General features: G+C 38.9%; 18 protein-coding genes, 1 long non-coding RNA gene and 1 pseudogene across 32 annotated transcripts in view; 11 read left to right on the top strand and 9 right to left on the bottom strand.

Moving 5' to 3' along the window:
• Nucleotides 1-1,105, bottom strand: part of LOC135633197 (probable E3 ubiquitin-protein ligase ARI8) — a 19,417-nt gene extending 18,312 nt beyond the window's left edge. Inside the window, exon 1 of the mRNA XM_065142388.1 lies at nucleotides 746-1,105. Coding sequence (XP_064998460.1) covers nucleotides 746-907 — 162 coding nt within the window. The 5' untranslated portion in view covers nucleotides 908-1,105. The remainder of the gene's footprint in view (nucleotides 1-745) is intronic.
• A 42,348-nt stretch (nucleotides 1,106-43,453) lies between these two features.
• On the top strand, nucleotides 43,454-51,178 carry LOC108952291 (uncharacterized). Its single transcript, XR_010495034.1, has 6 exons — nucleotides 43,454-43,709; nucleotides 43,795-43,874; nucleotides 43,959-44,078; nucleotides 45,830-45,901; nucleotides 49,012-49,902; nucleotides 50,100-51,178. It is a non-coding gene; the product is annotated as an uncharacterized LOC108952291 (long non-coding RNA).
• On the bottom strand, nucleotides 45,748-48,772 carry LOC135633508 (pentatricopeptide repeat-containing protein At2g22410, mitochondrial-like). The gene has a single exon (XM_065143040.1). It carries the CDS (start codon nucleotides 48,464-48,466, stop codon nucleotides 46,481-46,483), a length of 1,986 nt encoding a protein of 661 aa, XP_064999112.1. The 5' UTR covers nucleotides 48,467-48,772; the 3' UTR covers nucleotides 45,748-46,480.
• A 1,268-nt stretch (nucleotides 51,179-52,446) lies between the features above and the next one.
• On the top strand, nucleotides 52,447-60,135 carry LOC135633960 (ribulose-1,5 bisphosphate carboxylase/oxygenase large subunit N-methyltransferase, chloroplastic-like). Of its 3 annotated transcripts, XM_065144003.1 has the most exons (13): nucleotides 52,448-52,930; nucleotides 53,020-53,095; nucleotides 54,341-54,546; nucleotides 54,690-54,776; nucleotides 54,872-54,964; nucleotides 55,937-56,091; nucleotides 56,213-56,297; nucleotides 56,375-56,461; nucleotides 56,527-56,646; nucleotides 58,303-58,404; nucleotides 58,491-58,661; nucleotides 58,753-58,840; nucleotides 59,857-60,135. In XM_065144003.1, the coding sequence occupies exons 1-11, from the start codon at nucleotides 52,583-52,585 to the stop codon at nucleotides 58,659-58,661; spliced, it is 1,530 nt and encodes a 509-aa protein (XP_065000075.1). In that variant the 5' UTR covers nucleotides 52,448-52,582; the 3' UTR covers nucleotides 58,753-58,840; nucleotides 59,857-60,135. The 3 variants fall into 3 exon arrangements, with proteins under 3 accessions (XP_065000076.1, XP_065000077.1, XP_065000075.1); XM_065144004.1 differs by lacking the exons at nucleotides 58,753-58,840; nucleotides 59,857-60,135 and having other exon boundaries at nucleotides 52,447-52,930; nucleotides 58,491-58,662; XM_065144005.1 differs by lacking the exons at nucleotides 58,303-58,404; nucleotides 58,491-58,661; nucleotides 58,753-58,840; nucleotides 59,857-60,135 and adding an exon at nucleotides 58,232-58,270 and having other exon boundaries at nucleotides 52,447-52,930.
• Nucleotides 60,136-69,012: 8,877 nt separating this feature from the next.
• Nucleotides 69,013-80,625, top strand: LOC135634057 (uncharacterized). Its single transcript, XM_065144207.1, has 3 exons — nucleotides 69,013-69,287; nucleotides 69,740-70,455; nucleotides 79,066-80,625. Exons 2-3 carry the CDS (start codon nucleotides 69,751-69,753, stop codon nucleotides 80,389-80,391), a joined length of 2,031 nt encoding a protein of 676 aa, XP_065000279.1. The 5' UTR covers nucleotides 69,013-69,287; nucleotides 69,740-69,750; the 3' UTR covers nucleotides 80,392-80,625.
• Nucleotides 80,626-85,648: 5,023 nt separating this feature from the next.
• LOC135632354 (uncharacterized) lies at nucleotides 85,649-92,211 on the top strand. 2 transcript variants are annotated; one of them, XM_065140859.1, is made up of 16 exons: nucleotides 85,649-85,953; nucleotides 86,052-86,127; nucleotides 86,455-86,586; nucleotides 86,674-87,043; nucleotides 87,129-87,224; nucleotides 87,496-87,575; nucleotides 87,701-87,776; nucleotides 87,851-88,018; nucleotides 89,283-89,387; nucleotides 89,497-89,592; nucleotides 89,677-89,769; nucleotides 90,273-90,314; nucleotides 90,467-90,508; nucleotides 91,154-91,284; nucleotides 91,364-91,490; nucleotides 91,748-92,211. In XM_065140859.1, exons 1-16 carry the CDS (start codon nucleotides 85,878-85,880, stop codon nucleotides 91,901-91,903), a joined length of 1,866 nt encoding a protein of 621 aa, XP_064996931.1. In that variant the 5' UTR covers nucleotides 85,649-85,877; the 3' UTR covers nucleotides 91,904-92,211. The 2 variants fall into 2 exon arrangements, with proteins under 2 accessions (XP_064996931.1, XP_064996932.1); XM_065140860.1 differs by lacking the exon at nucleotides 90,273-90,314.
• Nucleotides 92,212-94,452: 2,241 nt separating this feature from the next.
• On the bottom strand, nucleotides 94,453-96,012 carry LOC135632355 (TLC domain-containing protein At5g14285-like). Its single transcript, XM_065140861.1, has one exon. The coding sequence runs from the start codon at nucleotides 95,345-95,347 to the stop codon at nucleotides 94,610-94,612; it is 738 nt and encodes a 245-aa protein (XP_064996933.1). The 5' UTR covers nucleotides 95,348-96,012; the 3' UTR covers nucleotides 94,453-94,609.
• A 1,847-nt stretch (nucleotides 96,013-97,859) lies between these two features.
• LOC103978512 (3-oxoacyl-[acyl-carrier-protein] reductase 4) lies at nucleotides 97,860-105,904 on the bottom strand. The gene is made up of 11 exons (XM_009394332.3): nucleotides 105,590-105,904; nucleotides 103,897-104,039; nucleotides 101,788-101,841; nucleotides 100,967-101,047; nucleotides 100,840-100,885; nucleotides 100,678-100,772; nucleotides 100,554-100,586; nucleotides 99,021-99,155; nucleotides 98,843-98,936; nucleotides 98,380-98,462; nucleotides 97,860-98,119 (listed from the first exon to the last, which is right to left on the bottom strand). The coding sequence occupies exons 1-11, from the start codon at nucleotides 105,765-105,767 to the stop codon at nucleotides 98,087-98,089; spliced, it is 975 nt and encodes a 324-aa protein (XP_009392607.2). The 5' UTR covers nucleotides 105,768-105,904; the 3' UTR covers nucleotides 97,860-98,086.
• Nucleotides 105,905-107,735: 1,831 nt separating this feature from the next.
• LOC135633066 (uncharacterized) lies at nucleotides 107,736-108,783 on the bottom strand. The gene has a single exon (XM_065142130.1). The coding sequence runs from the start codon at nucleotides 108,733-108,735 to the stop codon at nucleotides 107,845-107,847; it is 891 nt and encodes a 296-aa protein (XP_064998202.1). The 5' UTR covers nucleotides 108,736-108,783; the 3' UTR covers nucleotides 107,736-107,844.
• A 3,612-nt stretch (nucleotides 108,784-112,395) lies between these two features.
• Nucleotides 112,396-120,605, top strand: LOC135632846 (uncharacterized). Of its 9 annotated transcripts, none has more exons than XR_010494835.1 (9): nucleotides 112,396-112,934; nucleotides 113,288-113,594; nucleotides 113,697-113,802; nucleotides 114,304-114,421; nucleotides 114,525-115,259; nucleotides 116,493-118,392; nucleotides 118,703-119,169; nucleotides 119,551-119,703; nucleotides 120,302-120,605. XR_010494835.1 is itself a non-coding variant. In XM_065141672.1 (8 exons), the coding sequence occupies exons 2-7, from the start codon at nucleotides 113,396-113,398 to the stop codon at nucleotides 119,119-119,121; spliced, it is 3,477 nt and encodes a 1,158-aa protein (XP_064997744.1). In that variant the 5' UTR covers nucleotides 112,396-112,942; nucleotides 113,288-113,395; the 3' UTR covers nucleotides 119,122-119,169; nucleotides 119,252-119,350. The 9 variants fall into 9 exon arrangements, 4 of the variants coding, with proteins under 4 accessions (XP_064997744.1, XP_064997743.1, XP_064997746.1 ...); XR_010494836.1 differs by having other exon boundaries at nucleotides 112,396-112,942; nucleotides 113,718-113,802; XR_010494834.1 differs by having other exon boundaries at nucleotides 112,396-112,942; nucleotides 120,313-120,605.
• Nucleotides 120,606-122,031: 1,426 nt separating this feature from the next.
• On the top strand, nucleotides 122,032-126,039 carry LOC135632704 (uncharacterized). The gene is made up of 5 exons (XM_065141406.1): nucleotides 122,032-122,260; nucleotides 123,581-123,737; nucleotides 124,513-124,563; nucleotides 125,266-125,358; nucleotides 125,613-126,039. Exons 1-5 carry the CDS (start codon nucleotides 122,121-122,123, stop codon nucleotides 125,688-125,690), a joined length of 519 nt encoding a protein of 172 aa, XP_064997478.1. The 5' UTR covers nucleotides 122,032-122,120; the 3' UTR covers nucleotides 125,691-126,039.
• A 7,617-nt stretch (nucleotides 126,040-133,656) lies between these two features.
• LOC103978517 (remorin 4.1) lies at nucleotides 133,657-136,191 on the top strand. 2 transcript variants are annotated; one of them, XM_009394341.3, is made up of 4 exons: nucleotides 133,657-134,143; nucleotides 134,251-135,140; nucleotides 135,416-135,497; nucleotides 135,784-136,191. In XM_009394341.3, exons 2-4 carry the CDS (start codon nucleotides 134,317-134,319, stop codon nucleotides 135,994-135,996), a joined length of 1,119 nt encoding a protein of 372 aa, XP_009392616.2. In that variant the 5' UTR covers nucleotides 133,657-134,143; nucleotides 134,251-134,316; the 3' UTR covers nucleotides 135,997-136,191. The 2 variants fall into 2 exon arrangements, with proteins under 2 accessions (XP_009392616.2, XP_009392615.2); XM_009394340.3 differs by having other exon boundaries at nucleotides 134,243-135,140.
• A 1,540-nt stretch (nucleotides 136,192-137,731) lies between these two features.
• On the top strand, nucleotides 137,732-140,793 carry LOC135632995 (cytosolic Fe-S cluster assembly factor NBP35-like; annotated as a pseudogene).
• Nucleotides 140,794-141,041: 248 nt separating this feature from the next.
• LOC135632994 (tryptamine 5-hydroxylase-like) lies at nucleotides 141,042-144,427 on the bottom strand. Its single transcript, XM_065141979.1, has 2 exons — nucleotides 143,502-144,427; nucleotides 141,042-141,796 (listed from the first exon to the last, which is right to left on the bottom strand). Exons 1-2 carry the CDS (start codon nucleotides 144,390-144,392, stop codon nucleotides 141,152-141,154), a joined length of 1,536 nt encoding a protein of 511 aa, XP_064998051.1. The 5' UTR covers nucleotides 144,393-144,427; the 3' UTR covers nucleotides 141,042-141,151.
• A 591-nt stretch (nucleotides 144,428-145,018) lies between these two features.
• LOC103978519 (uncharacterized) lies at nucleotides 145,019-153,144 on the bottom strand. Of its 2 annotated transcripts, none has more exons than XM_009394345.3 (2): nucleotides 152,978-153,144; nucleotides 145,019-145,820 (listed from the first exon to the last, which is right to left on the bottom strand). In XM_009394345.3, the coding sequence occupies exon 2, from the start codon at nucleotides 145,794-145,796 to the stop codon at nucleotides 145,182-145,184; it is 615 nt and encodes a 204-aa protein (XP_009392620.2). In that variant the 5' UTR covers nucleotides 145,797-145,820; nucleotides 152,978-153,144; the 3' UTR covers nucleotides 145,019-145,181. The 2 variants fall into 2 exon arrangements, with proteins under 2 accessions (XP_009392620.2, XP_009392619.2); XM_009394344.3 differs by having other exon boundaries at nucleotides 145,019-145,834; nucleotides 152,978-153,143.
• A 371-nt stretch (nucleotides 153,145-153,515) lies between these two features.
• Nucleotides 153,516-163,215, top strand: LOC103978521 (trans-Golgi network-localized SYP41-interacting protein 1). Its single transcript, XM_009394346.2, has 8 exons — nucleotides 153,516-154,035; nucleotides 154,127-154,399; nucleotides 154,475-157,429; nucleotides 159,022-159,823; nucleotides 159,910-160,562; nucleotides 161,562-161,706; nucleotides 161,798-161,879; nucleotides 162,903-163,215. The coding sequence occupies exons 1-8, from the start codon at nucleotides 153,829-153,831 to the stop codon at nucleotides 163,003-163,005; spliced, it is 5,220 nt and encodes a 1,739-aa protein (XP_009392621.2). The 5' UTR covers nucleotides 153,516-153,828; the 3' UTR covers nucleotides 163,006-163,215.
• A 1,738-nt stretch (nucleotides 163,216-164,953) lies between these two features.
• LOC135634164 (very-long-chain 3-oxoacyl-CoA reductase 1-like) lies at nucleotides 164,954-168,265 on the top strand. Its single transcript, XM_065144430.1, has 3 exons — nucleotides 164,954-165,634; nucleotides 166,458-166,527; nucleotides 167,834-168,265. The coding sequence occupies exons 1-3, from the start codon at nucleotides 164,994-164,996 to the stop codon at nucleotides 168,089-168,091; spliced, it is 969 nt and encodes a 322-aa protein (XP_065000502.1). The 5' UTR covers nucleotides 164,954-164,993; the 3' UTR covers nucleotides 168,092-168,265.
• An 830-nt stretch (nucleotides 168,266-169,095) lies between these two features.
• On the bottom strand, nucleotides 169,096-173,170 carry LOC135634163 (protein LOW PHOTOSYNTHETIC EFFICIENCY 1, chloroplastic-like). Its single transcript, XM_065144429.1, has 3 exons — nucleotides 172,976-173,170; nucleotides 170,495-172,869; nucleotides 169,096-169,557 (listed from the first exon to the last, which is right to left on the bottom strand). The coding sequence occupies exon 2, from the start codon at nucleotides 172,827-172,829 to the stop codon at nucleotides 170,718-170,720; it is 2,112 nt and encodes a 703-aa protein (XP_065000501.1). The 5' UTR covers nucleotides 172,830-172,869; nucleotides 172,976-173,170; the 3' UTR covers nucleotides 169,096-169,557; nucleotides 170,495-170,717.
• Nucleotides 173,171-237,276: 64,106 nt separating this feature from the next.
• LOC103978524 (uncharacterized) lies at nucleotides 237,277-244,370 on the bottom strand. The gene is made up of 5 exons (XM_009394350.3): nucleotides 243,973-244,370; nucleotides 240,169-240,205; nucleotides 239,820-240,056; nucleotides 239,683-239,730; nucleotides 237,277-237,878 (listed from the first exon to the last, which is right to left on the bottom strand). Exons 1-5 carry the CDS (start codon nucleotides 244,272-244,274, stop codon nucleotides 237,399-237,401), a joined length of 1,104 nt encoding a protein of 367 aa, XP_009392625.2. The 5' UTR covers nucleotides 244,275-244,370; the 3' UTR covers nucleotides 237,277-237,398.
• An 8,969-nt stretch (nucleotides 244,371-253,339) lies between these two features.
• Nucleotides 253,340-255,240, top strand: LOC135632874 (protein JINGUBANG-like). Its single transcript, XM_065141712.1, has one exon. It carries the CDS (start codon nucleotides 253,392-253,394, stop codon nucleotides 254,781-254,783), a length of 1,392 nt encoding a protein of 463 aa, XP_064997784.1. The 5' UTR covers nucleotides 253,340-253,391; the 3' UTR covers nucleotides 254,784-255,240.
• Nucleotides 255,241-267,237: the final 11,997 nt, after the last annotated feature.

The raw sequence follows: 267,237 nt of genomic DNA, 5'->3' as shown, positions 1-267,237 counted from the left end.
GTAACAAACAAATCAAAGTATTAGTGAATTACTGCCAATAAGAGGCTATAACTTTTGCATGACATGAGGTACAGAAAGACTCTAGCAAAGCAACTTAAACAGATCACATAACACGGGAACATGAGAATGATGACTTGAGTATCCCCTCGGATGTCCAACTAGCATCTAGCATTTATCAACTCATGGTCCAACATATGTGCTTAATAGAGCAGAATAAGAAAAGAAAGACACGAATCTACAAGTTCCACACGGTCACCACACTTTATGTTCGCTTGATTCATATCGGTTCACAATATTGCACCTGACTCATGGTCCACAAGTCTCACAATATTGCGCGAGTAAAAGAAAGCGGCAACACGAAAAGAAAGTGTCTCTCTTTTAAAATCTTAAAAACAATGCAGTTTTAGGAGAACAAAAGTAGGGCAACATCATCGTCTCACATTTAAATGGCAAAAATAAAAGTTGCACATAATTCTTTTTAACGTCAAATGAACAATCTCATTACCATAAACTTCTACATTGACCAATTTCTAAGACAAGCTAGTGACTACCAGGTAATATTAGAAAGAATCATGCTGCCAATTCGACGACAAGGTCTTGCTTCTGCTTGTTAAACCACATAACGCATCAAATTCAGCTCAAAGATCACCACCACCATCGCAGTCAACAAAGCGAGGCAGCATAGAAGAAAAGACGCAAAGGAAAATGGTAGAGAGAGAGAGGAGAATTTCTTCCATCCCTTTACCTGCTGGCGGGAGGTGACGTCATCGTAATCGTCCGACTCGTTGTCGACGAAATCATAGTCGAAGTCCTCATCGTCGCTGCCTATCCCCGTCTCCCCGCCGTAGAAATCGTCGTCCACCGACTGGACATCATTCGCGTCATGCATGTCGTCGTCCGAATCCATTCCCTCCGCCCAACGCCGAGCTCCGCGCCCCAGCAACCCTAGAATTCCGCCCGTACGTGCGATCGGGCGTCGAGTAAGAAGGATCGGGGACGAAATCAAGGGGGAGGAGGAGATTGGGGCCTCGAACGCTAGAACGGAACGGCGGCCAGATTTGGGTCCGCCCGCCCGTAGCGGTTTCGGTGCGTTTGGACTATACCCTCCAGCCTCGCCCTTTGGTAAATATTGGGTGGGACAGTCATGTGAACGATAATTAATTGAACGGTAATATACATTATAAGTTCAAAAAAGAAAATTAGCGGTTTACTTAAAAAGTGAAGCGGCATATAATTCGGTTCAAAATCAACCTATTTATAGTAAATAATTTTTTTCTAACATTAATTCCGTTGAAACACATCTTTCGAGTATTCGGACGAAACGCATAACGTAAATATTTTTTTCATAACTTCAAATGTTGGCAAAAATTATTATAACAAAATAATTCTTATTAAAATAGTTTCTCATCAAAATATCAATTTATTATCAATGTAAAGATAAACCAAAATAGCATAAATAATACAACAATAAATCAATCATAAAGTGAGATACCGAATTTTTACATGAAAAACACAATGCGAGAAAAACCACGGATCGTAATCCATTTCAAACTTCTACTATTACTGATAATGATAATAGATTTACAAAAAATCTTTTTCATAATAACCAGATGATCATAATAACATCAAGAACATATATCTTAGCTCAATAGTAACATATCATCAAGATGGATTTCATAAAAGAAAAATTTTAGGTCTCATCAAATAGGTATAGCATAAAAGCATATTAGAGAGGATAAACTGTAGATCGCTACCATTAAGATTATAGAGCTTATTGCAATGATTCTTCATATAAAATTTAAGTTAAAACTGATGAAGTTTAACCGCTTGATCATCTATCAAAATTCTCAAAACCTTAACTTTCTTTCTTCTTTTCTTTTTGTTCTTTTCTACGCCTCCACAGTTTTACCGCACTCATGCATGCCATTGTTTCCCTTTCTCTTCCTTTTCCCTTTTTTTTTTAATACATCAGATTTGAGCTCAATGAATCGGTCCAAACCCACCTATGGGCTAAACCCGACAATTCTCCCCCTCCAACTCATATGATGGGTTGTACTGAGTCCGCTCTTTACCTACATACTTCAAGCTTCTCCTTAAGCAAAAACTTTGTCAACATGTTTGATTAATTCTCATTGGTATGCATATTTTCCAAGTATAATTTTTTCATCTCAAGCATATCACGAATCTAGTAATATCTTACATCAATATGTTTGGATCTAGAATGGTATATTGAATTTTTGGAGAGGCGAATGACACTTTGACTATCACAGTAAACAATATATCCTTCCTGTTTGAAGCTCAATTCCTATATAAACTTTTTCTTTCATAAAATTTCTTTGTATGCTTCAATAATTGCTATGTATTTTGTTTCTGTGGTTAATAGAGCAATACAATTTTGTAACTTAAACTGCCTAGAGACTGCTACCCTACAAACGTCATCAAGACCCCGAAGTGGACTTCTTGAAATCAGTATCACTTGTCATGTCTACGTCTGTGTACCCTTCTAGCGCAAGTTCACCATTGCCAAAACATAAACATAACCTGGAAGTACCTCTTGAATATCTTAATATTCATTTCACTACTGCTCAATGTTCTTAACCAGGATTAGAGAGAAATCAACTGACAACTCTAACTGCATGAGCTATATATGACATAATACAAATCATAGCATACATCAAACTATCTATTGCAGATAAGTAAGGCACTATAGATATTTCTTTTTTTTCTTTTTCACTTGTAGGATATTATTTCGAACTAAGCTTGAAATGACCTGTAAGTGGAGAACAAACTGCTTTGGCTTTGTTAATGTTAAATATTTCAAGAACCTTTTCAATATAGGTCTCCTAAGATAGTTAAATATTCTCTTTCTTCCTATCACAAAGAATCTTCATATCAAGTATTTGTTTTGTCAATCATAAGTCTTACTTAGATCTCTTTTAAGCTTCTCAATTTTACCAATATCATAGCCAACAATCAACAAATCAATATATAGTAGGAGAATAATGAAATCATCATATGAAAATTTCTTTGTAAACACACAATGATCATATGTGGTTCTATTATACCCTTGGCTTATCATAAAGAAATCAAACTTTTTATATCACTGTTTGGGTACTTATTTGAGTCTATATAAGCTTTTCATATGCTTTGTACATGAGATTTTCTTTTCCTTGACTTTGAAACCTTCTGATAGCTTCATGTAAATTTCTTCTTCTAAGTTACTATGAATAAATGTTGTTTTCACATCAAGTTGCTCAACTTCTAAATTCAAGTGAGAAGCCAAACCAAGAACAACTCGGATAGAGGATATTTTCACCACATAAGAAAATATTTCTTTAAAGTCAATACTTTTCTTTTAACTGAATTATTTCATAACTAGTCGTACATTATATCTTTATTATGAGCAATTATTTTCAGTCTTTAATTTGTAAACTCATTTATTCTTGTGAGCTTTCTTTGTTTTATGCAACTTTACTAAGTCATATATATGGTTCTTGCTAGTCATAGGTGCCTTGCAAGCTAATCACATGAGTGATGACACGTATGTCATGATACACATTCTTTTTGTTTATTATATTTTAATATTTTTATCACTTTATATTTTTTTATTGTATATATGCATATATATTATGATGTCTGTGGATATATGCAATGGGAATCAGATCGTGATGAGATCATGATAATGAGACTGATTCGTCTTTAAACATAGACCCTAAATAATTCTGGTCATAGGTTACTCGAGAGGGACATCAAGATAACCGGATAGACTAGTGTGTTGTATACTCATTCATATGATAGAGGCAGTTGGTCTCATAGCTGCTCGTGTCAGAATACTAAGGATATAGTGCAAATATTTATTGAAGAATGAGTTCATTAATTGATCCACTCATGGAATACTAGATAGTTGATGATGTTTTATTGTTAGACAGTGATTTCATAGTCTCAATAGTGTATCTGGTCCTTAGACTTGAGACATTAAGGATGTTCTGTATGAGTACTCCATCGTTTAATACCGAACTTATAGGTTTGGAAGTCCCAAATCTAGTACAACTGGTTATTAAGAGTGACAGCCAACCTTACAATGGCTATTGAGTGTCGATAAAGAATTATCCGCTCTCAGTATCATGAGAGGAACATCTCATGTATTCTTGCTCAAATAAATCCTTGGCCAAGGTCATTCGGATTGAGAGAGAAAGAGTTCTCCTAGAGAATCCGATTAGAGCGAGACTCGAGCAAAAACCATATGAGCTTGACAGTACCATGTCTGCTATACGATCTTTAGGATATTAGATGGATGAGGGACTATAAGTACACGGTAACTAAGGACAGATATGTCCAAAGGATTGGATATTGTATCGTTTAGAGATTACGACATAGTGGCATAATGCATTCATAGTCGATGAGTCGAGTGAATTATTATGAAGATAATAATTTACTAAGCCAGAAAGAGTTCTGACAGGTATTACTCGTGACCAGCTCGATATTGGGCTTAAAGGGTCACACACATATGGTAGGTGTTGCGACGAGTAGAGGTTCGGATATGAGATATCCGCTAGAGCCCCTATCTTATTAGATATCAAATAAGCTCCTGAATTATTGGATCTCATAGATGTGATCCAATAAGAGATTATTGGGTAGAGACCCACTAATCTAAGAGGCTTGGGTAATTGGATAGAGATCCAATTCTCGATAGGGTAGGATCCATTATGGTTAACTGAGGGTCTCTATAAATAGGAGGGAACTAATGACCCATATGCTGGGGCTTCTTGGTTGCAACCTCATATTCTCCTCTCCCCTTCTCCTCCTCAAATAATAGGCCTCGAGATTTAAAGAGCGTCATTACAACCCTACTGTATGGATCACCGCTAGAGAGGACACTTGACCCCCTTCATCCACTCCTACGAGATATGTAGGGATTTAGGGATATACGATCTCCCTAGGTAATACAACTATCTCATATATGGTTTTCTATTTCGTGGGTTTTGCGCACCAATCTACGCACGACGACAAACGCGTTGGGAAATTTAGGGTTTTTGTTTTAAGTTCTTTCGCTGCGCATATGATATCGCCCCTAGATTTTCTAACAGTTCTCAAGCAAGGATATCATCTCTTCTTATATGGTTTTAACCCACTCATTCTTGTGCTCATATAGAATAACTTTTTAGTAAGTTTCTAGCTCTCCCTTATCGGTAAGCGTAACATATTTATGTGAAGGATATCTTGTAGATAGTTGTTGCTCTCTTGTGGATCTTCTCAATTGAATCTCAACTAGTAGTGGAGATGCTTATTCAAATTATTCAGTTGGTTCAACATCATCAACTGTAAGAGCATCATCACTAACATTCACAACATAATCTTCTTGCTCATCTCTCCCATGATCATCATGAATTATAGGTAGAGGGATTGGATCCAAACTGTTGTGCTGTATACCCGTCCATATGATGGATGCAGCTGGTCTCATAGCTGCTTGTGTAGGGACACTAGGGATACAATACAGGTGCTCATTGGAGAATGAGTTCACTGATTGATCCGCTTACGGAATGCTGGATGGTTGATGATGCCTTATTGTCAGACAGCGATTCCGTAGACCTAGTGGTGTATCTGGTCCTTAGACTTGAGACACCAAGGATGTACTATATGAGTGCTCCACTCTTTGATTCCAGACTTATAAGTTTGGCTGTCCCAGATCTAGTACAGCTGGTCATTGGGAGTGGTAGTCGACCTTACGAGGGCTATTGAGTGTCGATAGAGGATCATCCACTCTCGACGTCATGAGAGGAATATCCCATGTGTTCTTGCTCAGACCAATCCCTAGCCAGGGTCATTCGGGTTGAGAGAGAAAGAGTTCTCCGGGAGAATCCGATTAGAGCGAGACTCGAGAAGAAACCGTATGGGTCTGACAACACCATGCTCGATATACGGTCTCTGGGATATTAGATGGATGAGGGACTATAGGTACACGGTAACTAAGGACATATATGTCCAATGGATTGGATTCCCCTGTATCGTCTAGGGACTACGACGTAGTGGCCTAGTACGTCCGTAGTCGATGAGTCGAGTGAATTATTACAGAGATAATAATTCACTGAGTTAGAAGGAGTTCTGACAGGTATGACTCACGGCCAGCTCGATATTGGGCCTAGAGGGTCATACACATATGGTAGGCATTGCGATGAATAGAGGTTCAGATATGAGATATCCGACGGAGCCCTTGTCTTATTGGATGCAGATCCAATACCCACTAGGGGAGGACCCATTAGGGTTTGACAAGGGACCTCTATAAATAGGAGGGATTCAAAGCCCCATAGGCTAGAGAGATTTTGTTTGCCTTTTCCTATTCTCCTCTCCATCTCCACCTCTGAGTAGGCCTGGATTTTTGAGGAGTGTCGTCGCAACCCTGCTGTGTGGATCACCACTAGAGAGGAGGACGCTTGACCTCCTTCACCCTCTTCTAAGGATCTGCAAGGAAACAGGGATATACGATCTCCCTAGGTAACACAATCTACTATATACGATGTTTCATGTTTCGCGGATTTTTGCGTACCAATCTTCGCACGACGACGAACATCTCTTTGGGAATCGGGGATTTTGTTTTCTTGTTCTTCCGCTGCGCATGTGATGTCGCCCCCAAGGATTTCCCAACAGTGGTATCAGAGCCAGGTTGTTCGTGCGAATGATTGGTTTTGAACTGCGTGTGTTGTGTTTATGACAGGTATGACTCACGGCCAGCTCGATATTGGGCCTAGAGGGTCACACACATATGGTAGGCATTGCGATGAGTAGAGGTTCGGATATGAGATATCCGACGGAGCCCTTGTCTTATTGGATGCAGATCCAATACCCACTAGGGAAAGGACCCATTAGGGTTTTGACACGGGATCTCTATAAATAGGAGAGATTCACAGCCTCATAGGCTAGAGTCTTTGCTTGCCCTTCCTATTCTCCTCTCCCTCTCCACCTCAGAGTAGGCCTGGAGTTTTGAGGAGCGTCGTCGCAACCCTGCTGTGTGGATCACCGCTAGAGAGAAGGACGCTTGACCTCCTTCACCCTCTCCTAAGGATCTGCAAGGAAACAGGGATATACGATCTCCCTAGGTAACACAATCTCTATACGCAGTTTTGTGTTTTTGCGGATTTTGTGCACCAATCTTCGCACGACGATGAACATCTTTTTGGGAATCGGGGATTTTTGTTTTCTTGTTCTTCCGCTGCGCATATGATGTCGCCCCCTATGATTTCCCAACAGTGGTATCAGAGCCAGGTTGTTCGTGCGAATGATTGGTTTTGAACTGCGTGTGTTGTGTTTAGGAAGAATATTGACGTCAAAATCGTTGACGCAAAAGCGAGGAAGGGCAGCAACAGTTGCTGCCCTCGATCTGCATACCTGCAGCCGCAGCCAGGCAGCACAGCGCCGGCGCATGCGCAAGCGCTGTGCCTGCAGCAGCCGGCCGGCGGTCTGCTTGCAGCAGGCTTGCTGCTGGCGGGGCTGGCAACCCACGGGCAGAGGCGCCGCGGGGCAGCAGCGCGGGCTGAGGCACCGCAGGGCAGCGGCGCCTGTGGCCGCTGCTCCCACGGGCAAAAACCCCGCAGGGGCGGCCGCCAGCGAGACAGCACCACCTGCGGGCGCTGACTCGCGGGCAGAACCGCCCGCGGAGGAAGCGGCGCCCGAAGGGGGCGCCCACCCGCAGCGGCATCGCCGCCAGCGGGCGTGCCGCCTGCAGGCGAGGGCAGTGCCCTCGCCCCGCCGCACAGGCCGCCGCCGGCAGGGTGGCGGCGGCGGCAGCAGCAAAAAGGGCAAAGGGTATTAGGGTTTTCTGGGCAAAAGACAGTTTTGCCCCTCGGAATTTGAGAAATTCTAGTTTCTGTCTTTTGTCCAAATTACGAAAATACCCTTAGGAATTGAGAAATTCCCTATATATCCCTGATTTCAGAAAATATTAATTAATTAAAAGGTTTAGTTGATTATTATTTTTATTATTATCTAGTAGTCCTACATGATGATGATTATTTATACATGTGATGTATGATGTGTGGACGGATGATCATGGACCGTGTGATGTGTGTACTTGTGATTATTATTATTGAGGTCTGCGAACCTCCATTATATTTCTCGTTTATTGTCGGGCCTGCGTGCCTATGATTAAGTTGTAATCACATGAGGAGGCGCAGCGGGAGCGTGGATGCCATAGCGGGACCCACGAGACGGACGATCGTGATGCATGGAGATGCATCAAGATGTCGACGGAACCGACGAGGACGAGATGGACGATCACAAGGCATGGAGATGCACCGTTGCACACATAGATCTTGATGTGAGTGATTAGGCCTACTGGCTCGGGCCTAATCATATTAGGTTGTGGTCCATGATCATCTGGTGTGATTGCTTATACACATACTAGATATGTATATATATTTGCATGCGATGTAGATATATATTAAATATGTATATGTGTGACATGTCATATTAGGAGACCAAATCATAGAAACATCTCTCGATAAAATTAAGTCGGTAAACGTGAGGCAATTAGATTGACCCACGTGGCCTTCCATCGTTATGAGTAGGAACCGAATCCCGGTGTAGGTTGAGTTGGTCGAGTCCCTCGAGACTCACCTATATCGCGATTCGCTATCTTGCTTACGACATAGAGATGTCACCGGTGACCTGAGGGCATGATATGCTTGGTCGAGTCCCTCGAGGGTATATCATCAAATCAGACTCATCTTGTAACGAAGGTGTTGACTTAACCGAGCATCATGGTTGGTCGAGTCCCTCGAGGCCATGGTGATTCGGAGGCCGAACAGGACGGGAATCACAAGGAGTTGTGATCGGCAAGAGTTGTCTACCTTTTAGGCTTAGTGTGATTGGTCGAGTCCCTCGAGGTTACACTAAGACGCTGATTGGATCCTGATCCCCACTAGAAGTCTGCCGGAGACTTCCGTTTCACGTGCTGAGGGTGTCGCGTGACTCGTTAGTAAAATAGTGGGAGCATATTAAGATAGAAGTCCATATCTTGATAGTTTATTTCTTGCAAAATCTGCATGTTATTCATTTTTGCTACATCTTTATTTTCAGAAAATGTCGCTTTCAAATCCCTTACGTGGCATACTTGATGTCAACCGCCTCACTGGTCCAAATTATACGGATTGGCTCCGTAACTTGAGAATTGTTCTCACAGCGGAGAAAATCGTGTACGTCCTTGATACAGTGATGCCTACGCCCGAAGAAGGGGCAAGCGAGGATGAGATCGCTCGCTACGTGAAGTACATTGATGACTCCACTCTTGCTCAGTGCTATATGTTGGGCTCTATGACTCCAGAGTTACAGAGACAACATGAAAAGATGGATGCCAGATCCATTCTCCTACATGTCCGTAAATTGTTTGAGGAACAGGGAAGGACTCAACGATATGAGATATCCAAGAGCCTTTTCCGCGCTAGGATGACTGAGGGGACACCGGTTCAGAACCATGTCCTAAAGATGATTGAGTGGATAGAGAAACTCACAGGTCTAGGAATGGTCCTAGAGGATAACTTGTGTGTGGACATTGTGCTTCAGTCCCTACCAGATTCCTTTTCACAGTTCATAATGAACTTTAATATGAACAAGCTTGAGGTGACTCTCCCAGAGCTCCTCAATATGTTGAGGGAGGCAGAGAGTACTATTAAGAAAGAGAAGCCAGTTCTCTACACTGGTGAGACCAGAAAGAAAAGGAAAGCAGAAAGGTCCCTTAAGAAGGGAAAGGGCAAGGGCAAACAAGGTAAAGCAAAGGTTGCTAAGAAAGACCCAACAAAGGACAAAGGCCAGTGCTTCCACTGTGGTAAAGATGGGCACTGGAAGAGAAACTGCAAAGAGTACCTTGCAGAAAGGGCGAAACTAAAGCTTGATGAAGCTTCAGGTACATTCATGATCAATCTCCATTTGTCAGACTCTTATGATAACACATGGGTATTAGATACCGGTAGTGCTTATCATATATGCAATTCGTTGCAGGTTCTGGCAAGGCCTAGGAGACTAGAGAGAGGCTAGATGGACCTCAAGATGGGTAATGGAGCAAAAGTTGCTGTATTAGCTGTTGGCGAGGTCGCCCTACATCTGCCTAGTGGAGCTTTTATTGCATTAGATGCATGTTATTTTGTTCCTTCTATTATCAAAAACATTATCTCCATTTCATGTTTAACAGTTAGTGGATATAAATTTGTTTTTGAGAACAATGGTTGTTCGATATTATTAGATGATAAGATCATCACGAAAGGAACATTGCATAATGGTTTATTTATGTTAGACACCACTCCACATATCATGAATATAAATGTGTCCAAAAGGAAACGAGATGAGTTGAACAGTGCATACCTGTGGCATTGTAGGCTAGGTCACATCCATGAAAGAAGGATTCAAAAGTTGCTAAATGAGGGATATCTAGATCCATTCGACTATGTGTCATATGCAACTTGTGAGCCTTGCATTCGTGGAAAACTGACCAACTCTCCATTTAGTGGAACTGGAGAGAGAGCCACTGAGTTGTTGGAACTCATACATAGTGATGTATGTGGACCCATATCAACTCATGCCATTGGAGGTTACTCCTACTTCATTACATTTACTGATGATTTCTCAAGGTATGGATATGTGTACTTAATGAAGTACAAGTCCGAGGCCTTTGAGAAATTCAGAGAGTATAAGAATGAGGTGGAGAACCAGACTGGAAAGAGTATCAAAACTCTTCGATCAGATCGAGGAGGTGAGTACTTAAGTACAGAGTTTACTCAGTTCCTCAAGGACCATGGGATATTATCCCAATGGGCACCTCCTTACACACCTCAGCTCAATGGTGTCTCTGAAAGGAGAAATCGTACTTTATTAGATATGGTACAGTCCATGATGAGTTTCGCTGACCTACCCATCTCATTCTGGGGATATGCCCTAGAAACCGCAGCTTACCTTCTGAACAGAGTTCCAACTAAGTCGGTGGTGTCTACACCATATGAGATATGGAAAGGGAAGAAGCCTGATCTTAAAGTAGTTAAGATTTGGGGCTGCTCTGCCCATGTTAAAAGACACAACCCCGATAAGTTAGAATCAAGGACAGGGCGATGTAAATTTGTGGGATACCCCAAGGAAACTTGTGGGTATTACTTCTATCATCTCGAGGACCAAAAGGTCTTTGTAGCTAAGAGAGCAGTGTTCCTTGAGAAGGAACACATTCTTGACGGAGACAGTGGGAGAATGATAGAACTGAGCGAGGTTGGAGAACCAAGCTCAAGCACCACTCTACAGCTCGAGTCTGTTCAGGTACCTAATACACAAGTATCAACTTTACGCAGGTCTGATAGAGTATCCCATCCTCCTGAGAGATATGTGGGACATATTAGAGCAGAGGATGTAGAGGATATTGATCCTCAGACCTACGAGGAGGCTATTATGAGTATAGACTCCGGGAAGTGGAAAGAAGCCATGAATTCTGAGATGGATTCTATGTACTCCAATAAGGTTTGGAACCTAGTTGATGCACCCGAAGGTATTGTACCCATCGGTTGCAAGTGGATCTTTAAGAAAAAGATCGGAGTAGATGGAAAGGTAGAGACCTATAAAGCAAGGCTAGTGGCTAAGGGGTATCGTCAAAGGCAAGGTGTTGACTACGACGAAACTTTCTCACCCGTAGCAATGCTAAAATCCATCAGAATTCTATTGGCTATTGCAGCACACTATGATTATGAGATCTGGCAGATGGATGTGAAAACCGCATTCCTCAACGGGAACCTGGAGGAGGAGGTGTATATGATGCAACCTGAGGGATTCGTGTCCAAGAACTGCCCAGATAAGGTGTGTAGGTTGCTTAGATCCATTTATGGACTAAAGCAAGCTTCCCGAAGTTGGAACATAAGATTTGATGAGGCAATCAGATCTTATGACTTCGTTAAGAACGAAGATGAGCCTTGTGTATAAAGAAAGGTAAGTGGGAGCGCTATTAGCTTTTTGGTGTTATATGTGGATGACATCCTCATCATTGGGAATGACATAGGAATGCTATCCACAATAAAGACTTGGTTATCTAGACACTTCTCCATGAAGGACTTAGGAGAAGCATCTTATATCTTGGGGATTAGAATCTATAGAGATAGATCCAAAAGGATGCTTGGCTTGTCCCAGTCTAGGTACATAGAAACTATTGTCAAAAGGTTTGGCATGGAAAATTCCAAAAGAGGTCTCATACCGATGAGACATGGGATATCGCTTTCTACGAGTATGTCCCCAAAGACTCCAGAAGAAAGGGCGAACATGGATATGATACCTTATGCCTCAGCAATAGGGTCTATCATGTATGCCATGCTATGTACTAGGCCTGATATAGCGCATGCTCTGAGTGTCACGAGCAGGTATCAGGCGGATCCAGGCTTGGAGCACTGGAAAGCAGTAAAGTGTATCCTTAAGTACTTGAGAAGGACTAAGGATCTTTTACTAGTATATGGAGGTAATAGCCTTAAGGTTGAAGGCTACACTGACTCAAGTTTTCAGTCTGATGTCGATGATAGCAAGTCGAATTCAGGGTATGTGTACACCTTGAATGGAGGAGCAGTGTGCTGGAAGAGTTCCAAGCAAGATACCACTGCTGACTCGACCACAGAGGCGGAGTACATTGCCGCATTAGATGCAGCAAAGGAGGGAGTTTGGGAGTCGATACAGATAGCGACAAGTCGACTTCCTTATATTGCGACCACTATGGGGTGATTACTCAAATAAGGGAACCCGGGTCTTATCAGAAGTGTTCTGAGGAGGTTCCAGCTTATAAGAGAGATCGTAACCCGAGGAGATGTAGCCGTGGAAAGAGTTCCATCCGAAGATAACATTGCAGATCCACTGACAAAGCCGTTGTCTCATTTTGTCTTTGAGCGTCACAGGGGTCTGATGGGGATCAGACACATAGGTGATTGGCTTTAGGTCAAGTGGGAGATTGCTAGTCATAGGTGCCCAGCAAGCCAATCACGTGAGTGATGGCACGTGTGACTTGATACAGAATCTTTTTGCTTATTATATTTTGGCGTATATCACTTTATAACTATTGCATAAATGCATATATATTGTGATGTCCTTGGATTTGTGCAATGGGAATCGGATCGTGATGAGATCACGATAATGAGATCGATTCACCTTTAAACATATATCCTAAATAATCCCGGTCATAGGTTACTCGAGAGGGACATCGTGATAACCGGATAGACTGGTGTGCTATATACCCGTCCATATGATGGATGCAGCTGGTCTCATAGCTGCTCGTGTAGGGACACTAGGGATACAGTATAGGTGCTCATTGGAGAATGAGTTCACTGATTGATCCGCTTACGGAATGCTGGATGGTTGATGATGCCTTATTGTCAGACAACGATTCCGTAGTCCTAGTGGTGTATCTGGTTCTTAGACTTGAGACACCAAGGATGTCCTGTATGAGTGCTCCACTCTTTGATACCAGACTTATAGGTTTGGCTGTTCCCAGATCTAGTACAGTTGGTTATTGGGAGTGGTAGTCGACCTTACGAGGGCTATTGAGTGTCGATAGAGGATCATCCACTCTCGGTATCATGAGAGGAATATCCCATGTGTTCTTGCTCAGACAAATCCCTGGCCAGGGTCATTCGGGTTGAGAGAGAAAGAGTTCTCCGGGAGAATCCGATTAGAGCGAGACTCGAGTAGAAACCGTATGGGTCTGACAGCACCATGCTCGATATACGGTCTCTGGGATATTAGATGGATGAGGGACTATAGGTACATGGTAACTGAGGACAGACAGGTCCAATGGATTGGATTCCCCTGTATCGTCTGGGGACTACGGCGTAGTGGCCTAGTACTTCCGTAGTCGATGAGTCGAGTGAATTATTACAGAGATAATAATTCACTGAGTTAGAAGGAGTTCTGACAGGTATGACTCACAGCCAGCTCGATATTGGGCCTAGAGGGTCACACACATATGGTAGGCATTGCGATGAGTAGAGGTTCGGATATGAGATATCCGACGGAGCCCTTGTCTTATTGGATGCAGATCCAATACCCACTAGGGAAAGGACCCATTAGGGTTTTGACACGGGATCTCTATAAATAGGAGGGATTCACAGCCTCATAGGCTAGAGTCTTTGCTTGCCCTTCCTATTCTCCTCTCCCTCTCCACCTCAGAGTAGGCCTGGAGTTTTGAGGAGCGTCGTCGCAACCCTGCTGTGTGGATCACCGCTAGAGAGAAGGACGCTTGACCTCCTTCACCCTCTCCTAAGGATCTGCAAGGAAACAGGGATATACGATCTCCCTAGGTAACACAATCTCTATACGCAGTTTTGTGTTTTTGCGGATTTTGCGCACCAATCTTCGCACGACGATGAACATCTTTTTGGGAATCGGGGATTTTTGTTTTCTTGTTCTTCCGCTGCGCATATGATGTCGCCCCCTATGATTTCCCAACAGTTTAGGAAGAATTTTGACGTCAAAATTGTTGACGCAAAAACAAGGAAGGGCAACAACAGTTGCTGCCCTTGATCTGCGTGCGTGCAGCGCAGCCGAAGGCGGGCAGCACAGGGGCTGCGTCTGCTGCAGCCGGCCGGCGGCCTACTTGCAACAGGCTTGCTGCCGGCGGGGCTGGCAGCCCACGGGAAGAGGTGCCCGCCGCCGTTGCTCCCGCGGGCGAAACCCCCCCACAGGGGCGGTCGCCCGGCGCGACAGCACCGCCTGCGGAGGCGGCGACGCCCACCCGCAGCGGCAGCGCTGCCAGTGGGCGTTCCGCCTGCATGTAACGGACAAACTTCTAAATAAGATGTTGGATGTAATGCTTATGTCTGTCCGTTGTCTTTTGGCATGTTCATGCCTTGTACAGCAGGTAGAGGGGCGGCCGAAGGCTTATAAGTCTCATTTTAGTTGGGTTGGTGGCCTCTTTAGGCTTGTAAATAAAGGTTGTGTCATGTGGACACGTGCGAGAGCTTTTCGGTCTGTAATGGACCATTTTACCCTTTGTTGTGCAACTGTTCAGAGCTTGTAAAGTCTGTTTGTAATTTGCATTGTCTATGAAGTGTTTTTCGGACATGTTTGCTTGTGGATCTCGATTGATGCGTTCTTTTTAACCCGTTCTCTCTTTTGTTGGTCCTAAGGGACAATGGGAGGCTTCGGGGAGGCTGACCTTTGTGGACGGACGCGCGAGGGTGCCGCACGCCTTAGGCAAAACCAGCTAAGGTCGTGACATTATGGTATCAGAGCGGGACAAGCACTCATAGAAACACTTGACATGCAAACGTGGGGGACCAAGCGGGGCTGCGTTGAGGGCAGTCAGCACACGCGCGACCGTTTGAGGGAAAACGGGCATGGAGATGTAGGGAAAAGAGTCGCTCAGAGGAGCGGGCATCTAACATTGGCATTTTGAGGAATGGCCAACCCTTCGCGCAAGAGGCACCACGAGAACAGGCAAGCTTGGAAGAATTCGGAGCGCACAAAGGTTGGGATGGCTGAGTTTGAGCTACGGCTCAACGTTGACAACTATACTTGATGGTGGTCTAGGCAAGCGAGGCGCTTGGCAAGAATGAGACCATCCAAGGTGGAATGAGTTGTTCAACGACCAAAAGAGTTATGCAAAGCTCACATAGGTGAGGGGAATTGCTAACTCGAAGAATTTGGTACTCATGCATGGGCTTGTATGCGGACGATGGAATGTTCGTGGCCATCCCAAGGCGACCGAGACTCGGCGCCATGGAGCATTGAAACTTTCTCTTCGTCATGTGAAGGATACGTTCGGAGGAGGCTGAAGTGTGCAACGAGTTTAGCATGTTGCTAGGCCTTGAGGGGTGCGGCGGTGGCTGTATTGACGTGGAGGCGCAATCTAGCAAGTGCGTTTGCAAGAGGCAGAACAATGCACAGTTTGTTTAGCAGATCGGAGTAGTCCAAGGGGATGGGGGTCTCCGAAACGAAGAGAGATGTTGCTCCAACGGGACAGTTATCTAGGAGGGATAAGTCTCGGCACTCCAGAGGGAGAATCATGTGAGACGGACTTCACATGTTGAGGAGGAGTACCTCACAAACAACAACTTCATGAAGCTCGATGGACTGAGCAAGCGGCGAGGAGTTGTCGCATGATCTCGCTCGAGAGAATGCATTGGTGGATGCATTGCGAGATCAAGTGGGGGAGCGACCTGAAGTAACTTAAATGAAGGCACACTTAGAGTCGATATGGAGATCGGACTCAAGGGAGGGTTGACCCGTGGAATGGTGGGCGCGAGGGCCACCATCGACTCAATGCAAAAAAGAGGAGCGGAGCAACTTGGGTGTAACTTGGCGAAGTACCTAAGCCGCCTGAAGGGAGCCAGCAGAGAAGTTGGAACATGGAGCAGAAGCACAGTGCTTTCCTTAGACAGAGGTCAAAGACATGAACTCTTGCAGAGGCAAGGGTAGGATCATGTTGTTCCATGGGTCCTTCATTCTGACGGAGCGGACTCATCTTGCATGGTGCCAAAGACGAAGGGAGCTTCTGGGCACATGCACCTTATCTCGGAGGAGCATTTGATGGAGGAACTAAGGCGACTCAATTTGCGGAGGCGAAGTTGGGTTCAGGAGGCCTTAGCACGGGGCAAGAGGACGCAGAGGCGGCTACTCTTGAAGAATATGCCACAGTGTTGCCATTCAAGTTGCCATGAAGGAAGCAGTGCATAGCGGAGATTGTGCTGGTAGGAGCAGAGGCCCAGGATCCAGACAATGGTGCACAAACTACAGTGGAGTCGGTGGACTTCGGGAGCTACTAGGCGACGGACTGTCCTAGAGCGGTGCTTCATCTAGGTGTGACCCAAGAGTGGGTGGATGAAGGTCGATTGCCAAAGGAGCGAACAAATTCGAAGGTGGAAGGGACCCCGCGATGTATTGGCTGAGGCCATACATGGAGGGTTCACAATTCGAGTTTATTCCACAAGGATCAGAATGCAATGGAGATGTCACCAGGAGGCGACATGGTGCAGCGGATCATGGTGGATCAGTTCGTGGCAATGCGATACACACAATCCGTCTCGTGAGGGATGAGATCATATGGAGGTATGATCAGGAGCTATTGGGAGCTCCGCTTTGGTGAACAACACGACGGCAAGAAGGGCTATGGATTCAAGGAGTGAAGGCCATGGTACCGCAGAGGCGGGTCTTCCGGGCGTGCACCGAATTTTGCATCGGATGAAAACCTTGGTCATCAGCATATGGGGGCTGGGTTCCACCAAGGGAAGAGTTCGAATGCAAGTACCAGTGAGTTCCATGGGAGGGACTTGATCATGCAGAGGTATGATCGAAGCAGCTGGAGAGTTGGACTGCTCCAGAGCTCATATTCGCTTAAGGGAGCCCGACAAGTCAGAGGACAAGGTCGAGTAAGCGAACGTTGCTACCAAGGAAGCTAAAGAGAACAGAATCGCTACAAACTCTACAACGTGATGGCAGAGGCCATGCATGGGAGTTGCAGTCTGTCTTTCCATCGACCAAACGGACTGCTTGGAGAACACAGTGGTGTTGAAGCAGGGGGTCGAAAGGGGCGAGGAAGCGACGACGAGTCCAGAGGGACTTAGCTACCCAAAATCAAGCATCAGTTAGAATGGAGGTGGACTCAGAGGAGTGCCACAGAGACATCTCTACTGATTGTGAAGAAAAGGGATACAGAGGCGAGGCAACGAATAGTAGGGCCATGGGCATGGCAGCGCCATGGTACCGCAGAGGCGGGACTTCCGTGCAAGTCATTGATCCCTTGCTCTCATGGGGGGAGAGCGCTTGGTCGTGAAAGGGGCCGAGGAGGTGGAGCATGCAGAGGCAATCTCCAAGTACCGAGACAAGGCTGAAGGGCAGAGGCCAAGAAACTTCGTAAGACCGGTGTCAACAAGTTTCTCATCAAGATAAGCCGTAAGTGAAGGACTTCAGGTCATACAAGGGTGCACGACCAAGGAACGAAGCAAGCAGTACACGGTGCTGTACCTTTGCTACTCAGTGGAGTAGGCGGCAGGGTTGATGGAGAAGACGGTACAATCCCAAAGGCGACCTCATCTATCAGAGAATTACTCCAAGTTGGGGTGAAAACTTCCTACATTCCAGAAGTTCAATGGCATTGAGAAGGTGAATCACAGTAGCTAACTCAACGCAAGGAGTGCAAACACTTTAAGTGCTTCAGAAGTGTGAGCAAAGAGCAGGCGAAGGCCAGTAACCAGCTCGATGCATGAAGTACAACCTCGAGGAGGCGGGCGAAGTCAAGTAACTTTTGCCTTCTCAACTCTTAAGAGAATGGGCGAAACTGAGTACCCCAATTCTCTTATCTATCCAGCAGAGGAGCTCTGCACAAGTTCAAAGACCCTTCGAAGATAATGGAAGACAATAGTTGTCAAATCCTCACCAACGGTGATCAGTGCTACTGAGAGTAGATTGTCCACCTCATTTCCCTACGAAATGCCAATCGAAAGCGGAAGTGATGCGAACCTACTTGGATGTGACAACTAACTGAAAGAAGAGTCAATGAGCAGATTTTGTGGAGGAAGGACCCAAAACTTCGGAAGTTTGCGAGGCGATGCTCGTTAAAGCTCCAACAAGCATCCACCCAGTTCAAGCAGTATGGGGAAATTTTGAGAGACTGGCGCGATAAGGATGGTCTTTTCCTTCATTTGGTGGATCCGCAGGAATCAACGAGGATCAATACAACTCAGCCAACCCCACACCAGAGTCAGAGTCATTGGCGAGTTGAAGCAGCATGGCGGATCAAAGGTTCGACTACTCAGAAATAGCAGCGGAGAGCAGCTGGGGGCCAGGAGGCGCATTGCAGCTGGAGCAGAAGATTGAAGACTCAGCAAAGGCGAAGAGTTGCAGTGTTCACAAAGGCTTCGACGAGGACGTCGAAGGGATAAGTGGGGGAGAATGTAACGGACAAACTTCTAAATAAGATGTTGGATGTAATGCTTATGTCTGTCCGTTGTCTTTTGGCATGTTCATGCCTTGTACAGCAGGTAGAGGGGCGGCCGAAGGCTTATAAGTCCCATTTTAGTTGGGTTGGTGGCCTCTTTAGGCTTGTAAATAAAGGTTGTGTCATGTGGACACGTGCGAGAGCTTTTCGGTCTGTAATGGACCATTTTACCCTTTGTTGTGCAACTGTTCATAGCTTGTAAAGTCTGTTTGTAATTTACATTGTCTATGAAGTGTTTTTCGGACATGTTTGCTTGTGGATCCCGATTGAGGCGTTCTTTTTAACCCGTTCTCTCTTTTGTTGGTCCTAAGGGACAATGGGAGGCTTCGGGGAGGCTGACCTTTGCGGACGCGCGAGGGTGCCGCACGCCTTAGGCAAAACCAGCTAAGGTCGTGACATGCAGGCGAGGGTAGTGCCCTCGCCCCGCCGCACAGGTCGCCGCCGGCAGGGTGTCGACGACGGCAGCAGCAAAAATGGGAAAGGGCATTAGGGTTTTCTGGGCAAAAGATAGTTTTGCCCTTTGAAATTTAAGAAATTCCCGTTTCTGTCTTTTGTCCAAATCAAGAAAATACCCCTATGAATTCAGAAATTCCCTATAATGTCCTTGATTTCAGAAAATATTAATTAATAAAAAGGTTTAGTTGATTATTATTATTATTATTATTATTATTATTATTATTATTATTATTATCTAGTAGTCCTACATGATGATGATTATTTATACATGTGATGTATGATGTGTGGACGGATGATCATGGACCGTGTGATGTGTGTACCTGTGATTATTATTATTGTGGTCTGCGAGCCTCTATTATATTTCTCGTTTATTGTCGGGCCTGCGTGCCTATGATTAAGTTGTAATTACATGAAGAGGCCTAGTGGGAGCGTGGATGCGATAGCGGGACCCACGAGACGGACGATCGTGATGCATGAAGATGTATTAAGATGTTGACGAAACCGACAAGGACGAGATGGACGATCACAGGGCATGGAGATGCACCGTTGCACACATAGATCTTAATGTGAGTGATTAGGCCTACTGGCTCGGGCCTAATCATATTAAGTTGTGGTCCATGATCATCTAATGTAATTGCTTATACACATACTAGATATGTATATATATTTGCATGCGATGTAGATATATATTAAATATGTATATGTGTGGCATGTCATATTAGGAGACCAAATCATAGAAACATCTCTCGATAATATTAAGTCGGTAAACGTGAGACAATTAGATTGACCCACGTGGCCTTCCATCGTTATAAGTAGGAACCGATTCCCGGTGTAGGTTGAGTTTGTCGAGTCCCTCAAGACTCACCTATATCGCGATTCGCTATCTTGTTTACGACATAGAGATGTCACCGGTGACCTGAGGGCATGGTATACTTGGTCGAGTCCCTCGAGGGTATATCATCAAATCAGACTCATCTTGTAACGAAGGTGTTGACTTAACCGAGCATCATGGTTGGTCGAGTCCCTCGAGGCCATGGTGATTCGGAGGCCGAACAGGACGGGAATCACAAGGAGTTGTGATCGACAAGAGTTGCCTACCTTTTAGGCTTAGTGTGATTGGTCGAGTCTCTCGAGGTTACACTAAGACGCTGATTGGATCCTGATCCCCACTAGAAGTCTGCTGGAGACTTCCGTTTCACGTGCTGAGGGTGTCGCGTGACTCGTTAGTAAAATAGTGGGAGCATATTAAGATAGAAGTCCATATCTTGATAGTTTATTTCTTGCAAAATATGTATGTTATTCATTTCTTCTGCATCTTTATTTTCAGAAAATGTCGCTTTCAAATCCCTTACGTGGCATACTTGATGTCAACCGCCTCACTGGTCCAAATTATACGGATTGGCTCCGTAACTTGAGAATTGTTCTCACAGCGGAGAAAATCGTGTACGTCCTTGATACAGTGATGCCTGCGCCCGAAGAAGGGGCAAACGAGGATGAGATCGCTCGCCACGTGAAGTACATTGATGACTCCACTCTTGCTCAGTGCTATATGTTGGGCTCTATGACTCCTGAGTTACAGAGACAACATGAAAAGATGGATGCCAGATCCATTCTCCTAAATGTCCGCAAATTGTTTGAAGAACAGGGAAGGACTCAGCGATATGAGATATCTAAGAGCCTCTTCCGCGCTAGGATGACTGAGGGGACACCGGTTCAGAACCATGTCCTAAAGATGATTGAGTGGATAGAGAAACTCACAGGTCTAGGATGTTAGGATCAAGAGCACTAAGAGGGGGGGGGGGTGAATTAGTGCAGCGGAAATCTTATAATAATTTAAAAACCAAAAGCTGCGTTCGTTCAAAAACTATTATGATGCAAAAGCAAATTCTCAGTTTGTATCTAAGTGCAGTTTGCGTCTAAGTGCAGATTGCGTTTAAGCGCAGTTTTGCGTCTAAGCGCAGTTTTGCGTCTAAGCGCAGTTTTGCGTCTAAACTCAGATTTACGTTTAAATGCAGATTTACGTCTAAACGCAGATTTACGTCTAAACGCAGTTTTACGTCTAAACGCAGTTTTACGTCTAAACGCAGTGTTACGTCTAAACGCAGATTTACGTCTAAACGCAGTTTTACGTCTAAACTCAGATTTACGTCTAAATGCAGATTTACGTCTAAACGCAGATTTACGTCTAAACGCAGTTTTACGTCTAAACGCAGTTTTACGTCTAAACGCAGTTTTACGTCTAAACGCAGATTTACGTCTAAACGCAGTTTTACGTCTAAACGCAGTTTTACGTCTAAACGCAGATTTACGTCTAAACGCAGTTTTACGTCTAGACGCAGATTTACGTCTAAACTTTGAAACTCGTTTGTATACTCGCAGAAGGCAGTATGCAGTTGAAATCAAGACGTAAACGTGAACTGAAATCTGATGATTGAGCGAGGAAAGCCGATTTACGTCTGAATGCAGTTTTACGTCTAAATGTTGAAACTCGTTCGTAAAATCGTAGAGGACAGATTGCAGTTATTAATAGGATTAAAATGTAAGCGTAAACTGCAAGGAAGCTCGTTCGTAAAAGCGCGGAAAACAGTTCTGCAGAATCAAACGTAAACGTAAACTGTAATGTATGAAAATACGAAGTTACGTCTGAATGCAGATTTGGAAGAACAGCTCTTAGAACTTGTTCGTGAAAGCGCAGAGAGCAGTAGTGATGAGGGAGGTTTGCAGTAATGATAAAGTGCTCGAAAATAAACGCAAACCAGAGATTTAGAGTGGTTCGGTCAGCCTTGACCTACTCCACTTTTGGCTTCCTCCACCGATGAGGTTGCCGACGTCAACTAGGTGCCTTCCTTCAATGGGCGAAGGCCAAACTTCCCTCTTACAATTTCTCTCCTTTTGACAGGCTTAGGAGACAACCTTTACAGACCTTTCTCTCCTCACTTTACAATTGAAAACTTGAAGAACAGAAGGAGGAGACTTAAAGGCTTTACAACACTTTTGAGCTCTTTAGAATCACAGAAAAGATCACGATTTTGGTATAGGTCTGTATCTCTTCAGTGCTGAATGGGTGGGGTATTTATAGGCCCCAACCCAATTCAAAATTCGAGCTCAAAACGATCAAATCGATCAAATCCCAGAATTCTGGGATCAGGCGGTTGCACCTCTCGACTGGAGAGGTGGCACCGCCTGGCAGAGCTCGAAGACTGAGCTCTGCCGATTGCTTCTCTCTGCCAGAGCTCGAAGACTGAGCTCGATGGTTGCATCACCTGGCAGAGCTCGAAGACTGAGCTTGGTGGTTGCATCACCTGGCAAAGCTCGAAATCTGAGCTTGGTGGTTGCATCACCTGGCAGAGCTCGAAACTGAGCTCAGGCTGATGCACCTCTCTGCTAGAGCTCGAAGACTGAGCTTGGTGAATGCATCACCTGGCAAAGCTCGAGACTGAGCTCAGGCTGATGCATCACCTGGCAAAGCTCGAGACTGAGCTCAGGCTGATGCACCACTCTGCCAGAGCTCGAAGACTGAGCTCTGTGGTTGCATCGCCTGGCAGAGCTCGGAACTTGAGCTCTGGCGGTGCAACCTCTTGGCTGGGGCGGTTGCACCTCCCAGCCTCGCAGCCCTGGCGGTTGCACCTCCTGGCTGGGGCGGTTGCACCTCCCAACCCCACAGCCCAGGCGGTTGCACCTCCTGGCTGGAGCGGTTGCACCTCCCAACCCCACAGCCCAGGCGGTTGCACCTCCTGGCTGGGGCGGTTGCACCTCCTGGTGCAATCAGGGTCCGAATGGTTCACTCCATTCGGCCCACTTTGAATCTTTTCAGGGCCCCAATTGCCCCAAGATTAAGCTAATGGGATCACCTCCCATTTTCATGCTTAATCATCATGCTAACTACGATTAACTCTAAGACAACTTCTGTAGCTTTGCTCCGATGCGTCAATCGCTTCTTCCGGCGAGTTTTCTGCCAACTTCCGTCGATCAACCGATAACCCTCGGTGATCCTTCTGCGGACATCCGGCATACTCCTGGACTTTGCGACGATCCACTTGGCGAGTTCCGACGAGCTTCGCTTGGCAAGCTTCTGGACTTCTCGGATCTGTTCTCTCTGAACCTCCGACGACCGTCCGAACTTCCGTCGAACTCTCGAACTCCCAACGTGATCATGATCTTGACTCCGGCGCAACTCCTGCTGCTTGTCTTACTCTCATCGTAGTTAATCCTGCACACTTATCTCAACACATAGATTAGATAACAAATGATAATTGACTTCATCATCAAAATCCGAGATTCAACAATCTCCCCCTTTTTGATGATGACAATCAATTGATAAAGGAGTTGTCCTTAACTCCCCCTATCTATATGCCATAGTTGAGATAAGTCAACCTTGAATTCAAGACCTAAGAATTCAAGTGACGTATTGATAAGTTAGATCAGTTAAACTTATCAATGCTCCCATCATGATGCCTATCATGATGTATCTCTTCACGAATTATGTCAAGGCATGACATACATCATCAAGTTTGTATGATAGTGTTTGTAACCATTCATCATGTAATCATATAAAGCTACGAAGGACTTTTTACATGATGCTCACATTTGAGATTTTCTAGTAAGTTTGCATTTTCTTCACAATATCAAATTAAGATATGATGCAAACTATAGCACATGTTCACATATCTCTTGGTGATGCAAGGATGGCATAACATTGTTTATAGCATCACTCAAGTATTTGCAACTATGACATAGATATGATTATGGCAGTTCAGCTATGACATAGTGTTTATCAATTCATATTTTTCTCCCCCTTTGTCATCAACAAAAAGCAAGATAGCATTATCAAGCATATAAAGGAAGTCATGACACATATATCTCTTTATTGTTTTTTGCTTGACGAAGGAAAGTCATTTTCCAAAGAGTTTTCATAAGAGTGTACGGGAACATCCCATTTTTAGCATACAACCCGAAAAATGAACTTCTTACATGCATTTGGTTAAAAATATTTGTCACATATTTTGCAACATGTTATTTGATCAAGCGTTGTCAAGGCATGTAATAGTAATAACATCCGAAAAATAATTTTGATGTAGTAACACAATTATTTCAAGTGCAGCATTATATCATATTGCATAGCAGGATTTTTATTTCAGCAAGTGTAGCATTGCATCACATGGTAAGATATCAGCTCGTATGATGCAAATTTTTGTTTGATACATGGCATGATAGCAATCATATTAGCAATAGCAACCATATCAATGTCATACTGCTGACTTATCAACTTACATTGGTATGTTGCTTCATATTTTCAAGGCATGGGCTTTTAAACCTTTTTAGTTTCAGTGCAAAAACCGAGATAAACAACGAGAGATGTTTGCAAATATGCTTACACAGACAAAGATAACCATATCAGGGTAACATATGTACAGCATATCAGGTAACCATAAAGACAAAGTCCTTCATGAATAACACAAGGAGTTTACAACATGTCATATCACAAACATCAGATGTTTATACAAGCTTATTCATGAGGTGGAAGATTAAAGTGCCTAAGTAAAGAGTCAAATTGTCGATGGATTTGTTGTAGCTCGGTTAGGATTTGATCTTGTCGAAGTTCAAGCCGTTCTTGTCGTTGCTCAAATCGGTCCATCCGAATCCCGATATCTTCGATGGATGATGTGTGAGTTTGCTCAACCGGATGTGTTTCCTCAAAGGGACAGATCGGAGGAGAGTGGGTACTCCTAAAGACTGGGGTTTCCTGCTCTGGTTCAGGTTCAGGCTGAGGGGGATCAGTTCTTCTAGGCATTCTAACCCAGTTACCGTTTCTATAGTGACATCTTAGTCGGTGAAGTAGATTTTTGTTTATTATGCTGAATCTATCTGATTTCATTACTTCTTCTTCTAGTGGTATTTGAATGTCGTAAGCTTTCATTATTCTAGTAATAATTCCACCATATGGGAGCATCATATCTTTCGTAGATAATTCCAACATGTTTTGTTGGATCAGATAGCCAAGACAAATGTCACGTTCTTTCATAATTAGGTACATAATTCCTAATTCCAATTGACTTACTTCATCATGATGGTATTGCTTAGGAAGAATTATACTAGTCATGATATGATGAAGTATCTTAGTGTTAAAGGGCATTAGATGTTCACAACTTTTAGGAATAGATTCTACGTTAGGATTGGCAAGGATTGTTCCTAAGGCTTCAACGTAGGATGTTTCAATAGTTTCTTCATCCCATGATCCTTTGAAGTAAAGTCCTATGCTTTTCATGGGAATACCTATCATATCACAAATGAATCTATCAGTGATTGAGATGTGTTGTCCTAAGAGATAGGTTGATATCCTTTCTTCATCATCTTTTTGCATGTTGTTATAAAACAATCTAACTAGTCTAGGATAAATGGGTTCGTTGATCTGCAAAATGGGAAGTAGATTTAGGTTTGCAAACCAATGGATAGTCTCTACATCTCTTAGTTCATTCAGATCTACGTATTTTCCCTTATTGATGCTTCTTAGTTCGAAGGAGAGAAATTTTTCAGCATGGTTTTTGGAATCAAAAAGAGTGAGATCAAACTCTTCTACTACTCTCCTCTTTCCCTTGTCCCTTGAGGATCTTCTAGATCCCATTACTACTGCTGTTTAGAGGGATGATGATGAGCTAAAGTAAATGAAGAACAAAACAGAATTTAAGAGCTTCTTAGAGAGTACCTTTGTGAGATCTTCAAGAGAAGGAAGGATTCTTGATGTTTTGCTCCGAAATAAGAGGTATTTGGAAGGCTTAGAGGAGTGAAATGGGAATGGAGGAGACTTGGAAGAGTAGAGGAGGAAATGGGGGTGAGTTGGGGTCGGTTCCTCAGCCGGCCCTAGCGTGATTTTAAAGAGCAGAGCTGCTGGCGGTTGCACCTCTGGCTGGAGCGGTACAACCTCTGGCAACCCGTGATGGCTGGAGGTGCAACCGCCAGCTGGAGAGGTGCCACCGCCTGCAGCAGGTGAGTACTTAGGATGATTTGATTTGGGAGCCTTTGCCTTGAGGAGAGTTTCAGAGCAATTGATGTTTGTTACATGATTTCGTATGAGTTTTTATTTAAGGAAGAAGCTCTTTGTAAGATAGATCTTTTAACGTGCATACGAATGTTTGTTTGGTGTCCCTTTTAAGATCATGACATGTTTAGTTTCTACAAGAATTAATTCGTAGATGAACAGGTTTTGAAGATCAGGGGGGTATGTGAATTTGGATATCATAAGTTTCTAATTGTATCGTATTTGTGATTTCATAGCTTCCACTTGTTACTTAAGCGTTGCGAGTTCCTTTTTGATTCTTGGTTTATGACCATTGAGAGTTAAGGAGCAGAACATTATTTCTTGCTCCGGCCTAGACTTTTAATGTTTTTATAGGAACGGATGATCTTTAGGAACCCATTTGCTTTTGGGTGCCTTATAAACAGATCTATATTTTCTATCATGTTGCATAGAGTTTATCATGGTTCCTTTAGGAACCCAAATTAATTTGTTTGGACTTATTTTCTTGAATGGACAACAATGTGTCTTGTGTCCAGATTTGCAACAAAAGTTGCACTTGGTTTGGTGTTGAACGTGTAAGATGGGGCCTTTTACAAAGGTAGTTGGATTTCGGTGAGGACTCCTCACAAATCCAATCCCACTTCTTTTGGGAGCATGACCCTTGTTTGTAAGGATCATGTTTAATGACTTGCTACCAACCTCGAATTTCTTCAAGGTGTCCTTAAGTAGCAAGTTTTCTTTTTGTATAGTTTCTAAATCATGACATTTGATACATGAATTTAAATTATCATGATGTTCGACTTTTAACTTATCAAACTCACAAGTAAGATTATCATGTACCTTTTTTAGCAACTTGTATTTTCTATTTATAACTTTGCATTCATCAAATAAATCATGGAAGGCATTTAATAATTCATCGAAAGATAAATCAGCATCTAATAAATCCGTTACCTCCTCTTCGATGGCCATAAATGCGTAATGAGCAACTTGCTCGGTGTTGGATTCTTCTTCCTCAGATGCGCTCGAATCATCCCATGTTGCTTGGAGCGCCTTCTTCTTTGTTGTTCTTTTCTTGACTTGGGGACAATCACTTTTGTAATGTCCCGGCTTTTTACATTCATAGCAGATCACTTGGTCCTTCTTAGGTTCAAGTTTATTTTTCACATCGTTTTTAAACTTGTTTCTTTTGAAGAATTTTTTAAACTTTCTTGTCAAAAGTGCCAAGTCATCATCACAGTCCTCATCACTTGAGTTTTCTCTCAAGTGGCATTCAGAAGTTTTAAGTGCCATATCCTTCCTGTTCTTTGGAAGGATGTCTTCTTGCTCTTCATGAGCTTTGCAAGTCATTTCGTAGGTCATTAATGACCCGATTAGTTCTTCAAGAGGGAAATTTCGCAGATCTTTTGCCTCTTGAATGGCGGTGACTTTAGGATCCCAACTCTTAGGAAGGGATCTTAGTATCTTATTAACAAGCTCAAAATCCGAAAAGCTCTTTCCGAGACCTTTTAAACCGTTGACGACATCCGTGAAACGGGTAAACATGTCGCCAATGGTTTCACTCGGTTTCATTCAAAAAAGTTCAAAAGAATGCAGCAACAGATTGATTTTTGACTCTTTCACTCTACTTGTGCCCTCGTGGGTCACTTCAAGTGTGTGCCAAATATCAAAAGCAGTTTCGCAAGTTGAAACACGATTAAATTCGTTTTTATCTAGTGCGCAAAATAAGGCATTCATAGCCTTTGCATTAAGAGCGAAAGCCTTCTTCTCCAAATCGTTCCAATCGATCATTGGAAGAGAAGATTTTGAAAATCCATTTTCAACAAGGTTCCATAGTTCAAAATCCATAGAAATAAGAAAGATCCTCATTCGGGTCTTCCAGTAAGTGTAGTCCGTTCCACTGAACATGGGTGGACGTGTAATCGAATGCCCCTATTGGTTTCCGGCGTATGCCATCTCTCTTGGGTTTTAATCCTTTAGAGAGTTAACCTCGCTCTGATACCAATTGTTAGGATCAAGAGCACTAAGAGGGGGGGGGGGTGAATTAGTGCAGCGGAAATCTTATAATAATTTAAAAACCAAAAGCTGCGTTTGTTCAAAAACTATTATGATGCAAAAGCAAATTCTCAGTTTGTATCTAAGTGCAGTTTGCGTCTAAGTGCAGATTGCGTTTAAGCGCAGTTTTGCGTCTAAGCGCAGTTTTGCGTCTAAGCGCAGTTTTGCGTCTAAACTCAGATTTACGTCTAAATGCAGATTTACGTCTAAACGCAGATTTACGTCTAAACGCAGTTTTACGTCTAAACGCAGTTTTACGTCTAAACGCAGTGTTACGTCTAAACGCAGATTTACGTCTAAACGCAGTTTTACGTCTAAACTCAGATTTACGTCTAAATGCAGATTTACGTCTAAACACAGATTTACGTCTAAACGCAGTTTTACGTCTAAACGCAGTTTTACGTCTAAACGCAGATTTACGTCTAAACGCAGTTTTATGTCTAAACGCAGATTTACGTCTAAACGCAGTTTTACGTCTAGACGCAGATTTACGTCTAAACTTTGAAACTCGTTTGTATACTCGCAGAAGGCAGTATGCAGTTGAAATCAAGACGTAAACGTGAACTGAAATCTGATGATTGAGCGAGGAAAGCCGATTTACGTCTGAATGCAGTTTTACGTCTAAATGTTGAAACTCGTTCGTAAAATCGTAGAGGATAGATTGCAGTTATTAATAGGATTAAAATGTAAGCGTAAACTGCAAGGAAGCTCGTTCGTAAAAGCGCGGAAAACAGTTCTGCAGAATCAAACGTAAACGTAAACTGTAATGTATGAAAATACGAAGTTACGTCTGAATGCAGATTTGGAAGAACAGCTCTTAGAACTTGTTCGTGAAAGCGCAGAGAGCAGTAGTGATGAGGGAGGTTTGCAGTAATGATAAAGTGCTCGAAAATAAACGCAAACCAGAGATTTAGAGTGGTTCGGTCAGCCTTGACCTACTCCACTTTTGGCTTCCTCCACCGATGAGGTTGCCGACGTCAACTAGGTGCCTTCCTTCAATGGGCGAAGGCCAAACTTCCCTCTTACAATTTCTCTCCTTTTGACAGGCTTAGGAGACAACCTTTACAGACCTTTCTCTCCTCACTTTACAATTGAAAACTTGAAGAACAGAAGGAGGAGACTTAAAGGCTTTACAACACTTTTGAGCTCTTTAGAATCACAGAAAAGATCACGATTTTGGTATAGGTCTGTATCTCTTCAGTGCTGAATGGGTGGGGTATTTATAGGCCCCAACCCAATTCAAAATTCGAGCTCAAAACGATCAAATCGATCAAATCCCAGAATTCTGGGATCAGGCGGTTGCACCTCTCGACTGGAGAGGTGGCACCGCCTGGCAGAGCTCGAAGACTGAGCTCTGCCGATTGCTTCTCTCTGCCAGAGCTCGAAGACTGAGCTCGATGGTTGCATCACCTGGCAGAGCTCGAAGACTGAGCTTGGTGGTTGCATCACCTGGCAAAGCTCGAAATCTGAGCTTGGTGGTTGCATCACCTGGCAGAGCTCGAAACTGAGCTCAGGCTGATGCACCTCTCTGCCAGAGCTCGAAGACTGAGCTTGGTGAATGCATCACCTGGCAAAGCTCGAGACTGAGCTCAGGCTGATGCACCACTCTGCCAGAGCTCGAAGACTGAGCTCTGTGGTTGCATCGCCTGGCAGAGCTCGGAACTTGAGCTCTGGCGGTGCAACCTCTTGGCTGGGGCGGTTGCACCTCCCAGCCTCGCAGCCCTGGCGGTTGCACCTCCTGGCTGGGGCGGTTGCACCTCCCAACCCCACAGCCCAGGCGGTTGCACCTCCTGGCTGGAGCGGTTGCACCTCCCAACCCCACAGCCCAGGCGGTTGCACCTCCTGGCTGGGGCGGTTGCACCTCCTGGTGCAATCAGGGTCCGAATGGTTCACTCCATTCGGCCCACTTTGAATCTTTTCAGGGCCCCAATTGCCCCAAGATTAAGCTAATGGGATCACCTCCCATTTTCATGCTTAATCATCATGCTAACTACGATTAACTCTAAGACAACTTCTGCAGCTTTGCTCCGATGCGTCAATCGCTTCTTCCGGCGAGTTTTCTGCCAACTTCCGTCGATCAACCGATAACCCTCGGTGATCCTTCTGCGGACATCCGGCATACTCCTGGACTTTGCGACGATCCACTTGGCGAGTTCCGACGAGCTTCGCTTGGCAAGCTTCTGGACTTCTCGGATCTGTTCTCTCTGAACCTCCGACGACCGTCCGAACTTCCGTCGAACTCTCGAACTCCCAACGTGATCATGATCTTGACTCCGGCGCAACTCCTGCTGCTTGTCTTACTCTCATCGTAGTTAATCCTGCACACTTATCTCAACACATAGATTAGATAACAAATGACAATTGACTTCATCATCAAAATCCGAGATTCAACATAGGAATGGTCCTAGAGGATAACTTGTGTGTGGACATTGTGCTTCAGTCCCTACCAGATTCTTTTTCACAGTTCATAATGAATTTTAATATAAACAAGCTTGAAGTAACTCTCCCAGAGCTTCTCAATATGTTGAGGGAGGCAGAGAGTACTATCAAGAAAGAGAAGCCAGTTCTCTACACTAGTGAGACCGAAAGGAAAAGGAAAGCAGAAAGGTCCCTTAAGAAGGGAAAGGGCAAGGTCAAACCAGGTAAAGCAAAGGTTGCTAAGAAAGACCCAGCAAAGGAAAAAGGCCAATGCTTCCATTGTGGTAAAGATGGGCACCGGAAGAGAAACTGCAAAGAGTACCTTGCAGAAAGGGCGAAACAAAAGCTTGATGAAGCTTCAGGTACATTCATGATCAGTCTCCATTTGTTAAGACTCTTATGATAACATATGGGTATTGGATACCGATAGTGCTTATCATATATGCAATTCGTTGTAGGTTCTGGCAAGGCCTAGGAGACTAGAGAGAGGCGAGATGGACCTCAAGATGGGTTATAGAGTAAAAGTTGTTGTAGTAGCTGTTGGCGAGGTCGCCCTACATCTGCCTAGTGGAGCTTTTATTGTATTAGATGCATGTTATTTTGTTCCTTCTATTATCAAAAACATTATCTCCATTTCATGTTTAACAGTTAGTGGATATAAATTTGTTTTTGAGAATAATGGTTGTTCGATATTATTAGATGATAAGATCATCATGAAAGGAACATTGCATAATGGTTTATTTATATTAGACACCACTCCACATATCATGAATGTAAATGTGTCCAAAAGGAAACGAGATGAGTTGAACAGTGCATACCTGTGGCATTGTAGGCTAGGTCACATCCATGAAAGAATGATTCAAAAGTTACTAAATGATGGATATCTAGATCCATTCGACTATGTGTTATATGCAACTTGTGAGCCTTGCATTCATGGAAAACTGACCAACTCTCCATTTAGTGGAACTGGAGAGAGAGCCACTGAGTTGTTGGAACTCATACATAGTGATGTATGTGGACCCATGTCAACTCATGCCATTGGAGGTTACTCCTACTTCATTACATTTACTGATGATTTCTCAAGGTATGGATATGTGTACTTAATGAAGTACAAGTCCGAGGCCTTTGAGAAATTCAGAGAGTATAAGAATGAGGTAGAGAACCAAACTGGAAAGAGTATCAAAACTCTTCGATCAGATCGAGGAGGTGCGTACTTAAGTACAGAGTTCACTCAGTTCCTCAAGGACCATGGGATATTATCCCAATGGACACCTCCTTATACACCTCAGCTCAATGGTGTCTTTGAAAGGAGAAATCGTACATTATTAGATATGGTACGATCCATGATGAGTTTCGCTGATCTACCCATCTCATTCTGGGGATATGCCCTAGAAGCTGCAGCTTACCTTCTGAATAGAGTTCCAACTAAGTCGGTAGTGTCTACACTATATGAGATATGGAAAGGGAAGAAGCCTGATCTTAAGGTTGTTAAGATTTAGGGCTGCCCTGCACATGTTAAAAGACACAACCCCGATAAGTTAGAATCAAGGATAGAGCGATGCAAATTTGTGGGATACCCCAAGGAAACTTGTGGGTATTATTTCTATCATCTCGAGGACCAAAAGGTCTTTGTAGCTAAGAGAGCAGTGTTCCTTGAGAAGGAACACATTCTTGGCGGAGATAGTGGGAGAATGATAGAATTGAGCGACGTTGGAGAACCAAGCTCAAGCACCACTCTACAGCCCGAGTCTATTCAGGTACCTAATACACAAGTTTCAACTTTACGCAGATCTGATAGAGTATCCCATCCTCCTGAGAGATATGTGAGACATATTAGAGGAGAGGATGTAGAGGATATTGATCCTTAGACCTACGAGGAGGCTATTATGAGTATAGACTCCGGGAAGTGGCAAGAAGCCATGAATTCTGAGATGGATTATATGTACTCCAATAAGTTTTAGAACCTAGTTGATGCGCCCGAAGGTATTGTACCCATCGGTTGCAAGTGGATCTTTAAGAAAAAGATCGGAGTAGATGGAAAGGTAGAGACCTATAAAGCAAGGCTAGTGGCTAAGGGGTATCGTCAAAGGCAAGGTGTTGACTATGACGAAACCTTCTCACCCGTAGCAATGTTAAAATCCATCAGAATTCTATTGGCTATTGCAGCACACTATGATTATGAGATCTGGCAGATGGATGTGAAAACCGTATTCCTCAATGGGAACCTCGAGGAGGAGGTGTATATGATGCAACCTGAGGGATACGTGTCCAAGAACTGCCCAGATAAGGTGTGTAGGTTGCTTAGATCCATTTATGGATTAAAGCAAGCTTCCCGAAGTTGGAACATAAGATTTGATGAGGCAATCAGATCTTATGACTTCGTTAAAAACGAAGATGAGCCTTGTGTATACAGAAAGGTAAGTGGGAGCGCTATCGCCTTTTTGGTGTTATATGTGGATGACATCCTGATCATTGGGAATGACGTAGGAATGCTATCCATAGTAAAGGCTTGGTTATCTAGACACTTCTCCATGAAGGACTTAGGGGAAGCATCCTATATTTTGGGGATTAGAATCTATAGAGATAGATCCAAGAGGATGCTTTGCTTGTCCCAGTCTAGGTACATAGAAACCATTGTCAAAAGGTTTGGCATGGAAAATTTCAAGAGAGGTCTCATACCGATGAGACATGGGATATCGCTTTCTACGAGTATGTCCCCAAAGACTCCAGAAGAAAGGGCGAACATGGATATGATACCTTATGCCTCAGCAATAGGGTCTATCATGTATGCCATGCTATATACTAGGCCTGATATAGCGTATGCTCTGAGTGTCACGAGCAGGTATCAGGCGGATCCTGGCTTGGAGCACTGGAAAGCAATAAAGTGTATCCTTAAGTACTTGAGAAGGACTAAGGATCTTTTATTAGTATATGGAGGTAATAGCCTTAAGGTTGAAGGCTACACTGACTCAAGTTTTCAGTCTGATGTCAATGATAGCAAGTCGAATTCAGGGCATGTGTACACCTTGAATGGAGGAGCAGTGTGCTGGAAGAGTTCCAAGCAAGATACCACTGTTGACTCGACCACAAAGGCGGAGTACATTGCTGCATCAGATGCAGTAAAGGAGGGAGTTTGGGTGAAGAAGTTCATCACAGATCTGGGAGTCGTGCCGGGTAGCGAAGAGCTGTTCTCCCTATATTGCGATAACAACGGGGCGATTGCTCAAGCAAAGGAACCTAGGTCTCATTAGAAATCTAAGCATGTTCTGAGGAGGTTCCACCTTATCAGAGAGATCGTGACCCGAGGAGATGTAGTAGTGGAAAGAGTTCCATCCGAAGATAACATTGCAGATCCACTAACAAAGCCGTTGTCTCAGATTTGTTTTGAGCGTCACAGGGATCAGACACATAGGTGATTGGCTTTAGGTCAAGTGGGAGATTGCTAGTCATAGGTGCCCAGCAAGCCAATCACGTGAGTGATGGCACGTGTGACTTAATATCGAATCTTTTTTCTTATAATATTTTGGCATATATCACTTTATAACTATTGCATAAATGCATACATATATTGTGATGTCCTTGGATTTGGGCAATGGGAATCGGATCGTGATGAGATCACGATAGTGAGATCGATTCACCTTTAAACACATATCCTAAATAATCCCAGTCATAGGTTACTCGAGAGGGATATCGTGATAACCGGATAGACTTGTGTGCTATATACACGTCCATATGATGGATGCAGCTGGTCTCATAATGCCTTATTGTCAGACAACGATTTCGTAGTCCTAGTGGTGTATCTGGTCCTTAGACTTGAGACACCAAGGATGTCATGTATGAGTGCTCCACTCTTTGATACCAGACTTATAGGTTTGGTTGTCCCAGATCTAGTACAACTGATCATTGGGAGTGGTAGTCGACCTTACGAGGGCTATTGAGTGTCGATAGAGGATCATCCACTCTCAGCGTCATGAGAGGAATATCCTATGTGTTCTTGCTCAGACAAATCCCTGGCCAGGGTCGTTCGGGTTGAGAGAGAAAGAGTTCTCCGGGAGAATCCGATTAGAGCGAGACTTGAGAAGAAACCGTATGGGTCTGACAACACCATGCTCGATATACGGTCTCTGGGATATTAGATGGATGAGGGACTATAGGTACACGGTAACTGAGGACAGACATGTCCAATGGATTGGATTCCCCTGTATCGTCTGGGGACTACGACATAGTGGCCTAGTACGTCCGTAGTTGATGAGTCGAGTGAATTATTACAGAGATAATAATTCACTAAGTTAGAAGGAGTTCTGACAGGTATGACTCACGTCCAGCTCGATATTGGGCCTAGAGGGTCACACACATATGGTAGGCATTGCGATGAATAGAGGTTCAGATATGAGATATCCGACAGAGCCCTTGTCTTATTGGATGCAGATCCAATACCCACTAGGGGAGGACCCATTAGGGTTTGACAGGGGACCTCTATAAATAGGAGGGATTCAAAGCCCCATAGGCTAGAGAGCTTTTGTTTGTCTTTTCCTATTCTCCTCTCCATCTCCACCTCTGAGTAGGCCTGGAGTTTTGAGGAGCGTCGTCGCAACCCTGCTGTGTGGATCACCGCTAGAGAGGAGGACACTTGACCTCCTTCACCCTCTCCTAAGGATCTGCAAGGAAACAGGGATATACGATCTCCCTAGGTAACATAATCTACTCTATACGCAGTTTCATGTTTCGCGGATTTTTGCGTACCAATCTTCGCACGACGACGAACATCTCTTTGGGAATCGGGAATTTTGTTTTCTTGTTCTTCCGCTGCGCATGTGTTGTCACCCCCAAGGATTTCCCAACAACTCTAACTATAAATATGGTTAAAATCAGTTTGCTAAATGAAGATGCTAAAAAAGAAAGAACAAGGAGAATATTTTTCTAGTGCACTTGTTATTGAATAATAAGAAATACGGGAAAAAAGTAATAATAGAAATCTAAATGGTTATAGAGGAAGATCTAGGTCTAGAAGAGATATTAAGTGTTTCCACTGTAACAGGCCAGGTCACATAAAGAAAGATGTTGGTTTCGGAAGCGAGAACAAAATAAAAAGAAGAAAAATAAGAAAGAGACCAATACAATTATTGTTGAATGTGATATCGTTATTGTTTGTGATGACAAATGTGTCAATCTTACAGCTAAGGAAGGTAACTAGGTAATTAACTTTTGTGCTTTATTTTATATTACTTCTTATAGTGATTTTTTCATATCTTACACTACGGGTGATTTTGACAATGTTAGAATGAGAAACAATTGTACATCTAAGATTATGGATATTAGAGATATTTACTTTGAGACCAGTACTGGGAACAAATTGATACTCAAAGATGTTAGACATATTTCATATATTCATCTTAACTTGGTATCTACAAGCAGACTTGATGATGTAAGATTTACACACCATTTTGGTGAAAGCAAATTGAAGCTCACTAAAGGTTTCTAATTATGGCGAGAGGGAAAAAGCTAAACTCTTTCTATGTCATGGAAGCTAAACTACACAAAGGAGAGATTAATGCGATTCAAAAGAGTGAAAACTTATAACTTTGGCATAAGAGGCTTAGTCATATCAGCAAGATAAGACTTCAAACTCTTGCTAGAAAGAAATTTTTATCGGAGTTGCAAGTTACATCTCTTAAATTTTATGATCATTAATTAGCTAAAAAAATATATAGAGTTGTCTTTAATACTTATCCGACATTTAAAGATCAAATATAATTAATTTGATTCACACTAATGTTTGTACTATACAAATTAGAACTCTTGGAGGTGATTTTTATTTTATTACTTTCATTGATGACTATTCTAGAAAAGTTTAGACTTTTACTTTTAAATCTAAAGATCAGGTACTCAATATTTTCAAAAAGTTTCACGTCAGTGTTGAAAGAGAAACTGACAGAAAACTAAAATGTGTTCGAGCAAATAATGGTGGCGGGTACATGGGTCATTTTGAGAATTATTGTAGGTTTCATGGTATTAGGCTTGAGAAAACAGTTCCTAAAACTCGTCTACAAAACAGTGTGACAAAAAGGATAAACAAAACAATTGAAGAAAGGATTAGGTGTATGCTTTCCCATGCCAAATTACCTAAGTCATTTTGAGGGGAGGCTATGAGAATTGAGAACTACAATTGATATGATAAATCTTTCTTCATAAGTTGTTCTGAAAAGTGATGTTCCAAATAGAGTATAGAGGGAAAAAGATATATCTTACGATCACTTGAGAGTCTTTGGGTGCAAAGCATTTGTTTATATTCTCAAAGATGAGAGGTTTGTAGGGAAATCTAGGGGTGACATCATATGTGCAGCGGAAGAATAGAAAACATAAATCTTTAAATTTTCCAATGATGTGTTCGTCGTCGTGCGAAGATGAATGTGCTAAATCCGCAAAACTAAAAACCACATGTGAGTTAGTTGTGTTGCCTAGGGAGATCGTATATCTCTAAATTCCTACATATTTATAAGAGAGAATAAAGAAGGTTAAGCATCATTCTCTTTAGCGGTGATCTACATAGCGATGCTATAATGACGCTCTTCAAATCGCTGCCCAAATCTCTACACCTACTATTTGTAAACGAGAAGAGGAGAGGAGAATAGAAGGTGGCCACCAAGAAAACCTCTAGCCTATGGGTGTTTAATTCCCTCCTATTTATAGGGACTCTCTATCAACTTAACCATACTGAATCTTGCCCTATTGGGTATTGAATCTCTATTCAACTACCTAAGCTTCTTATATTAATAGATCTCTATCCAATAATCTCTCATTGGTGAATATTGGACCTCATCCATATGATCCAATAATTCATGGGCTTATTGAATATCCAATAAGATTGGGGCTCCGACGGATATCTCATATTCGAACCTCTACTCATCGCAATGCCTACCCTATTATATGACCCTCTAGGCTCAATATCGATCTAGCCATGAGTCATACATATCATAACTTCTTCTAGCTCAATGAATTATTATTTTCATAATAATTCACTCGACTCATCAACTGCGGATGTACTAGGTCATTACGCTGCAGTCTTTAAACGATACTAGGGAATCCAATCCTTTGGACATATCTGTCCTAAGTTACCGTATACCTATAGTCCCTCATCCATCTAATATTCTAGAGATTGTATATCGGACATGGTACTATTAGACCCATACGGTTTCTACTCGAGTTTTGCTCTAAGCAGATTCTCTTGGAGAACTCTTTCTCTCTCAATCCGAATGACCTTAGCTAGGGATTTATCTAAGTAAGAATACATGAGATATTCCTCTCATGACACTGATAGTGGATGATCCTTTATTACACTTAATAGTCCTCGTAAGATTGGTTGTCACTCTTGATGACCAGTGTTGCTAGATCTGAAACTTCCAGGCCTATAAATCTTATATCAAAGAGTGGAGTACTCATACAGGACATTCTTGATGTCTCAAGTCTAAGGATTAGGTACATCATTTGGACAGTGTTGGGAAATCCTTGGGGGCGACATCACATGTGCAGCGGAAGAACAAGAAAATAAAATCCTCGATTCTCAAAGAGATATTCGTCGTCGTGCGAAGATTGGTACGCAAAAATCCGCGAAACATGAAACTGCATATAGAGTAGATTGTGTTACCTAGGGAGATCGTATATCCCTGTTTCCTTGCAGATCCTTAGGAAAGGGTGAAGGAGGTCAAGCGTCCTCCTCTCTAGCGGTGATCCACACAGTAGGGTTGCGACGACGCTCCTCAAAAATCCAGGCCTACTCAGAGGTGGAGATGGAGAGGAGAATAGGAAAAGGCAAACAAAAGCTCTCTAGCTTATGAGGCTTTGAATCCCTCCTATTTATAGAGGTCCCTTGTCAAACCCTAATGGGTCCTCCCCTAGTGGGTATTGGATCTGCATCCAATAAGACAATGGCTCCGTCGGATATCTCATATCCGAACCTCTATTCATCGCAATGCCTACCATATGTGTGTGACCCTCTAGGCCCAATATCGAGCTGACCGTGAGTCATATCTGTCAGAACTCATTCTAACTCAGTGAATTATGATCTCTGTAATAATTCACTCGACTCATCGACTACGGACGTACTAGGCCACTACGCCGTAGTCCCCAAATGATACAGGGGAATCCAATCCATTGGACATGTCTGTCCTTAGTTACCGTGTACCTATAGTCCCTCATCCATCTAATATCCCAGAGACTGTATATCGAGCATGGTGTTGTCAGACCCATACGGTTTCTTCTCGAGTCTCGCTCTAATCGGATTCTCCCGGAGAACTCTTTCTCTCTCAACCCGAATGACTCTGGCCAGGGATTTGTCTGAGCAAGAACACATGGGATATTCCTCTCATGACGCCGAGAGTGGATGATCCTCTATCGACACTCAATAGCCCTCGTAAGGTCAACTACCACTCCCAATGACCAGTTGTATTAGATTTGGGACAACCAAACCTATAAGTCTGGTATCAAAGAGTGGAGCACTCATACAGGACATCCTTGGTGTCTCAAGTCTAAGGACCAGATACACCACAAGGACTACAGAATCGCTATCTGACAATAAGGCATCATCAACCATCCAGCATTCCGTAAGCGGATCAATCAGTGAACTCATTCTCCAATGAGCACCTGTATTGTATCCCTAGTGTCCCTACACAAGCAGCTATGAGACCAGCTGCATCAATCATATGGACGAGTATACAACACTCAAGTCTGTCCGGTTATCACGATATCCCTCTCGATTAACCTATGACCGGGATTATTTAGGATATGTGTTTAAAGGTGAATCGATTTCACTATCGTGATCTCATCACGATCCGATTCTCATTGCACAAATCCAATGATATCACAATATATGTATGCATTTATGCAATAGTTATAAAGTGATATATGCCAAAATATAATAAGCAAAAAGATTCTATATTTAGTCACACGTGCCATCACTCACGTGATTGGCTTGCTAGGCATCTATGACTAGCAAGAGTCACCTCTCCCGTGGAGCTACAAATTGTCGCCACAAATGTTTCTCAACTTTCCGATAAAAAACTAAAAAGTAACAATTATTGTATTTCATCATCTATATTCATTTTCATAGCAATCAGTATGCTTGCAAGACTCTGAAACAGACTTATGTGCTCAACAATGTTACCATCATCTTTATACTTTAAATTGACAAGCATTTTAAGGAGAGAAATTCTATTTTTCATAATATTTTTTGCAAAGAGATTTTTTAACTTTTGTGAAATATACTCTAGTTTCTCAACTCTAGTTTCATTAGAAATATACTAATGCATATTCATCCATCTTTTCGTATAGGCAATAACTTTTTTATGTTGAACCTCGCATTTCTCATCTTCCATTGTAAAATGTTTTTCTTTAACTTTGATTGTGTTTATACAAATCTTTGTAATAGAGCAAATCTTTCATCATATGCCTCTGAGTGGAATAATTTGATGAGTTCAATTTAATCATACCATATGACTCCTCCATTTCAATTACACAAGAAAAAAACTAGCATCAAACAACGTGGCTCTAATATCATTTATTGGGAAAAACTATTATAGCAGAATAAATATTTTCCTTCTTTATGTATCAAAATAGATTCCTCATCAAAATACCAACTTGTTATCAAATGTAAATATTAATCAAAGTGGTATAAATAGTAGAACAATGAATTAATCATAAAGTGAGATACCAAATTTTTACGTGGAAAATCCAATGCGAAAAAACCACGGGACCGTAGTCCACTTTAAACTTCTACTATCACCAATAATGATAATAGATTTACAATAAGTTTCTCCAGAATAACTACATAATCACAATAATATCAAGAACACATATCTTGGCTCAATAATAACATATCATCATCATCACAGGTAAATTTAATGAAAAAAAAAATTTAGGTATCACTAATTGATACATATATATATATATATACATATATATATGTATACATATATATATATATATGTATATATATATATATGTATATGTATATATATATGTATATGTATATGTATATATATATATATATATATATGTATATGTATATGTATATATATATATATATATATATATATATGTATATGTATATATATATATATATGTATATGTATATATATATATATATATATATATATATATACATATACATGTATATATATATATACATATACATGTATATATATATATATATACATATATATATATATATACATATATATATATATATATATATATATATATATATATACATATACATGTATATATACATCATAAAACATATCTAATATTATTTGATTTCAATCTTGACATAATTTTTTTTTCGATATTATATATAATATATTATAGATTTTATGCTTACATAACTTTAGTAAATATAAAAATTATTTCCTGAAGAGAACGATAGGATTTAACTCATCAAGGAACAACTGTGTATATAAATGCACAAGGTGCTGTTGGGAGCAAATTTACTGCAATTTTGATTTAAGATTACTGGTCATTGATTAGTCTGTCTGAGTTTAAGTTTATTTCAGATACATTATTTCACATATCTGACATTCTTCATACGAACCACAGGTAATTGGGGGACTGCATATGGCTATGCAATTCCTGTGTTGCAGAGTGCTGCTGTCCGGATACTAAGCCAGCCATGTAGCTGATACTGGTTCAAATGGAACTGGAGCACATTTGAGAGCATTTATGCAAAGAACCATACCAAGATGGAGCTCAAAAAGCTCAATGATTAAGTTCTTGTGCATTGCAATCCTCGTTTACAGGTTATTAGCCAAAGTAGGGGTGCCCAATGTAGAACTGTTATATATGATGAAATAGATGTGAGTTCTGAATGGCCAACAGAATCTGAATCTTCATCACTTCTATTGGATGATTCATGGTTAGACAATCTACATATTGAATGCAGAGGTAGCTCATCAACTTATGATTAATTTAGAACAGAAGATGGCATTCAGGCAGAAGAAGGATCTGCAAACATTGTGTGTGTGAATAGAACAACTCACACAGTGTGTGGCCTACTTGCTAATAAGCTGATATCCCCTTAACTGTGTTGTATTCTTGTGTTTAAACAACATTTATGCCCAGAGAAGTGTTTCAAATACATAAAGATGTATATGCAGAGTTACATACACACAGATATAAATGTTATCGATTATGGATACTATACTTGTAAACCAAGTTTGTCGACCATCTTGATGCTGATCCATATCCTCTGATATCACAAACACAACAAGCATTGTAGGGAACACTCATTTTCCCTTATCTGTTATATATTTGGGATATTTCAAGCTGTTTTCTCACTCTGTTCTCTGAGAAGAAGCTGTTTACTCACTTTGAAGGATCGCCAAATTCTTTTTATTGATTAGCTATCTTTTTAATTAAGCAGTCCTGTTTCTCTACTCTGATCATTTCCAACATTTTTGTTGTGTAATAAATATGATTCTTTTTTCAAGAAAGAATACCGAAAGAGTAAGATTTCTTTTGAGATGTTAATATAGTTTCTGATTGTTATCCAACTTTGTTCTTTCGAATGCTTCATGAGACTTTGTATTAGGATTACTTTGCATGCATTGCCTGATTGCTATATGTAATCCCCTATGAGTGATGCTTTTTGTTCCCAATGAAACAGAGTATATTGTCTCTATCCTTTTATCGTTCTGTATTTTATAACGGTAACAGCTGCTGAATGCCACCGATCTAGTGATAGTCATTTATTACATTAATATTATCACATGTTCATAAGTTTTTGAGCTAATTATATATTATTCTTATAATTAACTATATTTATTATTTTGATTTATATATTTTAAAAAGTTACATTAAGATCTTTATACTTACACTTGTAAAAGTGAAACATTTAATCTCGTTTCTCCTCACATCATTATTCTACTAATGAAAATATCATAAAATTTATTATTAAATACATGTTAACTCTATCTTATTTCGGTTTATCACTGAGCACATGTATTATTTTCATCAGCAAAATCGATGACGTAAAGAGAAATGAAATTAAATATTTTACTTTTATAAGTATAGAGATCCCAATATAAATTTTAAAAATATAAGGATCAAAATATTAAAGATAACTAATTACATTATGTAATCTATAATTAACCCTGCTTTCATTCACTCATATATTTTAGGAAATATTTTTTGATTTTAACTATTCATATATTTGGAATTTAATAATGGTACTAGTTTTTCCCTCATCAGACTTGAGAGCATTCTTTTCATATATTATAATACACATTATATTATAAATATATTTCATATTAGATAAAATTATTGAGGATGAGCTCGTCTTGTTTCTTGGCCAACCCGGTCAAACCGGATTTAATCGGGTCGGATCGGACCCGATGGACTATTGATCCGGCTTGAAATCATCGAACCGTTTACTGTCCACCATGCACGAAATGTAAAGAACACGTTGGACATAGTTTCCCGCTTCGCGACTTGATTGGAAGAGAATACTTTTGAGCCCATCACATGCCGCCGACAATTTAAACGCTCGTTTGTTGCGATCGGACCCGATCTCTTTGTCCACCTTCCTTCAAAGCAAAGGAGGGAAGAGATGCTGAAGACCAGAGGAGCCTCCGACGCTTTCCTTCCGATCCCGGGTTCTCCCAGCTCTAGCGAACACGCGACGCCTCTTATCGTCTCTCCTCTCGTCTTCGTTCTCCCACTCCTCTTTCTGCCGATTCGGAGCGCAGCGAGGGCTCTGACGCTGGAGGGTCAGATTGGCGGATCAGAGGTTGGAGGAAGTCGACGAGCTCATCGATTCTGTCGGGACCTTCATCTTCGCTTCCGAAGGTCATCTCCCTTTCCGATTCCTTACTTTTTACAGAAATCATTTGCAGAATCTTTCTTTCTAAATTCAATCATCACTCGTTAAAAGTTCGGTCTTCGGTAATTTTTCGGAAGGGAGATAAATTGATCGATGGGGTGCCCGAGACTCTTGATATGCTAAGATCTAAGGTCAGACCGCAGTATCATCATCATGGTTTTGATGACTTTAATATCATGGATAGATTTGATAATGGTATGGTTTATGGATTTCAGGAGATGGTTTACCAAAAGAAAGAAGAAGCAACTAGGGGATAAACCTGTGAGCCAAACCGGCATTAAGATCGAGCTTCACATCCCCTGAAACTGGATTGTGGGCAGAGCCTAGATCTACAAGTAAATCCCTCCCCTCCAATCTTCCAGTTTTGAATACTGCCTATTCACTGTTAAAACTAGCTGACACATATGAAAGATATAATTAGTCATATACTAACATGATTAATCATCTGCGTTTCGCTAAGACTGAGTGCATATGTATTTCATGAAGATATTTTAACGTGAAGCATATTCTGCTACATAGCATTTACTATGTCACTGTATCAATAAAAAATCATGCTGTTACATTTATTTTCACAACTGGTTATAATTATCATCGACTTTTTTCCTTTTTCTAATATCGTGAACCTAACATGAAACATTCAGGAAAGATGTATCACTTCAAGAAAAACCCAAGGACTAGGAGACTCAACATCTCAACCTTCTCAAATGGAGAAGTGTTACACTAGAAGAACTAAATAAGCAAAATAGCTCTAGCCATATGATTGCTATACCATGCACTTTGCATCTTCTTATCATGTTGAGCAAGTCATCTCCTTCATGCCCAAATTGCATTTATGTTCTGCACACGAAGCAGCTCTACACAAAGTTGAGGCTGCCAAGTCCTTGGAGACTCCAAGCCTCCTCCATTAAATAGAATGTGGAAGACTGTACAATCCCCAATCATGTAGCAAGAGGTTAACAGCCACTGGAATTGGACAGGTGAAAGTCATTATGGAAAATGATGTTGCTACTTGGATAAACCGCATTCGTGGGTATAAATTCTAGTCTTCAAGAATTTGATGGTTATTACATGCACCTCTAAGAAATCAAAAGGTGGTAATCATATATCTAGTCCTATATTTCATTTAACATAAAGCATTAAAGCATTGACAATGTACAATCTATATACAAATGCAAATGGTCGTTTGGATCAATGGCTGAAACTGTTATGATTATCACCTACACTTGAGACCTATTTTTGCCTTCCTCAACTAGTGTTAAAGAATCCATATTCCAGAGTATCCACAACTTCAGTAGCTTGGGAGACATTATTATCCTGATGCCCTACCTGAGAAATATGTTGCATTTCCCTGAGAAGCACTTGTTCCTTTACTAAGATTCTTTACAAAGGAAGTAGACAATAGTTGACCAATTGGACACTGACAACCAAGCATGTATAGTGACAGCTTACTGATTAAATCGTGAAATAAACCACTGGGGTTTCAGTTATCCAGCGAGTATTCGTGCTGGATTGACTCAGCTGGACTAGAAAGAACAAAATTTTTGGCATGGTCACAACTTAATTGGCTGACGACCCAAGTTTCACATCTGGATTTTTATCCCTTGTGGCAAACATAAAACATATTAATGAAATCAAAGCATTAACTTCTAAAGATATTTGTGGGGATCAGAGCTGGAATATGTTAAAACCAAGAATATATTATCAGCCTACCCCAAACAGTTAAGATTTACTTCCTGTTATTGCTGCAAGAATATTATATCAGCTAGTAACTTAGCCTAACTTTATTTTTTTGTTTGCCCTGATGAGACCATAATCACAAGAAGAACTTCTCTTTGATATCTCTAGCACTGTTCAGGAAAAACTAGAATTTACTTAAAGGACTTTCCATGACTCACCTTAAAAAATCATCAACAAGAGGTTGTATCACATTCTGAACATCATCCTCAGACCAACCAAATTTGCACTTGTCAATATTAGTAATTATAAAGAGAAAACGGATACAAATGGATTTAACTTTGTTAAAACGAAAATTTTAATTTGTAAACACAAAGTGCAAATCTCATATGTATACTATTACATGTTGCAGGATGATACCTGAACTCAAGCAACTGCATTCTTTGTGAAGAGCACATGTTGACTGCTTTACTACTGGAAACTGGTAATTGCTCTTTCGCCATTGGATTTAAATATTTACTGATATTCATACCATGTTCTAACTCAAAATAAAGCTGCCAGCTTCCGTGTATCGAATAACATATCCAAAGGCAAAGAAGTTCCACTGCATTTAGCATTTTAGCAATCTGCAGTGGACCCTTATTATTAACATTCAAAAAAATCAGTTGGCCTGATATGGACCAGCTGGTATTTATTGTGCCCATCAGGAACTGGCACTCGGACCAGACAATTTCATCCTATCCAGTTTGAAATATTTTATTTATTTTTCTTATATTGACTGTCAACAACCCTCCTCTCCTCCTCCTTCCCGTCCCCCTCCTCTCCTCCTCTCCTTGTTCCCCTCCCCTCTTCTCATTGGTATGTACCAACCAGTAAGCTGCATATCATGTGTCAATATGATGGTATGCACTGAATCAATACTGCTCTGGCTAATGTACTGGAGAGGAGGAGAGGTTCTTATCTCAAGCTCTTGTTTATGTTAAGATCAGCATGGTACCAGTCAATCTCAGTGAGGTTCTTATCTTGTCATTTGTAGACATTGAGCCACCTTTGTGCGACCCTATCAACACTTTGCCTGAGGAACATAGCCTTCTATCTTTAATTGTGTGTAAATGTTGTTTAAAGTTGCATAGATCTCTTTAGATTGCAAATGTGACACATCAGCAACATGAAAATCATGGAACTTCCCATCGAATTCAATTGAGCTACAACCAGGAGTTTTCTTAACTCCTCTCTCTTTCATCATCTTCCTCACCTTCTTCACATCATCCCATTCTCTTCTTGTGGCATACAAATTTGCCATAAGCACATATATACCACTGTCTCCAGGTTCCAAGCCTAAAAGCATTTCACCTGCAAACTTTCCTAATTCCACATTACCCTGCATCCTGCATGCATTAAGGAGAGCACCCCATGCTGCTCCATCTGGCTCCACCGGCATGCCCCTTACCAACTCATGAGCTTCCTTCAAGAGCCCAAATTTACCAAATAGGTCTATCAGGCATGCATAGTGTACACCCTTGGGTTCAATGGCAAAAATTGATTTCATGTCTGCAAAGTGCCTTCGACCTTGGACGACTAAGCCGCCATGACAGCAAGCAGATAAGACACCGACAAATGTGATGTCATCAGGCATTAGTTGTGTATTCTTCATATGTTCAAAAAGGAATAAGGCCTCTTTGCTATAACCATGTACAGCATATGCCAAGATCATTGTATTCCAACTCACCACATCCTTTTCTGGCATCTCATCAAACAATTTAGCTGCTTCTGCAATATCTCCACATTTAGCATACATGTCTATGAAAGCATTTGCCAATTTTACAGAGAGTCTGATCATTTTGCCATCTATATAATGTTCATAGATCCATCTACCAAGATCCAAGCAACCTAACATGGCACATGCTGAAAGCACATTCACCAGAGTAGCCTCTATAGGCTTCACATTTGCTGCAATCATCTCGTAAAACAACTGTACTGCTTGTTTAGGTTGATTTGATTGTGAATATGCTGCAATCATACTGCTCCAAGTGACCACATTTTTTTCAGGCATATTATCAAATAATTGCCTTGCAAGATCTAGGTTACCACATTTTGCATATGCACTCATCATAGAAGTCCATGAAAAAACATCCTTGATCGGCATGTCGTCGAAAACTTCTTTTGCATCAGCCACAGAACCACACTTCCCATACATATCCACCAAAGCATTAAGAAGATTGATGCTGGCATCTATGCCACTTCTTCCAATATTATCATGCATCAACCTGCCAAATTTTAGTTCACCCAATTGAGAGATTGCTGAAAGTATGGCGATGAAAGTGATATCATTGGGTTGGGTACCCGTCATCAGCATTTGATAGAAGAGCCTCAATGCTTCATGTGGCTTTCTGCTTTCGGAATAGCCATCAATCATTGTAGTCCAAGAGACGACATCCCTTTCAGACAAAGCATCGAACACCCTTCTCGCAGAGGCCAACGGCCCCTGTGTCGCATAAAAGCGCACCAAGCCGTTCCCCACGAGCAAATGTGATATAAAGCCGGCTTTGCAAGCTACGCAATGGATTCCCTCCCCTGGCGAAGCCTCCGGGAGCTGCTCGCAGCTCTTCAGCACGAAGACAAAGCTGCGGCCGTCCATCTCGACACGGTCGCGGACCATGCGGCGGAAGCAGGAGAAACCTGAGAGGGGGAAGTTGGCCCGGTTGTAGCCCCTGATCATGGTGTTCCAGATGTAAGGGTTGGGGCTGGAAATACCACGGAAGACGAGGGCGGCATGTGCCATGTCGCTGGGATCGGAGAGGGCGCAGAAGGCGAGGACGCGGCTGGCCGGGAAGCGGTGGGACATGAGTCCGGCGGTGGTCAAGCGGGCCTGTATCTGCTTGAGGTGGGCCATGGAGTCGCAGGACTCCATGATGGAGAGGATAGGGTGAGTGACGACAAGGTTGCGGTTGGAGTTCCACTTGGGCCTGGGGAAGGCGGAGAAAAATCGGAGAAGGCGACCGAGGAATGGAGGAGGAGCGCTTGAGATGTAGAGATCAGGATATGGCATCTCCGTGACAAGGGAAGGCGGGAATACAAACTCTGTGCAGGGTCTTCAAATTTATAAACGTGGTGACCGTTTGTAGCGTGGCAGAGTCTCTCTCTCTCTCTCGCTCTCTCTCTCTCTCTCTCTCTCTCGTGGAGTAGGGTATTTTGACTAAACCATACAATATTCTTATGATATATGCTCGCAAAGGATCAAACTTAAGGAACAGACTGCTGAAGGCCGAGGATTCTCTTCATTTTGGTAGCTTCGATTATGCCTAGGGACTTGAGGAAAGATGAATACCAGATTGAATTGAGTGCCAACATTTTCTGATGGAATTTGTTTCTGTTTCTGATTGAATTAGCTGAAGTATATAATGACACTTCCAGGATAGCTAGACCTGATTGCTAAGTTTGAACATTCTTATTACTGCTAGGTTGGAACATAAACTGCATCTGAGCAACATAACATACCTTTGAGCTTTGGTTTGTCTTTTTCTTGTGTCATTTTACTGGTGCAATTCAATTTGTTGCACATAAGATATTTACAGAATGTGTTGCCTTTTCCAGATTCTGAAACGAGAGCAAGAGAATTGCACATGCTTAAGCAAACTAGAAAAGATATGAGGTGGAAACCCATGTTTTTTACTTAAGAGTCTGATGCTGCTGCAAGCACCTTGGTCTTTGATTTCTTAGTGCTGGCACGAGCAAGCTCAGAGTTGTCGCACAACCGGCGCTGAATCATGTCCAACAATCTCGTCTGCAAGTGCTTGTTGATGGTGATCATGTGTTTCGTCACGGTGGAAGTCCGCAAGCGGTTCTCCACTGCTGCCACCACCTTCATCTCTAAGGCTTCTGGGGTTCCCTCCCTCTGCAAGTTCAAGAAATACATTTCCCTACCGAGGTAAGAACGTGAGTAAATAGCAACAGGTACATGACTTTGAGAGGGTCAACCTCAAGCTCAAGAATTTGCTTCTTCATCAGTCGGTAAGTTTGGAATCCGGGGCTGATAAAGTGATCTTCCTGAGGACAGTAAGCTGGTAAAATGGTCCGTGTTCTCTCTGTTGCAACGTTTGGCTGAGGAGACTTGTCCAGTAATGAGACATGAGGGCGAAGCTGGCTTCTCTTGTTCTTCGCCACAGAGAGCATTGATTGTGAGATCACCAGCAAGTTTGTTATATAACCTGCTGAGACACGGTGAAATGCTTCATCAGATTCCGCATCTAATTCAGATGAATTCTGATCTTGAAGTTATCAGAAATGACAAGTAATTGGACCAAAAAAGCACTCGAGAGTGAAGATCTTGGCAGTTTCACCATGCATGCATGAGCAGATATCAGATTACCCTTCTTATAGCTGAATCTTCGTAAGGGCTGACACAGGTTAGCATCCCAAATGCAAGCAGCACCATCCTTTGATGCAGAAATCAACCATTTACCTCCTGGACTGAATGATAAAGTGGTAATACAATCCCTATGCAGTCAAATATTAGCAATCAGATTAATAGTATGTATCATGATATGTAATCCGGAACTGTCTTAGCTTCTATTATCTGCATAGCAACTAGGAATTTTACTGCTCTAGTGACTTAATCGCTTTCTAATTCATCATTTACTTTCTTATAGAAGTTATGGAATGTAAGCAGTAAATTGTTGCAGGTGACACATTACTTATGCCCTCCAAGAAAGCCAGAACTGTCCTCTGAAATTGTTGAGGGCGTTTCTTCCAGTCCAAGATTAAGTTCACTAACAAGAATTCGGCCATCCATACATCCGGCAAACAGAAGTTGCTCTTGAGGGTCAGAAGCAATTGCAGTCACAGGAGCAGAGAACACATGAGTTTGCACCAGCCTGCCCGAAATGACGTCCCATACCTAAAAATTATCTCGTGTTGTTAACAAGCATGCATCATCAGAACATTAAACTTTTATATTTGGCAACAAAATTGTCAAAGCTTGTCATGTCTCAACCTTGGAAGTGCCATCAAGGGAGCTTGATATCAATGATAAGCTACAGCCTCCAGACATTAGTAGCAGACCAGTTACAGAGGATTGATGCTCACACCATGTGTGTACAGAAGATAAAGTTCCACAAATTTGAGGATCTTCAACATCCAGTAAGCTTGCATGGTAAGTAAGCAAAAGCAATCACTTCTTTTTCCCAAGAGTTTATCACTCACGGTAGCTGAGGTTTCAGATGATTGGTACCTGATCATGGACCATACATGGATGACACCATCCTCAGAAGCAGAAATAAGCAGAGTGCCATCGTGAGAAAAGGCTAAACAGCTCAGAGGATTCTGATGAGCAGGCCATATCTTAAGCAGTTTTCCACTTGTAACCTTCACTCATGGAATGAACAATACTGAGCCAATGAAGCCCGGAACTACTAACGAAAGAATTCAGGTTTTTTTTTGAAGGTCGAAGGCACTCATGGATTTAATTGAGCATTGTGACATTTTTCTCATCTGGTTTGATGGTATTTATTAGACACAAAATAAACAGTTTGGGTCAGTTACTTACCTCCCATATATATACATTCCCAGCAGGAGCTCCACCAGCAAGATAAATGCCATCCTTGGAGCTGGAAATTGGCCCAATATTCTCAAGTGGATAGCTTCTATGTGGTGACTGGGGCTACAACAATAGAAAGCAATTGTCAATACCAATTAGTTTCATTCTGACAATTATCAACAAGAACAATTATATCAGAGAATGTGATTGCAGATGTACAATGTAGAAATGTTTACTTGTTTAATTCAAGAAAATATCATGTTTACTTGTTTATTTTTATAGTGATTACAATAAAAATAATGCAATGCTGCTCTTTCAATCTACCATCTAACTTGTTTAACCTCAATATCAAGGGTCGGAAAGAAAAGAGAACAGTCACAAACACAACACTGGAGGTTTTTGTGATCCTAACAATAGACTACATAAAGGAAAGAGATGGTGGAGAAGAAGGTGGCGGCTCTCTTCTCCCTTGGCCTCCATGGATTGAGGTGGAAAGAGAGATTCAACTCTTCGATACCGGAGAAATCATGGCCATGGCCATACCTTGTTCAAAGCCCAGAAGAAGATGGCACCGCCGCGGTAGGATCGATGTCTCTGTAGCTGGGACGCGACGAGGTGGTGGTCGGCGAGGCAGAGGAGGCCATTGGGAGGCGAAGCGCAGGTGGGTAGTCTCATGAGTTCCTCCCCTGTCTCCAAGTCATACATGGTTATTCCGGCACTCATCTTCTCACCGCACACCACCAATGCCTCCCTCCTCGTCTCTGCAACACCCACGTCCACCATCTCCTCCTCCTCCTCCTCCTCCGGTGTGGTCAAAAGGGTAGGGCTTGTGTTTCCTGGACGGCGGGCGTTAAAGCTACGACCTGTACAGCTGACAGTGCCGATCGACAATTGTCAACAAGCTTTCCAGTCGCAGCTGCGTCTGCATGCAGCCATGCACGTTGAAAGCACGCACTCTGTTGCTCGGACTGCTTACTCCTCGCCAGCCACCTTCGTTGGGGGTTTTAAATTTTCTTTTCTTTTTAAAATAAAAAATAAAATTTAAATTATTTTTATAATAATTATAAATATAGAATTTGATCGAATAAGATATATCTTTTGAAGAGATAGAATATATGAGACTCAGACAATCCGAGGGTTCATACGAGGACATAAAAATATTTGGATCATCTGTGCGTCACCGTACCAATCACATCAATCGTTTGTTTTTATTAGCTGATATATAAGTTGATGGGACATCTGAATTGGTATTGGCATAAATGAAGGATGAAAGAGTATATCGATCGGACACTTCTTAAACACTAAATAGTATCATAATTCAATTAACAATAAAATGCATCATATTAGAGATTGTTAATCTGATTTTTCTTTTTTGGATAAGGATGGGATGCACAAATGTAATATTAAGATTCATAAGGGCAAATACGTTATTTTCCAAACTTTGGAAGGCTATATTTGTAATAATATAGCAAAAAATCCACTTCATCTCCACACACCCAATCCTTCTCTTCCCCCGCACCGCCCTTGCCGTCGACTCGGCTTTCATCTTCTCTCTCTCTCGCCCTCTGTCCGCCGACCATCCGCCGTCGATCCCAAAAGAACTAACCCTAACCCCCACCTTCGTCCGCCATGGACGTCGCTCACCTCCTCGGGCCCTGCGTCTCCTCTCCCTTTCTCTCCCCTTCCCCTCGCCCTTTCTCCGGTCTGCCCGGCCTCAGGATCCAGAGGCGACGCGCCCCATTCCGAACCACCCGTCGCTTGAACCAGTGCCTCGCCTGCGGCGCTGACACCCTGGTCGCCGGATCGGAGGGGAGCTCGCAGGCCCTCCGCTGCGAGAAGGCGGCGGAGGCTGGGGACCTCAAGTCTTGGCTGCACCGTCACGGATTGCCGCCTTGCAAGGTCGTTCTGAAGGAGAGGCATTCGCACGACGGGAAGCATCGTCCGATTCATTATGTCGCTGCTAGTGAGAATCTGCAGGTGAGTGTTTGTGGGTTTTTGTGATCGGCGTCTGTTGGCTTCTTTCATTTTCCCTCTTTTTGGGTGGTGAGATTCGATTTTCTTGGCAGGCGGGGGATGTTGCTTATCTGGTGCCAAACTCATTGGTCGTGACGCTGGATAGAGTGTTAGGAAACGAAACGATCGGTAAGTCCGCAAGAGGATGTATGTTCTATTGGTCTTGCTTTCAAACATATTATGTTTCTTCTAGGATTTGAACTGTACATCCCTCGAGTATGTGAATTACTTAATAAAATAGTAAATCGAAGGGAAATTGACACTTATGTATAATCATGTTGTTCTTTGCTAAAATTTATGTACGAATCCAAAATGTTAGGCTCCTCCTGAGAGGTCTATAGATGGACAACGTGACATACTGCTGGGAATATTTCAAAGATAATGGAAGGCTACATGTTTGATGATCTAAATATTCTGATAAATATATGCTTGTGCAATATTGAGGCTAGATAAGTACATTGAAAGAGGCGGAGTGGTCAATGAAAAGTGGATGGATGAGTAAGAATACTTTTGGGAAAAAGGGCAGTCCAGTGCTAAGGTTCCTGCTAATGCAGAGTCTAGGGCACGAATGTACACAATTTTCCCCTATTGAGTAGAGAGACTATGTTTGCGACTTGAACCTTGGTCACCTTTGTCATAGATGATCAACCTCATCTTTGAAGCAAGGGTCGCCCTCTTATAAAACAAGGGCTCAATGCATGAGGCTACTGCTAGAAAAATTCATTGTTACTCCCTATTTTTCATTGTTCAAACTAGAAAAGTTCTTGGATAGTCCGAGGTCTCAACTTTCTCCTTATCAATTATCACATGTTCCTAGTCTTGATAAAGTTAGCAATGGCAGGAAAATTTTTGTACCTTTCTCTGTCAATTAGCTAAAAGAGAACATTGAGGATTTGGTGGTCTTTCAACTCGATCATTGTGCAAAAAATTATTTTAGCTACGATTTTTGGAATTAATTAATTTAGAAATATTTTTTTACTAGTTTTCATAATTTAGGATTTAATTTTAGCCATATGAGGTTCCTAAATAAACGACCACACAATTGGTAATAATGACTTCTATTCTCTGCTTATTGGATACCTGTTGATGGCCACTTTGGTTCTAGTTATATTAAATAAACCTCTAAAAGTAGTATCAGAAAACTGATAAACATGGGCAAAAAAAGAATCCATGGATTGTTTGCAAAAAAATAATACCAGATGCAATTTTGTGGCATCTCATTTTTATCAAATATTATTTGTGTTAGAGATGGCTTTCTATGTATATTTATTTCTTGATTTTTTAAATGTTGATTGTATTGCAACTTTGCAAAAATTCTCATGTTGTTCATTCTTTTATCTACCTGGATCAGTCTATTATTTTTGGGTTTTGCAGCCGAACTGTTGACCACAAACAAACTGTCAGAATTAGCCTGCTTGGCACTCTATCTAATGTATGAGAAAAAGCAAGGAAAGAAGTCCTTCTGGTATCCATTCATCAGGGAGCTCGATCGCCAACGAGGAAGAGGCCAGGTAGCCGTGGAATCACCACTTCTCTGGTCTGAATCCGAATTGGCTTACTTAGATGGCAGTCATACAAGGGTAATAGCTGCTCAATTGTTTTAAACTATAGCAAAATTGCTTTGTTTTGATTTTAAAAGCTTTAAATCCATACAACCACTATGGAGGTGTCAAATTTTGTTAACAATCAGTAAAAGAAGATCACATGGTAATTAATCATTCAGGCTGAAGTTCTGGAAAGGGAAGAAGGAATAAAGCGAGAGTACAATGAGCTGGACACAGTTTGGTTCATGGCTGGCTCACTTTTTAAGGTTTCATTTCAGTGTTTTCAAACTGCATGAACATTTCTGAATTTGCTTTTTTAAAAGATAAACTTTCATTTTCTCACAAATTTCTTGGAACGCAGCAATACCCATTTGACATACCCACAGAGGCTTTTCCATATGAGATTTTTAAGCAAGCATTTGTTGCGGTTCAGTCATGTGTGGTTCATTTACAGGTAGTTGTTGCATACATTGCTACTCTTTTGCAAATACAAATTTGCATATGGCTAAAGCATTATGTTTGATATCTTTGCTGTTAGGTTAATTAAGAATCTGGACTCGACTGATTAGTATGTCTTTTTATAAGATGATAGATTTGTGCCTGATTTGCAGCCCTGTGCTAATAATGTCCTGCAATACATGTGGGGTACAAACATCAAGCATATGGTCTTGCTGATCTCCATGCCCACATGTAAGAGTGGCCACAAGATTGGTAAAACGTTGCAGTATGACCTTTTTGTATTATTTGAGGCATAAGTAAATTGGTCTGAGAGATGAACCTGCAAGAACTCAGTGGACATTTGCTTGTGCTATCTGGATGCAGGAGTAAGAAAAAAGTGAACAGGAAAGATTGATCAACATATGATTGTTATATTCAGGAATTATCACCATTCAAATCATTATAAATAAAGATTGAAGTACTCAGAAGTCTGAACTTAACTAAACATATGACTATTTACATATCTCAATGGCGGCAAAAGATTCATTGCAGATCCCAAACAGTTGAGACTTACGGTTTTGTTGTTGTTGTTGTTGCAGCATGAAAGTAAAGCAACTGAAGTAAAAGAAAACATAATAAATGACTTGACAAATAAAAATACTCCGTTCAGTTTTTCCTCTAAAAATGCAACACACCAAATAAAACATAGAACAAATCTTCATTTGTTAAATTTCTTAGAATGAGAACTCAAAATTCTTGCAATTTTCTAGACCCAACCATCTTGAAATTGCATTCTTTATCATCCTTTTAGTCTATCCATCTCATTGTCTTAGCATAATGTATCAGACTTTTTATCATCGTGTGAGAGAACAAATTATTTATTTTGTGCAAAAATGTATGATATTTCTTTGATAGTAATTAAAATTATGTCATCAGACTTTTGCACCATGCCTTACTGCCTTTTTATTATTTACTTTGTTGGAAACAGAATGTAAGTTTGGCCAGAAGATTTGCATTAGTTCCTCTGGGGCCTCCATTATTGGCTTACAAAAGCAATTGCAAAGCAATGTTAACTGCAGTTGATGATGCTGTTCAGTTGGTCGTTGATCGTCCATATAAAGCTGGGGAACCAATTGTTGTGTGGTAATATGTTGTTTCTGGTGATTGTTCTGTCATCTACATCTTATCTGTGCTTTTGTATATCTAGTTTTGCATGCATGTATGCAACATATTGTTCATGGACATCTTAAACAAAATTGAATAGGTGTGGACCACAACCAAATTCTCGGTTGCTTCTTAACTATGGTTTTGTTGATGAAGATAATCCCTATGATCGGATAGTGATTGAGGTGAAATCCGGGTTCTCTCATCTAGTTTATATTTATTCTCTTAACTGGTTTAATCTTCTCGCAAACATGGACTCTAGGCATCTCTAAATACAGAAGATCCTCAATACCAAGAAAAGAGAATGGTAGCTCAAAGAAACGGGAAGTTGGCTGTCCAAGTTTTTCATGTAAGAAAAGTCTAAATTTACTTTCATTACTCTTTTGATCAAGTATAAATTGCCTCTTTTTTCAGGTCTATGTGGGTAGAGAAAAAGAAGCCATATCAGAAATGCTACCATACTTCCGATTAGGGTACATTTCAGATACAGCAGAGATGAATTCTGTCATTTCTTCTCAAGGCCCTACATGTCCTGTATGTCCATTCAATTCTCTGTTTAATGGATATAAAAACTTTATTTTGTAGATATCCTAGATAGGTAGGCTTTGCACACGAGGTGCAGGTAACAAATTCACTTGCAATGCCTTGATCAATTTATTGTCAGTAATCAGTAAGAGAATATGTACTAATAGAAATTAAACATTTTCATTTTAGCTTTGGTATTTATTTTTGAATAAACTGGGAATATCATAGCTTTTCATCTTATCTATGTGCTTTTCACCTTTGACAGTATATGTTTCTCTGCCCTTCCAATTAACTTTAGTGAATCAGTTTGTTCACAAATTAATAAAAACCATTAATACATTTTTTAGAATTCTGCTATATATTGAGGATGTTGCGTTGATTGTATATGTCTAAATTAATCTGAAAACCATAAAGATTTAGATGCCTTTGTGATGCCTTAGGTAACATACACAGAAAAAAAGAAAAGAAAAGAAAAGAAAAAGAGAGAGATTGATTTTTTAGTGCATGAATCACCATTCTCCAGCTACATCCCTGTAAGTCTTACGGTCAACACATCTTTTTTGTTTGGCTCTATAAGTATTTGTTTCCTTCTTGTTTATGCAAGAGGCATCTCCAACGCAAGTCAACTTACTCTTTATTGTTGCACTACCACCAAAACCATTTTTATTTTCTCAGCTTGATCAGTTTCTAGTTTCTATCTTCTCTAGTTCTACAGAGTACATCATCAGAATTTGACTTCTACCTACATAAACTTAAAGTATTTTGACCTTCGCTAATTGCATATTGTAATCTTGCCCATATTCTTACTATTATATTTATTTTGTCATTGTTGAGTTGTTGAAATTTTGATGCACTTTGGATTCAATTCAGTTTTAAGTTTTGGCTATGGTTTAATAGAAAGATTATATCCAAGGATCTTAATTGAGTCTTCTTTTACTTGCTAATATTTTATATTTTTACAAGTACTACAAATAAGCCATGAGTAATGTTTGCGAGACCCTAGTAATTTGTGTCTTTATGGCTGGTTAATCTCTTCTTGAAATTTATATTATAGTGTTCGACAAGGGTCAGTGCTAAAAATTTAATAGTCCTTGAAAAGTTTATCAGATTGCTGGAAGTCTTTATAGGTTAGGAATGCTTGCTTGGTCTGAAGAAGGGGTATCTAGTTGTTTGTGAAAGATATGCATGTGATTTTCGCTGCTGTCACTTGTGGCCAAGTAGCCATTCTAATTTATGCAAAAACAAAGTTGTTGCTTTGAATCAATCTTTTAGTGTCACTCAGGTTGACATGCGAAACACTGTCATGTGACCTTGTGGTAGCAAAGTTTCATCTGTTTTTTAATCTAGTTCACTATTTTCTCAGTGAACTTGATGAATCAATAATATGGCATGCATATTTTACAAACTACATTCTCTAGTACCCAAGGGTTATATTTAATTTTTTGGTTCCTATGTAAATTGACAATCATGGATGCAAGTAATTTAATAGAAAATCAGTTGGCATTCAGGGCAATTGATCTTTTAATAATTCAATCGACGTGGTGCAGTGCTAAGTATGCTTCATATTAAGTTTATTTCTTCTTCTGTGGCTTAGGCAGTTTATGGTTGTATCTCGTGAGTGGAGTTCCATGGTTGTGATAGCCATTTAATACTTCTTAATAACAGTTGAGCCCATGCATGGAGCGAGCAGTCCTTGACCAACTTGCAGCTTACTTTGAGGCTCGGTTGGCTGCATACCCTACAACCTTGAGTGAGGATGAAGCTATGGTAATAATGATAATTCAAAATTTATACTTGTGATCTAGTATTCATGTTTTGTGCTAATGAGCAAGTTGTAATTACATAATTACCAGTTGGCAGATTGCAATTTGAACCCAAAAAAGCAGGTTGCAGTTCAGCTAGTAAAGTTAGAGAAGAAAATCCTTCATGCTTGTCTGCGTGCGATCTTTGATTTCACAGACCAGCTACCAGATAACACAATATCTCCCTGTCCAGCTCCTTTTGCACCTCATTTAAAATTTTAGGTATTGCTGAATGATCTACCCTTCAATTTTTTGTATTTATCACACTGTTTTGAACTGACTTTGCTCTGCTTTCCCCCCTTAATTGCATAAGCAACTATCCTGTCATAAATAGGATAAAAATAAGCCAAGCATATGAAGAGCAGAAGGTCAGCTTTGGCTAGTTGGATTGCGGTTCCCAAGTAAGCCTTATAAATAGTGGAGTTTTTGAACGTGCTTTATTGGGTTTTGCTTTATCAGTTACTGACTTACAGTATATGAGATGTTCTTTCTTTTGTTGTATATGTTGAAAGTTATTTTTTAGTTGTTGATATATGTGAGAATTGCTGGTAAATTTTTCAGAAGTTAGTTATATATGGGTTTTTAAATTATACTCACATTTTCTTATATAAAATAAGAGCTATATACACATACACACAATATATATATATATATATATATATATATATATATAACTCACTTTTCATGTCACTCTCTTACTGTGCCCGACTTTCTCACCATATGCAACATACTCTTATTATGCCATGTTTGTGTCTTGTGCTAGTGTTCATGCTAAATAGTAGGGTTTTGATTGCAAATTTCACAAATCCGTGATTGTCATATGTTAAACTTAGGTTGGCTTTTTTTTCCATTTTCTTTTTTGGTGTATTTTGTCCTCTTATGACATGTTTATATTATGCATCTTGTTGAAATTTTAGGTTTTAGCTGAAATGGGAACTTTAAGCTTTCTATAAATCGGTTGTGTTAGTGCTACTTCAGTGTATCTATTAAGCAATACACATTTCGTATAGTTCCACCTGACATCAAGATGCCTCCACATGTATAAATTAGATGACTTTAGAGCATGTACAACCCATGATGATGGGATGATTTTTTTCTGCTTATTCTCATTTTGGATTGACAATCACCATTTGCTTGTAACTTTTTGAGTAAAAGAGTATCAGTCGACCAAAAGTGGCCGGAAGGACTAACGATCACAACAAAAAGGGATTATAGGGATACTCATAAACTTGACAAAAGATTTCATAAACTTGTAAAACAATAACAACATGAATAATGTAATATGTTTTGCTGCTGCTGTTGATGATCATCAATGTGATCCGTAGATATGTAGCATCCTTTTTCAATCTACTTTGTGCAGCCCGGATTCCCACAAGGAGCTAAAAGTTTCTTTTCTTATATTTGTTGTTTTGTGCAGGTGATCGAAGACAAGATAGTGTTTGTATTCTTGTACAAAATCTAAGCTGTGGTTTGTCTTCCATGGCCCACCCACCTGCCATGGATATGTTTGGATATTGGTGAATCTGGGGCTATTTGAAGTCTAGGAGATTGAGCCACTATGGAATGTTGCAGTCTTCATTCTCTTCGAGACGCATCTTTTGCTGGTACGCTTCTTATGCCTGCTGCAAAACCTGTGTAATCTTTGTACATACTCTATGGATAAGTAGAGAAGCCTTTCATTCTTTTCCTTTGGAAATCTGATTGTTCTGAGTCAGCAGCTATTGGCTGTGATGCTTCCCACTACTTTGTTAGTTCTGAGCTAAATTTGAGCAAAAACATGCTCATGAAATCAAGTGGTGAGAAAGATTGGTTCGAGTGAGCCACGATAAAAAAAAAAAAAGAACACGAAGAAATCGTTTTAAATGAAGCAAGTAAGAATAAAAAAGAAAGAATTGGTCGGTTATATTTCAGTTAATTTTTATATTTTTAGTAATATAAAAAAGAGTTTGTACGAAGGTAATCTTTATAATTTCAGTTTGATTTAGTCGCTGGAAGTCACCTACGTGTGTGGAAATGCAATAGATTCGAAAAGCCAACACAACATCAATAATCTTATTTTAGTAAACATATAATATATAAATGAGGATTTAAATATTCTTAATTAAGCTAAAGATAATATTCTAAAAAGGATTGGATCGAAATACCTAAAAAGACATTCTAACTTAACAGAGGAGGAGCAAGGGCTTCATGTGTTACAAAAACGGAATCCATCATGCTCGTAAAAATCGACATGTTAAGAAATGTTGTCTTCAAAGTAATGATTTGATTATGTTCGAGTTCTATGCGGAAGCAGGTTGACTCGGTCTGAGGTATCAAGGAGCTGAGTTAGAGGAAAGCTATTGATAAAGCTCATGATCTCTCGAAATATTTTCAACCCGATGTCTTTGATGCCTAAATGTGAAATTCGAAATGAAGTGCCAAAAATTCAAAAGGTTCGAAGAGTGAGGAGAGACATTTATAGTCAAAGTACCCTATCCACTTGGGATTAGAGCGACAACACACATGATGGATCCGACATAACGACTTGTAAAAGAATCGATCCGACGTATCATTTCAGCGTTGATATCCACATGCCACGATCGGCAAAAGGGAGTTCTTCCTCTCATTTCGCTGGATTTCACAATTTATATTCTGAGCTAAATCGACCTTTACAAGTAAGAAACGTTGATTTCACAATTTATATTCCTATCATGAATCAAACTATTGTTTTATAGAATCAAAACCGAATTTTGATTCAAACATATTTTATACATCCAAAACAAGATTTTTTTTAATATTTTTATAAATTTTATTGAATCTATAATAATATGCATGAAATCTTAGATCAATTAAGAAACATATTAATACAGAAGCGTACCTAATGAATCAATTAGAATATTTTTTTAATTAATCGATTATTTAATCTTTCAGAGTATCCTTAAGAATTTTGGATTTCTCATTGACGTGTGAAGAGAAACTTCATTAGATACTGCAATCGGGGACCATAATCTTATTTATAGTCATAACAGATGAATCTACAATTATGATTATATTCATAATTGATGAATATATAATTATACCTTAAGAATTTTATATTCTTAACTTATCTCGTCATTAAGTTAGAAATATGACTTATGGTATCTACACAATTAATTTTCATAATAATTATATCACTTACTCAAATAAATTTATTTTAATTAGATTATTTTATTTTTAGTTAATCAAAATAATCACTTAACACATTTAATTATATATGACCCTTAAAATTCTAACACGAAAGCCTTGCAAACTTCATGTCACAGCTTCGAGCTCGGTGATCTCTCTATTTCATGGAGTAGAAAGCCTTGTGAATACGTGACTCTTAAGGTGTTAGGATTGGGGGGGGGGGGGGGGGGGGGGGTGAATTAGTACAGCGAAAAACTTTCTCGATTTCAAAAAAATATTTATTTCGATTAAAATTGATTCCGACGAAAATGATTTCGATTCAATCCATTTCTGAGAGATTATGAACTTGAAAGCTTTCGTAAAAATGTAAGATAGGATTAAGGAAATTTGTAATGATGTAAATTACACAAATGAAAAGCAAACCAGAATTTAGAGTGGTTCGGTCAATGTGACCTACATCCACTTTCGGATTCCTCCTCTGATGAGATCTCTAACATCCACTAAAGGTCTTTTTTCAATAAGCGAAGGCTAATCACCTTTTACAGTTCTTTCTCCTTTTGCCGGGTTTGAGAGACAACCCTTACAAGTCTCACTCCTCTTTCTTGGAAGGTTATAAGTCTAAGAGATGAAAAGAAGGAGAACTCTTCACTTTTATAACACTTTAAGACTGAAGAACTCAAGATTATGCTAATATCTTTCACACCCTTTCATGTAAAAAGTGTGAGGTTTTTATAAGCCTCAATGGTTTCAAAATTGGAGTCAAAAAGTGTCTCATCCCGGATTTTTAGGGTACTAGCGGTACCATCGTCATTACTATGTGGTACAACCGCCTGCAGTGTGACACTGGGCGGTACTATCGCTCAATCTGGGTAGTACTATCGCCTGACAGAGCTCGGAGACCGAGCTCTAGCAGTACCATCGCTCATTTCAAATTCTAGACTCATGCTTTTGGCAAATGATTCACATAAGAATTCATTTATAGAACAAAAAATTAATGTCATCAATATAAATTTGAACAATAAGAAAATTATTTTTAAAATTTTTAATAAATAATATAGTATCGACCTTATCTTTAGAGAAATTATTATGAATTGGAAATGAGCTAAGTCTCTCGTACCAAGCCCATAGGGCTTGTATCAATCCATAGAGAGCTTTAGTCAATTCAAACATATGATTAGGAATATTATCATTCTCAAATCCATGAGGTTGTTCAACATAAACTTCTTCGGAGATAAAGCCATTAAGAAAAGCACTTTTAACATCCATTTGAAATAACTTAAAATTATTACTACTAGCATAGGCAAGGAGCATCCTTATGGCTTCTAATCGTGCCACAAGAATGAAGGTTTCTTCATAATCGATATCTTCTTCACGATTAAAACCTTTGGCCACTAATCTAGCCTTATTTCGAACCACGATACCAAATTCATCTTACTTGTTTCTAAAGACCCATTTAATACTAAATGGTCATTTGGTCTAGAAACAAGCTTTAATACTTCATTTCTCTCAAATTGATTCAATTCTTCTTGCATTGCAATGACCCATGAATCATCTTTCATGGCTTCGTCAATGCATTTAGGTTCAATTTGGGAGAGAAAAGCAGCGTTGGCACAAAAATTCTTAAGAGAAGAACGAGTTTGAACCTCTTTCGATGTATCTCATATATACTTTCATTTCTTTGGTAAAGAAGGTTCAGATGAAGATGCATCCAAGTTGCTAGATGGAGAAAAGAATTCATTTAAATTCAAAGCATCAAATTTAAGATCATCATCAAAATTATTTTTTTTAACTTTAGAAATTTCATTAAAAACAAAGTTCTCTTATTGAAGATTCGAAAAGCCTTTGAAATAAAAGAATAACTAAGAAAAATTTTCTAATCGGATTTTGCATCAAACTTTCCTAAGGTATTTTTTTTATTCAAAATAAAATATTTACACCCAAAAATTTTAAAGTATGAAACATTAAGCCTTTTGTTGTTCCATAACTCATAAGGAGTTTTGGAAAGTAATGGTCTCACTAGAACTTTATTCATAAGATAGCATGTCGTATTTACGGCTTCATCCCAAAAATATTTGAGTAGGCTATATTCGTTTAATATGGTTCTAGTCATTTCTTGTAAGTTTTTATTCTTTCTTTCTACTACTTCATTTTGTTGATGATTTCTTGGAGTAGAGAAGTTATGGTTGTATCCATTAGATTCATAAAATTCTTGAAAATCATAGTTTTGAAACTCATCACCGTGATTACTTCGAATTGATGAAATCATAAAATATTTTTCATTTTGAATAAGTTTACAAAACTTAGAGAAATACCTAAAGCAATCATTTTTGTGTGTTAAGAAGTAAGTCCAAGTATATCTATAATAATCGTCAACAATAACAAAGACATATTTGCTACCTCCTAGGCTTGATGTAGTAATTGGTTCAAATAAGTCCATATTGATCAATTGCAATGGTCTAGAGGTGTTTTTTTTTATTCTTTGGTTTGAAACTACCTTTTATTTATTTTCTTAGTTGACATGCATCACACACATTATCTTTAACGAACTTTATGTGAGGAATTCCTCTTATAATTTCTTTATATAAGATTTGAGAGATTAGTTTCATGCTAGCATAACCTAATCTCTTATGCCAAAGCCAAGCATTATCATTCAAGACTGAAAAACATATTTTATTGTAAAGATCATTAATGTTAATAATGTATATATTATTTTATTTTAATGTAATCATATATATGTTTTTGTATGGTTTTTCAATAATGCAAGCATTATTTTCAAATTTAACAATATATCATTTATCACACAATTGACTAATGCTCAAGATGTTATACTTTAAGCCATCAACCAACAACACATCTTTAATAAAAAAAGTATGATTTGTTACCTATGGTTTATTTATCAATGATTTTACCATTATTATTGTCTCCAAAGGTGACATATCCTTCATCTAAGCTAGCGAGCTTAGAGAATTGAGATGAATCTCTAGTCATATGCCTTAAGCATCCACTATCAAGGTATCCATCTCTTGCTTCTAGCTTCTGATGGTACATTTTTCTAAAAAAAAGATGATTTTTAGATACCCATTTGGCCTTGAGTGCCTTAAAAATCGATCTACATATCTTATCATGTTGCATTGAGTCATTTGAGGTTCGTTTAGGAACACAAATCAATCTATGTGGACTATATCTTTTAAGTGGACATTTATAGGCAATATGTCCGAGTTTGCAACAAAAGTTGCATTTGGTGTGAGGTGAAACATGCAAGGTCGGGCATTTAACAAAGGTGGTTGGATTTTGGTGAGAGCTACTTACAAATCCGATTCCACTTCTCCTGTAAACATGACTCTTATTGGCAAGGATCATGTTCAAAAATTTGCTACCAACCTCAAATTTTTCTAAGATTTATTTGAGTAGCAAGTTTTGTATTTTTAGTTCATCACATTTCGTATAAGGAATTAAACTATTATTATGCTCAACCTTTAATTTATCTAAATCACTAATAAGAGAAGCATGCTCCTTTTTTAATAATTTATATTTTTTATTAATTAATTTATATTCATTAAAAAAATCATGAAAAGCACTTAATAATTCATCAAAAGATAAATTTGCATCAAATGAACTTGTTACCTCATATTCAATGACCATTAGTGCATAGTGAGCAACTTGCTCGGTGATGATAGACTCCTCTTCGGATACACTTAAGTCGTCCCATGTTTCTTTAAGAGTCTTCTTTTTTAATTGCCTTTTCTTGGCTAGGAGACATTCGCTCGTGTAATGTCCTAGCTTCTTGCATTCGTAGTATATTATTTGATCTTTTTTGGGTTCAAATTTACTTTTAGTTTCATTTTTATGAATTTTTTAAATTTTCTTGTTAAGAGTGCAAAGTCTTCATCAAGGTTCTCATCACTTGAGTTTTCTTTCAAGTGATCATTTTAGATTTTTACTGTCATATCATTCATGTTCTTTGGAAGGGTGTCCTCAAGCTCTTCATGAGCTTTACAAGTCATCTCATAGGTCATTAGTGACCCAATTAATTCTTCGAGAGGAAAATTATTTAGGTCTTTGACCTATTAAATAGCCATAATTTTAAGGTCCCAACTCTTTGGAAAGGATCTTAAAATTTTATTAACAAGTTCAAAATCTGAAAAACCTTTACTAAGTCCATTTAGACCATTGACGACATCCGTAAATCGGGTGTATATGTCTCTAATGCCCTCACTCGGTTTCATTCGAAACAACTAATAAGTATGCACTAAAAGATTAATTTTTGACTCCTTCACTCTACTAGTGCCTTCATGAGTCACTTTGAGTATGTACCAAATATTAAAGGTGGTTTCACAAATAGATACACGATTAAACTCGTTTTTATCTAAGGTACAAAACAAAGTATTCATAGCCTTTGCGTTTAAAGCGAAAGTCTTCTTCTCCAACTCATTCCAACCGTTCATTGGAAGAGAAGACTTTTGAAAGCTATTTTCTATAATATTCCATAATTTGAAATCCATTGAAATTAGGAAGATCCCCATTCTACTCTTCCAATATGTGTAATTCATCCTATTGAACATGGGCAGACGTGTAATTGAATGACCCTCTAGGTTGCCAGCAAATGCTATCTCTCTTGGGTTTAAAACCAAATGAGAGTGAACTTTGCTCGGATACCAATTGCTAGGATCAAGAGCGGCACTAAGAGAGGGGGTGAATTAGTATAGCGGAAAACTTTCTCGATTTCAGAAAAATATTTGTTTCGCTTAAAACTGATTCCGACGAAAATGGTTTCGATTCAATCCGCTTCAGAGAGATTATGAACTTGAAAGCTTTCATAAAAGTGCAAGAGAGGATTAAGGATATTTGCAGTAATGTAAATTATACAAATAAAAAGTAAACCAGAATTTAGAGTGGTTCGGTCAATGTGACCTACATCCACTTTCAGATTCCTCCTCCGATAGGGTCTCTAGCATCCACTAAAGTCCTTCCTTCAATAGGCGAAGGTCAACCACCTTTTACAGCTCTTTCTCCTTTTGCCAGGTTTAGGAGACAACCCTTACAAGTCTCACTCCTCCTTCTTGGATGGTTATAAGATTAAGAGATGAAGGAGGAGAACTCTTCACTTTTATAATACTTTAAGACTTAAGAACTTAAGATTATGCCAATAGCTTTCGCACCCTTTCATACAGAAAATGATGGAGTTTTTATAGGCCCTAATGGCTTCAAAATTGGAGCAAAAAAGTGTCTCATCTCGGATTTTCGGGATACTAACGGTACCATCGCTAATACTAGGTGGTACTACCGCCTGCAGTCTGACACTGGATAGTACTATCGCTTAGTCTAGGTGATACTATCGCCTGACAGAGCTATGAGACCGAGCTATGGCGGTACTACCGCTCAGAATTCCTAAGATGTTGTTTTCTAGGCGGTGCCACCACCAGCTAGGAATTCAACATCCTAATTGAGCCTTGAATCCGACCCAAACCAGCCCAACTCCGAGACCAGTTGGCCCCTAACAGAGTTGATGAGATTACCTCCCAAATCAACTCTAATTATCGTTCTAACTGCAATTAAGGCAAGCATGATCCGGTACGTCAACTTTTCACTCGGCGATCCTCTGGTGAACTTCTCAGCGAGTCTTCCGACGAACTCCCGACCAACTCTCGGCTAATCTTCCGGTGATCTCCCAACGAGCTTTCGACGAGTCTTCCAACGCGCTTCCGGTAATCTCACGATGAATTCTCGACGAGCTCCCGATACATCGTCCGAGTCTTCGACTCCATCCCATCATCTACTTTACGTCTTACTGCTATTGTAGTTAATCTTACGTACTTATCTTAACATATGGATTAGATTAAATAATTTATCAATTTATTTTATCATCAAAATCCGAAATCCTTTTCCATAACGATTGTCTACGGGTAGAAAGTTTAAGAGAGAAGGATACGACGATTGTCTACGGGTACAAAGTTTAAGAGAGAAGGATACGAGGAGAGAGGTTTGTAGGGTTGAAGAAAAGGATCGATCATTGTTCGTTGCATCGTGGCAGACCATGCTTTCCTACATGCCATGTGATTGCTTGAAGCTTTCAAGTTTGGTCTCAGCTTGGGACATGATACCCTCTTTCCTCTTCTTTCTTGGCCCAACCTGACAACTATAATCATACTACTAATCGATTGCTTATCTGATAAAAGAAACTGACCACTCAGTTCGTAAAGAAGCGATCTTACTATTGCGTGATGACTACGTTTCGATCATCATTCGCGTGAGCTCTAACGGTTGCTTACGTTCATTGCGGATTATCGATATCGTTTAATTTATGATTAATTTATAACTGTTTAATCTTTAAAAAAAAAAAAGAAGCTTATGGTTTGTACATTTCTTTGGGTTTCCACCTACCTTTCCTTCTATCTTTTGGTGACAGAAATTGATGGGTCACAAATTAATCTTCTGTCTATTGATTTCATATGAAGCTTTCTTATGGCTGGCTTCATGGCATTCCCATGTGATGTCTACTTTTATTATTATTATTATTATTATTTTTGTATGCTCACTTTTGTGTCTTGTGGCATGTGATGATGGCCCTCCTTTTACTGCTTGGGAGTAGTAACCTCCCTTCCTCCTCTGTCTAATCTAATATGATATCTAAGAGTTTTTGTGTTCAACTCCAACTTTATCTAATTTATTGGATTTCAATTTTTTTACTTTTTTGAATATATATGTTTGACGATCTTTAATTTTTATCTATTATACTTAAATAAAATTATTCCTTTACGACATGAGATACCAAGGGTCTTAAGTTCGTATATTAACCCTCCTTTGATCTCGATCGAGATCATGATCTATACTGATCTCTATCGAGATCATATGTGTGGTTCCAACTCATTTGATATCAATGCTTTGACCTAAGCTTTCTCATTTAAAGATATCATCATGTTCTACTGAGACTTACTGAATTAAGCATGATGAAGCACCTTTCATGCTACAATGGACCATTAACAGACACTTCTTGATGGCTACTCCATTGCCTAACCCTCTGGAAACAAAAATAATTGCATGTGAGAGATGATATCAACATCATTGTAGTTATACATTAATTGCATGTGTATTTGTCACGTAGATTTCTGCAACACTGTTCACATGAGAACTGTATTACAAGCACCACTCAAATTTGTATTGATTAATCCTCTCAGATTCCAAGATTGAGCAGCAGTCTCATAAATACCCTTAACAGTAGAATCTACCAGTGATCCCTATCCTACTCTGCAAGCATCCAAGTGATTTAGCTCAACATGCTATCAGCCAACTCATGTGTATCTTATTTAAGCACCAGCTTGTCACTGCAAACTTTTCCTTTCTGACCAACCAAAGCCTTCCAAGAGTCCATGATCTTTTCACTTTTCAGAGAAGTGGTATAGATTTGATGTGATGGTACAAAAAGAAGGATGCATTCAACATTATCTGCACACCCCCACCCCAAAGTTCTTCCCCACTTTTTTTCTTCAAGAGGACACAGGAATCTTTTTCTTTCTTCTTCTTCTTCATGCCACCCTCCCATCTGACCAGAAGAATTATCTTCTCTACATCCTAAGATTTAGTTGGAAAGGAGCACAGACTCCTCGCTCTCTCTCTCTCTCTCTCTCTCTCTTTTTGTTGCCTCTCAATCTTAATGGCACTACAGATCTATTTCAGAAAGAAGATGACTTGGTTGTATTCTCCACTGTAAGTTTCCTCTCCTTATCTTTTCACTTTGTTTCTTTAATGTCAAGTAAGGTTATTCTCCAAATCTTGAGCTTCCTTTTCTCTTTTGCCCCTCTAACTTCCTTCTGCAATCTATGAATCTCTTCTTGTTCACAGTGGATTGTGAGTTGAGCCTCTTAACTGTAAACTATGATGATGAACTGATATCTGCAGTTGTTGCTTCGAGTTATTGTGAGATTTCTTATCGTTCTGGCAGATTAGAAGAGCTAAAGATGTGATCTTTTGTTCTGTCTTGTATTGCTTGATGAAAGCTGAGGATCTGTTTTCTTTCTGTTTCTCCATGTCCCACTGATTTTGCTTGATTTCCCTGTGAAATCTTTGCACTTAGAATGATTCTTCTCAGTTAGGCCTCTGAAATCGGGTTCTTGATCCATCTACCTGCCATGAACTTGACGTGATCTATGTTTTCTCAGTCTTTAGCCCAATGCCGGAATCTTACTTTCCCCTCCGGTGGGAAAGCACCGGAGACCAGTGGTGGTATGCATCCCCTATCGACTGGGCAGCTGCCAATGGTCACTACGACCTCGTGCGGGAGCTGCTTCACCTTGACTCCAACCTCCTCATAAAGCTCACATCCCTTCGTCGGATCCGTCGGCTTGAAACGGTCTGGGACGATGATGCCCGGTTCGCTGATGTTGCCAAATGCCGGTCCCTTGTTGCCCGGAGCCTCCTTCATGAGTGTGAGACAAAGAACAGGAAGAATTCTCTGATCCGTGCTGGCTACGGTGGATGGCTTCTCTACACTGCAGCCTCTGCAGGGGACATTGGCTTTGTGCAAGAGCTGCTTGATAGAGATCCACTGTTAGTCTTTGGTGAAGGCGAATACGGTGTCACCGACATATTCTACGCCGCAGCGAGGAGCAAGAACTCGGAGGTTTTTAGGCTTCTGTTTGATTTTGCTGTGTCGCCAAGGTGTTCGATGGGCGGTCGAGGAGAGGTGGTGGAGGGGTCAGATGGAAGTTCTGTTTTTAGGTGGGAGATGGTGAATAGGGCCGTTCATGCCGCTGCTAGAGGAGGGAACACGGTGTTCCTGAAGGAACTTCTTGAAGACTGCTTGGATGTCTTGGCTTACAGAGACATTCAGGGATCGACCGTCTTGCATACTGCTTCTGGTAGAGGGCAGCTTGAGGTGAGACTGCTTCTACTCTGAGCAATGTCATATGGCTTATCCTAAATAGACTTGATTGTGATTCATTTTTATTAATTGACGATAAAATTTTCTTTTGGACTAATAATGGCATGACAAAAGTATATTTTAGCTCGCAGCTCCTTGTATACTACTAACGAAACCGTTTTTAGGGCAGAATATTTATTCTTTTTGTGGTTTCAGCATCATTAAAAGGTAATCCAAGTGCATCATTTCCACCTTGCAAGACTTTATCAAGTGCATCATTTTCTATTGTGTTTTTCATTCCTTAAATATTTATTCAATATTATAGAATCAGTAAGCCATAGCTATCATAACTCATATGGGGGCTCTTCAAATATTTTGGTAGTATGTTTTCAACTATTGAATCTCGGATTTTGATTATGAAATCAATTGGTAAATTATTTGATCTAATCCATGTGTTGAGATAAGTGTGTCGGATTAACTACGATAGCAGTAAGGCATAAAGCAGATGATGGACCGGAGTCGAAGATTCGAACGATATACCGGGAGCTCGCCGAGAGTTCATCGTGAGATCACCGAAAGCACGCTGGAAGACTTGCCGAAAGCTCGTCGGGAGATCGTCGGAAGCACGCCGGAAGACTAGCCGAGAGTTCGTCGGGAGTTCGTCAGAAGCACGTCGAAAGATTCGTCGAGAAGTTCGCCGGAGGATCGCCGAAAGAGAAATCGACGTATTAGACTAATTGCTTGTTTTAATCGTAGTTAGAATAATAGATTAAGTTAGGATTGGGAGGTGATCCCACTAACTTAATTAGGGGCTAACTAGGCCCTTAACAGGGCTGAATTGGGTCGGATTGAAATAGCCCATTCAGCACCTGAAATCAGGGCCGACGGTGGCATCGCCTGGTGACCCATACTCCCAGGTGGTACTGCCCAGACTGGGTGGTGGTACCGCCGACAGTTATTACCTGTCAACCGGTGGTACCGCCCCTATCAAGCGGTGGTACTGCCAGAGCTCGGTCTCCGAGCTCTGTCAGGCGGTAGTACCGCAAAGACTGTGTGGTGGTACCGCTCAATGTCAGATGTTAGCCGATAGTATCGCCCAGTAATGGCGGTGGTACCGCCAGTACCCCAGAAATCGGAGATGAGACACTTTTTGACTCCATTTTTGAAGTCATTGGGGCTTATAAATAGCCCACCCTTTTCAACATCAAAGTAAGCATGATATTACATTATCATACTCATCATTTGAAGAGATAACATGAAAATTTTCAGCATCAAATCACAGAATTATCAAAGTAAGCAGCATTTTAAGTTTACAACATCAAGGTAAATAGCAGTATTTTAAGTTTATAACATCAAGGTAAACAGCAGCATTTTAAGTTTACAACATCAAGGTAAACAACATAGGATTACAACATCAAAGTAAGCAGAATAAAAGAGAGGGATTTCATCCATTACTCCCCTTTTATCATCAGCAAAAATGCATACACAATTATTCAGGTGGTGGCAAGTCAAAATTTCTAAATAATGTATTGAGTTGTTGATGAATCTGTTATAACTCAGTTAAAATTTGATCTTGGCGTTGTTCAAGTCGATCTTACCATTGTTCAATTCGATCCATCTGTATCCCTATGTTGTAGATAGATGAGGGAGATGCTTGCTCTACTGGAGGTGATGCCTCAAGGGGACCAGTTGGAGGAGATTGATTACCCCTAAAAATTGGTGTTTCAGGTTCTGGTTTCGGTTAGAGAGGATCAGTCCTTCTACGCAATCTAGTCAATATACCATTTCGGAATGTACATCTCGACCGTCAAAGTAGGTTTCTATTTATGATACTAAATCTATCTAGTTGTATAACTTCTTTGTCGGGTGGGATAGCAATATCATAGGCATGGAGTAGTCTTGCGATTAGGCTACCATATGGAAGCATCATGTCTTTTTTTGATAGTTCAATCATGTTTTGTTGGATTAGGTAACCAAAACAATTGTTGTGTCCCTTCATAATAAAAAACATGGTACCTAATTCTATTTGGCTTACTTCATCATGATGATATTGTTTTGGGAGAATGATACTTATCAGGATGTGATGAAGTATTTTGGTGTTTAAAGGTAGTAAATGTTTGCAGCTTTTTAGAAGAATAGTTAAGTTAGGATTACAAAAAATTGTTCCTAAGGCATCAGTGTAAGTAGTCTCAAGTGATTCTTCATCTCATTATCCTCTAAAAGAACACCCTCTTTTTTTTACCGCAATTCCTATGATGTTGCAAATTGTGCTATCCGTAATGGGTATATGATATCCTAAGAGATAGGTAGATACCCTTTCGATTCTCATCAACACGCCCTTGAATTTTCATCCATAAAATCTAGACATGTTCATAAGTGTAAATATGTTGATTTAGACGAATTAAGTGATTTGGAACATATTCAATGGTTTGCTAATCTAGACATTCTCCCAATCCTTCAAATGAGTGAACCTATCTACCATAGACTTGTTAGGCTATTTTACAATAATTTACATATAGATGAAAACGAAAGGGTATCTACCTATCTCTTAGGACATCATATACCCATTACGGATAGCATAATTTGCAACATCATAGGAATTACGGTAAAAGCTGCAAACATTTACTACCTTTAAGCATTAAAATACTTCATCACATCCTGATAAGTATCATTCTCCCAGAACAATATTATCATGATAAAGTAAGCCAAATGGAATTAGGTACCATGTATTGGATTATGAAGGGACACAATAATTGTTTTGGTTACCTAATCCAACAAAACATGATTGAACTATCAAAAAAGGACATGATGCTTCCATATGGTGGCCTAATCACAAGACTACTCCATGCCTATGATATTGCTATCCCACCCGACGAAGAAGTTATAAAACTAGATAGATTTAGTATCATAAATAGAAACCTACTTCGACGGTTGAGATGTATATTCCGAAATGGTATATGGACTATATTGCCTAGAAGGCCTGATCCCCTCCAACCGAAACCAGAACCTAAAACACCCATTTTTAGGGGTAATTAATCTCCTCCAACTGGTCCCCTTGAGGCATCACCTCCAGTAGGGCATGCACCTCCCTCATCTGTCTACGACATAGGGACTCGGATGGATCGATTTGAAGAACGTCAAAATCGACTTGAACAACGCCAAGATCAAATTTTAACTGAGTTATAGTATATTAATGAGCAACTCAATTAATTGTTTAGACATTTTGACTTGCCACCACCTGAATAATTGTGTATACCTTTTTGCTGATGACAAAAGGGGAGAAATGGATGAAATCCCTCTCTTTTATTTTGCTTACTTTGATGTTGTAATCCTTTGTTGTTTACCTTGATGTTGTAAACTTAAAATGCTGCTATTTACCTTGATGTTATAAACTTAAAATGCTGCTCTTTACCTTGATGTTGTAAACTTAAAATGCTGCTTACTTTGATGATTCTGTGCTTTGATGCTGAAAATTTTCATGTTATCTCTTCAAATGATGAGTATGATGGTGCAATATCGTGCTTACTTTGATGCTGAAAATTTTTGTAATTTGGACTTGAAAATTTATGTGATTTGGACTTGAAAATGGATGTCATGTCTTGAGATCATTTCTATCGACAAATACGTGGTATCATCTTTAGATTTGGTAAATCATGATGTGTATGATGATAATAAGTCTAATTTATCAATTTGATGCTTGAATTCAAAAGCTTTGAATTTAAGAGTGACTTTCCTCAATTATCACATATAGATAGGGGGAGTTAAGATTAACTCCTTTACCAACTCGTTGTCATTATCAAAAAGGGGGAGATTGCTGAATCTCGAATTTTGATGATGAATCAATTGATAAATTATTTGATCTAATCCATGTGTTGAGATAAGTGTGTTGGATTAACTACTATAGCAATAAGGCGTAAAGCAGATGATGGGCCAGAGTCGACGATTCGGGCGATATACCAGGAGCTCGTCGAGAGTTCATCGTGAGATCACCGGAAGCATGCTGGAAGACTCGCCGAAAGCTCGTTGGGAGATCGCAGGAAGCACGCCGGAAGCACACCTGTCAAGAGTTCGTCGGAAGCACACCTGTCACGCCCCCCCCCCCCCCCCCCCCCCCCCGAATTATCACATTCAGGAGGTGTGACCCTGTCTAAAATCAATTATATTATAATTCATCATCAATTCAATCCAGGATCCAAACTAACAATTTGAGGATACTAAGAATCATTCAAAATCAATATTCACAATTCATAAACCTGAACGTTACATAAATCATAATCCACTTCACTCAGAGATTCACAAAATCTAAAGGCAACTCAACTAAACATCAACCACAACACAAATCCATAATCATAGAAATATATACAATCACAAAAAAGATAATTATTTACCATGAGTTCTTATCCTTATACAACTTAAACTTATCATTCCATACACATGAGCGGTCCTTTAAACTTTTACAACACATAAGTATCAACAGATCCTTAACATTACATCAGAAGTAAAGTTTACTATACAACAAAAACCATCATCCAACAAAATTAGCTCAAAAATCTTCTAGCCTTTCACTGCTTTAACCCAATTCTAGCTTTTCAGTGCGTGACAAGTTACCCTGAAAAATTTATATAGCAACGGGGTGAGCATAAAGAGCTCAGCAAGTGTCTAACATATCCATGACGATAGGAGAAGTTCAAGCAGGTTTAGTATCAAGATACAAAGTAGAAATACAAATGTTCATTTGAAGTCATCTCATTTGATATAAAATCACAAAGGTTGACCTCGTTCAAAAATAGGCATTAGACATAACAATAGGAGAAAGGAAATTGGAGCATTTCATTGGCAAAAGAAACATTTAGGCATGTATCAAATGGCACATGAAGCATTTATGTACATATCAAAGGCATAAGAGTGTTTGAGAGCATAACAATGACATACGAAACACTTCAAGGTATAACAAGTGAACCGAGTAATAAACACAAGCTTGTATGTCATTTTTGATGTAGCATGCATTCCATTTTTATCTAAAGCATAATATGAACTCATAAACAAAGCTTTGGATATCATATCAATAAACATAGATGGCGTTGTGGGACCACATACATAATGTGATTCATCCATTTCTGGATGACCACCAAGCATAAGTCTCCCACGTCTGAGAGCTCCATCCACCCACGTCTGAGTGAAGTCAATGGGGCCGGCAGAGCAATCGCGGGCTCTAAGCATAACTCCCTTTACCATTTCTGGCAAAGATTCACAATATCCCACAAGACACCAGAGTACAAAAGGGTAGTATGAACAATAACATTGACACATATCAGAAGCACATGCGGAACAACGAAATGTACATATGCCTTTCGAGTCAATACGATACAAACATAATCTTTCACAAATGTATTTCGATTTAAAAGGAAACAAAAGCAGGAGTATACAAGGATTTCAAGAAATCACATATGGCTCAATTGAAATAAGAAAGTTAGATGAATTCAATGTCCAAAGAAATGAAACTGGAAGAGGCACATATCGAAAGCAAATGCGGAACAATGGGATGCATGTGCCGAATCATTACGCTGAAAACATGAACTTTAGATGATAGCTGCAGACAAATAAATAAAGGACAAAAGTATACAGGAATTTAAGGTAATAATGTAAAGCTTAACTGAAGAGTGTTTGCCGAAATCGATTTCCAAAGAGAAGAAACAAGGAGAGCCGAAATCGACCAAAGCTCGATTCTGGCAGAATTTGATAGGGACATTGTATGAACTATTTAGATAACCAATTATGCTCCAATTTATGCAAAATATGTGTCATTAGAAAGCTTTATCAATCTAATTTTAGGCAAATTAAGTTTGACAAGAATTGGAATTTACAACAGGGAGTTACAGATAATTTCGTAGCCAAAGGTCTGAAAATATTTGTTCTGTTTTTACTGAATCCATTGGGTCGATGAAAGCAGATGTTTTAGTTAGCAATTATACTCCGAAAATTTCAAATCAGGTATATAAAGAAAGCATTTTGAGTCTAGCTTCGAATAAATCATACTTTGTATGGATCTGAGTTCACAGCAGAAAGTTATAAGTAGTTAAGCAACAAGAGGTCAGAAATTTCAGTCTCTATTTTGCAGAATCTGTAGGGTTAATTGAAACAGAAGTCTTAGTAGGCATTTAAACTCCAAATCATTCAATCTTAGTGTCAAAATAAAGATATTTGAGTCTACTTTCAAATGGAATAGGTTTTACCTAAATCAGAGTTTAGTGCTAAAAGTTAGATCGAAAACAATGTACAGAAGTCAGATTACCGAAAAATTTCATATTCATGGCTTTGTATCAAAAGGAAAGAACGGTTTGGTACTAAGCTGAAATCTTTTGCATTTATGAAGAATTAAAAGGAAAATAGAGATTAGGAATTCTGTAGGAAGAGGTTAGAACACTTGCCTTAGATGAGTTTGATTCCCAAATATAGGGAGTTGATACAAAACCTCAAACAAAGTTTCCTCTTCTTCTTCTCCTTCTTCTTCTCTTCTTCTTCTTCTCCTCAAACTAACGTTGGCTGAAAACTTTCTTCTTAATGGTGCCTTAAATTACTTAGGTTTGGCTCATGCTAAAATAGTGAGGTGGCAAGCATGCATGGGGGTTTAGGTGTCAACTTTAGAATAAATGCTAAGTGGCTCATCCTTGTTAATGACACATGTCCTCCATTTTATTTTATTTTATTTTATTTTATTTTTATTTACTCAATTCTGAATATTCTATAAATCATCTCAAACATTTAGTATTTACTCTTAGGTCCTTAGTCATAAACTTTAATATAATATTATTTAATAAAAAAAATTATTATTTAATAATTTTTTTTTTTTTTAAATGGGGGACGTTACAACACCGGAAGATTTGCCGAGAAGTTCGACGAAGGATCGCCGAAAAAGAAATCGACGTACTGGACTAATTGCTTGTCTTAATCGTAGTTAGAATCATAGATTAAGTTAGGATTGGGAGGTAATCCCATTAACTTAATCAGGGGTCAACTGAGCCTTTAACAGGGCTGAATTGGGCCAGATTGAAACAGCTCATTCATCACTTGAAATCAGGGTTGGCGGTGGCACCGCTTGGTGACCCATACTCCCAGGTGGTCTGGGCGGTGGTACCGCTAGAGCTCGATCTCCGAGCTCTGTCAGGCGGTAGTACCGCCCAGACTGGGCGGTGGTACCGCTTAGTATCAGATATTAGGTGGTAATATCGCCTAGTAATGACAGTGGTACCGCCAATACCCCGGAAATCCAGGATGAGGTACTTTTTGGCTCCATTTTTGAAGCCATTGGGGCTTATAAATAACCCACCCTTTTCTGCATGAAAGGACACGAAAGCATTGGCATAATCTTGGATTCTTGAGTCTTAAATGTATTGTAAAAGTGAGAAGAGTTCTCCTCCTTCATCTCTTAGCCTTGTAACCATCAAAGAAAGAGGTGTGAGACTTGTAAGGGTTGTCTCCTAAACCTGACAAAAGGAGAAAGAGCTGTAAAAAGTGATTAGCCTTCGCTTATTGAAGGAAGGCCTTTAGTGGATGTCGGTGACCTCGACGGAGGAGGAATCCAAAAGTGGATGTAGGTCATTTCGACCGAACCACTCTAAATTCTGATTTGCCTTTCTATTTATGCAATTTACATTACTGCAACTTCTTTAACCTTCTCTTAGCACTTTTGCGAAAGCTTTCAAGTTCAATTTATTTTCGAAACAGATTGAATCGAAACGAACATTTTTCCGAAATCGAAGATTTTTCTGCTGCACTAACTCACCCGCGCCCCTCCTCCTCTTAGTGCCGCTCTTGATCCTAACACCAACGCATGTGCTATTATTGGTGTCCGCAAGTCGAACCTCCAACAAATTATATTGAAGCTGCCTATCGAGGCATGCGATTATGATTAGTTTCTTTAGGACATGGATCAGAGATTCACAATCATTTTCTTTGAAAAAAGCCATGGTACCTGCATGTGACGTTTGCTCCAATCAAGAGTTCTTATCTGTCAGAAGAACTAAACATACATGAAGTGGTTAAAGTTAATCAATCCAGTTAAACAGGAAAGGTTATCGTCTGAGGCAATAATCATACTCTTGCATTTTAACCAGCTTATTATTCTATGAACTACTTAAGGATAAAAACTTACACTCAGCATGTCTGATTACATAAAAAAATTAGTTTAACTATTTTTGGATGATTCTATGAAGCATAGGGTATATTGTTCTTTCTGAAAGGTTAAATGAACTGATTCATCGGACAAACAAAATAATTTAGCTTTACTACAAGCCACACCTGCTGCTTTGTTGTTGTCATGTTTTCTCCACATTTATCCTCTCTGTAGAAATTCTCTTGATATATCAAATGATGCTTTTTCTTTTCAATATAGTTTCTCTTAATATGTCAAATGAGTAAATAAACTGCTAAAGAGCTAACAAGTAGGGTTGGCTGGACGTTACTCTCCAAGCACTTTCTCTTGTAGTTAAAAGGGTTGTTGTGCTCCTTGTTTTATACTTGATATAGTAAATGCTTAATAAGGGTGATATTGTCTACTGGAAATATTCTGAATAATATTCATATTATTTTTTAATTATCTTTTACATATTTATACAATAAATGCAGGTAGTTAAGGATCTACTTCTATCTTTCGATATTATTGACTCTAGAGATAATCAAGGGAATACATCACTGCATGTGGCAGCCTTTCGAGGACACTTAACTGTTGTGGAGGCCTTGATAATGGCTTCTCCCTCGTCCTGCAGTTTGATAAACGAACCTGGAGATACTTTCCTTCATATGGCAGTGGCAGGTTTCAGGACTCCTGGCTTTCGGAGACTTGATAGGCAAATGGAGCTGATGAAACAGTTGATTAGTGGAACCATAGTGAATGTTGAAGACATCATCAATGTCCGAAATAATGACGGAAGAACCGTCCTCCATATGGCTGTGATTGGCAATGTGCATACTGATCTTGTCGAACTTTTGATGACCGTTCAATCTATTGACCTTAACATTCGAGATGCTGATGGAATGACACCTCTGGATATACTCAGACAACACCCACGATCGGCATCATCTGAGATACTGATCAAACAAATAATTTCTGCTGGAGGAATTGCAAACTCAAAGGACTACAAGGCAAGGTATGTCCTTGCTTCCCACCTCAAAATGCAAGGTACTGGAAATAGCCCAGGCACTTCCTTCAGGATTGCGGATGCCGAGATATTCTTGTACACGGGCATCGAAGCATCAGAGGTCAGTGGGAGGCCTAGCTCATGCTCGAGTACCAGCAAGAGCGAAGTCAGCCACCCCAGTGCCACGGATGAAAACCATGGGTCTTCAGATAGAAAGAAACAAAGTTCTGTCAGCAATGCGGCAAGACGTCTCAAGATTCTACTCAGGTGGCCCCGTCGGAAAGAGAAGACAACTGAGACACCAAAAAGGGTTGGTGATGACGACTCATTTGACTCGTTCAAGAAATTGGTCAACCAAGAAGACACTCCAACTCCCCTCCGACAACGATTCTCTAAGGCTACATCACTTCTGAACAACAAGCGGACTCTTTCTGTGAGAAGCACCATCCCAAGTCCTTCAACAAAGAAGAAATTTACCGCAGGTCTGATGCACGGGGTGTTTCAATCCATGCCGCATCTGGCTCCCTCGGCACGCACTCCCTCTAGTTTGTTCTCAAAGTCATCAAAACCATCATCCACAATGGAGAAACAAAAAGGCATCCTTTTGGAGAATGAAAACGATGGTGCCTCTTGTTCCAGTTCCTCGAATAATTGCGGCGCGACAGAAAACATGACCCCAAGATCTAGTCTTGTAAGTATTAGACTGATGAATCAGTACTTCTGCTTTGGGGCACAGAACCTGGCAACGGATGATTCAGGCAGCGAAAAGCAATCTAATCAAGCATCCAAGTGCTCGTTGGTATCAGTGGCTTGAGACGGTTTAGTAGGAAACTCGAGAAACCGATGTTTTCGGTACAGTCAAATCTCTTGGCTGGCCCGTGCAAGTTGTCTAATTTCCACCAGGCGTGCTAGTTTGTCCTAGTCTTTGCATCCTTGTTATATTGTCGTTGGCACTGATGACATATTTCGAGTTGATATTAGCTTTCAGATGCTTTTCTAAGGAAACTAAGGAAATTAAATATAACTAGTAATGATGGTTTTTAGTTCATATCCACATTTGAAATACAAATATGGGTAAAAATATGCTTGCTTGATGCAGATGACAACCTTGCCATGCAATTGTCTCCTATAGCCTATAAACCCTGCAAACTGAGTCCATGGCTGCAGCTTATCTAATCTTGTTGTTGTTTCTGGGATTTTGGAAATCAAGTAATGATGGAACGAAGACCTTCTGCTGATATGGATCTCTTGCTCCCTGTTACAACCCAATGAAGCGTACTTGTTACTGAAGCACAGGATGATTTAAAGCTCCATCCAGATTTATTTTGTTTAAAGAAGTTAAATTTGATTAACTATATCCTAGCATCAATCAGAGTGGATAAAAACACTCAACCCAGAGAGCCACTCTCACCTCAGACTTCTTAGTACACTTGGCCAATCAATTGGTCCATCTTCTTATCCTTCCTATGCATACGAGAAATGTTATATTACATCAAAACTGTCCAAAATATGTTTGAAAGTATTGGTAAGGATCCCTCAGCCACCACCACTTGCAGTCTAGCCAAGACCGCCGTACCTTCATTGGACAACACCTCACCTTCTCATTCTCTTTCTTCGAAAACCTGCATCGAACAAAAATAAACCATTACCTCAAACGATCCAAAACAAATTAAACTAATAAACTGTTGGGTCCAGCCCATACGTGGGCTTGGACAAATTTGGGTCATGAGCCTATATGAAAGAAATAAATAGAGATAGGGTTCGATGAGGTGTGCACAGTGAGTACAGTGAGCGTACGACTAGAGGAAAGAGGAGAGAGAAAGATTAGATTTATGAGTTTTCTGCTTGACGATTGATGGCCAAACGTTGTCAGTTTCGATCTAAATTTTATGTGGAGAATCCTTGCAGCAAACTCTACGATCCTAACTATGTTGATCTACAATTTACCCTCTCTATGGTACTTTTCTGTGATATTCATTTTGTGAGATCTAGAATTTTACGAAGAAATCAATCCTATAATGAAGATACGAGCCAAGATCTATGATCTTGATGTTATTCTGATCCTTTAGTTATTCTAGAGAAGACATATTGTAAACCTGTTATCAGTGTTATTGATAGTGGAAGTTTGAGGTGGACTATGGTCCCGTGGTTTTTCCCACATTGGGTTTTTCACGTTAAAAAGTTTTGGTCTCACTGTGTGATTGATTTTTGCTCTATTGTTTATGCTGTGCTAGTTGATATTTTCATTTGGATATTAAGTTGGTATTTTGATGAGGAACCTATTTTAATACACAAAGAGAGAAAGAATTATTCCGCTTTAACAGGTTTATTCCCAACAAGTGGTATCAGAGCAACAGGTTATTTGGTGCTAGTTTTTCTTGTGTGATTGAAATAGAGCAATCAGATGGTATGATTAAATTGAACTCATCAAATTATTCAACTTGAAGGCGTATGATAGAAGATTTGCTTTATTGCAAAGATTTGTATAAGCCCATCAAGGTTAAAGATAAACCTTCTACTATGGACGATGAAGAATGGGAAGTTCAACATAGAAAAGTTATTGCCTATATTAGAAGATGGATGAATATAAACTTGCATTAGCATATTTCAGATGAAACCAGAGCTGATGTTGTTTGGCAAAGGTTAGAAAACCTCTTTGCGAAAAAGACAATGGGAAATAGAATTTCTCTCCTCAGAAGGCTTGTAAATTTGAAGTATAAAGATGGTGGTAACATTGTTGAGCACATAAGCATATTTCATAGTCTTGCAAACAAGTTGGTTACTGTGAAAATGAATATAGATGATGAGTTGTAGGGATTATTACTTCTCAGCTCTTTACCAGAAAGTTGGGAAACATATGTGGTGACTATTTGTAACTCCACGCCAGAGGGGACTCTAACCATAGATATGGTTAAAGACGGTTTGCTAAATGTAGATGCTAGAAGGAAAGAACAGGGTGAATCTTCTTCTAGGGCATTTGTTACTGAAAAACAAGAAAGACGTGGAAGAAGTCATAGCAAAAATCCACATGGATATAGAGGAAGATCTAAGTCTAGAAGAGATATCAAATGTTTTCACTGTAATAGGCCAGGTCACATGAAGAAAGAGTGTAGGTTTTAGAAGCGAGAACAGAATGAAATGAAGAAAAATGAGAAAGAGACTAATACAATTGCTGCTGAAGGTAATATCACTATTGTCTGTGATGAAGGTTGTGTTAGCCTTGTAGCTTAGGACAGTAATTGGGTAATTGACTCTGATGCTTCATTTCATGTCACTTCTCATGGTGATTTCTTTAGATCTTACACTGCTGGTGATTTTGATAATGTCAGAATGGGAAACAGTGATACATCTAAGATTGTGGGTATTGAATATATTTGCTTTAAGACCAGTATTGGGAGCAAATTAATACTCAAAGATGTAAGACATGTTCCAGATATTCGTCTTAATTTGATATCTAAAGTAGACTTGATGATGGGGGCTTTGCACATTATTTTGGTGAAAGTAAATAGAAACTCACTAAAGGTTCTCTAATTGTGGCAAAAGGAAAGAAGATTAACTATTTTTATGTCATGGAAGCTAAGCTACACAAAGGAGAGATTAATGCAATTCGAAAATATGAAAGTATAGATCTTTGGCATAAGAGGCTTGGACATATCAGTGAGAATGGACTTCAAACTCTTGCTAGAAAGCAGTTCTTACCAGAGTTGCAAGGTACAACTCTTAAATCTTGTGATCATTGCTTAGTTGGAAAAATACATAGAGTTGCATTTCAGACATATCCATCATCTAGAAGATCAGATGTTATTGATTTAGTTCATACTGATGTCTATACTATGCAAACTAGAACTCTTGGATGTGCTCTTTATTTTATTACTTTTATTGATGACCATTCTAGAAAAGTTTGGGTTTTTACTTTGAAATCTAAAGACCAGGTACTCGATGCTTTCAAGGAGTTTCATGTCAGTGTTGAAAGAGAAACTGGCAGAAAACTAAATTGTATTCGGTCAGATAATGGTGGCGAGTACAGGGGTCCTTTTGAGAATTATTGCAAGTTTCATGGTATCAGGCTTGAGAAAACAGTTCCTAAAACTCCTCAACAGAACGGTGTGGCAGAAAGGATGAATAGAACCATTGAAGAAAGGATTAGGTATATGCTTTCCCACGCTAAGTTACCAAAGTCATTTTGGGCGGAGGATATGAGAACTACAGTTAACATAATAAATCTTTCTCCATCAGTTCCTCTACAAGGTGATGTTCCAGAGAGAGTATGGAGAGGAAAAGATATATCTTATAATCATTTGAGAGTCTTTGGGTGTAAAGCATTTATTCATATTCACAAAGATGAGAGGTCCAAGCTTGATAATAAGGTAAAAGCATGTATCTTCTTGGGATATGATCATGAAGAGTTTGGGTACAGATTATGGGATCTAGTGAACAAGAAGATTATTAGAAGCAGAGATGTTGTGTTTCTTGAAGACCAATTGTTTGATGATGGTGATAATATTGAGAAGTCAAAAACCTCTGTTTATATTCCTTGGAGTTTGGGTCCAGTTCCTTCACCTGTAGTTCATGATGATCATAGGGGAGATGAACAAGAAGATTGTGGTGAGAATACTAGTGATGATACACCTACAGTTGATGATGCTGAACCAACTGAACAGGCACCTCCACAACCAATTGAGATTCCATTGAGAAGATCCACTAGAGAGCGACAACCCTCTACCAAATATCCTCCACATGAGTATGTTATGCTTATTGACGAGGGAGAGCCAGAAATTTACGAAGAAGCTATTTTACATGAGAATAAGAATGAGTGGGTTAAAGCCATGCAAGAAGAGATGAGATCCTTGCTTGAGAACCACACCTATGATTTGGTAAAGTTGCCTAAAGAAAAGAAAGCTCTCAAGAAGAAAGGTATTGACTTTAAAGAAATATTTTCTCCGGTTGTAAAAATGTCCTCTATCCGAGTTGTTCTTGGTTTGGCTACCCATTTGAATTTAGAAATTGAACAACTTGATGTAAAAATAGCATTTCTTCATGGTGACTTAGAAGAAGAAATTTACATGGAGCAATCAGAAGGTTTCAAAGTTAAGGGAAAAGAAAATATGGTATATAAGCTTAAGAAAAGCTTATATGGACTCGAACAGGCACCTAGACAGTGGTACAAGAAGTTTGATTCCTTTATGATGAGCCAAGGGTATGATAGAACCACATTTGATCATTGTGTATTTATAAAGAAATTTTCAGATCGGTGGTCAAACATTGTCAGTTTCGACCCAAATTTTATGTGGAGAATCCTTGCAGCAAACTCTACAATCCTAACGATGTTGATCTGCAGTTTACCCTCTCTAAGGTACTTTCTTATGATATCTATTTTGTGAGATCTAGAATTCTATAAGGAGATCCATCCTATATAATGAAGATATGTTATTCTTGAGCCAAGATCTATGATTTTGATGTTATTCTGATCCTCTAGTTATTCTAGAGAAGATCTACTGTAAACCTGTTATCAGTATTATTGATAGTGGAAGTTTGAGGTGGACTACGGTCCCGTGATTTTTTCCATATTGGGTTTTTCACGTTAAAAAATTTTGGTACTCTATTATTTATGCTGTACCGGTTGATATTTTCATTTGAATATTAAGTTGGTATTTTGATGAGGAACCTATTTTAATACAGAAAGAATTATTCCGCTTTTAACTTTCTTCCCAACCTATTTTAATACAGAAAGAAATATTAAGTTTCTTCCCAACATAAACTAAGGTCTAATTTAGCAGTAAGCCTTGAAGTAAACTTTCTGATGTGAAAAAACAATTACAGATTTCCCTCTTGGTCTCTCCGTTGACATGCTTAGGAAAGAAGATAAAAGAATAATAAGATATAATCCACGTACATCAAAGAATTGAGAAGGATGCCTATTAAAGAGAGAGAGAGAGAGAGAGAGAGAGAGAAGCAAATTAAACCAAAAAAAAAATAGAAATACAAATATGAATCCATGAAATAAACTTATCAGGAAACTTTGCAAGCTTCGAGTGTCGTCGACTCATCGCCGATCACGGGTGAACCGGAATTCCAACATAACACCACCGTGGTCTGAGTCAACCCGGTCGTCTGAGTTGGATCGGGTTAGGGTCGGCCTTCGACCCAGTCGACTCGGCGAGACGCGCTCTTAGCAGCATCATCCTTGGCGTAAAATAGGTATATAATGCCCACACGCCTCATTTTTCCCGCCATTTCCTCCTCGCTGCCGCCTTCTCTTCGTCCTACGGTTCGCCTGCACCGAAGCCCTAAGTCCTCGCTATGGAGCAAGAGATCAAAGCCGAGTTCGAGAGTAGCGGCTTCTCTGTCGACGATGACGACCAAATCCTCCAGAAATGTATGTATAATCTCTCCTCTCCCTTTCTCTCTCTGTTTATCTCTCTCGTCATATTTGAATACCGATGCCCCTTGTTCATTCTTTTTTCTGCCGATTAGGTCTCACTTACTGCATCAATTACAAGCTCAGCCCTTCCGATCTTGTATCCAATTGGGAGATCTACTATCTTAACAGGTAGGTGTCTCGATTTCAGGGGTTTAGCCCCAACTTGATGAGTGTTCACAAAATTAAGCAAGCGTGCGTATACATTTATTTCTGTGTGGGATAACACGTTAATTCATTGGGTCGAACAAGTTGCAGGTTTTTACTCATATAACCACATTAGTATGTGTGTATATCTTGTGGTTGATAGTCTGAACTTTTAAATGACATTGTGTTGTTTATTCTGAGTAACCCGAATGGTTCCTTAAGAATTTTGATTTTTTTGTTTTCCACTTATATTGTGTATATGTGTAATATTCTTTTGTGTTTCTTCGAATGTGGTTATATATTTTTTTTAAGGCAGCTAAACGGCTTGAAGTTAGAAAATGCTCACATGGATGGTTTCTTGTCCTATCTGCAAAATGAGACGAAGCAGAAGATTATTAAGGAGGATTCCCGCTTGCATGTTTACTCCAGTGATGACGTCGAAATGTGAGTGTGGATAACTGTATGGAAATCAATTTTTTTTGTGCAGGCTTCTAGGTAATAATCTTGATCTTGAATAATAATTCTGAGCAGGCTTCTAGGTGATGACCATGATTCCACAGTGGGTATTCTCAACACCCCAAACAGTCAATACAAGAAGCTACATGTGGATACATATAATTCTGTATCGACTCCTAAAACAAAGGAGAATCTTTTGTCATCAAAAGATGCAACTGACATAAGCAGTCGTATCACTCCTTTCGGACAAAGGATTAGCAAGTTCACATCACAATTTGTCTTCAATTCTGAGAGTGTGGAGAATAGGTTAAGCGGTCAAGAGCTCAACGACATGGAGGATGACATTATAAGACGAGTCCAAACTACCGAAAGATGCAATTTGCAGGTGCATAACTTGCAGCCGCAATCAGATTGTAGGTTCATGTATGACAGGACAAAAGATCGGGTAATCAGCACCACCAGGACAAATTTCATGTTCCTCTTTGTATTCCCAGTCTATACAGTCTTAAACCATGGTTATTGTGCCTCAGTTTAATTACCTAGATAACCGGATTAGGAAGCATGCAAATGCATTCACGTCATATGGCCTTTACGGAGAACCCTCTGATGCTACTTTGGCTTCCCAGGTATTTGCTTGTTCAAGGTTTTTTTCTTTCCCTTCCGTGCTTAAATAAGTTAGAATTTAGTTTGATTACCAAATTTACTAGGACAGGAAGTATTTATCTTTGGTCCTCTATAGAAAGTTCAATTCGATACCTGTTTTCATGTACATGTTAATATTCCTGTCATGTACATTTTCTCATCTTATACTGGTTACACACAAAAATAGCTTTTCCTGAAACATGACAGTCGTATGACTTTCTAAGAAAAACATGACTCTGTCAATTTTTCTTCCAGAAAAATACGTTTGCAGTTGGGATGGTTTGTTGTGATGGAGAAGGCCATCTAAATGAAAAATCCATCTTGATGCAAGGAAGGTAGAAGTATTTAGTTCCTCCTAAATAACCCATGTACTTTTGTTATTCCCACTTGTTTTAAGGTTCCTATCATGTTGAAGGTCACAGGTCTTTTTTAGTCATTTCTTTTTGCAATTTTACTGTAGCATCGAGCTTTCTGGGGGACGGCGTGTGCGTCTTGATCTTCAGAAGTTGGCACACTTTTCTTTGTTTCCTGGTCAGGTAATACTGCACAATAGAAAAGCAAGTGATTCTATATTTATTGTTGTTCTTTTTACTTAGACTGGCGGAATCAGGTGATTGGTGTTGAGGGTCATAATCCAAGTGGACATTGTTTGATTGCCACAAAAGTAATTGACTACTTGCCCAGTTCCCTTGATGATGATCTGCCTCCTGCTAAGAAGCTAGCAATGGACCAGGACTACCAACCTACATCTTCTAATGACTCAAGAGTGCTATCATTGGTATGTATACCATGTACTTTGTGTTCTGAGCTTTACCTGCATGGGGTGACATACATACTGTAATCTACTATCTTATGTCTGTTGAGGGTCCAGGCATTCTTCTAAGGACGTGTTGTACATCTGAAAAAAAAACACAGCATATCTGATAACAAAATAACATGTGCAACAAGAGAAAAGTATATATTTAGGGCCTTTTTACAAGCTATATGCAGTTGACAACATGCAATTCTTCCACCATTTAGCTTAGCTCTATCAAGGACCATTAATGTCCATCTCTCTATCGTCGGTTACCTTTTTCTTTCCTGCAGCATCTATCCAGGTTTCTTTTGGTTTATTTATCCCCCATGTAGCAACATCTAGTTCAACTGTTTCACGCTCCTTACTGGTGCAAAAGAAAAGGTCACCAAATGTTCTTGAAAGAAAAGAAAATGCAGCATTTTGCAATGCATTATCTTTTGGCCATGTCTAACAAAGAATGTGTTTATGGGTATAAATACCTGCTGACTGCTTTTGGAAATATGTATCATGGTGTTTTTTCTGGTTTTATAATGACTTGAACAAAATAGGAGACATATAGTACTACTCATTCCAACAAATCATTTCTGAACTGTTGAGAAATTATAAAAATGGAATATATGTGCAACTTGTAGACCACAAAGTTGTTTTTTTCCCAAAGATCACTCAGATGTCAGAAACTTTGTTGCCTCTTGAGTGGTTGCAGTTCCTAGAATAAGTTTTAGTAATTGAACCAACTAGTTTCTATTCAACAAATGGATCTTATTAATATATCGGGAACTGTCTTTAGTTACAGTTCTCTTGAAGTTCTTTTCTGATGTTTGCTGGGATTGCTCATGTAAGATCTCATACATCCATGAAGATTTAAATGAAGTCACATTGATTGAGATATTTGACAACCTACCAACTTTGTTTCGAATTCTTGAGAGCAAGAATGTAAATGTGAAGCACAGTTTATAATAAAAGAAACCATATTATTATTGTTATTTTTAAATTTGATCCTTCTTCCTTCTGGTCCATTCCTAACCATTATAAGGAATGGAAAACATTATTTAAGCTTTCTTTCAGAAACCAGTTGGGCCTTGGGAGCTCGTGCTTGTTTTGTACTTTAATGGCTATATATAGATTTATTCAAGAACAAAAGAATTAGCATGGAACAATATAAAGGCTTTATTGTCATGATGTGATTGGTGGCTACTTTACTAACCAAGGGAAATTATCTAGCTAAAGGCTTTCAACTTTTTTGTAGCTTATTGCAGCAGGTCCTTTCACAACAACTGATAATCTCTTATTTGAGCCTTTGAAGGAACTGCTTGCATATGCAAGTAGGAGGCAGCCTCAACTGGTTATTTTGGTGAGACTGTGATTGTCCAAGGCTCCAAGCTTTTCTATATGTTGCTATTATGAATTTTGTGCTAAAATTATGAAAAGGTTTGGTTTTCTGATTCGATATGCCCTGGCAGATGGGTCCTTTTGTTGATTCTGATCATCCGGAGATAAAAAGAGGAACTGTTGATAGAGTATTCGATGACATTTTCCACGTTGAAATTCTTAGGAAGGTTTGTAGGTCTATTTTGCAGTCATTATGCAGATTGCCAGCTGTGCTTTAGAAATCTGATATTTCTTGACATTTTCTGTTGCAGTTGCATGACTACACCAAGTATATGGGCCCTTCTGCCCGTGTAATCCTTCTGCCATCGATACGTGATGCTCACCATGACTTTGTTTTTCCACAGGTTCTTGTCTTGACACCCTTCAATGCATTAGCAATACATTTTACATTTTCCTGTTGCAACCCTCAGCTGAAGGGGATCCAAGGCAATCAGTTCGGCAGCAAGTGAGGCTGCTTCCCTTTAGGACCCATCTGCTGCTTAGCTAATGGGCCCCTGAGGGGAGGTTGCATCAGGCGGGTGTGTTTGGTGTTCATACGTTATGGTTGAAATTCATCCTTTATACTATCAATTTTTCTTTTTTGTTCTCACAATGGAAGTGTTGCATCTATCACGGCATGAATATAATAAACTTATCAACAATAATTGCCAAAATTTAGCATATTGATGGCAAACATGGAACAATATATATACATGCAACCATTATCCATGCACTCTAAACAGTTGTTTCTCTTTATTTGCATAAAGGGCATGGATATCCTGAGTCATAAATAATAAGTTGCTCCTACATTTAAATTGTTTTTTAATCTAATGACCTTATTGTTGAATTTATGTTATGTTCTCCACAGCCTGCTTTCGATATTCGTCTGCCAGATGATATTTCACATCAGGTCCTTCTTCCTGGGATCTGTTATTTTTTTTCCTTTTGCTGCTTTCAGTAAAGTGCTCCTACATTTAAGTTCTGCTTTATTATTTTTACTCTTTCCATTTTGATATAGTTGCTCTTCTTGTTCTGTGCTGAAGTTGCAGCTTTCTCTTGCAGATAGCTTGCCTTCCAAATCCTGGTCTTTTCAGTGCAAATGAGGTACGTAATCATGGATTTCATACTAAAGATAAGAATTAGATGTTAATGCAATCTTGCTGCAGTTAATTTGCTGGTTGCGTTACCACAGACTTTGGTCATGTTTTGAAAACATAAAATATTCTTGAATGCTCCAAGTTATGTTTAGCAAGAACCCGGTGATTGTTGCTACAATTTTTAGTGTGTTTTATCTTCTACTTTCATGTACTTGACACTGAAATTTCATTTTCTATATTTCATCACTGTGGCTGTTTCTCCACTGCCAATTGCCTTATCTAATCCTCCCTATAATTGCAGTGGTGGAAGCCCAGTTCATTTGCAACCTTCCCCATTTTATTAAATCATGTGTATGACTGGATTATTTGGTAAAGCATGACCAGAACATGTTCAATATCATTTTTCTATTTTTCTTGCTGGCAAGATTGGGAATTATAATTCGCTTTCCATAAGTATTAATCCATTGTCCCCAACTAACTTGCTTATAGCTGGGACTTCCCATTTTTCTTTAGCTTCCATTTTGTATGTAAGTTAATTAATACAGATATTTGGATTTCTGTAATCTCTGAGTGTCAAGGATATGATTTCAGTAGCATGAGGTCACTATGCTTATTTGAGCCGTGCATTTGCCTTGTGCTCTTTATCTTTCAGATTACCTTTGGCTGTTGTACCATAGATATCTTGAAACAGCTTAGCGGAGAAGAAATTTCAAGGACTTCAACTGATACGATGTCAGGTGACCGCATGGGGCGACTTGTAACTCATATATTGGGTCAGCAGAGGTACTAGAATGACACTCGGAAGCAAAAATATTTGTTCTGTTCCTGTTGCAATTAATTCTAGGTTTGTTTCTAATGGCAGCTATTATCCACTATATCCACCCTCTCTGGGTGTTCCCTTGGATCTTTCGCTTGCACCTGAAGCTTTGGACATTCCCCTTATTCCAGATATCCTAATCCTGCCCTCAGATCTTTCCCCATTTGTAAAGGTAAACACCATTACATCGACTTTTGCAGCTTATATGAGCAGTAATCTACTTCAAAGTCTAGCCATAATGGTGCTTTTTCTGAGTTGCGTTACCAAGAGCTTCTAATGATGTCCATCCATTCATCGTGGGAAATATTACCTCGAAATCCTATAATTCCTGCAGTTGATAACACTAAAGATACGAGAGTAAAGTTCTAAATCGTTGTCAAGTGTGATTAATATGTTTTTTCAGTCAGACATTTTTTTTTGGGTGCGCAGGCCTTGTCTCATAAAGAAAACGATGCAGAAGCCGCCACAAAATGCATGTGTGTGAATCCAGGAAGGTTAGCCAAGGGTATCGGAGGCGGTACCTTTGTGGAGCTTCACTACAACAGTGAACCTGAGAAGTCAAATGCATCGATAATCCGTATCTAGCTTTATAAAAGCAAAGACATCAGAAAAGTTTGTAGGCTGTCGAGAGTTGCTCTATGCCTTTGTGGTTAAATGTGTTGTGTGTAAATGGTCTAGTGATGTTATATATAACATATAAGCAAACATGTCTGTTTGCCCAGGAAAATGGGCATTAGGTATTAGTCCTTCGGTAGCTGATGTTCTAATCAACTAATTCAGCTGGATTGCTGTATTTATATTCCCTGTTCTCAGGATTCATTCTCGAAGAATAGCTAATTAGCTATGTATGTGCTGGAGCTGTTTCATGTGATTGAATACTGGTTAGAGTTTGGTTTCAGGGAATTAGAATTTATGTTTGTGAAATGGTTTCTGGTGTGCTTATTTAACACTTGATGTCTTATATCCATCAAATGCACAAACAATACTTACATGCTTGTATTGCCATGTCAATGCTTCAGAACCATATGTTTCTTCCAACATGTATACATCATCATGATTTTTTCTTTCACGCATCACCCTTCTCAGAACTTAGCAGCTCCGAGTTGTTTGTGTTAAATACTTCCAGCATGAACATACATGTCCTCATGTCCATTCTTGCATCATTGATGTGGCCTTATCAAGACCCCCATTAGAGATTTAATGACTCTTACTAGATTTGCATGTATGGCAACTCTAGAGTGGACCTTGCAACAAAGGGTAGGTGTAAAATTAGACAATCTTGCAAATGAGTTGACAAAATCTTAATCAACTCGATTAGTCAGCATCTTCGGATGAGGATTCATACTCTCAAGCATAACCATCCACATGATATTCCACTTGGAAATTAAATCAACATGAAAAGGTTTAGAAAAAAAAATTTTCTCCAAGACTTTTGGAATTAAATTTAAAAAACTATTTTTTTTATAACCAAAACTTGAATTGGTAACTATTAATGGTATGGATGTTATGTGTATATTAAAAAACAAATCCAAAAAATTATTAAAAAAAAAAGAGAATGATTGCAACTATAACCCACCTTTCCATCACTAACATTGAGATTTAGTTGCCATAAAACCAACAGTTTTACCACTGATTTGATAAAAAGAATAATTAAGCATCAACTTAAAGATGCATCCTGAGTTTAAGATTATGTAGGTATTTTGGACCAAGACTTTTAAGCTCTTACTTTGCCTTAGCTAACTCCATGGTGGGCATATATAAAGCTAGCTCTTAGTCTGACATCCACAGAGGACTCCATACTCACCCAAAAAGAACTACCAACAGCTAATTCTTCAAATAACAAATCTGTAGATCCCAATTCCAGAAGTCAAAATGCAAACAAGAAGAAACAACTTGCAGTATATTTGCATCATTCAGATATACTTCAGTACGTCTCACAAAATTTGATCTACTTGCGAAGTTTAGCTACGTATCATTTGAAGCTGGTAGGAGAAATTACAAAAATAAGGCGCCGCAATGGCATATGAAGATACATGGTGATCTTCTGCAGCTGATAGAGAGAACATTCATCGACAAGAACAAATATTAGCGCATCCTAAGAATAATTTTAGATAAGGTTACAATGCATAGAACGTGTAAAAAGTTTATGCTCCTAAAGGCCAAATGGGTTGTTATCTCACTAAATCATTAATGTATCATCATAACAGGGTCTGTTCAGCTATGTTTATGGTGGTACTCACTTAAGAACAGCAATTAGCACATAAAAAAGGTCTAATTTTTGCAAAACATAGTGTCAGTAATTTTGTGATACATTCTTAAATAGGAATGGAAAAAAAGAATGATAGAGCTATTCAAACAAATGCAAGGAAGCAAGAAGTCAATTTAGCTCTAAAAAGCACAATCAGGAAGGAAACTCTTGCAAAAACGCATTATTGGGAAGTTCATCATATATCAAAAGAGTTAGCACTAGAAGATAGCGATTGATTTAACAGTGTGATACAAGGTTCTACATGTGTTGTTTGATGCTCAGAGACAAGGAGGTATAACAATGTGCATATCCGGGAAAATGAGAAACTATTTGATGATAATCTCATTAAGACAGTGAAGACTTGGTAATCTTGGGAGTTCATGGTCCAATAATATTGGGACTCATGTCAAAGGTTGTGTGCTCTGAACGAATAAGTTAGGAAGGTGATGTCACAATATTCAAATTTAAATGAAAGAAAAGGCTTCTTTCGGATACTCATTAGAAACTTCATTTTTTAATTTCAGCAAGCTACAAATCTGACAAATCACCACTTCAATTAGAAAGCCACACACCAACCATTGTTTTCCTAAATACACTCCATTCCAGAAAGCTACTACTCCTACATACAAAAAATAAGCACATCTTCACCAACCAATTCTAAACATGGAAAAGATTCCAAGGTAATACCAAAAAAGCAATGAGACATATAGTTTTCTTACCTGAGTCGATAACACATACCACCAAACAAAACCATCAACTCTTGCATTAAGGCAATGAAACTACTTTCGTGTATAGAGCTAAATGTTATGCCATCGATAAATGTCAATTAACAACTGGATAAAAAAAAATTGAGTAACATTCAAAAGCACAACTGACTGCTAAATAGTTCCAGCAAGTAGAAACTTTGCAATTATGATCTATATTAATGTTCATTTTAATCTAAAGTGAGCAGATATGCATTATATCATCAACCATAAAATTAACTGTTCTCTCAAGGCATATACCGGTCTTGGTTGCCAATATATTAGATTGATAGCATACAATTAGCTATCTTTTTTCTCTACATTCTCGTCTTTAAAGAATTGCAACCACAAGTTAGATATCCACATGATGCTGACCAAAATTGCACCACCAACCACGACGATCCACGCAGCAGAAACCCAGATCGGAATGACATTGCTGGCTTTTCCACTCAAATAGTATGCACTCATCTTGCAGAAGAACACCGGCCCAATGAACCCCCTCATGATCGTATACAAGCCATAGAAGGGAGGAGACAAATTCTTATGTATTCTTGCAGCAATGGGCAAATCTGCCTTCCTTAACCCGGCAAGCGTCCACACGTTCTGGCAAGCACTGGTGACCTCGGCTAGCACAAGAAGAACCAGAATAGAAAATGCACCATGGACAACAAGGTAACGGCAGGTGACGAACACGAAGAGTGTTGCCAGGTGGTGGGCGATAAAGAGATAGTCTCCGGGAATTAGGATCAAGTAGTGGAGGAGATCAACAGTGAAGTAGCCAATGCTGAAGTCGAGAACGAGGTTCTGGAAATTGGTATTGGGCGAGGCAAATCCTCGAACAGGTTGGTTCAGGATTGCGGCAACAGCCAAGAACACCGCCGGGGAACCATGGAACAAGGAGATGAAGCAACTAGATGCATCCGGGCGATACTTTGGATTCCAGTTGCGGAAGATCACGAAGTAACCGAGCAGATATGTCACAGAAAACGCTGCAAAGATATGGGGAAGTAGCCAACACGCAGGCATCATAATCTCCATGGCCAACCAACCAAAAAAAAGAGGGACAAAGTTTCGATTTTTCTCTTAAAATCGAACCTTGGGCGACGCAATCAATTAAGAAGGCTCCAAGTCGAAATCTTTCCGAGATCAAGCAGTAGCCGCGATCCAAAAACAGTCTCTTTTCTCATATTTCCCGAGAACAATCAATGAAAAGGCGTCTTTAATCTCGAGAACAAAAGGACCCACAAAAAAGGCGAGAACTTTCCGAATAGAATAACTTGGAAACCGAGAAAGACCTAAGCTTTCGACGCAGCGCGGAGGAAAATCAAAGCTATGGCGTCTTTTATCTCCAGAATAAAAGGATCCACAAAAAAAGCGAAAACTTTCCCGATCGAACAACTTGGGAATCGTTAAAGGCCAAACCTTTCGACGCGCAATGCGGAGGAACCGAGCTTTCCACCGACAAAGAAACCCACAGAGGAGGTGGTCGAAAGGAAGAAAGCAAAAGCAGAGATGGCACCTAGGTCCCCAAAGGCGTCACCTCTGACGCACCGAGGGGTGGGGATAGATTGGGGTTAGGGTTTCGTGACGCGCCCACCGACGAACGGCGCCGATCCGAGGACAAACCCTCAAGAATCCTCAGCAATAAACAACAAACGAAGGCATGCAGCAATTTCCATGTGCTCCGCTCCTTTTGAGATCGCCGAAATAGGACGGAGGAAGAGATGCTACAAAGCGGGGTGCGTGTATCAACGCGTGAACCGAACCGATGAACGGTGGAGATTTCTTAGAGTCAATGCAGTTATGATCGTCATGTGATGCTTCAGGCATTGAAGAATATTCCATAAGAATAAGTATGTATATACGCATATTCTTACGGTATTTTCTTGTAAGATTTAATTGAATGAGAGATATTGATGCTTCCTTGTCTTCCACTTTTGTTACCGCAAAGGATATCAAATTTATGGACCACAAATGTCAAATATAAATGATTATGTTACTTAATTTGTAGCAATTAGATGGCAATTCAATTGGTATTATTTGGTATTATATATAAATATATTACAGAAACTTAAAAACTAAATGTATAATAAATATATTTCAAATCGATTTGGGTTTGAGTGTTAGTTAATATTTTAATCGATGTCAATACTCTTCCATAAAATCTTTATGATGGTAAGTAAGAATATTAAAGATTTTTAAAATTTAATCAATAGACAAAAATTAAAAAATTACACACTCATTTTTAACTCAAAACTAATCAATATTAATCTTCGTTAGAAATGATTAACTAAGTTTTTTTGATGAAAATTAATAGAAATGATATCAAATAGTCAATCTTAATTTTGAGAATATAATAATTTTTAAATTATAAATGATTAGTAGGTTGAGGGTGGCTTTTTCTAAGTAAATGATGAAAAAGATGAGACTCGAACTCCAAAACCAACCGTTAATAAGTGGGTTGGTTACATTACTGATGGTTAGGGATGAAGTAAGGTGAAAGAGTGACAAAGAGTCAACTTATCAAACACACAAGTCAACCAAATTCAGAACCCAAGAAGTCATGTGATCTTTTGACCAAGGAAGCATCAAGTCAACGAAGAGGAATTATAGCTAGATACAGATTCTTCCCTTGTGGAGACAGTTGGGCTGACTTCCTTTCCTCTTACATTTTTCTTCACAGAGAAATTGTTTGACTGACATCCAGAAAGAAGTAGTTCATTTGGAGAGACATGTTTGATACTGTTATAGATTTATTCATACAATAATTTCCTGTAAATATGTTTATGTATATATAATATATACAGATGATATCTTTGTGATATATATGGGTTTCAATCTCTAACACAATGTAAGATAAAATAACATCTCCCTACCAGAGAAGGTTAAGCAAGTTAGGAGTCTCCATCATTTTAGGTCAACTGCGTGCATCAACTTTTGTCAAGTGTTGTGCTCTGCTGATGATAACATAAACACATAGATAAACACATAGTGAGATGATCTCAAATTTCTTGCTATGGTGAATCCATTAATCCTTGATTAATAGATAAACACATAGGGTTGGTTATTTTCTAGTAACCCATCATTCAATAATATGAAATATATAGCAAGTCTTGCAACTATCTCAGAACAGTTCAAGCTTGGAGTTCACTGCAACTAAACTCATATCTCAATCTCTTATCATTCATAACATTCAAAATAGTAGTTCACTTAATATTCATAGAATTAGCTGTCCCACACAGAAAAAGGAAGCATGCATTTTATCCCAGATGAAAATTCATGCAGAGCATCTGACTATGATTTTACTTCCTTATGATGGACATGAAGTTCCTCTTGCCTGGCTATTTTAAACAAAGCAAATAATCAAAATATGCACTTATCCTGATAAATTCTTAGACAGTAGACCAAATGCAGCCATGCCATTGAATGACAAACGCTAAGAATTTTCATCTGGAACTGGAACACCTTTTACTGACAGGCCTGCCCACCAGGAATTCAATTCGAGTCCCAGATTAGCATATCATACTGTTGATCAGCATGGGGTGCAAAATGTCAGAAAATTTTTAGTTCTTATTTGTAGGCAGTCTCTCTCAAAAAACATTTATAGAAGCAAAAAAAAAACAAGAAAAAGGGGGAAAATATCCTGGCAAGAGAACAACATAGGTGAATTGGTTGCAATATTTCCCAAAATCTGAAGTTAATAGTAAACATCACATCGGCAAATGAAAATTCTTTGAAGTTTGAACACTAAAACTATAATAACGAGCGCCTCCATGGTTACATCACCATTCCACCATCGATGGTAAAGACCTGCATCATATTACCATAACTATTCTTAGACATGCAAATGAGGCTAAACCAAAGCAGGTAAACTGAGATATCACTTAAGCAGCCTGCACAAGGAAAAAGCAAATTAAGTTGCAAATAGATTTCATTGTGAATTCACAATTTTTGGTTAACTGCCATAAGCGATCATGCTTTCATGAATTTAAATCCAAACCGTTGGCAGAGAATCCATCAAGAATCACTTGTCCAACACTTCAAATGACATGACGATACTTAATTATTACCTGCCCGGTAATGTAACTGGATGCAGGATTAAGGGCCAAGAATTCCACCAGGCCAGCAACTTCTTCTGGTTGGCCATACCTCCCTGAAAAGACATTTTAAAAAATAACAAACTTTTTATTTTATTTCTTGACATGTTGCAAAGTTTTAGAGAACCACAGATTAAGAAAAAGAACAGTAAAAAATGCCTATTGCTGAAACCAATGTTTTCTGAAGCAGGAGAGCTAATTGAAAGGCAAAATAGAAGATTTAGATGCTGGTCTTCAGTCTTATCAAAATAGTTAATCAGTTGTGGTATACAAGTTAGGCAAAGTTCTTCAAACAGACAGTTACAATGACAAATATGGATCAACAGTTAATTATGATGTCAAGTCTAGTATGACACATTTCCACATCAAAACATATCTAACAATGGTGACATTTCTAGTGGTTGGGGCATGAAACAATAGTTGTGCTTAGACTTACCTAATGGAACGATCTCCAGAATTTTCTTCTCGATATCTTCTCCAAGTTTAGCAGTCATATCAGACGCAATGAAACCAGGAGCAACAGCGTTAACCTGGGGCAAACAAGATTGCATATTTTAAACAAGAACCAAAGAATTGGCTTAGCTGCAAATTTGACATCAAAAGGAAAAACTTACATTAATATTTCTGCTTGCATACTCTTTCGCAACGGTCTTGGTAAAACCAATCACCCCTGCCTTTGCAGCACTATAATTAGCTTGTCCAGCATTCCCCACTAGGCCAACAACAGATGCTATGTTGATGATCCTCCCCTGTTTAGAAACACTAGTAAGATGGAAGTGCTGTTCAAAGAATGATCTCTACATGTTGAAACAAATTGATTACTTGACTAGTCACCAATCAGATCCTCAAACATATCAATCCTCTAAACTATATCTACCATTACAAAAGAACACTGATTAGTAACATAAGAAGCACAAATAATCAATCTTACAGACATCATAATAATGTTATTAGCAGCAGCTCAGGATGGCTGGCAAACTTCAAATTGAAGATTTTCAGGTATTAGACCTGTGCCTGTTCCGTACAGGGATGGTATGAGTCTGGATACATGCCAGCATACTGACAGGTGATACATCGGTTCGTGTTGTGAAACAATTCCTTTCGTTTTTTAGATTTGAACATTACAATGTGTTGGGAGGCACATGCTGTGGTCCATGCTACCGACCCAACAGGCCATATGTACCAGTTCATGCAAAACACAAAACCATGATTTTCACCATCCATCCTCATGTCCCACTCTAATTCAAGCATACAAAGCCCATCCAAAGTAGTCATCTATAGTAGAAAGTAGTAGCAACTTATATTTTGAATAACAAACAAAAATCAAGGACAAGAAATGCATCCCAGAAAATATACTAACAGTATATTTCATTAGAAAACTGGTGAAGGTCATTTTAGTTCCACAAGTTTCCACGTAAATAGGAAAAGAGAAGATTTCTAGAAGAAACAGCCTGTGACATTACAACCAAAAGGATGCATATTTTATTAAGAGAAAAAAAAACAGATTTAGAAGGAAGCAGCACAAGAAAGATGGCAAACAAGTGCAGGTCCAGAAATACTTGATACCCAATCTTCACTAGATTAAACCATGACAATATGATTCTTAAGAAGCACTGCTCGAGATTAATAATAGATTATTATAATTATAGACATTTTACACACTATTTAATGCACCTCAAGGGCTTTTAATATAAAGCATGATGTAACTTGTTTTAAAGAAAAAAACTGGAACCTTTTACCCTCTTAAATAAAAATTGAATTCTTGTAAAGAAATTGAAGTGTTGATATTATGTTCCATGAAAATAAGCAATCAATGCTTTTTATTAAGCTGAAATAGAGGGTTATAACATATGATATATCAAATGAAACAGCCAATCTTCCATGCAACTCCATCAAATCAGATACTGACTTTACATAGTGTATATTGTAATTCCGACTAGTAACATCCAAAAGCATTATTCCAGTCAATTACCTAAGGTTACTGTATATTTCAATAATATGCCATGCATCAATAAGAAATTATTTATTATAGTGTGTTTGGTAAATTGAGCCAGCAGACTACCCGAATATAGTTCTTTCAGCTTCCCAAACTAGTTAAATCCATAGCTAATAACTAAACCTAGAGAAAAAAAAAATGAAGGCAGTACCTTTTTCTTCTTCAACATAATCTTTGCTGCTGCCTGCAGGAAAATTTATTACACTTATGGTGAATTAAATAACTCAAGAATCAAAACTTAAAAAGAGTACCATATAAGGTGTGAAAATGCACACCTGTGTGCAAAGGAAAACACCAGTAAGATTCAGATCAATGACTTCCTGCCACTGTGTTTTTTTCATTCTCATCAACAGTGTGTCTCTTGTGATTCCTGAAAACAGTCTCGATTAGGAAACTTCATGAGGATGTAAACTGAGGAGAAGTGAAATCCAAATAACCTGCATTGTTAACTAAAATGTCAACTGTGCCCCATGCATCGACTGCCTGGAAGAATCACATATGCCACGAAATAAGCCAGTGATTAAATCTAGAGAATTCAAATATATTCAATGTTTTCTGACTGACAGTTTTGATCATAGTTTCCACATCGGCTTCTTTTGAAACATCTCCACCAAAAGTAATGGCCTGACCACCAAATGCCTCGATCTGAAAAGGTATGTAAATGAAATATCAAAATGCAACATTTTGAATCTGACTATAGTCCAATAGTTGTTGAGACAAACCACCACAGTGAGAGTTCCAGCAAACCACCAAAAATCATTTCTTAGTTGCACTATGTCACAAAAGTTACATGAGTTACAACTTTGAAGACATTGCCCTCATTCCTTTAGAATCATGCATCAAAATCATTGTTGTATTTTCGTTATGTGATTATCAATGTCACTTGTGGGTTCAAATACTCATCCTTACCAACTATGTTGACTGGTTGCTCCTGGTACACCATGCACCAATTGTACCAACATATACTGAATTAAACACTCGTGGTATTTCTTGGTGTATTATAGTGGTATATGGTCTGCATTGGTGTTCAAATCTTGGTTTTCACTTATGACATCACACTGACATTTCCAAGCTTCATCTAGCAAGAAAAAGAAAAAGAAAAATTTTCTTGTTGAATAACCTATATGTTAATAATATAAATAAAGTATTACATGACAAAGTTGAAATGTTTTTTGAAGGAAAAAAGATTTACCAAATTCTTAGGTAAAAACATTGTTCGTTGCAACAAAGCAGCAAAAAAACATGTTTAAATAGAAGGAAGAAATTGTAAAACCACAGTTCAATCATATTGTAACATTTTCCTGAGAATGAATATGTAAACAGACCTTAAAATGTGTTAAATTAAATGAAAAATAAAATGTAAATGTTAAGTGCAGTCAATTTACTTCTTTGGAAACTTCTTCAGCTTCCTTCGATGATCTTGCATAATTCACAAGAACCTGAATCCAGTAAAAAACTATAAGCTAAAGGATTTCAGAAAGCTTTTTAAGATTAGAACTACAATATGCATTATTTATGTGGAATAAACCATTCACAATGTTATGTGAAACCCATTAGATGGCCGAATTTGATTGAAAGATAAAGTGATTTCTGCACTTGGATAAAAAAGTAACAGCTAAAGTCTACTTGAAATGATAACCTGCAACCACAAGCATCATCTTATGTAGCTTTTCAAGCTAATAAGCTCAGAAACCATGACCGAAATCTTAAAGCATAAAAGATGTATCTATTGGAACTCTAAAATGATAAATAAATTCTACATCTAAATCTATACTTGGTACCATACCCAGAGTAATACCCACCTGTGGCTGGTTCTCCAGTGAGAGTAGCAGGGTACAATATGCATGGTTCAATTATTTCAAAAATCATTATACAATATGCAATGGCTCTATATGCGGGCAATGCAGAACACGCTGAAACACACTGCAATCCCCTTTACGTCACTTTACACAATGTTCAATCAATATAACTTGCAAAAGTTCCAAACCACGGTCCCTTGCAGCCAAAATTTCTCCAAAGGGCATATAAACGACTTTGAGAATTATCATGAACTTCATTCCTATAGCTGAATTGTTCATACACCCCCATCCAATCCACGCAATTTATCAGGGATGTAATCCAAGAATATCCTGATAACATATATTCTCCTATCCTGGCTTACACTAGTATCATAGTAAAATCCATTGCATAATGGTTTTGAAAAGGATTTTTAATTTTTAATAAGAATTTCATCTTTGTATTCAGACATGGTTATGACATGCCAACACAGGGCCCATATTGATATACCTAGAGATAACGGGTTTATGGTGTCAGCACAGACTAAAAAAAGCACAATGAGATTTTGTTATTTTCAGACTTAAATAAGACCATTTAGTTCATCCATCTGAAAATCAGTGTGCTTCAAACCCTCCGTAAAACATGTATTTTATCCCCCTTCTCACACATTCCACTCTAAGAAAAGGCATCCCTGATTGCGACCCAGGCACCTTCCAAGCATTACTGTCAATAACAACATCCATCGATAATTTCCATTCATCAAGAAGAGGAGTGACACAAAATAAGTTCTATTTCTCTTGGTTTTTACCTGTTGGTAGTTCTTTCTAATTGACAGTTTGTGAGTCTGTGACAGAGCATATGCTGATGATGGTCACATCCACCATCAAATTACAAAAGGTGGGCTAATAGAATTCCCGGCCTTAACCTTGGCAACCAAAACTCATATAATCAAAAGAACAAGAAAACATGCAAGACAGGGTGCAAGAGAGAATGTTTTATACATTTAAATATCTCACCAAGTCAGAATCCCAGGTATATGAACTTATATAGGCAGTGTGGACAGGGCAGAATTCTCCTAACTCTGTGCTTGAATTCCCAGGACTTGCAAGGAGTGTCAGCAGATTATGGGTTAAACCTGTATCTCCTGTAAGTCACATCTTTTCTATCTTTGTTTTACGTCTAAAAAGATGTTTTCAGAAAATATATAAATTCTTTAGAATGTTTAACAAATGCTTATAATGTCAGTTAAAAATGTATAAATAAACTAAAAGGCCCAGAATACAAATTCTGCAAAATTTCAATAAATTTAAACTTGTCAAACTAGCATATCACAAAAGAAAATGTCCATTGATCATGTGGAGCAAAGTTGAAACACATCTTGCAAATGAAAATTCACAAAATAAAATAAAAAATCACAAAATGGCCAATCCTGATTACTGCTCTTAAGCCCTAGGCTAATAATGATCCTCATTAGTTTTACGGAAATTAAGTTTGTGGTTGACAACAATGGTTTCCATGTCTAGTGCAAGGCATATGAGAAGGCGGCTGATTGGTTGCATGAATTTGTAGGCAGAGATATTTCAAGGAATTAAGTGGCCTCATTAACATTGAGAAGGGGTAGAACCAAAAGAGAATAAAATCATGGTTCATCTTCTATTACAAAAGAGCATAGTACGTGTGGTCTTATTTCTATCATGAGATATAATATATCAACTGACCTTGCAACCAGCCTTGCCCAGTGTTAGGGCTATCGCTTTTCCTATACCTCTAGAAGCTCCAGTGATGATGACAACAGGTGCTTCCAATTTTTGAGCTTCACCAGTAATCGCTTGCTCAACAGCTGCAACATGAGTCCTTACACCTGTATATGCCATTAACGAATGGACCAAAGATAAACATGGCCAGTTCCACAAAAAACCAAAGATACTTGGGACAGAAAATATTTAAAAAAATAACTATATTTACATGCTAACAAACATTCAAGACGAGTAAAAATGAAAAATCAATGCTAATAATGAATTTATTCATAGGTGCAGTTTTGGATGCTACAATGCTATTAACAATTATGTGAGTGTTTGATGATAACAGCAAATACGTACATAGCTAAAGTGGAGGAACACAACATATATACAGCATTTTAATGAATAGTGGAAATTTAAACATGTGCCAAGCACATCATTATAGATTGGCAGACATTTTAACTTACACAACCATTATAATTGGGAGCTCAGGCAACAACGACCTATATTGCCAAAATCTTCAAAATGATCTCCAGTCATAAACTACACATATTATGAACATCTTCACAAAATAAAGATGAAAAATGACTTGCATATGAATGTCATGGATGTGTGGAAGCCTATAAAGAAACCCTCACATAATTAATTAAGTGGATTTCTAAAAATGAAAGAAGGTACATTGATGCAATCAATAATATGGATAATGAAGATTTTTTGAAGTGTAGGAGTTATACAAGGTGTAATATTAAGTTTTACAATGAGGACCCTATAGTGATATACTGCATTGAAAATGGATTTTACTAGGCATATCACTAAAAATGGATGAACCAGGCAAATTTGAGAAAAAGTCTCACTGTGTATAGCAGTTGAAATGGATGGATCAAATTTGTAAGTTACTTATTCACATACATTTTAGCTTGTCTTTGCCAAGTTACTCATTCTTACCACATTTCAAGATGGTGTTATCTAACTAAGTCGGTAAAGATCTTCACCTCTAATAAAAACATCCTTGGTTCAAAACCTATCTTTACCAATTTATTTATCATCAAAAGTATAAATAAAAGTAGTAGTTGTTTTTGACCTATACTTTTCAGCCTCTCAGCGATATACTAGCACCGTAGAAAGGTTAAGAGACCTCCTCTCAGGGTAGCAAACCATGAAGAAGATGTTAACAACTTACCACCTGTAGTAAGATCATAATCCAAATTACTCAGTCGTAATACTAGATAGGAGATCAAATGCAACTAGTTACTCACACAACTAGGTTGAAAATTTGCTTGTTACTGATACAATCGAGCAACAGACATGCATAACACGGTCAGACATGAGTGGTTTTGTTTCTCCAACATGCAGGAACGTCATCGTACCAACTTCGAGCACAGATCAGCAAACTTGAACCATGATAAATTAAAAATCAATGAAACCTTTTCATGTTCCTAGCACAACTAGTAAGAAAGAGATTCTTTTATGCCGCTTTGCAGAGAGTTTGAAAGATGGAGTTCTTCGATCGATTAGTCTAATATTGACTAAACAGAGCTTTTCTCCTCCAATCAACATCCGAAACTCAAACTTACCATTTTGCAGCAACTAACGAGAATTCGAGAGCCAAGAAACAACCTGAAAGACAAAACCCAAGGACGAAGAGTAAGTACCAAGCAAAAGAAACAGTTACCGGAGATGTAGGCAGCACCATCGGATCTGAATCCGGAGCTCAGGACCGAGGACCTGGCGAGGAGTCCGCATCCGACGGCGGGGGAGAAGCTCTGCAGTGGCAGCGACCTCCGGGGAGTTGCGAATTTGGCCGGGATCGAAGAAGGGCGGGTAAAGGCGATGCGAGGTGCCGCCGCCATTACGGTTCTGGAGAGGCGCAGAAGGGACGAAGAGGATGGTCGATCGGAGCAGCAGGTCGGAATGGCCGCCGGAGGAGGGGGGAGAAAGTGAACTAAATAGGACGAGATTTGGAGGTTCTTTGGAAGCTCCGTAAGAGTGGGGACAGTGGGTGGAATAACCAAAGCAGAAAGCTGTGTGATTTGATCTGCACCGTTATTTGGTCCATCCAGGGAAGTGGACGGTTCGTGTGTTTTCTGTGCTTTATGATTCGTCCCAATGTTTGATATGGACCGTTGTTTGGCCCATTAGCGAAGGCGGACGCCTCAGGTTTTTCCAGTGCTTTGTGAGTTGTGCTGATGCTGATGCTTTCGGTCTCGGCCGTTGTTTGGTCTGTTTCGGATTAGAACGCCAAAACCAGTCTTTTTCTCCCGAAATGAGCACATCAATTTAACAATAATATTATTATTATTTTGTTACCATTAATTAGCATTAAATAAATTCAAAAAAAAACCAATATGCATTCTTCTATCTCAAGATACAAAGTCATTGGTAAATTTTTTTTACTAGTCATTAGTAAATTTCCCTTGTCACGATGAAAAATTAATCGGTCTTTGTCCGTTGATAGATAATCGAATGAAAAATCACTGAGACTATTTTATTAAAACTTTTACCCTTTTTAATTCTTTTTATATATACTTTATCAAATTTTACGATAGATTATTAGATATTTGATTTACGAGAGTCACCGAGGATGAAAGTAGTAACGAGCATAAGAGGAGTGTTCCAATCCTCGATGAATGAGACCATGATACATCACTACATTTGAGTGTGGAAGTAGTTTATTTATTATTTATAAATATATTAATTTATTGCTTTTTGTGAAAATTGTTCGAGTATATTAATTACTTTAGAAGCGTTAAATGATTGTCCGACATATGATTGGCTCTGAACCGATTGATATTCACGTATTTACTTTCATATTTATCGACCATACATTTTAAATCTTTGAGATTTAATAATATATATATATATATATATATATAAAGAAAACACGTAGCAATAAACAATCAATCATGAAATCGTAATTGAACAATAATTATGAAATAATGACTCTGTCGAGTCAATTTCTTTGTGCGAGATCGAATTTATAGCCACTTTGGTGCCACACTGTGGACGTCCTGGGAACTGTTATTGTTTGACTTGGAGACCCACCAAGAGCCATTGTCGACGTCATGGGAATTGTTCCTGTTTGACTTGTAGACCAAAGGAGAGTCATGCATCGTCATCGCTTACGTGCGATGCCGGTATCAGTAGATGATGAGGGTTGATCGGAATACAAGCAAGCCAGGATAGGATAACTCAATTAATCGGACCGAGATGGATCAATGTTTCGTAACCGAGGACACCTGTTCTCTGTATTGCTAGAGCTATAGTTATGATCGATGGTCAACATGTGTTACATAACCTAAGCCCTCGGTCAATATCCAATTATCCTGTAGATCGTATTACATGTTGGAATGTGATGGTCCTTTCAGTAATAATATAGAGAATGCATGAACTCCTTCTTGCTCCTTTTGTCATCGGTGTCTTCCCTTCCCTTTCATAAGCTTTGCCGCATCCTCTGCTTGTGTCGCTTTCTCTCGCTTCTGCTTCTCCCTCCTGTTTTTGACCCTCAAATCTGTGTGCTCTCCTGGTTCAAGCAAACAAATAGCCGCAGCAGCACGTAAAATGGGGTGATCACGTTTTGCCCCACGTAAATCCACACACAAGCATCAAAGAATAGTACCCATGACATCAGATTCTCGTCCTTGTGACGTTGATTTCAAAACCCACGGACTGGTTTTGAGTCGTTGATCGCAAACTTGGTTTAGGTACAGTCGTCTTCTTTCTATTTAATGTAATGCTATGTGGAGGAAACAGGGATTAGCTGGTTCAGTTCCGGAATAGATGAAGCAGAAGATAGTCGCAGGAGGAAGAACACAACGATATGAGGTTTTGGTAGCAGTTGATGTACCTGTATTTGTCACCGTAGATAAACCGTACATATACCAGAACTATTTACATACATTCTTCTTCCCTTCCGCTCTCCACCGTCTCTTACAAGCTCAGGCTTAGCGCCGCTTTGACGTCGAGCCTCCACGCGCAGCCGCCGCTGTCCAGCCTCCACACGTCACACGGCGCCGCCAGCGGCGAGGACGAGGTCCTCTCCGTCCCCGGCCTGACGCGCACCCGGCACGTGAATGCCCGGCACGCCGCCGCTGCCGGCACTAACCCGCCCGTCACCAGTCCCACCTTCACCTCCTCCGCCTGCTCCTCCCCCTCCTCCCTTCCCATCACCATCCGCCGGTACGCCTCGTTGGTCCACATCACTCGGTCCCACCCGTCCGACACGAACCCGGGGCTCTCGTCCAACGACAGCGCTGCCGTCACTGCCTCGTCGCTCCTCCATGGGACATCCTCCTCCCGCCACGAGTCCGTCACGCATGCCACCGTCACCCACGACCCCAACGCCACCACCGCTCCTCCCACCTGCTTCTGCCCCATCCACGGTGGAACCACCCGCGGCAACGCCGCCGCATCAGGAGTAATGGGGCTCGAAGGCTTCCTCGGCGACTCCGCCAGCTCGCACTGCCTCTCCGGCGTTTCCGGCATCAATGGCAGCGTCACGATCATCGACGAGGACGTCGTCGTCGAAGACGACTTCTCATCGTCGTTGATCGACGACGACGACCCCGCAGTCACATCGACCTTCCCGGTCTTCCTCCCCCTCCCGCCGCCGCTAGGGTTGGCGGATCCTTTCCTCTTTGGCCTCCTTGCCGCGGCCCGCGTCTCAGCGGGAACGGGTGAGATCTTCGGGGAACCGGCGGGGGAGGTAGGCTTGGGGGCGATCGGACGGTACCTGAGCATGATCTGCCCCACCTTCCACGCGACGTCGGCGTCCCGGCCTCCGCCGTACATGGCGATCAAGCAACCGCCTCTCCTCTCCATCTCCACCCTTTTGCTTCAAAAAAGAGCTACCGAGAGATGAAGTCGGGAGGAGGAGCCTTAAATAGCGGGCGAGTGGTCGACGCGTGTCCTCCCGAGCGACGTGGAGCGATGGCATCTCGCGCTGCGATTGGGGGAGGCGGACAGGTGGCGGGCGACGAGGGGGACGTCACGTGAAGGCACAGTGTAGGGGATAACGAAGGCGGGCGGTGTCGGAGAGCGAGAGGGTACGAGGCCAATGGGATGGCGCAGAGTGTCGCACGCCGGAAGGGGGCACACGGGCCGGTGGAGAGAAGAAAGGACGAGGGAGGCGAAGGGGTAGGTTCGAGAGAGGGGACACGTGGCCAGATCACAGGGGGATAGAGACGAACCAAGCGAAGCGAAGTCGGGGTTGGTTGGTTGTTGCTATTATGGGCATCGCCATGGGGACGGAGGAGGACACGTGGAGCGAGCCGAGGGCGACGTGGGTCTAACGAAGGACAGATGACGTTATTATGCGTCGCGGATGGGACCCACCTGGCGGCGTCGTGATTGGTGGATGTGGACCCATTTCTCGATTCCAATCTCGGGGCCGGTACGCCGGAGGGGGACGACACGATTAAGAAAAATGTTTTCCGTACTTCCTTTCCACGTTTCCGATGATTCGTTGTAGTGGGGTCCGCTTGGTGAGACGCGAGAAGGTGATGGTGATTGTTGGGTACGCAAGACAGTAACCACGGGACCCACGGGACCCACGGGACCCACGAGAACTCATTCACACAAGTAACACGGAGGCCATCCGGCCTGATGGCGAACGCCACCGTTGAACCAACGTGTCGACCGTCGGTTGGTCGACGTGGGAGGATCAGACGTGATTTGATGATCGGCCGCTTTCAGCCGACGATCTCGTTCCCCACGGCAACAAAGCCGGTGACATCTTCTCCGTCGACGTAGGAATGACGGCTGATGAGTGACGAGGACCGATTTAGAGGAAGTATGGAGCCAATTCAGATCATTTACTTTGATTAACATCAAGCACAAACCTGAATCTTTAATGCTTCGAATAGAACAAATTAACTTTCAATCTTGAGAGCTAAGTATGAGATGAATCCAAGTTGAGTTAGCAAGTAGCTCCATGGAGGAACAAAACAGATTCTTTTGATCGTTGAGTTGCAATCGATTTGGACTCGCTCTGGTTTTTGCTTACGGGCCAAGTTTGAGTCTACTCTTAAGGATAGTTAATTTGGTTAGGACTTAATTGTGGTATATCTATTTGTTATTAGATGTGTTAAATGCTTGGTTTAGTTTCAACCTGAGGTCATTAGAACCTATAATAATATAAGGATTAAGGCTACTTAAACCACAAGAAGGACACAAGTATTTATTGCTCAAGAGAGGCTTGAAGACTTGGATCCAAGAAAAAAAAGATTTAATTGCTTATAAACAAAAATAGATTTAATTTAATACATAGATAGCAAAGGGACATATGATTTGCTTATTTAAAAAAGGATTACAAATTTTTTGCTCACCTTGACTTTTTTTTTTGGAACATTTATATAAGAGATTAAATATAATATATGCTGATTAAGATAAACTAAAACTCATTTCAAAATGAATAATTTGTTTATATTTATTATATAAAATAATGAAGCTGGATATATTATACGAGACGTAAAACGTTTTGAAACAATAATTATCGAAGCAAGATCGGATTTTGAGTTGATCAAATCTTAATCAATGGGTTTAACTAGTCAGATTATAGATTTAGTAATTTTTAAAAAAATATAAATAATATTATAAAAATAATGTATACAATACAGTGAAAGAGAATGTCAGAAAAGAGTTTCCATCTTTTCTTCTTTATAATAAAAAAACTTAATTATCCAAAAAATTATATATGTTTGACAATAAATAAAGATGAAGGATATTTCAATCTATTTAAGATTCAAAAAAATCTAATTAATGGATCAAATGGATTAAGAACTTAATTCTTGATTTTTATACCTGATTCATCAATCCAATTCAAATTTTAGGAGTATAATGGTAAGATACTCAAGTCAATAATAATAAAAAAAAAGAGAATGATTTATATAAGAAACTTTGTGTTGGTACTTCAACATCTTTAGGCCAGGATCAACATTTTCCAAATTGAAACAACTCATATGGTCAAGCTTCATCATTCTTGGGGTCCCTTTTGTTGACTAGTTCATGTCCTTGAGCTCTCCAGCTATACACTTCCAGCAAGGCAAATGGATAAAGCCACCTGATCCAAATTAAAACCTTCATTGTGAAGACTACAATTGTTTATGGGTGTCAGCCAGCCCACACAATGATTGCTGTGTCATTGCTATAGTCCAAATATTTAGTGGCTTCTAATCTCTGGTTATGACATAATGGGATCTCCAAATCATGGTGGGTTGATTAAAGAAAGAGGTGATGGATAACAAACACATTATGCATCCATTGTTGATTATGTACTGGTTTCACTGTCTCATCATTTCATGGGGTCCCCAAACCAACACAGTCTACTGTTCCTCTTTTCATCCCTGCTCAGCTTTTGCATTGCAAGTCACATGAAGCCTTCAGTCTCATGGGCACAAGGTAGAAGTGAGAGCTGAGCCAATGCTACGAAGAAGAGTGTGGAAGCTGAAAACCCTTGAAAGATGCTCCACCACCAGCAAATTCTGAGCTCAATTGGCTTCTTTACTCACTGGCATATTGTGCTTCATCATGGAAAAGAGATATATTCTCTGATGTATTATTCTGTGCCTTTTCTGTTAAAGAGTACTGTGTTCTTAGTCCTCTTTGAATGATAAATCTCATCTTGTTAACCAATCTTTTTGTAATTGTTTTGTGAACAGGGATGTAATGTTTTCAATTCTGCCATTACTGCATCTAATTTAAAGCTTTGCATCTTGCATCAGCTTAATTCACAAGCTTCCACAAATGCAGACTAATAATGCACTTCAGGATACAGCTTCAACACCTGTTTCTGCAAACCTGGAGGATCCACAAGCAATATTATTGGTGCATTTAATGTTCTTGTACAGGTAGCTGATGGTGATGGCACAGTGCCTCTGTGAGCTTCATGTGCAGCTCACTTGGAATTTTTGTGAATGGCATTACTTTTTGCCAAACAGGCAATGGGGACTCTCTGTGTGTATGAAGTATTCCCAATGATTACTGGGAAAACCAACCATTTGATGCTGCTGGATCTGACTTGCATTGGCTTATCTGCACTCACCTGACAACCTAAGACACTGTTTTCTGTGTATAATTTCATATCAGGAATGCTGAGAAGCTTTGCAGACCAAACACATGCCCCCTTCATAAATATTATTGTTATCATCATCATCATCATCAAGAAAGTCTCTAAAGAGCATTTTATAGTGTGCATTGTCCATGGACAAACCATCATCCTTGCTGCTTTAATGGATAGCAGAAGGACCCTCATAAAGCCAACTACACTTTCTCTCAGCAGCCTGTGATTCCCAGTAATGTGACTTGCATTAATGGTGAGCACCAAGTTCACTGAGCTTTCCAATCCTTCAAACAAAGATCCAGTTTTGCACAAATCTTCTTTATATCACCCTTGACAGAACTCAAACATAATGATTGAATAGTATATGTTTATGGTTCTGCCACATCAAAACATAATCATCCACAGACTTTATAGGAGGATTGCAAAATGAAGCAGCTGGTTTTAGTCGTGTATGTTTTTTCCCTCCTAATGTTACGTCTGAGCTTACAATGGCATTACAGTAACTTCATCTTCTTTACTTGAAGTAGAAAGGGAAGAAAAGAGGTAAAAGGATTGGAGAAGCGTAAAAATCACTCACAGGGAGTAGCTGTGAAGTGTGGAGAGAGCGGAAGATTGCCTCGAGAGTAACTGCAGTTATTTCAAAAGCGCAGTAGGGAGGCGAGAGAAGAGAGACTAACGAGATCGCGCCCCTGCCCTTCCAATCTCCTCCAAGTTCTTCCTTTTCTCCCCTCTCGACCTCTTCCGATCGCGAAATCCTTGGAAAGTGGGGATTTTTTTCGTTGCCATACGGTTCGCTGCTCCGTTACCGGATCGATTGCTGAATGCCGCTCGTTTGCGCCTCGAGTTCGCGCCGGGGGAGGCTGCGGTAGGACAAAGGCGCCAGCCTTCGTGCCTGTCGGTCGATGGCGGACAAGCCCTAGGCGGAGGGTTGGCGTCGGGAAGGCATCAGATGCGGACAAAGGTGCGGAGGTAAAGAAACGATGAATTGTGGGTTTCCATGTGGGTGCATTTGTTGCTGGAGGAGTTGGTCCAGCGCGATTAGTAGGAAAGACTCAGTTCTTCTTCATCTTTTTATAAAATTATCTTTTAAGCTTTTTCTCCCTTTGTTTCTGGACAGTTTGATTGACTATATCATTCTATTTCCGACTTGATCGGAAATCCAAGTTTGAACAATGGATTGAAGGACCACTCGTTAGAAACTATCCAAATTTTTAGAAGAAACAAACTGGTTGAATTGAATTGGTGTTTTAAAAGAACTTTTCATAGCCTTTTCTCCTCGGTTGAACAATAAAGATCGTAACTTTGCTGCATCAGGATGGTAGTATTGCTGATGAAAGCCACTACTGTGTGTGAGCGAATCATCGATGTGGTGGTGCTTTAGGCTGTGGAAGTAAGGCAGCCTTTTGACTAGGATACTGAAAGATGCCACCTTCACCCTCGTTGAGGCGCTCTCCCGGGATAGAACTGAGAAAGGGGAGTTCCCATACAAGGGGCCAGAGTTTTGAAAGTGGATTGCTGCTCAAGGCCAAAGATGACGATCTTGTTTTGTTCCATGAGATGCAGAAGCATGAGACAGACAACTTCTTGCTACATATGTCTGACGATTTTGATGACTCCATAAGTAATTACATCCTACTCTTTTGTTCTCGAATCAGTATTTTTTTCCGCATTCTTATGCTTCTATAAATACTGAATTATTAACTGTTTCTTCTAATATAACCAGCAAAATTTGGTTACACTTCAGACCTCAAGCTCGGCATAACTATTCCAGCTGAAGGAGAGGGCAGTGGTCTACTGGACATAGATGGTGACAAAAATGACTATGATTGGTGAGTCCTCATGATAATGTTGTTTTTGGTTTGGGTTTTATTAGAATAATTCAGCTAACTACATAGGCGAGCAAATGAGCTGATGGACATTTACTGAATCCATCAATTTCAAAGGGTTGTCTTAACCTGTGTTATTCAATGTAGACCTTTTTTACCGGGTTACTTTAAGCCTCGGTATACATATTCTTTGGTGGGTTAAACTCTAACCAGCAGTTTAACCTTCTTGATTCAAAAACCAGCATTTTAAGACCAAAGCTCGACCAAAAGCAAATCCCTTCCATTATTGATTTGTTACATAAACAAGTCTCTGGAGAAGTCATATGGCTAACGGTTCTTAAACTTGTTACACTTTTCAGCCTTCTTGTTCATTTGAAGTTTTTCTTGAAGTCTAAGTTGCAATTAGGCAAACTCTCTCCTGAATTCTTTCTTTTGTTTTAATGAGCTTTTTGTAGTTTTTTAGCTGTTCAAAGTTGTGGCTCTTTAATTTTTCAAATGAAGCAGGCTCTTAACACCTCCGGATACTCCCCTCTTTCCATCACTGGATGATGAGTCTCAACCACTTAACACTTCTAGGGGAAGGATACGAAGTCAGCCAATTTTGATTTCAAGACCTTATACGGTAAGCAATAATCCTCTGAACATATTTGTGTTATCATTTAGCAGCTTAAGTGCATATATATAATTCTTTTGTAATGCATTTGATACATGGTTTATTATTACAGAATGAGAAGACTCAGAGGACAAGTAGAAGTAGTGCAAGCCCCAAAAGGTTAAGCCTGTCTCCTCAATCAAGCTATGGTGTAGTCCAACCATCTGCCAGACCATCTTCACCTCCTCACTACACCTCTCCTGTTATACGACAAACAACCCCCTCACAAAGATCTTCCACTCCAACCAAGCCTTCAACACTGACTCCCAGGTCTTCAACTCCCACACTACAGAGGATGAGTAGTGGTCTAAGTGGACAGACATCCACTTCTGGTAGAAGGGGAACATCCCCGGTAAATATGAACCGGGGTCATTCTGCATCACCAAAATTAAGAGGCTGGCAATCTAACAGTTTCCCCATTATTGATGCACCACGAAATTACCACACTTCTCTGCCAGACCGGTTATCTTCACGTGTTCGGGGTTCATCTCCAGCTTCTGGAAATTCAATGGTTTCATCTTCAAAAGTTGGAAGGCGATCAATGTCACCATCAGCATCTACAAAGGCCCGCTCGTCACACAATCATGAAAGTCACCAGTTTACCTCTTGCAATAAGGCCTCTTTAGCATCTTCTGGTGATGATGGTGTGGATTCAGTGCTCTCTGTTGGACTATCTAGTAACGCTGCAGTTAGAAAATATGGTGCTTCTGCAAACAGTAAGGCTATCGCATCTTACAGGAAACCTTCCAGTTTTCCCTCTTCAGGTTCTGGCCCAAGAAGGTCTTTGGATTCTGCAGTAAGACAGATAGTAAGTTTCTTCTGGAACATTTCTACCATTTTCAGCTAAAGATATATGTACTTTATTTTGCATGTCAATGGGCTGGCTTACTGCATTAATTAAAAATGTAATTTCTCCATACTTCTTTTCTATTTGGAGCATTTCTTTCTTGATTTGAACAACAGGAGTGGTGCCAGCACTAGCTTGATTTCTTCGTTTCACTTATATTTAACCTACTGTATATTTTATTACTATATGACCTTGTATCTGCAACTATTTGGAAAATTTATACCTAACTCTGTGACATTAAATATACATGAGGCCTCTATGAATACTATCTGATGGTGATCCTGCAATATAGCTACTTGTGAGTTGAATTTTTCCTGATTTGTAGATATTTTCTGATGGTGTATCATCAGGGAATATCTTGTGCATTATAAAACAAAATTCCTGAGATTGAGTTTGTGAATGCATCTAACAATTCTTCTAGTCTCTTCAGAGACAACAAACCATTTATTGATGGTGTTGATGTGTTCCTTGGATAATATTCTCTATATACCTATTCAAGACTTGATTATGTAAAATTTCAGAAAACTCTTATATTAAAAGAAAAAAATGATAATTAGAGTCCTAAAATTTTTGCAAGCTAAAGCTGCTTACAAAATATTATGTTACAACTAGGTGCCAAAAATATTGCAACTGAATTCTCTTCTTCATGTTGAATTTTAACTAGTCCAGACATGGTCACATTAAAAATTTTCTCAAAATAGGCATATTGTCTATCTAGTCATGAACAGTGATTCTTATGTAACCATTGCGATATTCACATCATATTCCTCATATAAAATCTGAATGTTTAAGTAAATTAGATTTCAATTGGGAATTTGGGAGCCACAAGTGTAAGATCGTGTCTTTCAGATCTCTAGTTCCTTGGTTTGGCAAGTTATTTATATATGATATGGTGACTTCATAATTTTATGTTAGCTTATTTGATTGTGACAAAAATCAAGAGAACCAGTCAACTATGTTCAGCAAGTATATTTTTTGAACATGCTTGAATATATTGCATCAAGATCCTTGTAGCTTATTCATTTAGGGATCATTGGAATTACATACGTGTATTGGCAAACTTCACCAGCTGCATATTATGTTGATGTGATCTATGCAATTCATCCGATTTTATCTATAATAGCTCTATTGAAGCAATATACTATTAATTCTAACATCATGATGAAGTTTCCATGTTGTTTTGTCCTTTTGCAGGATCACCAGAAAATCCCCCAGAACATGTTCAGGCCACTCTTGTCAAGTGTCCCTGCCACTACATTTTATGTTGGTAAAACAACACATGGGACTGCGTTCTCTAGGAGTTTGTCACAATTTACTAATCATAATGCAAGCACCATAAATGATTTGAACTATGCTGCTGATGTGGAGGATAGTGATCATGCCCAAAGTGATCTGGCTGGTGAATCAGAAAAGATAAAAGATTCTAAAACCCAAGAAGTGTCTATGAGTAACTTTGATGAGATAAGTGAAGATAACTGTTATCATGCTCTTTCTGGAAAACTTCGGGGTGGCACCAAAGGTTTTGATCAAGGCATGAACAAAGAAGATGATGTTCAGGAACTAGAAAGTTCTGCTGGTGAAACTGCACTTCAATCTTCAGATATTGCTCGATGTTCTGGGATCGGATCATATGTTGCTTGCTTAATATGTGGAAAACATTTCCTTATCATAGATGTGGATGGATACAAGGATATTTGCCAAGAATGTGCTGCAACAGATAAGCTATTGGATTCCAGAGGACAACGGGGCGATCCAGATAAAGCTACTGATGTAACTGGAAATGATTCACTGGATTCACCAGATAGCAAAGTGCATCTCCAAATGGGAATGGCTGAACGTCCTGATAAGAATCAGAGTGAATTTTTACTTGGTAAACATCAATGCAATTGTAAACAGGATGTTAATCTTTTCCCAGACAATTGTCCACCTCAGATAGCGATAGACGTTGGGCTTGAACACCTTCCGGAACAGGTAATGAATAGCTTGATAAATATAGGAAATCAACCACTTCGTGAACAATTAATGAATAGCCTTGATGGAGAGAGTCCTAAAGAAGCTACTGGTAGATATATTCCTCAACTATCAAATCCAACTGCATATTCTAGCCTAACATTTGACATTGCTGAGGGCACAGGCATTTCAGCACTGGTAATGCAAAGGTCTAGCAGCATCAAATGGCCTGCTGTGCAAAGGAGGGCTTACTCTGCTACAAGTATAATTTGTTCTGACCCTTCATATTCTAGGGATAATTTTAGTGGCATGAAATGCAACACCGGTAGGGAAAGTTCTTCAGCTTCTTCCTCCATTGATTTGGGTTCATCTGCACAAACAGTGGCATCTAGGAAAACAGACATCTGTGTTCTACGCCAGTCAAGCAGAAGGATGGATGAGGTGGACACTTTGAAAATCAATTATAGTATGAATGCTGAAAGCAACGATTCACAATCAGAAGCCTCAGTTAGTGTCACAGCGACATCAGCTAACCTTCACAGAAAATATGAAAAAATTCTTTGTAGAATTATGAAGTCTGCTTATAATGAGGATATTCAAGAAGCGTCTCTGGATACTGCAAACCATGTCAACACCTATGAAGATACTAATTTAAGCCATGCGGAAAATGCATCCATTGAAAAGGCTTTTATAGGTCAAGATACCTCCTGCGCACCAATATTGGATCCAGAATTTTGTTTTCAATTGCATGATGCAACAATCCAAGATAATTTAAATGATGACAACAGCACCTTATCCAGAAAAACTAATGAAGTAGTATTCCAGAATGATAGAGTGGGAATCCTGGATTTAGAATTAGAGGTGCCAATTACTACTCCGGATTGCTCTTCCATTGAGGATAATCACATGCTAAATAATATCGGATGTCAAGATGACATCTTGGATGCTGCAAGTAACAGCTCTTCTAATTTACTTTTGGAGCAGCAAATTGAATATTGTTTTCAGGATGCACAAAATGAGCAGGCACATGGCGAAACACCTACTTACATGGATGGTCTCCAAGGTGATTTTTCTTTGGCAATATCTGACAAGGACATGTTGGTTTCTGTATCAGAATCTAACTGTGCCGAACATCCTCATTGCAGTATGTAGTTTAACTTTTGCATCTATATAAATTGATTAATTTTGGATGATGCAATGATAACTTCTCTTAGATGCATCTAGAAACCAAGAGTTTTAGCAGTACAGATGTGTAAACTTCCTGCAGAGTGCAGCCAAGAGTAAAACTTGAATGATGTTTTACCATCTATCTTCAAAGCAAAGAATGTAATTGTTGTCGGTTTGCATTTGTACTTCAAGAACCTAAGCTATGTCTCATTTAATGCCATTTATCTACTAAAACAAGATAGTATGATAATTTACTTGATTTTGTTACTAACACTCATCTCTTTCAGAACCACACGCAAAAGTTGAAGCTCCGAGGAGAAGTATGCAAAGAACCTTTACTTTGGAAGAAGCAACCGACACTGTGCTCTTCTGCAGTTCTATTGTTCATGATCTGGCCTATAAAGCTGCAGCCATTGGAATGGAAAAGGAGATGGCTGCATCCGACGCTTCTCGCCCAACAGTGACACGTTTAGCAAAATCTATTTCCTATCAGATGGATTTTCAAAATACATCCAATAAATGTGTTAAAAATTCACGGAAAGTCAAAAGGAAAAGGCTGGAAATTGATACCAAGAAGCCACCCATGGACTTGGGAAATGATGGCAACTATCCGGAGCTTGTATCTTCCAGTGCTGAAGATTTACAAATGATCGACAGCATGAAGCCCCCAAAGCTGGAATCCAAGTGCAACTGCACTGTGATGTAGGGAGGTCCCTTGGAATCCAATTGCAATGTTGTGACAACTGCAACATTTGTTAGATTCTCTTCCCTCTTATTCTAGTGTTTTTAGATGTTATCTACATTCTTTTCCGTGAATGAGGTGTTCATAATTTCAGGAAGGCATCAGCATATAACCCTTGTCCAAATTCATTTGTTAGTTTTTAACCGATGTTGGTGGCATAATCTTGTGAAGTCAATGCCTGGTCTTGTGCTGATTCCGATGTCTTTCTTTTTCTTCTATAAGTTTGTTGCTCGTTTTTCGTTTATTACTTTATAACTTCAGATTGGTTGGATTGTTGTATTACAACTTGCAAATATCTGAGATGGTTATTCAAATGCCCTTTAGTTTGGAGTATGCTTTGGAATGGATTTATCCTGTTATTTGCTTGTACTAACTAGAAAAGCAAACATGCAGGGTAAGCTTGTTAGCAGCCAAGATCTGAGGGATCTGTCATCCGTGACATGTCATGATAAGCTTTAGCCTACCTTAAGCGCCTCCTGGAAGTTCATCAGTGGTTAATAAAGGTCGACAGCATCAATGTAAAAGAGCAAAATTATCACTTCCAAGGTAATTTAACAGCTTATCGAGGCATTAAATTTCACTATCTTGTGTTCATTCTTGTATGTCTGCAATCTTTAACTACTATGATGTTCTTAGGGATTTCATTTCAAGTACTTCCACACCAGCATGGTTAAATTGTAGGCTGCATACAGCATTACTTGCTATCTCATGCTGTGAAAAATAAGAAAGATCTATATTCTTTTTTTTTTTTTTTTGTTGGCATAATAGAGTTTGAAACAAAGACACTCATTAGAAGAGGGCGACCATCGAATGGACACCAAGTTATTTTCTGAAATATTTGAAAAAAAATAACCGTAAGAAACCATAAATAAAATCATTGAATGTATTCTCTACATCATCCTACTTTAATAAGAAAAAAAAAAAGAAAACTTCACCATGAACTGCATCTTTTATTCATTATTTCTCACTTTTGACCCACCCAATCAAACCATGGCTTTGGTTCCAGTTTAGTTGCTTCTCTTTCCATAGATGGGTTAAATACCAAACAGGAACTATGATATATTTGTACTTGAAAATATTAAACTAGAAAAAGTACCTTTTGTGTATTATAACTCAAAATGCTGATTCTGAATCATGTTTTTAGATTCTGAACAGAGATCCAGTTGGTGAATTGATGACACAACAGAATACTTCATGCACTCATGGCCTCTTTAGTTCAATGCATTTGTGGACATACTTGATCACTAGATTTCTGCATCTGAACATGCAGGAATGAGGATGCAGACTTGCTTGTTGAGTATTAGGATTCTCTGATGCTATATGTGCATGTGTGTTGACAGGATATGCTTAAAAGAAGAGGACTGTAGCAAGACATTGCTCATGAAACTACTGAACCATATGAACATTGTGTTTGGAAACCATATTATTGTCATGTTTGAGTGGCATTACATCATGTGTTTCATAAGCCAGTTTTGAGATCACAGGAAAAGCATAAGCTGCTTTAAAAGCTTTGATGCATCCTTGAAACATGAAACCTAAGAAAGGTTTGGCTCTCCCCTTGAACATATCATTTAGGCTTTCCCCTCGAACAGAAACCTAAGAAAAGTTTGGATGATTTGTGCAGCTAAAATCCAGAAAAAAAAAAAAAGAGGAGCAGATTTGAGGTTCAACACAGTAGATGCAGTAATCAGTAAAGAACAAATCTGATCAAAATATTATTGAACAGAATCATCATTCCACAAAACATGAAATTAGATGAAGTATTTTGATTCCAATGAAGATGAGCTGTGATCAGAGGATGTGGAGACCAGCTTATTCTTCATTTTTTCATGCAAAATAAGCTTTTTTCTATTTATTGTTTGACCATGCAACCCTAAAACATAGCCCTACTCATTAAGGTGAAGTAACATATACACTCACATAACTACAGAAGTAATCATTCAAAAATAATCTTGGGGAAATGACATAATAAGCTCCACAATATGGCAGAGTATTTAGTTTTATTCAACTTAAATTGTGAGGCTCATTATATAAATCTTTTTTTTCCATCGAATTTTGTACAACGCAATATCTTTAATTAATCTAAGAGCACTTAAATTTTTATTTATAGTATCTAATAAATTCTTCTTAGGCTTTCCACTATCTTGGCTTTCACTTCTAATATTAATTATCTCACATATTCTAATTAATTAGAATACAATATATCTATTCCATCGGAGATGAGGTAACGAATTTATTACATGTTGATTTATCTTTCGATGAATTATTAAATGCATTCCATGACTTATTTGATGAATGCAAGATTATCAATAGAAAATATAAATTGCTAAAAAAGAAGCATGATAGTCTTACTTGTGATTTTGATAAATTAAAAACTGAATATCATGATAGTTTAAATTCATGTATCAAATGACATGATTTAGAAACTCTCCAAAAAGAAAACCTGCTACTTAAGGACACCTGATTCTCTTATTTTATTCTTCATCAAAGTAATTTTTAATTATTTACAAATAAAAATATTTTTTTTTTTTATTAACTTTGTGCATTCACCATAACATTCTAAAAGAAACGTTTCAATAACATACAGATTATTGTAACATTATATATATTGTAACATTTCAAATATATATATATATATATATATATATATATATATATATATATATATATATATATATATATATATATATTGTAACAATTAGAAGGTGCATAGTCTAATTGTTGAATTTGGGAGGCGGGAAAATGCAAATTGTAAGAGTGAAGACTATTGACCGTTGGCTCAGCCCTCTTTATTTTTTTTATTTTCAATTAATTAATAAATAATTATTAAAGACCGCCCTCCGTTCCATTAGGTTCGATCGAGATCGGGAGAAGGGGAAGAGGGAAGGCGGGGGGGGAAGACACAGAGAGAGAGAGAGAGAGAGAGAGAGAGAGAGAGAGAGAGAGAGGGAGGAGGAGGATCGATGGACGACGCCCGGAGTTCGCCTTCGCCGCCATCTCCTTCCTCCTCGAGCGCTTATTCGTACGTCCTACTTAACTACCCGCTGATCTCCGCGATCGTCTCCTTCGCCGTCGCCCAATCCATCAAGTTCTTCATGACCTGGTACTTCTCGGCACCCTCCATTGCGAGACGCGCTCGCTTCAGCTGCGAGCCTGTTGTTGCGGTCTGTTTGGGATTTCTACACGATTTGCTTGATCTTTGAATGGAGGATTATGGAATTGTCGATTCATTCAGCGGATCGAGAATCAAGTTCTCCTTTTTGTGCTGTTTTGGTTGGATCTATGCTCGGTTGATGATTTTGATGTTGAATTAGTCGAATTTTGGGAATTTCTTGCTATTCTGATCGGGAAAGTTTTAATTTAGATGTTGTAGTCCTTGGTACGATTTCGTTGGGGCCAAAATTTCCAATTTGGATTTGGAATTCAGGTTTATTCTTCTGATTTACATTTATATGCGTTACACTCACTCTCTCAAGAGGGCCCATGCTTGAATTCCTCTATTATGGTTCTTTTCCTTTCTAGAAAAGGGCCTTTTGCTTACCTTAGGTAAAAAAGGACAAATTTAAAGAAAAAGGTATATTGTGACCTTACGGGAGGGTGTGCTCTGCTCTAATAAGCATTGAGTATGTAAAAACATAATCTGAACATAAAGCGGGATTACTGTTGGTCCTAGTACTCTTCCATGGCCTCGATTTACGGAATGAAAGGAGAGGTGGGACAAACTGAGCTACATATTTGGATGGACTCTCAACATCTTCTTTTACATCCATTCGTCATTTTTTATTTCTACTTTCTGATGGTTATAGACAACTTTACTGCTACATTTTTCTGTTTTCCATTCAAACTACTGCCCGTACATGATTTGTATAAGATATTTTTGAAAGATAACGGAAATCTCAGTTCGTGATTTATTTTACTTCAAGAATATCTTTTTGTAGATTCCTTCTATAATTGTAGTTCGCGTCACTCGATCACACTCCTTGCCTAGCATCTAGGATCCAGGCAACTTTGGTGCTTCAGGGCATCTTGAGCCATTGACTACTCTGCGTTAGCACTTCCAATATATATTTGAGAAAAAAAATTCCAGAAAGGACAAACTGACATCATCCATGAGATATTTCAGGGGATTCTCATGTACCAGTACTACAATTCTTTTTGTTTTCTCTCCACATAAATAGCTTCCATCTGTTCAATTTGATGGATTTTCCACTAATCTGGTCTTGAGATGCTAAGGTCATTTAAGAAGATAGAGGCCTGATCTGACATACTAATGCTACTGTAGCATTTCTACTTTCTTTCTCTATACTAATAAAGGTTTACTTCATAATACTACTGAGTTATTGGATCTTCCTAGATATAGCTCTGTAAATCAGGAAATCCTTTTTTTTTTTTTCACCTAAGAGCTCTTCTACTAGATTTGCAGGTACAGGGAAAGACGCTGGGATGCTAAACTACTGATTGGATCTGGTGGGATGCCTTCATCCCATTCAGCCACAGTTACTGCACTTGCAGCAGCCATTGGAATCCAAGATGGTTTGGGAAGTTCCATATTTGCTGCTGCAACAATATTTGCATCTGTTGTAAGCTCCACCTGTTTTCATTTTATTGTTTTGAATATAGCAGTTTTTTTATGTCAATGCTGTGAACAAATCATCAGAAGAATCAACTTTTCTATATGGATATTGTTAAATTAGTTTAAACTTGTCTGCCTACATTTACTCCAGGATTGTTGAACTCTTTTACTTATGTTTGTTCTGAAAGCTGTACAAGACCAAGTTGAGTGTATTGATGCCAAATCTTTTAGTCCACATACTATATTCTTTATCCTTAGGACCCTGAGACTTTGGAGTTTAACTAGCTACAGATACCGCAGATGTTTGGCATTACATGGTTTCTCCAATAACATCCATTTTTTCTTCTTGTATGTTCTGAAGTCCAATAAAAAGGTTCAAATTTTATCGCAATGTCATCGTTGGCCATTGTTACCACAGGTTATCATGTCTAATAGTAAACAAAAATAAATTGGTTATTTAGTAAGTCATTTGAGTCATCTTAAAAATTGAGGAAAGAATGAAAGCTACAAGGTCAGTAAGATCTTTCTGAGAGGAATGTTTTAATATAATTTTAGAGTCTTAAGATTGATCTTATGGTACTGCTGTATGTATTGGGTCAATTTGATAGGCAGTGACCCTTATTTTGTGTTATTTGCAAAATAACATCTTGTCAATGCTGCATGATATCTTATTGGTTTTCAAAGCCTAGAATCATATAATATTCTTATGTTCCAAGCTATTTACTTCCCTCCTGTCTCTGGCATTCAATTATAATTTCCCATGGAGCAACATTTGCTGGCAGGTAATGCATGATGCTTTTGGTGTTCGATTGCATGCTGGAAAGCAGGCAGAGGTATGTTTGTTTCATGATTTTCTAAATTTGTTTCATGAGAGACACTTTCATCCATTGCTTTGCATGTGTGCTCTCAAAACAAATCATGTTCAGACTATCATAATTATCCAAAACATATACACCATAATAGAAACTCTTGAAAACTCATTGAAAGTAGACAATATGGCCTTGACAACCACGCTGTTTCTTTGAGTTTCTCTCTGGTGTAAAATCCAGTATGGAGTTTCTCCTCTCGTCAACTAGTTTGTGGTGACTATATGGATTTTGTTGGTATTGATGTTGAAAGCTATACACTTTGATGTTTTTTCGTCACCAGTGAGGGTGTGTCTTCCTTTCCCACCTACTTTCAAAGGCCTCTAGTTGCCCGTGATAATTTTTGCAACTGCAAAGACCCCTTGGCCATGTGGACCACCTCGGTCCTCCCTCTCTGATCTTGTAGACCGTTCTAACCTCAACTAATAGGACACATTTCAAATATTTTAAGGTGTACATACAAAGATGCCCCTTAGTTTTTACAATTTAACTAGCTATCATCTTGCCAATGATAAGTTTCAAAAGTATCTGGAAAATTTCAACTAATTCATGTTATTATGTTACTTTTTTTTCTATTGGCTTTGCTATTTCTTGTTAGATAAGTTTCAATATACAAGCAAATTAAGCTGCTTATGCACGTCAACTTCAATGAACTATTCTGGATCCCAGGTGCTGAATCAAATTGTATATGAACTTCCAGCAGATCATCCTCTTTCAGATACCAGGCCTTTGCGTGAACTTATTGGTCATACTCCTCTTCAGGTTTGACAAAGCATATCTTGTTGTGGTAAAGCATATAAATGAGTGAACCTGTTAAAGTTTGCACTCGTTTGTTTGGGAATATACACACGTAATAGAGATTAGATGGGCATATAATATCATACATGTTGTTGAGCCAGCTGCAACAAAAATCAACTTTTAGTATGCAAAGTATTCACATGTAATTTGTAATTTGGAGGTAACTGTCGTTTTCCACTGAGCTAAATTCAACATCTATTTCCTGATATCTCTTTCAGGTGGTAGCTGGTGCTTTCTTGGGCTTTGTCATAGCTACTACGGGTCAGTTGATAAAGAAGGTAGCCAGTGGAACATGATCGTTGTGATCTGACTGGTAACACCGTGACATTGGACACTGTCAATTACAGGGAAATAGGATGGGCACCCCAAACTAGTGGGCCAAATTGATTATTCACATAGAAATATATCTAACACATTGCTTTCATTGTGCCTAATGTTGGCCATACTGTTTCCTTCAAGTTTCTTCTATCAGAACTTACTGAATTTTAGAAGTGTCCTAACTCCTGTTATTATAGGACATTTTGATTAATGATTTATTACTTAATTATGGTTGAGCTGTATAATATTTTATATATAAGTATATACTTATTATGTATCAAATACCTAAAAAGACATTGGAAGTGAGGTTGAGAAGGTTTGAGTACATGTCTACTTTGTTCTTCTTCTGAACATTGGAACTTGTTCTTTTATGGATGCTTGCTGTGTGCTCAAACAAATCTTGTCGTTAATGCGACTTCCTATTTGACCTAATTTAGATTTCTATGTTTTTCCAAGCTCGGATTATGATCTTTTCTCAGCTCACTGTTCGAGTTTAGATATTTTGTGCTACTACAGCTGCAGAGATCCAAACATTGATGAGAAGAACTCTTGAGCACAGCTAAAATTCCCAATTATTTGGATGTGGTGGATGAGACCACCACCACCAACACTAATAACAAAGCATAAAGCCCCAGTTATGTGGTGTGGGTTATGTTGAGCTCCATCAGTCAAAATATGTTATTTTGAGCTGATGATTTTGATGATCATGCATCATTTTTTTCAGCTAAATCAAGGCATAAAGGGCAAGGCATAGATATGTTCGGTATATCTGATATATCTGGAAGTGATAAAATCCTGCATGAGGTAATCAGAGTGATGTTTTTTCTTTTCTCCCTTTTTTCTAGTTTCAATTTTGTACACCAATTTTATTAATTGAATGTTCAAATAAGTAGATGTGCATAAAAGTTATGCCTTGATTATTTTTTGCAAGAGGTAAGTAATAAATACAAAATTTGATCCAATATGTTTGTCATCAACAATCAAATATTTATCAACTAAGCAAATCGATATTTTCGATATTGTATAATAGTAAGTTAATTATGGAGAAGCTATAATTCAATTACAAAATCTTAATAAAGATGTTAATTAGATACACTGCTATCAGCCTAATTGATTGATTGCTTCTTAGTTATCTTTTTTTTTTTTCTTTTTCAGGTACCATATCAATTGAATATATATTTGAAAGCTTAAGCATGTCTTATGTTTAACTTTGCTTTTACTACAGTGGAGGAGGGAAATTTGATCATTAAAATGTAACAACAACAACTCAACATATAAGTGAAGGATGGGAGGCAAAACTAATTGGATATTTCTTTGGACTGTAGATGTGGATGGATCATCTTGTGCTTTTTATTTATGTGGTGATATACAAGTAGCATGTGGTCATGAGATGTTGTAAGTTCCATAATTTACACAAAGATGCATAACTATCATGGCTTCTTTGGCATGCAAATTAAGGGTTCAAAGTTCAAACTATCAAAAAATTCCTCTAACAATTGTGCTACTGAGCATCATAACACATGGAATTCCACAATAATGATAACAAGGATACAGACAGGTGCATTTCTAGTGTAATCATGAGCAACCATCATCCCTCTTTCAGTATTCAAATTTCTTGTAAAAATTATTATGCTTGTGCTGACTCAAGATAATGCATTCATACATAATTGAGATTGATGGGTTTAACATCTACAGAGAAATAGGGCTCAAAGGGGTTTTTTTTCTTTTTTTTGGAATCCATATGATTTTGAAAAGGTAAAATCATACAAAAGTCATATAGAATGGATAATTTTTTATGGGTTTATGTGACCTCATTAATGTTTATGGGTTTATGTGACCTCATTAATGATGATCATAAGACGCATGCTGGATGTAGCGACTAGAGAAGGTTTTGATGAATACATTGTTGAAGATAAATAACCATAATACTAACGGTATCATACTAATAATGTATTTAGTCTAACATCAATTGAGGAATATGAATCGTATTATTTTTATTTTTTATTATCTACTTACGATAATATCTTTTGGGATCCTAGAATAAATAATTCTATATTTATGGTAAGTACATAATAATAATTAAATAATTTCTTATACTCATCGTAATAATTAAATAAATTTATATGGGATTATGTGCCCTCTTAATGATGACAAAAGATGAATGACACCGATCATAAGATCTCGAGAGGTTCTGATAATTATATTATTAAAGATAAATAACTATAATGCTAAAGGAATCATATCAATTGAGGAGTATGAATCGTATTATTTCTATTTTTTTTTCTATGTAATATCTTTTGGGATCCCACAATTAAATAATCTATCTACTATCAGTGAAACATTTTGGATCCCATAAATCCGTGCTAACGAGGATAAATAATGACTCATAACATACTAATCATCATCAAATATTTTTGCTACAAATTGTTTGCTTGGATGGCTGTTGGATGCCTCCTCTTAACATTATTTTGTGTTGCCTGACAGTGGTAATGGCCTCAAGACGAAGAAATGATGCCATCTTCCCTCGATGCTTCCATGTGCTATGATGCTCCCCTTTCTAGTATGTTTAGCTTTGTGATTCCGTGTAAGCTACTTTTGTTGGCATACATTAATTGTATAGCTTTAGATCATAATGTCACCCTTGTTTGTAGTGTCAGATCATATGAATGTCGTCTTCATCGAAAGAATATATAATACATGATTGCTTTGTTCGAAGAGGTAGCTTTTATAATTAGATCAAAATATCTTTAATAAATTTATAAAAAGATACTTTGATATTTTTTTTTTGATTTAAACTGGTGTGATGAATTGAAGCGGACTATGTTTAATGGATCAGATCAGTTCAATATGACACTAAGTATTTAATTTTTTATTGTTAGGATCTATAGATTATCCTTTTATTTTTTTCAATACCTCACTATCCCTAAATCTAATAATGTTATTTCCTATCATATTTGGAGTAGTAAAATTTGAGAGGAGAGAGAATAATTTCTTTTCAAGTTGAAAAAATATCTTAGTATACATCATGATTAGATAAAAATTCTAAATATTCTTATAGTAATTAAAGAAATATTTACAAAGGCACACATTATTTCGAAGAATTTAGTAGGTGATGATAGGAAAGCAACTAAACTTTTTTAGATTCAAGCTTAATGAATATATTTAAAAACCGATGAAAATATATAAAAAAAGTTAGTATTAGATTTCAGAAATAGATAAAGAGAAGTGAGATACTCTAATTTTTTTTTATGGTATGCAATGTTAATAATAAATAGATCTAAAAGATGTCTATACACTTCCAATAACATATATGTTCGAGATCATACGAAGGAAAGTTATTGAGTTATTTTATTTGTACTATGATTAGTACATTGGCGCCCTTGATCGAGAAAGAAATATCAAAGACAAAAAATAACACGAGATAGATCTGAAAAAAAAAATATTCATTTTGACGTTTTGATATATTTAGCAATAGCTACTTTAGGGTTGCTGAATTCCAACCCATATGACTATTATGATGATAGTATGATTATCTTACCTCCTAAGAGCATAAAACGATCAAGCAAAATGAAGCACGCAAGATAGAATTAAGACATAATTATGTTCGAGGTGTCAATAGTTAGGTCACGATCTACAGTAATGTAAATTTTCATTGATTGTATAAGTTAATAGTCTAAAATATAAAGTAGTATGGTACTTTATTTTTTGTGTAGGTTAGTTTTGATCAATTTTTTTTTATCATTGGTTATAGGAGACGATTTTTTTATGTATAGTATACCTATATAATCTTATGCTAAGTGTGCTGTAATATTATGAGACATTATAAACTTATGATAATTTTAAATCTGAAGTTATCATTTGTAATTGATATTATAATTCTTGTTGTAGAAATATTTTTGATGATATTTACAGAGTGGATTTGTTGGTTGAGATATGTTTTGTTAGGATGAATATGTGCCAAAATTTAATAATTATATTAAAATAATCTAAAAAAATCAGTACTAATCAACTTAAAATTATGTTATCATAGTTTTAGAGAATTTGATTTTGATTTGGTAAATTTTAACTCGAGTTATGCTCGGGTTACGGATAGGATAGTATTATGATATAACATTTAGATCACATCATGTCAAAATTTAATAATTACACTAAAATAATCTAAAATATAAAAAGTTATACTAAATAACTTAAAATTATGTCATGATAGTTTTAGAGAATTTGATTCTAATTTAAGTCAATTTTAACTTAAGTTATACTCGAATTACGAATATGATAGAATTACGATCTAATATTTGGATCACCGTATACCAAATTTTATTAATTACACTAATTTTTTTTAAAATTAAATAACTAGTACTACTCAACTTAGAATCATGTTATGATTATTGTGGATAAGTTTTGATCAATTTATCCTCAGTGTAACTTAAGTATATAATAGAATTACAATAGAGTATATCGTAGAGTTACACTAGAGTTATACTGAAGATACATTTTATCATGGTGTATGGTACTAATAGATAGGTGATGGTACTGCCAGTAGGTAATATTGTATTAAATTAGGGCAGTAGCACCATCTCTTAACCAAGGCGATTATAACACCAAAATCTATAGTATTCGTCTTTAAAATAATAAAAATTTGATATTATCTAAAAATAAAAAAAAATAAATTCTATTAAACATGTTTAAAATATGATACTATAGTTTTAAATAAGTTTGAGTAGGTTTGGGGATAATTAGAGATATTTACACTGGGGTTACATTGGATCACAAATTTAATATAAAAATCTTCTATTTCAACACCTATTAACTATAAAATAGGAAAAGATAAAAAATATAAAACATATTAGAAACATGTTATTGTAGCTTTAAAAAAATTTGAGTAGGTTTGGGGATATTTGGAGATATTACATTTGATTTACACTCGAGTTATATTAGATGATATATTCAATATAGATATCTCATATTTCACCATCGATTGATTCTAAGATAAAAAAATAGGAAAATTAATAAAATATATGTTATAAATATGTTATTATAGTTTTAGGAAAGTTTGAGTAGGTTTGAAGATAATTGAAGATATTTATATTTAATTTATACTTGGGTTATACTCGAGTTACTCTAGATCACATATTTAATTTAAAAATATCTTATTTCAATACCTATTGTATTTAAATTTTCTAAAAAAATTAATATAAAATATATTAAAAATATATCATTATAGTTTTGAAAAAATATTAGATAAAATTAGGGATAATTTTAATATTTATACTTGAATTATACTAGGGTTACACTCAGTTATATTCTGAGTTACTCTTGTTCATAAATTCAACTCAAAATAACTTATTTAAATAATAAATCACCTTAAATTGACACATAAGTGGCAAACATAATAATCACATATAATGAATCATAATAGAGAGACTTATTGATAATAATTTTTAAGTAATTCACAAATGAAACAGATAACTAACATGACATTGAAACAATTCATATTAACATCAATCATATTGAATTCCAAACCAATATGACATTGTCGAACAAATTCTAAAACAACAAAGGTCATCATATAAGTTAATAACAATAATCATCTAATGTCTCTATCCCTTGCCACATAATAATATAGTCATCCAATATAGCATTGAGAATTTGGAGCTTAAATAATAGTATATCTCATTGGCTAAATTTTATGTTTTTGTCTATCAAACAAATGATCTATGTATTTCATCACAAATATTGTGTAATCATTATTCTAAAAATAAGGATAAAATATATTAGTACAATAATCACATAACTTGACAAATATGAATGACATAATTCATTTACGATTCATCTTGTTGAGGGCATTTGACCACTGTCTTCCATCCTTACTAATAATTTTTTCTACAATGTTAGGATGGAGATTGTCTAAATCAACTACCGACATATCCTTGAAATTTTTTATCTATTTCTCAATAAATAAACACTTAATAAAATGTGATTTTTTGAGAAGAGAATTGTAATGAGAGTAGATCTTCTCCCGAAGATTTATCACTAAGAGATGCCAATATTTCTAGCTATATAGTAGAAAAAAAAAATATCAAATAAAGCTATCTAGGGTGGTCTTACGATTGTGTTTGCAATTCTTCATACCAAATGCATGGTATGTCGCTTATAATTGAAAACTAATAAAAATATTAGTTGATCCATTACAAAGTAAAATAAATTAAGGAATAAGAACCAAATATACTAGTTTACCTCGAAACCACTCTATAAGAATAAAGATCGTCAACATTTTTATCTTGATCGTATAATTTCATGGTAAAGAATAGATTGACAGACATCTATAACTTCTCCATCAGTAAATTCTCCCATAGCTAATAAAGATCAAAATGATTTGGGTTTCATATTTTCAAAAAATAGAATAATTTACACTATAAATAATAAATAAAAATTAATTAATTATAATGACTTAATTTAATAATTAATTATTTATAACACTTACTACGAATTCTTCCATTTTGAAGTTGTATATCATTGAAATGCATATAAAAGAGCAATTATGGGGTAGATGAGATTACAGGGACCACTCAAAGGGGCTTTTGTTGTTCACTTTGGTTATATGTTTATGGATGTCTACTTTACTACGCAAATAGATTGGGCCACCAATTGAGGGAATTGGTGTGCTCCAAACCACAACATGTGAAGGACCCTAAAAGTTGGATATGGCATGTCCTTTGTCTTAGATTAGGTCACTTTCCAATATGTCTTCTAACCATCGCCTTCAATTCATAATTGAAAGCTAGAAAGTTGATTTTGGCCCCATATTGATAAAGACTTACTGATATGATAAAAGAGTTTTTTTTGTTGTTTTTACAAGAGGAGTCTTCATGAGTAAACCTACATGCAATTGTTAGTAAAATAATTCAGACAGTCCATGCTTCTCATGGTAAATATCTAAATCTATTCAAATATTTAAATATTATAATAATATTTTAATTATTTAAGCCATCTATATATGTCACTCTTGTTAGCATTACTTGATAAAGTCATTTTAATGCATATCTATAATCTCTTCATATATTTAAATATTAATTTAAGTCATCTATATATGTCACTCTTGTTAGCATTACTTGATAAAGTCATTTTAATGCATATCTATAATCTCTTCATGTATTTAAATATTAATTAAAGTCATCTATATATGTCACTCTTGTCAGCATTACTTGATAAAGTCATTTTAATGCATATCTATAATCTCTTCATGTATTTAAATATTAATTAAAGTCATCTATATATGTCACTCTTGTTAGCATTACCCACTAAAAGTTTGGTTAACCACCACTAAAAGAGTATTACAATTTTAAATACCTAAAATGCCTTTTAAATTTCCATTTCCTAAGCTTTTGCTTAAACAAGATTTACTAATTTAAAAATGTATAATATTGAAAGTTCACTGATTGAATTATTACTTGAATATTATTATGTTAATTAATATTCATATATATACATATATATTGATAAACATAAATATAAAATTTTGGAGGGTATATATATATATATATATCACATAAACAAATAATATTTAGAGAGAAAAGAAACATTCAAAAGAATACTGTGGAGTTGTCTGCTACATTGTAGCAAACAGGCTTTGGTTCCAATGATGAGATGAATGAGGAGATGATTCAGCAGTGCCACCAACACCAACGCCAACACCCACGTGAAGGAGCTGCTCCACCACGCACGCCTCACGTGGCCCACTTTTGTCGATGTGGCACTAGCCGTTAAGGCGCAGCTCCGTCCATCGATCTCATTTTCCTTCTCTTACTTAGTAAAGAATTAATTATTTGTTATTATCTCAAATAAATTAAGCTTCAGAAAGTGTGATCAATGCTTATCCGAAAAGGTACACCTAAATCTGTGCACAATGTGATTAGAGAGCATCCTATGCTAAGAATCTAAGCTTAAATACTTTTTGGTCTCCGGCTGACAGCATAGTGAAAACTACTAAGGAATGGGGGCAGTGCCACAGACTCAGTACACTGACAGTTATTATTTCTTTCCTCTGTCACATTGCAGCTCAATTCAGAGAGATTCTCTCCTTTGTGGCTCCTTCTCATCTGCTCTCTCTCTCTCTCTCTCTCTCCCCTCCAATGGTGAGAAAAGTTTGCCTTTTCCTAGGTGGGATTATTCCATCTTTTCACTCCTCCATTGGAGCCATCTCCATTTCCATTCCCTCCTCGGTCCTTGCCTTACACTAACACCCATGGCATGCCTCTTTCTGCAGCAGCCTTTGTCCTCTTTATCTCCACCATGTAGCCTTTGGAGATCCATCCATACACTGAGATGAGCTGCTTCTGCTGAGGGTTGTCATAGATTTGGGAAAGACTCTCGTGTCGTTCTGATTCTGGGAAGATCAACCAGTGTTTGGTGCCACATTTTTTTCCCAGTCCAGGTGAGTTCAGTGTGAGGAGGAGAACATGATCTGAAGCTTCTCTTAGCTCACTTCTCAGCGGATTCCAGCTGCCATCTCTCTCCATTGGGAATTCTTCAGTGTTGCAGGTTTTCTTGGCCTTCTAAGAGTTAGCACGGTGGATGTTGTGCTGATCACAGCTGGTTTCTGGGAGGATGAGGCCAGTGGAGAGCAAGGGGAGCTGTAGCCATGAATCAACTCAGGATCACCATAGCTGCAATGCATACGGCTTCGAGTTCCACAGTGGCGCCGGCCCAACCAAGGCCCTTCACCACCACAAAGCGCTGGGGTCGCGCGCCAAGCCCACCCCTTCCAAGTGGGACGACGCCCAGAAATGGCTGGTGGGGCTCTCAGCTCGGGCAGACCACAAGCACTCCGTGAGCAAGCCAAGGAACTCGAACGCCGACGACCGGAGGCTGCTCACCTCATTGTCCCAGAGAGGGCGGGACTCCTGTAGCAGCGCCGATGGAGTTCTGGAGGACGACATGGTTCTCGCAGTGGCTGCTCAAGACGCAGCCGAAACAAAAAAGGTGGACTGCAACGAGCCGTTGTGGAGGACGAACAAGCCGAGCGAGGACTCGTCCGTGGTGGTCAGATCGGTGTGTTTGAGAGACGCGAGCACGGAGATGACGCCGATCGCAAGCAAGGAACCATCTCGGACCGGCACGCCGCTTCGAGCGACGACGCCGGTGTTGAAGAGTCCGCTCTCTTCGAGGTCATCCACCCCGGGGAGAAGCCGACAGGGCGCGGAACAGCACGACGACCACCAGCCGGGGATGAGGAATCCGGAGAGGAGAACCGAGGCAGTGCCTTTCGGGAGGTCGAGCGGCAATGGCTGGCCTTGCAGAGATGAAGCTGCTCCCATCGACGGCAGCAAGTATCCTGAGGTGAATGCATCTGTGCAAGATCAGAACATGGATTCGTTGGAATCTCAAGCCACTGCATGGGACGAAGCAGAGCGAGCAAAATACACGGCAAGGTAACTCTAACTGGTGCAGTACCTGTGTTCATGTTCTTCCTTTGCTACTCTTGCCCTGCTCTTGTAGTTCTGAACTGAAGCAATCTCCTTTGCAATTGTTTGTGCTTTGGGTGAATCCAAACGGAAGTACTGTGATAAATTCTTAGAGGAACAGTGATGATTCCACCCGTATGTTCCTCTGCAAGCGATCGGCAAACTACCATTGTTCTCAGACACCATCTCTTTTATTCTTTCTTGAAGTCCTTGGCTTCTGATCGTTCCATCATTTCCTGCAGATACAAGCGTGAAGAGGTGAAGATACAAGCATGGGAGAATCATGAGAAAAGAAAAGCTGAAACTGAGATGAGGAGGATGGAGGTGCAGAAACAATACACACTCTTCCTCATTTTGTGTTACCAAAGCCTTTTGATGTCCTAAACATGCATTACTGATCACAACAAAATCCTATTTTTGGATCTGATTCTTGGACAGTTATTTTTCTGTTTTCTTCACGTTAATTATGATCAATCTCTTCACTCACAACAAAATCCTCTTTCTTGGACAGCATTCAAGCTAACATATGCTTAGGATGATACTGTTCTTCCAAGCACTTCTTTTCTTGGTTTTCTTGAACAGAAGTATGACCAATTCTCTTCACTCACAGGTCAAGGCAGAAAGAATGAGGTCGCGAGCCCAAGAAAAACATGCAAGCAGGTTGGCAGCGGCACGGAGAATGGCAGAGGAGAAGAGAGCCAATGCAGAGGGCAGGCTGAATGAGCATGCCGCGAGGACTTCGGAGAGAGCAGATTACATTAGAAGGACAGGGCATTTGCCATCCTCTTTTTTCTCCTTCAAATTGTCTTCTCTTTGTGGTTGAGGGCCATTTGCTGGTCTCTTAGACTCTCTTTTTTACTGCTTTTGTTCTGATCTTGTTGTCTTTGCTCAATAGAGTTGCACTCTCTCTGTATCCTTTTTGGTCATAGAAAAATCTGATCAGAAATTGCTGTTTCTAAGACTCATCATGCAATATTAGCATCTTTGATGAGATCTGAGCAACACAATGGTTTGTTCATCTTTAAGAGTATAAATTAGATCATGTCCCATCTACTGACTCTTAGATGCAATGGCATTTAGTATTTATTACTATATTCTAAAATGTTCTTCCAACTACTAATCTTCACATTTCCTCAACATCCAAATGACAAATGCCTGAATCATTTTAGAAACCTGCTCTGCTACTAGCTTCTTTCTTGCTTCACCAAATTCTACAGTTTCTTCTATGATGCTTCCTCACTTGGCTCAAAGGTTAACTAAAAAATACTGTCATGCATATTTCCATTGAGTAGCAACAGCAACAAATCCTGAATGTTTCCATGCTGCTATATCAGAATGAAGAAGGTTTCTTGAAATCTAAGTTTCATTCTATGAATTCCCATTTAGCATCAACGGCAATCACTTGAGCATGGAGATGTCTCTGGAATCCTTACAAGGACCATTTTGTTAAGAAAATTTAAGATCTACATCTAACAAATATGTGAAGAACACTCTCATGATTTTGATCAGCATCAATTAGTCAATGTTGCCACCCAAATGCTTGTTCAACATTGCATGTATTGCATATGTGATCCAGAATCAATTATTTGCTGTAAATATACTTGTAAAAGTAGAAACCGAAAAAAAAAAAAGTCGATAATTATTTGATCAAGTGATTAACCAAGGAATCCCATGCATGTACAGGAGATTTAAATCTAAATTTTACTTCATGCAAGCAGGTGGCCTTCAATAATACTGGAAGAAATAAAAAAATGTATCTTGTATTTGCTACTTGAATGGGGGATTCAAAGGGGTAAGCATGATGATGATCACATGCATCTGCTGCTGGTGAATCTACCTACTCAGTGTAGGCAATGCTTAATTAGTAATATGATGATGATTTGTTTAATCTAAATGCATGTAGGTCTTAGCTTCAAGATCAAAATGAATCATGTGCTACAGTAGATAAATTCATTAAGGATTTAAGGGTGATACAAAAAAACATGCATTGACTTTCTCAGAGTTCAATTTCATCAAGTTGTGTTTGCTAAATCCAGTAGAATTGACATTTGAGTCATCAAAAAAGAATGAATCCTGTTCTCAGGTAGTTTCAAGTTTAGAATAAGCTGCTCAGAAGGATAACTACATTGAATGACCACAATCTTCCAATTTAAGATGATGGTAACAAGTCAATTTACAGGACCCCAATCCAGTAACAAAAGTCAACGCTTTGTGCACAAAAAAATTAGAGAAAAATCTTGAGACGTAATTATATTAAAAATAAGCATGACTTCTCATGAGAATTGATAGACACTTCCAATCTGCTTCATTTTCTTTTGATTTGAGTGTTCCTTTGACCATAATTTTTTGGATTCAACCTCTACAATCATAACATATTCAACAAGAGAGAAGAGAATAGCTAAAGATCACACGGAAACAGCTCAAGAATGAAGTCTTTATCTCAATTCTTGGCACTTCTTGTCAACTCAAGGAGCATGGTGCACTGAGTCAATCGGAAAGAGGAAGAGGGAAGCAAAACCAATTCAGAAACCAGAAAAATTCGCCAGATTTTTCGTACCTGGAGGACCCCCACCCAGCGCCCGTGCGTCGCCGATGGCTGTTGCGGCTCTCGGCGAAACGAGAGGAGAGCTTCTTCGAAGAGGCAATCGAGCAAACAAATGGAAGGCGTCGGTGGTCCAGGCGACGCGAGGCGGCGTAATCGCTCTCATCATCTCTCTTCGCCCCTCCGTATGGAATAAATGGAAGATTGATTGTCATCCGTCGGATCCGGATCGTATGAGTTCAGTGTCATGGGCTTTTTTGTCATTCTACATGATACGGCTTATGAAAGTCTCGTCAATGTAATATTTCCTCCCAAGAGGGCGAGGGAGAGAGAGGGGGAGAAGACGAGATGGACAATGGAAACCACCAAATCCCCGAGAATGCAAATGAGCGTATGCTTCTATTCTTTGACCAAAATGCTCGAAAACGAATCTTTTCCTTCTTTTCTATCAGCAAATAACATATTACTTTGCTGAAATATTCTGCTTCTTTTTGTTCTTTGATTTTTGAGGGGTTTTCAGATTGCCCGGGGCCGCAGTCAGAGGAGGCGGGGAAGGCAGATGCCTGCGCCGGGTGCCCTAATCATCAAATCTGTGCCACTGCCCCAAAAGGCCCTGACCCTGGTATTGTTATCTTCTAAGCTTCCCTGTTACATCAAAAAGCTCAGGATTTTTCCTTTTATTTGGTGGAGAATATGCGGATTTTTTGTATATAAAGATTGAAAATTAGTTCTTCAAGTTGAAACTTAGTAGTTAAACTTTGAAAAGTAGTTCTTCATGTTGATGCTTGTATGAATTTGCTGGATGACTTCATGTAACCGCAGAGATGAAATTTCTGTAAATAATTGAGCCTTTGGTTACCGAAGGAAAAAAAGTCGGGAATGTTTAGTATGATTTATGAAGCTTGATTTAGTTTGATCTAATTCTATTCATGTTGTAAAAGAGAATCTTTGAACTCATATTTTTGTTAAGATTTTATGTTCCATTGATGAAGGACTAATGCTAAGGAAGATCAGATAGGTTATATCTCAGAAAGATTTTTGACAGGGTAATGCTAAGGTGTGGTTTAAGTCATGATTCTTCTGGTTGTATTTTGTTCTGGGATAAGGCTGATAATTTGAACACGTTTAAGATGATAAGGTTTAAGTGAGAATCGGTTGTTTGACATCTCTGATCACTGTGAGAGATGAGCTTGATTTAGATAAACAAATTAGCCTTCTTGGAGTGTTTTTGAAGAAATTTATGTACTGATTCGATTAAGCAGAGGTGTAATTGGTCTTTGGTGGTGCATATGTTTATTTTAACAACTTCAAATAATTCAAATTTTCTTTTCTTGCTTTAGTTTCTTTTGGGTACATACAGTGAATACTTGACATTTGCAAGGAGTACAAGGTTTGAGGCACATGAGATTATCTGGTTGGCTAATGATCCCGCAAGCCATTCCCAGATTCAAACTTCACGTTTGGGTCGTATCTATCCTTTTTGCTGTATGTTACGTTTTAGTCATCTCTCCTCTACCTTCCTCCTTGCTTTTATTATTTACTTTTCTCTTCTTGTCAACATTTTCTTGGTCATCATAATTTACCTTTTTTCTGTTATTAGGAGCTTTATGTTAATATTTCTGTTAATTTGTCTTCGTAAGGTATTGATTGAATTAGTCATGTATGTATCTCTGTGCCATGTTCTTCCTGTTGCAGAAGTATTATCACCTGTACTCCAAGCCTTTTTAAGCTACCTAATTGTCGGTGACATTCCAAATGTCATATCTTGACAGATCTGCTCGCCACATTAAGACTTCCTTATCTGATGATAATGCCTTTACGTTGTAAATTATGTTTGAAGGCCTATTTTGCATGTCCATCTAAGTTTTGCTTGAATCATCACATAGTGACTAATTTAGCTTGGAGCGCTTACTGTTATTCATCTTACACTGAAGCTTTTTAGACTCGTTAATATGACCAAATTGCTGAGAGATGTGTGATCTTTTGTCAGGCTTGGTGACTATAGCAGAGAGAATGGCAACTATAAAACACAAGATACTTGTCCTATCTGGGAAGGGTGGTGTCGGAAAAAGTACTTTCGCGGCACAGCTCTCGTTTGCATTGGCTGAGATGGACTCCCAGGTTGGCCTTCTTGACATAGACATATGTGGGCCTAGCATCCCCAAAATGCTGGGCCTTGAAGGGCAGGATATCCACCAGAGCAACCTTGGCTGGTCCCCGGTCTATGTTGAATCGAACCTTGGGGTTATGTCAATTGGTTTCATGCTTCCAAATCCTGATGAGGCTGTCATATGGAGGGGCCCTCGCAAGAATGGACTCATCAAACAGTTCTTGAAGGACGTGGATTGGGGTGAGCTGGACTATCTTGTGGTTGATGCTCCGCCTGGAACATCTGATGAGCACATTTCTATTGTACAGTTTCTGCAAGCCACAGGCATAGTTGGTGCGATCATCGTTACCACCCCACAGCAAGTGTCTTTGATCGATGTGCGAAAGGAGATCAGTTTCTGCAAGAAGGTTGGCATCCAAGTTTTGGGGATTGTCGAGAACATGAGCGAGTTGAGGCAGTCGATTCAGATTTCAGGTTCGTGAAGTCGACTGAGTCCGGACATGAGAATGATGTAACAGAGTGGGCACTTAGCTATATTAGATCAAATGCTCCGGAGCTGCTGTCCGTAATCTCATGCTGCGAGGTCTTCGATAGCAGTAGAGGTGGGGCTGCAAAGATGTGCGCGGAAATGACAGTCCCATTTCTCGGGAAGGTGCCGATGGATCCTCATCTTTGCAGAGCCGTAGAGGAAGGGCGCTCATGTTTCACGGATCAGAAATGCACTGTGAGCGCTCCGGCACTAAGAACAATCATTGAGAAACTGGTTTCGTCTTGTCAATAAATTTCAAGAAATGATGTTTGCAGCAAGTTATATGACAAGATCACTACACGACTGCCGATCGTCAATTACATCTCACTGTTTCTTTGATCACGTGTGTTTTGTTATAATTCTTGTATCAGGCTAATCAAAAAACATATTGGCATTGCCAGGTTTTTGTTACACAGATAGCTAAGAAGATTATTCTTTTCTTGTTATTGTGGAATGTTTGTTTTGTTTATTCGGACTGCTGAGCGGAATAGTTTCAGATGAACTCATTTACATCATTCGATTAATGTAAGGCCTAGAAGAAGACATGTTCCATACTTGACATGGTGGATCATATGGAATTGAAGATTGTACATTTTGTTGAATAGGTAAGAATCTTCTTATAAGATGCACTGCAATTAATGCAGTTTAAACAGATATATAGGACGTATTGTGGATGCAAAGATCAAATAAAACCAAATTGATAGTAATAATTATACATCAAATGTAACAATCTCAACATTAGCAGTCTTTATTTTATACCATGCATTCACATCAGTTTCTCCACAGAATTCATGTAATCAAGTGTATGTTGACTCATCTTCCTCGAACTCACACCCTGCTCTCTCTCTGGCCACCAGCACCAGGGGCTCCCTCTTCCTTGTGGCCAGCCCAAAGATCTCATCCATGTTCACCTCATCAGCTCCCACACCCGGAGGCAGCTCCCAGTCAAAATGATACAGCAGACTCGACAGAGTGAGCTGCAGAGTAGCCAGTGCAAAAGGATATCCAGGGCAGCCTCTCCTCCCTCCTCCAAACGGCAGCAGCTCAAAGCTCTGACCTTTGACGTCCACGTCGCTGTTCTCGAATCTTTCCGGGTAGAACTCCAGCGGATTCTCCCACACCTGGGGGTCTCTCCCTATGGCGTAGGTGTTCACCAGTATTCTCGTCTTCGCCGGGATGTGGTAGCCGTCGATGACGCAGGGGTCGACGGATTCCCGGGGGACGAGGAGCGGCACCGGAGGGTGAAGTCGAAACGTCTCCTTTATGACGGCCTTCGTGTAGTGAAGCTGGTCGACGTCACCATCTGCTACCTCCGTTTTGCCTCCGACAATGCTTCTCACCTCTTCTTGTGCTATCTTCATGACTCGAGGGTGCCTTGCGAGTTCTGTCATCACCCATTCTAGAGTTGCTGAGGTTGTGTCAGTGCCAGCCACAAACATGTCCTGCTTGACATCACAATTGGACAATAAAATGTGACTAGAATCCACACTTTCTGGACAAATGCAGTGAAATGAAGATACAACAAATCTAATTATTCTAAAAAGGACAAACTAAGCACTCAAGACTTCCTCCTCATCATAGACCCTCGTTTTCCCAAACAACATCTCCTTTTTTTTTTCCTTCAAATAGTGTCTCTTAATTCAAAAAATACTTAAATTATTCCTAAAAAGTTAATTGTTTGCAAGATTCGTAATATAGTACCGTACCGATATTTCGACCCGGGCTCGATACCGGTACGGTGTACCGAGCAATGTAACATTGCTATAGTACAGTGCTACAATATACTAGTACACTATAGTACTACTACGGTGCAGTGCTACAATGTACTAGTGCACTGTAGCACTGTACTGCTACAGTGCAGACCGGTACCGGATGATCCGCGTACCGCTGATCTATCGGACCGGTATGTACCGCCCGTATCGGGCGGTACAATTCGATACGACAGACACTTGTTTGTACTTTTCCTATCCGTTATATTATTTTAACCTGTTACAGTGTTTTTTATCATCATAAAAATATTATAAATAAATCAGATAGAATCAAAACATAATAAAAACTATTTGATATATTATACTAAAATTTAAATAGGTATTTATAATAATTTAAAAATAATATTACCGAAATAAAAATAAAAAATTAACTTGTTGTAGTATTCTGACTACTACGACAATAAAAACACCATAAAACCTACTTGAAGAACACCAATTAAAATATGATATTGTAATGGTCTACGAATAATAATAACTATGTAATCACTTATAATGTTATTCAAAAGCTTCATAGTATTTTTATTAAGATATCAGAACACAATAAAATACTATTAAAAAAATACTATACATGAACCAAATGAAAATACTGTAACAGTTCAAAATTGGTGAAAAAGCTGATGGAAAAATTTGACAGAAAGAGTTGATGAGAGTTATTTTGAATGTTTTTCGAATTAGGAATACTGTTTGAGAAAAATCAAAAGGCGGGTGGGAAAACCTAAAATGAGGATTTTTTAGGAAAATTATCCAAAAAAAACAATGCGAGTATTTAATAAAATAAAAAAATAAATCTAAAATTTGATGACATAAGAATTATGCGACCTTATACATAAGAATTATATTTATATATATATATATATATTATTTTATTTTATTTTTCTGATGATAATGAAGACAAGATTTGGATCTTACTTCAAATAGGGCTCAAATAACCCAAACCAGGACAGGATTGCGACTTGTGCGCAGGATTTGAGGCCTATACAGGTCCATGAAGCCCAATATTCGGGAGGCTTAATGGGCCTCTATGGTCCAGTGCCAATGCTTACGTACTTCCGTATCAGTATTTTGAGTCGACACGTGTTTACCGAACGCATCGCCTCTCTTTCCTCTATTTCAGACACATGTTAGGACGCCACGTTACAGAATCCGTCGGCTGCACGCATTCCACAGGGGTTGCGTCTCGTTGACCATCCGGTAAACAACAAACGTTCCCTTCCACGACCCATGATGAAACAAAGCGGCAGACGTGACATAGGCCAGAGTTGTCTTCTCCGCGACGGATCCCGTCACCGTACTGCCGGTGCTCACCCTTCCCACAACAGAGGCGGTTGGGGGGAGGGGGGAAAGAGAGAGAGAGAGAGAGAGAGGGAGCGGCGCGAACCAGGACGAGAGCTTTGAGATTGTCGTCGGTGATGGGCACCTCCAGATCTGGGGACTTCCGCGCCCGCAGAAGCACGTCCACGAAGTCCTCCTCCCGATCCGCCTCGTCGAGCCTCGCTTCGTGCTCGCCGATTATCTCGTCGCAGACCGCACTCAACTCGGCCCGGTTTCGCTCCAGCCGCCGCGTCAGCCCGGTAACGGAATTCACCCACCCCAGCCCGGGGAAGAAGTCGCCGAGGGTGAACCCGGCGAACAGCGCCTGTGCCTCCGTCAGCACCTCCACCAGCCGACCCCCGCCGGCGTCCGAGAACCGCCGCCCGAAGGCCGCGTGGCAAAGCACGTCGTTGGCGAGTGCGAAGAACCGGGCGCTCAGGTCGACGGGCGGGGGAGGAGAGGAGGAGGAAGTGGGTGGTGGCTTGAGGGACCCAAGGAGGCGGCGGAGCTCGGTGCGGCGGAGGCGGCTGAAGGAGGCGACGCGGCGGGGGGAGAGGAGCTCGGAGACGCAGATGCGGCGAGCTTGGCGCCAGTAGGGGCCGAGAGGGGAGAAGGTGACGTCGGAGCAGTCGAAGGAAAGGTAGACGCCGGAGAGAAGGCGGGGGCGGGAGGCTAGGGCGGCGTCGTGGGTCTTAAGGACCTCGCGGGCGAGGCGTGGGGAGGAGACGACCAAGGTGGGGACACGGCCGAGCCGGAGGTGGAGAATCGGGCCGAGGTGGGAGGAGAGGCGAGCGAGGGCGTGGTGGGGCATGGAGGAGAGGAGGTGGAGGTGGCCGATGATCGGGACCGCCGGCGGGGAGGGCGGAAGGCTGCTGCGGCGCGGCGTCCGCACGCGGCGGAGGTATAGGAGGAGAGTGGCGAGTGAGAGGATGAAGGCAAGGGCGGTGAGCAGTGCCATTTCTCTGGTGCCCGTCGAAGTGGCTCCGTGCACGACACGCGGAGACGTAAATAGTAAGAAGTGCGGTACAGTGCGCCTCGGATGAGGCTTTGGACCAGTATAAACCGCAGGTTCCATTTTGTCTTGGAAGGATCGTGAACAAACATCTCAAGTGATGAATAGGGTCAGCTTGATCATGAATTGCCATTAACGGCTGTGAATATCTTCTTAACAAATTGCTGATGATTTTTCACATGGAAATGGCAGATCTGTGCAACCTCAAGATGTCTACAAATCCTAGTACATGCTTTGGTACTAACACGACGTCTCAGCTGGTCTTTTGATTGATTGCTCTGGGAACTGGTTTGCCTGCAATCTGTTTATTATTTGGTGTACGATGATCATCCTTTGGCTCAATCAGAATCTTGTATTTACTGGGGATGATATTTGAGCATGAGTTGTGATGATGTTCCACTGGCAAGATCTAATCAGAGAGCAACAACTTATTAGCTGCCACTGAGCTTTCTACTCAACAGCCAGTCTTCCAACTTTCTCATGCAAGCAATTTCTAGGCAAGTCCTAATTTCTTCTAATCAAACAATAGAAGATGCACAAACTCGGAGATTAGTTTTCTCTGAATTATTAACTTTGATGGCAGATTGCTTCAGTTTTACCAACAGAAGATACACATTACAGCGATAGTGTTTGTCCAGAAATATGTGTCCTGAACACTAGTTCTGAGCAAGCAAAAGGGGAGAAGAATACACAAGGTAAGAACCTCCTCTCTGTTTGAATTGCTTCAGTGAAGTTTCATATCTCCCCTACCACCAGCCATTCTCCATCTGAATAATCCCAGGACATCCCAACCACATAAAAGTTCATATCACCAGCCTCATCACTGTCAGGGCTAAATGGCTCTACCTTTTCAACTTTGGCACCCTTACATCCCACCTCCAAGTCAACAGTCTCGGGAGAAACTTCTCCATAGCCGTAATCTAGATTTTCCTCCATGTTATGATCGTCATAATCTTCTCCTTCACACAAACTATCGGCATATAAATGATTGAGGGTCTCACTTGCCGAAGCAACTTTATAATTCGGCAAACTTGTGCTGTCGTTGACCACCCGCCATGCCACCAGTTGGTGATTGAGCACCACATCACAAGATTTTAGCTTATATACACCTTTGGCCTTGTCCCTGGACTTGGACATTGGATTGGAATGGCAGCCCTTACACCTTGCAGTGCGACACTTGCTCGTGCACTTGGAGTGGTTGTGGGGCTTAGATGGTGCCTTGGTGAAGAATCTGGTGGTCGGAGAAGCACCAACACAATTGACTATTTTGGACTTGCGTCTTGGATTGAACTCTTGTGGTAGGATAGTTGAGCTTCTCACAATGCCATGTTGCCTCCCCTCTCTCTTCATCTTGTAGTTGTCTGGTTGACGTACCTAAAACAACAAAACTAGTTGTTTGATTGAAGGGTTAGGTATATCTCTCTTTCTTGCTTTGTGCAATGGAAATATAGGCATATTAGTTTCTCAATAACTTAAATTGTTCAAAATGTTGCTTGATAATATACAAAATCTTGATTGGATAAGTTGGCAAGAAACCTTCTAAAATATAGCCACAATACCTGTTTAGATAAGTGATGCAAGCAAAAGAGAAATTTTATTTACAGTTTGAGTCTTGTTAAAGGCATTGACATAATAAACAATTATGGTATATTAGACTCAAATATATTTATACAAACATACAGTGCATTTATAAAACAATAAAAGTTATATTATTCCTTATTGAAGAAAAATGAAGCTGGTATTTGCATTGTCTTATAGGGAAAGCATCCTGAATTTGACTTCTCCTTCAAGGAAGGAGAATTCCTAAAGAAGCATCCATAAACTCTTTTTATTCTCTCTCTCTACTGATATTATATGCATGTATTACTACTTTCTCGGGGAATATTTTTTATAAAAACAGGCTTTATATCTTATATTTAATGGAAGAGTTTGTATCATCATCCTTTTGGACACTACATGAAAGGAAACCTTCATGCCTAACAAGTTAAGTTAGCCTAAAATATATGCATAATATCAAAATTCCTATATATATATAATTTGGAAAAAGCAGGTGAAATGATCTACAAGAAGGAAAAAAAATTAAATAAAAGCCAATAGATATGTCTTTAAATTTGATAACATCAACTTTAAATCAAATTGAATAATCAAAATGACATGAACCAATTGTACATGATTTCCGTTAAAGATTTTTGTACTCTATAGTTCATTCCTTTTCATCTCTGTCAACACATCAGCTGATACTCATATACATCTCACATTTTTCACTAAATCAAAAATGCACCATGGCACTACCTATTAAATTAATTATTTTATTTGCGTCAGGGCCTAATATGAAATTACAGGAAAAATGAGTAAAATTACTGGAAAATATTAGAATTCAACAGTAAACAAGTACAAGCAAATCCAAATAATAAATCTACAGCACTATAATTTTAGTCAAGGAATAAAGATAAAGTGAGAAACTTATCATATCTCTGTCATTCATATCAGGATCAATTTCATAAAGATGCACATCAACGCATTAAATAAATTCACCATGGATCTTAAATTCTAGTGTGTACAAAATTCAGTATCACTACCTGAAGATACTTTTTTAGGATCTCCAAATAAACACCATGTAAAAGAAAACATACAACCCTTTTTGATCAAATAGAAAATTATGGATTTTAACTAAATGAAGACATCCGGAAGAAAGATTCCATTTCCCATAATAATATATATTTTTAGGTTCTTTATTTGATAGTAGGATATTAGATAATGGGAGTAAATATTTTGGTGAATTCATCTCCTCTCTCTCTCTCTCTCTCTCTCATTTTTCCCCCTTCTAATCTCTCTTAAAATCTTCTATATTTCTTTGTTTGATCTTTCTTCGTCAAGAATTTCCCCCACAAAATTACCCTAGCCGAGGCCCAAGAAACGGTGATCTCTTGTTGCTTTATCTTCTTGAATCTGTTTTGCACAAGATAACATGTTAAAGGGCAAATTCCCAACACCCTTCACCCATGAGCTGTTGGGTTGATGGCCCATATTCAGCCCATGTGAGCTTTATCAGCCCACAGCCCACACCCTCTCTTAACCTAACTCTAATTAAGATTAGGGGGGTGTGGTGGCTGCGTTTTAGAGGCAGATTAAGGCTATAAAAAGGCAGCAACGAGGCAGATCTTTGGAGCCACGAGATTCCAAAGAGAAGAAGGAGATCAAGGCAGAAAAGGAAGAGAAAGAAAGGGAAGAAGACAAGGACAACGCAGAGAGACTGTTCACAATCATCTAGCAGTGTTCTCATCTCAGGTTAGATCAAATCTACAGTAGACTCTTGCTGTGATTACTTGGGGAGGTTTTAGATATTGTGGGCAGTGACGTGATCCTTGTATCCCAGTTATTCTCTTGTGGTTGTTGCTAGGGTTTTGGGCAAGAGATTGAGATTTGTATATTCATTATTGATTATCTCTAGTTTGCCCCGTGGTTTTTACCCTTCACATTGAAGGGGTTTTCCACGTATATCTTGGTGTTCTGTTTGATTGTGTTTCCATTTTATTCCGCTGCGTATTTTGGTCTTCTAGTATTTGTTCCTATACAAAGGTTATTCCTCTTTTTATCCCCATCAACTGGTATCAGAGCGGGGTTTTGGTGATTTAATTTTTGTATTTGAACATGGAGGCCAGTAATATTTCTCGCATGATTAGTTTAAATGGAAATAATTGGATGATATGGAAACCAAGAATGGAAGATCTCTTGTATTGCAAAGATTTGTATGGACCTTTGCAGGGGGATAGTGCAAAACCTACAACTATGACAGATGATGAGTGGAAGAGGTTAGATCGAAAAACAATTGGGTTTATTAGACAGTGGCTTGATGATAGTGTCTTTCACCATGTTTCTACTGAAATTTCTGCATATTCTCTTTGGAAAAAATTGGAAAGTCTCTATGAGAGAAAAACAGCTGGCAACAAAGCTTTTTTGATCAGAAAACTTGTGAACCTAAAATATAGAGAGGGTGCTTCTATTGCTGAGCATTTGAATGAAATGCAGAGTATTACTAACCAGTTATCCTTTATGAAAATGTCTCTTGATAATGAGTTGCAGGCATTGTTACTTCTCAGTTCATTACCAGAAAGTTGGGAGACACTGGTGGTTTCCCTCAGTAATTCTGCGCCAGATGGTATTGTCACTATGAGTCAAGTAACAAGCAGTTTGTTGAATGAGGAGTTGAGAAGAAAGAGTTCAGCAACATCTCAGAATGATTCACAGTCACTTATCTCAGAGAACAGAGGAAGGTCAAAGTTCAGAAGCAGTTCACGTATGGGTAGGAGCAAGTCAAGATCAAGAAAAGATATTGTTTGCTATAACTGTGGTGAGAAAGGACATTACAAGAACCAATGTAAGCAACCTAAGAAGAACAAGAAAAAGGGAAAAGAAGTGGAGTCTACAGAGTCAAAGGATAATACTACAGTTACAGTGCAGGGTGGTGATTATTTGATTTTGTCTCCTTTTGATGATATTTTTTCTTGTGTGTGTCAGGATCTTGAGTGGGTGATTGACACAGGTGCTTCTTATTATGCTACACCTCGGAGGGAGTTTTTTGCTACATACAGGTCTGGAAACTTTGGTGTTGTCAAGATGGGCAACTATGGCACAGCAGACATCATTGGCATGGGTGATATCCATTTAAAGACCAACCTTGGCTGCAAGTTGGTACTTAAGGATGTGAGACATGTGGTTGACTTGAGGCTGAATTTAATTTCAGTTGGAAGACTAGATGATGAAGACTATGAAAGCAGATTTCACAAAGGGCAATGGAAACTCAGTAAGGGTTCTCTTGTTATAGCTAATGGAAAGAAATGTCATACTTTGTACAGGTTGCAGGCTAAAGCTTATGGTGAGCAGTTAAATGCTACAGAGAAAGACTTCAGTATGGAGTTGTGGCATAGGCGATTGGGACACATGAGCGAGAAGGGGCTGCAAACTCTTTCCAAGAGAGAGGTATTACCAGATCTCAGAGGTATACATCTGAACCCTTGTATTGATTGTTTAGCTGGTAAACAACATAGAGTTTCATTTGCTAGTGCTGCTTTGTCTAGAAAAATGCATGCCTTAGACCGTGTTTATACAGATGTATGTGGTCCTTTGAGGACAAAAACTCCTGGTGGATCTGTTGATGTTCTTGGTATAAGTGGTGCACTTTATTTTGTCACTTTTATAGATGATTTTTCTAGGAAAGTTTGGGCCTATGCTTTGAAGACCAAAGATCAGGTTATTAATGTCTTTAAATAGTTTCATGCCAGGGTTGAAAGGGAGACAGAAAGAAAATTGAAATGCATAAGATTAGATAATGGTGGTGAGTATACAGGATTGTTTAATGACTATTGCAGGTCACATGGAATCCAACATGAGATGACAGTTCCTGGTACACCTCAGCATAATGCAATTGCAGAGAGGATGAACCGCACCATCATGGAAAAGATCAGATGTATGCTTTCACAGGCCAAGCTACCCAAAAGGTTTTGGGATGAGGCTTTGAGGACTGCAGTTGATGTGATCAACTTATCACCATGTACAGCCCTAGATGGTGATGTTGCAGAGCATGTATGGTCAGGGAAAGATGTTTCCTACAGGCATTTGAAAGTGTTTGGTTGTCGTGCATTTGCACATGTTCCAGATAATGAGAGGTCCAAGCTGGATGGTAAGTCTAAAGAATGTATTTTTCTTGGTTACTCACATGATCAGTTTGGTTACAGGCTTTGGGATCCAGAAAAGCAGAAGGTGTTCAGGAGCAGAGATGTGATCTTCTTTGAGGATCAAACCTTTGAGGATTTGAAGAAGAAGGCACCAGACAAGACTTCTGCAGAAGGATTAGCAGATTGTGACCCAGTTACTCCTCCAGTATATCAGGGTGATGGGGGAGATATGCAGGAAGATGGTGTAGAATCTGATATTGATCTACCTGTAGGACATGTTGAGCAAGAAGAAGTAGGAGAGCAAGTTCCCGCAGAACCTCAGTTGAGAAGATCTTCTAGACAACGTCAACCTTCCAGAAGATACTCTACAGATGAGTATGTGATGCTTACTGATGCAGGTGAACCAGAGAGTTACCAGGAAGCAGTTGAGAGTGAGCAGAAAGAGAAGTGGTTAGTTGCTATGCAGGAAGAGATGGATGCTCTTCAGAAGAACCACACTTATGATTTGGTGCTGCTACCAAATGGAATGAAGGCCTTGAAGAACAAGTGGGTTTTTAGGTTGAAGACTCAAGAATATTGTTCTCAACCAAAGTACAAAGCTAGATTGGTTGTGAAAGGCTTTGGTCAAAAGAAAGGTATTGACTTTGAAGAGATATTTTCTCCTGTTGTTAAAATGTCTTCTATTCGTGTTGCTCTTGGTATTGCTGCTAGCCAGGACTTGGAGGTTGAGCAGTTAGATGTGAAGACAACTTTCCTTCATGGTGATTTGGAGGAGAAAATTTATATGGAGCAACCAGAAGGCTTCAAAGTCAAAGGTAAAGATAATTTTGTCTGCAAGTTGAAGAAGAGCTTGTATGGGCTAAAGCAAGCTCCAAGACAGTGGTACAGAAAGTTTGATTCATTTATGACAGAAAATGGATACAAAAGAACGGCTTCAGATCATTGTGTGTACATCAAATGGTTTGGTGAGGATTTTATTATTCTCTTACTTTATGTTGATGACATGCTTATTCTTGGGAAAGATAAGTCTAAAATTGACAGGTTGAAGAAGGAAATGAGTGAGTCTTTTGCAATGAAGGACATGGGGCCAGCAAAGCAAATACTAGGCATGCAGATTTCTCGTGACAGGAAAAACAAGAAGATTTGGTTGTCACAGGAGAAATACATCGAGAAGGTATTGGAAAGATTCAGTATGAGCAATGCTAAGCCAGTTGGTTCTCCTCTTGCAGGTCACTTCAAGTTGTGCTCAGAACAGAGTCCGTCAAGTGATGAGGAGAAGGAGAAAATGCAAAAGGTTCCTTATGCTTCAGCAGTTGGAAGTTTAATGTATGCAATGGTATGTACGAGGCCAGACATCGCATATGTAGTGGGTGTTACTAGCAGATTTCTTGCAAATCCAGGCAAAGAGCACTGGGCAGCGGTGAAGTGGATTTTTAGATATCTCAGAGGGAGCTCTAAGGTTTGTTTAAGCTTTGGAGGTGGACCACCTGTGTTGACAGGTTACACAGATGCAGATATGGCCAGAGATATAGATACGAGGAAGTCTACTTCAGGTTATGTACTTACTTTTGCAGGGGGAGCTGTGTCATGGCAATCCAGGTTACAAAGGTGTATTGCTCTCTCCACCACAGAAGCAGAATATATTGCTGCTACAGAGGTATGCAAAGAAATGTTATGGATGAAAGAATTCTTACAAGAATTGGGGCTGAAACAGGAAAATTATGTGGTGCATTGTGACAGCCATAGTGCCATCCATTTATGTAAGAACCCAATGTTTCATTCCAAGTCAAAGCATATAGATGTCAGATACCACTGGATTCGAAATGTATTTGAAGAGAAGCAGTTGCAGCTTCAGAAAATTCATACAGATGACAACGGAGCAGACATGTTGACGAAGACCTTACCAAAAGAAAGACAGGAGATATGCCGACAGTTGGTCGGCATGGCTTCACATTGAGGAGTCATGGGACAGCCTCCCTTATGGGCTGAAGGGGGAGGTTGTTGGGCTGATGGCCCATATTCAGCCCATGTGGGCTTTATCAGCCCACAGCCCACACCCTCTCTTAACCTAACTCTAATTAAGATTAGGGGGGTGTGGTGGCTGCGTTTTAGAGGCAGATTAAGGCTATAAAAAGGCAGCAACGAGGCAGATCTTTGGAGCCACGAGATTCCAAAGAGAAGAAGGAGATCAAGGCAGAAAAGGAAGAGAAAGAAAGGGAAGAAGACAAGGACAACGCAGAGAGACTGTTCACAATCATCTAGCAGTGTTCTCATCTCAGGTTAGATCAAATCTACAGTAGACTCTTGCTGTGATTACTTGGGGAGGTTTTAGATATTGTGGGCAGTGACGTGATCCTTGTATCCCAGTTATTCTCTTGTGGTTGTTGCTAGGGTTTTGGGCAAGAGATTGAGATTTGTATATTCATTATTCTCATAGTGGATTATCTCTAGTTTGCCCCGTGGTTTTTACCCTTCACATTGAAGGGGTTTTCCACGTATATCTTGGTGTTCTGTTTGATTGTATTTTCATTTTATTTCGCTGCGTATTTTGGTCTTCTAGTATTTGTTCCTATACAAAGGTTATTCCTCTTTTTATCCCCATCATGAGCTACGACCTCTGATCTTGACCCATCTTTTTACTAACGATGTTCATGACTCATTCACCGAAAGCTTCAAGATGCGAAAAAGGAAGAGGCAAATCGGCAAACGAAATCATTCCTTTTCACTTCCACGGAAAAGAAAAGCAGCTAGAACTTCTCATCAAACTCATCGAAAACATAAAGCATCAAATGGACGCGCGTTGTTGGCAGATTAGAGAGAAATAACTGAAATCTGAACAAGTGTCGGAATACGTACTACGAGCGAAATGATTTCAGACCCCCTCACGTCTCTCTAGCTCGTTATGACCGCAGTAGTGATGAGATGATTAGGGAAGGGAGGGAGGGAGAGAGAGAGAGAAAGCGAGAGGAGTTTGCGAAAGGCGGTAACGGAACCGCGGAGCCGCTCCGCTCCCTCTGCGGAAGGGACCAAATATAGTGATTTCTGGAGTTGCGGGGAGGGAGATGAATGCTCTCTGTAGGGCGTCCTACGACCAATCGTTAAGGTGGACGCCGCGTGGTCCCCACTGGATCCAGCCAGTGATTATTCCGTCGCAGAATTGGGTGTATGCGCCATGTTTGGAAACCCACCCCGCCGTTCCATGCGTCACATACCCGGAACAACCGCACCAGTGACTTTTACTTGGGCCGACGACCTCTCTCCAATGAAGAAGAAGGTAGGAAATGAGGGCCATCGATCGATGGGGTCCACTCGAAGAAGCGCCGGCGCCTCGACTGGCACCGCCCACATTTCGTCCATTGCGCTGGCTTCGATTAATCTATTCGCCATGCGAAGGCACACCACACCGCACACCCTCTCTCTCTCCCCGCCCGCCTTCCTCCCCCCAAATCCCCGTCCGTCGTCGTCGATTCGATGTAACGCTTCCCAATTACATCTCCGTATGACGCGCCGTCTCTCCGTGCGTTAGGGTGTCCTCCTTCCCCAATTCTCCAATTCTTCCCAATACCCCGAATTCAGTTCGATTTCGTCATATTCCAGTGGATCTACCGCTCTCTGAATTCCAACGTGATTGCAGCTTTTCCTGTTTTTGATTTGATCGTTTCTTTCAATTGGAGCCGGGATTGGCGAGACTTCGGGATCTTTGAATAATGCCGGGCAACTCGGACACCGATTCCTCCCCCAAGCCCTCGAGCAGTGCTGATTCGAGCTTCAGAGGCGATGAGCAGAAGCCGATTAGCGGCGCGGAGGGCTCGCAACCCTACGATCCTGGGTCGCCCAGCAACGCCCAACAGTCATCGGACGAGAGCGGTAGCAGCGATGGCGTGCTCGTGGAGCTCCCTGAGAATCCGGATCAGGTACTGGCTTTGGATCGTTATTTTTAGGTTAAAGTCGGGATCTTCTTTCGACTCCGGATCGCGCGATTGAGCTGTACTGTTTGTGATGAAGGACTCCAGGAGGCCTCGACGGGATCCCGACAGTGGCATCCTGGTTAATATCGATGGGTCGATGCAGGAGCCCACGGATGAATCTGGGAGGGAGGAGACTTTCGAAGACGCTTCGGATCAGCTGGGCATGGCTTCCGCACGGAGTTCCGGGCTGGAGGAGTCGATAGCGGTGATCGAGATTGGGGAGAGTTCGGCTGACAGATTGGTCGCCGATGATCTTGCCAGGGTTCAGGCTCGACTCGAGGACACCATGGTTGAATGCCGGAAGTATAAGGTTAGGTGCTTCTTCGATCTGTGTGATCTGGTCGAATCCTTATAAGTAGAAAACCTAAGACTACTCTTGATTCAGGAAGAAAGAGAGATTTTTGGGAAGGAAGTTGTCAGCCTTCGGCAAAGCCTTCAAGACATCTTGGCTCGCAATTCTTTACTTGTTGCAAACAAGGATGAGTCAGATAGTCAGTCTCATCTTGAAACCAGTGGAAGCGGGGATAGGATATTGTCCTCCCCCGCACCATTGCACTCAATGTTGGATGATTGTTTCAAATTTTTAGTTGATCTAAAAGGCATTCTGGATAAGAGGATAAATTCTGAAAGAATAATGCCGGAACTTTATGCTGCTTTAAATGCCAAAGACCAAGAAATTGAGGATCTCAATGTTAAAGCCTTGAAATCTTCTGTGTCTCATGATGTTGTTGTCTCTTACCTTGGTTCGCTTAGGGAGATCTGGTCAGAGACTAAGAAAGAGTCTACTGATGTTGTTACCAAAAGAATACTTGAATCCCTTGCATCTGTGGTTGGGCAAGAACATGTATCTGCTGAGGATTCTCCTGCCAATAATATTTTTCTTGCTGAGAAGAAGACGTTGTTGTTAATAGAAAAGCATCGTCAGTTCTTATCTGAGATTCAGCAACTTCAACAATGCTTATTAGAGGTTGGGCCTGCATTTGCAGCCACAGGGAACAATGAGTTGGACAATGTTTTCAGTTTCGCTCATGAGGAGTTATTTGAAATGAAGAGAAAAGAGGCTTATTTTCAAGAGAAAATGGTTACACTTGAGGAAGAGAATGGGAAACTTGTTGAACAGATAGAGAGCATGAGAGAGAATTTAGAATCTGCTAATTTGGAAACAAACAAAACTAAGGCAGCACTTGAGCAGGCAGAGAACAAGCTGGTGGTAGCAAAAGAAAAGCTAAGTATTGCGGTGACGAAGGGCAAATCATTGGTTCAACACCGTGACTCATTGAAGCAGTCCTTGGCTGAAAAGACAAGTGAGTTAGAGAAATGCATGGAGGAGTTGCAACAGAAATCAGAGACTTTACAAGCTACAGAAGCCAGCCTTGAGGAGTTAAAGCATTTATTATCGGAGAAGATGAGTGAACTTGAGAAGTGCTTCGAAGAATTGCAACAGAAAACTGATGACTTGGAGACTGTTAAAGCTAGTGTTGAGGATATGAATGCAACATGTAATTTGGTTACTTCTCTCCAGGACTCACTTTCACAAAGGGATAATTATCTTACGGAAATAGAAGAAATTATGTCACAGACAGATACACCACAGGAAGTGCTTTCAATGGAGATCACTGACAAAGTAAGGTGGTTTGTGAACCAAAAAAATGTTGCAGATATCATTATCATGGAGAATAAAAAAATCAGAGATGCCATATCTTCTGTTGAATTACCAGAAGATGTTTCACCTAGAGAATTAGATTCTCAAATTAATTGGCTTGTGAATGCAATTACCCATGCTAAGGACGATATAATTAAGCTGCAGGATGAAATTAGTGGTGCCCGGCATGCTGCAGCATCACATGAATCAGAAATGTTTGAGATGCACAAGGAAATTGATCACCTGGAATCATCTCTTCTGGAAGAAAAGTTAGAAAAAGAGACTCTTCATAATGAACATGAAGTCTTAAAACGAAAATATGAAGAGAATGTTCAAAACTTGTCTATGCTTTCTTCTGATAAAGCTGGGTTGATGAAAGCACTACTGGAATTATCTGAAACCACATTGGATGACCAACTTCCTGTTGATACAAGTACAATAATAGATAAATGCATGATTAAGATCAATGAAAGGATGAATTCATCTCTCACTGAGATTAAACATTTTGAAAGGATGCAGAAGGCAATATATGTAACAGATCAGGAACTGAAATTGTATGAGAAGATTCTTGAAGATGAAATGATTGATAGATCTGCCATGATAGGGTTGTCAGAGGAGCTGGAGAAGTTGTCGAATGAATTGATTGTTTTGAAAAATGAGAAGGCCTCTGTACAGAAAGAGCTTGAGCGAGCTGAGGAAAAGTCTTCTCTGCTTAGGGAGAAGCTATCCATGGCTGTGAAGAAAGGGAAGGGTTTGGTGCAAGAACGTGAAGGCTTCAAACTCTCCCTGGAGGAAAAAACATCTGAAATTGAGAAGCTAAAGCATGAACTGCAGCTAAAAGATTCCACCATTAATAATTACCAAGAGCAAATCAGGTGTTCATCAGCACACACCGAGAAGCTAGAGGAAGATATTGTTACCTTGAAGAATGAAAGGGATCAAAGCCTACATAACTTGCATGAGAGCAGAACCATATTAAACGATTTAGTTACCTCTATAGAAACAATTGCTCTTCCTCCTGTTTATGTTACTGAAGAGCCATTGGAAAAGGTTAACTGGATTGCTGAGCACATCCATGAATCAGAACTTGAAAAGAAAAATGCACTACAAGAACTTGATAAACTAAAAGAGGAAGCTAATTTGCAGGCTGGTAGGTTAGCTGATGCCTTTGCAACTATAAAGTCATTAGAGGATGACTTGTCCAAGGCAGAAAAACATGTTTCTTTTATTGCTGAAGAAAAGAGTGTCATCCAACTTGACAAAGTTTCTGTTGAGCAAGAGTTGGAGAAGCTCAGAGAGGATAGTTTTTCAAAGGGTAGTAAGTTGTCAGAGGCTTATGCTACCATAAAATCACTTGAAGATGCATTAGCAGTGGCAGAAAGGGATATTGCTCAACTGAACTCTGACAGGAACCAGTTGGAAGCCAATAGCAAACAGGAGATAGTTGAATTGAATGCTAAGTTGGTTGAATGCAAGGAAGAGTTGACAAGAACTCACAGCACTATGGAGAACTATTCAGCTGAGTTGAATAGTCAACTTGGACACTTGCATATGTTTATAAAGGATGACAGTATTTTTTCAATGATAGCTGAACAGTTCAACAAAAAGATTGAAGGGTTAAGAAAAATGGATGATATTATTCAGAATATTCATGATCACTTTGCTTCGAAGGGGATACATGTTCATCCTAGCTTGGAGGTACCTGTGATTTTTTGTTAGTTAGTTGTAGTTCCAATACGTATTTACCTGTTACTAGTAGTTCCTATAGGTATTCTCTATCATTTCTTACTAGTATTCCTTCCATCTTGAAATTACTCTATCTTTTAAATACTTTATACTGATAAAAAGCTAGCTAGTTATGCAGTGTGGGACACCTGCGATACTGATTCCTTTTTAGGTTAAATGCTGAGTCTTGACATGCTAAATTGCTTTTGTTGATTTGTAATAAGTGGTCTATTATCTGTGTAACTTTTCCTCTTATTCATGCTCTAGGTAGTGATTGCATGATTTGGGTTGTTTATGTCTCTTTCGTGTATAATTCATAACATGACTTTGTTCGTCCCCAGGTTTTTAGCATTATTATATTCTGCCCATTCAAGAGAGAGATTGAGTGAATGAAGATGCCAAGGGTTGCATTTTGTAGGTGGGGACTATTCAAAAGAAAATATTTGAAGAGCCATTAGATCTTGTTTTTTTGACAGGGTTTTCATTTGATTGTAGATATTTCTCGAACAATAGCTAAAAATTTATGAGAATTAATTTGCAAGGACTATAGCTCCATTTGATTGATTTTCTTTAGATAGTCTTCATATCACAATATAATCATTACAATGGTGTCCAAGGCTTCCACCCATGTGGGAATTGAAGAGGGTCGACACACATAGCCTCTCATAGATAAGGAGGTTGCAGAAAAGCAACGTAATCATGACACCGAATAATCATTGCTTATGATGATGTCCATGAAGGCAGTGATTTTGACCATTAATCTGTTGTTTATAGTAACTGTAACATTTTCATGTATATGGTCATTAAGAATGAACAATATTATATTTTGCACCATCATTTGCTTTCTTTGGCTCAACAGCTAAAATATGTAGGTGGGTTAATGGAGATCATGGTTTCTAATCTTCTGTTATGCCGATTACCTGTGCCAACCTGATAGCATACTAGTATACTGGTGTATTTACCATAAAGGTTGTTACTAACATATTAAACAATTTCTTATTATTTTTTATGGTGTACCAATACATACTTTACCATAAAACCAGTACACATTGGTCCGATAAGATTCATGTATGTTTTCTAGAAACAGTGTTTAAAACATTGATGGAGATAGACAAAGCTGAAGCTCTGGTTGAGCATGATTATATGATGTTCATGTTAGGTTATGATCATATCACCACTGTTATAAAATGGTCCACACAGATATCAGTAAAACATGTACTATTGTTTTCCATTAAAAAGTAAACTTCAGTTCTCAAGTACAGGCAGAATTGCACATTTGTATTATGTTCAATTGATATGATTTCTTGGTAAATGAAACAAAGATATTCAATAAATAAATTTAACTTTTTCAAACCTTGCGAATATAATACCAATCATTTGTGTGCTTCTTTGGAACTTCTGGCTTCTGATTTGTTCAAGTGCTGCCTTTTCACTTTTTTTCTTTTTCTCTTGATTTATCTTAACCTTCCATAATCCAAAAAGAGTCTCAACTATTATCTTCTTTTTTCTTTATGGGAAGCATCGAAAATTTGATCTGATCAATCTATTGATATGTTCTTCATCAGCATGACCCTGCATTTAGAAAGATTTCTTCTTCACCAAGATTTGAGGACTTCAAGAGCAACAGAGCTATGCAATTCAAGGAAAGTGTGGCTGAAAATGTAGATGCTTTATACTGGACTACGATTATTGGAGGGCTGCACGCTCGAGCTGAGTTTCTTGGCAGCAGTTTTGAAGATTTCTGCAAAGGTCTGGATGAGCATATTGCAGGTGTATTGGAAGCTTTGGAAGCTACTAGAAACAAATTTGTCTATATTCTTGAATATAGCGAGTCCTTGATGTTTGATGTACACAAACTAGAAGCTCATAATGAGGCTCAACAAGCAAAACTGGTTACTTTACAAAAGGGGGTGATGACACTTTTCTCTGCATGTGTTGATGCTACACGAGAACTTGTAGAATTCAATGATTCAAGTGATTCTGCCTCTACCTCAGAGAAGGAAGCTTTTACTGATGGACTAGAGGACATGGATTCTGGTCATTATGCTAAGGCAGCTGAAGGTTTATTACTTGCAGCCAAGAGAATCAAGGATCAGATTGAAGAATTATCAGATGCAAAGAAAGTCTGGTTAAAATACGAAGATGATATTAAAAACAAACTGAAAGAAGCTGAATCAACTGCTAAAGCTGCTGTTCAAGAGCAGATGCTCCAACAAGAAAGAGTTTCTACATTGGAGAGGGATCTTGAAGAATTGAATGAGTTATGCAATGAGATGAAAAATAAGATAGAGACTTATCAAGCCAAAGAGGACAGGTTGAGGGACAAAGAAGAAGAAATTTTGTCAATGCGGAAGGCCACAGACAGAGGTAACTCGTATGATTCAGGTTTTCTTCTAGATGTTTGTCTTGTCTTCCTTTATAATTCTTGTTCCCTTTATCTCTTTGTCATTCAGGAATCAGTGGCCAAGAATTGTCAGAAAGCCAAATAAATACCCTGATGGATAAAGTAAATAAGTTAGAAATTCCTTTTGATGAGACAGAACTTGGGTCTTCTGAAGTTTGCTTCTCAAGTCCTGTAGAGAAACTCTTTTTTATAGTTGATAAAGTCATTGATATGCAGCAGAAGATGAATAACTTGAATGACGAAAAGGATGATATGCAGTTGATTCTTTCATCCCATGTGCGTGAAATTGAGTATCTGAGGGAGGCAGCTGAAACCATGAACATCAATAGTCAGGAATTGGAACTGAGGAAGAATGAGTTATTGGAAATGACTGGTGGCTTGGAGAGAATTATAAGGAGTTTAGGGGGATATGATGCACTCCAAGATCAGAAACCTGTAAGTGTAAAACAGCTCCTGTCAATGTTGGAGAGATTGACAACAGCCTCAAACTTGGAATTTGAGAATTTAAAATCTAGAGCACAAGAACTAGGATCTGAATTGCAATCAAAAGATACTCTTATTGATGACTTGTCAGAGAAGGTAAAGATTCTTGAGAATTCAATTCATGCTCAGAGTGGACAGCAGGAGATAACAAAAGAAAGGACCTTTCTTGAATCAACACCAGCAGCAGTTGGTTCAGAGATATCTGAAATTGAAGATGTGGTAATATTCACAATCCCTCTTTGTTTCCTTGATTTGTAAATTGCAAATCGTACTATATCTTAGCTACATGAAGACCATAGCTGGTAATTGCAAGCATTCAAGACCTTGAATTAAATGTCTACAGGACTTGTTAGTATATATCTTATGTAAAATAGAGCCCGCACCCCATCTTGGGCTGCACTAGGATACATGTTCAGGAGCTGTATCACGAGTGTAAAGGATTTAAAGTTTACATGGATCGAATTTTTTATGGATTGCATAGTGGTAGTGGCTAGACAATTAGAAGTCAAGGGCTTAATCAGACGTCTTGATTTTGGATGTTGGCACTGCACGTCTTAAAACATAGGTTGTGTGCATGATGCTTTCAATGTTTTAGACTTGAGACTAAATGTGAATGTGGATATTTAGCAAACATTTCCTTTTAATCTCCTTAAATTTTTATTTTTTTTTATCATTTTTGCATAGTTGCATGTGCAGATTCATAAAAAGCATGAACAGTGAGTACGACTTTTGCAGGCCCTTTTAATTAAATGACATACACAGCAAAAAGCTTAAAAATGTAGAAGACATCAATTTCTTGTTCATTTCCTGTGAAGCTATTGTCCTACATAAAACAACATTTTGAAGTAAGTCTCTGATATTAGGTTCTAGTTAACCTTTTCATACATAAAGAAGATCATACATATTAAAGAGGCCCTAATCATTTTCTAGATCTCCTGTCAAGGCTATAGTTTCTTAGTGAAGCTTAATTACTTTACAACCTCTACTGAGTTATGTCCTCTTCCTCAGTCCTAAAACATCAGATATGTTAGCTTTCCTATAATGGAGTTGTGATAAACATATTATGCTTATGATGTAGTGTTGCTGTCAGAGAATCTTATATTTCATGTCAAATGCCTAAAGAAATTACCAAAAAGAACAGGGAAGATGATCTCTTTCAAGGATCATCTAGGATGTAGTTAAAGTCATTATTTTGAACTTGCATGAGTATTTTTGTAGGGACCACTGGGAAAGAGCACAACATCAACTGCTTCAACTGCTGCCCAATTGAGAACAATGCGGAAGGGGTCGAATGACCATCTTGTTTTAAACATTGATTCAGAATCTGATCGTTTGATTGCTGCCCAGGAGGCAGATGCTAAAGGTTTGACATTGCTAGCTTCTCAAATACTTGTACTAACCCAAATATAAGTCTAAAACATTGTACTTGTTTGTACTTGTTTTGTCTTGAACAGGTCATGTGTTCAAATCTTTGAATACTTCTGGTCTAATCCCAAAGCAAGGGAAGTTGATTGCAGATAGAATTGATGGTATTTGGTGAGTTATTAGTTGATATCTTTCATTTTTCTGGTGCCATGCTGGTCTTGTTTCCTTTGCTGGTCATATCCCAAAACAAGGAAATTGCTCTAATGCATTTATCTTGAAGTGTAAAATAGCATATTTATCTACGTGCTTGCAGTCTGATATTTTTCCAATTTAGGCAGCTATATTACCTTCTCTTTATTAATTTACTGCCATTTACATGTGTCATTCTAGACCTTCTTAGTTATCTTCTAAACTAGTAAAGCATATACATTAAATAAAGCATCTTTAATACCTTAAACTACCTTATTGTTTGTGTTGTCTAATATACAAGGAAAATTACTGTTGCTTGTGATTTCTTTGGAGCAAGTATTGCTTAGAATGGGTTATTGAATTGTCTGAAAATCAGTTAGAAGGTTAATTTTTCACTATCCTTAAGTTTGTGCTTTGTTAATTGTGTAAACTTGAGTTTTTCTTGATCCACTCCCTAAATTTTAATTGGTTCAGTCAAATACTACCATCAACTCTATCAATTAGCCTTGAATGGGAAATTGACCTGGTTGTGCAACAAGGCTTAGCTTGCCACAACATATATATATATATATGTGTGTGTGTGTGTGTGTGTGTGTGTGTAATTTGTATATATTTTTATATATATAATTGATTTAATTGAAAAGTTAATTAAATTTTTTGAAATCATTTGTGAAAAATCAAAAGCTATGGACCCAATTAATTTACCCAAAAGTTCAAGAGCTAGTGGTGTAATTTACTCGAGTTAAAAAAAAGGTACAGAAGTTTTAAGATAATTAATTTTTTAGATTTGATTGTAATTACCTAGAGCATGTGAGTACAAGGCAACTCCTTTCTTGCTTTCCAACATTTTCTTATCACAATCAACTTCTCATGGTAATTGTTATCAAGGAGAGTTCATCAATGTGTTACTCTGCCTGCAAGCCACATATTTCTTTCACTGGCAGATGCAAGTTGTATTTGCTAAAAATATAATGTCACTCAATTTCATGCTTATCACTTTCTCAGGGTGTCGGGGGGTCAGATGCTGATGCGCCGGCCTGAAGCAAGGCTAGGGCTCATGGCTTATTTGTTCTTCATGCACCTGTGGTTGCTAGGCACCATATTATGACACTGCGGACAATTATAGATTGCAATCTGTATCATAGAATGTAAAATATATTCTCATTATTTTTTACAGATGGTTTATATCCCATTCATTTACCCCCTCAATCTACTCAAGACTTGTATTTAATTTCATTTATTAGCTATCTTACAAAGATGTAAGATGATAAGATATTCCAAACTTTTATAATCAGTGCATCTTTCTTGATTACAGACAGTAATGATTCAAGTTATGCACCCGCTGCAGCCCAGGCTATATTTAAATGCCGTGTCTGGAATTTCAGATGCATAAGCTAAACATTACATTTGTCCAACATGGTTGGTTCCTGGTAAATGTTGAATTTTGTGCTATGGAGTTATTTAACTCCTTTTTTTTTTTCCCTTTAATCTTCCCTGTTAACGCCTGTCCTGTGATAGAATTGAATAGCATAGCATGTAAATCAATTGAGTGTCAATTATTTTTTCTTTAGTTTTATTCTGATTCTGTAGAAGACTACCTGATGTACCTTTTGTTTTCTTAGCGGCATGTGAAGATGTTGGAGTATAACTTGTCAAGTAAGTTCACTTCTACTCTATTTTTTTTTTTTATTCTTTTCAAAACCTAGAGATGAATTGTTTTCAAGTATAGCAAATTATTTATTTCTTTTCTTGTCATAATCTTCTATGTTGCTTTAAAAAATGTAGTCTTCGAAATCTTGGCTATGAACCGTGTAGTTTGCTTAAAATTGAGTTAGTAATGTGTAGGATTGTAATTAGATAACTTCAATCCTCTTCTGAAGAGATTAAAATCTCTCTCCACTTTGTTAACTCTGTTTGGAGCATAAAATGAGGTTTGTAGGATCTGCCCAAGCGCATAAAATGTTTTCGTTTCTGGAAGGATATATTAGATGTTTATATTACTCTTCAGGACTGTTAGTTTTTATTTCCCAGAAAAAAAATAATAGTACGCCAAATCTTTCATGTAAGTTGCAATATGTTAAGATTATTTTTGTGCGGTAGCATTTTTATTTCGTTTTCTTAGCTGATTATGTTCATAAAGTTGAATGTTATCTATCCCTCGTATCCTTTTCTTGGATTGTCAATTTTTTATGTTAAACTTAAGGTTATAAGAAGGGGTACTTTTTATTGGATTGAGTTCAATTAAATCGACGATGGTTACAGAAAAAACAGATGAAGGAACTAATAATAAAATTGAAGAATTTATATGAAATTTTAAAATCTCGAATAGCTATTTTTGTTTATTTTTGGGGTGAAAGAAGATTTTTAATCATTTTAACGAAGTGAATGCTTCGTTATGGAACAACTAAATGCACCCACCCCATCATGGACCATACAGTAGTAGTATTTAGAAGGATTTTTTTGCCACCCAATTTAATAGCGTTAGGTATATTGAATTGTCTTCCTTCCAATGTCTAATAAATTAATCTTCACTTGACCTAACATGAAAACATGGCTAGATGTCGTAACTCGGCCTTTTTGCTCATAACAATGATCTTCGATTATGTATTTGATTATATTTATTGAGATAATAATAACATAATCTTTAGCTCAGATGAACGACAATACCATGGTACATATCTATCAATGTAGAAGTCAATGGAGAAGTTCTCATCAAAAGAATTAATCACGTTGAAAAAGTTAATAATTATTGAGTAGTTAATGCTACATTGGTGGGTTGTTGGGATTGAAGTCTAATGATTCCATCACAAATTTAGTGTGTTGACCTACAAAACCGCCCCCATCTTCCCGGCCATCGAACAGCCACCCAAGTCTCCACCGCTCACCAGCACGTATTGAAGTCTTGTTGGCCTTTCTGCTTACTGTCACTCTTTGCGGCTTAATGCTGCTCATCCGCTTCAACGACCCAGTGGGCCCCTCGAAACGCTCTTTCTCTCCCTCCACCTCCACCTCCACCTCCACCTCCACCTCCGCGCAGCTACCCGTTTAAATACCCGAACACCCGCGCGCGAACACACACACAAAGCCTGGGAAGCCATGGCGGCGTTCGCCCTCCACCACCAGCTCCAAACCCTCCCCGCCTGGCTCCTCTTCGCTGCCGCCGTCGGCCTCCTTGCCTTACTTAGATCATCCATCGCCGCCCTCCGCTGGGCCTTCGTCACCTTCCTCCGCCCCGGCAAGGACGTTCGCCGCTACGGCTCTTGGGCCGTCGTCACCGGCTCCACCGACGGCATCGGCAGGGCCTTCGCCCTCCAGCTCGCTCGCAAGGGCTTCAACCTCATCCTCGTCGGCCGCAACCCCGACAAGCTCCGCGACGTCTCCGACGCCATCCGCGCTCGGCACCCGGCCGCCAGCGTCGAGACCGTCGTCGTAGACCTAGCCGGTGACCTCGCCGAGGGCATCGCCCGGCTCCAGAAGGCCGTCCAGGGGCTCGACGTCGGGATCTTGGTCAACAACGCTGGGGTCTCGTACCCCTATGCCAGGTTCTTCCACGAGGTGGATGAGGAACTGCTGAGGAGCCTGATCAAGGTGAACGTGGAGGCGGTGACGAGGGTCACGCAGGCAGTGCTGCCGGGGATGCTGGAGAGGAAGAGGGGCGCCATCGTGAACATCGGCTCGGGGGCGGCCATCGTCATCCCGTCCGATCCGCTCTACGGTGTCTACGCCGCGACGAAAGCGTAAGATCTGTTATGTTTCCTCTTTCTTGGATGGATTCTTGTGCCTTCTTAGTGCTCGAAACTATGATTTCATAGGAAGCAGATCTGTTCTCCATGTGCCAGATGTTCTAATTTCAGATGCGCTTAGATAAATTGAACATAAATGAGAAACATCCGAGCTAACTGTTAGGAACAGGGATTTCAAGACAAAAAACACTTGCTTTGCAGATTTGTCATCCTACTTTAGCAATTTGTCACATATCTGGTAGCATTCTCCGTGATCTATAGTTTTCATATCGGTAGAATAAACCCTTTCTAGAATCATTCCCATTCAAAAAACAATTTTTTTTATAAGTTTTAGTATTTTTATTGATTTCGGTAACGATATGCATATTGATCCAGTCCTATATCGTTTGTGAGGAAAAATGAAGAATTATACAATCAAATTATTTTCTATCTAAATTTTTATGAGTATCGATAGTCCAATAACTGTATTTACCAATAAATAAAATGATTTGGGTTTCAGCATGTTGAAATTATATAGAACTTTCTGATTCCTGTTTAGTTGTAATAGTTTCTATTTTATGTTCTTCTTGGTCTTCCATTAAGAGGTCTAGCATGTCATTGTTTGTGCAGTTTCCTAGTAAATCTAGCTGTTGAAATTATAGATGACTATTGATTTTCTAGAAGCCACTGTTTCTCTTGATCACTCAGTAACTTCTTTTATTTACTTATTTATTCATCTTACCTGTGTATTTGGCTTTTCCTAGGGATCCTATGTGAGGGAAGTTCTTTTGTGTTCTTTTGTTTAGTACGTGACACTGAGCAAACTATTTGTTCTCAGGTACATTGATCAATTCTCGAGATGTCTGTATGTTGAGTATAAGGGCAAGGGAATAGATGTGCAATGCCAGGTAGCATTCTTGTAGTTTCATTTATATAGCCTTGACAGATACCTTTGAAGCCACATCTATTTGCAGAATGATGATCTTGGCTCTGAATGTGCTCTTAATTTTCCTCCAAACTATCTTTGTGTTTTGCTGAATAAATGTTGCATGTTACTTTTACTAAATGTCTTAATATTATGATGAAGAATACAAAAGAATTGAGATGTTATTTTATTAGATTTATAATACAATCCTTTAAAGGCATTAATTTTATTTTTTTTCTTAATTTATGAAGTAACTCAGATGTTATTTATATATTGTAAATATTTAGTACAAGACCAGAATGGTCGGATGTCTATAGCATGTGGTGGCACTATGATCCAAATTTCAACTAGCCCAAATTGATGATTAAGGTTGAAACATGGAACTGTTTTGGTTCGGTTAGATCTGATGATTCACATCGGGTTATGACCATTTCATCCATTTGCTGTGAAAAAACAAATGGTTTGACCTACGCAGTAGAGAACACCATAAGAGAAAATTAGTCAGAGATGGGTGACAGGAGTCATTGCATAAGTAGATCCCTCTCACTCAAAAGCTTCCCAAGGCCCTTTCTCTCTTAGGTAATTCATTCCCACGTTTAACAAAGTAGGGCACAGATCGCACTCAAAAAGAGAGTTTTGTAGTACAAATTTAGAGAAGTTTGTAGTATATATTTCTTTTAAACTGAGTTCATTATATGTCCCATTTTTTATATTCTTTTTCTTTTTTAGTTCTTTGCTAGAGTTTCCTTTGTTTTCTTGATTCAGATAAGCTTCTAATAGGTTAGTTTCAGTTATGATACCAGCCATTTTGGTTTTAGATGAATAAACTGGAAAAACTGAAAGTAAGGAAATGCATGTTTCTTGATTTACCCACTTGTACTTTCTGATGATGTCTAGTGAAGGATGGTTGGAGAATAGTTAGAGCGAATCAAGTACGCAAGAGAGGGCCAAACGATTATTCGAATGCCTCTGAAACTTCTGACAAAAGTTTCCTCGTGGTGTATATTTTGTAGTAGTATCTGTCCAATGGCTTTCTTCAGGTTTCTAATGTGTTTTACATTTGATTTATTTAACAAACATTTAGTATACAATGTTTTTTATTCTAGTAATGTCAATTAAGTTATAGCTATAGTATGTGTTCCTCTTAGGTTGTCACACATCTCTTGAGCTACATACATGCCTACTTTGTTGAAGATTTTGCTGGTCAATGTAGTGTAGTGCAGTAGTGTTCTCATGTATCCCTATCCTGTGTATGTATATGACTTGATATGGTATCATCCTGAGTGCAGGTGCCCTTATATGTGGCGACAAAGATGGCATCGATCAGGAGATCTTCCTTCTTTGTTCCATCACCAGACACCTATGCCCGTGCTGCTTTGCGGTGTATAGGCTATGAACCAAGATGCACACCCTACTGGCCCCATTCCCTCATTTGGTGTCTGCTCTCAGCCATACCAGAGTCGGTTATCGACCACTGGCGCTTGGGCTTCTGCATGAACATCCGCAAGAGGGGGCAGCTCAAAGACGCCAAAAGCAAGGAAAATTAGCTCCTGATATCATAGCGTGAGCGATGGCTACTTCAGAATACTATTTATTTTCATCCCGAGAATAATTATCAATGGACATGTAGGTTATTACAGTGCTTGGATTCACAATCTGTGCATGTACTTGTTATGAAAAGCAGGATTGAGCATGCAGTGTCATTGGAAACAATTCCTCTAGATTGAAGCTTCTGAGATTGATCTGGAAATCTTGAGATACCATTTCATTCTGTGGCAGATACCAGTCATGCATGATCTACCCGGCTATGAGGTAAATGCAAGTTGTTCTCTTGTTGGTTTTAGAACAGTAAGGAGGCATTATACATAATACTGTGTGCTATATGTGGTTGTTCTTTTAAGTGCTTCATAAGGCATAATTACCCAAATAGATCAGAAAACCACACCAGACTTAAAGGAGAACAAGTGAGTTATATAGCACTGCCTATGCAGTGAGGGTGATAGAATGCAACGTATCACAGCTTGGCAATCATTTGCAGGACCAGAAAATATTTGTGTACAAAGAACCACTTAAAAATTTCACAAGTGTTTTCTTCAAAAGAAAAAAAAGGAAGTCTTTGAAACCAAGTCCGATCATGCTGCTAAAAAGACACAAAAGAGATGATTATATCTGCAACACCTTAGTTTAGTCCCACGGCAAAAGAATGATCGAATTAGTTCGTAAAAGGTTAGATGGATGTAGCATCATTATCTTAGGTATAATGGTTAGGATTCAATAAAACAATAGGTCAATTATTTCTCTGATAATTTTATTGATGGGAGTCCAATCAGTTTTGGTCAACAGAAAAGAGTTGACTTTGGTACATCAAAAGTGGGAAAAGAATGTCAGCAATTGTTGGCTCATACTGGTATGAAGATAATGGTAAGGAATACAGTTAGAAGACAACTTAAGCAATTGTCTTATATAGTTTAGAATTTAGTTCCAGACTGACTGATCCATGGTCTATTATTGAGAGTGTCATCATCCTTGGTCTACAAGCTTCTAAGAGACATGAAGGAACATATGTATTGGTTAACTGGAGAAATTATTGAGACTGATGGCAGTGCCACTGCACTTGCAGCATACAGTCCTAATTATCCCAACACATGATTGTTTTAGGTTGTGATGCAAGAAGAACAGTGAGAGAACTGTAAATTTACCTGCATCTCGTCCTCAAATGGGCAAGAGATCTCCTTCACTATGTACGCTTCAAAAATTTTCTTCCGGAATAGCTCATTCTCAAACAATGAAACAGCATGTCGTTCTTTCTTCTTAGATAAGTTCCAGTGTCGTCGAAAGATGTAATGCCATAGGCAAGATGACTTACTCATCTCCTCCCAATTTCCTACTGCTTACAAACATTTGATCTCATGGAAGGAAACCTTTATGTAGTATATCCTCAGTCAATCCTCGAATACTTCTACCAACATATCCCTAAAACTGCAAATTTCTCCTGCATGTTGCTTCAACGCACCTAAGAGCAGCAGAAACATGTTCACAGTGAGTTCAAGCAGTAGCTTTTAGTTTCTGATGGATAAATTAAGATGTAAGAATCAGAATTCAAATATAAAGCATGAGAAGAAATATTCCAATTGGTGTGGAATACATATAATCAGAAAAAAAAGTGGCCATTGTATGCACCACTCATTATTCCTATTCTAGTTGATCAAAAAGGAAAATTAAATATAAAAAAACACTCGACCTATTTTCAACACCACTCTAGTGCCTACTGGAGATCCTAAGCCTGATTCTTCTTGCTAGAAGAGATTTTAAAGTAAATTTAAGAAATTGTTGATGAAACTCACACGAAAAAAGGTGTCTCCTGCAGAAAAAGAGAAAATGACAATCATGAAAAGATGGCATTTACGATTATATCCAAATTAATTTGTGCACCAGAACTCAACAATGAACCACAATGATGAAATTAATCAAGCCAGTCTTGCGGAAGCAAAGAACCCATATCCGAGATATGTGGAACTGAACAAATTAGGCTATAGAACACATTTGTTCATTGCAGGTGGAAAGAATGGTGGATGAATTGGACATTCTAATATTTTTAACTGGGTCATATCATATTCTTTAAGTGATGGATTTTATATTTATTTCAATAACCACTGGGTCATATCATATCAATAAAACAGAGCAGATAAACAAAACCACTGACGAAAAAGAAGCAGATGGTGCCCAGTCATTTAATAAAAAACTAACAAACTTTACTGGAGGATAACATCTCTGACAAGTAGTGCAAGTATCGTGAATTAAATTTATGTCTCAAAAAGCCGACAAATAGAAGATGAAAAATGTTGTAGGAAATTAAATCATGTCCAAAGAGAACAACAATCACAGTGAATGGATAGTTAGCAATTTCTGGGACTCACTAATAGTGTACAGAAGTGCAAAGGAATGTTAACCTTATGAACAAAGTTGGACGAAATGGAAATGTGCAATCAATGTGACTGAAAATTCCTTTCCAAGCAGAAGCCAATTAGACTTGCAAAAATATTAGATGACAGTATCTCTTGTGGAACTTAAATCATTAACTCTCGAGGCTTACACATGGAGATTACCAATGACTGATCGATGGACCTTGCCTGCATGTAGGAAACCAAGTAAACAAACTCATCCATGGTTTCATCACTCATGACCCTGTGAATGGTATATTTCTTTCTCATCAAACGGTCTTCCTCTCCTAGGGAGACTGGCAAAATTACAGAAATCTGACAAATTCCTGTGTATCATTGTGCTTTTCTGCTTCTCAGAAGGTCGTGGGCCCAAAGCATTCAAGTCCATGTTTATGCCATACGACTCACAAGATTCTAATACGGCATCATAGGCTTTTGAAGAAAGCTGTAGCCCTTCATTGCAAGCCCTCAAGTACATGTCATATGCTAGTCTTGGTTTGCCATCTCTCGCAAGAGCTTCTATCAGCATCTCATAAGTAATTTCATTTGGCTTGATGTTTTGAACTTTCATTCGGTGAAACCACTCAAAAGCAGCACCTCCCATACTGTTCTTAGCACACCCAGTGATTATTGCATTAAAAGTCACCACGTTTGGTTCAATTCCCATTGATCTCATTTCACGAAGAATAGAATCTACCATCTCAGGGCTTCCTTTTCCAATGTAAACAGATGCCAAAATTGTGTATGCATACAAGTTCGGCTTGACACCAACTTTACACATATGCTCCCAGACCCGGAGAGCCTCATCATAAAGCTTCCCTTTTTCAAGTGCGCTTAGCAGAGCTCCATAAGAGAGTATGGTCGGTTTCTCCCCTTGCTCCACCATCCTCGTAAATATCTGTACAGCAGCCGATGTTTCGGCTGCTTTAGAGCATGCCACAAGGACTGCATTCCATTCTCTGCTTCCTGGCCTCAAGCCTTTATCTTGCATCTTGTTGAGCAACCTAACACCCCATCTCCAGATCCCTTTTCTCCGAGCAGCAGTTAGCAGGATGTTGAAGTGGGAAACGATCAGCTCGTATGATAGATTATTAGGCTTAGGTCCTTTATCCAGCAAGTCCTCATAGATCTCAAGTGCTGCCCACCATTTTTTAGCCTTACCCATTAGCCAAATCACATGATTACACACTGATAAACTTATGTCACTGCCCAGATCCCTTATTCTATTATACAATTCTCTAGCCACAGTATAATGGCTCTCTCGAGTGCACGCCCATACGAGCCGCTCATAATCTGCTCGGCCAGGTTTGACTTGTGCCTCATCCATAACAGTTAGGAGCTTCAACACGTTGGGAGCTGGATTCTCTTCGTTTACAAGCCACCGACGCATCACAAGATAACAAATGTGGATTGTGAACTTTTTGAGTTTAACAAACTCGCTCTCCCATTCCTCGCTGCTATCTTTACCTACTTCACCCTTCTGATACTTCTCTCTCAGCTTGGCAAAGTATCCAAGTGCACCATATGCATCATTCATCTTCTTGTATGCTAGTAAAACGGTCGAATAAGTGACAGGAGATGGAGATAGGCCATTATTTTCGATATCAGCTAACACGCTGAGGGCCTCTTTGTGCCGCCCTTGTTCGAGATAAACAGACATTAAAGTGTTATAAGTCACGATATTTGGAACGATGCCTTGTTCCTTCATATCTTTTATAACCTCATCAACTTTATCAAATTGCCGGGTCAGCTTAACAGCACTCAAGAGGCTGTTATAGATGAACAAGTTGGGGGAGAGAGAACTGTGGGTCTCCTTGCTCTTCCTCTTTAACCACTCGACAACAGCAAATGCCGGATCCAATCTCTTATCTGCCCCAAAGCCCCGAATCATAGATGAGTAGACAGGCAGAGGCAAGTCATCCATGTTCTTGAACAGATCCTCCACATCATCTGCAGTTTTAGCATCCTTTAAGCTGGACGCCAAGGCACGAACATCAACCCTTTCTTTTTCACTTAACACCGTTTTCTTCTCGTGTTCATTCTCATCTTCTTCACCATCAAACATTGGTAGTCCCTCTACATGACCACTCCCTAATTGTTCTTGATCTAATGCCAAAGCCAAAGAGAAGTATTTCCCGGAAGGAGCCCTAGTCTGCTCAAAAAAGCCAAGTTTCACACCGCTAGCAAAAATCCTACTCCTCCAACAAGGGCTCTGTCTTCTTAAACCTCTAAGACAACTCGAAATCGAGGATTGGCGAGAACAGCTGCTGCTGCTGCTGCTGCCAAGAGGAGAGTCATGGCCCCAGCTCTTTTTCCTTCTCCTCCTCAACGAATGGGAATCCATGGAAGACGTCGGCAAGGATGCTCCTTTACAGCAGAAAGTGCTTAAAGATTGCATTTTGGGGCGGATTACGGCCAGAAGCAGATTCCGGAGAAGAGCAATCGCACGCAGAATCTACAACAGAGTGAAGAAGAGGTGGAGAGGTATACCTTCGGGCTGAGGTTAAGAAGGGATAAGGATTTGGCTTCCCGCTGTCATTTGCATCCGGTGAGAAGAGCAGGGAAATCGGGGCGGTGTTAAAGTGGCAGCCAGCCAAATGGTAAAGTCCCTCTTCATTTCTCCGTGCTCCTCTGTGTCTCTCAAATCTTCGCCTGAAAGAACAAGCTCTATCTGGTAAGATGGACCCAATGGGCCACCGCAGGTATCAGATTGGAAGAGGTAAACGTTTTAACAATTAATAGTAAGATTTTATGATCAATTTTTATCTTCACCATATATATATTTTTTTATCAAAAAATAATATAATATAATATTTTATCACGTATTAATGTGAATAGTTCATATAAATATGATAATTTGATATATAATTTTAATTTGATAATACTTTGTAGTAACTATTATTATTATTATTATTATTATTATTATTAATATTATTGTTGTTGTTGTTGTTGTTGTTAATAAGCTTTTTAATTAAATAAACTACTGATAAATTAGTGGCAAGTCACCATACATTAAATTGGTCTCACAAGTCCCACACTCACATCAACCAAGCAATCCTCGTATTAGCATGCATGAAGCATACCGTTCCATTCCCAGTTGTAAAAGAATGGAATGCAGTAACTTTATTGCTAGGAAAAGAACAGAAATTCATTTTGCCCATAGTTTTGCTGTACAAAGTTGGTCTTAGGAAATAATTTTGTGAGATTATTTTGACAGGAGGAACTTTTTTAATTATCATCATAGACCCTTTGTTCTCGCTTATAAATAAATAGAATATTCTAGAGACAATATACCAGTCATTGATATTATAGATATTTTCAATTTCTCTCGGTCCTTGATCCATCACTCATAGCAGTCCTATAAAGGATAGAAAGAGAAAAGGAGAGTCTAGTTCTTCGTACAAATTGATATCGCTATAATTTTCGGATCAGATGACAATATATTTGTAGTTCAAATAAAGGTTTTTTTTGGATGTTATCGAAAGGTACGTATCATAAATCCAATTTATCGTTATTTGATTTTAGTTTCTAACATTAATTTTTTTTTAACATAATAATAGTATAATCATGATTTTTATACTTATAATTCGTATGAGAGTTAGGTTTTTGAAATCAAATACCTTAATATATTTATCAATATAATTTTTATATTTATAATTGGTATCAGAATCATAAGGGTTATCGGGTGGCATTGGGCACAATGGCACGGCACTGCACAACGACTTGAGAAGTTGTCGATTAGCAATATAAGTATTGCCATCGTTGTAAGCGGTAGTAGGCGACGATCGTGCACCGTGACGACCATGGAAAGATAAATAATTAGGATTTTAATTTTAAAATTATAGTTTTACCCTTATAAATTTTTTTAATTCTAATTTATATCCTTTACCAATTCTACCCTTCGAAAACTATATAATTATATTATATCCTAACAAAATTATAGTTTTACCCTTAAAAAATTAAAATTTTCTAACTTATGTCCTTAATTATAAAATTGGCCAATATAATTTATTTTTAATCAAATATTTTGATTGGACTTATCATGACTATATGTTCGACTAATCAAGTTTTAATCAAATCCAAGGAAAGTCAAAATTTTGATTAATTTTTGTCTTTGATCAACCTTAATTTTTGATTTACTTAATTAGACTAATATTTAGCCCAATTATAGACTTGCCCAATTAAATAGGGTTGATTGTCTAATTTAGGGTTTCATAGTTTATATTCTTATTTCAAGTTTTCTTATATAACATATTTTTACATGTGATAATTAAACTTCAATTATTATTTTTGGATATTTATTTAGTTATTCACATGTATATCTTTAAGATTATGAAATAATATTTTTTACATAAATATATTATTTATATTTTATCATGATGAGTTTTTGTTTATGCTAATTAATATTCAATAAATATCATGATTATTATTTTATTATTATTAAACTATTTTGATGAAATTAAATTAAATGATAATTAGTGAATATTAATTATAACTTATATCCTTAAGTTTTATCTAATTAGTAGTTATCAACGTGGCCTAGAATAATAGATTTATGAGATATAAATTAAAATAAATATTTTATTATTTATAAAATATTTATATTTTATATTATTATATTAGTCTTGTACTTGCTAAAGGAGCCTAGACCAATAACTTAAACAATTACATTAAAGAATTAGTCCTAAATGATATTAATAAAATAATATTCATAATGGTATATATGAGATTTAAATAATTCAAAAGAGAATCTACTTCGAATAATTATATAATAAAATATAATGATATTATTTTTGATATTATTATAGTTTAAGATTGTATATCAAATAGTAATAATACTATTCCAAAATGATGGTAACAGTCCTCCATAAATAATTTTGAGTGAACACTTGATATGTTAATATTTAACTTTGGGTGAAGTATGAATGATATCAATAATTCATCATATCTTAAAAACTTAAAATATTAATATTATTTTTATATTTTATAATAGTACTTATTACTATACACTCTCATACTTCTAGTGTCTTTGTATTCTCTAATTTAAATTATTCAGAATAGTTAGAGTATATGGACCTTACACTTAGCATATTAAATTTTTGACCTATATTGTTGAAAAGCTTGTAAACTTGATTAATGAAAATATTATGAAATAAATGAATGAAATCAATACTTGGGAAAGATCTAATAGGCTCAATTTAATATTTATAAGAATGACAATTACAAATAATATAAAGACTTCATTATCGTCTAGAACTAACTCATAGGAATATTTAAGGACTACTGAAGATAGATTTAAATATGCTAATAAGTTATTGGCTGATATATTAATGAAGAAACTAACTACAACTTAGTATAATAACTATTGAATCTCATATTTTGATAATGAAATCAATTGATAGTGTTTATGATTTTATTTATATTTTAAATGACGCAGAAAGTTTTGATCTCAAAGAGATAATTAAAGCATAAAAAATCATGTTGGGCCGAAGAAAAATATGTCAAAAGATTGGATGTCAAGCCAAAGGATCGATCGATGTATTGGTAGAAGGCTTCGGGCCATGGATGCGGGCATCGGGCTAAGAAGAGTAGAAATTACACTAAATAAATCGGAGTTACGGAGGTCAATTGGTCGATTAGACAATAGGCTGCAAGAGAAGATGATGAGCCGACGAGGCACCGATGAACCAATGACATGCCGGACAACATTTGATTTTCTTTGTAATAATTGTCTAGATCGAAGTAGGTTTTAAGTGTGTAGGATTAACTACAATAGCGATCAAGGTATAAAGTAAAATGAAGTCCCAAAGTCAATAACGAGATTTCGTTGAGAGTTCAAGAGTCAATCGAAAGTCCAAACATTCGTTAGAAGGTCTATCAGAATTGACCGAAAAGTCTAGGAGCTTGCTAAAGAAGCTCATCGAAACTCGCCAAGAAGATCATCGTGAAGTCTAGTAGCTTGCCAAGAGTCCGTTGGAACATTACCGAGAGATCGTCGGAAGTTCGTCGGAAGAAACCTAGACTTACAGACTTATTTAGCTTAGTGAACGTCTTAGAATTCGTAGTTAGCACATAATTAGGTTAGAATTTGGTCAACTCAATTAGGGGTCAATTAGGTCCAAGATTGGGCTATATTGGGCCAAGTGAAAGGCCCAAACAGTGACCTAATAGATGGAACCATCATAGCACACAATCTTTGAGACTATGTCGGGCGGTGGTATCACCCAATGGTAGTGTTATGTGGTGGTACTACTAGTTTGGGTGGTGGTACTACCTAGACACAATCTCCTAGGTGGTAGTACCGTCAGACTAGGTGGTGTTACCACCTAGTATTAGGCTACAAGTGGTGGTACCGCCCAGTATTAGGCTGTAGGTGGTGGTACCGCCCATACCCTGAAATCTCAAGAATTTAAATTTTAGCTCCAAGTTTTGAAGATATTTAGGGTCTATAAATACCCCAACTATTCTTGCATAGAGTAAGAAAAAAGGTGATAAAAAACTCTATATTTCTAAAGTTAAAAACCCTTATAAAGTGTAGAGTCCCTCCTCCTAAAGTTTAGAGATCATTCTAAGGGAGAGTGTGAGGGAAACTTTGTGAAAAAAGTTATAAAGGTTCTCTCCTAAACTTGTCAAAAGGAGAATCGAGTTGTAAGGGTAGTTGATCTTCACCCATTGAAGGAAGATTATTAGTGGATGTCGGTGGCCTTGACGGAAGAGGAATTGGTGGAGTGGATGTACGTCACGACGACCGAACCAATATAAAACGGTTTGCATTTCTGTTTTGTTACTTATCTTTATTGCAAACCACTTTACTTCCTTATTACTTTTGCTGCACATCCATCTGAATGTATTTTAAATTAATATCTTTTCAAAATTGATTTTAATCGAAATGAAAGTTTTTCAAACTGACGTTTTTATCCATTACACTAATTTACCCCACCCCCCACCCCCTTCTTAGTGGTGACTTGTTCCTAACAGTTGGTATTAGAGCCTCGTTATTTCTTATTTGGTTTAACACCCAAGAGAAATTGCTCTGTTCGGCTTTCAAGTGGGTCACTCTCTCATTCGTCCTCCCATGTTCGATGGGACGGACTACATATATTGGAAAACTCGAATAAGAGTTTTTTGCTTTTGTTGAATCTCAATTTATGGAATATAGTCAAATTTAGTTTTCAAAAGTCTTCTCTTCCAATAAACGATTGAAATGACTTGGAGAAGAAGACTTTTTCTTTAAATGCAAAGGCTATGAATATCTTGTTTTGTGCCTTAGACAAAAATTAATTCAATCGGGTTTCTACTTGCGAAACGACTTTCAATATTTGGCATATACTTGAAATCACACATGAAGGCACTAGCAAAGTTAAAGATTCGAAAATCAATTTTTTGATGCATGATTTTGAATTGTTCCATATGAAACCAAGCAAGAATATTGGAGACATATACACCCATTTTATGGATGTCGTCAATAGTCTAAAAGTACTTGGTAAAAGTTTTTCGAATCTTAAACTTGTTAATAAAGTTTTACAATATCTTTCTAAAAATTGGGATTCGAAAGTAACGACAATATAAGAATCAACGGACTTGAATGATTTTTCAATTGAAGAACATATTGGGTCTTTGATAACCTATGAAATGACACATGATAAACTTGATAAACATGAGAACTACCTTCTAAAGAAAAGGAAGGATTTTGCACTTAGAACAAAAGAAAACTACTCGAGCGAAAGCTCAAGTGATGATAAACTTGAACTTCTCATAATAAAGCTTAAAAAGTTCTTAAAAAAAAACCAAAGAACAAAAATAAACTTAAAAAGAATGGAACTACTCGCTATAAACGCAAGAAGGAAGCATTTTGGGACGAATCAAGTTCATCTAAAAATGAAGAACAAACCAACAAAGGTAAAGTGGCGAACTACGCTTTGACGGCTTTTGTCAACAAGGTAAGCGACTCAATCGAATCTCTTTTTCCTTACCATGAAATTACATGATACTTTTCATGAGTTATTATTCAATTAGTTAGTAAATAAAAATAAAAAAATAAAAAAAATATCATGCTTCTCTTTCTAAGTGATTTTGAAAAAAATAAACTTTAAGCGTGACAATTGCATGTTAATTCTTAGCACTAAGCATGAAAAGTTAGATTCATTTAAAAAGAAAAATGTATTACTACAATAAACAAAATTATCTTGAAAATGCTTTATGTTTGATAAAATTAATTTTGATGATTTAATGATATATAATGATGTAATGAAAATATTAAAAGTTTTGGTATAATGCTTGATGATTTTATTCAGATTTTAAAGTTATAAATGATGATTTTTATGATTTATTAATCTTGATGATTTTTGTGATAAATCTTGTACTTTTGTTTTAAATGATGATATATGTTTTGATTTGATAAAAAAGGATAAGGACATACTTGTATGAAATCAAATCACTTAAACTAAAACAACTAAAAGGTAATGCATTTTGAAAATAAATGTTTGTATCATATTTGATGAGTTGACGTAATAATGGTTTGAATGTATGAATCGATAATTTTTTTGTCACACGAATTATGATTCCTTCACTTAATACTCTATTTACACTGCCTTAATTGAATTTTTCGAAATGTGATTTTGATTATTTGAATTTAAATAAAAAATTTTCAATCAAATCATTAACTTTCTTTTTGATTTTTCTACTTAAGCTATCTTTTATGAGAATCAAAATATTTTCTATCTTCGATGATTTCTTCTTACCATTTACTAAAGAAAAGACTTATGCAAGCAAAGTATGACCTTGATAATTGTTTGTAATGATTTAAAATCATGCATGTTATATTTTAAAGATTTGAAACCATATTTTGGTATTATGCGTACCCAAGAAATGTTGATTTGACAAATTGAATGAGTTGAAAATGAATGATAATTTTGTTAGGATCAAGAGCACTAAGAGGGGGGGGGTGAATTAGTGCAGCGGAAATTTTATAATAATTTAAAAACAAAAAGCTGCGTTCGTTCAAAAACGATTATGATGCAAAAGCAAATTCTCAGTTTGTATCTAAGTGCAGTTTGCGTCTTAAGCGCAGATTGCGTCTAAGCGCAGTTTTGCGTCTAAGCGCAGATTGCGTCTAAGCGCAGTTTTGCGTCTAAGCGCAGTTTTGCGTCTAAATGCAGATTTACGTCTAAACGCAGATTTGCGTCTAAACGCAGTTTTACGTCTAAACGTAGTTTTACGTCTAAACGCAGATTTACGTCTAAACGCAGTTTTACGTTTAAACGCAGTTTTACGTCTGAACGTAGTTTTACGTCTAAACGCAGATTTACGTCTAAACGCAGTTTTACGTTTAAACGCAGTTTTACGTCTAAACGCAGATTTGCGTCTAAACTTTGAAACTCGTTTGTATATTCGCAGAAGGCAGTATGCAGTTGAAATCAAGACGTAAACGTAAACTGAAATCTGATGATTGAGCGAAGAAAGCCGATTTACGTCCGAATGCAGTTTTACGTCTAAATGTTAAAATTCGTTCGTAAAATCGTAGAGGACAGATTGCAGTTATTAATAGGATTAAAATGTAAGCGTAAACTGCAAGGAAGCTCGTTCGTAAAAGCGCGGAAAACAGTTCTGCAGAATCAAACGTAAACGTAAACTGTAATGTACGAAAATACAAGTTTACGTCTGAATGCAGATTTGGAAGAACAGCACTTAGAACTTGTTCGTGAAAGCGCAGAGAGCAGTAGTGATGAGGGAGGTTTGCAGTAATGATAGAGTGCTCGAAATTAAACGCAAACCAGAGATTTAGAGTGGTTCGGTCAGCCTTGACCTACTCCACTTTTGGCTTCCTCCACCGATGAGGTTGCCGACGTCAACTAGCTGCCTTCCTTCAATGGGCGAAGGCCAAACTTCCCTCTTACAGTTTCTCTCCTTTTGACAGGCTTAGGAGACAACCTTTACAGACCTTTCTCTCCTCACTTTACAGTTGAAAACTTGAAGAACAGAAGGAGGAGACTCAAGGATTTACAACACTTTTGAGCTCTTTAGAATCACAGAAAAGATCACAATTTCGGTATGTGTCTGTATCTTTTCAGTGCTGAATGGGTGGGGTATTTATAGGCCCCAACCCAATTCAAAATTCGAGCTCAAAACGATCAAATCGATCTAATCCCAGAATTTCTGGGATCAGGCGGTTGCACCTCTCAACTGGAGAGGTGGCACCGCCTGGCAGAGCTCGAAGACTGAGCTCTGCCGATTGCTTCTTCTCTGCCAGAGCTCGAAGACTGAGCTCAATGGTTGCATCACCTGGCAGAGCTCGAAGACTGAGCTTGGTGGTTGCATCACCTGGCAGAGCTCGAAATCTGAGCTTGGTGGTTGCATCACTTGGCAGAGCTCCAAACTGAGCTCAAGCTGATGCACCATTCTGCCATAGCTCGAAGACTGAGCTTGGTGAATTCATCACCTTGCAAAGCTCGAGACTGAGCTCAGGCTGATGCACCACTCTGCCAAAGCTCGAAGACTGAGCTTGGTGGTTGCATCGCCTGGCAGAGCTCGGAACTTGAGCTCTGGCGGTGCAACCTCTTGGCTGGAGCGGTTGCACCTCCCAGCCGTGCACCCCTGGCGGTTGCACCTCCTGGCTGGGGCGGTTGCACCTCCCAGCCGTGCACCCCTGGCGGTTGCACCTCCTGGCTGGGGCGGTTGCACCTCCCAGCCCCACAGCCCAGGCGGTTGCACCTCCTGGCTGGGGCGGTTGCACCTCCTGGTGCAATCAGGGTCCGAATGGTTCACTCCATTCGACCCACTTTGAATCTTTTCAGGGGCCCAATTGCCCCAAGATTAAGCTAATGGGATCACTTCCCATTTTCATGCTTAATCATCGTGCTAACTACGATTATCTCTAAGACAACTCCTGCAGCTTGCTCCGATGCGTCAATCGCTTCTTCCGGCGAGTTTCCGGCCAACTTCCGTCGATCAACCGATAACCCTCGGTGATCCTCCTGCGGACATCCGGCATACTCCTGGACTTTGCGACGATCCACTTGGCGAGTTCCGACGAGCTTCGCTTGGCAAGCTTCTGGACTTCTCGGATCTGTTCTCTCTGAACCTCCGACGACCGTCCAAGCTTCCGTCGAACTCTCGAACTCCCAACGTGATCATGATCTTGACTCCGGGGCAACTCCTGCTGCTTGTCTTAATCTCATCGTAGTTAATCCTGCACACTTATCTCAACACATAGATTAGATAACAAATGACAATTGACTTCATCATCAAAATCCGAGATTCAACAATCTCCCCCTTTTTGATGATGACAATCAATTGATAAAGGAGTTATCCTTAACTCCCCCTATCTATATGCCATAGTTGAGATAAGTCAACCTTGAATTCAAGACCTTTGAATTCAAGTGACGCATTGATAAGTTAGATCAGTTAAACTTATCAATGCTCCCATCATGATGCCTATCATGATGTATCTCTTCAAGAATTATGTCAAGGCATGACATACATCAACAAGTTTGTATGATTGTGTTTGTAACTAATCATCATGCAATCATATAAAGCTACGAAGGACTTTTTACATGATGCTTACATTTGAGATTTTCTAGTAAGTTTGCATTTTCTTCACAATATCAAATTAAGATAAGATGCAAACTATAGTACATGTTCACATATCTCTTGGTGATGCAAGGATGGCATAATATTGTTTATAGCATCACTCAAGTATTTGCAACTATGACATAGATATGATTATTGCAGTTCAGCTATGACATAGTGTATATCAATTCATATTTTTCTCCAGTATTTGCAACTATGACATAGTGTATATCAATTCATATTTTTCTCCCCCTTTGTCATCAACAAAAAGCATGATAGCATTATCAAGCAAATAATGGAAGTCATGACACATATATCACTTTATTGTTTTTGCTTGACGGAGGAAAGTCATTTTCCAAGGAGTTTTCATAAGAGTGTACGGGAACATCCCATTTTTAGCATACAACTCGAAAAATGAACTTTTTACATGCATTTGGTTAAAAATATTTGTCACATAATTTGCAATATGTTGTTTGATCAAGCGTTCTCAAGGCATGTAATAGTGATAACATCCGAAAAATAATTTTGATGTAGTAACACAATTATTTCAAGTGCAGCATTATATCATATTGCATAGCAGGATTTTTATTTCAGCAAGTGTAGCATTGCATTACATGGTAAGATATCAGCTCGTATGATGCAAATTTTTGTTTGATACATGGCATGATAGCAATCATTTTAGCAATAGCTACCATATCAATGTCATACTGACTTATCAACTTACATTGGTATGTTGCTTCATATTTTCAAGGCATAGGTTTTTAAACCTTTTTAGTTTTAGTGCAAAAACCGAGATAAACAACAAGAGATGTTTGCAAAATATGCTTACACAGACAAAGATAACTATATCAGGGTAACATATGTACAGCATATCAGGTAACCATAAAGACAAAGTCCTTCATGAATAACATAAGGAGTTTACAACATCAGATGTTTATACAAGCTTATTCATGAGGTGGAAGATTAAAGTGCCTAAATAAAGAGTCAAATTGTCGATGGATTTGTTGTAGCTCGGTTAGGATTTGATCTTGTCGAAGTTCAAGCCGTTCTTGTCGTTGCTCAAATCGGTCCATCCGAATCCCGATATCTTCGATGGATGATGTGTGAGTCTGCTCAACCGGATGTGTTTCCTCAAAGGGACAGATTGGAGGAGAGTGGGTACTCCTAAAGATTGGGGTTTCCGGCTCTGGTTCAGGTTCAGGTTCAGGGGGATTAGTTCTTCTAGGCATTCTAACCCAGTTACCGTTTCTATAGTGACATCTTAGACGGTGAAGTAGATTTTTGTTTATTATGCTGTATCTATCTGATTTCATTACTTCTTCTTCTAGTGGTATTTGAATGTCGTAAGCTTTCATTATTCTAGTAATAATTCCACCATATGGGAGCATCATATCTTTTGTAGATAATTCCAACATGTTTTGTTGGATCAGATAGCCAAGACAAATGTCACGTTCTTTCATAATTAGGTACATAATTCCTAATTCCAATTGACTTACTTCATCATGATGAAATTGCTTAGGAAGAATTATACTAGTCATGATATGATGAAGTATCTTAGTGTTAAAAGGCATTAGATGTTCACAACTTTTAGAAATAGATTCTATGTTAGGATTGGCAAGGATTGTTCCTAAGGCGTTAACGTAAGATGTTCCAATAGTGTTTTCATCCCATGATCCTTTGAAGTAAAGTCCTATGCTTTTCATGGGGATACCTATTATATCACAAATGAATCTATCAGTGATTGAAATGTGTTGTCCTAAGAGATAGGTTGATATCCTTTCTTCATCATCTTTTTGCATGTTGTTGTAAAACAATCGAACTAGTCTAGGATAAATGGGTTCGTTGATCTGCAAAATGGGAAGTAGATTTAGGTTTGCAAACCAATGTATAGTCTCTACATCTCTTAGTTCATTCAGATCTACATATTTTCCCTTATTGATGCTTCTTAGTTCGAAGGAGAGAAATTTTTCAGCATGGTTTTTGGAATCAAAAAGAGTGAGATCAAACTCTTCTACTACTCTCCTCTTTCCCTTGTCCCTTGAGGATCTTCTAGATCCCATTACTACTGCTGTTTTAAAGGGATGATGATGAGCTAAAGAAAATGAAGAACAAAACAGAATTTAAGAGCTTCTTAGAGAATACCTTTGTGAAATCTTCAAGAGAAGGGAGGATTCTTGATGTTTTGCTCCGAAATGAGAGGTATTTGGAAGGCTTAGAGGAGTGAAGTGGGAATGGAGGAGTCTTGGAAGAGTAGAGGAGGGAATGGGGGTGAGTTGGGGTCGGTTCCTTAGCCGGCCCTAGCGTGATTTTAAGAGGGCAGAGCTGCTGGCGGTTGCACCTCTGGCTGGAGCGGTGCAACCTCTGGCAACCCGTGAAGGCTGGAGGTGCAACCGCCAGCTGGAGAGGTGCCACCGCCTGCAGCAGGTGAGCATTTTTAGGATGTTTTGATTTAGGAGAGTTTGCCTTGAGGAGAGTTTCAGAGCAATTGATGTTTGTTACATGATTTCGTATAAGTTTTTATTTAAGGAAGAAGCTCTTTGTTAGATAGATCTTTTAACGTGCATACGAATGTTTGTTTGGTGTCCCTTTTAAGATCATGACATGTTTAGTTTCTACAAGAATTAATTCGTAGATGAACAGGTTTTGAAGATCAGGGGGGGTATGTGAATTTGGATATCATAAGTTTCTAATTGTATCGTTTTTGTGATTTCATAGCTTCCACTTGTTACTTAAGCGTTGCGAGTTCCTTTTTGATTCTTGGTTTATGATCATTGACAGTTAAGGAGCAGAACATTATTTCTTGCTCCGGCCTAGACTTTTAATGTTTTTATAGGAACGGATGATCTTTAGGAACCCATTTTCTTTTGGGTGCCTCATAAACAGATCTATATTTTCTATCATGTTGCATAGAGTTTATCATGGTTCCTTTAGGAACCCAAATTAATTTGTTTGGACTTATTTTCTTGAATGGACAACAATGTGTCTTGTGTCCAGATTTGCAACAAAAGTTGCACTTGGTTTGGTGTTGAACGTGTACGATGTGGCCTTTTACAAAGGTAGTTGGATTTTGGTGAGGACTCCTCACAAATCCAATTCCACTTCTTTTGGGAGCATGACCCTTGTTTGTAAGGATCATGTTTAATGACTTGCTACCAACCTCGAATTTCTTCAAGGTGTCCTTAAGCAGCAAGTTTTCTTTTCGTATAGTTTCTAAATCATGACATTTGATGCATGAGTTTAAACTATCATGATGTTCGACTTTTAACTTATCAAACTCACAAGTAAGATTATCATGTAGCTTTTTTAGCAACTTGTATTTCTTATTTATAACTTTGCATTCATTAAATAAATCATGGAAGGCATTTAATAATTCATCGAAAGATAAATCAGCATCTAATAAATCCGTTACCTCCCCTTCGATGGCCATAAAGGCGTAATGAGCAACTTGCTCGGTGTTGGATTCTTCTTCCTCGGATGCGCTCGAATCATCCCATGTTGCTTGGAGCGCCTTCTTCTTTGTTGTTCTTTTCTTGACTTGGGGACAATCATTTTTGTAATGTCCCGGCTTTTTACATTCATAGCAGATCACCTGGTCTTTCTTAGGTTCAAGTTTATTTTTCACATCGTTTTTAAACTTGTTTCTTTTGAAGAATTTTTTAAACTTTCTTGTCAAAAGTGCCAAGTCATCGTCGCAATCCTCATCACTTGAGTTTTTTCTCAAGTGGCATTCAGAAGTCTTAAGTGCCATATCCTTCCTGTTCTTTGGAAGGATGTCTTCCTGCTCTTCATGAGCTTTGCAGGTCATTTCGTAGGTCATTAATGACCCGATTAGTTCTTCAAGAGGGAAATTTTGCAGATCTTTTGCCTCTTGAATGGCGGTGACTTTAGGATCCCAACTCTTAGGAAGGGATCTTAGTATCTTATTAACAAGCTCAAAATCCGAAAAGCTCTTTCCGAGACCTTTTAAACCGTTGACGACATCCGTGAAACGGGTAAACATGTCGCCAATGGTTTCACTCGGTTTCATTCGAAAAAGTTCAAAAGAATGCAGCAACAGATTGATTTTTGACTCTTTCACTCTACTTGTGCCCTCGTGGGTCACTTCAAGTGTGTGCCAAATATCAAAAGCAGTTTCGCAAGTTGAAACACGATTAAATTCGTTTTTATCTAGTGCGCAAAATAAGGCATTCATAGCCTTTGCATTAAGAGCGAAAGCCTTCTTTTCCAAATCGTTCCAATCGATCATTGGAAGAGAAGATTTTGAAAATCCATTTTCAACAAGGTTCCATAGTTCAAAATCCATAGAAATAAGAAAGATCCTCATTCGGGTCTTCCAGTAAGTGTAGTCCGTTCCACTGAACATGGGTGGACGTGTAATCGAATGCCCCTCTTGGTTTCCGGCGTATGCCATCTCTCTTGGGTTTTAATCCTTTAGAGAGTTAACCGAGCTCTGATACCAATTGTTAGGATCAAGAGCACTAAGAGGGGGGGGGTGAATTAGTGCAGCGGAAATTTTATAATAATTTAAAAACAAAAAGCTGCGTTCGTTCAAAAACGATTATGATGCAAAAGCAAATTCTCAGTTTGTATCTAAGTGCAGTTTGCGTCTTAAGCGCAGATTGCGTCTAAGCGCAGTTTTGCGTCTAAGCGCAGATTGCGTCTAAGCGCAGTTTTGCGTCTAAGCGCAGTTTTGCGTCTAAATGCAGATTTACGTCTAAACGCAGATTTGCGTCTAAACGCAGTTTTACGTCTAAACGTAGTTTTACGTCTAAACGCAGATTTACGTCTAAACGCAGTTTTACGTTTAAACGCAGTTTTACGTCTGAACGTAGTTTTACGTCTAAACGCAGATTTACGTCTAAACGCAGTTTTACGTTTAAACGCAGTTTTACGTCTAAACGCAGATTTGCGTCTAAACTTTGAAACTCGTTTGTATATTCGCAGAAGGCAGTATGCAGTTGAAATCAAGACGTAAACGTAAACTGAAATCTGATGATTGAGCGAAGAAAGCCGATTTACGTCCGAATGCAGTTTTACGTCTAAATGTTAAAATTCGTTCGTAAAATCGTAGAGGACAGATTGCAGTTATTAATAGGATTAAAATGTAAGCGTAAACTGCAAGGAAGCTCGTTCGTAAAAGCGCGGAAAACAGTTCTGCAGAATCAAACGTAAACGTAAACTGTAATGTACGAAAATACAAGTTTACGTCTGAATGCAGATTTGGAAGAACAGCACTTAGAACTTGTTCGTGAAAGCGCAGAGAGCAGTAGTGATGAGGGAGGTTTGCAGTAATGATAGAGTGCTCGAAATTAAACGCAAACCAGAGATTTAGAGTGGTTCGGTCAGCCTTGACCTACTCCACTTTTGGCTTCCTCCACCGATGAGGTTGCCGACGTCAACTAGCTGCCTTCCTTCAATGGGCGAAGGCCAAACTTCCCTCTTACAGTTTCTCTCCTTTTGACAGGCTTAGGAGACAACCTTTACAGACCTTTCTCTCCTCACTTTACAGTTGAAAACTTGAAGAACAGAAGGAGGAGACTCAAGGATTTACAACACTTTTGAGCTCTTTAGAATCACAGAAAAGATCACAATTTCGGTATGTGTCTGTATCTTTTCAGTGCTGAATGGGTGGGGTATTTATAGGCCCCAACCCAATTCAAAATTCGAGCTCAAAACGATCAAATCGATCTAATCCCAGAATTTCTGGGATCAGGCGGTTGCACCTCTCAACTGGAGAGGTGGCACCGCCTGGCAGAGCTCGAAGACTGAGCTCTGCCGATTGCTTCTTCTCTGCCAGAGCTCGAAGACTGAGCTCAATGGTTGCATCACCTGGCAGAGCTCGAAGACTGAGCTTGGTGGTTGCATCACCTGGCAGAGCTCGAAATCTGAGCTTGGTGGTTGCATCACTTGGCAGAGCTCCAAACTGAGCTCAAGCTGATGCACCATTCTGCCATAGCTCGAAGACTGAGCTTGGTGAATTCATCACCTTGCAAAGCTCGAGACTGAGCTCAGGCTGATGCACCACTCTGCCAAAGCTCGAAGACTGAGCTTGGTGGTTGCATCGCCTGGCAGAGCTCGGAACTTGAGCTCTGGCGGTGCAACCTCTTGGCTGGAGCGGTTGCACCTCCCAGCCGTGCACCCCTGGCGGTTGCACCTCCTGGCTGGGGCGGTTGCACCTCCCAGCCGTGCACCCCTGGCGGTTGCACCTCCTGGCTGGGGCGGTTGCACCTCCCAGCCCCACAGCCCAGGCGGTTGCACCTCCTGGCTGGGGCGGTTGCACCTCCTGGTGCAATCAGGGTCCGAATGGTTCACTCCATTCGACCCACTTTGAATCTTTTCAGGGGCCCAATTGCCCCAAGATTAAGCTAATGGGATCACTTCCCATTTTCATGCTTAATCATCGTGCTAACTACGATTATCTCTAAGACAACTCCTGCAGCTTGCTCCGATGCGTCAATCGCTTCTTCCGGCGAGTTTCCGGCCAACTTCCGTCGATCAACCGATAACCCTCGGTGATCCTCCTGCGGACATCCGGCATACTCCTGGACTTTGCGACGATCCACTTGGCGAGTTCCGACGAGCTTCGCTTGGCAAGCTTCTGGACTTCTCGGATCTGTTCTCTCTGAACCTCCGACGACCGTCCAAGCTTCCGTCGAACTCTCGAACTCCCAACGTGATCATGATCTTGACTCCGGGGCAACTCCTGCTGCTTGTCTTAATCTCATCGTAGTTAATCCTGCACACTTATCTCAACACATAGATTAGATAACAAATGACAATTGACTTCATCATCAAAATCCGAGATTCAACAAATTTTTCTCTTGATTATAACTTATGATATTTTTTATACAAATCATCATCTTGATTTCTCGATATTTGATACTATCATTATGTGAAATATTTATGATTTGGAATGATGAATACAATTCTTATGACTTTATTATGATAACGTATATGATGTGTTGCATATGATGTGAATCATGATTAAAATTGCTTTGACTTAAATTCAATTTAAATTCAAGATTTATCTCAATTATGATATATTGAAATAAGAATGACACTTTATCTTTGTCATAATTTAAAAATTGATATAAAGATAAAGAATTACTAGTATGCACATCTCAAAAGAGAAAGATTTGCTAGCTTGCATAATTCAAGAAGATGCAAACTTACTAGCTTATTCATCTCAAAAGAAAAACAAGAAGTGCTATATTGTAAATCTCAAGAGAAGCAAAAATAGGCTATCTTGCACATCTCAAAAGATGTAAAATTTTGCTAACTTTCATATGTGCAAAATTTACAAACTTGCAAAACTTAAAATTAATTGCTAGATTACATTTTCTAAAATGATGTAAAAATTTACTACCTTGCATGATGATAAAACTTGAGATTATATTTATAATACAATGATTTGAAATTACATATATCAAATACTTGATAGTTGCACTTCTCTTTTATGTTAATGACAAAGGAGGAGAAGTATGATGATGTTATGCATGATTTTATGATGACATGTTGTTTGGATTTTTGAATTCAAGAGTTCTATCAATATGACATATTGATAGGGGGAGTTAAGGTTAACTTCGTCATCAATTGGTTGTCATCATCAAAAAAAGAGAGATTGTTGAATCTCAAATTTTGATGATAAAATCAATTGATAGTGTTTATGATTTGATCTGCGTTTTGAGTGATGTAACAAGCTTCGATCAGAGAGAGACAATTAAAGCAAGAAGAATCATGTTGGGCTAGATAAAAATATGTCAGAAGATTGGATGTCAAGCCGAAGGATTGATTGACATATCTGCAAAAGGCTTCGAGCCATAGGTTCAAGCATCAAGTCAAGTGTTAGGATCAAGAACACTAAGAGAGTGGGGGTGAATTAGTGCAATGAAAAACTTTCGCCAGTTAAAAAGACTTTCATACGATAAAATCTGATTTCGATGAAAACTATTTCGGAAAGATCTTTAAGTTAAGAGCATACAGAAGTGTAGTTGATGTAAAGCAATAAAGGCAGCTTGCAGTTAAGATAAAAAGTAGAAAGTAAATGCAAACCGAGATTTAGAGTGGTTTGGTCAATCTTGACCTACATCCACTTTTGGCTTCCTCCTCCGTTGAGGTCACCCACGTCCACCAGAGGCCTTCCATCAATAGACGAAGGCCAACCACCCTTTTATAGCTTTTCACATTTTGACGGGCTTAGGAGACAACCCTTACAAGTTTTCACTCCTCTCTTGAATGATCAACACTTAGAAAGAAAGAGGGAGAAGAACTCTAGCATTTTACAACACTTTTAAGCTTTCAAATACTCAAAGTTAAAGCAAGCTTTCAGTGTTCTTTCATGCAGGAAAGGGTGGGGTTTATATAGGCCCTAATCAGTTAAAATTGGAGCTCAAAAGTGTCAATTCTCAGATTTCCGAGGTCTTGACGGTACCGCCACCATAATTGGGTGGTACTATCACCTGTCATCTGTCACTGAGCGATACTACCGCCTGACAATGCTCGAAGACTGAGCTCAAGTAGTACCACCACCTGATAGGTGCGGTACTACCGCCCAGAACTCTTGGGAGACCGAGTCTCCTAGGCGATACCACCGCTGGCCCTAGCGGTGCCACCGTCGGCCAGGAATTCTGGGTCCAAATGGGCTGTTCCATTCGGCCCAATTTGGGTCTATTAACGGCCCAATTGGCCCCTGATTAAGTTAGTGGGCTCACCTCCCAATCCTAACTTAATCTACATACTAACTACGATAATTAAGACATCAATACTACCAATCGTGTTCCGATGCGTCAATTGCTTCTTCCGGCGAGTTTTCGACGAACTTTCAAGGAACATCCGACGAACCCTTGGCGATGCTCCGGTGGACTCCCGGCAAACTCCTGGACTTTGCAACGATCTTCTTGGTGAGTTCCGACGAGCTTATTTAGCAAGCTCCTGGACTTCTCGGATTGTTCCCGTAGAACCTCCGACAAACATCCGGACTTCCAATGAACTCTCAAACCCCCAACATGATCTTGGTCTTGACTCCGGCTTAACACCTGCTGGATGTCTTACTGTCATCGTAGTTAATCCTGCACACTTATCTTAACATATAGATTAGATAAATAAATAACAATCGATTTCATTATCAAAATATGAGATTTAATAATCTCCCCATTTTTTATGATGATAATCAATTGATGACGGAGTTAACCTTAACTCCCCCTATCTATATACCACACTTGAGATAAGTCATTCTTGAATTCAAAGCCTTTGAATTCAAGAGACATATTGATAAGTTAAGTTCATTTAAACTTATCAATACCCCTATCATGATTCCTATTATAATATAACTTTCTGAAAATGATGTCAAGGCATGACATCCATTTTCAAGTCTTATATTTTAAATATGAAGGATAGCAATCGTAGCAATTCGTCATATGGTAAGATATCAACATTGTAAAATTGTAAAATTATAATGTAAGCTCTAGATATCTTAACATAATGCAAATGGCAATCATAGCAATTCATCGTATGGTAAGATATCAACATTGTAAAATTATAAATTGAGCTATAGATACCTTATCATTAATGTAAACATTTCAAGTGTATAGCAATTCATTCTATCATCAATTTATCACATATTTCTCTCTCTTTGTCATCGACACAAAGGAGAACGATTCAAGTGTATTTCAAGCATAGTAATAAGTGTGATAAAGATTCATGTCATTTTTCAACAATAAGTGGTAAGATACCATTCATACAAATTATTTTTCAAGCAATCATGACATGGTATCATTCAAAAGTTCATTAAGGAGATAGCTTTCATTGCTTCTTCCCTTTTTATTTGTCATTAACATTTTGCATGAAGGAGAAAAGTCATTGTGAACTAATTTTGAATGAAGTTAAAAACGATAAGAGATTAAATCATGCTTCATTTTCACAAGAATTAAGATATATATGTGAAATTAAATCCTTGTAAGTGTTCATAAAAAAAAAAATTCTTCCTTCAACAAGAAGGAATTCATATGAAGGAATCATTACATCAAATCCATTTCTCGATTAAAAATTTAAAGATAAATTCATGAGAGATGTATTTGTTAACTAATGTCAAATGTCAAAAATCATGGAGCATTGATATGAAATAAAATTGATATGACATGGGATCATGAAAGCTCCATTAAGAAATACATTAAGTCAGGAAGAGAAATACAAAATCATGCATTTGGACAAGTCAACATTCCTAATTCTCTTATGATAAAATCAAATTGTTCTTCACTTAAAGGTTTTATAAAAATATCTTCCAATTGATGTTTTGTATCAATAAACTCTAGGATCACATCATAATTAGTGATATGATCTCGTATAAAGTGATGCCTAATGTCATTATGTTTTGTTCAAGTATTGAATGAGATTCTTTATTAAATATATTGCACTTATATTATCACATTTAATGTGAATATTTTTAAGATGAATTTTATAATCTTCTAAGGTGTTTTTCATCCATACAACTTATGCACAGCATATACTAGCTGCAATATACTCAGCTTCGATTGTTGATAGTGCAACCGAGTTTTGTTTCTTGGATGACCAGGAAATAAGGGCATATCCTAAAAATTAACATGTTCCCGATGTGCTTTTTCTATTTAGTCTATACCCAGTAAAATCTGCATAAGCATAAGCAATTAGCACAAAATTCTCGGATTTTGGATACCATAATTCTAGATTTGTGGTTCCTTTAAGATATCTAAGTATTCTTTTAACCGCTTTGAGATGAGATATCTTATGATTAGATTGAAACCTAGCATAAAGTTCTACACTAAACATGATATCCGGTCTAGTTATAGTGAGATAAAGTAAACTTCCTATCATACCCCTATAAGTTTTTTTGTCAAAGCTTTCTCCACTATCAACAATTTCTAACTTAGTGGAGGTGCTCATAGGAGAGTGTTGATAGCTTTTGAGCTATCCATATTAAATCTTTTTAGCAAATCTAAAGCGTATTTAGTTTGACCAATAAAGATGCCATTGCTTAGTTGTTTAATTTGTAAGCCTAAAAAGAAGGTTAATTCTCCCATCAAACTCATTTCAAATTCAAGGCTCATACTTTTAGCAAAAGATTCACAAAGAGATTCATTCGTAGAATTGAAGATAATATCATCAACATAAATCTAAACAATGAGAAAATTATTTTTAAAATTTTTAATAAATAATGTAGTATCGACCTTGCCTTTAGAGAATTATTTTCAATAAGAAAAGAACTAAGTCTCTCATACCAAGCCCTTGAAGCTTGTTTTAAACTACATAGAGCTTTAGTTAATTTAAACACATGATTAAGGAGACTATTATTCTAAAATCCAGGAGGTTGTTCAACATAAACTTCTTCAGAAATAAAGCCATTAAGAAAAACACTTTTAACATCCATTTGAAACAACTTAAAATTATTACTACTAGCATAGGCTAGGAGCATCCTTATGGCTTCTAATCGAGCCACAAGAGCGAAGGTTTCTTCGTAATCGATACATTCTTTTTGGTTGAAACCTTTGGCCACTAATCTATCCTTGTTTCTAACCACGATACCAGATTCATCTTGCTTGTTTCTAAATACCCATTTAGTACCAATAACTAAATGGTCATTTGGCCTAGGAACAAGCTTCCACACCTCATTTCTCTTAAATTGATTTAACTCATCTTGCATTGTAATAATTCATGAATCATCTTTTATGGCTTCGTCAAGACATTTAGGTTCAATTTGGGAGAGAAAAGCGGCGTTGGCATAAAAATTTTTAAGAGAAGAATGTGTTTGAACCCTCTTAGATGTGTATCATATTATTAGCTCCTTAGGATGAGCATCTAAATACTTCCAATCCTTGGGTAAGGATGTTTTGGAAGTGGATGCATCCAAGTTGCTAATTGGAGAAGGGGTTTCATTTAAATTCAAAGTATTGAAATTAACAGCATCATCAAAATCGTTTTTCTTGATTTCGAAAATCTCATTGAAAATAACATGAATGGATTATTCTATAATTAAAGTTCTTTTATTGAAGATACGAAATGCTTTAGAAATCGAAGAATAACCAAGAAAAAATCCTTCATCAAATTTAGCATCAAATTTTCCTAAGGCATCTTTTTTATTCAAGATAAAACACTTATACCCAAAAACTTTAAAATATAAAACATTCAGTTTTTTGTTGTTCCAAAACTCATAAGAAGTTTTAGTGAGTAAGGGTCTTACTAGAACTCTATTTATAATATAGCATATAGTGTTTACGGCTTCGGCCCAAAAATATTTAGGTAGACTATGTTCATTCAACATGGTTCTTGTCATTTCTTATAAATTTCTATTCTTTCTTTCTACTACTTTATTTTGTTAAGGATTTTTTAGAGTAGAGAAGTTGTGGTTGTATCTATTAGATTCACAAAATTCTTGGAAATCATGGTTTTGAAATTCACCACCGTGATCACTTCGAATTGATGAAATCATAAAACCCTTTTCATTTTGAACAATTTTACAAAACTTGGTGAAATATGTAAAGCATTCACTTTTATATTTCAAGAAATAAGTCAATGTGTATCTACTATAATCATCTACAATAATAAAGCGTATTTGCTACCTCCTAGGCTTGATGTAGAGATTGGTTCGAATAAGTCCATATAGATCAATTGCAAAGGTCTAGAGGTGTTTATTTGATTCTTAGGTTTGAAGCTACCCTTTATTTGTTTTCCTAATTGACAAGTATTACACACATTATCTTTGATGAACTTGACATAAGGAATTCCTCTTACAAGTTCTTTGGATGAAATTTGAGTGATTAGTTTCATGCTAGCATGACATAATCTCCTAAGCTAAAGCCAAGCATCATCATTCAAAACCGAGAAACATATTTCATTACAAAGATCATTGATGTCAATGGCGTATACGTTATTTTGTTTTAATGCAATCATAGATGTGTTTTTGTGTGGTTTTTCAATGATGCAAGTATTAGATTTGAATTTGACAATATATCCTTTATCACACAATTGATTAATGCTCAAGAGGTTATGTTTTAAATCATCAACTAACAAAACATCTTCAATAAAGAAGTTGGATTTGTTACCTATGGTTCCTTTGCCAATGATTTTACCCTTGTTGTTGTCTCCGAAGGTGACATAGCCTTCGTTTATGCTAGTGAGCTTAGAGAATTGAGATGGATCTCCGGTCATATGCCTTGAGCATCCACTATCAAGGTACCATCTCTTACTCCTAGCTTGTGGTGATATATGTTTCTATAAAAAAGGATGATTTTTAGGTACCCATTTGACCTTGGGTGCCTAAAAAATCGATCTAAATTGTTTATCATATTGCATGGAATTCTTTATAGTTCCTTTTGAAACCCAAATCAATTTATTTGAACTAACTTTCTTGAATGGACAATTATAAGTTCTATGTCCAATGTTTGCAACAAAAGTTACATTTGTTTTGGTGCGAAATATACAAGATAGGGCCTTTAATGAAGGTGGTTGGATTTTGGTGAGAGCTTCTTACAAATCTGATTCTATTTCTTTTATGAACGTGACCCTTATTAGTAAGAATCATGTTCAAGGACTTGCTACCAACCTCAAATTTATTCAAGGTGTCCTCGAGTAGCAGGTTCTCCTTTTGGAGTATTTCTAAGTCATGACATTTCGTACATGAAGCTAAACTATCATTATTCTCAATTTTTAATTTCTCAAAATTACTAACAAGAGTATCATGCTTCTTTTTTAATAATTTATATTTTCTACTAATTATTTTCCATTCATCAAATAAATCATGGAAAGTGTTTAATAATTCATCAAATGATAAATTTTCATCAATTAAATTTGATACCTCCTCTCCAATGGCCATGAGTGCATAATGAGCAACTTGCTCGATATTGGACCCCTCTTCTTCGGATGCGCTTGAGTCATCCCATGTTGCTTTGAGCGCTTTCTTCTTTGATGTTCTCTTCTTGGCTTGAGAACATTCACTTTTATAGTGTCCCGGCTTCTTGCATTTATAGTAAATTACTTGGTCTTTTTTGAGTTCAAATTTATTTTTAGTATTATTTTTAATTTTATTTCTTTTAATAATTTTTTTGAATTTCCTTGTTAAAAGTGTCAAGTCATCGTCAAAGTCCTCATCACTTGAGTTTTCTATCAAGTGGTTTTCTATCAAGTGTCATATCCTTCATGTTCTTTGGAAGGGTATCCTCATGCTCTTCATGAGCTTTGCAAGTCATTTCATAAGTTATTAATGACCAAATTAATTTTTCAAGAGGGAAGTTATTTAAATCTTTAGCCTCTTGAATGGCCGTGACTTTAGGGTCCTAACTCTTTGGAAGATATCTTAGAATTTTATTAACGAGCTCGAAGTCTGAAAAACTTTTACCGAGTCCTTTTAGACCATTGACGACATCCGTAAAACAAGTGTACATGTCTCCTATGGTCTCACTCGGTTTTATTCGAAAAAGTCTCACTCGATTTCATTCGAAAAAGTTCATAAGAATGTACTAAAATATTGATTTTTGACTCTTTCACTCTACTCATACCTTCGTGAGTTACTTCGAGTGCATGCCAAATATCAAATGCAGTTTCATAAATCGAAACACGATTGAACTCGTTTTTATCTAGTGCTCAAAATAAGGCATTCATAGCCTTTGCATTTAGAGCGAAAGTTTTTTTCTCCAATTCATTCCAATCGATCATTGGAAGAGAATACTTTGAAAATTCATTTTCTACAATATTCCAAAGTTCAAAATCCATAGAAATAAGGAAGATCCTCATTCGGGTCTTCCAATAGGTGTAATCCATCCCATTGAAAATGGGCGAACGTGTAATAGAGTGACCCTCTTGGTTTTCAGCAAATGCCATCTCCCTTGGGTTTTAATCCAACTGAGAGTGAACCCACTCTGATACCAATTGTTATGATCAGCACTAGGGGGGGGGGGGGGGGGTTGGGGGGTGAATTAGTGCAGTGAAAAACTTTCGTCGGTTATAAAGATTTTCGTACGATAAAATATGATTTCAATAAAAACCGTTTCAGAAAGATCTTTAAGTTAAGAGCATGTGGAAGTTTAGTTGATGTAAAGCAATGAAAGTAGTTTGCAGTTAAGATAAAAAGCAGAAAGTAAATGCAAACCGAGATTTAGAGTGGTTCGGTCAATCTTGACCTACTTCCACTTTTGGCTTCCTCCTCCGACGAGGTCACCAATATCCACTAGAGGCATTCCTTTAATAAGTGAAGGCCAACCATCCTTTTACAGCTTTTCTCCTTTTGACGGGCTTATGAGACAACCCTTACAAGTTTTCACTCCTCTCTTGAATGATCAACACTTAGAAAGAAAGGGGCAAAAGAACTCTAGCCTTTTACAACACTTTTAAGCTCTTAAATACTCAAAGTTAAAGCAAGCTTTCGGTGCCCTTTCATGAAGGAAAGGGTGGGGTTTATATAGGCCCTAATTAGTATGAAATTGGAGCTCAAAAGTGTTCAATTTCGAATTTCTCGGGTCCTGGCGGTACCACCGACATAACTAGGCGATACTACCGCTTGTCATCTGTCACTGAGTGGTACTACCGCTCAGTCTTGGTGATACTATCGTCTGACAATGCTCGAAGAGTGAACTCAGGTGGTACCACCACCTGACAGGGGCGGTACTACCGCCCAGAACACTTGGGAGACCGAGTCTCCTAGGCAGTGCCACCGCTAGCCAGGAATTATGGGTCTGAATGAGCTGTTCCATTCGACCTAATTTAGGTCTATTAATGGCCCAATTGGCTCCTGATTAAGTTAGTGGGATCACCTCCCAATCCTAACTTAATCTACATACTAACTATGACAATTAAGATGTTAGGATCCTTTTATTTTTCCTTTTATTTTTTATGCTTTTCTTTTATTTTTTGCGTATTTATTAAGTCTGTTTAGTTTAGCTAAAGTCGAAACTCTAGGGATGTAACTGATTCTTTTCGATCATCTATGAAAAATACTATTTTTGTCTTGTGACAAACCCTAGGAGGCCGATCCCCTCGAAGCGATCAAGGAGGGTCGATCCCCTCGAAGTGATCATCCCCTTTCTCTTCTTCTTTTTTACGATAAGACTTTAGGGTCTTATCATTTGATATCAGAGCGACGATAAGACTTTAGGGTCTTACCATTTGGTATCAGAGCGACGATCCTTGGTGTTCTCGCTGCAACAAAGCTATCAAAAAAAAAAAAAACGAAAGAAAGAAAGAAAGAAAGAGGAAGAAGCAGCAACCGCACCTCGCACCCCTGCTTCCCCTGCTTCCGGCCAGCCCACCCGCCGCCCATCGCTGCTCTCCGGCTAGCAACCGGCTCTGCCCCACTTCCGGCCAGAGTCCACCGCCGCCTCCCACCCGAGCCACCACCGCTGCCAGGAGACGACGCTGCCAGCGTCCCACTCCGCCGCAGCTCTGCTCGTCTTCTCTACCGCCGCGGCGGCTTCCCGGCCGATTGATCACCGCCGCCCACCTCCCAGCTGCAACCCTAGCCGTGCCCCACCCCTTGGGTCACAGCTGCAGCCGCCGGTTGCCTCCCTCCTCAAAGTGACCGAAACAGGGCAACTCACTACTGCTGCCCTTGTTTCCAACCGCGCCTCCTCCAGCACTCCTCTTCCCCTCGAGCGCCATCGCCGCCCAACCGACCCATCACCGCTGTGGGCTACCGTGCGACGACCGCCGCTCGCCTCCCAGCCACCGCCGCTCCACCTAGCTCTGCATCTAACCGAAACAGAGCACACTTCCTCTGCCCTAGTTTTCAGCCGCGCCACAGCCGCGTGGGGTCGCTTGCTGCTGCCGGCTGTTGCCACCGTCGCTGCTGCTGCCAGTTACTGTGCAGATGCCCTTGACTAGACATCAGAAACATGAACTGGGGATTACCGACTTGCAATCGTACGCAATAGCTACCGATAACTCAGTGAAGGCACAAATGGAAGTGTTGGAAATCAGAATTGAAAATCGGCTACAAGAAACTCTTCATGATTTCAAAAAGAGCTTGTTGGAGCACTTTAGCGGGTTTCAACAAGATGGGAGCTCAAGTTCTATGCTGAACAGATCGGGAGATATAGGAAAAGGGCCCTAGGATGGTGACACACACTACCCACGTATCAGGGTAGAATTTCCACGATGGGAAGATGGGGATCCGACCAATTGGATCTCTAGGGCGGAAATTTTTTTTCGTTTTCACAGAACCCTAGAAGAATCCAAGGTAGAAGTGGCCTCAATCCAACTCGATGGAGATGCAATTTAGTGGTATGATTGGTACGAAACTTGCCATGGGATTCCGTCGTGGGAGCAGTTTAAAAGAGGACTTCTTGTTCGCTTTGGCCCATCCGAATATGAGAATGTTGATGGCCAACTCGCTAAAATTTGTCAGACTTCCACAGTGTTGGAGTATCAGAGTGTATTTGAAAGATTGTCTAACCAAGCTAGAGATTGGTCAGAACGACAACGTCTAGGTACATTTATTGAAGGGCTTATTCCCGAGATTCGGTGCGAGGTTAAGGCTCGTCAACCCCGCACTATGATGGCTGCGATTTCATTTGCTCGCCTACATGAAGAAAAAATCAGTGTGGAATATCATCGAAACAGAGGTGCCAATAAACAGGTGATTAGCAAGCAACCTACTTCATCTACTCCTAGTCGAAACCACAACACTAGCAGACTAACCTGAGAGGAACTCAAAGAAAGGTTAGCGAAGGGTTTGTGCTGGCATTGCGATGAAAAGTGGAGTAAGGAGCATCGATATAAATAAGGAAGACTTTTGATGATTGAACCGATCGAGGATGAACCAGAAGTAGAAGTATTGGATTCCGATCATGAAGAAGTGGAAACTAATGATTATGTTGAAGTCGTCACACATACAGTGCATGCATTGGCTGGCTACTATAATCCACAAACTATGAAAATTGGGGGAACTCTGAAACACCAGTTTATCACTGTTTTGATTGATACGGGTAGCACTAATAATTTTATGGATAGAAAAGTTGCAGCCCGATTAGCTTACCACATCGAATGTTGTGACAAATTTGAAGTCAAGGTCACCAATGGACGGATTTTAACCTATGACAGCAAGTGCTCAAAGATAAAACTAATTTTGCAAGGTCAAGAATTATTTGTGGATTTCTTTTTATTACCCTTGGAAGACTATGAAGTGGTGCTCGGAATTGAATGGCTATCAACCCTAGGTGATGTCTCCTGGAATTTTTCTAAACTAACTATGAAGTTCTTTATTAATGGAAGACAGGTGAGTCTCAAAGGAAGACGTGGAGGTAAGGTTACAACTATCACTAGCCATCGGATGGAGTGGGTCCTTCGGAAGACACACACCGGATTTTTGGTGCAATTGCATAACATTGAAAAGGAAATGACAGTGAACATTCCCACTAGAAATATTGAATCATTGCTAATAGAGTTTATGGATATATTTGCAGAGTCACCCAGACTTCCACCTCTTAGATGTCATGATCATCGAATCCCACTATTACCCGAGAAGGCACCAACCAATGTCCGACCCTATAGATATCCACATTTCCAAAAGGCAGAGATAGAGAGGATTGTCACAAAGATGTTCAAAACAGGAGGTATACGAGCTAGTGTTAGCTCATATTCTTCCCCAGTCTTACTAGTAAGAAAAAAGGATGGCTCATGGCGGATGTGTGTCGACTATCGAGCACTTAACAACATTACAGTAAAAGATAAATATCCTATTCCAATAGTGGATGAACTATTGGACGAATTGGGAGGAGCTCAGGTCTTCACTAAATTGGACCTACGATCGGGCTATCATCAAATCAGAGTACATGAAAGGGATGTTCAGAAAACTGCCTTCAGGACACATAACGACCATTATGAGTTTCTAGTAATGCCTTTCGGGTTAACCAATGCGCCCTCTACCTTCCAGAGTTTAATGAATGATATATTTCAGGCTTATCTCCGTAAGTTTGTTTTGGTTTTCTTTGATGATATTTTAATATACAGTCATTCTCTAGAAAGTCATTTATTACATTTACGAATTGTCTTTAATATTCTTCGTGAGCATGATCTTTTTGTTAAGAAATCCAAGTGTAGTTTTGGGCAACCTGAGGTTGAGTACCTTGGCCATATCATATCTTAAAAGGGTGTTGCAGTTGATCATTCAAAAATCCAAGTGATGACAGACTGGCCAATTCCAAAGTCAATCAAAGCTTTAAGAGGGTTCTTGGGACTAACAAGCTATTATCGAAAGTTTGTGAAGAATTATGGCAAAATTAGTGCCCCCTTGACGTCACTTCTAAAGAAAAATGCATTCAGATGGTCAAAAGAGGCAACTCAGGCATTTCAATTCTTGAAAACTGCAATGACTACTACACCCGTGCTGGCTTTACCCGATTTTAATAAGATGTTTGTGATTGAATTTGATGCTTATGGAGCTGGAATAGGGGCTGTATTAATGCAAGAAGGTCAGCCTATCACTTATGCAACCACAAAATGGAGACCCTACCTAATTGGTCGACAGTTTCAAATATGCACAGATCACAAAAGCCTCAAATATTTTCTAGAGCAAAAGATTTCTTCTCCAGAGCAACAGAAATGGGTCACAAAGTTACTGGGATTCGATTATGAGATCATTTATAAAAAGGGGAGTGAGAATTTAGTAGCAGATGCCCTCTCACGCCTTCTAGAACAAGCTGAACTAGTAGCTATTTCTATTCCTATTTGCGAGACTTTGGAAGTTATCAGAAGGGAATAGATAAATAATCCTGAGATCCAAAACATCATTAAAAGATTAGAAGAAGCCCCAGGTTCTGTCTCAAATTATAGTTGGGATTCGGTGGACTTGCGCTATAAAGGCCGAATAGTGGTTGCCCCACATTCTTCTTGCCAGACAATAATTCTGAAGGAGTTCCATTCATCACCAATGGTTGGTCACTCGGGATTTCTCCGCACTTATAAGCAAGTTCGACAACTTTTTTACTGGAAAGGTATGAAAAATTTTATCAAGAAATTTGTTACTGAATGTGATGTTTGCCAACGTCAGAAAAGTGAGATAGTAGCCACCCCAGGCTTACTACAGCCCCTCCCTATTCCTGATGCTACTTGGACCGACATATCTATGGATTTCATTGACAGTCTCCCATCATCTCAAGGAAAGAGTACTATACTTGTGGTCGTGGATAAATTTACAAAATATGCTCATTTCTGTGCTTTACGACATCCTTATACTGCTACAAGTGTTGCTCGTATTTTTATGGAAAATATAGCTAAATTGCATGGGAGTCCCCGTTCCATTGTTAGTGATAGAGACAAGATATTTACTAGCTCCTTCTGGACAGAACTTTTTCATTTACAAGGTACTCAACTGAATATGAGCACTGTTTATCATCCACAAATAGATGGGCAAACTGAAGTGGTAAACAGGTGCCTAGAAAATTACCTCCGATGCTTTACTAGCGGTAAGCCGAAGGAATGGGTCAAATGGCTTCCCTAGGCAGAGTGGTGGTATAATACCTCTTACCATTCTTCTATTAAAATGACTCCATTTGAAGCAATTTATGGCCAACCCCCACCTATAATTACAAAGTATGTACCCGGTTCTTCTAAAGTTGATCAAGTGGACAATGAATTGATGGATAGAAATAAGATTATTCAGCTTTTAAAGGATAACCTCACAGTTGCACAAGCAAGAATGAAACAACAAGCTGATAAACACCGAAGTGAATGATAATTTACTATGGGTGATTGGGTTTTCCTTCGTCTTCAACCCTACAAGCAAACTTCCATAAAGGTCCGATCTTCCATGAAGCTATCTCCTCGGTTTTTTGGGCCTTATAAGGTATTAGAATGCATTAAACCAGTGGCCTACCGCTTGGATTTGCCTATTAACTCTAAAATATATCCAGTCTTTCATGTTGCATGCCTTAAAAGGAAATTCGGTGAAGATGCAATAGTGTAGTGCCATTTGCCGGACACTTCTACTACTGGGGAAGTTCAAGCTCAACCACAAGTCATACTTGATCGATGAGTTGCAATGTACCGTAGACATCCTCTAACTAAAGTGTTGGTGCAATAGGCCAACTTACCAAAGGAAGATGCCACTTGGGAGTCCTACAGCATGCTAAAGGAGAAGTTTCCAGAATTTGATGCTGCTTAGCCTTGAGAACAAGGCTGAATTAAAGGAGGCGGGATTGTTAGGATCCTTTTATTTTTTTTTTTTTTTGTGCTTTTTTTTATTTTCTGCATATTTATTAAGTCTGTTTAGTTTAGCTAAAGTCGGAACTTTATAAATAGGGATGTAACTGCTTCTTTTTGATCATCTATGAAAAATACTATTTTTGTCTTGTGACAAACCCTAGGAGGCCAATCCCATCGAAGCGATCAAGGAGGGCTGATCCCCTTGAAGCGATCAAGGAGGCCGATCCCCTCGAAGTGATCATCCCCTTTCTCTTCTTCTTTTTTATGATAAGACTTTAGGGTCTTATCATAAGACTACAATACTGCCAATCATGTTCCGGTGCGTCAATCACTTCTTCCAGCGAGCTTCCGGCGAACTTCCGGCAAGCATCCGATGAATCCTCGGCGATGCTCTAACGGACTCCCAGCAAACTCCTGGACTTTGCGATGATCTTCTTGGCGAGTTCCGATGAGCTTCTTTGGCAAGCTCCTAGACTTCTCGGATTGTTCCCGTAGAATCTCCGATGAACATTTGGACTTCCGACGAACTCTCGAACCCCCAACGTGATCTTGGTCTTGACTCCGGCTCAACGCCTGCTGCATGTCTTATTACCATCGTAGTTAACACTACACACTTATCTCAACATATAGATTAGATAAACAAATAACAATTGACTTCATCATCAAAATCCGAGATTCAACACCAAGAAGAGCAAAACTTACGCTAAGTAAATGGAAGTTGCGAAGGTTAACTAGCTGATTAGGCAATTGTCTAGATCGAAGTAGATTTTAAGTGTGTAGGATTAACTATGATAGCGATCAAGGCATAAAGCAAACTGAAGTCCCAAGCCAAGAACGAAATTTCGATGAGAGTTTGAGAGTTCGTCGGAAGTCTGGACATTCATTGGAACATCCATCGGAAGGTCTACCAAAATTGACCGAGAAGTCCAGGAGCTTACTAAAGAAGCTCGTCGAAACTCACCAAGAAGATCATCGTGAAGTCTAGGAGTTTGTCGGGAGTCCGTTGGAACATTGCCGAGAGATCGTCGGAAGCTCACCGGAAAAAACCTAGACTTACGAACTTATTTAGCTTAGTGAATGTCTTAGAATTTGTAGTTAGCACATAATTGGGTTGGAATTAGGTCAACTCAATTAGGAGTCAATTGGGCCCAAGTTTAGGAAGTGTTGGGCCAAGTGAAATGCCTAAACAGTGACCCAACAAAAGGAACTATCGTGGCACAATCTCTAAGACTATGTCAAGTGTGTCAAGCGGTGGTATCGTCAGTCTGGGTGGTGGTACCACCCAGACATAGTCTTCCAAGTAGTAGTACCGCCAGACTGGGCGATGATGCCACCTAGTGTCAGGCTACAGGTAGTGGTACCGCTCGTACCCCGAAATCTCGGGGATTCAAATTTTGGCTCCAAGTTTTGAATCCATTTAGTGTCTATAAATACCCCAGCTACTCAATATGTTTATTAAGGCTATGAAACTTAAAGCATTAGGCATGAATGTTGATGTGTCTTCCCTCACGTAGTTTATTCTTAATTTTTTCCTCTTTAGTTTGGCCCATTCAATATTTATTATAATACAAATAAAGATAAATGAGACTTGAATAAGTTGACTAGTATATGTGTTCATGAAGAATTATGATTAATACATAAAAACTCTTATAATATTTAGACTATTACTCAAGGAGCTAGTAATAAGAAAAGAAAATTGAAGTCTCATCCATCAAATAAATTTATCGAGACTAAAAATATTAAGCAAATTAACGAAAGGAAAGCCTAAAGTACTTTTTATTTTAAAACAAGAATGATATATGAAAAGGGATTGTATTAAACTTAAAGCTTGGTTCGAAAAAAAAAGTATAAACTCGACCTTTGCTTCGAATCAAATATTACTATAGCTCCTTCTAATACTTGGTAGATTAATTCTGATACTTCAACTCATATTACCAATAATATACAAGGATTTATTTCAATTTAAAAACTAAAAAAATATGAAAGATTCATAGTTACGGGGAATTATCTCAAAGTAAAAGTAATAGTAGTGAGAACTTATCGCCACGTTTGGAGATAGATCATTTGATGGATCTTATTGACACATATTATGTTCATACTATTTCTAAAATTTTAATTTCTTTATCTATAATTGATGAGATATGATATTATATTTCTTTTGATAATGGTAAACTTAGTATATTTTATGATTCAATAAAAATTGATTTTGAAGTTTTGTGTGGTGGTTTGTCTTAAATTAATTTGAATATTGAGTTTTCAAATATATTAGCGATCCTACAATCAAATGTTGTATTAAAACATAGTTTCAACAATGAAAAATCTTTTATATTTTAGTATAGATGTTTGAGACATATCTCTAAGAAAAGAATTAAAATATTAGTGAATAATAATATTTTAAAAAACTTAGACTTCAATGATTTTGATATTTACATTGATTGTACTAAGGAAAAATGGACTAAACATATAAAGAAAGTACCATAAGAAGTAAAGAGCTATTTGAAATTCTTCGTACTGATATTTATGGACTGCTATATATTCCCTATTTCAGTAGAGAAAAAGTATTTCATCACATTTATATATAAATTATCTAGATATGGCTATATATATATCTAATTCATGAAAAGTCTTAAGCTGTTAATACTTTTGAGGTATACATAAATGAGGTCAAGAGTGTTAGTCATAGGTGCCTTGCAAGCCAATCACGTGAGTGATGACAGTGTGACTTTATATGCAGTCTTATTACTTATTATTATTATTTAATATTTTATCGGTTTATATTGTCTATTGCTTGAATATATTGTGATGCACAAGGATCTCTACAATGAAAATCAGATCGTGATGAGATCACGATAATGAAACTGATTCATCTTTAAATACATATTTTAAATAATCCTGATCATAGGTTATTCGAGAGGGACATCAAGATAACCAGACGGACTAGTATGCTATATACTCATCCATATGATGGATGCAGCTAGTCTCATAGCTGCTCATGTGGGGACACTAGGGATACAATACAGATGCTCATTGGAGAATTAGTTCACTGATTGATCCGCTTACGGAATGTCGGATGGTTGACGATACCTTATTATTATACAACAATTCCGTAGTCCCAGTGGTGTATCTGATCCTTAGACTTAAAATACAAAGAATGTTCTATATAAGTACTCTACTCTTTGATACCAGACTTATAGGTCTAGAGGTTCCAAATCTAGCACAACCGGTCATCGGATGTGTAAGAAAATCTAGGGACGACATCACATGCGTAGCGAAAGAACATTAAAAATAAATCTCCAATTTTCCAAAGATGTGTTCATCATCGTATGAAGATTGATGCATAAAAATCATGAAACTTAAAACTACGTAAATGAAATATTGAATTACCTAGGGAGATCATATATCCATGAATCCCAACAGATCTCTAGGAGAGGGTGAAGGAGGTTAAGCGTCCTCCTCTCTAGCAGTGATCCATATAGTAGGGTTACGATGATGCTCCTTAAATCTCTAAGCCTGCTCTGAGGAGGAGAATAGGAGAAGCAACCTATAAAGGCTCTAGCCTATGAACCATTAGTTCCCTCTTATTTTTAAAGGTCCCATGTCAACTTAACTATAATAGATCCTACCCTATTGGGTATTAGATCTCCATCCAACTACTCAAGTCTCTTAGATTAGTGGATCTCTATCCAATAATCTCTCATTGGCTCTTATTGGATCTCATCCATAGGGTCCAATAATTCAAGGGCTTATTAGATATCCAATAAGATAGGGGCTCTAATGGATATCTCATATCTGAACATCTACTCATCGCAATGCCTATAATATATGTATGACCATCTTAGCCCAATATCGAGCTTGTCATGAGTCATACCTGTCATAACTTCTTTTGGCTTAGTGAATTATTATCTCTATAATATTTCACTCAACTCATCGACTGCAACATACTAGGTCACTACACCGCAATCCCCAGATGATACAAGGGAATTCAATCTATTAGACTTGTTTGTCCTTAGTTATCATATACCTATAGTCCCTCATCCATCTAATATCCCAAAGACCGTATATCGAGCATTGTGCTATCAAACCTATATGGTTTCTACTCGAGTCTCGCTCTAATCGAATTCTCCCGTAGAACTCTTTTTCTCTCAATCCGAATGACCATAGCCAGGGATTTGTTTGAGCAAAGATACATGAGATATTCCTCTCATAAAACCAAGAGTAGATAATCTTCTATCGATATTCAATAGTCCTCATAAGGTTAGCTACCACTTATGATGACCGGCTTTACTAGATCTGGAACCTCCAGACCTATAAGTCCATTATCAAAGAATGGAGTACTCATATAAGACATCCTTAGTGTCTCAAGTCTAAGGACCAGATACACTACTAGGACTACGAAGTCATTGTTTGACAATAAGCCATCATCAACCATCCAACATTCTATAGGCGGATCAATCAGTGAACTAATTCTTTAATGAGCACCTGTATTATATCCCTAGTGTCCCCACACGAGCAGCTATGAGACCAACTACATCCATCATATGGACGGGTATACAGTACACTAGTCTGTCCGGTTATCTCGATGTCCCTCTCGAGTAATCTATGATTGAGATTATTTAGGATCTATGTTTAAAGGTGAATCGATCTCATTATCGTGATCTCATCATGATCTGATTCCCATTGTATTGATCCATGGACATCACTATATATCCAAGCAACAGACAATATAAAGTGATAAAATATCAAATAATAATAATAAGTAAAAAGACTATGGGTCAAGTCACACATACCATCACTCATGTGATTGGCTTGTAGGGCATCTATGACTAGCAATCTCCCACTTGACTTATAGCTAATTACCTATGTGTCTAATCCCCATCAAACCCCTGTGACGCTTAAAGAAAATATGAGACAATGACTTTGTTAGTGGATTTGCGATGTTATCTTCAAATGGAACTCTTTCCACTATTATATCTCCTCTGGCCATGATCCCTTTCCAATTTGGTTCTCCACTTCATTTTTATACTCTATGAATTTCTCAAAAGTCTCGGACTTATACTTCATTAAGTACACATGTATATATCTTGAGAAATCATTAGTAAATTTAATGAAGTAAGAGTAACCACTAATGGCATGAGTTGACATAGGTCCACATTCATCACTATGTATGAGTTCTAGTAATTTAGTGGCTCCCTCTCTCTAGTTCCATTAAATGGAGAGTTGATCAATTTTTCACGAAAATAAGGCTCACAAGTTGCATATGACCCATATTCGAATGGATCTAGATATTCATCCTTTAGTAACTTTTGAATCATTCCCTCATGTGACCTAGCCTATAATGCCACAGGAATGTACTATTTACCTCATCTCATTACCTTTTGGATACACTTATATTCATGATATGTGGAGCAATGTCTATCATAAACAAACCATTATGCAATGTTCCTCTCGTGATGATCTCATCATCTAATAATATTGAACAACCATTGTTCATAAAAATTAATTTATATCTACTAATTGTCAAACATGAAATGAAAATAATATTTTTGATAATAGAAGGAACAAAGTAGTATGCATCCAATGCAATAATAGCTCAATCAAGCAGATATAGGGTGACCTCACTAATAGCTACTGTAGCAACTTTTGCTTCATTGCCCATCTTGAGGTTCATCTCACCTCTCGCCAGTCTCCATGGTCTTGCCAGAACCTGCAATGAATTATAAATATGATAAGTACTGTCGGTATCCAATACTCATGTGTTATCATAAGAGTCTAACAAATGGAGATTGATCATGAATGTACCTAAAGCGTCTCCAAGCTTCTGTTTCGCCCTCTGTGGAAGGAACTCTTTGTAGTTTCTCTTCCAATGCTTATCTTTGCCGTAGTGAAAGCACTGGCCTTTATCCTTTGTTGGGTTTTTCTTAGCAACCTTTGCTTTACCCGATTTCTTGTTTCCCTTACCTTTCTTAAGGGACTTTTCTGCTTTCCTTTTCTTTTTAGTCTCACCAGTATAGAGAACTGGCTTCTCTTTCTTGATAGTGCTCTCTGCGTCCCTCAACATATTGAAGAGCTCTAGGAGAGTCATCTCAAGCTTGTTCATATTAAAATCATTATGAATTATGAAAAAGAATCTAGTAGGGACTGAAGTATAAGATCCACACACAGGTTATCCTCTAGGACCATTCCTAGACTTGTGAGTTTCTCTATCCACTCAATCATCTTTAGGACATGGTTCTAAACCGATGTCCCCTTAGTTATCCTAGCGTGGAAGAGGCTCTTGGATATCTCATATCATTGAGTCCTTCCCTATTCCTCAAACAGTTAACAGACATGTAGGAGAATGGATCTGATATCCATCTTTTCATGTTGTCTCTGTAACTTAGAAGATATGGAACCCAATATGTAACACTAAGAAAGAGTGGAGTCATCAATATACTTCACATAGCGAGCATTCTCATCCTCGATTTGTCCCTTCCTTGGGTGTATGCATTACTATATCAAGAATGTATATGATTTTTACTGTTGTAAGAATAATTCTCAAGTTGCGAAGTCAATCCATATAATTTGGACCAATGAGGTAGTTGACATCAAGTATGCTACGTAAGAGATTTGAAAGCAAGATTTTCTAAAACTAAAGATGCAGCCAAAATAAATAATATACAAATTTTGTAAAAAATAAACAATCAAGATATGAACTTCTATCTTAATATGCTCCCATTATTTTACTGGTGAGTCATGTGACACCCTTATCACGTGAAACGAAAGTCTCCGGTAGACTTCTAGCGGGGATCGGGATTCAATCAGCGTCTTATTATAACCTTAAGGAACTCGACAAATCATACTAAGCCCAAAAGGTAGACAACTCTTTCCGATCACAACTCCTTGTGATTCCCATCTTATTTGGCCTCCGAACCACTATGATCTCGAGGGACTCGATCAATTATGTTGTCTAGTTAAGTCAATACTATCGTTACAAGATGAGTCTGATTCGATGATATACACTCGAGGGACTCGACCAAGCATACCATGTCCTCAAGTCACTGGTGACATCTTTATGTCTTACAAGATAGCGAATCACGATATATATGAGCCTCAAGGGACTCGACCAACTAAACCTATAATGAGAATCGGTCCCTACCTATAACGATGGAAGGCCACATGGGTTTATCTAATTGTCTCATGTTTACCGACTTAATATTATCGAGAGAGGGATTTTTTTATTTAGTCTCCTAATATGACATGACACACACATACATATTTAATATATATCTACATCGCATGCAAATATATATACATATCTAATAAGTGTATAAGCAATCATACATCACATGAGCAATTACACAAGATGATCATGTACCATAGCCTAATGTGATCAGGCCTGAGCCAGTGGGTCTAATCACTCACATCAAGATCTATATGTGCAGCAGTGCATCTCCATGCCCTATGATCATCCATCTCATCCTCATCGGTTCTATCGGTATTTCGACGCATCTCCATGCATCATGATTGTCCGTCTCAGCATCGTGGGTCCTGCTATCACTTCCATGCTCCTGCTATGCCTCCTTATGTGATTACAACTTAATCGTAAGCACGCAGGCCTATCAATAAACGAGAAATAAAATTGAGACTTGTAGGCTCCAATAATAATAATCATAAGTACACATATCACACGGTCCATGATCATCCGTCTATTGAATCTCGGATTTTGATGATGAAGTCAATTGTTATTTGTTATCTAATCTATATGTTGAGATAAGTGTTGGGAAATCTTGGGGGTGACATCATATGCGCAGCGGAAGAACAAGAAAATAAAATCCCCGATTCCCAAAAAGATGTTCGTCGTCGTGCGAAGATTGGTGCGCAAAATTCGCGAAACTCAAAACTGCGTATAGAGTATATTGTGTTACCTAGGGAGATCGTATATCCCTATTTCCTTGCAGATCCTTAGGAGAGGGTGAAGGAGGTCAAGCGTCCTCCTCTTTAGCGGTGATCCACACAGTAGGGTTGCGACGACGCTCCTCAAAACTCCAGGCCTACTCTGAGGTGGAGAAGGAGAAGAGAATAGGAAAGGCAAGCAAAGGCTCTAGCCTATGAGGCTATGAATCCCTCTTATTTATAGAGGTCCCCTGTCAAACCCTAATGGGTCCTCCCCTAGTGGGTATTGGATCTGAATCCAATAAGATAAGAGCTCCGTCGAATATCTCATATCCGAACCTCTACTCATCGCAATGCCTACCATATGTGTGTGACCCTCTAGGCCCAATATCGAGCTGGCCGTGAGTCATACCTGTCAGAACTCATTCTAACTCAGTGAATTATTATCTCTATAATAATTCACTCGACTCATCGACTATGGACGTACTAGGCCACTACGCCGTAGTCCCCAGACGATACAAGGGAATCCAATCCATTGGACCTATCTGTCCTCAGTTACCGTGTACCTATAGTCCCTCATCCATCTAATATCCCAAAGACCGTATATCGAGCATGGTGCTGTCAGACCCATACGGTTTCTACTCGAGTCTCGCTCTAATCGGATTCTCCCGGAGAACTCTTTCTCTCTCAACCCGAATGACCCTGGCCAGGGATTTGTCTGAGCAAGAACACATGAGATATTCCTCTCATGATGCCGAGAGTGGATGATCCTCTATCGACACTCAATAGCCCTCGTAAGGTCGACTACCACTCCCAATGACCAGCTGTACTAGATTTGGGACAGCCAAACCTTTTAGTCTGGTATCAAAGAGTGGAGCACTCATACAGGACATCCTTGGTGTCTCAAGTCTAAGGACCAGATATACCACTAGGACTATAGAATCGCTGTTTGACAATAAGGCATCATCAACCATCCAGCATTCCGTAAGCGGATCAATCAGTGAACTCATTCTCCAATGAGCACCTATACTGTATCCCTAGTGTCCCTACACGAGCAGCTATGAGACCAGCTGCATCCATCATATGGATGGGTATACAGCACACCAGTCTGTCCGGTTATCACGATGTCCCTCTCGAGTAACCTATGACTGGGATTATTTAGGATATGTGTTTAAAGGTGAATCGATCTTATTATCGTGATCTCATCACGATCCGATTCCCATTGCACAAATCCAAGGACATCATAATATATATATATGCACATATGCAATAGTTATAAAGTGATATACGCCAAAATATAATAAGCAAAAAGATTCTGTATCAAGTCACACGTGCCATCACTCACATGATTGGCTTGCTGGGCACCTATGACTAGCAATCTCCCACTTGACCTAAAGCCAATCTCCTATGTGTATGATCCCCATCAGATCCCTGTGACGCTCAAAGACAATCTGAGACAACGGCTTTGTCAGTGGATCTGTAATGTTATCTTCGGATGGAACTATTTCCACTGCTACATCTCCTCGGGTTACGATCTCTCTGATAAGTTGGAACCTCCTCAGAACACTTCTGATGAGACCCAGGTTCCCTTATTTCAGTAATCGCCCCATAGTTGTCGCAATATAAGGAAGTCAGCTCCTCGCTACTCGGCACGACTCTCAAATCTATGATGAACATCTTCAACCAGACTCCCTCCTTTGCTGCATCTGATGCAGCAATGTACTCCGCCTCTGTGGTCGAGTCAGCAGTGGTATCTTGCTTGGAACTCTTCCAGCACACTGCTCCTCTATTCAAGGTATACACATACCCTGAATTCGACTTGCTATCATCGACATCAGACTGAAAAACTTGAGTCAATGTAGCCTTCAACCTTAAGGCTACTACCTCCATATACTAGTAAAAGATCCTTAGTCCTTCTCAAGTACTTAAGGATACACTTTACTGCTTTCCAATGCTCTAAGCCTGGATTCGCTTGATACCTACTCGTGACACTCAGAACATGTGCTATATCAGGCCTAGTACATAGCATGACATACATGATAGATCCTATTGCTGAGGCATAAGGTATCATATTCATGTTCGCCCTTTCTTCTAGAGTCTTTGGGGACATACTCGTAGAAAGCGATATCCCTGTCTAATCGGTATGAGACCTCTCTTGGAATTTTCCTTGCCAAACCATTTGACAATAGTTTCTATGTACCTGGATTGGGACAAGCCAAGCATCCTCTTGGATCTATCTCTATAGATTCTAATCCCCAAGGTATAGGATGCTTCCCCTAAGTCCTTCATGGAGAAATGTCTAGATAACCAAGCCTTTACTGCGAATAGCATTCCTACGTCATTCCTAATGATCAGGATGTCATCCACATATAACACCAAAAAGGTGATAGCGCTTCCACTTACCTTCCTGTACACACAAGGCTCATCTTCGTTCTTAACGAAGTCATAAGATCTGATTGCCTCATCAAATCTTATGTTCCAACTTCAAGAAGCTTGCTTTAGTCCATAAATGGATCTAAGCAACCTACACACCTTATCTGGGCAGTTCTTGGACACGAATCCCTCAGGTTGCATCATATACACCTCCTCCTCGAGGTTCCCATTGAGGAATGCAGTTTTCACATCCATCTGCCAGATCTCATAATCATAGTGTGCTGCAATAGCCAATAGAATTCTGATGGATTTTAGCATTGCTACGGGTGAGAAGGTTTCGTCGTAGTCAACACCTTGCCTTTGACGATACCCCTTAGCCACTAGCCTTGCTTTATAGGTCTCTACCTTTCCATCTACTCCGATCTTTTTCTTAAAGATCCACTTGCAACCGATGAGTACAATACCTTCGAGCGCATCAACTAGGTTCTAAACCTTATTGGAGTACATAGAATCCATCTCAGAATTCATGGCTTGTTGCCACTTCCCAGAGTCTATACTCATAATAGCCTCCTCATAGGTCTGAGGATCAATATCATCAACATCCTCTCCTCTAATATGTCCAACATATCTCTCAGGAGGATAGGATACTCTATTAGACCTGCGTAAAGCTGAAACTTGTGTATTAGATACCTGAACAAGCTCGGGCTGTAGAGTGGTGCTTGAGCTTGGTTCTCCAACCTCGCTCAACTCTATCATTCTCCCACTGTCTCCGCTAGGAATGTGTTCCTTCTCAAGGAACATTGCTCTCTTAGCTACAAAGACCTTTTGGTCCTCGAGATGATAGAAATAATACCCACAAGTTTCCTTGGGGTGTCCCACAAATTTGCATCGCTCTGTCCTTGATTCTAACTTATCGGGGTTGTGTCTTTTAACATGGGCAGGGCAGCCCCAAATCTTAACAACCTTAAGATCGGGCTTCTTCCCTTTCCATATCTCATATGGTGTAGACACTACCGACTTAGTTGGAACTCTGTTCAGAAGGTAAGTTGTGATCTCTAGGGCATATCCCTAGAATAAAATGGGTAGGTCAGCGAAACTCATCATGGACCGTACCATGTCTAATAGCGTACGATTCCTCCTTCCAGAGACACTATTGAGCTGAGGTGTATAAGGAGATGTCCATTGGGATAATATCCTATGGTCATTGAGGAACTGAGTAAACTCTGTACTTAAGTACTCACCTCCTCGATCTGATCGAAGAGTTTTGATACTCTTTCCAGTCTGGTTCTCCACCTCATTCTTATACTCTCTGAATTTCTCAAAAGCCTCGGACTTGTACTTTATTAAATACACATATCCATACCTTGAGAAATCATCAGTAAAGGTAATGAAGTAGGAGTAACCACCAATGGCATGAGTTGATATGGGTCCACATACATCACTATGTATGAGTTCCAATAGCTCAGTGGCTCTCTCTCTAGTTCCACTAAATGGAGAGTTGGTCAGTTTTCCACGACGGCAAGGCTCGCAAGTTGCATATGACACATAGTTGAATGGATCTAAATATCCATCATTTAGCAACTTTTGAATCATTCCCTCATGGATATGACCTAGCCTATAATGCCATAGGTATGCACTGTTCACCTCATCTCGTTTCCTCTTAGACACTTACATTCATGATATGTGGAGTAGTGTCTTGCATAAACAAACCTTTATGCAATATTCCTCTCGTCAATCTCTCCTCGGCTTTGCTAGAATTTATAATAAATTGTAGATGTGATAAGCAATACTGGTATCCAATACCAATGCACTATCACAAAAATCTGACAATTGGAGATTGATCATGAAAGTACCTAAAGCTTCTCCAAGCTTCTATTTCGCCCTTTCTGCAAGGTACTCTTTGCAGTTCCTCTTCCAATGCCCATCTTTACCATAATGGAAGCACTGGCCTTTGTCCTTTGCTGGGTCTTTCTTAGCAACCTTTGCTTTACCTGGTTTGCCCTTGCCCTTTCCCTTCTTAAGGGACCTTTCTGCTTTCCTTTTCTTTCTGGTCTCACCAGTGTAGAGAACTGGCTTCTCTTTCTTAATAGTACTCTCTACCTCCCTCAGCATATTGAGGAGCTTTGGGAGAGTCACCTCAAGCTTGTTCATATTAAAATTCATTATGAACTGTGAAAAGGAATCTGGTAGGGACTGAAGCACAATGTCCACACACAAGTTATCCTCTTGGACCATTCCTAGACCTGTGAGTTTCTCTTTCCACTCAATCATCTTTAGGACATGGTTCTGAACCGGTGTTCCCTCAGTCATCCTAGCGCGGAAGAGGCTCTTGGATATCTCATATCGCTGAGTCCTTCCCTGTTCCTCAAACAATTTACGGACATGTAGGAGAATGGATCTGGCATCCATCTTTTCATGTTGTCTCTGTAACTCAGGAGTCATAGAGCCCAACATATAGCACTGAGCAAGAGTGGAGTCATCAATGTACTTCACGTAGCGAGCGATCTCATCCTCGCTTGCCCCTTCTTCGGGCGTAGGCATCACTGTATTAAGGACGTACACAATTTTTTCCGCTGTGAGAACAATTCTCAAGTTACGGAGCCAATCCGTATAATTTGGACCAGTGAGGCGGTTGACATCAAGTATGTCACGTAAGGGATTTAAAAACGACATTTTTTGAAAATAAAGATGCAGCAGAAATAAATAACATGCATATTTTGCAAGAAATAAACTATCAAGATATGGACTTCTATCTTAATATGCTCCCACTATTTTACTAACGAGTCACGCGACACCCTCAGCACATGAAACGGAAGTCTCCGACAGACTTCTAGTGGGGATCAGGATCCAATCAGCGTCTTAGTGTAACCTCGAGGGACTCGACCAATCACACTAAGCCTAAAATGTAGGCAACTCTTGTCGATCACAACTCCTTGTGATTCCCATCCTTTTCGGCCTCCGAATCACCATGGCCTCGAGGGACTCGACCAACCATGATGCTCGGTTAAGTCAACACCTTCGTTACAAGATGAGTCTGATTTGATGATATACCCTCGAGGGACTCGACCAAGCATACCATGCCCTCAGGTCACCGGTGACATCTCTATGTCGTAAGCAAGATAGCAAATCGCGATATAGGTGAGTCTCGAGGGACTCGACCAACTCAACCTATACCGGGAATCGGTTCCTACTCATAACGATGGAAGGCCACGTGGGTCAATCTAATTGCCTCACGTTTACCGACTTAATATTATCGAGAGATGTTTCTATGATTTGGTCTCCTAATATGACATGTCACACATATACATATTTAATATATATCTACATCGCATGCAAATATATATACATATCTAGTATGTGTATAAGCAATCACACTAGATGATCATGGACCACAACCTAATATGATTAGGCCCGAGCCAGTAGGCCTAATCACTCACATCAAGATCTATGTGTGCAACGATGCATCTTCATGCCCTGTGATCGTCCATCTCGTCCTCGTCGGTTCCGTCGACATCTTGATGCATCTTCATGCATCACGATCGTCCGTCTCGTGGGTCTCGCTATCGCATCCACGCTCCCGCTGCACCTCCTCATGTGATTACAACTTAATCATAGGCACGCAGGCCTGACAATAAACGAGAAATATAATGGAGGCTCGCAGACCTCAATAATAATAATCACAAGTACACACATCACACGGTCCATGATCATCCGTCTACACATCATACATCACATATATAATTAATCATCATCATGTAGGACTACTAGATAATAATAAAAAATAATAATCAACTAAACCTTTTAATTAATTAATATTTTCTGAAATAAGGGACATGTAGGGAATTTCTCAATTCCTAAGGGTATTTTCATAATTTGGATAAAAGATAGAAACTGGAATTTCTCAAATTCCGAGGGGCAAAATTATCTTTTGACCAGAAAACCCTAATTCCCTCTTACTGCTGCCGCCGCCCTCGCCTGCAGGCGACACGCCCCCGCGGGCGGTTCCACCGGCGGGGGGGGGGTTTCACCCGCGGGAACAGCGGCGGCTGTGTTGCCCGCCTTCGGCTGCGCTGCACGCACGTAGATCGAGGCTGACCTTCCTTATTTTTACGTCAAAATTCTTCCTAAACACGACACATGCTATTTAAAACCAATCATTCGCACGAACAACCTAGCTCTGATACCACTGTTGAGAAATCTTGGGGGCGACATCATATGCGCAGCGGAAGAACAAGAAAACAAAATCCCCGATTCCCAAAAAGATGTTCGTCGTCGTGCGAAGATTGGTGCGCAAAATCCGCGAAACTCAAAACTATGTATAGAGTATATTGTGTTACCTAGGGAGATCGTATATCCCTGTTTCCTTCCAGATCCTTAGGAGAGGGTGAAGGAGGTCAAGCGTCCTCCTCTCTAGCGGTGATCCACACAGCAGGGTTGCGACGACACTCCTCAAAACTCCAGGCCTACTCTGAGGTGGAGAGAGAGAGGAGAATAAGAAAGGCAACCAAAGGCTCTAGCCTATGAGGCTCTGAATCCCTCCTATTTATAGAGGTCCCCTGTCAAACCCTAATGGGTCCTCCCTTAGTGGGTATTGGATCTGCATCCAATAAGACAAGAGCTCCGTCGGATATCTCATATCCGAACCTCTACTCATCGCAATGCCTACCATATGTGTGTGACCCTCTAGGCCCAATATCGAGCTGGCCGTGAGTCATACCTGTCAGAACTCCTTCTAACTCAATGAATTATTATCTCTGTAATAATTCACTCGACTCATCGACTACGGACATACTAGGACACTACGTCGTAGTCCCCAGACGATGCAGGGGAATCCAATCCATTGGACCTGTCTGTCCTCAGTTACCGTGTACCTATAGTCCCTCATCCATCTAATATCCCAGAGACCGTATATCGAGCATGGTGCTGTCAGACCCATACGATTTTTACTCGAGTCTCGCTCTAATCGGATTCTCCCGGAGAACTCTTTCTCTCTCAACCCGAATGACCCTGGCTAGGGATTTGTCTGAGCAAGAACACATGGGATATTCCTCTCATGATGCCGAGAGTGGATGATCCTCTATCGACACTCAATAGCCCTCGTAAGGTCGACTACCACTCCTAATGACCAGCTGTACTAGATCTGGGACAGCCAAACCTATAAGTCTGGTATCAAAGAGTGGAGCACTCATACAGGACATTCTTGGTGTCTCAAGTCTAAGGACCAGATATACCACTAGGACTACGGAATCGTTGTCTGACAATAAGGCATCATCAACCATCCAACATTCCGTAAGCGGATCAATCAGTGAACTCATTCTCCAATTAGCACCTGTACTGTATCCCTAGTGTCCCTACATGAGCAGCTATGAGACTAGCTGCATCCATCATATGGATGGGTATACAGCACACCAGTCTGTCCGGTTATCACGATGTCCCTCTCGAGTAACCTATGACCGGGATTATTTAGGATATGTGTTTAAAGGTGAATCGATCTCATTATTGTGATCTCATCATGATCCGATTCTCATTGCACAAATCCAAGGCCATCACAATATATATATGCACATATGCAATAGTTATAAAGTGATATACGCCAAATTATAATAAGCAAAAAGATTCTGTATCAAGTCACACGTGCCATCACTCACATGATTGGCGTGCTGGGCACCTATGACTAGCAATAAGTGTGTAGGATTAACTACGATGAAAGTAAGATATGCAGCAGGAGTTACGCCGGAGTCAAGACAATGATCACGCTGGGAGTTCGAGAGTTCGACGGAAGTTCGGACAGTCGTCGGAGATTCTGCGGGAACAAATCCGGGAAGTCCATGAGCTTGCCAAAGAAGCTCGTCGGAACTCGCCAAGTGGATCGTCGCAAGTCCAGGAGTTTCCCGGAAGTCCGCAGGAGCATCACCGAGGGTTCATCGGATGATCGACGGAAGTTCGCCGGAAGAAGCGATTGACGCACCGGAGCAAGTTGCAGTAAATGTCTTAGAGAATATCGTAGTTAGCACAATGATTAAGTTAGAAATGGGAGGTGATCCCATTAACTTAATCTTGGGGCAATTGGGCCCTTGAAAAACCCAAATTGGGCCGAATGGATCAACCCATTTGGACCCTGATTTCTGCCAAGCGGTGGCACCGCCTGGGCTCAGTCTCCGTGCGAGACTGGGCGGTGCAACCGCCTCAGCCAAGAGGTGGCACCGCTTGGGCTCGGTCTCCGAGCTCTGGCTGAGCGGTGCAACCGCCTCAGTCAAGCGGTGGCGCTGCCTGAGCTCGGTCTTCGAGCTCTGGCAGGAGGTGCAACCGCCCCTGACAGAGGTGGCACCGCCCAGAGGCTCAGTCTTCGAGCTCTGCCAGGCGGTGCAACCGCCAGATCCCGGAATTTCGAGAATTGACAGTTTTGAGCTCCAAATTCAAACTGGGTTGGGGCCTATAAATACCCCACCCATTCAGCACTGAAAGGGCACTCAAAAACACACCGAAATCCCGATCTTATTCTGTGATCCTTAGAGCTCAAAATTGTTGTAAAGGCCAAAAGTTCTTCTCCCTCTTTTCTTCCAAGTTCTGATCTTTAAAGAGAGGAGAGAAAATTCTGTAAGGGTTGTCTCCTAAGCCCGTCAAAAGAAGTGAAACTGTAAAAGGGTGGTTGGCCTTCACCTATTGAAGGAAGGCCTCTAGTGGACGTCGGTGACCTCGTCGGTGGAGGAAGCCAAAAGTGGAGTAGGTCAAGATTGACTGAACCACTTTAAATCTCAGTTTGCATTTACTTTAAGCATCTTATCCTTACTGCAAATCTCCTCAAAAGCTTACTGCTTTCTGCGCATATACGATCGGGTTTCAAGCTTTGCACTTTTTGAATCGACGTTTAGACGTAAATCAGTTTTATCGTACAATCATCATATTTCAGTTTGTGTTTACGTTTTGATTTCAATCATAACTACAAACTGCCTTTATATCCTTGCTTTAACTGCATCTCGCTTAATCAAAAGTTAAAGTGATTTATGAATCAGGCTTTCTTACCGAAATCACTTTTATCGAACGAACGTAGTTTTTTTTAATCGTAGAAGATTTTTCGCTGCACTAATTCACCCCCCCCCCCCCTCTTAGTGCTCTTGATCCTAACACCGTCCACATATCATACATCACATATACACATCATCATCATGTAGGACTACTAAATAATAAAATAATAATAATCAATTAAATTTTTTTAATTAATTAATATTTTTTGAAATCAGGGACATACAAAGAATTTTTTAAATTCCGAGGGGTATTTTTATAATTTAGACAAAGGACAAAATTTAAATTTTATGAAATTCTAAGACGGTTTTGCTCATCCTTGCTGTTGGCTGCGGCCGTCGCCACCCTACCGGCAACGGTCCTCTATGGCGGGGGGCACAAGGGTGCTGCCCCTACCTGCGGGCACTATACCCGCGAATGACGCCTCCCTTGTAGTTAGGTGCACCAACGGGCAGTTTTGCTCGTAGTTGGGCGCCTTTGCTCACAGGGGTTGCTCCCACAACAGCCGCCCCCATAGGTTGCTCGCTTGCAAGCGAGCGGTGTTGTGCCCGTAAGCAACGCCCACGGGTGTTGTCGCCTACGTGCCATAGGTGGCTCTGCTTGCGGGCAGCTAACCGCCTACGTGCAACAACAATTGCTACGTGCAGGAGACCTACTTATAAGTGTCGCCCTTGCGGCAGCCACTACAAGCGACTTGCCTGCAGGAAGATGACAACAAGGCTGCCATCTTCGAGCATAGCAAGGGTAGCAATAGTTGCTACCCTTTTTGGCCTTTTGCGTCAGCAATTTTGATGTCAAAAGTATTGCTAAAACACAATACACGTAGTTCAAAATCAATCTATCGCACGAACAACTTAGCTCTGATGCCACTATAGAGAAATCTAAGGGTGACATCACATGCGTAGCGGAAGAATATTAAAAATAAAATCTCCAATTTTCCAAAAATATGTTCGTCATCGTGCAAAGATTGATTCACAACAATCGTGAAACTTAAAACTATGTAAATGAAAGATTGTATTATCTAGGAAGATCGTATATCCCTGAATCCCTACGGATCTCTAGGAGAGGGTGAAGGAGGTCAAGCGTCCTCCTCTCTAGCGATGATCCATACAGTAGGGCTACGACGATGCTCCTCAAATCTCCAAGCTTGCTCTGAGGAGGAGAAGGGGAGGAGAATAGGAGAAACAACTCATAAAGGCTCTAGCCTATTAACTATTAGTTCCCTCCTACTTATAGAGATCCCTTGTAAACTTAACCATAATGAATCCTACCCTATTGGGTATTGGATCTTCATCCAACTACTCAAGCTTCTTATATTAGTGGATCTTTATCTAATAATCCCTTATTGGCTCTTATTGGATCTCATCCATTGGATCCAATAATTTAGGGGCTTATTAGATATCCAATAAAATAGGGACTCCGACGGATATCTCATATCCGAACATCTACTCATCGCAATGCCTACCATATATGTGTAACCCTCTAGGCCCAACATCAAGTTGGCCATGGGTCATACCTGTTAGAACTCCTTCTGGCTCAATGAATTATTATCTCCATAATAATTCACTCGACTCATCGATTGCGGACGTACTAAGCCACTACGCCGTAGTCCCCAAACGATATAGGGGAATCTAATCCATTAGACCCATCTGTCTTTAGTTACCATATACCTAAAGTCTCTCATCCATCTAATATCCTAGAGATAATATACCGGGCATGGTACTGTCAGACTCTTACGGTTTCTACTCGAGTCTCGCTCTAATCGGATTCTCCTAGAGAACTCTTTCTTTCTAAATCTAAATGACCATAGCTAGGGATTTGTCTAAACAGAAACATAAGGGATATTTCTCTCTTAACATTGAGAGTGGATGATTCTCTATCGATACTTAATAGTCTTCGTAAGATTGGCTACCACTCTCGATGACCGATTGTACCATATTTAGAACCTCCAGACCTATAAGTCTAGTATCAAAGAATGAAGTACTCATATAGGATATCCTTAGTGTCTCAAGTCTAAGGACCAGATACACCATTGGGACTACAGAATCATTGTCTGATAATAAGATATCATCAGTCATCCAGCATTTCGTACACGGATCAATTAGTAAACTTATTCTTCAATGAGCACATGCATTGTATCCCTAGTGTCCCCATATGAGCAACTATAAGACCAGCTACATCCATCATATGGATGGGTATACAACATACCAGTCTGTCCGATTATCTCGATATCCCTCTCGAGTAACTTATGACCGGGATTATTTATAATCTATGTTTAAAGGCGAATCGATCTTATTATCATGATCTCATCACGATCTGATTCCCATTACATAGATCTATGGACATCACTATATATTCAAGCAACAGATAATATAAAGTGATAAAATGCCTAATAATAATAATAAGCAAAATGACTGCATATCAATTCACACGTGTCATCACTCTTATGCTTGGCTTGTATAGCACCAAATGACTGGCAAGGAGTGGTAGCCAATCTTATGAGGACTATTGAGTGTCGATAGATGATCATCCACTCTCGGTGTCATGAGAGAAATATCTCATGTATTTTTGCTCAAACAAACCCCTGGTTATGGTCATTCTGATTGAAAGAGAAAGAGCTCTTTGAGAGAATCCTATTAGAGTGAGACTTGAGTAGAAACCGTATGGATATGACAACACCATGCCTGGTATACGATCTCTAGGATATTATATGGATGAGAGATTATAGGTATACGATAACTAAGGACAAATAGGTCTAATGTATTGGATTCCCTTATATCGTGTGGAGATTACAGCATAGTGGCCTAGTATGTCTGTAGATGATGAGTCGAGTGAATTATTATGAAGATAATAATTCACTAAGCCCAAAGGAGTTCTGATAGGTATGACTCACGACTAGCTCAATATTAGGCCTAGAGGGTCACACATATATGGTAGGCGTTGCGATGAGTAAAGATTCGGATATGAGATATCCACCGGAGCCCTTATCTTACTGGATATCCAATAAGCTCTTGAATTATTGGATCCTAAGATCAAATAAGAGCCAATGAGAGATTAATAGATAGAGATCCTTTAATCTAAGAAGCTTGAGTAGTTGGATGAAGATCCAATACCTAATAGGGCAAGATCTATTATGATTAAGTTGAAAAGGAACCTCTATAAATAGGAGGAAACAAATAGTTTATAGGCTAGAACCTTTTTGGTTGTCATCTCCTATTCTCCTCCTCAGATAATAGGCTTGGAGATTTGAGGAGAATCATCGCAGCCATGCTGTGTGGATCACCACTAGATAGGAGGATGTTTGACCTCCTTCACCCTCTCCTAGAGATCTACAGGGATTCAAGGATATACGAATTTCCTAGGTAATATAATCTTTAATATACGTAGTTTTCTATTTTACAGATTTTGCACATCAATCTTCGCACGACGACGAACACATTTTTGAGAAATTGAGAATTTTGTTTTATGTTATTCTACTACGTATGTGATGTCGCCCCCCTTCGCCCACGGGTTTTCCTACAAAGAGACAATTAGATAGAAAAACTAAAATTATCAAATCTAACGGGAGTGGTGAATTTTATGACATACTGATGAATCCGAATAAAATACTGATCCTTTTGTTAGATTCTTTAAAAAGCGGGGTATTTGTACTTAGTATGTCTTACTATATGTGTCCCAACACAATGATATTGTTAAAAGATGAAATCATACTATTATGAATATAATTAGAAATATAATGAGCTATTCCGTTATACTTGAGTAAATATGAGGTGAAGCTCTTAGGACAACTATATATATCTTGAACAAGGTTCATATTAAGTAAGTTTCATCAACTCAATTTGAGTTATAGACTAGTAAAATACTCAGTTCTAAAGATATAAGAGTCTTTAATCCATATGAAAATAAATTGGATCCAAGAACTATTTAAAGATATTTTATTTATTATCAAAAAATTTATGAGATATAGATTTTATTATTCTAATCATAGTACGAGGACAATAGAATCTTATAATGCAAGATTCCTAGAAAATGACAAGATCATTAAGAGTGAAAATCTCGAAGAATCAATTTGATATTGAGAATATATAGGTTGATACTCTTTTATAATTTTCTATTCGAGAGGTTGTTATTTCTCAAATCACTATAAGAATTGATAAGAGTAAACAACAAAATAATATTGATGAACTCCCATATGATGTCGATGTCGTCGTCAATAATCCTATAGAATAGTCACAACCGATAGTTTTTAGAAGATCTCAAAGGAAAAAATACATATCATTTCGGATGATTATGTGACATATGTACAAGAATCATATTATGACATAGAGATCAAAAGAAATCTCTTATTACTTTTATAAATTATGAAAAATAGTGATTCTAAAAAGTGGTATGATTTAATGAAAGAAGAGTTAAAATCGATAGATTGAATTGCCTAATAATTATAAAAGAGTTGATTGCAAATGGGTCTTTAAAACAAAACATAATTCAAGGGATAATATGAAATGATATAAAGTCAGACTTGTGAATAAAGGTTTTTCTCAAAAGAAATCGACTATAACGAGATATTTTCTCTTGTTTATAGAAAGGACCGTTGAGGATCATCATAGTATTAATAGTTTATTATGATCTTGAGTTACATCAAATAGATGTGAAAATAATAATTATAAATGAGGATCTAGATGAGAAAATCTATAAGGAATAACCTAAAGGATTCATAGAAAAGGAAAAGAAAAATTGAGCTTGCAAACTTAGAAAATTTATTTATGACCTTAAATAAACTTCCAGCCAATTATATATAAAATTTCATAATACTATTGTTTTTTAGATTTTAAAAAAATATTATTGATCAGTGTATATATCTAAAGGTCAGTGAGAGTAAGTTTATTATATTGGTCTTATGGATGATATTTTGTTTATCAATAGTAATCTTGGTTTATTGTATGAAATTAAGATTTTTTTAATAAGAATTTTAAAATGATTAATATGATTAAGATAGTCTATGTTATCGATATTGAGATATTCAGGGATAAATCTTAAATATTATCAAGACTATCTTAGAAAGGATATATTAATTGAGTCTTGGAGAAACCTAGTATATAGCTTTGTCTAGCTAATGGTACACCTATTACTATTACGGTAGGTGAAAGATTCAATCAAAGCTAACATCCTAAAATAACTTAGAAAAAAATCAAATGAAATATATTCCTTACGCATACATAGTTGGAAGTCTATTATATACTCAGACATGTAAAAGGCCAGATATCAATTTTATAGTTGGAATCCTGGATAAATACCAAAGAAACCCAAGAATAAAATATTAAAATATTAAAAAAAAGTAATAAAATATTTACAAGCGATGAAAGATTACATGCTCCTATATAGGAGATCAGATCAGCTTAAAGTGACGGGATATTCAAATGTTAATTTTATAAATTGACTCGACAATAGGAAATCCACCTTAGGATTTATATTCATATAGTTAAAGGGACAATTTCTTTGAATAGCGTAAAACAATTACTTATTGTATCATCAATAATGAAACATGAGTTTATGACATACTGCCACATATCAATTTTTATGGTTATCGAATTTTATCTCAGGATTTTGTATGATTAACTCAATTATCAGGCCGTTAAAAATATTTTATGATACCATCACATCAGCTTTATTTTCTAAAAATGATAAATATTCTAATGGTTCTAAGCACATCGAGATAAAGTACTTACTGGTTAGAGAACATGTTAAGAAATAATAAATATCAATTGAGAACTAAGCACCACCTTGATATTTGATAATCCATTTACTAAAGTTTTATAGTCTAAAATATTTAAATAATATATTCTTAGAATGAGACTTGTGAACAAACCATAAAAGATATGGTGATGCATATTTAGGTGGATATTATTATTGATATTTTGCTTACTTAATTAAAGTTATTTGTTTGTGATATCCTATTTACATTTATGTTTATGTATATTATAGTTAAATTTAATAACATGATTATCTATTAAATTTACATTTATGTTTCTTGAGATAAATTACATGGGTCATTATGGATTACATTAAAAAAGTCTAATAGTATTATAATACATAGAAGAGAGTATGACATTAATGTATACAATTGTTATGATTCTTATTGATAGTTGTTGAATCTCAGATTTTGATGATGAAACCAATCGATAAGTGTTTATGTTTTAATCTATATTTTGAGTGACACAGGATACTTCGATCAGGATGAGACAATTAAAACAGGAAAAATCATGTTGTGTCGGAGGAAAACATGTCAGAAGATTGGACGTCGAACCGATGGATCGGTCGACGTATCAACAGAAGGCTTCGGGTCGTGGATTCAGGCATCGTGCCAAGAAGAGTGGATATTGTGTCAAGGATATCGGAGTTACAGAGTCAACTGGCCGATTAGGTAATAGGTCGCAAGAGAGGACGATGCGCCGAAGAATCGGACGAAGCGTCGAGGGACCAATGACATGCTAGACAACTTGATTAATACTTAAGTATTATTTATTTAGATCAAAGTATGTTTTTATATGTGCATGATTAACTACGATAGTAAGGCATGAAGCAAAATGAAGTCCCGGAGTCAAGGACGTGATTACGTTGGGAGTTCGAGAGTTTGTCAAAAGTCCGAATGTTCGTCGGAAGTTCTGGAGGAACCAGCCGAGAAGTCTCAGAGTTTGCCAGAGAAGCTCGTTAGAACTTGCCAAGAAGATCATCATGAAGCCTAGGAGCTTACCAGGAGTCCACCGGAATATTGCCGAGAGATCGTTGGAAGTTCACCGGAAGATCGCCGGAAGCTCATCGGAAGAAACCTAGACTTACGGACTTTGTTTAGCTTAGTAAATATCGTAAAATTCATAGTTAGTATATAATTAGGATTAGAATTGGACCAATCCAATTAGAGGTCAGTTGGGCTAAGTTTGGGCTGTGTTAGGCCAAGAGAAAGGCTCAAACAGTGACCAAACAAGTGAAACCATCGTGGCATAGTCTCCGAGACTGTGTCAGGCAGTGGTACCGCCAGTCTGGACGGTGGAACTACCCAGCACAGTCCTCTAGCAGTGGTACCGCCATACTCGGTGGTGGTTCTGCCCAGTCAGACTGCAGGCAGTGGTACCGCCTAGAACAAGCAGTAGTACCGCTTGTACCCTGAAATTTTAGGGGTTTGAATTTTTGGTTCCAAATTTGAATCCATTTGGGGCCTATAAATATCCTAGCTATTCCTGTATATATAAGCAAGAAATATTGAGCAAAACCCTATGATTCTAAAGTTGTAAACCTTAGAAAGATTAGTTCCCTCCTCCCAAAGCTTAAAGAGAGTTCTAAGGGAAATGTGAGAGGGATACCTTGTAAAAGAGGGTTGTAAAAGGTTGTCTCCTAAACCTGTGAAAAGGAGAAGAGGGGTGTAAAAGGGCAGTTGATCTTAGTCTATTAAAAGAAGACCAATAGTTGATGCCAATGGCCTCAACAAAAGATGAATCGATGAAGTGGATGTAGATCACATTGACCGAACCACTCTAAAACCTTGGTTTGCATTTACTTATTGCTATTTATCTTACTGCAAACCTCCATATATGCTTTACTTCCTCATTACCTTTGTTGCACTCCTTTACGAACTCACTTTCAAGTTAAATTTCTGAAACCGGTTTTACGTCAGAATAGTTTTACGTTAGAAACGGTTTTATCGTACGAAAGTTTTTAAACCGTTGTTATCTTACCGCTGCACTAATTCATCCCCCACCCCTCCCCCCCCCCCCCCCCCTCTTAGTGCTGATTACTTTCCTAACAGTAGTCAGACTTAATATAATATTATTATGCTTATTAGATTTATTGGCTTATTTTAAAATTGATTGGCATATATAAAATATTTTTTAAAATTTTTATAATCTAATTAGGTAAAATTATTTTTAAATAAACCTTTATTTTATTTTGATTTTTATATATCTTACTAATTAATGACCAAGTGAGAGAATATTAGATTATGTGATCAAATCTAACTAAGTAAGATATATTATAGATCTAAGTAAATTGATTATTAGCCAATAGAAATGAAGTCCAATTATAATAGAATTCATCGAGAGATCATCTTGATGGGAGAGACTCTTCTAATTATCACCATAAATCCTCTACTCTTGCCTATAGAAAAACAACGTCTCCTAGGGTCGATATATTAGTTATTGAGATTACAAATATTCTCAATCTCTTTTAGTCACTAATCTATTATTTATAATATGAAAAATCAAAAGAGAGGAAAAGGTATGTATAGTCCTCCTTACAGATCTGTTATAGCTTTCTAATCCAACAACAATGTACTCATAAATTAGATAAAAAAAATTTTGATGACATCAAAAAGTATGCATCGTAAATCTAATCTATTATTATTTTATTTTAATTTTTAACATTAAAATTTTTTATATAATAACATAATCATAATTTTTATACTTACAAAAATAACTTTAGATCTTGATTTAGTTTTTTTTGTTAAAAGATAAAAATATTATTATTGAGATATTCTAGTAAAGAAATTTCCTCAAATATCCGAGCAAATAACCACCATCTTTCCAAAGAAAATAGTATTTTTGAACTGTGAAGTGATTGACCAACCAGTTATTCACTCGATTGCCCTCTTTATATATATATATATATATATATATATATATATATATATATATATATATATATATATATATATATATATATATATATATATATATATATATATAAGAAAATTTATATTTTTAAAATTTTAGTGGCAATGATTTGGTGTCATGGTGTTCTAACTGAATAAATATTAGAGTTGATTTGTATGATGCGTCTGGAATCTGATTGATGTATCGGATGTCATTTAGAAAAGGTTCCTTTAAACTATCCCAAATTGTCATTATTTCACTGAAAGATGTCTTTGTGTTCCAAACACCCACCATCAGCAAAAAAAAATAACTTAGCTAATAAAATCACATAAAACAAATCCTAAACCAACATCCATTCCATCATAGTTAAATTTAAACAAGCTTGTACAAGATTTTGTACGTTGAATTTGCATATGACTTAACTCATGAGTAATACTTTCAAGTTTATGAGTAAGACACTTATAAAAATTTTATAAAAAATCAAGTTGGGGTCATATTATGGAAGTGTAATTGAATAGAATATCATTTTGAACAATAATAGTTTGTAAGGTGTCAGCAGCATTTTTTTGCAACCCGACACTCTCATAAAGTTATCGTCTCTCGTGCCAAGCTTCAAAAAAAATACAAAGTGAATATTTAGATGGGGTTGGATAAGTAGCTAAAGGAGACGAGTAAGAATATAGAAAGAAACCGTGCAAATTTGATTCCAAGGTTGATCCAAGAACAAGTAAAACTTTCCAAGCATTTTACTAGGTAAAGTAAAGTAAAAGCTTTGATTGTGCTTATCCGGCATGCATGCAAGGAGATTCAGAGCCAACATGGATCGTACAACTTTTAGTCGGGCCTTAAAAGTGTTTAGCAAGAATTTTAATTCTTAAATCAAAGGAGTCAAAGAATTTATTGAAAAGAGGATAGAAGATACAAATTATGAAAGAAGCTTGTTTTCATTGAAGTTATTTTCTCTAAGATGGTGCTCCTAACAAAGATACCAATCTTGGATCGATGCAATGCAAACAGTTTACAAGCAAGAGGTTTCATGAGTGAGTCGATTAATTGATCAATCGTATGTACATAAGAAGCATGAAGTTGACGGTGGACAACCAGATCTCGCACAAAGTGGAAGTTGATAGCAATATATTTCATGCGGGAGTGGAACACCGGATTAGCGCACAGATAGGTAGCTCCGACATTATCACAATATATTATAGGAATGGACCTGATATTGAGTTCCTTGAGTAGATTTGTGACCTAATTGAGTTCTGCAGTGGCAGTGGCGATGGCACGGTATTTAACTTTAGTTGTACACCGTACGATTGTCTTTTGCTTCTTAGACCTCTAACTGATTGGATTAGTGCTAAGGAAGATAATATACCTCGATGTGGATATTCGATCATCAACGTTGCCTGTCCAATTGGCATCAACAAAGGCATGAAGATAAAGTAGAGAGTGTTTACGAAAAATGAGACCATGATTGAGGGCCCCCTTAAAATATCACAGGATTCGTTTGACCACAAACTAGTGCATAGTAAATAACCTCTGCATAAACTGTGATAATTTATTGACTACAAATGAGATGTCCGGACGGGTGAGAACTAAGTACTATAAGGAGCCAATGACTTGTCAGTATTGAGTGGGCTCCGTAGTAGGATTTCCATCAGATAATTTGAGAGAGCCACCAGTAGAGAGAGGATTTGTAACCACATTTGTGTCCTGCATATTTATTTTTGATAATAAATCTTGAATGTACTTTCTTTATGAGAGAAAATGTAGCTTCTACGCCCAGAAAGTATTCAAGGGTCCTAGATCTTTTAGTGAGAACCGATCTACCAACTATTTGATGAACGCTTGGATTTCTACGGGATTATTGCCTATGACAATGATGTCATCCACATATACCAGAATATATATTCTGGCACTATGGTGTTGTCATAGAAATAATGAGGTATTAGATTTGGAGTTGAGAAAGCCAACTAGAGTAAAAAATGAGCCAAGTTCTGCGTACCAAGCTTTTGGAGCCTGACGAAGTCCATAAATAACTTTTCGCAGTTTGCAAACATGCCCTGGATACTGAGGATGAGTGAAACCAGGAGGTTGTTGCATAAAAATAGCTTCGGTTAGAGTCCCCTGTAAAAAAGCATTATTAACATTCAATTGTCGTAATTGCCAACCCTTAGTGGTGGCCAAACTTAGGATAAGTCATATTGTAGTCGGCTTAACAACGGGACTAAATGTCTCAGTGAAATCAACTCCAAGTCTATAATGAAACCCTTTGGCGACGATATGTGCCTTATATCAAGCTACAGAGTCATCTGGGTTTCGCTTAATCCGAAAGACCCACTTACACCCGATGATGTTTTGTGTATGATGGGAGGGTACTAGATCCCATATTGAGTTATGGATGAGGGCATTATATTCCTCACACATAGCAGTATGCCAATACGGAGATTTTTGGGCTTGAGTAAAGGTGGTGGGTTCAACAGTGGTGGATGAGGAATCCATGATAGCGTGTAGGTCAAGGATCTGACATAGTTTAAAAATACCACTCTTAGAACGTGTGGTTATAGGATGGTTGGAGATTACTGGATTGTGAGGTTGAGTTGTTGAAATAAGCGGTTGAGAGTCATTGACACAGGCTGGGTCAGGTGGAGGTACGTCAGTATCACTTGGCCGAGGAGGTAAAGATAACAGTTATAATTCTGAACTAATTACCCGAATATTTTGAGAAGAAAGAAGTGGAGTAGAAATGGAGGGAATGAGCAATTACTGAACTATAGGAGTGGGATAGTGTGGATCATGAGGGAAAGAACTGGACGATGTCATGGGAGGCTCGTCCAGTTGGATCGGAGGTATATGCCAGTAAGGAAAGGGTAATGAAATGGTCTGCATGGTAGGATAGGTATGGTTTTGAAAAGGAAAGATAGACTCAACAAAAATAACATGACGTAATATAAAAACTTTGTGAGTGTGGAGATTATACCAGCGGAAAGCATTATATTCAAGAGAGTAACCTATAAAAACATAAGGATTAGATCGGGATGTTAACTTATGAGAGGTATAGGGACGTAACCATGGATAACATAGACAACCAAATACTCTGAGTTTACGAAGGTTTGAGGGTTTATGAAATAGTGTGTCAAAGTTGGACTAATATTGTAGGACTAGTGTAGGCATTCTATTAATAAGATAGATGACAATTTGAAAGGCTGCTGTCCAAAAGTTTGAAGGCATGAAGGCCTAATGGAGAAGTGTGAGCCTAGTTTCTACTATATGCCGATGTTTATGTTTAGTGGAGCCAACAAGTTGAGGAGTATGCGGGGGAGACTTAAGGTGTTGGATATCATAAGCTGAGAGATAGGACGCTAGGGCTTGATATTCACCGCCACTATTAGAGTAAACCGTTTTGATTATAGACTGAAAGTGGTTTTCAATCAACTTTCTAAAAGTGAGAAAGATGGTTGAAACATCATATTTATGATGAAGAGGATATAACCATATGTACTTAGTGAAGTGACCTATAAAAATGACATAAAATCTGAATTTATCAAAAAACAGGATTGGGGCAAGGCCCCAAACATCTGTATAAATAATTTCAAATGGTTTAGAGGAGGAAATAGAAGATGAGCCAAAAGGCTGTCGATGACTTTTATTACTAAGACATGCATCACAATACGTTATAGAACTATGCGATTTAAAAATAGGAAGAGAGTAAAGAGAAAGTAATTTCTACTGAATAAGGGACGATGGATGACCAAGACAATGATGCCACACATCAACTAGAGTCGTAACGGAAGAATAAACAGTGGGCTGGGTTATTTGTGGAGCTGACGACCATTCGTAAATATTGCCTCTATTCGGGCTTTGGACTAAGGATGCCCCCATGCTTAAGTCCTTAACAAGAAAGGAATCAGGAAAGAATTTAATTGAAGTATTGTTATGTTTATAAAATTAAGAAACAGAAATGAGGTTGCATTTAATATGAGGGGCACATAAAACATCATCAAGTGCAAATATGGTAGTATTAGAAGTAAGCATTGTGAAATCAGTATGAGTTATAGGAAGTCCTTTACCGTCACCGATGATGATATTTTCATCATCGCCATAGGTGTTGTGAAGAGACAAATTTTGAAGATTAACGGTGATGTGATGGGAGGCGCCAGAGTCGACAATCCAGTTGGGCTAGCTAATCATCGGAGTATTTAGGAGATTTGCTTGAGGCTGGTGGGACGGAGTAGGGAGGAGGGGTCGAGACCGATAAACTTTAGCAGAGTGTCCGATTTTATCACACAACTGGCAAACAACCCGTCTTTGGTGGCTTGGTCGGGTAGGATGCCAAGACGGACGATTATTGGAGTTGTCACTTTGCGAAAAGTTATAATTAGGAGGATAAGGGGGGTTTCACATGGAATCCATAGGATTAAGATGTGTATTGACCAAACCTTTGGAGATGTTCAGAGGGTACCGAGTACCCTTCCTCTTAGACATATGACTGACTTGAGCTGTGATAGTCGGTCCAAGCAACTTGTCCTCACGTTTCAAATACGTCTCATAATCAGTCAACTTGTCATAGAGTTCTTCAAATGATACTAGCGTGTCGCGTGCCCGAATTGCAGCTGCCAACTCCTTGTAATCATCTCTGAGACCATTAAGAGTATATATTATGATCTCTTCATCACATAGGGAATGACCTATCAAAGCTAAACCATCAATGATAACTTTAATATTTTATAGATAATCAGTGATAGTACTTCCCTCTTGTTTTGTCACCATTAGCTTGGACAGAAAACTAAGCTTGCGAGTATGTGAATGATTCGCCAAGGTAGTTTGTAGTTTACTTCGACAGTAGTCCCACATGAGGCTATCGATGGAGTGACGGATCCAGCAACAAATGCTTGAATAGCTTGGAGGATGAGACAATCTTAACGCAGCCATAATTTGTGAGCCGGATTTGGTACTGGACTGGATTCTCCGGGGATGTTGATTATGGCTGGCAGATAATTTAAGGAGCCGTCAATGTAGCCGAGCAAGTGGTATCTAAATAAGAGATTAAAAAATTAAGCCCGTCAGGACGTATAGTTGCCACCCTTTGATAACTTGAAAGGGATTAGCATGGCAGCATTGATGTAGATAAGCCTTGTAAGAGAAGTACTATGAGTCCCTACAAAAATAGTAATTGGAATATCAGAAGAAGATAAGGAAGACATCCCAGACTATTTTTTTACTCTTTTTTTTTTTTTTACTGAAGAGTGATCTTTATATAAAAGGGGGAGGGAGGGAGGAGGCTTGTGAGAAGAGCAAGAGCAGATCGCTGCTGCTGTTGTGGCTATGGTTGTTGTGGCTGCTACTGCGACTACTGCTACTACAAAGAAGGCTGTTGTAGCTACTGCGGTAGAGGAAGAGGCTAGAGGAGGAAGCTACAGCGATGATCGAGGAAGCTGCAGCGATGCTAGAGGAGGAAGCTACAGTGAATGGGTGGACAAATTTACAGCGATTAGATGGAGAAATCTACAGCGATTAGGTGGAGAATTCTGCAACGATTAGGTAGAGAAATCTACAGTGATCAAGTGGAGAAATCTGTAGCTATCAAGTGGAGAAATCTGTAGTGATCAGGTGGATTGCTAGGACGAGTTCTGCGTTTGGTGAATGCATTTAGCTCTTAGCAGGAGCTGAGGATTGACAGTTGATAACAAGGCAACAGGCTGCGATTGATGCAGATCATAGCTTAATGAAGATGATGCTGCCACCGTGGTAGTTGCGAGGACGGCGGTGGACAATCTGAGCCTAGGGCTAGTGCAGGCAACACCGGTGAAGAAGAAGGTCGCAGGGAGGATAAGAGAGAAGGAGCAGGTAGGGGTTGGAGAGGGATCCACTACCGAGGGTGAGCAACCGATTGCACCAACAAACATGCCCTCGTTGTCATGGCCGCACCTGATGGCGACGCTGGGTGTGATCACAATAGCGACTAGGGTAGCAGCGAAGGCGTCACGCGTCGTACAGCGGACAGAGAGGGGAGTCCGACAGGGAAGCGAGTCCAGCGGAAAAGAGTTTCCCCCTTCTCTGCCCTATAGAGGCAAGGATGTGGTAAATGACAGGCTTCGATGGCCGCGGAGCCTCGCTCGTCTCACTGCTATGATAAGTTGCTCTGATAGGAGGGAGGATTACATAGTAAGAGATTTCCTTATAAAATCTTATCTGCAATCAGAATTAACATACATACCGGGCTTTTATAGGTAGTTTCAATAACCATTTGAATCAAGTCACCCGAGTTAATCTATGGAGACGATTACGTTGCTACTTGATCATAGAGAGATTTACAATCATTAAGCGTTGTTGTTTTGTGCATACGGTGCTCGTGTGAGTGAGGTAAAAGAGCCCGACAATGCATTGAGATGACTTGGGTGCCTTAGGTAGTATCGAGCCGTGCTGATGAGGTCATGACGTTTGATTGATGTATGAGATTCACAATATATTCGATAGGATGTGAGACAAAACATTAGATAATTTATGTGGTATATCTACTTATCAAAAAGTTAGTAAGTGGATCTAAGTGCAACTACGTTAGATGAAAAATCCATCAAATGAGTTCTCAAACTTACAATTTTTGGATACGTCACTCTTCCACGAACCAATGCTTAGCATATATGATTCTAGATATGCATGCACATTAAATAGATGCTATTTCACTTAATCTTTCACCGAGTAGAGCTATGACTAGCAATCACTTGCACTTCAACCTATTGAACTATAGAATATTGTTCAATAACTAAAGAATGCAATGAGCCAACATAAGCAACAACAAACCTCAGTTGTCACTTGTAGACCTGATTATTAGTCATAGGTGCCCTACAAGTTACTCACGTGAGTGATGACACGTGTGATATGATACGTACTCTTTTTATTTATTATTTATTTAATATTTTTTATTTTATATTATTTATTACATATATTATGATATCTCTAGATTTGTGAATAGAAACATGTTAATCTATAGAATGTTGTACAGGAACCAAAGAATGCAAAGAGCCACCGTAAGGATCAACAAACCTAAGTTATCACTTGGAAAGCTGATACTAGTCATAGGTGTCCTACAAGTTAATCATGTGAGTGATTACACATGTGAACATGATATATACTCTTTTTACTTATTATTTATTTGATATTTTTTAATTTTATATTATCTGTTGCATATATTGTGATGTCCTTGAATTTGTGAATAGAAATCGAATGATGAGATCACGATAATGAAACTGATTCGTCTTTAAATACATATCCTTAATAATTACAATCATAGATTATTCGAGAAAAATATTGAGATAACGGGATATATGTTGTACACTCATCCGGTTGTACTCAAATTTAATGAGAAGTAACATTTTTGAATAGTTAGCTAGTCTTTCTTCAAACACAACCTTCACCGCCCAAATGTTAATAATATATTTATAGTCAAGAAGATTGCTAAGGACACTTCTCATAACCTAGAGAGATTCACAAATATAGAGAAATTTAAGCTTTATAATTGATTGAATGCATCAAAATAACGTAAGCTGCTAAATTTACCTCTAGACCAATACTTCATAGGTTTAGATCAGCATAAGCATTACATTCCAAAATCCAAATAGCACTGAAAAAAATTTATGAACTTGTAAAAGATTTACATCTGGAATTTAAAAAAAAAATTATAAAATTAAATATATTTCTTAGGTTAGAGAAACAGAACTAGAAACAAAATAGAGGGAAAAAATTGATTTGAGGGAAAACAGGTTTAAGCACCAACAAGAGATAGTTCACCTAATCATAAATTTCTTGATGGAAAGTACTATCAACTAGGCCATGGTAATCAAAGAACTTCAAGTGCTGAGTGTGAAAATTGATCTTGAAGACTGAACAGGTAAGAGAAAAATAAGAGCTGGCAGAGGGAAAATCCAACAAAAAGCACTCAACCTAAGATTAGTGAAAAAGAATTAGATGGCCTCAATATGTTTCAAGATTTGCAGGAAACAGTTTGATTGTCGGAAGGAGAGATGTAGAAAAACAGTCAATGAAAACTTCAGACAACTTCCAATAACAAGAATCTTGCAGAACATAAACTGGTTAATTGTCATAAGAAAAATCTTTGTCCGAGAGCAACAATCACTCAACTAAACTTTCAACATATATCCCAAGCTATATAGACATCCATAGATATATTATGTGATCGGTAAACATAAATAAATGTACAGATGCTTCTCCTAACACAATCAAGCCCATGTATGAATTTTACAAATAGGTAAAAAAGCTCACCCAGCCCATATCCTATCCAGTCTGTCAACACTCTTCCGTCCTCTGTCGAGTTGATCAATGTTCTTCCTGGACTTATCAAAGCAATCTAAACTCCTCCTAGACTTCTCCAATTGGTCAAATGATACCTTTACTTTTTCCAACTTTTCCACATTGGTAGATCTCTGATCCTTGTTTCTCGACTTCTCTGTGGTTGACCTAGATTTTTCTCTGCGATCAATGCTTTTCCTTGATGGTTCAAAGCAGTCAGTGCTCTTCCTTGATGGTTCAAACTGTTCTGCACCTTTTCTCCAGGTTCTCCGCTGAGAAGGTGATTTCTCAACCGTAGATATAAACTTCTTGAGATGTCTAATGTACTCTGGGAAAAGCTCCAAGTCACAATGCCTCCCTCCTTTTAGCCAAAGTGGTTCATACTTCTCATTACACAATTCCCAAAGCTTCTTACCATGAGAAAAGTCTACAACATCATCTGATGTTCCCTGCATATCAGAAAACATATGAATAAATGACTGCAATCACACTCTAAAACATATTTTCATACAAAAAATTGGAGAAGTCTGAAACAGGATCCATCCTAATCGTAGACACATGCAATAGCTTGCATGTGCTATTACTGATGCAACTCCATTATTACAGAAGGCAATTGCTTATACACAGTTGCGATGTTCTAAAGTTTCATATTTACCTCGTAAAGATCAGCAAAATCCAATGCTTTAAGGGGCAACATATGGTGTTTGCAACTTTTCAAGGTAAAAATGAAACTTCCAATTGTAGCATACAGATTTGTATGTAATTTGGCAAATTGAAAATTTTAATAGTACAAATCATGTCTCTCTTTAGAAAGTAAGTACACTGAAGCAGATTTTACAAATTTTACATAATAAACAGCTTGGAACTAGATCCTTTTTGTGACTTGTGAAGCATGGACACAAACACTGCATATGAACATGACAAGATATGAAGGTTTGTCTAGTATATTATGGGAAACAAACAACCATCCCAACAAATAAGCACCATTTAGAAATATACTTAAAAAGCATATGCAAGATATTAAGTTGAAGCTGAAGAGAATATTCAAGGACTTGCCCAAACTATGAAACTTTGTGAAATTTTGTACTGTAAGGAGGACATAACTAGAGGCACTATAATCAGACACTTCAATGGCTCACAAAGTGGTGCTTGTGCTACTGTTTCCTGAAATTCTTTTACCAGGGAATTAATGTCTATAAACTTAGTTTTGAGGGAAAAATAACACAAATATTCCAACAACATTGGATTAAGAATGAGCTGCAAAAAGTTGGACACGTTTTTCATGGGTGATCTGATATACAAGGATAGCACTGATGCTCTAAAGTCTAAAGACACTATTGTATAATTTGTAATAAATGATGCTATAAATTTTCAAGAAATTTTTATCATATTATGTCAGTACATCATATTAAGTTCTTTGGTTCTCTTTGTGTTTTTAAATTGGGTCTCCTCATCTTCCTATATATCTCCTGTATACTTTGTTCCATTTAATATCCTGTCCTTTTGGTCTCATACCAATGAAAATGACATCAGCTTATGCATTTAACAAAGGTCAACACCTAGTATTGACCAGATTTTTTATGGGGCCGATAAATTCAAGAGAACAATGGTTTGTAGTATCAGCTCTCCTTTGAAACTTAGCCATGTCAATGTATATGTAATAAAGAGGAGAAAAGTGAAAAAAAAACACCCGATGCTGTTTCATGTATGAATTTGGATAGGAGATAAATGGGAGTGCAAGTTTGAGCATGTTATAAAGAGTCAGATCCATAATATCAAATAAAAGCAATTGGCAGAATGATCATGTCCATATAAAAAGAATAAAAATGCAAGAGATGTGCTGAAAAAGTGCAAATTCAAAGCTGATAGTCCACAATCAGTCTCATATTTCATTGTAAAAAAGTGATAAAAATCTGAAAGACAGAATAGTGCCAGCGGTTGAACATTTACTGAATCACAACAATCGACTAGGTTCTTGAAAGCAGACCGTATGAAGCATATTGGGAAATTCAATGACCTTACAATAGAAAGTGAGCTAAAAAATACATGTGACCATGGCTTACATGTATGCTTCGTTGGAATTTCTTTTCATTTTTTGTTTCATTAGATATTTGTTAAAGCCATACAGTAGTTCTTTAAGCATGAACAAAGAAATAATTACATGTTAGTTCCTGAATAAAACGATGCCACATGACAGTTACACAATATTTAATGCTTTAAGTAAATAAAGAATGTAAGAGTAGATATACTTACATGAATTACTAGCACAGGACAATAGACCAATGATATTTTGTCAATATTCTGGAAAGAGAATGACACTAAAAAGTTAAGATATGCAATAGATACATCAAAAGAAGAAGAAAAAGATAAGCATTATGATGAAACTTAACCTTGTAGATGTCAAACCAGTATGTGCGTTTAACAGGATACATCACTCTTAAACCTGAAAGTATAGGGCTATGCAACACAACAGCTCGTAAGTGAGGCAGGCGAGAAGCTAAATCCACAGTTGGACCACTTCCCACAGATTGACCATAGAGGATAATTTCTTCCTCCTTAGCACCATAATTCTCTATAAGGCATTTATAAGTAGTCTCTATATCAGCATATGTGTTTTGCTCGCTTGGCTACAAGAATGGAAATTTTCTTTACTTAGACCCTATTATCATCCTATCAATGACACAATGCTGTAAAGAAATAAAATGTCATTAAGAAAAGCTAAGGAGACAATTATCTAACCTTTCCAGATGATTGTCCATATCCAGAATAGTCATACCTGCAAGGTGTACGAAAACCTCAGTCAGTTCGCAGCATCATGATAATAATTATAATAAATTGGCAATGCTTTTTTAAAAGCAAAGAAACTGTAGTCGACTGCCAAGTTTTCCAAATTGCTTCAATATTTATCTTAAATCCTATGAATGTTGTACTCATTTGACTAGAAGCAAGAAAAGTCCTAAAAAGGGAAGCCTGATACAAATTACTAATTACCTAATATGCACAACTGTGGTTCTCAAACAAAATAGGATTTGGATTAAGACAAAACAAACATATCAAAACATGTGTCTGAAAGACTAAGAAACAATTATCCTAAGATCTATGACAACTGAAACAAACTGTGGGCATACAGAGACAATTTACAAATAAGATAAATGAAATAAACCTGGTTTGTTTTTAAGAAAAACACTCATTGTTTGATGATTGACAATGTGGATCAATAGAGCTATTAATGTCAATCCAACGATTTAACTGTATCTTATTTACTGAATTCAAGAGAAACATTAACAGAACTAGCATCAGCAATCGAAAGAACAACACAGGAACTTTGCTGTCAGACTACTTTGTGATAATCCAACATAAGAACATCACTTGGAACAACACAGCAATTATCAGTTCTCTGTCTCCCTAAACCTAATCGTCTCCATAGAAAATCTTATCAAGAAGCTAAATAAAAATGATTTACATACAAAACTAGATATAACATTCAAATCCTGATTAATTCCAAGTCATTTCTACTTTGCCATTATTCATCTTTCACTTCCGGATAATTACACAGTATACCAAGCTATATCAGGTTATTTTACAACAGTAAACCAAGTTCTCATTAGCCAAGCTCCTCCTCATTCGACTTCATTATTAAATCTTTATCTTCCTGCTTTCATCAACATCACTGTACCATCTCAATGAAATCTCAAAAGATTTGCCAAAATATCAGCACGTTGTCCTCTTCGAAGACCTGTATATTGCTCGCATTAACTTCATCAGTTTATTTTCCTCTTTCCCAGATGATTAAGATGTTACAAACATATATAGTCTCTAGAAAGTGTAAAAACCAGTTGCCCATAAATAAACTTGTAAAAACAACAATAACGATAAACATATTTTCATAAATAGCAAAAAAAATATACACCAGCTTGCAATAATCTGGTTTTGTCAAGTCTGATGGACTTATTTATGATTTTCTTAAACCGATATTTTAAAGTTATAAACATGGTCTGTTATGTTAAATTCAATATTTTGAAGGACCATGATATAAAGTTCATATATCAAGTAAAGCTTGTGGTAATATGTTATTAGATGATAATGTACTAAATGGACTGTGCTAAACATGCTCTAGTTCACTTCATCTTATAATATTATAATTAGTAAGTCCGAAACAATGGTTACAGTTCAAAGAGTCCATAATAGGGTTTGGATTTAAGAGGAAGATTTCGCTTTTATGATATTTTTACCTTCTTTCGCCTTTGGGAGGTGAGGAGAGGTGGGGAGCAGTTAGGGCCACATTTTTAATGACCATAGATAGAAACTGTTGCATGCCACACACTTAGCAAAGAAGCTTATGCAATAGATGGGCGCACTTGCTCAGCCTTCGGGTGTATGACACTCTCTAAGCATTTAAATTTCACATGAAGAGAGAAAAGAATTGTTCTGTCCAAAGATTGAAATATCATACCGTACCAAAGTTTCGACATTCTCTCGGGACAGTACGGTACTTATACCGAGCGGTATATCACTCGGTAGACCGTTCGGTATATATATATAAGCAACGTCGCCTCTCTTCTCCTAGGGCGGGTCACATATATACATATATATATATATATACATATATATATATATATACATATATATATATATATGAAATCTTTTATTTATATATCTATATATTTATATATAAAAATTTTAAAAATATGCAACATCGCCTATATATATATATATATTATTTATAAAAAAATACTGTTTGGTAGCGAGCAGTCCGCGTACCGATTTACTGTCGGAACGGTCCGCGTACCAGCTTACTATCGGATTGGTACATACCGCCCGTACTGGACGGTAACATTTGAAACTGTATACCTTGGTTTTGTCTATGTATGGCTTTGCAAAGGAACAACTGCACACCCAGCAACTGACCAGTCATTGCATCAATCAGCCTTAAAACTTATGCACTATGATGGTAAAAGTGATAAATTCAGAGATTTATTCTGACTAATTTAACATACTGTAACTTACCTTTGACTGTATCCATGATGTAGAGCATATCTACATGTCTTTTGTTCAGCTCTACTCCATGGAATGTTCTTGGCAAAGTTCTAGGTTACAAGGACTAAGTCGCTAAAAGTGACATCAAGCTACAGAGGTAGGCACATGGAAGAAAGAAGGGGACAAATTCCCTTATTTTTATTTTTCATTATGAGGCATATCATGAACACATCTAGTTAAATCAAGCGTTCACACAATTCATCCCCTAATTAATTGGCTAAAACCTTTTCCTAACTAAAACGAGTACACATAATTAGGTTTTCTTATTTTTGATTTTTTACTTCATGAAACCATCTCCACATTGCCACTGTAAAAGATAACGAAATAAGTTACCACATTCCTACCAGAGAAAAGAGGCTGGACAAATGATGTTTTTGTTATTAAACATGGCTCAAAACAACAACCATGAAACTATACCAAATAACTAGCAACACACCTCAAGACATGTATGCTTGAACATGAAGTCTGTTAGATGACACTAGAACTGGTAGAGTTTGGCTTATCATTTAAAAACAAATACCAAGCAACATTGCTTTCAAAAGGTATCTAAGGACTAACATAACCTAGACTCGTATAAAGCATCATGCATGTAACAAAGAAAATTGTGATGGTTGCCTTGATGTTTAAGACATTTGGGAACCATTAAAATACATGTTTTCTGCCTGAAGGCCCCAAGTGGATGAAAATTAGAGGGAAATAAAGTGAAAATTGGAAGAATAAAATGAAAGCAATTAGGAAGCAATTCACTCTGGTGTTTCTAGTGATTCATTTTTGGCTCGTACCATCAGGAACTATGTAGCACGGATAAGACTTTTCTTTTGGGAGCATAAATGTTGTAAAGCTGGATTTGAAAATGATAAAGTCAATTTGATGAAGCTAAAACAAAAGCTGAGACTAATTGTATAACTAACGGTATAGGGTGTAAAGTTAAATCATTTGGTCCTTTTTCACTATTTTATGTGTGTGCATGAATGAACATCGCTATGTTTGGATATACAATTAGATAACAGAGCATTAGTATATTCTTAAACATGCATGCACATGCACCAAGGCACCTGACCTGGTTTCTAGGTGCTCAACTTAATTATAGCCACCAAGCACTAATGATTGATCAAAATGTATAACAAGAAAAAAAATGAGAGTGTTCAAACTGGACAACACGAATCATACTTTGGACACTCTTGTTCGGAAAACGAGTTGTCCAAATGGAAACAAATGACATGTGAATCTAAAAATTTCATCTATAGTTCACAACAGCATGAAAGCCGCCTAGAACACATTCCTAAGCACGAAATTACTCGATTAATTAAAATGAAATCTAGCTTTTGCATAATCAAATATAGTCAGATCTCAAAGAAAGAAGTAGAAAATTTCCAGACACCCAGACAACATTCCAATTAACGAATTGCTAATGTCCATTCAAGGGGCCTACTGAACAAAATCAATCAAATATCTGTAAGACGAATGAAGGAGGCAAAGGGCAAGGAAGGGAATCGAGCGGAGTACCCCAGGAGGTTGACGCGGAGGTGGATGCTGAGCTCGACGAAGAGCTCGTACATCTGGCCGAGATCGGCGGCGTTGCCGTGGGAGTAGAGGAGGGTGGATGTGGCCATGGGGTTGCGGACGTAGAGGGCGACGATCTCGGTGCCACGGCGGGTAGGGAGCCGGAGCACCTCCACGTTCTCGCGGTGGGGGAAGCGGCTGAGCGTGACCACCCCGGACTCCGGCTCCGTCACCACCTCGTACGACGGCGGCGACGGAGGGAAGAAAGCCAGCTTCGCTGCCACCGAGGACGTCACTCCTCCCATCAATTTCCCCTTCTCTCTCTCTCTCTCTCTCTCTCTCTCTGTGAGAGCGGCGGTGGTCGGTGTCTCTGTGAAAGAGGTGAGAGAGTCGTTGGAAGAGGCAAACTATTTACCATAATTAAAAGTATTAAAATGCAAAAAACGCTTTTGGGTATTTTTGCGAAATGATCCTCTATACTAGTAAATTCTCATATTAGTCCGTATACTTTCAATAAATATCCCATTATCAACATTTTTGGCCACTTTACTATTAGCATTTTATATTTATATTTATATTTATATTTATATCAAATTTAAAAATATCAGTATAAGAAATTTATATTTATAGTTGATCTACAAGATAATTTTGTTATAATTTGCAAAAAATAATATTTTAAAAATATTATATATATATATATATATATATATATATATATATATATATATATATATATATCCATCTCAAATTAATATATAAAAATATAAAAGATGTAACATATATGAGTGTGTGTGTTGAAAATTTTACATCCTTTATATTTTTTGTATATTAATTAGAGATGGATATATATATATTTAATATTTTTTAAAAATATACATAATGATATCTAAATAATGGAAATGATACAATAGTGCTATTCAAAAATTAATTGCAGATATGCTGCTTTCAAACTTTTGAAAGGATACATATGCAAAACTATTTTAATATATGACAAAATATGCAAAGGTGCCCATAAATCATTGATGTTTTGTAAAGTGAACCTTCTCTACCTAAAATAATATTCATATTATTATAATATACTCTCAATAAATTATATAACACTTGAATATGAATATTCATATTATTAATGGAAGTTGAAGTATCAAGTAACAATGGATCACTTCATTAATAAGTGGAAGTATAGGGGCATAAAATAGGTTAAATTAATTATATATATATATATATATATATATAATTAGTTGACCTTGATCAATTGATTCTTAATGAAATAATATTAAATTTTCAACTTAATTTAATATCCCATTGAGATTTCAGATTAAAAATCATTTTTCTCCATATATTTAACTTGAACTCTCTCTTCATATTATTCTTAAAACCTGTATTTCCCCACTAAAAGGAAAAGGGAAAAAAATGAAAGAGAAAAAAGGAAAAGGAGAAAGAGTGAAACAATAAATAAATTAATAAAGCATATTGTATATATTTAAAATTTATTGGTAATCACAATTAATGGTGGTTCACTAGTCATGGAAAATATAAGTATTTGGTGAAATATAAATGCTATATTTGAAAATTCAGAAGGCAATTATTCTTTTCTAAAACAATGGGGATAAATATGTTGGGGTGGAATAGACTTGGAGCTTATCCACTTGATAGAGAGAGAAAGCCTAATGGTGATGGGTCAGTGTATATATAATAATAATAATAATTCAGTTTATAATGCATATATATAACTAGGTTGATATTAATCTTCACATAACTTTCATGAACACCATTCTTTCTTGGCCTAAATACTGAGAAGATTATTATTAGCCAATGAAAGACAAGTTCGATTGCATTCACTTGAATGTTTCATGATGATAAGTTGTAGAGGAGAGATTTCTCCATAGTGAACCATGAATTATTATTATTATTTTATTATATTATTTGAGGTTTATTTTTAAAAAATATATAATTTTTATATTCATTATCATTTCGAGATGAGAGTAAATAATATTTATATATACATATAAATTTATCTCATCCATTTAAATTGATCTTCGAATACTTACATAAATTAAAAATTAAAGTTTGATAAGTTTTGTGATGACTTCTAATTTTCATATGTGAAATCAAACAAAATCTAGTTAATAAGTGTTTTATCATCATTATAAAAACCTTAAATCTAATACGTATCAATAACAAGAGAAAAAGAAAATTAATTATAAAAAATAAGCTCTTCATCAATTAAGAGTAATTCTATAAATCAAATAAGGTAAATTATTTATATTAATTCTTCTAAAATAAATAATCTACCCCTTCTCCTACTACCATTAGGAGAAGAATATTCATCGAGAGTTGTTTCGATACAAATGTGGTTGATGCCATTGCTAATGATGTGACTTCTTCATAATCCACATGAATGCTACACCATATTTGCATGGGTCAATTCAATCTTCGATGAGTCCATCACATGGATGTCACATCATTGCCAAGCTATCAACACCTAGTAATTGCCATATACATGCTCGAATGCATACATATGTCTCATTTGTATTTATGTCTTTAAAAGCATAAGAGGTTCATAACCCATTTATATAATTAGAGTGGAAAGTTTATAAAAGGAAGCTATAATTTAACATTCCCTCTCAAAATTATTCCATTTAAGATTTTGTTCTTTAGCTCTCTAACTAACATGAGATTAAAGTACATCCTCAAGATCGAACCACAATTTGAAACTTTCTATACTAGAAAATGATCCATATAGACAATTGGAATATTGTTGTTGGATTCATTCATATACACTTGTATAACATAACGAGGAAGGAAGGAAGAAAACAAAACCATGTGGTAGCTTTCCAATTCAAACCCACACGCAAAGTGGCACCAAAAGGAGCAAGAAGAGAGGCCCCTACTCTACTTGGAGTGTGATGGTGAAGGAAGCATGATTATTGAAACAAAAGAAGGGAGAGGACCACAATTATGTAGTATGTATGATCTTTAACACAAAAAGCAAGGAAGGAGCACATGATCATGTGATGGGGGGGAGATGTGGCTTGCACAAAGGAAAAAAAAAAAAAAAAAAGAGTCCCAAAGTAAATATTAATTTGATTTCTCCAATGGCATTGGGCTTTGAGCCTCCCTATCTTGTGAGTAAAGTAGGTTGTCCTTGTTAGAACTAAGAAGTAAGGTGGCAAATGATGGCTTCTAGTTTTGAGGTGTTTATTTATTATATGATAAGTGTGTGTGACAAATGAAATGCATGAAGGAATTTTGCTCCATTTTGGAGGAGATTTATGGATAGGATGAAGTGAATTGGAGGTAAGAAAATCTACATGCATCTCAAGTAAAGTAATTCACATGCAACTTTGGCATGATTGATTCATAGTGTTGGGGGTGGGGTGGAAAAGGATCGAAATAGTGATTGATTGAGTTGAGTCCGAACCTATCTGACCCCAATTGGCTTTGTTTGGACTCGAATCCCTTTTGAGGGATCAGATTGGACTTGATTTGATCTGACCTAATTTTTCAGCAGGTAATACATCACATCAACATAATTCACAACCCAACATGCATGATATGATCGATATATCATATCAAGTCTCCTGCCCTCTGACTCCATGGATTGGCACAACTCAATTCGGATGCCATCCACTTGTCGAATACATACAATATTATTCTTTTTCCTTTTTTTTATTTGATGATTGTCAAGATTATGATATTTACCATAATTCATGAAGAAGATAATATAAGAGATATTGAAACTCTCAATTTTTATTTATCATTATTTTTTTCTCATTTTTCAGTCACTTATCTCTCTTGATAAAGCCTTAAATCTCTCTCGCTCTCTCTCTCTCTCTCTTTCTCTCTCTCGTTACAAAGTTATAGGTCGTATTTATGTACGTATAGAGAGAGAAAGAGAGTCATATGTTATTTACGAGTCTTGCAATTTCTTATAGTTTTCTATGCGAAAGCCCATTCCACATTACTTTTTTTATGATGACAAAGTGGAATATGAGCCAACTTTGGCCCAAACTCCTCATAAATGATCCAAAAGGATTGTTAGAACAAAGTACAACAATTTCTTCCTCCCCTAAAATTAATCTGTTAATTATATTTGACAAATAGGCTACTATTTGACATCAACAAAATGAGAAATGGCAAAAAAAATACCGTAATTATACATATTTAATCCCAAATTATGCACCCCATGTTTCCATCATTCACAACTCAAAATCATGTTTAACGCATTGAATCGATTTTCCTTTGGATAGTGAAATTTCATCTTTTTGAATGAAGAATAAACATAAAAAAATTGATTAGACCAAGTGAGATGGATAGTTTTGGAGGGAGGAAGAGCTATAGAGTTTTCTTCTAGTCAACCAATTTTCATGGTCAAATATAATATTTTCCTCGGAAATCATCATAATGGGAATTACATTAATAGTTAAAAAAACTCGAATCGAACGAAAAAAAAGAAGAAGAATTGAATCCCTTATCGGTTCATTTCACTGATCAAATCATTTGAATATTAAGAACATCAATATTCAATCAACTATTTATTCCATATCAAATATGTTTAAATTTTTTAAGAGTATCCAAATTTATTCTTTTTGGTATATACATATATATACATATATATATATATATATATATATATATATATATATATATATACAAGTACACACATACACACACATATGAATCCTTAGATCACATTTGGTTTCAATCGAACTAACAATGACAATAATAATAGTAATAATAGTTATCCATGGATCAGATTAATTTGCATCAAAGGAAGAAATATTTTCTTGACTTGTTGTGTTGTCCTGATCATGACATGATCGACATCCATCATGTGTGGCCCAGGGTTGACATGAACATGATCAGTAGCATTCCTGGGTCGAACGATAGTAATAATGCTGAGACTACCAAGTCGGGCATGGTCTAATCCACAACCGGCACTTGGTTGCTATCAGCCACTGTGCATCGTCCTTCCCTAACCCTAAACCACTAACGATGAATTGGCACCTCCAAACGAGTTGACCCATCACTGCCATTACCTTTCAGCAGCCGAGACATGGCGTTGTCAAAGTTAGTACAACTTCTCAAGCAAGTAGGAAACTTGGGCCATCGATAATGTACGTTTTCTCCTACACAACTAAGCAATCATCTTTACTCCTAGTGGTCCTAAACACCTCTTACTATTCTAGAGTATTGGAATTAGATTTTGTTTATCCACATGAAATATCTTCTTTTTGGTACTCATCACAAGTAGAGATGTTAGGAAGATTTGAAATATCCACATGAAATTTGGTAGATGACCCTACGTAACTTCGGTATACTCGATAAAAATATTTTGAAGCTTAAGTTAAAAATAGATTTAAATTTTTTTAAAAATAGTAAAAACTGAAAAATATTTCTTTCACAAAGAGGGTTTTTTTATAGTACGTCAAGGTTTAATCGAAACAATACTTAATGTTGGGGACGATTACGTGAGCTATTCAATCATTATTGCATCATAGGATAATAACTCGTTTTTAATATTAATATTGAGTCACTATATCCATCACTGTGGATCCTCATAGGATAGGAACCCAATGTTGATAATAATTTTGAACTAATGATTTAAATTGGATTCAATCTAATTTGATCAATATTTGATAAAAAAAATAATTAATTTTAAAAAAAACATTAGAATATATATATATAAATTTATAAACATGTAAAATAGAATTAGTAAAGGTGTGAAACACAATATCTTCCTGCTCAATTTATGCGTATGCTACCTTGTCCCCTTACCACTACTCTCTACTCTCTACTTCAAATATAAAGAATAATAATATTATAAAGTATTTTGGAAAAAGATATAAATTATTTATTTCATTAGCACTCATTCTTTCCTCGGTCTCTTATTGATCTAATTGTCTTCCAATGCTCAGATGAATGTTGTTGGGGTTGAAGATTTGCATTTTTCCTCCAAACCATCGTGAGAGGTCATAAGATTCGTACTGTCCTCAATGATTGTGAAACATCACTCCTCATATCACTCATGCAAAGCCAAGCAACGTTTTTCTCTGTCTCCCCACCCCTCCCTTTCCTTGTGTCTGTGGTTGTGAATTTTGTGATGCCCCACTTGTTCTATCAAAGCAATTATGTTGACTCACTCCTTAGTTGTTTCAACAGCACATTCAATTGTTGTTTGATTCATGTAATCTTGGTGACTGTGATTCCTTCTCTCTGTTCTTCAGCAAAGATGAAGAAGAAGAAGAAGAAGAAGAAGCAAAAGATATAGTAGCAAAGAAAGAAAGAGGGCCGAAGAGAGAGAGAGGAAGAAATGAGGAACGGAGGGGAAAGTAGAAGAAAGAGGACCGAGTTAACGATGATATCAGTTTCAATAACCATGCTTTGGTGAGAGACCTTTGATCGATGATTCAACCCTTTATCACCTCACTATGTCGAGATAGTGATCCAAAGACTTCGAACACAGTGAGATGCAATAATTCTAAGCCCTCTTCGGCAACAAGTGGGTGCTCTTAGACACCTTTGTCGCCACAGCATCTTGATCTCCATGTCTCCATGTCGACAAGCAAACAAACAACCCTAAGGGCACCAACCTTGCCAAGAATCTTTCGATGTGGAAGTACGTAGGGAGAAGCTCATGCTATGAAACCAGTAACTTAAATGGAACAAATGGACACTAGCGATGAGGTCTCTTGGCTAGCTATCTTCTATGCATGGAAACTGGCTGCAAACACACAGTTCTCCTTCTCCCCTTCCCTCATCAGTCGACTGCTGCATCTTGTGGGATCTTATGTGGATGTAGATGATGCACATGACTGTTTCTTCAAGGTTGACAATGATTTCCTTGCAACAAAAGAAAGGAAAGGAAAGAGTAATCACTGCATGAAAGCTTGGAACAGTATTTTTCCATCACATCTGAACATCCATGAAATTTATCTTTATCATGTACTACGAATCACACATCGTGTGAAATATAGATCAACCACTACGTAGAGGCTGTTTGATAGCCACTAAATGACACTTAGGTCAACGTTATCCTTTCCTTAACTTGATTATTTTGGCAAGATGTCTCCTAGGAGACCCCAAACAACCCAACAAAACCCCCTTTTTTTTTGTTTGTTTGTTTTTCCTCCTCTAAAATTAATGTCCGTGTTAAAAGGAAAAAAAGATAAATCTAAAGATGTATCAAACTAAGAAATCACCCGAAAAATAATAATCACGATACCAAGATTAATAATAATATTATTATTCTTCTACATCAACCACCATGATGCTTACTTCTAATTATATTACTCTAATTACATTGCAAATCATAAACAATGTTAATTATTGCAGATTTGTTGGGGCTGTGATTGGATTCTAGTAGAAGAATGGACAGCCGAAAGAGCACGGAAAGTTGCACCAATAATTAACCTTGTTTTTTTCTCTTTATCCTCCACTAGTTCTTGTGCTGAAGAATGATAAAGCAAGTACTTCACTCCAGAAAATGACATGCAAATTACCAGGTAAAGTCCAGCATGAAGATGGGAAGATATGTGTTACTGTCTTTTCACTCAAACAGTTCACATATGTTGGTTGTTTGTCTGGTTTCAGCAGCTACTCAGTAGACAAATACCAACAAGAAGAACAGTTTAAGCTGCTGCATGCTTTAAACTACTTAGCCATGGGTCTTCTTAACATATCACCCTCCTTGTTTGTATCTTCTGCAGAGATGCCTATTGGCTTGGGAAGCTGTAAACCCTAATCATCTTGCAGCACAAGTGACACGTCAAGTGAACCTTATCATATCCCACTAAAGTCACTCAGGAATATTTAGGAAGCCTTTAGTCCAAACTAAGCCAACGATGAGGACCGCCACCGGTGGCATCCTAGTTGCTGATCACAACTTGGAAAGCAGTTTTTGAGGCATGCATGATGCTGTGGGTTCAGAGCACGGATGCTTCTGGCTTTGAGTACCAAAGCGTGTGGGCCTTTGGAGATGGAAGAGAATAGTACGAGTACTACTACTGCTTTCTCTGAAAGGAACAAGATCTCTGTAACAGAAGTATACTTGACTGCATCAAAAGTCTGTGCTTGTGGAATTCAGAATTCTTGCTTGTACATCTCTTCAGAAACAGTGGCACAAGTGATTGTTTCTGTGATCCAAGTTTACTTTGAATGCATCAAAGTTCAGGCTTGTGGAATCCAGAAGGTGGCTGAGCACATACAATGCAGTCCTGTTTACTGTTTCTGATGGGAATGAGGTGTTTGTAATAGGAGGTTGACTGCATCACAGTTCTCAATCACTGGACTGTAAAGATATTTTGTTGGAGTCTATAATTAATTGGATCCTTTCAGAATAGTTTGAGATAAATTGTAACCCATCCAAAAGATTAAGATTTTGGGATATGATTTGCAATCAAAATCTTTTTATTACTTATGACACCTCTCTCTTTCTCTCTCTCTCTCTCTCTCTCTCTCTCTAGTAGTACTGTTTTTACTAATAAGCATGTGTAGAAATGCTTATCTTTTGCCTAAATATATTATCATGTCATTTTAGAGCATCAAGTTTTAAGAACTTTGAATAGAGGAGTAATTGGTCCCCCACCTTGATCACATTCTAGACTTGAATACTTGTGGTGATGTGAGTTGTTGACCTAAGTAGTTCTTGGGTTATATTCATACAAGAATCTGTCCTTATCAAGAAAATAAAGAGAAGAAATTGATGATTCAGAGTCACCAACTCATGTTGCTGATGATTCTTTGGCTCATAAATTATATAATTTATTTTATAACATAACTAAAATTAATTTTAAAAGCATATTCTAGCTGCATTTTCTTTTTACCAAACAAAATAATTGCACTCAGGAATTATGTATGAATTAATTAATGAATGGGCATGAGGAAGGTTACAAATTTGTCTTTAGATGATTGCCACATAACAATTAAGTTAACAAACATGTTTACTTGTAATTCTTTAAAAAATTATAAATATAAGTAGTCCAATGAGTGTTTTAAAAATATGCCAAAAAAAGAATAAATACTTAATTTGTAAATCAAAATAGTTCATAACAAAGTTCAAATATTGCATTATAGAAGCACAACATATATCATAATAATTTGTCACATAGTTCAGGCAAATTATTATCATGTATTCAATGTCTGTATGCACGTATACCGTATAATTCTACGGACTTACCTACTGCAGCTTAAATTAAAACTGACCATGTGTGTTTTACGCGAGGTTCGCACCCCTAATCTCACCCGCCGGTCACGTGTCTACCAATTGTGTCTTGCATATAGCTGAAACTATCACCTATTTCTATTGAGCCACTACGTTTACCCGCCTCCAAGTAAGATTTCTTATCGACCTCAGACCAATCAAATCGATCGGATGGCTCCACCGCGTGGGTGGTGGTCGTCATGTGTTCTCTACCCGATAAATGGCTCGGCTACTCCATGATTCCGCTTCGCTCTCGCGTTCCTTCTCGTCTTCTCCAATGCCACTTTGGATCCCTTGTTCCTTCGCCTCCACCGGGGAGCACGACACCGCGCCACCGCGGTCCCGAACCCTGCACCTCTCTGCGTCCACCACCTCCTCCTCGTCTTCCTCCAACGCCCACGTCGGCGCCCCCGCCGCCACCGTCTTTGACGACGCCGCCTCCCTCCTGACTCTCCCCTCTCTGCAATCCCTCGTCCCCATTGCCAGCTACCCCGACACGACGCCCTCGCCTGCCTCTTACCTCTGCCTCTCCTCCCTCAAGCCCCTACGCCCCTCCTCCTCCGCGGCCGCCCTCGCCGTCTCGGCCGCCTCCTCCCTCCTCTACTCCGCCTCGCAGTCGGAGATCACGGTCCTCGACCTGGTCACCATCCGCCCGGTGGAGAGCTTCACCGCAGTGCCGTCCGCCGGGTCCGTCAAGTCCGTCGCCCTCTCTCCAGATGGTAAGCTCTTCACCGCCCACCAAGACGGCGGCATCCGCGTGTGGCGCCGGTCGACCCGCTCCGGCCGGCACCGCCTCGAAGCCACCCTCCCCACCCCCGGCGACCGCCTCCGCCGCCTCCCCCTCCCGGGAAACTACGTCACCGTCCGCCGCCACAAGAAGCTCCTGTGGATCGAGCACGCCGATGCCGTCTCGGCCGTCGCCACCAGTGGCAGCCTCCTCTACTCCGTGTCGTGGGACAAGACCCTCAAGGTCTGGCGCGCCGGCGGCGACCTCCGCTGCCGGGAATCCGTCCAGGCCCACGAGAACGCGGTGAACGCTGTAGCCGTCGCCGGCGACGGCACGGTGTACACGGGGTCAGCGGACGGGAGGATCCGGGTGTGGGCGCTGTCCCCGCCGGAGGAGGGGCGGGGACGGGGCCAGCGACAGCCGAAGCACGGGCCAGTGGCGACACTGGAACGGCACCGGTCGGCGGTGAACGCGCTGGCGCTGAGCGACGACGGGGCGGTGCTGTACTCGGGCGCCTGCGACCGCTCGATCCTTGTGTGGGAGAGAGAGGAGTCGGCGGACCACATGGTGGTGGCAGGAGCGCTGCGGGGGCACCGAAAGGCCATCCTGTGCTTGGCGTGCGTCGGGGACGTGCTCTTCAGTGGCAGCAGCGATCGGACGATCCGGATCTGGCGGAAGGAAGGCGAAGGGAAGGGTTACAGTTGCCTGGGCGTGATGGAGGGGCACGTGACTGGGGTGAGGTCGCTGGTGGCGGTTGGGGTTTCGGATCCCGCTGAGCCCGAATCCGAGTCCGAAGAGTACCGGGTCTGCAGTGGGAGTCTGGACGGGGAGGTCAAGATTTGGCGGGTTCGGATCCCGACTACTCAACGATCCGATTCGAAATAAAAAGCTAGCAAAAGAAAGGTATAAAAGGAAAGTAAAAGAAGAAGGTGTGGAGTTTTTGTCCCCTCCCGTTGATTTCTGCTCTTGGAATGACATTGATGCCACTTCTCCGAGTTCTTTGATGGCACCAACGGCGGAGGAAGCTACACCGCATGGTCGCTGACAACACAACATGATGTGAAGTTGATTGCCTCGATACGATCTGCTGCTGTGAATGCAAGTAAACACAATGCTGTATGGACTTGGGATTCCTATCCTGTTGTGTGACTGTCGTAGTGGAAAAAGTCAAGCACTTCAAACATGAGAGAGAGAGAGAGAGAGAGAGAGAGAGGAAGACAATGGCAGAATATACATGAGATTGTAGCCAGTGTACTTTTATACGTCACTATCTGTACCAATCATGCATGTAAGCTGCGCTTGATGATGAATACATACTAAAGCTGGCATCAAAGTATATACACATGGGATTTCTTATGCAACATTTTATCAATATAATAATGTTGATGAATCATCCAAACTTTTATGGATTCCTATAGGTTTTTCCACAACTACTACTAAGTTTACAGACAAAAGCCACTTTCTGAAGCTTTGGCAAGCATATTAGTTTAAGCATGAATTCGGAGACAATTTGAGGGGATCCAGTGAAGTTGTCTCACCGGAGTGGACTCTGCATGAGTGAGGATTTCAAACACCACCATGCTTAATTTAAAGGCAAGCTTGCTGATTCCACAGGATGTAACATGTTGAATGATATGCTGAGGCCATCTGGATCTCGTTGAACAGCCAGTAAACGTGGAAGAAGACAAGCAAGCAATCAGGAGCGACTAAGTTACTCCCGGTCGCTTCACTTGTTGTTCCCACCTTGTCGTGTAGCTTCACCACCTGCTCATTTTGACTCCTTCAGCATGTTAAATGGCTACGCCCGAGCCATCAAATCCCGGTAGCGAGAGAAATAATGCAGGTCAGGAAACTGATGGCCTTTTGTTGTCCACTCGCCCTGTTTAATTGTCTCTCCATGCCAAGACAACAGCTCATGGCATTAAATCTTGGAACAGCTACATTGGAGGAGGAAGACTGAGGGTTGCAGAATGATCCGATGTATATTATATATATGATCACTGCTGTGTGAAGGTCAAAAACTAGTGGCGGAATTTAACTTGCAACTGAATACATTGCATGGTGTTGGAGAAGAGGGTAACTGTGGTCATGCAAAAAATGATTCTCTCTCTCCCTCTCTCACTCTATGCATATGTATATTATGACCCAAGTCCTCTACAGTATCAGTTGTCGGCATAGATCATTGCAAGGTTACAAGCTGCACGTTTTCATTTTGGTGATGGGAAGCATATGGTGCAGACTGACTTGGGGAAGGTTCATTGGTGAAGCTAAACTTCTTCGTCTGCTTGCTGCATTCTTTCAGTACATTATCAAGATGAGAGTATCACCTACAACCAAGGATGAAGCTTGGTCACCTAAGAACTCATCAGAATCTAAAGAAGATTCATCTTAAGGAATGATTATAGCATGCTTTACTACAATGTCAGCTCATCGGTATCGCAAATGAAGGAAGCCCTATTGTGGGGAAAAACTTAGTTGGAAGCAATCTCTCTCATATAAAACAACATGAACATGTGCACTGGATCATATATTATTCTGGTCACCCCACCAAGGATTTCTTCCATGCATTGGTAGTGATCTTTATGCAGAAGAAAAGGAGGTTTGGTGACTGTTCCAGGGTGGAAGTTGCCCAAGTTGCTTTGCAACCATCTTTTGGCACCGAAAGAAGGAACAACCACTAGTGTCTCTTCAAGATTTTGCAGAGTCAGCTACAAATTAAAGTCAACAGTATTATCTCCACAAAAAAAATTCTTCCATCTAAAGCTGCAGATAGAACAAATCACGGTGAACACACTGTCACTCTCCTTCACAACAAGTTTTGTATCTCAGACAAAGGAAGATTGAAATGATGAATCGAAGGTTTACGTTTCTCAGTTTCAGGAACAAACGAATTCTATCAAAGAGACACGAGGAGAAGAAGTAATTTACAATACCGAGATCTTTTTCTACTTCTCAAACTGATTGATATATACTATAGGAAGATGTCGTTGATATTCAGATCAACCTAACATAGAAAAATCTTTGTACCATATACGCAAAGATTGAAGTTAGAAGTTCTTTCATTCGATGATCAAATTAGCTTAATAAATTAAAATAATAAAAAATGATGGAAAAAACTTACAAGTATTGTATAAATGGCATTTTATATCGAGTAAAAGGGGAGAGAATATTCTCTAAGAGATATCATGGGGAAGGGGGGCTGGGGGGGGAGGAGAGGGAGCAACCTACAACTACCCCTTTTGTTCTCCTCTATGTGGGCAGGTAAAAGGAGGAGGTCTTATCCCTCATGTTGACTAGGTTATCACATGGATTGATTGATAATATTATTTTTATCATTTGTTCTCCTCTAAAAATGTGTTTTAGGGACTCTCCTGCGGTGGTTTGGAAGCATAGTCGATAATCAACCTAACACATGAGTCATGCAAAGGTGAGGGGAGGATCCCGAGTGCTCCATGGAATTTTCATAGAAGGTCAAGGTTGCTCAACCTACATGCCTCAGGCCCTCTACTTGGGGGTCGGGGGTAGCCTGACTCATTGACCTTGGGCCTTCCAGAGAGGTTGGAACTATTCGATCTATGAAACTCAAGGATAAGTTATTTGAGAGGGTCAAGGTTACCCAACCCATATTCCTCATACTTCTGTCACGGACAAACTTATAAACAGGATATTTGATGTAATAATTATGTATGTCCATATCTTTTGGTATGTTCATATTTTGCACAGCATGTAGAGAGACGGTCAAAGGTTAACAACCCCATTTTAGTTAGGTTTGGTGACCGTTTTATGCTTGTAAATAAATATTGTGTCATGTGGATACTTATGAGAGATATTCGGTCTGTAGTGGACTATTTTGACCCTTTGTTTTGCAATCATTCAGAGCTTGTAAAGTCTGTTTATAATTTGCATTGACTATGAAGTGTTTTCTAATATGTTTACTTATTGATCCCAAGTGAGGCACTTTCTCTAACCTGTTTTATCTTTTGTAGGTCCTAAGGGACCACGAGAGGTTTCGGGGAAGCTGACCTCTATGGACGGACATGCAGGGGTGTCGTACGACTTAGACAAAACCAGCTAAGTCCATAATAGATGGTATCAGAGCAGGACAAGTTCTCATAGAAACACTTGGTATGCAAACATGGGGGACCTAGTGGGGCTGTGTTGAGGGCAGCCAACATGAATAACCATTTTAGGAAAAACATGCATAGATATGTAGGAAAAATGAGTCACTTAGAGGAGCGGGCATTTGAGATTGGCATTCAGATGAATGGCCTACCCATCGCGCAAGAGTTACCACGAGAACAAGCAAGCTTAGAAGAATACATAGCGAACAAAGGTTGAGATAGTTGAGTTCGAGCTACGGCTCTTGACAACAATACTTGATGATGCTCAAGGCAAGCGAGACGCTTGGTAAAGGATGAGACCATGCAAGGTGAAATGGGTTACTCAGCGATCGAAAGAGTTGTGTAAAGCTCACAGAGGTGAGGAAAATTGCTAACTCGAAGAATTCGGTACTCATGTAAGGGCTTATATACGGACGATGGAATATTCATGGCCATCCTAAGGCGATCGAAACTCGGCGCCGTGGAGCATTTAAACTTTCTCTTCAGCATGAGAATGATACGTCTGTAAGAGGCTGAAGTGTGTAGCGAGTTCAGCATGTTGCTAGGCCTTAAGTGGTGCAGCGGGGGCTGTATTAACGTGAAATCGTAATTTACAAGTGCGTTTGCAGGAGGCAAAACAATGCATAGTTTATTCAGCAAGTCGGAGTAGTCCAAGGGGATGGTGGTCTCCGAAGCTTTCAAAGGACAGGAAACGAAGAGAGATGTTGCTCTAACGAGACAAATATCCAGGAGGGATAAGTCCTGGTTCTCCAGAGGGAGAATTATGTTCAACGGACTGCACATGTTGAGGAAGAGGACCTCAAAAACAATAACTCCACGAAGCTTAATGGATCGAGCGAGCGGTGAGGAGTCGTCGCATGATCTCGCTTGAGAGAATATATTGGTGGATGCATTGTGATATCAAGTGGGGGAGCGACCTAAAGCAATATAAATGAAGGCAAATTTGGAGTCGATATGGAGATCATACTCAATGGAGGGCTGACCCGTGGAATGGTGGGCGCGAAAGCCACCATCAACTCAATGCAAAAACGAGGAGCGGAGCAACTTGAGTGTAACTTGGCGAAGTACCCAAGTCGTATGAAGGGAGCTAGCATAAAAGATGGAACATGGAGCGGAGGCATAGAGCTTTCCTTAAACAGAGACCAAGGACATGAACTCTTGTAGAGGCAAGAGTGGGATCATGTCATTCCATGGGTCCTTCATTCTGATGGAGTAGACTCATCTTATATGGTGCCAAAGACGAAGGGAGCTTCTGGGCCCATGCACCTTATCTCAAAGAAGCATTTGATGGAGAAACTAAGGCAACTCAACTTGCGGAGGCAAAGTTGAGTTCAGAAGGCATTGGCACGGGGCAAGAGGATGTAGAGGCAGGTACTCTTGAAGAATATGCTATAGTGTTGTCATTCAAGTTACCATGAAGGAAGCGATGCGAAGCAGATATTATGCTGGTAGGGCAGAGGCCCAGGATCCAGACAATGGTACACCAATTTCAGCGAAGTCGGTGGACTTCGGGAGCTACTAGGTGACGGACTATCCTAGAGCTATGTTTCATCTGAGTGTGACCCGAGAGCGGGTGGACAAAGGTCGATTGCCAAAGGAGCAAATAAAATCGAAGGTGGAAGAGGGCTTACGATGTGTTGGCAGAGGCCACACATGGAGGAATCACAATCTGAGTTCATCCCACAAGAATCAAAATGCAATGGAGACATCACCAAGAGGTGACATGGTGTAGCGGATCATGGTGGAACAGTTCGTGGCAATACGATACACACAAATATAGTCCCGTGAGGGACTATATTATACGAAGGTATGATCGGGAGCTACTGGGAGCTCCACTTCGGTGAACAACATGATGGTAAGAAGGGCTATGGATTCAAGGAGTGAAAGCTATGGCACCGCAGAGGCGTGTCTTCTGTGCGTGCATCAAATTTTACATCAAATGAAAGCCTTCTTCATTAGCATATGGGGGTTATGTACCACTGAGGGAAAAGTTCGAATGCAAGTACCAGTAAGTCCCATGGGAGGGACTTGATCATGCAAAGGTATGATCAAAGTAGCTGGAGAGTTGGACTACTCCATAGCTCACATTCGCTTAAGGGAGCCCGACAAGTCGGAGGACAAGGCCGACTAAGCGAACGTTGCTACCAAGGAAGCTAAGGAGAACATAATCGGTGCAAACCCTACAACATGATGGCAGAGGCCATGCATGAGAGTTGCAGTCTATCTTTCCATCGACTGAGGGGAACTGCATAGAGAATACAAAGGTGTTGAAGCGGGGGTTGAATGGGACGAGGAAGTGACGACGAGTCTAGAGGGATTTAGCTACCTAAAACAAAGCATCGGTTAGAATGGAGGTAGACTTGAAGGAGTGCCACAGAGGCAAATCTACCAATCGTGAAGAAAATGGATGTAGATACGAGGTGACAGATAATAGGGCCAAGGGCATGGCAGCGCCATAGTACCGCAGAGGTGGGACTTCTGTGAAGTCATCGATCCCTTGCTCTCATGGAGGGAGAGCGCTTGGTCATGAAAAGGGCCGAGGAGGTGGATCATATAGAGGCAAACTCTAAGTACCAAGATGAGGCTGTGCTAGTCATAGGTGCCCAACAAGCCAATCATGTGAGTGATGGCACGTGTGACTTGACACGAAATCTTTTTGCTTATTATATTTTGGTATTTATCACTTTATATTAACAGTTACATATATGCATATACATATTGTGATGTCCTTGGATTTGTGCAATGGGAATCGGATCGAGATGAGATCAAGATAATGAGACTGATTCACCTTTAAACACAGATCCTAAATAATCTCGGTCATAGGTTATTCGAGAAGGACATCAAGATAACCGGACAGACTGGTGTACTGTATACCCATCCATATGATAGATGCAGCTGGTCTTATAGCTGCTCGTGTGGGGACACTAGGGATACAATACAAGTGCTCATTGGAGAATGAGTTCATTGATTGATCCGCTTACAGAATGTTGGATGATTGATGATGCCTTATTGTCAAACAACGATTCAGTAATCCTAATGGTATATCAGGTCCTTAGACTTGAGATACCAAGGATGTCTTGTATGAGTGCTTCATTCTTTGATACCAGACTTATAGGTTTAGATGTCCCAGATCTAGTACAGTTGGTCATTGGGAGTGGTAGTCGATCTTACAAGAGCTATTAAGTGTCGATAAAGGATCATCCACTCTTGGCATCATGAGAGGAATATCCCATGTGTTCTTGCTCAGACAAATCCTTGGCTAGGGTCATTCGGATTAAGAGAGAAAGAGTTCTTCGGGAGAATCCGATTAGAGCGAGACTTGAGAAGAAACTGTATGGGTCTGACAGTAACATGCCCGATATATGGTCTCTAGAATATTAGATGGATGAGGGATTATAGGTATACGGTAACTGAGGACAAACAGGTCTAATGGATTGGATTCCCCTGTATCGTTTGGGGACTACGGCGTAGTAGCCTAGTATGTCCGTAGTCGATGAGTCAAGTGAATTATTATAGAGATAATAATTCACTAAGTTAAAAGGAGTTCTAACAAGTATGACTAACGACTAGCTCAATATTAGGCCTAGAGGGTCACACACATATAGTAGGCATTGCAATGAGTAGAGATTCGAATATGAGATATCCGTCAGAGCCCCTATCTTATTGGATATCCAATAAGCCCCTGAATTATTGGATCCCATGGACAAGATCCAATAAGAGCCCATGAAAGATTATTGGATAGAGATCCACTAATCTAAAAGGCTTGGGTAATTGGATGCAGATCCAATACCCACTGGGGGAGGATCCATTAGGGTTTGACAGGGGACCTCTATAAATAGGAGGGATTCAGTAGTTCATAGGCTAGAGCCTTTACTTATCTCTCATATTATCCTCCCCCTCTCTACCTCAAAGTAGGCCTAGAGTTTTGAGGAGCGTCGTCGCAGCCCTGCTATGTGGATCACCGCTAGAGAGGAGGATGCTTGACCTCCTTTACCCTCTCATAGAGATCTGCAAGGAAACAGGGATATACTATCTCCCTAAGTAACACAATCTATTCTATACGCAGTTTGTTTCGTGGATTTTTGTACACCAATCTTCACACGACGATGAACATGTCTTTGGGAAATTGGAGATTTTGTTTTCTTATTCTTCCACTGCGCATATGATGTTGCCCCCAAGATTTTCCAACAGGCTAATGAGCAGAGGCCAAGGAACTTCGTAAGACTAGTGTCAACGAGCTTCCCATCAAGATAGCTAAAAGTGAAGGATTTCGGATTGTGCAAGGAATGAATCAGGAAGTATGTGGTATTGTATCTTTTCTACTTAGTGGAGTAGGCGACAGGGTTGATGGAGAAGATGGTACAATCCTAGAGGTGACCAAAACTACAAGAGATTTGCTCAAGTTGGGGCGAAAACTTTCTGCATTCCAGAAGTTCGATGGCATTGAGAAAGGGAATCACAATAGTTAACTCAACGCAAGGAGTGCAAACACTTCAAGTGCTTCAAAAGTGTGAGCAAAGAGCAGGCGAATGTCAGTAACCAACTTGATGTATGGAGTCGACCCTATTGAATCTCGGATTTTGATGATGAAATCGATTGATATATTTATGATTTGATCTGCATTTTGAGTGACGTAGGAAGCTTCGATCATAGAGAGACAATTAAAGCAGAAAACTTATGTTTTTTGGTCATTTTAGGCTTGTAAATAAAGGTTATGTCATGTGAAAACTTGTGAGAGATATTCGGTCTATAGTGAACCATTTTAACCCTTTGTTGTGCAATCGTTCAGAGCTTGTAAAGTCTGTTTATAATTTTCATTGGCTATGAAGTGTTTTTTGAGATGTTTGCGGATCCTGAGTGAGGTGGTTTCTCTAACCCGTTTTCTCTTTTGTAGGTCCTAAGGGACCATGGGAGGTTTCGGGGAGGCTGATCTTTGTGGACAGACATGCAGAGGTGTCACACGACTTAAGTAAAACTAGCTAAGTCTGTGACACTTCTCCCAAGAAGGTCAGGTAACCTAATCTACATGCATTAGGGTCATCTCCGAGGAGATCGGGGTAATCGCCCCACATCTCATGTGCTCTTTCAAGAAGGTTAGGGCTGCCCAACTTGTGCCTTTGTATATACTTGTAAGGAGATCAAGCTACTCGACTTATGCATCTAGAGTATATCTTCGAGAGGGTTAGGTTATCCGATCTATGCATCTTAGACACATCTTCGAGGGGGTTAAGTTTACTCGACCTATGCACCTCGGGCATATTTTCGAGGGGGTTGAAGCTACCCAACCTACATATTCATGTGCTCTTTTGAGGAGATCAGGCTAACTAACCTATACACCTCAGGCATTTCTCTAAGGGGTTTAGGTTTACCTAACCTTTATGCCTCGAGCACATCTCCGAAGTAGTCAGGTTATCCAACCTACATGCCTTGGGCATATTTTAGAGGAGGTAGAGACAACCCAACCAATGCACCTTGAGCATGTCTCTAAAGGGGTCCGGTTTACCCCATGTACACATCTCGAGCATATTTCTAAGGGGGTCACCTTCGTGCATCCTTTTGAGGAGGTCAAGCTAACCCTAAGATGCTTGCCCCAAGAGAGGCATATCGAGCATTTTAGATGCTTACCTTGGTAGGGGCGCATCAAGTGCCACTGAGAGGCTCACCCCGAAAGGGGTGCATTGAGCATTTTAGATGCTCACCCCCATATGGGCACATCAATTGCCCAGGGGCAGGTCAAGCATGACCGATTTGGACTTCTCAGGATTTGGTTATTGCTATAACTTCTCGAGGTGTGCCTTGCATAGTGGAGTAGTTTTTATCTTGGAGGAAGGAGAGGCATGTGTTGTAAGCTCCCTAGGATTGGTGTGGCTCGCTAATATATCATTAGCCCTTCATTATTGCTTTTAGGATCCAAAAGGGTACAGTGAGTTTTATTTTGGATTCGAATTAATGCACCAACATCTGATGGAACTTCTTAGAGTTAATGGGGGAGGTAGGACATCAGTTACCCCTCTCTACCATAGTATAAATTCCTTCACTATTGCCCCCCTTTTCTTCTCCTCTTGAAGCACCTCAGTCTCCCTTGTCTTCTTCTCTTGAAGCGCCTCAACCCCTTGAAGCACCTTTGTCTCCTCTACAGGTCAGGATATCCTTTTTTTCTCATACAAGCTTTTCTCAATCACCTCATTAACAAAAATGACCAAAGAGGTCGAAGCCCTATCCTTAGGTATCTTGATAGCAAAGGAAATCCTCCTCTTCTAAGGCTATTAGGTGGATGGATGAGGACTATTGATTAATGCTGGTCTCAGCCCGATTCCTCGGGGAATGGTTTAAACCCCTCATTCCTAAAATATCTTCTTTCGAGGTGTGACTTGTCAGACTCATGACTTGTCTTTTGTGCTCCTTATAGGAATAATGTAAGTCATATATACCTTGTAAGCCAATTACGTGAGTAATGACAAATGTGACATACTACACAGTCTTTTTATTTATTATTATTTATTAGTATTTTCTCACTTTATGTTACATGTTGTATATTTTATGATGTTCATGGATCTAACAATGGAAATCAGATCGTGATGATATCACGATAATGAGACCGATTTACCTTTAAATATAGACCATAAATAATTCCGGTCGTAGGTTACTCGAGAGAGATATTGAGATAATTGGACAGACTAGTGTGTTGTATACTTTTCCATATGATTGAGACAGCTGGTCTCATAGCAGCTCGTGTGGGGATACTATGGATACAATGCAAGTGCTCATTGGAGAATGAGTTCATTGATTGACCCGCTCATAGAATGTTGGATAGTTGATGATACCTCATTGTCAAACAATAAGTTCACTGATTGATCTGCTCACAGGATAGTGGATGGTTGTATGTCTAGTTCTTAGACTTGAGATACTAATGATATCTTGTATGAGTACTCAACTCTTTGATATTGGACTTAATGGTCTGAAAGTTTCAGATCTAGCACAATCGGTCATCGAAAGTGGTAACTAATATTATAAGGGTAATTGAGTGTTAATAGTATAGGAAAATCTAGGGGGCGACATCACATGCGTAGCGGAAGAACAGAAAATAAAATCCTTAATTTCCCAAAGATGTGTTCGTCATCGTGCGAAGATTGGTACACAAAATCTATGAAACTTAAAACTATGCGTGAGATAGTTATGTTATATAGGGAGATCGTATATCCTTAAATATTTGCAGATCTGTAGCAGAGGATGAAGGAAGTTAAGCGCCCTCCTTCTAGCGGTGATCCACACAACTAGGCTACGACGATGCTCCTCAAATCTCTAAACATATTATCTAAGGAGGAGAAATAAAGAGGAGAATAGGAGATGATAACCCAAAGAGGCTATGAACCATTGGTTCCCTCCCATTTATAGAGGTCCCCTATCAACTTTACCCTAATTGATCATACCTTATTGGGTATTAGATCTCCATCTAACTACCCAAGTTTCTTAGATTAGTGGATCTCTATCCAATAATCTCTCATTGACACTTATTGGATCTCATTTATAGGATCCAATAATTTAGGAGCTTATTGAATATCTAACAAGATAGGGGCTCCAGTGGATATCTTATATCCGAATCTCTACTCATCGTAATGCCTACCATATATATGTAACCCTCTAGGCTTAATATCGAGCTAGCCAAGAGTCATACCTGTTAGAATTTCTTCTAGCTCAGTGAATTATTATCTCTATAATAATACATTCGACTCATTAACTACGGACGTACTTGGCCACAACGCCGTAGTCCCTAGATGATACAGGTGAATCCGATCAATTAAACTTGTCTATCCTCAGTTACCGTATACTTATAGTCTATCATCCATCTAATATCCCAGAGACCATATACCGGGCATGGTGCCGTCAAACCTGTATGGTTTCTACTCAAGTCTCGTTATAATCGGATTCTCCCGGAGAACTCTTTCTCTCTCAATCCGAATGGCCCTGGCCAGGGATTTGTCTAAGCAAGAATACATTGGATATTCCTTTCATGACACCAAGATTGGATGATCCTTTATCGACACTCAATAGTCCACGTAAGGTTGACTACCACTCCCGATGATCGGTTGTGCTAGATCTGAAACCTCCAGACCTATAAGTCTGGTATCAAAAAGTCGAGTACTCATATAAACATCCTTGGTGTCTCAAGTCTAAGGATCAGATACACCATAGAGGCTACAAAATTATTATCTAACAATAAAACATCATCAACCATCCAGCATATCATAAGCAAATCAATAAATGAACTCATTCTCCAATGAGCACTTGTACTATATCCCTAGTGCCCTTACACGAGAAACTATGAGACCGAGTGCATCTATCATATGGACGGGTATACAACACACTAGTCTATCTGGTTATCTCGATGCCCCTCTCGAGTAACCTATGACCGGGATTATTTAAGATCTATATTTAAAGATGAATCGATTTTATTATCGTAATCTCATTACGATCTGATTCTCATTGCACAGATCCATGGACATCATAATATATTTAAGCAATAGGTAATATAAAGTGATAAAATACTAAATAATAATAAGCAAAAAGACTGTGTGTCAAGTCACTTGTGTCATCACTCACGTGATTGGCTTATAAGACACCTATGTGTTAGAACCATTGCATATTCTAAACTTGGAGTTGATCGCTTTAGGGGATCGGTCTCCTTGGAACTCTATAAGAGTTCCTTCCTCTGGGTTGGTGCTCAAAGATTGTAGAAAATAATCATCTATTTTTTATCAAAAAAAGATGAATACATGACTATTTATAGGGCTTCTAAATCTCAACTCATAATAAGACTTCTACTCAATTAGGACTCATACTCAAGACTCATACTTCTAACCAACTCCTAATGCTTCTCTTAAGAAGTAATCTCCAAACTAATCCTATCCTTAGTCGGCCTCTTCATCTCTTTAATAAGGGTCGGCTAGGTAGGTTTTACATGAATGCTCCTTTCAATTAGGACTATCCCAGCTAAAGTCCAAATAGACTTGCCCTCTTCAAATCAGACTTGCCCATTTCTGATAGGTATGACTCACGGCCAGCTTGATATTGAGCCTAGAGGGTCACACACATATGGTAGGTGTTGCGACGAATAGAGGTTCAGAAATGAGATATCCAGTGGAACCAATTTCTTATTGGATATCCAATAAGCCCATGAATTATTAGATCTTGTAGATAAGATCTAATAAGAGCCAATG

The sequence above is a fragment of the Musa acuminata genome, chromosome BXJ3-3, assembly GCF_036884655.1.
Source record: "Musa acuminata AAA Group cultivar baxijiao chromosome BXJ3-3, Cavendish_Baxijiao_AAA, whole genome shotgun sequence".
Taxonomy (NCBI): domain Eukaryota; kingdom Viridiplantae; phylum Streptophyta; class Magnoliopsida; order Zingiberales; family Musaceae; genus Musa; species Musa acuminata.
Note: the sequence above shows the minus strand (reverse complement) of the source record. Positions and strands in the feature narration are given on the sequence as shown.

Bases quoted from the DNA above. Each gene is read 5' to 3' on its own strand.
- LOC135633508 (XM_065143040.1), bottom strand. From the start codon at position 48,466: ATGCCATATCCTGATCTCTACATCTCAAGCGCTCCTCCTCCATTCCTC.
- LOC135633960 (XM_065144003.1), top strand. From the start codon at position 52,583: ATGGACGTCGCTCACCTCCTCGGGCCCTGCGTCTCCTCTCCCTTTCTC. The intron at 56,298-56,374 runs GTGAAATCCGGG...CATGGACTCTAG, and splicing joins ATGATCGGATAGTGATTGAG to GCATCTCTAAATACAGAAGA. The intron at 58,405-58,490 runs GTAATAATGATA...CATAATTACCAG, and splicing joins TGAGTGAGGATGAAGCTATG to TTGGCAGATTGCAATTTGAA.
- LOC135634057 (XM_065144207.1), top strand. From the start codon at position 69,751: ATGCCGGAATCTTACTTTCCCCTCCGGTGGGAAAGCACCGGAGACCAG. The intron at 70,456-79,065 runs GTGAGACTGCTT...CAATAAATGCAG, and splicing joins CTGGTAGAGGGCAGCTTGAG to GTAGTTAAGGATCTACTTCT.
- LOC135632354 (XM_065140859.1), top strand. From the start codon at position 85,878: ATGGAGCAAGAGATCAAAGCCGAGTTCGAGAGTAGCGGCTTCTCTGTC. The intron at 87,777-87,850 runs GTAATACTGCAC...TGGCGGAATCAG, and splicing joins TTTCTTTGTTTCCTGGTCAG to GTGATTGGTGTTGAGGGTCA. The intron at 90,315-90,466 runs GTCCTTCTTCCT...TTTCTCTTGCAG, and splicing joins CAGATGATATTTCACATCAG to ATAGCTTGCCTTCCAAATCC.
- LOC135632355 (XM_065140861.1), bottom strand. From the start codon at position 95,347: ATGGAGATTATGATGCCTGCGTGTTGGCTACTTCCCCATATCTTTGCA.
- LOC103978512 (XM_009394332.3), bottom strand. From the start codon at position 105,767: ATGGCGGCGGCACCTCGCATCGCCTTTACCCGCCCTTCTTCGATCCCG. The intron at 99,156-100,553 runs GTACTGCCTTCA...GTTTCTAAACAG, and splicing joins TTATGTTGAAGAAGAAAAAG to GGGAGGATCATCAACATAGC. The intron at 98,937-99,020 runs GTAAGTTTTTCC...TGTTTGCCCCAG, and splicing joins ATGCAAGCAGAAATATTAAT to GTTAACGCTGTTGCTCCTGG.
- LOC135633066 (XM_065142130.1), bottom strand. From the start codon at position 108,735: ATGGAGAGGAGAGGCGGTTGCTTGATCGCCATGTACGGCGGAGGCCGG.
- LOC135632846 (XM_065141672.1), top strand. From the start codon at position 113,396: ATGCCACCTTCACCCTCGTTGAGGCGCTCTCCCGGGATAGAACTGAGA. The intron at 113,595-113,696 runs GTAATTACATCC...TAATATAACCAG, and splicing joins CGATTTTGATGACTCCATAA to CAAAATTTGGTTACACTTCA. The intron at 118,393-118,702 runs GTATGTAGTTTA...CATCTCTTTCAG, and splicing joins TGCCGAACATCCTCATTGCA to AACCACACGCAAAAGTTGAA.
- LOC135632704 (XM_065141406.1), top strand. From the start codon at position 122,121: ATGGACGACGCCCGGAGTTCGCCTTCGCCGCCATCTCCTTCCTCCTCG. The intron at 122,261-123,580 runs GTACTTCTCGGC...CTAGATTTGCAG, and splicing joins ATCAAGTTCTTCATGACCTG to GTACAGGGAAAGACGCTGGG. The intron at 123,738-124,512 runs GTAAGCTCCACC...ATTTGCTGGCAG, and splicing joins CAACAATATTTGCATCTGTT to GTAATGCATGATGCTTTTGG.
- LOC103978517 (XM_009394341.3), top strand. From the start codon at position 134,317: ATGAGGCCAGTGGAGAGCAAGGGGAGCTGTAGCCATGAATCAACTCAG. The intron at 135,141-135,415 runs GTAACTCTAACT...CATTTCCTGCAG, and splicing joins CGAGCAAAATACACGGCAAG to ATACAAGCGTGAAGAGGTGA. The intron at 135,498-135,783 runs GTGCAGAAACAA...CTTCACTCACAG, and splicing joins CTGAGATGAGGAGGATGGAG to GTCAAGGCAGAAAGAATGAG.
- LOC135632994 (XM_065141979.1), bottom strand. From the start codon at position 144,392: ATGGCACTGCTCACCGCCCTTGCCTTCATCCTCTCACTCGCCACTCTC. The intron at 141,797-143,501 runs GTTCGCGCCGCT...GATGTCAAGCAG, and splicing joins ATCTCAAAGCTCTCGTCCTG to GACATGTTTGTGGCTGGCAC.
- LOC103978519 (XM_009394345.3), bottom strand. From the start codon at position 145,796: ATGAAGAGAGAGGGGAGGCAACATGGCATTGTGAGAAGCTCAACTATC.
- LOC103978521 (XM_009394346.2), top strand. From the start codon at position 153,829: ATGCCGGGCAACTCGGACACCGATTCCTCCCCCAAGCCCTCGAGCAGT. The intron at 154,036-154,126 runs GTACTGGCTTTG...TTTGTGATGAAG, and splicing joins TCCCTGAGAATCCGGATCAG to GACTCCAGGAGGCCTCGACG. The intron at 161,880-162,902 runs GTGAGTTATTAG...TCACTTTCTCAG, and splicing joins GATAGAATTGATGGTATTTG to GGTGTCGGGGGGTCAGATGC.
- LOC135634164 (XM_065144430.1), top strand. From the start codon at position 164,994: ATGGCGGCGTTCGCCCTCCACCACCAGCTCCAAACCCTCCCCGCCTGG. The intron at 165,635-166,457 runs GTAAGATCTGTT...ATTTGTTCTCAG, and splicing joins GTCTACGCCGCGACGAAAGC to GTACATTGATCAATTCTCGA. The intron at 166,528-167,833 runs GTAGCATTCTTG...TCCTGAGTGCAG, and splicing joins GAATAGATGTGCAATGCCAG to GTGCCCTTATATGTGGCGAC.
- LOC135634163 (XM_065144429.1), bottom strand. From the start codon at position 172,829: ATGGATTCCCATTCGTTGAGGAGGAGAAGGAAAAAGAGCTGGGGCCAT.
- LOC103978524 (XM_009394350.3), bottom strand. From the start codon at position 244,274: ATGGGAGGAGTGACGTCCTCGGTGGCAGCGAAGCTGGCTTTCTTCCCT. The intron at 240,057-240,168 runs GTTAGATAATTG...CCATTCTTGTAG, and splicing joins ATGGACAATCATCTGGAAAG to CCAAGCGAGCAAAACACATA. The intron at 239,731-239,819 runs GTTAAGTTTCAT...TTCTCTTTCCAG, and splicing joins ACTGGTTTGACATCTACAAG to AATATTGACAAAATATCATT.
- LOC135632874 (XM_065141712.1), top strand. From the start codon at position 253,392: ATGGCTCGGCTACTCCATGATTCCGCTTCGCTCTCGCGTTCCTTCTCG.